At 50.7% G+C, this 273,247-nt stretch overlaps 6 protein-coding genes and 1 long non-coding RNA gene across 25 annotated transcripts; 3 read left to right on the forward strand and 4 right to left on the reverse strand.

Annotated features, from left to right (window-relative positions):
- Nucleotides 1-38,952: 38,952 nt before the first annotated feature.
- RIBC2 (RIB43A domain with coiled-coils 2) lies at nucleotides 38,953-53,670 on the reverse strand. Of its 2 annotated transcripts, XM_004771119.3 has the most exons (7): nucleotides 53,368-53,670; nucleotides 52,461-52,542; nucleotides 49,249-49,593; nucleotides 45,601-45,719; nucleotides 44,468-44,695; nucleotides 40,009-40,175; nucleotides 38,953-39,107 (listed from the first exon to the last, which is right to left on the reverse strand). In XM_004771119.3, exons 1-7 carry the CDS (start codon nucleotides 53,479-53,481, stop codon nucleotides 39,029-39,031), a joined length of 1,134 nt encoding a protein of 377 aa, XP_004771176.2. In that variant the 5' UTR covers nucleotides 53,482-53,670; the 3' UTR covers nucleotides 38,953-39,028. The 2 variants fall into 2 exon arrangements, with proteins under 2 accessions (XP_004771176.2, XP_044939645.1); XM_045083710.1 differs by lacking the exons at nucleotides 52,461-52,542; nucleotides 53,368-53,670 and adding an exon at nucleotides 52,073-52,179.
- Nucleotides 53,671-53,704: 34 nt separating this feature from the next.
- SMC1B (structural maintenance of chromosomes 1B) lies at nucleotides 53,705-129,897 on the forward strand. Of its 4 annotated transcripts, XM_004771114.3 has the most exons (25): nucleotides 53,707-53,906; nucleotides 66,530-66,718; nucleotides 69,093-69,205; nucleotides 69,291-69,494; nucleotides 72,653-72,891; nucleotides 74,829-75,087; nucleotides 76,010-76,150; nucleotides 81,239-81,321; nucleotides 81,894-82,101; nucleotides 84,989-85,174; nucleotides 86,504-86,683; nucleotides 94,223-94,369; nucleotides 101,117-101,254; nucleotides 101,745-101,861; nucleotides 103,243-103,349; nucleotides 114,412-114,553; nucleotides 115,391-115,536; nucleotides 116,841-116,994; nucleotides 119,557-119,655; nucleotides 121,438-121,594; nucleotides 122,454-122,608; nucleotides 123,628-123,779; nucleotides 125,598-125,667; nucleotides 128,079-128,189; nucleotides 129,361-129,897. In XM_004771114.3, exons 1-25 carry the CDS (start codon nucleotides 53,798-53,800, stop codon nucleotides 129,460-129,462), a joined length of 3,708 nt encoding a protein of 1,235 aa, XP_004771171.2. In that variant the 5' UTR covers nucleotides 53,707-53,797; the 3' UTR covers nucleotides 129,463-129,897. The 4 variants fall into 4 exon arrangements, 3 of the variants coding, with proteins under 3 accessions (XP_004771173.2, XP_004771171.2, XP_044939638.1); XR_200775.3 differs by lacking the exon at nucleotides 125,598-125,667 and having other exon boundaries at nucleotides 53,705-53,906; XM_004771116.3 differs by lacking the exons at nucleotides 122,454-122,608; nucleotides 125,598-125,667; nucleotides 128,079-128,189; nucleotides 129,361-129,897 and having other exon boundaries at nucleotides 53,705-53,906; nucleotides 123,628-123,769.
- Nucleotides 129,898-131,277: 1,380 nt separating this feature from the next.
- On the reverse strand, nucleotides 131,278-154,326 carry FAM118A (family with sequence similarity 118 member A). 9 transcript variants are annotated; one of them, XM_045083707.1, is made up of 9 exons: nucleotides 154,173-154,326; nucleotides 144,819-144,874; nucleotides 143,819-144,071; nucleotides 141,178-141,399; nucleotides 139,269-139,397; nucleotides 137,660-137,945; nucleotides 135,981-136,013; nucleotides 135,152-135,235; nucleotides 131,278-132,454 (listed from the first exon to the last, which is right to left on the reverse strand). In XM_045083707.1, the coding sequence occupies exons 2-9, from the start codon at nucleotides 144,863-144,865 to the stop codon at nucleotides 132,435-132,437; spliced, it is 1,074 nt and encodes a 357-aa protein (XP_044939642.1). In that variant the 5' UTR covers nucleotides 144,866-144,874; nucleotides 154,173-154,326; the 3' UTR covers nucleotides 131,278-132,434. The 9 variants fall into 9 exon arrangements, with proteins under 9 accessions (XP_044939642.1, XP_044939639.1, XP_044939643.1 ...); XM_045083704.1 differs by having other exon boundaries at nucleotides 143,819-144,074; XM_045083708.1 differs by having other exon boundaries at nucleotides 154,216-154,270.
- A 9,110-nt stretch (nucleotides 154,327-163,436) lies between these two features.
- On the reverse strand, nucleotides 163,437-170,852 carry UPK3A (uroplakin 3A). The gene is made up of 6 exons (XM_004771122.3): nucleotides 170,715-170,852; nucleotides 169,836-169,991; nucleotides 168,707-168,986; nucleotides 166,900-166,982; nucleotides 165,201-165,333; nucleotides 163,437-163,780 (listed from the first exon to the last, which is right to left on the reverse strand). The coding sequence occupies exons 1-6, from the start codon at nucleotides 170,764-170,766 to the stop codon at nucleotides 163,621-163,623; spliced, it is 864 nt and encodes a 287-aa protein (XP_004771179.2). The 5' UTR covers nucleotides 170,767-170,852; the 3' UTR covers nucleotides 163,437-163,620.
- Nucleotides 170,853-202,187: 31,335 nt separating this feature from the next.
- KIAA0930 (KIAA0930 ortholog) lies at nucleotides 202,188-234,520 on the forward strand. Of its 5 annotated transcripts, none has more exons than XM_045083712.1 (10): nucleotides 202,188-202,372; nucleotides 222,271-222,422; nucleotides 226,221-226,346; nucleotides 226,511-226,588; nucleotides 226,871-226,972; nucleotides 227,829-227,969; nucleotides 228,506-228,700; nucleotides 231,403-231,565; nucleotides 232,751-232,909; nucleotides 233,170-234,520. In XM_045083712.1, exons 1-10 carry the CDS (start codon nucleotides 202,309-202,311, stop codon nucleotides 233,208-233,210), a joined length of 1,221 nt encoding a protein of 406 aa, XP_044939647.1. In that variant the 5' UTR covers nucleotides 202,188-202,308; the 3' UTR covers nucleotides 233,211-234,520. The 5 variants fall into 5 exon arrangements, with proteins under 5 accessions (XP_044939647.1, XP_012900570.1, XP_012900571.1 ...); XM_013045116.2 differs by lacking the exon at nucleotides 202,188-202,372 and adding an exon at nucleotides 210,915-211,065; XM_013045117.2 differs by lacking the exon at nucleotides 202,188-202,372 and adding an exon at nucleotides 221,907-222,003.
- LOC123393073 lies at nucleotides 208,703-218,417 on the forward strand. The gene is made up of 3 exons (XR_006607771.1): nucleotides 208,703-209,734; nucleotides 210,607-210,699; nucleotides 213,654-218,417. It is a non-coding gene; the product is annotated as an uncharacterized LOC123393073 (long non-coding RNA).
- An 8,590-nt stretch (nucleotides 234,521-243,110) lies between the features above and the next one.
- NUP50 (nucleoporin 50) lies at nucleotides 243,111-260,033 on the reverse strand. Of its 3 annotated transcripts, none has more exons than XM_004771129.3 (9): nucleotides 259,684-260,032; nucleotides 255,510-255,588; nucleotides 253,014-253,097; nucleotides 249,591-249,777; nucleotides 247,765-248,406; nucleotides 245,960-246,041; nucleotides 244,150-244,268; nucleotides 243,766-243,871; nucleotides 243,225-243,469 (listed from the first exon to the last, which is right to left on the reverse strand). In XM_004771129.3, the coding sequence occupies exons 2-9, from the start codon at nucleotides 255,576-255,578 to the stop codon at nucleotides 243,367-243,369; spliced, it is 1,392 nt and encodes a 463-aa protein (XP_004771186.1). In that variant the 5' UTR covers nucleotides 255,579-255,588; nucleotides 259,684-260,032; the 3' UTR covers nucleotides 243,225-243,366. The 3 variants fall into 3 exon arrangements, with proteins under 3 accessions (XP_004771187.1, XP_004771186.1, XP_044939646.1); XM_045083711.1 differs by having other exon boundaries at nucleotides 243,415-243,469; nucleotides 243,725-243,871; nucleotides 259,684-260,033; XM_004771130.3 differs by lacking the exon at nucleotides 243,766-243,871 and having other exon boundaries at nucleotides 243,111-243,469.
- Between the last annotated feature and the right edge of the window lie 13,214 nt (nucleotides 260,034-273,247).

The raw sequence follows: 273,247 nt of genomic DNA on the forward strand, positions 1-273,247 counted from the left end.
CTGCGTCCCGGGCTCACGGCCCCAGAACACCCAAGCACCCCCTCCCCTCCTGCCTCTTTGCTCCCCGGGCTCCTTCTGCCTTTTGGGTGTCTGCTAAGATGCCACTTGGCAGAGGACTTCTGCGGGACCTGTGCCCGGGGCCCCGTCCTGCACCGTTCTATCCCCTTTATGACAATGTTCCTCTTTTTACTCCTTTATGTCTTTGTTCAAGGGTTGGTTTTCTCTCTGGCTCTGGACCTGTGAGCTCCCTGAGGGCAGGGACTGGGTCCGCACATCTTCCGTGGGCAAGAATCTTGGCCTCTGGCTGGGCCTTGTGGGAAGAAAAGCAGGGTTCTTCATCAGGGACACCCAGCATCACAACGTCCGCTGGGCTGGACTTGTCGTTCTGTACAATGGCTGAGGACACTGAGCCAGGAAGGGGGCAGAATCCCGGACGCCCATGTGGCCGTGTGGCTCAGCCCGGGGTGGCAACCCCACCATCTCCTCTCGCGGTTCCCCTTCCCGGCCCCTCTGGACCCCTTCTCTGGACTATCCCAGGGTTTTTTCCTTACTAGGAAGGTCCTAGGGACCATGGCATGACTAGAATGACAAACGAGAAGGGGTCCTGTCCCCTCCAGGTGGCTGCAGAAAAGTAGAGATTCCAAATTATGCCTGACATCCATAAAAGACACACAGTTATACACAGAACAGGGAGGGCCACTGGGCTCCCTGGATCCCCCAGCAGATGCCTCGCTCTCAAACTCCCACAGAGCAGGGCACCGAATCAAGGCCCACACTGGGAGCCTCCATGTCTAGTAACAACTCTGTCATCAGGGAAGGTGACGACCAGGGAAGCTCCTGACCAGAGGCTTCTAATACTTCTACCTCCCCCGTGACACCTAAAGACGTAGAATTTCCACACACCCAGCTCCTAGCATGCCTCAGGCCCCTTCGATGGCATTTCACTCACATGGACGGCCGTGAGTGAGTCACTGTGTGACCTCTGCTGTGCACCGAGCCAGGCAGGATCGTGAAGGAAGCTGCCGGCTTCGCATGGACCAGCCGCAGGGGGATGACCACTGCAGACACCAGACGACGGCCATCCACGAGCCAAAGACAGAGGCCTCAGGAGAAGCCAACCCTGCTGACGTCTTGATCCCAGGCTCCCGGACTCTGGAACTGTGAGAGCATGTAGTTCTGTAGTTCAAACCACTGTGGAAGGAAGGAAGGAGGGGGCGCATGCAGCATTCCAGAGCATTCTAGAACCTCAGCTGTCCTGATGTTCTAGGATCAGAACTATCAGGGCAAATTCAAATAAAACCATCATCATTCATTCTTGTGTTACAGGTAAGTCTTCAGGGACCGCACTCTGTGAAGAGCCGAGCTCCAGCTCCATCCAAGCAGAAGCCCAGAAAACAGAAAAACCAAAGAGATTCTGTCTTTGGGGGCCCTGGCATGATGTTTGGCCCATGCTAAGAGTAGTTAAGTGCAAGTGGGAAAAATGAAAGTCAACAAGATAAAAGCACGGAGCTCACGTGGTTAAGTTGTGTGCTGGGTGGAGGCGGGGGCTGTGACATGTTGAAGCAAATGTAATTTTGTCAGACCGTGTGTCTTGCGTTCCTTGCCAGAGAGAGTGCTTTGGAACAGGATCTCAAAGCTTCCTGTTCGTCTGGGTTGCGGAGTCGCAATTGGGATTATAACGGCATCTCCCATTTTCTCCCCTCTGTTTCAGGCAGTGCCCTCAGGAGGCATCCCTCCTCTTCCCACAACAGAGCCTAAACCCGTACTTGTCCCACACCGGCCTCCTTGAAAGCAGGGTGCTGGCCCATGCCCAAGGGGGGGCTAACTGCACGCAACCCCCCAAACTTTGTGGTGGGAGCCGGTAACGGGACGAGGCGGCATTGGTGGCCAGTCCCTTCTGCTGGCAGCGAGAACATGGAATTTCTGGGGTCAGTCCTGGCAGCCGGGAAGCCGTGGTGGCAAGGGCACAGTGGTGGGTGACAGTGACATCGCCAGAATCTGGGTACGGCCCTGGCTTTACTCCAGATACCCCTGGTCAAGCCCAGATTTTAGGCTTGGTTTGCGGTATTCCTGATGATTCCGCAGGCTGCCTGGTACCGGGCCAATAACCTTCTTGCCCTTTATGTTGACCCGAATCGGTGGCAGCTAAGAGTCCCGATTGACACTTGGGCTTGCTTGTTACAGGAAGAGGAGCGGGCCTTCGCACAAGGACCGTGGCCCTGGGAAGAGTGGCTCTGATGTCTGTGCGAGTCTGAATGTGATCTCTGAACATGGCTTTGGTTGCCTCTGGTGGGAGGAACTTCACAACGTCGCGGTTGTATGCAAGAGAGCTGGCTTGAGTTCAGCAAAGACAAGCTTGTAAGTATAGAGAGAGAGAACGAGAGCAGCCAATGGGCCGAACATCGTGGGCGCCGTCGGGGAATCACACACCTCCATCACTCCCTCTTCTTGGAGAGCTGAATCCCTTACTAAAACTTTGCATTTTTCAGGACAAATCTTACAGCGTCCTTCTCCAGTTCTCAGTGCTTTGTGTGCGTGACTGACATTTCACTGGGATACCGTTTCCGTCAGGTTTCGCACATTATCGCCCCGACGTAAAGGAAAGCTGTAAGATTTTACATATCGAATCTGTGGGACTGTATGGCTACCGTGGGCAATTACATTTGTTGCCATGAGATTTATAATAGAAATATGAACATCAGTGGGAGCATAAGAACTGGTGTGTAGGCGAGACCAGTGATGAAGTAAATCTATGGCAGACCCCGCTCTGGGATGTGATGTCATTCTGTAAACGGACAAATGTGAAGACCAAGGTGTTTGCGTCTTAGTAAAACAACAACAACAAAAAAGCAGAACTTGACATTGTACATAGATATACTGTAGGTACACCAGGCTTTGCTAAAACATCCTTGAGTATAGAGAGATACTGAAGGGAAATTAGGAAGAAAAAAGCCATTTCCTGGGGGTGGTGGCATTTCTAGATCTCTCTGCACTGAATATTTTTGTACCCTCTACGTGTGTTACTTTTTCACCGAAGAAAAAGAAAATCTGAAATAAGCCCTACCGGTGGTTCTGCAGGACTTGTTTTTACAAAGTCAGGGGGGGATGCTCCACCCCCGGAAAACCGAGCACTGTTTCTTTGTTTTGACGTCTTCGTTTATAAGACACGTTTAACTATAACCACATTGCAGAAAATCAGGAAGATGGAGAGAAAAATTATCCACGATCCCACCCTCCGACAGAAGCCGAACTGTGGAGCGTTCTTTTCCCGTATTCTGCATGCATAGTTTACATAGCTCGTCTCAGGGTGCATAGTTTTGTAACCCGATTTCTTTAATTAACATTCTACCATAAACATGCTCTGTGTGGCTGCAAAGCCTCCATCCCATTCCGTCTCGGTGGGCAGTAAAACGCCATCCAGCTGGGGAAACATCGACTCATTCCCTTATTGGGAATTTGAGTTCCTTCCAGTTGCTGATATAAGGAATACTGCAAAGACCGTTTATTTGCTCATGAGGCTTTTCATATTCGGGATTATTTCCTTAGGATGAATTCCCAGAAGTCAGATGAATGGGTCAAAGGGCAGACGCTGCCCCTGATGAGCATCTCTCCCGAAGCTTGCCGAGTCACCTGCCGTTGCTGGGAGGACAAATGATTCTAATTAAAGGCACAAAGTTTCCCCATAGGCTCCAGCTGTGTGTGTGTGTGTGTGTGTGTGTGTGTGTGTGTGTGTGTTGGGGAGGGGGGCGGGTCTCTACAACCAGAGCAAACTCGCTAAACAGAACGGTCAGTGCCAGAAATCTCCGCAGGTAGTGTTTTTCTAAAAGGAACTCAACGGTCTTTTGTACTGACTCACGATTGAGGGAAACCCACAGAACCTCGAGTCTTGCAGAGTGTCTGCCTGGCTTAGCAAGGAGCTGCCTTGGGGACTGCCACCATCCCTTCCCTACCCCCACGCCCCCACTCGGGTTATCAAGTGCTTTCCTCTCTCTCTCTCTCTCTACCTCAAATTGTTCCCATTCTACAGACGAGAAAACCGAGGCTCAGGTGGGTGAAGGGACATGCCTGACAGTCCAGAGTGATTCAGTAGCAAAACCAACGCTCATCGGGTCCCTCCTAGTCCCAGGGCCACTTCAGAACCAACCCGTGCTGGACTGGATTCCTTCCCTCTGCAAACGCGGAGCACAGAGCTGCGCGGGGACCTCCCTCGGGGAGCTCACGGTCTAGGAGAGACCTACACCAGCCATTTCAGTACCAGGGAGAGCCGTGGGAGCCCCGGCAAGGGAGGGGGTGCAGGGAGCAGAGGGGCTTAGGGTTGCCCACAGAAGGGTGTCAGGTGCGTAAGGGAAGGGGGAAACTGGGTGGAGAGCGCGTGGTGAATCTGGGCAAGTGGGGCGTGTCTGGCTCTCGCCAATGTCAGCTCCTGGTCTCCTGGATGGAGACCAGCCTGTGAAGATGACCCTACAGGAAAATAATCAGGATTCCCTCTATAGCATACAGAGCACCAACAGACAGCGTGAGAGACCTCAGTCACCTGTCGCACACCTGGCAGCTGTTTGCTTCCTGCTGCCTCTGGCCGCGTGGTCACGTGGCGGTGTAGCCAGAAGGAGCCTTGCCGGCACATAGACCTCACAGGGAGACGTTGGCCAGGCCCCTGGGCCTGGTCCTGAAGGGCCACCACGTGGGTGGCTATGGCCATGGCACTGCCCAGGGTCTGGCAGCCGCACGCCTGCCCCACCCCCGGGCGCCGGGGACAGCTGGGCAATACCGGGGAGATCTTGCGGCATCTGTGCTGGCTGCCCGCCGTCTGCAGGACTCCATCCAGGACCTCGGGCTGCCACTCGAAGTCCCTGGGATGCTCTGTCCTGCCTGCTGCCTTCCGTGTCATCTTCACTGCCCTGCTCCTGTCGGCATGATTGGCGGACTGTTCATGCACCTGTTTTTCAACGAGTATTTTATTGAACAGCTACTGTGTGCCAGGCACGGTTGTAGAGGCGGAAGCGAACCACAGACGAAATCCTGCCTCCCTGGAGCTGACACGCGGGGGCGGGGGATTTCCATGGAGACATGAAATGTCCTTCCTTTGCCTGGGGCTGTTGTCCGCTCACCTGGGAAACCCCTCGTCCCGGGCAAATCCATCATCACCCTTCAGAAGTGCCTCAAGCGCTCCCAACTCCCCAGGGACAGTCTAATGACGGGGGCGGGGGGGCATCTCAGCGCTGCCACCCCCACCCGCCCCAACCACGTGGATACAGAAGCTTCGCCATCATCTGACACAGATGATTGTATCTCACCACCTAACGGGCTCTGACCTTATCTTTGGTTTTAATTTCAGCCTTAACACAAAAGGTGTCGTGTTCACTCCAACATGGAAAGAGTATGTCTGTGTTTTGGATTTCACAGTTCACCAGGCTGACCTCATTTACGACCACAGCTCACGTGCTCTCACGTTTGGGACCACCAGACACTTTTAACTCCCTGTGGGATTTTGGGGTTGATGTCGGTCACAGCTGGGGGCTCGGTGGGGACAGGCTGGGATGCCGGTCTCTGCCATCAGCCCTCTTCTGGATCTCCATGGCCCTGGTCCCCCGAGCCTCACCCTGGCCGGCCGGTGTTGGCGTGGACCATTTGCCCGGCTCACTCAGCACAGTGCAGGCTGCCTCCAGTTCATCTCAGACTCCCACTCAGGGCGTGGCCGGGCAGAGGCCGCATTTGTCCTGCATCCACACTGAGCATCCCGTGGAATCGTGGCAATGAACGGATGAATGGGGCTGGCCGATGAGTGTGTCTAATCAGACCAGTAACCTGCGCCTCCAACGCCATCATCTGCTCATGCCTGTTGGCCCCACGGCTCAAAGGCAGTCTTAGCCAAGCTCTGGTGAGCCACACACAGCACAGCCCTGAGTCCTCAAACTGCCCTGTGAGGGAGGAATGTACCCATTCTACAGGTGGAGAAACAGGGGCTCAGGAAGGCCCCAGTGCTCCCCTCTCCCCAGCTCTCCCGGCTCCGAGTCCACAGCTCCATGCACTAAAGTACCTGAAAATGAACAGGAGACTCAAATGGGTCAATGTCGTGAGTTCTCCCCAGCTTTTTAAGGTATCTCAATGAGGACAAAGCCAGGGGTCAGATGAAGTGTGGGGGTTCTCTCAAAGAGCAGGGATCACTTCCAAAAACTCAGCCTGGGTACAGCTGAGGGCCAGTGCCCCATTTACAAGAACCCGGGACACCGTCAGGCAAGCAGACCTCACGCAGTGCCACATCGCCAAGCCTCGTTTCCAAAATGGTATTTTTTAGAATTCTATAAGCCACAGCTTAATCACATTAAGGGAAATCAAAAGCCCAGAGAAAAATGGACACTCCCACCGCCCTAACCCAGGAGGCTGACTTTTCATGTTCCTTCCCATTCTTGTTGATTTGCAAGGAGGATTTTTACAGCTGGAATCACAGCATAGATACAATCATATGCTTAGGGGTTTTTTTTTCACATAAGCATGATTTGGCAGAAGGAAACAGAGAGAGAATTTTTTTTAAGATGTATTTATTTTGGGGGGGGGGACAAAGGCGAGGGGAAGGGGCAGAAGGAGAGGAAGAGAGAGAGGCCGCCAGCAGACCCCCTGCTGAGCACGGAGCCCCGTTGTAGCACCTGACCAGGGGCTGGACCCCGGAACCCTGAGATTATGACCCGAGCCTAAATCAAAAGTTGGACGCTTAGCTGACGAAGTCACTCAGCAGAGTGCCTGGGGAGGCAGCTCGAGAGGGTTCGGATGCAGGGATCATTTCTCCTGGTGGGACATTTGCTGAGCTCCGGTGCTGTGCAGACATCTGGGGAGCCAGGGGTCAGCCTGCAAGGCAGAGTGGAGCTTCAGGCACAAAAGACCAGCTGGGGAGACGACCTGCCTCCAACAAACCCCCTGTCCCCCTGCTCCGCGTATTTGCGGGGTGTGGAAGCCACGGGGCAGGGAGCGGGACAGCTGGATGGGATCCGGTTCCCAGTCCATGCTCTGGGAACAGCGACCCCAGAGACACACTGACCCTGACGAAAACTACAACCTAGACCCTTCTCTGCTCGGTTTCTGGTTGGACTGGAGTGAAATGTTCCTCATAATATTTACAGATTAGAGACAGTTTTGTATTTAGGTGGGGTTTTTTTTGTTTGTTTGTTTGTTTTAGTTAGAAGCAGGAATATGTTTAGGAGTTGAGGAGAAACCACTCCCAGAGGAGAATAAAGTCCCCTGAAGCCCCTCTGCTTTGCACACACAATGTCCAGCATTCAGTTAAAATCACAAGACATGAAAAGAGTAAACAAAGTATGACAAATAATGAAGAGAAAACAGGTCAAGGGACACGTAACCACACTTGAGGCAGATATGGACCTTAGCCAACCATTAAAAATCGTAATTAAAATTAAAAATAGTAATTAAAACTAGTAATATGAAAGGAAATAAAGAAATATGTAGGCAAAATAACAAAGGTAGATTTTTCAATGACAAGGACAACAAAATGAAATCTTTAGAAAGGAAGGACCAGGGGCGCCTGGGTGGCTCAGTGGGTTGAGCCTCCGCCTTCGGCTCAGGTCATGATCTCAGGGTCCTGGGATTGAGCCCCACATCCGGCTCTGCTCAGCAGGGAGCCTGCTTCCCCCTCTCCCTCTGCCTGCCTCTCTGCCTACTTGTGATCTCTCTCTGTCAAATAAATAAATAAAATCTTAAAAAAAAAGAAAGGAAGGAAGAAAGAAAGGACACAATAACCAGACTGACGTTCTCAAATGGAGAAATTAAGTGCCCAATGGAAAGGTTTAACAACAGATTAGGCACAACGCAGCACATGGAAGATGGACAGAAAGACAACTCAGTAAAAAATATGTGAACTGAAACATAGAAGAGGAAGAAGAATAATTTTTTTAAAAGACAAAGGATAAAAGATCTATGGTTTTGTCGTCAACAGGTCTTACATATGGTAATTATAGCCCCAGAAAAAAAGGGAGGGGCAAACCAGCACTCAGATTATGGCCCAGAATTCCCTGAAAACAAGGGAAGTTGTCAACACACAGGTTCAAAAGCTGACTCCGTTTACCCCAAACCGGATAAGCACAAAGAAGACCACGATCTAAAGTACAGAGCAGTCCAACTGTTATAAAACAAGCACAAAGAAAAATCTTACAAACAGCTGGGAGTAGGAGTAGGGGCAGGGAAACACAATCCCTTCAGAACACCCTGATGAACTGAGGCCGGCAGAGGAAAGAGCCATGGGGAAAGGTAGAACACCCTGGGTAGACCGCAGAGACACACCGACATGGTCCCTCCCGGGGAGGCTCACAGGCTGGGTTTGACCCAGAGGACTGCCATCCCTCGTGATCTGTTCATGACAGACAGAGGGTGAGAGGGGACGAGGCAGGTGACCTGGGCCGGGACGGCGCAGTCTATCCACAGAGGGAAGGTCTGACGCGAGTCCTGAACAACAGGTGAGAGTCACCGAGCAAAGGGAGGGGATGTTCTGAACCAAAGCCACCAGCCAGGCCTCTCTTCCCCAACCTTGGGACAGCCTCCAGCCCACCGCCCAGCCCTCCAAGAGTGCACGGCCCCTGTTCTTCCAGGTCCCCCCAGAACTTCTCCTGGGAGTCAGTCACCCCGCGAGTTCGGAGGGAGGCGCGCAGAGCAGGGCAAGGCCTTCCGCAGCGACTTGCCCGCGTCACCTCTCTCTGTCCTTTCTCTGGAATCCCTCCCTCCAAGCAAAGCAACTCCTTAGATTTTAAGGCACGGTCTGCTCAGAGTTCCAATAGTCCGTGTTGGAAATGAAAGGCAGAATGGCTTCCTTTGCCCTGAGCCCCGGATCAAAATCCTTGGGGTCTCATCCATTTAACACCCCTCTCGGTGTCAAACGAGAAGAATCCATGGAGCCACTGTTGGTGCGCACCTAACGCCGTCGGGCGCTGAGCTAGGGGCTGGAAATTAAGGAATAAACGAGTCCCAGGCATGCCCTTGGGGAAGGTCCTTAATGAGAAACATTTGGGGGGCCAGCCATGGGGTGAACTGATTTCGAGCCAATAGGCTGTAATACTCTTTCTTTTGTCTCCCCAGATGGGGTTAGCTTTGGAAGTGCGTTTGACAAGTACTTTTAACAACCTGCGCCGCTCCCCAGTGCTATGTTCATTCTTGGCGCACAAGAGCCTTGGGGCTGAGGCTATCCAGAAAGCATGAGAAAGTTGGGAGGTATACAATCGCCTCATTTCATGCCTAATCTCAAATGCCAGTTTCCCAGGTTTGAGTCTGGGCCATTCAGAGTCACAGTGGGGACACAGGCCAAGTAAACAAAAAGCAAGCCCGAGCTGAAGAGGGGGAAAATACACGCACGTCCTAGAGGCCATTGTTATCTATGCACGACTGAAGCCTGCAGTCGCATCTGAGACATTCCCCAGAGAACGTGCGTATTTTTTATGGCAGGTTTTGTATAAGCTTCATCTTTCTCTGCACACGAAAATCACTTTCATAAAACTTCCCCACAGGCTCACGTTCTAGGAAGAGAGCATCTGTTGGCAATTCTGAGATCTTATGACTTCATTCGGAGCCAGGGAAAATTCAAAATAGATTTTTTTAAACTTTAATAGAAAAATGAAACGGCCCGTAAAGATGTGGCCTCTACTTCAGAGACACAAGTAAGAACTTGGTCATAGGGATTCGGAATTCGTAAGACTTTAAAACTGATCCAAAAAAAAAAAAAAAATCGTTTCCAACACTGAAGTCACCACTGAGACCCCAAGTGAGGGGCGGGGCTGCCTGTGTGACCCTCTCTGCTGTCACAGAACATTCCATCTCCCCTTTAAAAGCACCACACAGTAAGCACTCAGTGACCAAGGGTGTTTGGAAAAGAACTGGTCCCCCATGAGCAGTTTCCTCCAGTAGTGACACTTCTCCCTTCAAGCAACAAGCTTTTGTTTCTTATTTGGACAATTTTGAATGGAGAGATTTTCAAAACACACAATACATGTCCTCGCCGTTAAAAACAGAATGCAAGCTTATTTCATTATGTTTTCCTTTGATGGTTTCTAGCCATGATGACGATGGGACACAGTCCTGCGTCTTCAAGAGCACGGCTGTGTCTTGCTTCTCCCCACCCAGGACAGACATGCACTGACGGTTAGTTGACTGACCCTTTCCGGGAGTGAAACTCAGAAACCAGAAAGATAGGGAGAGGGGATCCAGCAGCCTAGGACAAATGACGCCAAGTTCTGCAAATCTTCCTTGATGAGACGGCTCCCTAGAACATTTGGGGGTATGGAACCAAGGCATAAGGACAACCCAGATAAAGAATTCTAGCTCCTGCACCCCTCTGGCCCGCTATCCATGAAATGCTGCCCCAATACTGTGCAGTGCCAACAAGATGCCTAGCTGGCCTTGAGCTGAAAAGAACAAGAGCCAGTATCTCCCACCTGCCCTTCCCTTTGGGGAGGTAGCTCCCACCTCGCTGGGCAATGGCTGCATAATGCCGGAATGCCCCCTCCCTTTTGTTTTAAAACATGCTGACGCTTTATCAGAAGCTTGTGATCTCAGGGTCCTAAGAGTGAGTGAGAGAGAGAGAGAGAGTGGAGAAGTGAGGCAGAGAAACAGGGTGAACCAGTGCAAAGAAGGCAACAAACAGAACCACATGTACATACTTTAAATTTCTGAGTATGATAGGGCTCACGAAAGGCTCTAGCACCTTCTCAGTGTCTTCACAAAACTGGAATTAGAACTACTTACGGGGCTTGCAAAGCAAAGGTCTGCAGCCAAGATCCACAAAGAAGATTTTGCATTGCTCTCTAGCCACAGACCCCACCACTCCCTATTACAGATGTGACTGTTTCACCTGTTGATCTTACTGGTTCAGCCTTGAAGCCATTCCAGTTTGTAACCGTTGATCCGGAAGAACAAATCCGTTCATTCCACATGTGCTAAGCTCCTACTGTATCTGTAGAGGGACTGGCCGACAGAGGGAAGACTCAAAGATTCATAAGTGGATTACATCAAACATCTGCGATAAAAATGACACCAATTGTACACAAACTCAGAAAACAGGGAAGGGACTATTTCTCAACTCATTTCATAAGGCCAACATTGCTCTCTTGCCAAAACCAGACAAGAACACTAGAAGAAAAGGAAATTGCAGCTTAACATCTCTCATGAATACACACACAAAAGATCCTTAACAGATACTGTCAAAAATCACATCTGGCAATGTATCAAAAGGATAAGACATTGGGGCGCCCGGCTGGCTTAGTCTGGAGAGCCTGTCACGCTTGATCTCAGGATAGTGAGTTCAAGCCCCACACTGAGTGTAGAGATTACTTAAATGAATAAAAATTAAAAAGGGGGGATGGGGCACCTGGATGGCTCAGTTGTTAGGCATCAGATTCTTGATTTCAGATCAGGTCATGATCTTGGAGTTGTGAGATCGAGCCCTGTACCAGGGTTACGGAGCCCACTTAAGATTCTCTCTCTCCTTCTCCCTCTGCCCCTCTCCCCCTCTAAAAAAGAAAAAAAAAGGATAATACATCATGACCAATTTGGAGTTATCATGGAAATGCGATGCACGTTTAACATTTAAAAATTAATCAATGTAATTCACCAGATGACATAAATTATATAATAATTTCTCTGTGTGTGTGTATCTCATCATTTGATATATTTGTGTACATCATCATTTCTGTGTATATATATATAGGAATAAAAACACATATATAGAAATAAGAAATACATATAGAAGCTGCATTTGACAAACTCAATGTCTATTCATGATAAAAAGTTTTAACAAACCAGGAATGGAAAGCAGACATTCGATCTGATAAAGGTCCGGACGCAGACTGACAGTGAACCTGCTGAGTGAATGTTCCAGGACATCTGGGTTATTCCAGTTTGGGCCACCTAGAGTAAAGGTGCAGCGAACATTGGTGCACAGGGTTTTGGGCAAACACAAATCTTCATTTCCTTGGGATAAAAACCCAGGGAAGACAAATGCTTGGCAGTGGGTGGGGTGGGGGCATATGGTAGTTGAATATTTAATTTTTAAAGAAACTGACAATTATTTTCCAGGCTGGTGGTGTACGAGTGATCCAGTTTCTGCACATCCTTACCAGCATTTGATATTGTCATTATTTTTTGTTTTAGCCATTTTGATGGGTGTGGAATGAACCATCATCCCACTATGGTTTTAATTTGTGTCTCCCTAATGACTAAGGATGTTGACCGTCTTTTCATGTGCCTATTTGTTTTCTCTATAGTTTCTTTTTTCTTTTTTTAAAGACTTTATTTGAGAGAGAGTGAATGAGAGAGGTAGAGAAAGTGAGCATGAGCAGTGGGGAGGAGCAAAGGGAGAGGCAGACACCCTGCTGAGCAGGGACTACCCCCTCCCCCTCCCCCTCCGACATAGGGCTAGATCCTAGGACCCTAGGATCATGATCTGAGCCAAAGGCAGACATTTAACCAACTGATCTGCCCAGATGTCCCTGTTTTTTGTATATTTTCTTTGGTGAACTATCTCTGCATGTCTTTTTTCCATTTTCTAATTGAGTTGTTTGGGGTTTTTTCACTGGTGAGGGTTTTTTTTTTGTTGTTTTCTTTTGTTTTGTTTTTTGAGAGTTCTTGATATATTCTACATACTAGTCCTTTGTTGGATATGTGGTTTGCAAATATTTCTTCCCAGTCTGTAGCTTGTCTTTTCAACTTTTTAACAGGATTTTTCACAGAGCAAAATTTTTAAATTTTAATGAGTCAAATTTATGAGTGTCTCCTTTTCTGAATAATGCTGTGACTATCACCTCTAAGAAGTCTTTGCCTAGTCCCAGATCCCAAAGATTTTCTCCCATGCTTTTTTCTAAAAGTATTACATTTTAATTTCAGTCCTGAAACCAATGTTGTACTATATGTTGCCCCGCTAGAATTTAAAGAAAATTTGGGGAAAAAAGTGAAAGTTTTACATTTTACATGTAAGTTTGTGATTTTGAGTTAATTTTTTAATGGGTGGGAAACTTAGGTTGATGTTTGTTTTTTATCTGATGGATGTCCAGTTGCTTCGGCACCATTTGTAGGAAAGGCTATCTCTTCCCTATGGAATTATTTTTGCACCTTTATCAAAAGTCAGTTGGGCATATTCAAGTGGGTCTATTTCTAGGCTCTTGATTCTGTTCCATTGATCTGTATATCTTTTCCTCTGTCAATGGAACAATTTTGATCACTACAACTGTAGAATATGTCTTCAAACTGGGTACTTTGATTCCCCTGCTATATTATTCCCTTTCAAAACTGTGTTAGCTGCTCTAGTTCCTTTGTCTTTCCATATAGATTTTGAGACAATCTTATCTATATATTGTTCAAATCTTGTTAGGGTTTTAAAAGAAATTGCATTAAACATGTATGTCCACTTGAAGAGAATTGACATTAATACTGTGTTGTGTCTTCCCATCCATGAACAAGGTATGTCTCTCCATTTTCAAAGCTCTTCTGTAATTTGTTTTATCAGCATTGTATACATTTCATCCTGTGTATGTTCTATCAGGTTTATACCTAACTATTCTATTTTTGAGTGATTATAAATGATATTGTACTTTTAATTTTGGTGTTCACATGTTCATTGCTAGTACATAGGAAAGGTAGATTTCTATGTATTTATTTTATATCCTGAGATACTGCTGAACTCACCTATTAGTGCTAGGAGTTTTTTGCAGAACCCTTGGCATTTTCTATGGAGAAAATAATGTCATCTGTGAATAGGGACAGTATTATTTCTTCCTTTCTAGTCTGTAATGCCCTTCATTTCCTTGTCTTGCTTTGATATACTGGCTTGTTCTTCTAGTATAATGCTGAGTAAGAATGGGGAGAGCAGACCTTGCCTTGTTCCCAACCTTAGGGGAAAAGCATTCAGTCTTGTACCATTAAGTACAAGGCTAGCTGTAGGGTTTTGTAGATGCTCTTCATCAAGCTGAGGAAATCCCTCTCGGTTCCTCTCTTCTGAGAGTTCTTTATCATGAATGGGGTCTAATTTTGTCAAATGCTTTTTCTGCATCAGTTGATAGGATCATATTATTTTTCTTTTTTAGCTCATTAATAAGACATCAATTGATTTTGAAATATTGAACTGGATCTCATTTCTGGAACAAACCCTACATGTATAAATCTCATGTCTCATGGTTTATAATTCTTTTCATATATTACTAAATTCTACCTACTAGTATTTTGTTAAGGATGTTTGTATCTAAATTCATGAAGGATATTTGGTCTGCAATTTTTTTTTCTTTTTTTAAATTGTTCTTTCTTTATCATGTTTTGATATCAGTATAATACCAACTTCATAAAAGTGAATTTGGGAAGTGTTCCTCCTATTTTCTGGAAGAGACTGTGTAGAATTAATAATTATTCCTTAAACATTTGTTAGTATTTTCCAGCAAAACCATCTGGGCCTGGAGATTTCTTTCTTTTTTCTTTATAGGAATTTTAAAATAATGAATTCAATTTTCTTAATAGTTGTAGGGCTGTTCAAGTTATCTCTTTCATATCAAGTGATTTGTGGTTAGTATGTGTTTTCGGAGAAGATGGTCTATTTCAAATAATGTGCCAAATTTATGTGTGTAGAGTTGCTCATAAATTTCCCTTATCAACCCTTAAAAGCAGGATCTGGAGTGATAGTCTCTGTTATAGTCCAGATGTTGACAGTTTGTATATTCTCTCTGTAATTTGTCAGTCTTGCTGGGTTTGTCGGTTTTATCTTCTCAAAGAACCAACTCTTTGTTTTGTAGATTTTTTTTTCTTCTTTCTTCTGTCTTCTGATTTCTGCTCTTTATTATTTCCTTACTTCTTTGGGTCTATTTTCCACTTCCACTTATTGAATCTTGAGGTGGAATCCTGAATTACTGATTTGAGGTTTTTCCTCTTTGCTAGCATATGTATTTAGTGCTATAAATCTCCCTCTCAGCCCAGCTTTAGCTGTGCCCACACACTTTGATATGTTGTATTTTTATTTTAATTCAACTCAATGTATTTTTTTTTCCTTTACTTAAGACATCCTCTTTGATCCATAGGTTATTTGGAAGCATGCTGCTTCCTTTCCAAGTGTTTGGAGATTTTCCTTTTAGCTTTTTGTCATTGGTTTCTAATTGGCTCCCATTGTGATTAGAAAACGTACTGTGCAGTTTCCCTTCTTTTAATTTTCTTGAGGTTTGTGTTCTGGCCCAGGAAATGGTCTGTCTTGGTGTGTGATTCCCAGCAGCTAAAAGAACACGTGTCCTGCCATTGTTGGGTAGAGGGTTCTTCAAATGCTGTTAGATGCTGTTGGTCAGTGGTGTCCTTGAGTTCTGTATCTTTGTTGGTATTCTGTCTGGCTGTTCTATCAGTCACCAGGAGAAGCACGTGAAAGTCCCCAAGTATAAATGTAGATTTATCTGTTTCTTCTCTCAATCCTACCCATTTTACTTTCACATATTTTGCAGCTCTGTTACATGATGCACATTCAGAATTGGGGTGTGTTGTTGATGGATCTATCCTTTAACATTGTATAATCTCTATCACCAGTCATTTGCTTTGCTCTGAAATCTACTTCATCTGATATTATTAATATAGCCACCTGCTTTAATATTTAATGTTTACATGATCATGTTCTACTCTTTTGATTCTAACCTGACTATGCCAGTGTAAGTGAGTTTCTTGTGGACGTCATAAAATTGGGTCATTTAAAAAAATCCACTATACTAGGGGCGCCTGGTGGCTCAGTTGGTTAAGCAACTGCCTTCGGCTCAGGTCATATCCTCGAGTCCCGGATCGAGTCCCACATCAGGCTCCCTGCTTGGTGGGGAACCTGCTTCTCCCTCTGACCCTCCCTCTTCTCATGCTTGCTCTCTCTCTCTTTCTCTCTCTCTCTTTCTCATTCTCTCTCTCAAATAAATAAGTAAAATCCACTATTCTAGGATGCCTGGGTGGCTCACTCAGTTGAGCTTCTGACTCTTGGTTTTGGAGGATGCCTGGGTGGCTCACTCAGTTGGGCTTCTGACTCTTGGTTTTGGCTGGGGTCATGGTCTTGGGGTGGTGAGATTGAGCCCTTATAAAGCCTTGCTTTGGGGTTCATGCTTAGCGTGGAATCTGCTTGGGATTCTTTCCCTCTCTGTTCCTTCCCCAACTTTCTCTCTCTCTCTCTCTCTCTCTCTCTTTCTCTTTCATAAATAAATAAACAAATAAATAAACAAAATCTTAAAAATCCACTATACTAACTCCTGTCTTTTCACTGCCAATTTCTGTCTGTTAGTTGTTTTCACATGGGAAATGATCATTTACATTTAGTTTAATGATTGGCATATTAGGGCTTAAATCTCCCTTTTGTTTTTTATTTCATATTTGTTCTTTTTCTTTTTTTATTTCCCTGTGTTTGTCCCCTGTCATCCTGTGAGTTACTTGAATATTTTTTAGAGTTACATTTTCATTTGTCTCTCGTGTTTTTTAATTTATTGTTTTGCATAACTGTCTTAGTAGTTACTTTAGGTATCACATTATATATACAAAGCTTATCATAATCTACTGGTGTCATTTCACCAATCAGAGTGAAGTGGAGAAATTGAACCTCCCTTCAGGTTCCTTTATTCTGCCCCATTTATAGTTGCCTAAAATATTTCCTCTACATATATTTGGAACCACATCAGCCAGTTTTTGTTTTAATGTCAAAGAAAATTTAGAAAACTCGAGAGGAGAAGGGAAACTCATTGTATTTTCCCATCCTTTTGCTTGCTTTCCTAATGTTCCAAGGTTTCCTCATTTTATTGTTTCCTTTTTGTTTAGAAAACTTCCATTCATAATCATTTTAGTACAGGTCGACTGACAAAAGTTCCTTCTTTGTCTGATAATGTCTTGGTTTCCCTTTCCTTTCAGGGATAATTTTCCTGAGTATAGAATTCTAAATGTTTCTTTCTAGCCCTTGTTAAATATGGTGCCACTTTCTTCTGGCCTTTGTGATTTCTGATGAGGAGTCTGCTGTGCTTGGAATGGTTTCCCCTTTGGGTAGAGTGTCTTTTTCCTCTTCTGCTTTCTAGAATTTTTTCTTCATCTTTAGTTCCCAGAATTTTGACTATGATGGGTCTTGGTGTGCATTTATTTAAATTTATCATATTTAGAATTTGCTCACCTTCTTGAAGCTGTAGTTTATGTTTCTTTGCCAAATTTGGGACGTTTCCAATTATTATTTCAGCCCCACACTCTTTCTCTTCCCCTTCTAGGACTCCGATAAAACAATATTTGATCCTTTGATATAATGCCATGGATCACTGGGGCTTTTTAATACGCCCCCTCCCTCACTGTCCAAATCAGATGATTTCTGTTCACAGATTCTTTCCTTTGTCTACCTCTTATTTCTCTGCTGAGACTTTCTATTTTTCATTAGCTTTGAGCATATTCATAACTGCTTGCTGAAGCATTTTTATCACGGGTGCTTTGCAATCTTCACCAGATAACCTAACACCTAACTATCTCAGGGTTGGTATCTATTTATTGTCCTTTTTCATTCTGTTTGGGACCTTTCTGGTTCTGAGGGATTTTCAACTGAAACCTGGATATTCTCCTATTACGTATGCAGCTCTGGATCTTATTTAAACCTTCTGTTTCAGCTGGCTTTCTCTCATACCATTCTGGCAGGGGAAGCGGGGGCCCTGCCTCATTACTGCCCGGTGAAGATAGAAGTCCTGGTTTTCCACTCAGCCTTCATTGACATCCAAGGTGGATGCTTCCTGTTCCCTCTGGGGGGTGGGAGGGTGGGTAGGAGTCCTGGCTCCCCACTGAGGCTCCACTGAAATCTCCCCAGCTGGGAGAGATAGAGATGCTCTGTTACCTCTTCCCGCCTTGAGCCCCGGGTTGGGGGAGGGAGGAGGGTTGTGACTTTGTTACTGCGGGGCCATGGTGAAGGTCCCAGCTCTATTTGGCCTCCTCTCACAAAACCCCCATGGGGAAGAATGAAGATGTCTTTGCCGAGTTGGGGGAGAAGTCGAGACTCCCCATGTGTCTGTACCGACACCACAGAGAGAGACCTCATTCCCAGCTGGCTGGGATAACAGTCCTGGCCCCCTACTCAGCCATCTCTGACACCAGCCCAGTGGGAATGTTGGGGCCCCTCATTACAGCCTGGTTAGGGGTGTGTGGGCAAGGCTTTTTTTTTTTTTTTTTTTTTTTTTTCCTGTGTGTTTAGCTAAAGTAGGGCAGTTTTTGTCTAAAAGTTTTCTGTCTTATTGGGCTGCCCTTTCTCGGTCCTTTGGCTAGAGAGAACAGGCTTTTGTTGGGCTTCTGGTGTCTGTGCTTGCTGGCATTTCCAGATGGCAGCTGCCTTGGCTCCAAGTCCAGGTTACGTACAGCAAAAGAGAACCCAGGAACTCACCACCGTGTTGTTTCTTGGGTCTTGAGGCCCCTTCTCGGCCTTTCTCCTCTCCATCTTTCAGAATCTTCTTATATTTATAATAAAATGCTCATTTTTGAGGTGTACTTAGTGAAAGGAATAAGGAAAAATGCATCTGCTCCATCTTCCCAGAAGCAGAGAAGTCTCTGTGCTGTTTTTGCAACTTCCTATGAGTTTATGATTATTTCAAAATGAGAGGTTAAAGAGAAATTTTAACATAGGCCTCTCGCCAATTTTTTCATGGGTCAGAATCTAAAAAAGCTTTCTTACTCAAAAAGAATAAAACAATCCATCGATTGAAGTCAGTGCATAATAAAATCCAAAGGACAGCCTCTCGGAGGCAGGAGCAAGTGTGGGGCTGACTTTGGCGGAGTGGGTTTACCAAGGCAACGGGACCGTGAACAGCACCGGTGGTGCCCAGGGAGATGGGGCTGCGCTGGCAGCTCAGGACTTGTAGGTGCTGTCTCTGAAGATTATGAAACACTTTTTGGGACACCTGGGTAACTCAGTCAGTTGAGTGTCTGCCTTCGGCTCAGGTCATGATCCCAAGGTCCTGGGATTGAGTCCCAAGTTGGGCTCCCTGCTCAGCAAGGAGCCTGCTTCTCCCTCCCCCGGCTCTTGTGCGCACTCTCTCTCTCTCTCAAAAATAAGAAAATAATAATCTTTAAAAAAGAAAAGATTATGAAGCATGTTTCAAATAAAAGACCCACTCCTACGAACCCTGTAGGGGTCCTTGAATGCCGGACTTTGATTCTGCAGTTGGTACCTGCCCAGGAGGGACACAACTATAGAATGGGAGCTGGAAGGGCCGGCGGGTGCCACCTGCCTGACCCTCCTCTACAGCAGGGAGCAAGGTCACAGCCACAGCCACAGCGAGGCGGATGGAAGTGGGGCCCACGGGAGGCCGTCTGTCTGCCCGCAAGGGGGGACTGAAGGAGAGGCCCACCGTGGGGGCCCAGCTGGCCAGCCGGCCTCCAGGCTGGAGGAGATGGGAGCATCTGGAAAACATCACTCACTTTGACCAATCAGTGTTTAAAAGCCAAACAAAGCCACCGCGCGCACAGCCGGGTCTCCCCTCCCAAGTGGAACAGCACATCTGGGTGTTTCATTGGGCCTCACCTTTGCTGCCACGGTTCCCTGGGGACGGCGGGAGCCTCTTGTGATCAAAGGACACATCTACCCATCTTTAAGTCCCAGAAAGTGGCCTGATCTCCCAAAAACAAATTCACGCCTGCTTAAGGAAAACCGGAAATGGCATAGTTCCGCCTTTCCATTGTTACTGGGTCCCGCAGCAGCCCCTGGGGTGAGAGCCGGGAGTGCGGCTAGAAGCAAAGCTAAGCCCCAGCCCCAAGCTGTCCTCCGTCTTGTGGAAGACACGGAAGGCCACGAGTGCGGGTAGAAAAAAGTGACCACCTCGTACTCGAGGCCGTTCGCGATGGCGACCACTCCCTCTTCCTGGAAGCAGCCCCCGCCTGCTCCGGCGCCCCCTGGGTCTTCTCCTGTCCCCCCAGCCACGGCCTCTACCAGCTCGTCCCATGTTGGGTCCTGGATGTCCTCTCTTCTCTCCCCACTGTCTCTCTCCCGAGCCCCTTCTTCCTCTCCTGCAGATCCACGTACCATCTCTATGTCACTCACCCCCAAATTCACGGCCCAGCCAAGCCTTTCCCTCTGAACCTAAACACACACATCCGGCACCGCCTCTGGGATGTCTCCGGGATCTGAGGACCCACCACTGGCTGCAGGGGGTGGACGGTGAAACTGGAGAAGGCACAAGATGTCCGTTGATGGCTGTGTGTGCTGGAGCAGCAGGGCCCAGAGCAAGCAAGGAGAGAGCTGTTCTCAGAAGGAGATCAAAACCGCTGCGGCTCACGTAGGTATTGAAAGCCCAAGAAGAGGAATTTGCCAGGCAGACCAGGTGGGGAGGGGATGTTGCGGGGACAGGCGGCCTGTGCAAAGGTCCAGAGGCATGACAGGGTTTACTGAGTGCCGCTGTGGCAGAGTGGGGGGTGGGGCCCCCAGGAGACTGGGCTGCACTGGTGCTCAGCAGGAGGGAGCAGACCGATGGCGTCGGATTTGCGTTTTTGATCGAAGCTTGGCCGTGTGGTCCCCGTACTCTCACATGACAGCCTCAGTGCCCCCATCTGTTAAATGGGGATAATAACAGAACCTACTTCCTAGGGTGATGGTACAGATTAAGCAAGAAAATGTGCCTGGTGCGTTGTAAGTGTGGAACAATACGGCCTATTTCTTTGTGTCTCTGTCACCGTCATTTATTAGGCCCTAAAGCTAAAGGGACGGTTCTGGAAAATGTGGCTGAGCTCTCGCGGGTGATAGTGTTCTTGCTGCAGGGCGTCAGTGCTGTAACGTGCGAAGCTGCCTGCCCCACTCAGACGCCAGGCCAGGGGCTGCATGGCGGCCCAGAGGCCACCTGCCGCAGGCTAGCAAGAGACGATGCCATCCAGGAGGCAGGGGTTTTCCCAAACTTACCAAGCTCTGCATTGGGAGAGGGACCTGGGGGCTTCTTTGAATTCAGACCTGCAGTCCCGGGGCTTCTGGGAACAGTGAAGGGGACTTCACTGTCGCTTCCATTTGGGGTGAGGGCTGGAAGCCAGGCGGACTTCTCACTGTGGTGTTGGGAGGGTATGGGAGCCTTGGGAAAGCGGTCCGCCCCCTGGAGCCCCAGGTCAGGGCCCCTTCCCCAAAGGACATCTTCCAGGAGCAGTTAGATGCCACGTGAAAATAAAGCCCACAGAATTTCGGAAACATCTGTCGCTCCTTGCTCTACCTGTGCGTGTGTTCAACACAGAAACTAGAGTCAAATCAGCCTGGAGTCAGATCTCAGGGTCCCCACGCCCCTGGGGCTGAACCGTGACCCCCTAGGGCTTGGTTTTGTCATCTAGAACATGGTGCGGGGATGACAGCTCCCACGACGCACAGCGGACGGGAGCCCAGGAGAGCAGAAGCGCAGACGGGAACCACCACAGTGCCTGGCACACAGCAGATGCCCCAGAAACTGGAGCGACACCTCTCCCCCCCGGGGCTGGGGAAACATGCACCAGTTCTTTCCACTGACACCGCTAGGAGGTGGTGAACAGGCCAGAGGTTTATTTTAATTAGCGAACAGCAGGAAAAGTTGATTCAGGAATGTGAGCCCTTGATGATTTCCCCAGGTGGTAGGAGAAAATATCAAATGACAAAAACAAACTGACAAACATTCTTGAGGGGAAGAAAAGAGAGAGAGACAGAGAGGAGAGAGAGAGACAGTCCAGTTAATGCACTGCCTAAATATAGCAAAGTATATTTTTGTAGAAGGCAAAAGTGGTGCCCAAGCCATGGAAGAAAATACGGCTCCTTCCCAAATTTTCCGCCCAGCTCTTTCTTGAATCGAGGCGGCAGCCGCTTCTGGAAGCGTCCAGCCGAGCGGTGACAGCCCCATGAGCCTGGGTGCTTGGCGCCGGCCAGCGGGGGACAGGGCTGGGCAAGCTGCCGTCCCTTCTCGTAAAATCCAACAGAGTGGGCCGGCTCGAGCTCTCTCTTACCTCCACGGGGCTTTTCTCTGTCTGCGGGTTAGAAAGGAGACCGTGAACCCAGCTCCACAAAGGGCCCGCAGAGGTAGGTTTGGCCAAAGAGCTGCGCAAACTGCCTGTAGGCCCTGAGCACCCCCACCCCCCTCCCCAGCCCCTAATTGGGAACAGGTGAGTGGAGGCGCCCACGGGGAGCGGGCCACGCCGTCTCTGACAGCAGCATTCCCGCCGAATTCCTTCGTCCTGATTTCGACACACACCAGCACAGCCCCATGCAGAACCAATTACGTGGCCCCGCAGAGGAGGCCGCGGCTCCAGCCCAGGTGGCTGGACAGGGGCGCCTGCGGAGGCCGCCCCCCACCCCCCACCCACCCCGGTCAGCTCTGTGATCCGTCTGTGCCCACAGCCCGCGCCCGCCTTCCCGGAGGAAAACCACACACCGTCGATCATGAGTTTGCTGAAATGCGGGGACATTTCCGTGGATGTTCAACAAATTGCTGACCACAGAGCTGACCGCTCCCGGGAGCTGCCGTGGGCGCAGCCCCTGGGAAAGGGTGGCTGGGGCTGTTAGAGCGAGTGAGTGGGGAGGGAGGACTTCCCCTCACAGATACCGGTTTACAGCTGTCCCCTGGCCTTTAGGACCGAATCCAGAAAAGGTGCTGGGTGGAGAGGGCCGGCTTTGGGGCCGTGGGAGCTGCAGGTAGGGGAGGCTGTTCGGCGTGGGATCAAAGAATGCATCTATACGCGCTTCCTAGCGAACCTCCTTTGAGGACCAGCGGTGACCCCCCTCTGCTCCAGGCTCCGTACCCGCGGCTCCCCGGTCCCCGAGCTGTGGATGCTCACCGGCGCTGGGGGTCGGGGGGCAGCCAGCCCGGGACTTTGCCAAGGGAGAGGGGACAGAGAGAGAGAACGGTCCATGCACTGTGCTCTGCTCAATGGCAACGCCATCTAAAGGCAACGCCACCCTCGCGTTGTTCACGACCCTCTGTGGGGTGACACGGCCTGGAGGCAGGTCCTGACTCCACCGCCAAGTGTGCGACCTTGGGCCAGAGACTCAGCCCCCCAGAGCCTTGGTTTCTCCTCCGCAAATGGGCGCGCGCATAGTAGACAGCGCGCAAGGCTGTCGTCAGAATTCCATGGAGCGCCCAGGCCTAGGACAGGGAGGGACTCCGCAGGCTCTAAGCATTCTCCGGCCCTGCTGGGGACACCGCCAACAGACGAGATCCGCACTGAACTCCTACTGGCTTTGCCTTCTGGGTCTCCGGGGGCAGAGCGGTAGGGGAGCTGTTTCAGGGAAAGAGGGTCCACGCATTCAGGGTCACGCAGCAAATATTATTCCCTGGCTGCCTTCCAGGAATGAAGCAAAACAGAGCGAGTGATAGAAATCTGTTCTGCGTCAGAGCTCCTTCAGGGAGCAACAGGAGGGCCCCACAGCACCACGGACGTGCTGGCCCAGGCCCAGGGGAGAGGAGATGGGGCCCAGGGTGGTCTCTGTCCCCCCTCGTGATTTACAAGCACAAAGCCCAAGGGAAGGTCACTAATGTTTGGAAAGGGGGCGTGGGGGAGTTTGTGGTCACCTTATGTGCCCAACGCCCAGCGCTGACCACCACTGCCTTGCTAACACTCTCAGCTTCTGTAGCCCACGGGCACTGGTCCAATCTTTTGGCCTTCTCCAGGCTCAAGGTCCTTTTCAAGCTGGCTCTGCCTGTCTTGGGCCCCTCCTTCTAGAAACGTTCCTTTCCATCATTCAGAACTACACATGCTTCAAGCCCCACCCAGCAGAGACCGCATCTGAGTCACCTCCACGTCCGGGGTCCTGCTCTGAGCAGGTGCCTAATTGCCACCACCGGGCTCCTCCGTTCCATTATGTAGGACACCGCGAATGGGAGGAAGGGCATAGTCTCACGCGGGGTGTCCTGGTCTCAGGGCTGTTCCTGGAAGCACCCCCCCCCGCCCCTACTACATCCTACGTAAGAATTCACGTTGTCATTATTAACATCGTTCTCAGAAGGTAGGATTCAAGGAGACACCCAAGGATTCAGATTTCAGCTCAGGTCTGGGAAAGAACCACAGCCAAGTGGGATCTGGATTTTTCCAAAGATCACCTTGGCTGGAGGGGTGGGGAGCAGGCTGTCGGTCAGAGGCTGACTGCAGTGGTCCAGACCCTGGAGGAGGCCCCCAGACCAGGACAGGGGCCAGGCGGATGGAGAAGGGGTGACCAGAGCTTGAGAGACGTGGGTGTGGCACGGGTGGTGGAGGGGTAGTCCCCGACTTCCTGCCCGGGACCAGGACAAGGTGGTGCCTTTCGTCCCTGTGGGCTTTGCAGATAGACGAGCAGTTCTGGACACGCTGAGGCAAGATACCCGTGGGACAGCCGGGTAGGGATTTCTAGTAGCAGAAAAAGAAGCTCAGAGAAGAGGTGGGGGCCGGAGGTTTTGTTTGCACCCTGGGACATTTCCTTCCAGATGGGGACTCATTCACCCGAGACACTTCACCCCAGCCTTCCCGATGCCCAGAGACGGGAGGGGGCAGGCGACCCGAGTGTTGCAACATCCCGAGGTGATTTATAGGGAAAACGTCTCTGTGTTTGTTTCTCAGTGCTGCCTTCCAAGAGGGAATCTAAAACCCCACATTCTGATCCTCAAGTGTAATTTCCAGTCATTCCCACCGACAACATTTGGTTCTTATTACCAAAAGATACTCACACAGATGTAGCATTAGAAACTTGGCTCTGGTGGGTAAAGACAACAAGATAGCCAAGAGCATTGCAGCAACCCTCAGACATTTACGATTCCAAGAAACGGTTGTTGGATCTCGCCTCCAGAATGGCCATTTTCCGTGAGGTTCTGCGTGGAAGACAGCCAGCCCCTCGGTCGCTTTCAGCCGGTCCGTCTGAACTTGCACCCAGAGGCCCCTAGACGGTGAGCGCCTGAGGGACAAAGGCCTGGGCTTTGTCTCCTGGTGTCCCCACCCAGACACACAGACCGTGCTCCCTAAGGGTTTGCTGACCGAAGAAAGGACTACCACAGGTCAGGACAAGCTAGTTTTCCTCCAAAGGTTTTAAGGGCTTATTACAGGGAGCGGTGGCTTTTCTGAGACAGAAATGGGAAAGTATTTACAGAGAAGTAATGTTTTGAAATTAGATGGAGAACTTTACCCTTGCCTCTGTCAAAGTCTAGGTCATGGTTGGGGTCTGTTCAGTGACATCATGGTATAGTGCTCACTTACGAACCCTGGGTATCCCCAAGTGTCCGTTTAAAGATTTGTGTATTTTTATTTTATTTTATATTTTCTAAAGATTTTATTCATTTATTTGACATAGAGAGATCACAAGTAGGCAGAGAGGCAGGCTGAGAGAGAGGGAGAAACGGGCTCCCTGCCGAGCAGAGAGCCCGATGAGGGGCTTGATCCCAGGACCCTGGGATCATGACCTGAGCTGAAGGCAGAGGCTTCCCACTGAGCCACGCAGGTGCCCTGTGTATTTTTATTTTAGACAGAGGGAGCAAGAGCGAGCAGCCGAGCTGGGGGAGGGGCAGCAGTAGAGAATCTTTAAGCAGACCCTCTCCTGAGCACAGAGCCCAGGGCAGGGCCGGCTCAAACCAAGGGTCTGATGCTTGACCAACAGAGCCACACAAGTACCAACCAAAGATTTATTTATATTTGAGAGAGAGAGATCCCGCCCACTTGAGTCAGTTTATTTTTACATAGTAATAGTTAACAGTGAGGTGCCTGGGTGGCTCGGTGGGTTAAAGCCTCTGCCTTCAGTGAGGTCATGATCTCAGGGTCCTGGAATCGAGCCCCGCATCCTGCTCTCTGCTCAGTGGGGGAGCCTGCTTCCCCCCACCCCCCTCTCTCTGCCTGCCTCTCTGCCTACTTGTGATCTCTGTCTGTCAAATAAATAAATAAAATCTTAAAAAAACTAGCTAACATTTCTGACATCTCTCCTCTACACCGAGCACCTTAGCCAGCCGTGTTCTTTCATCTCCATACTCCTGGGATGATGGTATGCTTCTTATCTCTGTTTTATAGATGCGGGAACGGGCCTTGGAAGGTCATTTTTCCTGGGGCGCACAGCCTGTGAGAGGCAGAGCTGCTGCATAAGGCCAGGGAATGTGGCTCCGCAGCCTACTTCCCCACTGTTTCCGACTCCTTCTGAGCACCAACGGGAGGCCACGGCGGTGGGATGCCTTTCATGTGCTTTCATCCCCTTACTCCTCTTGGTCACGCTGACAGATAGGCCAGCGTTATGGTCCCATTTTACAGCCGGGAAAACTGAACTTCATGGAGGGAAAGCTCCTTTGTCTTCCCATCGCTCCCAGGACTCCACTCTTCTCTCTTCAGCACCTGTGCCCCATCGCTGCGTGGGAACTACAAGGGTCCCCTCAGACAACAGGTCTCCATCCGTCTCCCCCAGCGCCCACAGGCTGACAGGGGAGGGCCTCGGCCCCAGGAGCCCCCAGGACCCTCTGGGCCTCGGGGCAATTGTGGACGAGCCAGGCACGTCTCCGGGAGCCCTGGGAGGAAGCAAAAGAAAACAGAGAACTTGTAGCTATTTCTGCGTGGGGGAGGCCCATCTCCGAACACCAGTGCCTTCCTGTAGACACCTCCCCACCCCCCGTCTTGTGCACACTGCCATATGGAAGGAATCAGGAGACTGGTGGACTCCTGTCCCTCCTCCTGGGCTTCCTTGCCAGGTCTGAGTCAAGGTCAGGAAAGCCTCTCTCTTCCTCCCCGCGTGGTGCTCCAGTAACCAGACAGCTCCCGCCCACCCACCAGGACCTACTGGTCAACTTGCCACCTTGTAGCCCAGGAGAGAGAACTGCCCCCCCACCCCCACCCCAAACAGGCTCGAGTCATCCCGGAGGCTGCCCACTGGGAGGCAAGCCCCTGGAGCCCATTCTTGCCTGGTGCCCGACGGACCCAGGACTGGCACATGATGGAGACCCCGCCTGGACCGGGTCTCTGCGCATTCGGCATGCTGGGTCTTCCCGTTGGCCCGGCCGAGCGAGCAGGCTGAGCTCCAGTTCAGGATGGAGAGCAGATCCGAAGTGGGCCGTGGGGCCACACAGCCCGGGTCCCCATCGGGCTCCGTGCTGTGTGGTTTCGAGCAAATCCCTTCACCTCTCTGAGCCTCGGGTGACACATCCCAATAGCAAAATGGGCGCCACATGGGGCGTTTTTGCCTGGCACCGCGGAATCCTGAGAGATCCGTGGAGAAGATTGAGGGAGGCATGAAAGAGGTTGGGGGAAATCGCCTCCTTATTTCAAACAACATAACTGAAATGCAGCGCTGCCTTCCATTATGAAGGTACAGAGCCTTCCGGGGGAGTCTTAGCAGCGCCTGGGGCCCGGCATTGGTGGCCCTCAATACTTCAGAGTTATAACAGCCACTAGATGGGTCGCCTGGTCTTGCTACCCAGCGCACTAATGTCTCAATGCCTTTCCGCCAGGTGTCCCAGGGCAGGAGAGGAGCCTCGGCTGGACGGCAGGGGCTCTCTGAACTCTGCAACCGTGTGAGGTCTCTCCGTGCACACAGCCCTCTCACCTCGCTGGCTAAGCCACTGGTAGCTCCGCAACTCCCACTCAGAGGAAAGGAACCGGAGGGTTTGAAGAAAGGCTGACTTTTCTTTTTTTTAAGAGACAGACAGTGAGGTGGGGGGGAGTGGCAGAGGCAGAGGGAGAGAATCTTAAGCAGGTTCCACACACTCAGCACAGAGCCTGATGCAGGGCTCGATCTCACCATCCTGAGATCCCGACCTGAGATCAAGAGTCAGGTGCTTAACCGACTGAGCCCCCCAGGAGCCCCCTGGAGAAAGGCTGACCCTTCAATGCCCAGGGCAGGCCCCGTGGGGCAGGCTCAGTGCAATGCATTGTTTTGGGAGAAGACGTCAATTTTTGTAACAGAAATTCCTTTCAAACAGCTGCTAGGTCTCCAAATCTTGGGTCATTCTGTGCCCCTTCACATGGCGCCCCCCCCACCCCGAGTCCACATGCCTGTTCACTCCTTAACATTTAACTGGAAGCAGATCACCTCTCCCACTACCGCGGCTTCATCCGGCCCCAAGCCAGCATCCCCCCTACTTGGATAACTCCTGTGGGGTCCCCTCGGGTCCCCTGTTTCATCTCTGTTTCCTTCCCACACACCATTGTTGCCACAGCAACCAGAGAAGTTGTACTAAGGGCAAGTCAATTGTCCCTTGGTCAAAACCCTCCAAAGGCACCCATCTGACTCCCAGGGAACATTAAAACTTGCAAAGGCCGGTCTCGCCCTCCCTGCTCCCCTTGCCCCGCTCTCACACTCAGCTCCAGCCACACCAGCCTCCTTGGACACGCAGGCACTGCCCTTCCCCAGGACCTTTGCACTTGCTGTTCCCTCTGTCTGGAAAGGCTTTTGCCCTCACACTTTCAGGTTCTTATTTCCACATCTCCTTCTTGCTGATGCTTTCCCAGGCGTGGTGGACAGAGGATGCAGGGCCCAGATTCCTCTGGAATGGGAGGAAGCTTCCTCTGGAAGCAGGAATGGGAGACCTGCTTCCCGGCTGCTCCTGCCCTCCTCCAGAACTGCCTCAGCTGAGGAAGGCCACACCTCCTTCCAGGGGCAGCCTTATCCAGCGGCTGACCAACACAGCATAGAAAGGCCTGATGTTAGATGTTTCTGAAAGCTCATCCATCTGCAGAATTCCACGTGGGGGTGGCCGACATCTTTGTCGGACCTTGTCACAGCTCAACTTCTCCCTCTGCCCAATCCTGCCTCTTCCCCACCCCCCACACATGTTGATCCCAGCTGCCCTCCCTAATAGATGTCCCGTGCACTAATCTAACCAGTTTTCTTCCCAGGGAACGCAGTGACATCAGGCACCCTACCTGAAAGTGCAGAACACCTGCTCAAACGCATGTGCACTCGCCCCTTCCTTTTCTGCTCTTTAGCGCGCATCCTTATCTTCCCTCACAGAGTGACCTGCTTATCTTGTTCATTGTCCCTCCATCGGAATGTGAGCCCTATAGGGACAGGAGTACGATTTGTTTTGGTTTAACTTCATTGTGCAGAACAATACCTATCACTATCAGTACCCACTCAAAGTTTGTTGAATGCATGAGTGACAGAACAGGCATGCTGTCCTTGACTTGTGGTCCAAATCCATTCTAGATGCCCTGTGCACTCTGACATCATGAGTTAGCATAATTGGTTTGGGGAAACTGATTCTAGATCTTGACGACTTGCCACCAATGAATCCCATTTTGCCGTGCTCCAGATTGTGTAGGTCCTGATTCCGGCTCTACTCACCTGACCACATGAAGAATGCTTTTGGTTTTGTTTTGTTTTGTTTTGTTTTTAGAGCTTCATCCACATGGCCATTAAAAATGTTGGACAGAACAAAGTAGTTCTCATGGCCATTTTCTTGGTGGTATTCAAGTTCGCTTGAGTTGATGTCGTCCATGTATTTGCTTGTGTCCGTCTGCCCCTCTTAGCTGCATGCCTTGTTAATTGCTGCAGCCCAGGGCCTACCGCTGCTCCCGGCATGTGGTAGGGCTCTCGTGGTTGGCCTCATCACCCCTAGCAGGTGGGTGCCATGCTCCCCCCACTAAAGCTAGCTGGTCATGCGGATGCCTTGTGACACCTCTCCAGTACCACTCAAGGTCATGCTGCCTGGTGTTCCCCATACCCACAGGAACACCTGTCCTTGGACTCCTGGCACCTTCCCTGTGTCTCTAACAAGAGTCCCATGGAGTTCAGCCACAGCTCTCTCTATTGTCCACCAAGCCATTACAATTAGGACACGCTGTGTGCCAGGATTGTCCTCTCGCCCCTGGATGAGTGTTTCCCCGGCAGCTCCTCGATCCTCAGACATGTGGGTCCCCAGTGGATTCATCCCCCTTGTTCTCTGAACAGGCCCCGAGCACGCCTGAATGCTGACTGAACCAGCTTATGTGTGAAACTCACACCACACAGTCCATCAATCCGTGCAACAGATAAATGTCAGATAGTATTCAGGGCTCTGGGCAAGGCAGGGATGAAAGCAAAGTCTCTTCCCGAAGGGAACTTCCCTTCTAGGGGCAGGCGAAGGCCGACGACAAGCAGGAATAGCAGGGGATGGGCCCTACGGAGAAAAACAGAGCAGGGTGGCCAGCGTGTTCTGGAGGAGGGGTGCTGTCGCCGTAGGTGGGGGTCAGGAAAGAGCCTCACCGAGAAGGTAACATTGACAATGAGTCTATAAGGAGAGGCTAGAGTTGGCCAGGTGGCTATCCAGGGAAAGAACATTTTAAGGTAGGAGACCACAAGCGCCAAGCACCTGCGGTGGGAATGAGGCCGGTGTGCTCGGGGAACAGCAAGGAAGCCAGTGTGGTCGGAGCGGAGTGAGCAAGGACAGGGCAGTAGGACCGGAGGTCAGGGAGACGCAGGGCGGGGGACAAGGCTGCGTGGCCTTGAAGGCAACTGGCCCTCCTCTGAGCGAGTTGGGAGTCACTGGAGGGTTTGAGCAGAAAGACTGCCTGACTTGCATTTTAACTTTGTCTCTGTGGCTTCTCTGTTGAGAAAGAATGTGTGCGGACAAAGGGGGCAGCAGGGACAGCAGTGAGGACACTAACGCGATCAGCCCGCCGGGAGAGAAGAGGTTGGACGCAGAGCCGAGAAGGCAGTAAGAAGCGGTCAGATTTTTAAAATATTTGGAAGTCTAGCCAATAGAATTTGCTGATGGGGTGGATGTGGGATGTGAGAGAGAGAAAACCCAGGAATGAATCCAAACTCTCTGCCTTGAGCAATTGGGAAAGTGGGATGGCCATCGACGGAGACGGTGACGTCTTGGAGGAATGGGTTTGGTCAGAGTTCTGTCCGGACGCACGGACTCGACTTTTGACACCCAAATGGGGCTATCAGGTGGGTGTTTGATGTTGAGCCTGGAATCCAGGGCGAAGGCCAAGCTAGAGACACACATGGGAGAGCAGTCACCCATCTTCTTGACCGGGGGGCCCGGCTGACCATTCCTTCTAGGTCCTCTGGGAGTCGGAGTCCGACTCCCTCTTGGAAAAGTTAATTCAAATCTTTAAAATCTCTGCTCATCACCTGGAAAATAGAAGTGGCCATAACGCATCAGATTCATGAAGGTTCGAGTCACATGTTGGGTCTGTGCCGTGCGGTGTTGTGCTAGACGCTGTGAGCATCAGCCGCGGATGGGGTTTAACATGGCTGCAGGCCCGCCACCGCCCCTTTGAGCTCTGCTCTCGCTCTGAGCGTCTCCCTCCCGGCCACAGAGAAGGGAGCATCTTAACCTTCACCTATGGACTCCCCCTATTAAAGGACGACCAGGTCTTATTAGACTCCCCAGTCTCGAGTTTGAGCTAGGCATGAGAAGACGGGCGCCATCTGTGGTGGCCCTGGCGCCATCTGTGGTGGCCCTGGCGCCATCTGTGGTGGCCCTGGCACCATCTGTGGTGGCCCTGGCGCCATCTGTGGTGGCCCTGGAGCCGAAAGGCCAATCAGGGCCACTTTCCACGTGAGCAAGACAAGGGCAGAGTCACGCTGCTGAGGGGCTTAATGGTGGTTGGCTGGTCCCCGTGCTCATCCTGGGGAGACGTCAGTCTTGTCCTCAGGCTCTGTGAGTCCCCACTGGACATCCAGTCAACAAAGGCACAATAGTTGAGCCCAAGAGCCCCAATGGGAACCTTATGGGGTGACGAGTTTGAGCCGCATCTTTCTTCAATGGATTTTGGAATGTTCCATCCTCAACAATTGTGGACAATAGGGCTGAAGTCTCTTCTGGCACTCAATTGAGTGTGTTTGGAAACACTCTGGTAAGAAGAAAAGACCCACTAAATCACAGGCATTCCCACCCGTGTCCACCTTGGGGCCGTAACCAGCACCAGCTAGGGATTGGCCCTTAGGGCTTTGGACTCACCACTCATTTGGCAAAAGAAGAAAAGGAGGGTGGGCCTCCCAGACACAGAGTGGGCAAAACTGCCAGGGCTTGGCAGATGCGTGGCTAGGTTCTAAGACGGGGCAGCATGAATTTGGGGTAGTTGGGCAAGAATGTAGGGTGACACCCGGGCCTTCGCTGATTGGGAGGTGAGCACAGAGGAAGGCCACGTAGGTCCACATACCTCATGTCCTGCACTCACTTGGCTTCCTCTGGCTTCTTTCCATCATTGTTTTAGCATCATGTGGACACATCATAGGTCAAGAAGGTGCCTCTTTTGGAAAAGGTTCTCAGAAGGCCCTCTCACCAGACTCTACCTGCCATGTGACCAGGCAAGAGGTGTGGGGACCAGTTATCCCTGCCGCACCACTCCAAGGTGGCTGTCACAGTGGATTATACCCGCAGCCCCCACACCAGCCTTGTCTGCCTAGACAGACCAGAGGCCGGCCTGGAAACAAGATGGCCCTGCAAAGGGCAGTGACGTGCAAGACACGATGCCACCTGCTGGTGGACGTCGGCATGGCAGGCAGCCACCAAGCTCCTTCCCCCGGAACCGGTAGCAGGTGTGTTAGGGCCCTGCCTTTGCTTCTTGATGGTGGGGCATAAAGTCTTGTTTTCTTTTTTCTTTTTTTCTTTTTCTGTACATTTCCTTCACTCCAAAAATGTTGCCTCATGTGCTTTTCTGGCCATCTCCATCGCCCTGTCCCAGGCAAACACTGATACAATAGTTTTGCTGATTCTAGAACTTCACACATACAGAATTGGATTTATGCCCTTTTTTGGATCTGGTACCATGTTTCTGGTTATGGCTTCCAATTCACCCCATTTTGGGGGGCATGCTAGTAGATTGTTTTTTAATCGGGGAATGGTAGAGGCGACGTATATGTTTACCAGATCACTTTTTGGTAGGTATCCCAGGGGTTGATTCCAGGTGGAGGTTACCATGAATAAAGATGCTACAGACATTTCCATAAAAGTCTTTTTGTGGATATATGCTTTCTTTTCTCCAGGAATAGCTAGGTCACAGGGTAGATGTGTGGTCCATTTTGTTTCATGTTAAGTGCATAGTTAAATGTATAGTTAAGTATATGGTTAACTGTGTGAAAATTGCTTGTTTCCCACCAATGATGGATTAAGCCTCCGGTTGCCCTATATCTTGGTCATTGCTGCGTATGGTCTGTTCTCTTACTATTAGCCATTCTAGTGGCTGTGTAGTGCAGTATCTTGTGGGCTTTTGAAAAACTGAGTTATAATTCATGTACTATAATAGTCACTCTTAAAACTATATAGTGGTTTTTATCATAGTCACAAAGTTGGGTGATGATCACTACCATGTAATTTCAGAAAATTTTCATCACTCCAGAGAGAAACCCTGAATCTTTCAGTCCTTGGAAAAAACTAACGTACTCTCTGTTTCTATGGATTTGCCTCTTCTGAACATTTCATACAGATGGAATCATGGTATGTGGCCTTTCATATCTGGCTTCTTTCACTTTGCATAATTTTTCCCCAGGTTCATCTGTGTTGTAGCATTTATCAGAACTCCATTCACACAAGTCCACTGTGGCTTTACACACACACATTTCGGTTATCCATTCATCCGTTAATGGGTGTTTGGGTCATTTGCACCTTTTGGCTGTTGTGAATTATGTTGCTCTGAATCATACTGTCACATTGTTTTGTGTGGACAGACGTTTTTAACTCGCATGGGCGGATAACCAGGAATTCTGTGGTGGGTCACGTGGTAACTCTGCTCCAGAGGTTCCTGCCACCTCAGCTTCTCTGACTCTGAGTTCCTCCTCAGCCCAGTGAGATCAGCGTGCTCTTCTCGGACTCCCCCATCCTGCTGAGTCCGGTGATGCCTTCAGGAGGAAGTGCTGGGTGATTGTACAGCTCCCCTCCTTCCCCTCCTCTTGGAGATCACAGTCCGGCACCATCTCTGGTCCAATGTCTGAAAACAGTTGTTCTATTTATTTTGTCCAGTTTTCTGTTGTCTGTAGCAAGAGAGGTAGCCCCACACTAGTTACTCCATCAAGGCTTGATGCAGAAGACCAACACACTTAAAATAAAACATATGCCATAACTTCGTTATCTAAAGTTCTAGGGAGATCCGAATCTGAATGGTGGTCTCTACTGAGGTTTACTCATGGCGGCTTGTTTGCTGGCAAGTTTTGTATATTTGTGTGAGTTTGTCTTTGGTTGAATTTAATCTGGGGGAATCCTGAGGGTCTAAATTAGGACTGCTTTTGTCCAGAGATTGTTTACGTTAGCCTCTAGTACATTCCGTGGAGACAAAACTAATCTGAGAAAACTGAGATTTAATTTTTCTGCTGGGGATTTCTCTCCCCTCTTTGAAAATCATGGAAACTCCGAGACTATATAAAAGTGAGCATCTGGGTGTAGATTCTCAAAGACCACTATCATCAGCATCATCACTGTCCATCGACATCATCATCACCACCATCACCATCATCACCACTAACATAACCATCACCACCACCACCATCACCATCATTACCACCACTTCCTCACCGTCATCATCTTCACCATTATCATCACCATCATCATCATCATCACGATCACCATCATCATCACCACCAACATAACCATCATCATCATAATCACTGTCATCATCATCATCACCAACATAACCACCATTACCACCACCACCACATCATCACCATCACCATCATCATCATCACCATCACCACCATTACTATCCCACAGCCATGGTGAAGACACTGCTTTCCAGAAGTCTCTGCCCATCCCTCCCTTTCAATAATTGTGTATTCACCTTCCAGGGTCCCAGATTAATGTAGAAATCTCAATTTTTGATTACCCCCCTTTATGAGGACCTCTTATTTTTCTCCTAATTATTAATCCCCCAAATTCTGGATTCCTATTATCAACCTTGGCCACCAGGGCAGCCCCAGCCTCTGTTTCTTATTAATGTTCACGGTTTTGGTTTCAGTTCACTGTTGTTTCATGTGTATAAGTAATATAACTTCCATGGTTTCATTTCCTCCCTTGTGAGCTCGGCAATGCATATAAATTGGTTACTGTAATTAATCTGGGATCTGATGGAGCGGTAGTGGACAAACTTTGTAGGGTATTCATTCTGCCATATAGACCTTGGAAGCAGAAATCGTCCAACTCTGTGACTTCACCTGTGGAAAATGGGGACAATGATCCTGGTTTGTGAGGATTCTTGCAGAGTGTGTGCGAGGAATGCACTTAGCATAGAGCTTCACATGGGTAGAGGGTGCAAGCAGCACCTTAATGATACAGGAGGTGAGGCAAAAGCACTCACTAGAACACAATGCACTATTTGCTCTTTCAGCAAGCAAATATTGCTCATGTAGGTCATCGTTGTACATTGTATGGGTTTGGACAAATGTATGATGACCTACATCCAACATTAGAGCACGATACCAAGTGGTTTCACTGCCCTAAAAGTCCTCTGTGTTGCCCCTTGTTCATTCCTGCCTCCCCCCGACTCCCTGGCAACCATTGATCATTTTACCAACTCCAGCGGCAGTTTCGTCTTTTCCAGAAGGATGTAGAGTTAGGATTACTCATTATGTAGCCTTCTCTGATTGGTTTCTTTTACCTAGTAATACACGTTTAAGGTTCCCTTGTGTCTTTTTGAGGCTGATAGCTCATTTCTGTTTATTGCTGATAATAGTATTCCCTTGTCTGGATTACATTGACTGGACATGTTGGCTACATGCGAATTTTGCAAGTATGAAGGAAGCTGCTGTAAACACTGGTGGAAGGTTTTTGGGTGGACACGAGTTTTCACTTATTTGGGTAAGTTCGAATAACTTTGGAATCCTATTATTTTTAACTTTTCTATGCTGTTTTGTTTTAACGTGTCTTTGTTTCTTTAAAGATTTATTTATTTATTTATTTTAAAGAGAAAGAGAGAGCATGATCAGGGGGAGGGGCAGAGGGGATCTGCGAGAGGGAATCCTCAAGCAGATTCCCCAATCATTGAAGAGCCTGACATGGGGCTTGATCTCAGGACCCTGAGATCATGACCTGAGTCGAAACCGAGAGTCAGATGTTCAACTGACTGAGCCACCCAGGGGCCCCTTAATGTGTCTTTTGAAAGTGGCATGTAAGTGGAATTTTTAAAGCTGGTCTAAGAGTAAGGAGGCAAATACAGCAAAATATTAACTGAAGAATCTAGGTAGGAGTACATGCATCTGTATGGCACAATTCTTTCTGTTTGAAGATTTTCATAGTAAAATGTTGAGATAAAATGAAAGAAAACAAACCCACCCCCTCTGGAGAGAGAGAGAGAGAGAGAGAGAGAGAGAGAGAGAGAGTGTGTGTGTGTGTGTGTGAGAGTGTGTGTGTACACACCTGGGAACCACAGGGATGTGTTGTGCTTCTGATCACCAGCAGAGGGCGTGCACGTGCCCAGTTTCCAAGCCAGCCCTTCCTCTTGGAACATTCCTTATAATGATGCAAAATTCAGAGTTAGAGCATATCTCTCCACTCTGGGCCCGGGGGTTCCAGGCATATAAATGCATTATTGACGGCGGCAGTGGCCTCCGAACACTATCTCCCTTCGGCCTGTGGCCACCAGCCCATGTGGCCCCCACCCTGCCATCCTTTGCCAGGATCTACTTTACCTGCCTGTGTCCCACTTCATCTCCTGCCGGCTGCACGGTCTCCCTTCTGTCATCAGTGCCCTCCTCCTCAGTGTCCTCCTAGTGGCGTGGCTTGCTCTGCCTGGCCACCAATGTCCTTAATGAGGTTGTCCTGGGAGGTAATGGGACCAGGTGCCCACTGCCTTCTGCCTGTTATGGGTTGAATTGTGCCCCCCGGAATGACATGTTGGAGTCCTGACATCCAGTACCTCAGACGTGACCTTATTTGGAAATAAGGCCATGTCGATGTAATTAGTTAGGATAGGGTCACTGGAGAGGGCCCTAATCCAGTATGGCCGGTTTCCTTATAAAAGGGGAATTTGGACAAAGGTTCGTCCGGAGAGAGTCATGTAGAGACAAAGGCAGAGGTCCATGAACAAGCCAAGGAACCCTTAAAGTCGCCAGTGAACGCTGGGAAGCTGCAGAGCCTTGCGGGGGAACCAGCCCTGCCAGCACCTTGGTCTCTGGCGTCCAGACTGTGACGAAGCACATGTCGGCTGCTTAAGCCCCCCTGTCTGCGGTACTTTGGTATGGCAGCCCCAGGAAAGGAACACAGGCCAGCCTGCGCCCCCAGAGCGGGGGGTACCGTAACGTCAATCACTTGGGAGTACTCGCTCCATTCGCATTCGAGTGGACAGCCGCGGAGGCGACAGGCCTCCATTTGGATGGATGGGGAGGTCTCCTCCCCCTACGGGGGGAGCACAGTCAGCGCGGGTCTGGTGGAACTGCCCTGCTGCCTAACGGGGACGTCCGAGGGGCGAGCTGAGCCCGCAGACCTGTCATTCCTTTGCCTGCCGATCTCGGCTCCACGGACTTGTGAACAAGCCATCCCCACGAGCCGCTCATGCGATGCGGCATCCATTAGGCCCAATAAATGGACTTGAGTGTTCCCTGCTCCCTGGCGTAAGATGGCATCTCGTATTTCCGCGGTAGCACCTGCAGCAGCCCCGCCTCCCCCGAGGGGTGGCAGCATGATCAGGCTATCTCTGGGCTTGAACTTCGTCCCCATGGGGCCATTCGCTCAAATGCTTTGCCACTCTGGGAGCCCATGTGAGCCTGGATTGGCCGGGAGACAGTGACTCGTGTCTTTGACGTCAGCCTCCTTCTGGCGGCCCCGCCGGCTGCTGGAGCCCTCAGAAGCACGCTCCCTAGACGCGGCTACTCGGTGGCCCACAGCGCCTCAGCAGCTCTCCTGGTTCAAGTCCACGGGATTCCAGTCCACGCCTCACCCCTTGCGCACCCCCGCCCCCAGTCTGTCTGCAAGCTGTGCTCTGCAAATAACGTGGCTGTGTGCGTGCCCGGCTAGAGGATGCTGCCCCGGGGACCCAGCCAATGCTCAGGCTCGGTGCCCAACCACCGCTGAAGGGCTTGGAGACCGGGCGGGACAAGTCGCCTTTAGGTAAGGGCTCATGATGAGAAAGCATGAGCTCCCATCGGCGTACGTCGCTCTGTCTCGGCTAATGGTGAAGTGTCACCGGTCCTGTGCACATGCCCCTCTCCTTCCTACATGGAGAAGGAAGAAAAACTCGGTAGGATCCTCTCGTGCTGGGCCTGGGAGCTAGAGACCCCATTACGGCTAGACACAGCCCCGCCCGGTACACAAGGCTTCCCTTCACCGCCCCTCTGGCAAGTTCCAAGTCACCCTTCAAGTCTGGGGCAGGCGGCTGGTTGTCCCCCCAACTCTTCTTCCACTCTTTACACCATTCTAGAAGCTCTGCCTGGTCCCAGGGTTAGCCAGCTCAGTGTCTCAGCCTCCTGTGTGGCTGGACTAGGTTGGTTACATGACCGGTTTCTGGCCTACAAGGGTGAATGGAGGTGAAATTTCCCTTCTGCGGCTCATCCTCGAGGCCGAGGAGCACGCCTGGTCCCTCTGCTCCCCTCTTCTCCTCCCTGCCAGGCCAGTGACAGGGTGCTGGGGCCCAGAGCAGCGTCTCTGGACCATGAGATGGGAGATGGCAGAGCAGCTCGGCTTGGACGTCTCCGGGAGCAGGAGGTAAACGGCTTTGCTGAAGCCACTCTTGCTTTGGGCCCTGCTACCAGAGCCAGGAGAGCGAGATGTTTGAGAACCGGACTCCTGGGGCTCAACCCCAGGCCGGTTGCTGCCCGTAGCGTGACCTTGGGCAAGTCACTTAACGTGTCTGTGTCTCAGGCTCCTCTCCGGGGGCAAATGAGTCATAAAAATACCCACCGCTGGCTGCCGTCAGGGTCAGATCGTTCTAAATGCCTTGCACATAGTGAGCGCTTGTGTTTACCTTTACAGCAGCTGGACCCGGGGGCTCAGGCAGACGCGAGCCCCTCAGACACCACTCTTTCTGGGATGCTCCTTTGCAGGGCCACGTGTGCTCCATCCGTGCACCCACAGCACCCATGGCCACTCCAGGAACTAATGCTCCTCGTGCGCGTACAAGGCAGAGGGCTTCCATGTGTGTTTATCCACGGGACAAATGTGAGAGGGGACTTCTGAAACATGGAGTGGATTTCCTCATTTAATAAACATGACTCTTCACAGCTACTACATTTTAGGCATAAACAGTGTCTCTCCCATTACCGACTTCTTGTATTAAATTGCGTGAAATAATCTTTAGTGGGTTGATTTGTACAGACTTCCTCCATATATTTTTTCCTGATAATAAAACAAGGAGAAAAAACAATCAGCAAATGCCTGGTTTCCTAAATATTCTACTTTTTGAATATATATATATATATATATATATATATATATATACAATTTGTTCATCCCATCTGACCCCCCTCAGATCATCTCTAGTGCTCCTTTGGGGCCCCCAGTAGCTGTGACTGGCCAACAGTGGATCCACCGGGAAACACGCCTGATTGCCAAACGTACCAGTGGGTCTCTGCCAAGTTCAAGCCCAAAGCTTGATGAACAAGACAGATAAGTAAATAATGTGTTTTTTAACAAGTTCACCTATGGATCCGCATTTGGCATTTTCTGTAGGCGGAGCTCGGAACGCCCCTTGGGGACTATCAGTGTGACAGAGAGACTCCATCTTGCCCTTGGCAGCCTGGGAGCCCCCCCCCCCATGCACTGGGCAGCTACCACCGACCTCCCACCATGTCTGAGCCACATAGCCTCCTGGGAAAAGCCTTCTGACTCCCCCAGGCCCACCCAGTGCCCTCCGCTGGGGCTCCCAGTGCCCTCTGTGTTCTCCATCACCAGCCCCCACGTCTGAGCCGCTGGGGGTCACTAGTGTCTCCGTGAGCACCTCCCAGGGTGGGTCACCTGGTCATGTGGGGACCAGTGGTTTCTAAGCACTTAATTTCTGGCCTGTGGTTCTCCCCTTCCTGTTTGAATTCTATACCAGGACTCCGCGCTGCCCAAGCCGCTGTTGCTAGGGGCCTCCCGGGGTATCCATAGCCCCAGCCCTGGGCCTCTGGGTGGGAAAGAGTCGGGGCAGGTGGACCCGCACAGCCGGCCCGACCCTCCCCACAACTCAGCCGGATGGCCGCACCTGCTCCCCCGACCCCAGCCTCCCCTCCCCCGGCCCCTTCGCCCCGGCCCTCACTGCACGCGCTGCTCCTTGGCCAGGCTGAGGTTGCTGCAGTCCAGAGCCCTGCGCAGGTCGCGCCGTTGGCGCTGCTGCTGGCGCTCCGAGAGCAGAGCGGCGCGCGCCATCTGTACCCTCCGACGGTCCCAGTCCATGTCCCGCTGCCGCTCTTCCTCCTGAAGCCTCTGGAGGGGGGAGAAGTGACTCACCACCACCCGTCCCCAGACCCAGAAGAGATCCAGGGGATCGCCTAGGAGACTCTTGGCCTCCCACTTTACAGCTGGGGAAACTGAGGCTGGGGGGGCAGGTGGGTGAGCAATATCGCGCAGGAAATCAGAGCAGACCGCCCCCACCTGCCATCACTGCAGGTGGCCCAGTGGCTTCCCACACTTGGAAGGTGTCAGGCGGCCCTCTGAGGCCTGCAGGGCCAGCAGAGATGGTCCTGACAGCAGCTGCCAGGACAGGGCTCTGAACGCGGGGCCTCCCAGCCGCGACACTACTAGTGGGACGTGCTTTCGAGCACTGGGATCACCTGGTCACTTCTGGAACACGGCAAAGGGACCGCCCCACCCGACAATGGTCTCATGATCTTAGGGGTGAATTTCTGCATCTCAGCTCACTCCCCATGGCCTTCCAGATCCCCTACAAAAACCACTGAGCCTTAGGAGGGGAAACCGGAATAATGCAGAGCGAAGGGGTCACTCCCCGAACCCTGAGTAGTATTATCAGCGGTCCTGAGCGAAAAGAAGCAAAAGCGGGAGGGGGGGGGTCTGGGGACGAGCACGTGTCCTCCTGTCCACAGGTTTTAGGGCAGGGCTCCCAGCCACCCAGTGAACAGGGCTGGAGTGTCCAGTGGCCCCGCAGTCCCGGGTCCGCAAGCCACCAGGCACAGATAGGCTGGCAGAGGCCCCGGTCCCCCACCCAGGGACTGAGCCGAGGCTGATGCCTGTTTTGTCACCTACGAGACGAGTCATTTGACCTGTCTATACCTCTGTTTCCCTTCCTGCAAAATGAGGCTGCTCGCAGTCGCCCTGAGGCACAACACAAGATGCTTTCGGGAAGAGCACAGGAGGCCACGGGGACGTGCTCGCCTCGGACTCGGCGACAGGCGACCTAACCACCCTGTGCTTGATCTCAGTGTTCCAGACCGGCTCCCTCCGTGCCAGAGGGGACGGGCCGGCCGGGGGAAGAGCCCCGGGGACGGGCTACAAGGTGCGGGACGGGGAGTATTCCTGAGTGGTGAGACCTACTGTAGGCGTTTCCCCCTTTGTGTTTCTGTCTTAATTTCCTACAAAATTGAAAATCAGACAAAAATGCTGCTCTCGGGACAGATGGTCGACCTTCCCTGCCAGAGAGCCCGGCGGAATCACAGGAGCGAAGGACAGAGCAGGGCCTGGCGAGAGGGACCGATACTCCCGCATCCGATGCCCACCTCGGGGCTCTTCCCACGTTGGGCTGCTCCCCTGCCTCGGCCTGGCTGCCCCCGCTCCCACGTCCCCGCTGCCTCTCCCACGCACTTGACCTCCTGGGCCTGGAGGAGAGCAGGCAGGGGAGCCGTCCCACCTGCTCCTCATTCCCTGTCCCTCCCTCTGTACTCGTCTGATATGACACCTGTCACCCCACCACAGGCGGCCGTCTGCTGCCCTGCCCATCCCGCAGGCGGGAGAACTTGCCTTTCCCTGGCTTCTCGGCCATTCCCCCTCCTGAAGACCAGGTGCTGACCTATCCGTCGTCACCCTGGGCAGAACCTACCATTGACCCTCGGACTTCAACGGGCATCGGAACCCCTGGGGGGCTTTCTCAGCCACACACTCTGGCCCCTGCTCCAGGAGGTCTGGGGTGGGGCCTGAGTATCTGCATTTCTCCTAAGTTCCCAGGCCATGCTGATGCTGCTGGTCCAGAGACCCCACTCTGAGGACTTCTGCCCCCCACGTCATTACCAAGAATGCCAGCCTCCCTACTGTCCCCACCTCCAAGTGTCCTGACCCCCAGCACTCTGGCCTGCCTCTTCTGCCCTCTCTCCGGTTCCCTGATTGCAACAGTCATTCCAGTCATTCCGCCCATCACCGCACACCAGGCCCTCCCACCCATGCACCACACACTTTCCACTGTCCTGGCGCTCTTTGTGTCTTCATGTCCCTCCTTGCTCAGCCCAGTGTCCACGGCTGACATCCCCTGGCAGACGCCCTCAGTGCCTTTGAAACTCTCGCTTAGTCAGACTTGGCAGGCAGGCCCTGAGCTTGGTCCCCTTACAGCTGGCCATGGCCAGGAACGGCACTGACTGCACTCACTGGGGATACTTCAAGACCTCCAGCCTCCAGGGGGCCCCTGGCTCTGCCTGGCCATCCTGCCCTCTTACCACAGGCCGTTCCTTTCCGGCTTTCCTAAAGGACCGTTAGCACTTGGTTCTCTGTCCTCAAGTCCCCAAATGGACCCCCTTAGCCTCCACCACTGACCCCCCCTTTCTATTCCGCAGGAAAGAGGGGCTCCACAAGCCGCCCTGCCCCCACAGTCAAGGATGGTTGGCCTGGACTCCCACCCGCGCCAAGCCTCAACTAGTGCTCCCACAGCCCTGTGCTCCTGCCACCCAGGACACAGGTTCCTACAAGTTCCTGCCAGCATCAATTCCCCTCTCTCTACTGCGTCGTCCTCATGGAGTGAAAAGTATGTTGTTATTTCTATAATCTGAAAAACCAAACAACTTTCTCTTGACCCCGTGTCCCCACCAGCTACCACCCCCTTTCCCTGCACCCTTGAGGGCAAAACACTTCGAAAGTATCTGCACCTGTGGTCTCTGCTTCCTTCCTGCCTGTGACCTTCGGTCACACACACCCCTCCTCCAAGGATGCTCCAGATGGAGGCTGCAGGGACTGGCGCCCGGGGATGGCATTCAGCCACAGCAGCCTAGTGGCAGCGTCTGACCCAGGGGCTCCCCTTGCTGGGCTCCTCCTTCCTCTCTGACTTCCCCTCCTCCAGCCCCTTCACTCTTCATAAACCATGGTAGGGGTGTGGCCTGTCCCATGACTCCTTAGATCCCTTCTCTCTGTCTTCACTCACTCCCTGCGTGACCTTAGCCGGGTTCACTACCTTATATGCTGTCTGTGTGGCCACATCTCTATGCCTTTGCCAGCCGGGACCTTGCTCTGAACTCCAGCTGCTGGCTTTTCTTGGAGGTTGTGGCAGACAGTAGTACTTGCCTCCCTGTAACCATTTTTCTTCCCTCCTTAGTAAAACAACTGCCAGCACCTTACTGCCTAGAATAAACTCCACCTTTCCTGGTTTTCTTTACAATTTGGGGCAACACTGTGACTAAGTGTTATTTAAGGGAATTTGAGTGGAAGTGTCCTGTGAAATTTTGAGAAGTGTCCTTAGAGTGTTCTTCCTCACTCCTTCTTCCTGCTAGATGGGATATGCATGTGATGGCTGGAGCTCAAGCAGCTATTTTGTACTAGGAAGTGGGAGTCAGTTGCCAAATGGCAAAACATTAGTCAGTGACCATGGGGCTGCCATACCAGCCTTGGACTATCTTCGTAAGGATTTGGTCTACATGCAAGAGACAAGTTCTATTTTATTTAAAATGCTGTTAGGGTTTTCTGCCATGATCAGGCACAGACTCATAACAGATACAAATAACCTAATCATTGCACATATAACATATCCAAAGTTGCACTTGGGACTTCGACTCCACCTGCCACCCTGCTCCTCCCATCATCATCCTATCTCAGTAAATGCCAATTCCATCCTTCTCACCGCTCAGGTCTTCTGAGTAATCCTTCCTCCTCTGGGTTTCATATGCCACACCCAACCCTTCAGCCAATCCTTTTCACTCCACTTTCAGAATAAATCCAGAATCCAACCACTTCTCAGCACCCTTGCTGCCAGTGCCCGGCCCCCGCCAGCACCATCACCTTGACCACTACAACATCCTCCCCAATGATCTCTCTCCTCCCCCAACCCCAACCCCGCCCTTCCTCAACATTGCTGCGGGAGAGAACCTGCTAAGTGTAAGTCAGAGCATGTCACTCCTCTGCTCAAAACCCTCCAGAGCTTCCCATCACAGTCACAGAGAAAGCCAAGTCTTTCCCGTGGACTGCCAAGGCCTTGACCTTGCACCACCCAGGCTGCCTCCTGCACCTGTCCTCACTCCACTCCAGCCACCCGGCTCCTCACTCTTCCCTGAACAGATCAAGCTGGTCCTGCCTCAAGGCCTTTGCCCTTGAATCTCGCCCTGCCTGGTGGTCCCTCCCCAGATATATGCATCCTCCGTTCCCTTGGCCCAGCCTTACTTCCCAAGCACATCGCCCATGTGTGGGGTTATTTGGCTGTTGTCTCCCCCCGCCCACCCAGAACATAAACTCCTCAAAGGGTTCTTCTAGGGACGAGTAGAGCAGCAGCTACAACTAGATGCTGGAGGAAGGCAGCAGGGGGCCCAGGGCTATGTCTGCAGGCTCTGTGAGAAGGGGAGGGGGGCGCACACCAGCTTCTCCTGGACTTGCTGCTTCTGGACCAGGCGGATCTGCTCCAGCTGCTCCTGCGTCATGCCCTTCCAGCGGTCGGGGACCACACGGTGCGGCCCGAAGGAGCTGGCTGCCTGCTGCGGGTTCTCCGAGAGCAGGTCTCCACGCAGCAAGTTGGAGATCTCAGCCAGGTTGTCTTCTTGTTCCTGTTTCTTCTCTCGGATTTTCCTTTCCAGTGACTCGGTGGCCTGCACAGAGGAAGACGATAAGGAAGATGCCCTGAGTGACCCCGTGGGGACTGAGGTACAGGTGGGCACATCTCCCTGCAAGCCCTTGATGGAAGAAGAGATTGCTAAAGTGCACGTGGGACAGGCGGGGGCGGAGACTCCTCAAGCATGGATGCAGGGGGGCCCTCGGACCCCAGAAGCCTGGATGCCAGTGGGCGCATAGTCTAGGCTGAGGGACTCCCCACCTGTTGGTTGTGAGTGTGAGAATCGCACGTTTTTGCACTGATTTGCCAAAGCAGGGAGCTGCCTCCCAGGTTAGGCTGCCATCTCCCATTGTCTTGGCTTCACTCACCTCGGGGCAGGGCTCTGTGCCCCTCCCAGTGGCCGGTCACCCAGACAGAGTGATTCACAATAGTGGTGACTTTTTTTTTTTTTTAAGATTTATTTATTTATTTTAGAGACCATGTGCACGGGCATAAGCAGGAAGCAGAGGGAGAGAGAATTTCAAGCAGGCTCCCCGCTGAGCAGGGAACCCCATGTGGAGCTTGATTCCAGGACCCTGAGGTCATGACCTGAGCCAACACCAAACACTGGACACTCAATCGATCGAGCTACCAGGCTCCCCCAGACTGAATTTTGGGAAGTGTTTCCCCACTCACCCCAGCGCGAGTTGGCCCGCCCTGACCTAACAGAGTTGGGTGTCATCATTACTCCCCCCATAGATGACAAGACTGAGACTTGGGGGGCTCTTCCCAGGCGGCAGACAAAAGTCTGGTCTTGTTAGCGCACAGCTGGGCTCCGGGCCCTGCGCCTGATGCTGGCACCACGACACCCGACTAACAGAGGCTCACTCTCACCTCCCGGAGGGAAACTCCCCAGAGTGCTCTGGGCGTGTCCTTAGCCCCCAGTCGGAGCCTGGGACGTACCTGGCTCTTGTTGAATTCTTTCACGGCTGTGCAAACTGCCTTTCTGGTGGCGCTTTCCAGATTCTGCAAATGCTTGGCTGTTTCATCAAACTGCAGCCTTGTCTTCAAGCAGAGACCCTCTGCAAAGGAAGCAAAATGCGGCCAAACCTTGATGCGCAGCCCGGCTCCTTCCCAGGCGTGCAGAGCAGAGCGTCTCTTCTCCTGCGGTATGCACAGAGCAGAGGATTCAGGTCAAGCTCTTGGGTGCGGGCACGGGGTGTTAGCGTTCCTACCGGGGATCCCTGATGTCCATCACCCTCACAATGGGCAAGGGAGCTCTGCCGGGGCACCCAAGGGGGCTCCCCAGAGGAGGGGTGTCGGAGGTGGGGGAGATAACCATGCAATCACAGTAGGACTAAAGATGTAGTGTCAGACAGGAGCAGGCTGCCATCCCCGCCCAGATGCTTTCTAACTCTGTGAGCCTGAGCTGTGACCCGTTCTTTCTGAGCCTCCAGCCCTCTCAGGGGAGGCGGGACAACTCCTACACTGCGCGCTGGTTACATCTTTTTAGGAAGTCGCTGATCACAAGTTTCTTCACACGGTGTTGGTGGCCCGTGGTGTCATGATCTCCAAAAACAAAGACCAAACTCTAGTGACGAGTTAGTGGCCTCAGCTCCTCTTGAGCTTCGGCTGCCCCACGTGCCGGTTTATGTCCTCGGCTGGCCCAGGAGCACACACGGACTGTGCGCTTTGCCGGGCACGTAGTGCCCAGTGGTGGGTGAGACGTCCAGGGCTCTTCCCGCCTTCTCGGAACTTACTGTCAGGAGACGAGCAAGGTCATAAACAAGTGAACCCCGAAATATACCTATGAAAGCACATTGCATTAGTGCAAAGGAGGGAAAGGGCGGAGGGCAGGTGCAAAGGGTCGGATGGGATTTGCCAGGATCCAGAAGGGAAAGGAAATCAAGAGGCCGGAATGGAGCGAGCGAGGTAGGGGCCGTACAGTGACGCGGGGTGGGGGTGGGGGGTGCTGAGCGGGAGCCCAGCATGCAGGGCCGTGTAGGCTACAGAGGATTTTGCGTGTTGTTCCATAAGCAATGGGAAGCCACCAGAGGGCTTTAAGCTGGGATGGAGGGAGTGGCGGTGACGTTGCCCAATGTGACATTGTTTCGAAAGCAGCACTGGGACTACTATGTTGAGACTAGACTGGGAAGAACAAGAAAGGAAATGCAGGACAATTAGAGAGCCCTTGGCGTGGTCCCTCCAGGTGAAAAAAGGCGGTGGCTTGGGTCGCCGTGGTGACAGCAGGGTTGGGAGAAACGGACAATTCCAGATACAGCCCTGGGGGAGAAGCTGAGGGCGGCCTGGAGACAGGGGTGCTTCACGGACGCCTCCCAGGTTTGTGGCTGGACTAGGACAGAGTCGTCATCCACTGAGGGGAGGCGAGTGGAGGAGGAACAGAGCCAGAGAGAAATTAGGGTTACTTTCCAGAATGTTCTGAGGTGCCTGGGGCGATGTCCAGGGGTCAGTTCAAGGGGCAAGACCGAGGCTGAGACAAAAGCTCTCAGTCAGAGATGGAAAAGTGGGGCACCTGGGAAGTGGGTGAGATTTTTTTTTTTTTTTTTTAAAGATTTTATTTATTTATTTGACAGACAGAGATCACAAGTAGGCAGAGAGGCAGACAGAGAGAGAGGAGGAAGCAGGCTCCCCGCAGAGCAGAGAGCCCGATGTGGGGCTCGATCCCAGGACCCTGGGATCATGACCTGAGCTGAAGGCAGAGGCTTTAACCCACTGAGCCACCCAGGCGCCCCGAGATTTTTTTTTGAAAGGCCTACAAATGCATGTTTCAATAGGTAGCTAGGTGCCCAGAACTAGAGAGAGCAGTGAATTAAACAGACAAATCTCCTGCCTTCGCTGAGTTGGGGATGGGATCCTGGGAGGGTCGACAAATACGTAACCGCGTAGTAGGTCAGTAATGACTGCTGTGGAGACCTGGATACAAGAGTGCAGCAATGGGGGAAGGTAGACGGTTGACGTTTAAAATAGTGGTCAGGGAGACTTCTCTGAGAAGATGACATTTCGGCAAAGACCTGAAGAAGGATATGGGGCAGAATATGCAGGTATATAGGGAAATGTTTCCAGGCGGATGAAACGGTTGGTACAAAGGCCTTGAGGCAGAAATGAACGTGACGCCCTTAACATTCTAAGTGGGGCGGCCAGCGCGGCAAGGGGGGGTAAGCGAAAGGCAGTGTGTTGGGGGTTCAGTCCAGACGGAAAACTTTATGGGTCCTTAAAATGAATCTGGCTTTTATTCTGAGTGAAATGAGAAGCTATTGGAAGGTTTTGAGCCAAAGATCTAGCTTAATTTTTAGCAGGCCCATTCTGTTCGCTGGCTTGAGGAGAGATTACAGAGGGACACGGGCAGAAGCAGGGAGACCTCTTCGAGGCTACTGATGTTGGTAGCTTGGTCCAGAATGGTCCTCGAGGGGGTGGAGGGAGCTAGTTGCCATATGAGATGATTTGCTGCTGGAGGTGGGTGTGACATTTGAGAGAAAGGAAAGAATCAAGATGCCTTGGGGTTGGGCCCTAGGTGCAGAGGAGGTGCAGAGGGTCCCGGTGAGCAATGGCATGGGAGGTTTGGAAGGAGAGGAGAAACCAGCAAAGGGCCTGGGGAGGAGCGCAGGGCAGAGGGTGTGTCCTGGAAGCCAGTGGGAAGGGAGTGTTCCCAGGAGGAGGAAGCGGTCGGGATGGCACGGGCTGCGGATGGAGAGGTCTGAAAACCCAGCTGGGGTGGGGCAGCATGGAGGTCCCGGTGACAGTTCGGGAGAGGCCAGGCAGGTTTGGGACAGGGCGAGGGCAGAAGTGTGGTGGGGGTGGGCCATCTGGGGAGACATCACTCCTGGAGAGCAGAGCAGGAAGAGAAGGGGGGGGGGGTTGGGAGGAGGGCGAGCTGCTCAGGAAGCCTGCAGGGAAACCACCAGCCAGGCAAGGTGGGGGCCTCGCTCCCTGTCACAGCTCCTGTTCAGTCTTCACCAAAGCACTTCTTTGTCCTGTCCCCTCGCTGGCACATGCATGAGAGCAGTGACACTCTACTCTGGGTTGCCGCATCTTCCTGGCATGAGAAATCGCCAGAGATCGGAAGCTGCTGGGAGCCACGCGCAGAGACTCTGGTAAAGCAGAAACCACCGGAGTGCTGGCAGGATGTCCTGGACTTACAGTGCCCTCCAGGAGAGAGGCCGTTTCTGGCCTTGGAGGCTCTTCCAGAGAGGCTCTCTGGGCCTGGAGGGTCTGGGGAGGGCACGCGATGACAGCGTCCTTGGCTGCACCGCTCAGACCCTGTAGGGAGTCTAGCGCAGCCCTTAACAGCCCCAGCAGCATCGGCGTCTTCCCCGCAGACTCTAAGCACGCCGAGGGTAGGGCGCGTGGCACTCCGAGTTACGGGGCACCCCAGCACCCAGCTGGAGCCCGGGCTCGGGGTCCAAGGTCAGAGCCGCTCTCCTACATGACTGACATATGACCAAAGACATTTAAGTCCTGGAACGCCGGCTGACACTGGTCAACACAGCACATTGGTAGGACTTAAGAGACAAAAGGAAGCTGGGGAAAGGACCAGGGGGCCGGGCTGCTGAAGACCATTTTCAGAGCCATGTGTCTTCCTCGCTGCATTACCTGCACTTCTGTGCTGGGCGCGGGCGTCCTCCCACTCCCTCTGCTGCTGCAAGGACCATTCTCGGTTCTGTTCCTCCTGGAATTTCTTCCTCTCGCGGAACTTTAAATCCTCTCCCATGAATCTCTGCATTCCTGACACCGTATTCCGGATATCATTATCCGACTGCCTAGCTGGAAGGTCTTTCCTAAGGGCTAGGGGGTCTGATAGGTCAAATTCACGGCGCATTTCTGGCCTCTGGAAGTGCTGCTGGAACTCACTGATGGCTTTACAGAGGCTTTTCTTATCCCTCCTTTCCCGGCCTTCTAATATGCATGTGATTTTGTCATTGTGCCTCATTTCAGCAGCTAGAAGAAATAGAACAAATCCGTAAAATTAAGGTTTGGAGGGAAAAAAATTTGAATCTGCTTTAAAAAATAATTTTTGGTGATTCTAAAAGTAATATAAGCCTCTGAAAAGGTAACACAAGCATCAAAGAATTAGTATTCTGAATATATAAAGAATACCTACAAATCAGTTTAAAAAACCAAGCAGGGACGCCTGGGTGGCATAGCTGTTAAAGCAACCGACTCTTGATTTGGGCTCAGGTCATGACTGATCACGTCAGGAGTTAGGATCAGTTCTTCATGAGAACCCTGTTTAAGATTCTCTCCCTCCTTTGGCCCCTCCCCCTCCACGCCTGCACACACACACTCTCTCTCAAAACAAACAAACAAACAAAAACACCAAAAATCAAAGTAAAAAGTGGGCCAAGAATAGGATCAGGCAAATCACTATAAAGAAACCCAAATGATCACTATGCTTCTGAAAAGATGGCTGGCCTTACAAGATGGGAACCATCTGATAAATTGGCAAAATATTTAAAATGCAAATAATAGCATATATTAGTAAGGACATTAGTAAGGATAGTAAGGAGACAAGAGTTCTCATTCACTGCTTGGGAGAGTGCAACTTGGTACACTTACAACTTTGGAAAGCAAGTTGTCGATATCTCGTAAAACTGAAAACACGCACACACAATGACAGTTCCACTCCTAGGTATCTCTCGCCTATGTGTACTAGGGACACAATACATGCCTGGTCATTGCAGCATTGTTTGGAAAAAGTGTAAATCAGCCATGAGTAAGGGAATGAATAAAGAAATAGTGGCTAATTCATATAATAAAATACCAAAGATAATTAAAATGAACATTCTACATGCAGATCACAGATTAATTTTTTTTAATTTTTTAAAGATTTTATGTATTTGTCAGAAAGAGAGAAAGAGAGAGCACAAGCAGGGGGAGCAGCAGGCAGAGGGAGAAGCAGGCTCCCCATCGAGCAAGGAGACTAACTCAGGGCTCGATCCCAGAACCTGGGAATCATGACCTGAGCTATAGGCAGATGCTTAATTGACAGAGTCACCCAGGTGTCCCTATTTTTATTATTTTTTTTTAAGATTTTATTTATTTGAGAGAGGGAAAGACAGATTGTGCAAGTGAGGGGAAGGGGCAGAGGGAGAGGAAGAGAAGATACACTGCAGAGCCAGGAGCCCGACGACAGGGGCTGATCTCAGGAACCTGAGATCTTGATCTGAGCCAAAATCAAGGGTTGGGCACTGAACTGACTGAGACACCCAGGCATCCCATGACTGATTAATTTTAAAAATATGTTAAATAAAAAAAAAAATCCAAGGGATCCATTCAATGTATTTGTGTAAGATTTAGGTGAAATTTTAAAACACCCACAAAAAATTTTATGTTGTCATGAATATGTACATAAATAGTACAATATTATAAGAAACATGCATAGAAATGATGTACCTGTCTGAGGAAGGAGGAAGAGGGGAGATGAGGTGGGGGAGAGCTCTATCTACCTATCTATAGCTATACCTACACACATGTAGGGCTTATATATATTTATGTATACATTTAAACATTTATACATTTTATATATAATTATAGCATTTATTTATCTGTAGCTATACATACACAAACATACATATATAGCATTTAATTCTCAAAAAGAATTTTTTTTAAGATTTTATTTATTTATTTGACAGAGAGAGAGAGACCACAAGTAGGCAGAGAGGCAGGCAGAGAGAGGGAGGAGGAAGCAGGCTCCCCGCCGAGCAGAGTGCCCCATGTGGGGCTCGATCCCAGGACTCTGAGATCATGACCTGAGCCAAAGGCAGAGGCTCAACTCACTGAGCCACTGAGGCGCACTAGAAAATAATTCTTAAAAATAAGATATCTAAAGCCAGTTTGGCAAAATATTAACATCTAATCTGGTAGGGGGTATGTATGTGCCTGTCCTATTGTTCCTGTAAGTTTGAGTTATTTTTAAACATAACACACAAAAAAGTGAACTGTTCAGAAACTAGAGAAGAAAATAAACCTCACTCATATTCTATCACTCCAACATCACCACTGCTTACATTTTGGTATACTTTCCTTCTGTCTTTTTCTAAGCTTATTTTTAAAAATGTGTTCTCACATTTAGTTGATAGCCCATGGTATATACAATTTTGCATCCTGCTTTTTTTCTTTTTAAAAAATCCTAATGGGGGCACCTGGGTGGCTCAGTCAGTTGAGTGTCTCTTGATTTGGGCTCAGGTCATGATCTCATGGTCATGAGATCGAGCCCCATGTTGGGCTCCACAATGTGTGCGGAGTCTGCTTGAGATTCTCTCCCTCTGCCCCTCCCCCTGCCCTTGCTCTTACTACTCCCTGTCAAATAAGTGAAGAAATATTTTTAAAAAAATAAAAAATCCTTATGGTACTTAAAAAAACTAAGCTGGCATTGTTGCACCCGATGTGGGAAATGAATTCTATTTGAAATTTTTACCTCTGCTGGCACGCTCTCATATCCAGCTCTGAGTAAATGCAGGGGTGTGAGCTAAGAGGGTGTGCATGTCATTTCGTGCAAGCAGCTGTCCCCAGGAGGCCTGGAAGTTTTGTGCAGAGAATGGTGTGTGTTTAGGGTTTTTCATATCCAGTTTTTAAAGAAAACCAATAAAAATGTACATTTACCCTCAAAATAGATTTCCTACACTCACATAGATTGCCTTTCGAGAGAGAGAGAATCAGCACATTAATTGAGCACAGGCAACTGTGAAGTTGTAAGAGGAGGACGAGGTGTGAAAATGACAAGTTTTACATATTCGAACACACGAGGACTGGATGCTAGAGGTACACGGCCCTAACCTGCTGGGCAGGCTTCAGGAAATGCTCACCAAAAGTTTCATGTCTAGCTTTTTCAGTTGCTTCTTTTATTTTCTGGTCACGAACCTGAAGATCCCAGGCTTCTGTGTCTCCCTGGCAAGGGAAACAAGGGGAGACGAGCTACAGATCATTTTAGTCCGACGATGACCATCGTACTTACCCCTTTACAGCCTTGTTCCACTGTTAACTGGCCGTCTCAGGTACCCATCAGGTCTTTTCATACCTGGATGCCTTTGCTTGCAGCTGGATCTGCAGCCTGTCCCCAGAGCTCCTTTCTCCCCTTGTCCTAGTCAACAGATACCTTCAGAATACAGCTTAGCCAACACCTCCTCCGGGAAGCCCTCTCTGACTTCCTCTCCCAGGCCCAGTCCGTGCTCCCCTGACCTCCCGCGCGCCCCTCCCTCCCGGCACTGCATAGCCGCGCACAGTCATGCGACAGGGCCTGCCTCTCCTCTCCCCCGTGGGCCACGAACTGTGCAAGACCCGGCAGGGATTGCCCTGATCCCCATTGCCTGGGACCAGCTTAGGCCTGCCACAAAGCAGGAAGGCCGCTGGCGTTTGTCCGATGGATGGACTGGAAGGAGCCCCCGACGACGCAGAGAATCTGACTCAGAGCAAGGAGACCCGCGCGCCCCGGCCTCCCCGGAGCCGCCCCGGCCTCCGCGGAGCCGCCCCCGCGGGCCAGCCCCTCCCTGCTGCAGGGCTCCGGGCGCCTCTCGGCCCGGGAGAGCGCGCGGCATCGGGTCTGCGAGGGCCTTCCCCGCCCTCGGCGGTCCGCACCTCCAGCCCGTCTCCCCCAGCAGCGGCTCGCGGCGGCGCCCGATGAGCGGCCCCGGGGCGCGGGTTCGCCTCCGCGGCCCCGCCGCCCGCCTCCCTCGTCCCCGCCCCGCGCGCGCCGCCCCGGCCCGGGGACCTCACCCCGATGGTCCTGCTCCTGGCGTCGAAGATCCGTTTCTGCCGGCACAGCTCGTCGTGCCTCCTCCTGCCCAGAGCCAAGGACTGCTCCAGGTCCCTGGGCTGCGCCAGCGCCATGACGGGAAGCGGCGAAGAGCCCCTAAGGGGATTTTAAGGCGCGCGGGATGAAAAGGGACACGGATAAAGCTCGCTGCGGCCTAAGCGAGGCTGGTGCGGCGGCGAGGCGCGCGGCCTCCTCAGCTCTGCGCGCGGCTTCCGCTACCTCGCGGGGCGCGCGGGCCGCTTTCCTCCGAGACGCAAACCCGGTTGCTTAGGAACGGCGCGGGGCCCGCCGGGCGCTCGCCCTCCTCTCGCGAGACTCCGCGAGGCCCTTCCCGCGCTTTTCCGGCCGGCGGCGTGTGGGGCAGCCGCTTGAGGCGCGGAGGGCGCAGCCATGGGCCGCCTGGAGGTGCTGCTCGTGGAGAACTTTAAGTCGTGGCGGGGCCGCCAGGTCATCGGCCCTTTCAGGAGGTTCACCTGCATCGTCGGCCCCAACGGCTCCGGTAACTGGGACCCTGAACGCGCCGGCCCGCCCCGCCCGTCCAGGCCCCATTTTGCCCAAGGGGACGTGAGGGTGACCTCGCGTGTGGGACTCGGGCCGTTGCTGCCCACGGGCCTCGGCCAGCCTCACCCCTTCACCCGCACCCGCCCTCCGCCGCCGGACCGAGACCCTCCCCCTCCTCGGGACCCGGAGCTTGACCCTCTGCCCTCGCCGCCCGGGCCCCGCCCCGGCCCCGGCCCCCGGGCCCACGCTCGCCTGGACCACAGACCCCTACGGTCTCCGTCGCTTGGACCCAGCCTTCTCTCTCCAGCCCTCGGCCCTCCGCAGCCCGCACCCCGGAACCCGACCCTCCCCCTCCAGCCCCGACGCCAGCCTCTGCCTCGGCCGCCGCCGCCCAGAGCCGGACCTCGGCCGCCGCCCCCGGCCCCGGCCCCGGCCGCAGTCCCCCTCCGCCGGACCCGCACCCGCAGCCACCCGGCCCTCGCTCGCCCGCAGGTGCCTGCCCTCACTCTCTGCCCGGCTCCCAGAAGCCCACCTTTGCCCACTGACCCTCGACCTTTCCCCCACCCCCGCGCCAGCCCTCCGGGGCCCAGACCGAGACCCCGACCCTCGCCCTCCAGCGCCCGGTGTTCGCCCCCAGGTGCCTGCCCTCGCCCTCGCCCTCTGCCCCCCGGCCCTCACCTTCAGCTGCCCGGCCCTTCGCCGCCAGGTGCCTACCCATGCCTTCTGCCCGACCCCCGGCCTTCCGGCACCTGGACCCTGGCCCTCGCCCTCCCACCCCCGTACTCGGCCCTCCCCCGAGAGGTGCCCACCCTTGCCCTGTGCGGCTGGGCCCCGACCCGCCTCCGCACCCAGCCCCAGGTCTGCGCAGGACCCTCCTCTCCTTTGCCCTGGCTCCCCGGGCTTTGCCGGTTTCTCCTCCCGCGCCGAGCCCTAGTCCCCTCTCACCGGGGGCACGGCTGTCCTTGTAAAGCAGACCCAGGATTCCGAACCCCGTGACATCAGACCGCTTGCTTCCCCCTGGCTTCTTACGCGGCACCAGGCGAAGCGCAAGCCACAAAGAACACGATCGGGCGGGAGGTAGGAAGTGACCCTGCGCGTCCTGAAGCCAGTCTGCGAGGCCCCAGTAGAGATAAGGCCCCAGTGGGGGTCAGCGCGGGCGCTTCGGGCTCAGGGTGTGCAGGCAGCGAGGGGTCTCTGTTCCGTCGGAAGATCCGCCGGCAGAGCCTTCCCCGCGGTCTCTCTGAAGTGGTCAGACACAGAGGGGCCGGTGTCCCTCTGTGTAAAGGGATTTCATCAGTCTTGGGCCTTTGCGGACCTCCTGTTCCTGCTCGCCGTCGGTTGTGTGTGTGTCATGAGCTGGGGCAGGTCTAGGTGACATGCGGTCTCTGCCGCGATGCCCTTACTGGCTACCTCATGGCTTGACACAGACCCGCTTGACAGCAGGGACTCCGTCTTGCCCGCTGCACCTCTCGTCTCCTCCAAAGATCCAGTGAGAGAGAGCTAAAGGAAGTAATTGGTTTTAGTGAGCCTGAACAACGGACTGGAGTCAAGGAGACGTCTGCCTAGGAATATTGTAATAATAACAGCATTGGCGGAGCTTGTACCACACTCCTGGCACGCCTGTTTCAGTGCCATAGGGACTGTGAGCCCACATTACTGTTTAGGAAACTGAGCTTCAGAGGGTCCAGATGACTCTCCACAGTCACCCAGGAAGGGCAGAGCCTGCACTTGAGTTCAGGCCAGGCCAGGCTCCCTACTGCGTTGCGGTGAGAATCCACAGCCGTAGTGACCTCAGCAGCAGAGGGCCTGTGAGATTTTTCCCAACTCACATCTTTTGCGGCTCTCTCAGGCCAGATTTCCTTGATTCTGTTATCAAAAAGACTTTGAAAAGATAAAGGTAAGAATACAGGAGTATTGATAATAATCTCCACTCATTTCTCACGTTAGTAGGCCCCACCATCAGTAGATTCTCACCTTTGAACTGGAGGTTATGTGAAGGGTTGCTCTGTTATATCGTGTTCTTCCAACAGTGTGATATTTGAATGAGTATTTGAGTAAAGTCTTATACTGGAGTCAGCCTAAATTATTTGCCCACTGCTGTTTAAGATCCAGATAAAGTGGTGTTTTGAACTTTTTTAAACTAGTGCCAAACGTAAGTTTCAATCTTATTTCTTTTCTTAATTCAACAGTACATATCATTATTAACAATATATCTTAAGATTATCTTGAAAATGCCTTTACAACTTATCCCACATGCCCTGGAAGCTCCATTCCCCTCCTGAGAGTCACTGGTAACCCAGAGACTTTGCTTAGAACCATATAAAGCCAGTCATGGATTATTTCAACATTACCTTTAATATCTCCCCACAATAAAAATTTCTGGTTTACTTATTGCTGAATTTTGCATGGGCTATTCACATTCTCCTACACGATGGCCAAAACTCAGTATAATGCTAATCCAGGACTAATTTAATAGATTCATTTGAATATTTGTCAATAAATCATCTTTTTAAAAATCTTACAGAATTACTGGCACATTTAGGTAGATTTTATTAAACCAATCGATAATTTTCTGTTCTACCCATTTTCTCTTAAACTTTAATTTAGCTAGTTGTGGTCATTCTTTTTGTAGTAATTTCCTATTGCTAGCACCTGTTAAAATTTGATATGTTCTCACTTGTTTTTAGTAAATCTAATGTTGGGGGGTTTTGTGGGTAGTGGAAAAATTTCATCTTTAATCCTAACCTTGATGTTTTTCCACTTAAATTTAACAAATTGTTTTTGTGTATATATAGTATTAGGAGCAGAAGAAAGATATATATAATGAGACAGCTTCTGGTCCCAAGACATTGGGAGTATAAGAAAATGACACACTTGTTGAAATAGAAGGCCCGAGAACACTGTTTATGGAACTTGAAGGAAAATACTAGATCTGATATAGGGAGGTATGGACAGAAAGATGTAAGGATAAGAAAAAATATTCTAGAGGAATTAGCATTTGAGCTTGCCCAAAGAATAAAGAGTACTTTTCTAGGGATTTGTGAGTCTATTGTGGGACAGTTATATCCCAAATTGTCAAGAATGTAGTACACGTGTGTAGAGCAGCAGTGATGTGTAGTGTTGGAATCCTACTTAAGTCCTGGCCAGAATGATGTATTTAGCTTTATGGAAAAAATAGTAGACTTTGGAGCAGGGACTGCTGAGCGGGGAAGTTCCACAAGTGTGCCTGAGCCTAAGGCTATCCTCTCCACTTGTGATTTATACCCTGCCCCCTCCTCGGTTCTTTGCTTCTGTGATTTTCTTTCTCTTTTGGACTGTATCTCCCTCCCTTATTGGATAATTTTCATTGGCAATGATACATGCCTTATTAACCGTCTCATAACATAGAGGATAGCTAGCTATATGAAAAGAAAATATAGTACGATGTTAATTGTAGAATTTAGTGGTAAACATATGGATGTTTACAGTGAAATTCTTTCAACTTTCTTGTGTGTTTGGAAGTTTTATAATGAAATGTTTGGGGGAAAGCCTTGAACTTCACTGTCTCTTTAGGCTGTTGCCCCATTTTATCAGTACAGGCAAACTCTCTGAACCATCCTCCGTGCTCTTGATTCAGTTTTCAGTCCCAAGCTCCACTGAAATGACACTTATCTAGGTCACCGTTGACTACATCTTGTAAGAGTCAGTAGCCAGTCTCCTTCCTCATCCTGTTTGACTTATCAGTGTTGTTTCATTCATGTAAAAATAATGGCATGCCTACTAAGTCCCATGCACTGTTCTCATCAGTGAACAGATAAAACTCCCTTCCCATGTAGAACTTGCATTCAAGTGCAGAGAGACAGACAACAAAATATGAGAAGTGTGTAGAATGTTAATGTCAAGTATTAAGTAGAAAAATAGAAACAGGAGGGGAATCAGAAATGCTGCGGTTGTTTTTAAAGAAGTTGGTCAAAGAAGGTCTTGCTGTCTTGGTGGCATGGCAGGTCACATTTCCTCTCTCCCTTGAGCCTCTGCACTTCTGACTTTGTATACCAAGTAGGTTTTCTCTGTGTCACTGGCAAGCCCTCAGTTATTGGTGGCTTCTTCCCTAGGTTTCTTAAGCACTGGAGTCCTCCCACCCCCTGGAAATACGTCCTCTGTCTGTGTATACCTTATGTTCTTTGCCCAGATTCATAGCTTCAGACACCATCTTTATGCTGCTTTCAAAATTATATGCCTAGGCTATAATATTCAGCTTTTTTTTTTTTTTTTTTTACTATTTCTAGTAGACATGTGAAATACTATAATCAGGGGTGTTTGGCTGGCTCAGTAGAGTTCAAGTCCCACATTGAGCATAGAGATTACTTAAAAACAAAATCTTTAAAAAATACTATAATGAGAAAGAGTAGCAAATTTCCTCTCCCCTACTTCCTCCAGACAAACTTGTTCCTTCTGAGGTCTTACCTTCTCAGTAAGGGGCACCATTTACTCACTCAGACCAGATACCCAGAGTAATTCTTTATTCCTCCTCCTACACCCCACTTCCCTTGTCTAACCTTCTGTAAATCCTAATAACTCCACCTCTGAAATGCATCCTAAATCCAGTTGTTTCTTGCCACATTTCACTGCTGTTACCCAGCCAAAGCTGATAGAACTCTCATTTGGACTATTTCTGTAACTTCCTAACATGTCCTCTGCTTTCTTTCTTGTCTCTCTGCAATTCATTCTCACAGCAGAGTGAGCAGTTTTAAAAAACAGGCTAAAAAAGTAAATCTATAAATCCAAGCACTGCCCAACTTAAAACTCTCCAATGGCTTTCCTCCACACTTGGAATAAAGTCCAGTATTTCTGGGACACCTGAGTGGCTTGGTGGGTTAAGCCTCTGCCTTAGGCTCGGGTCATGATCTCAAGGTCCTGGGATCGAGCGCATCGAGCTCTCTGCTCAGCGGGGATCCTGCTTCCCACCCCCACCCCCCGCTTACTTGTGATATTTCTCTCTCTGTCAAATAAATAAAATCTTTTTTAAAAAATAATAAAATCCAGTATTTCTTACCATGATTCACAAAGCCTTTATGATCTGGCTCCTGTGTACTTCTCTTCTCTAATAGTCACTTCCCCCATATTTACTGTGCTCCAGTCAGAAGTGCTTTTCTTTTCCCCCTTCCTTACATAGACCAATCTTATTTCCATTTCAGGGTCTTAGCATTTGCTGCTCCTTGGACTTTAGAATGCTTTTCTCCCAGAGTTCCAAGTTGTATATGGCTACCACCTAAATGAATTCTCTTTCATCCTTGTAAGTTCTCCCTGTCACACCCAGTCTGGGCCAATTCTACCACCTTAATAATTTTGTCCTCTTACCGCTTCCCACTTCTTTCACTGTTTCAGGCTCTTATCATTTCTTCCTTGGATTAATATAAGTAATCCTTTAGCTGAGCTCCCAAACTTTTGTCTTACCCTGCTTTAATCCATGTGCCACATTGTTACCTCAATAATCTTCATCTGTTCCCATGAAAGAGAAGATCCATTTTATTTCTTGATAAAGAAAAGGCACTTGAAAAAATTCAATACCTAAAAGGTTGATAGGCTCAAATGAAACATTTTTGGTTAGACTCCATCATAGGTGGTGATGTTGTGTACTTCACGTTGTATTACATCACAATACCTATTTTGTTTTACCACCAGTGCTAAAATTGACCCCTGGAATAGAGTAGTGACAGTGATTACTCTATTGTACAATTAGTTTTTCCCTTCTAACTAGTTAGTGTTCTAGGGTTATTAGTGTTAATTTGACATTAGAAAAATGTTCCATATCCACCAATTACCCAAATTTTTTTTGTTTTTAATTATAATTCCAGTATAGCTAACACAGTGTTATATTAGTTTCATGAGTACAGTATATCGGTTCTATTATGGTCCGTAATCAAAGGAGCGAGACTGATACAAAGCGAAGGTCAAACAAAGCTTTATTTCGTGCCAAGCATTGAGAATCAAACTGACCGGTCAGGGCCGTCTCTTGCAAAGAGGTGACCCCTCCCAGCCTCACAGACTAACTTTTATAGAGGTAGTTTAGCCAGGCTATACACAGGTGGCCAATGAGATTGCAATGCACAGAGAAAACTGCACAGTCATGTTAGGTCACACACGGGCGGCCAATTGAATTACAGTTCACCCTAGTAGATGTATGTGTGCCCCACTGATTGCCCATCTCTACCTGGCTGACCCGCCCTTGTATCTGGGCTTTGCAAGTAGGTTCCTCTGGGAGGGGCAGGGTCAATCTAAGTTTACTGCATGAACAACAAAATGGCTCCCTCTGATTAAGTAGGCCCTTACAGATTCAACAGTTCTGCACATTACACAGTGTTCACCATTTTACGTGTACTCTTCAATCCCCATCACCTATTTCCTTCCCCCCACCATCTTCCCTCTGGTAACCATTAGTTTGTTCTTAAGAATCTGTTTCTTTTTCTTTTTCACTTTTTGAACTGTTTCTTGGTTTGCCTCTTTTCCCCCTTTATTTCTTAAATTCCACATGAGTGAAATCATGGTATTTGTCTTTCTCTGATTGACTGATTTTGCTTAGCATTATACTCTCTAGTTCCACCCATGTTGTTGCAAATGGTAGGATTGCATTCTTTTTTTATGACTAATACCCCACTATATATACATACCCCATCTTTTTTTTAACTAATATTTTTATATATATTTTTTTAAGATTTTATTTATTTGTCAGAGAGAGGGAGAGAGAGCCAGCACAGGCAGACAGAAGCAGAGGGAGAAGCAGGCTCCCTGCCGAGCAAGGAGCCCGACGCGGGACTCGATCCCAGGACACTGGGATCATGACCCGAGCCGAAGGCAGCTGCTTAACCAACTGAGCCACCCAGGCGTCCCAATACATACCCCATCTTTTTTATCAGTTCATCAGTTCATGGACACTTGGGCTGCTTCCATATCTTGGCTATTATAAATAACATTACTATAAAACATTGAGGTGGCTGTATCCTTTTGAATTAGTGTTTTTGTATTCTTTGGGTGAATACCCAGTAGTCTGATTATTGGATCACAGGATAGTTCTATTTTTAACTTTTTGAGGAACCTCCATACTGTTTTCCACAGTGGCTGCACCAGTTTACATTCCCACAAATGGTGCTCGAGGGTTCCTTTTCCTCCACATCCTCACCAACACTGTTATTTCTTGTGTTTTTTATCTTAGCCTTTGCAGCATGTGTGAGGTGATAGCTCTTTATAGTTTGATTTGCATTTCCCCAAAGATGAGTGATGTGGAGCATCTTTTCATGTGTCTTTTGGCCATCTGTGTGTCTTTGGAAAAATATCTGTTCATGTTGTTTGCCCATTATTTAGTTGGATTATTTGTTTTTGGGGTGTTGAATTGTATAACTTCATTATGTATTTTAGATACCCTTTATTGCATATGTCATTACAAATATCTTCTATTTGGCAAGTTGTCTTTTAGTTTTGTTGATTATTTTCTTTGCCGTGCAGAAACTTTTTATTTTGATGTAGTCCCGATGGTTTATTTTTGCTCTCATTTCCCTTGCTTCAGGGAACCTATCTAGTAAAATATTGTTGCAGCCAATGTCGAAATTACTGGATTTGCTACCCACATGTTTTTAATGCCATTTAATAATCCTGACTGAATTGGCATTTTATTAAGGTTTACAAAATTGCGTTTATAATATGTCATGCTTTTTCTACATTCACTGAGTGGTAGTCCCCTGTTTTAAGAAAAGTTTTTTTTTCATTGACTGGGATTATTAGAAACCTAAAATACAGTTCACATTGGAAAAACATAATACATGCTTGTCTTATTTTTTTTTAAGATTTTATTTATTCACTTGAGAGAGAGCAAGCAAAAGAGGGCAGTTGTCAGGGGGAGGGGAAGGGGCAACTGGGGCTCTATCCCAGGACCCGAGCTGAAGGCAGTTGCTTAATCAACTGAGCCATGCAGGCATCCCCAATGCTTGTCCTTTTTAATTAGTATTTTCATAAATGAAATTTAATAGTATAAATGGTGAAAATGAGTTTATCTCTTTTTTTGTTACTATTGTTATGGACCCATAGATTTTCATTGATATGGTGTGTTTTAATCCACCAAAATCATTACTCTTTTTTATTTTAAGATTTTATTTATTTATTTGAGGGAAAGAGAGAGAGAGAAAAAGCATAAGTAGGCTAGAGGGGCAGAGGGAGAAGGAGAAGCCGACTCCCTACTGAGCAGAGAGCCCTGTGCAGTGCTTGATACCAGGATCCTGGGATCATGACCTGAGCCAAAGGCAGACGCCCAACTGACTGAGCCACCCAGGTACCCCATAAACCATTATTGTTTTTGATGCTCACCCTGTTATATCTTTAGTCAGTAGGAACTCTTTCAAGCTTCCTCCTGTGTCCTTGATCATGACCTCATTAATATTTGAAATCTTCCTTACTTTCTGACATAAGATGCTCCAGTTCCCAGGCTATTCTTCAATTTTCCCAGCCTCAGACTTGGAAATAGCCAGTGCTCTGATTATTTCTGGTTTCTTTTTGAAGGAAATTTACTAAAGACCACGATCTGAGAACAAGAGATAGTGCTTTTGATGAGTGTGTTTGGGTAATAGTGGGTCTAGGCCATTTCAGTGGCTGGAGCTAGGAAATACTTGAGGCACTTGTTCAGACTTGTTCTTTTGTTTATAGAAGCTTTATTGAGATATAATTTACATGCTATCAAGTTTGTCCTCTTTAAGTGAACAATTCAGTGATGTTCATTGTATTCACAGGGTTGTATAACTGTCATCGCTAATTCCAAAACATTTTCATCACCCCAAAAAGAAACCTTGTACCCATTAGCATTCCTCTCCATTATCTCCTTTCTATCCAGCCCCTGGCAACCCCTAATCCACTTTCTGTCTCTGTGGATTTTCCTATTCTAGACACTTTATGTAAATGGAACCATGTAATATGGGGCCTTTTCTGTCTGGTTTCTTCCACTTAACTTAAGAGGTTCCTCTGTGTTATAGTATGTATTAGTCCTTAATTCCTATTTATTGCCGAATAATACTTCATTGCAAGGTGTACCGCATTGTATTCATTCACCAGTTGAAGGATTGTTGCCATTTTATGGTTGTTTTGAATAATGCTGCTCTCAACATTTGTGTACAAGTCTTTGTGTGGACATGTTTTCATATCTCTTGGATGTATACCTAGGAGTGGAGTTGCTGAGTCTTGTGGTAACTGTGTCTAACATTTGAGGAACTGCCAGACTGTTTTCTGAAGGAAGCGCTCTATTTTGACATTCCTCTTGGCAATGAATGTTCAGATTTCTCCACATCTTCAACACTTGCTATTGTCTTCTCTCTTTTAGACATCCTAGTTAATGAGAATTTTATCTCATTGTGGTTTTGATACGCCTTTCCCTAGAGATTATTATGTTTGAGCATCTTTCCATGTTACAGTAATTTTTTAAAAATCAAATTCATGGGGTGCCTGGGTGGCACAGTCTGTTAAGCCACCAACTCTTGGTTTCTTGCCCAGGTCTTGAACTCAGCATCGTGTGATCAAGCCTCCAGTCCGGCTATGTACTCAGTGCGGAGTCAGCTTGAGATTCCTTCTCCCTCTCCGCTCCTACTTGTACTCGCTCTAAAATAAATAAATGAATAAATCCTAATAAAGTAAAAAACAAAAATTGAATTCATGTTGAGATTCTCCATTTGGTATTTTTTAAAGATTTATTTATTTTCTTACTTATTTGAGAGACAGAGCAGGGATAGGGGCAGAGGGAGAGGGAGGGAGAGTCTCAAGCAGACTTCCCACTGAGCATAGAGCCCCATGCAGGGCTTGATCTCACAACCCCCAGAGCATGACCTGAGGCCAAAATCAAGAGTTGGTCCCTTAACCAACTGAACCAGGCACCCCTGCATTCAGTTTTAATATAATTGTGTTTTCACTGTTTCCTGATGCTTGTCATTGCAAATATTTCTTATTACCCTGAAAATCTTAGTTCCTAACATCACTCATATAATTATGTATTTGCTTTAATGTACGATATAAAGAAAACAATCTTAAAATTATCAATATCAGTAAGATTTCAAACAATTAAGAAAATAAAGGAAATTTAGAATTCTTTTGTGCTTCTTTTTGGTCCTTAAAACACATCCCATGAAGAATGTACATTCAGAATTTTGTAGTCTGAAGTCCCTTGAAATAAAATATTTCTGAATATGACTATATTTAACATTCAGTCAGGTTTACTTGTTTCTGATTGTTGTCATTTACAGAATTTTAAAATTTTAGATTCTTTTAAAATGGGTAATAAATATATGTATTTCAAAGGTCAAAACTATAGAAAGGGATACACTGAGAAATCTTGCTTCTGCCCTTTACCCTCTATCAGTCAGGGTCCCAACAGGAGACAGGTGGCACATTCAAATGAGGACAATTTATTGAAGGTTGATTTACAAAGGGACTAATTACAAAGGTGTGGGAGGCTATAAAGGAATTCCAAGTTCTAGAGGAATTGCAGGGTTAGCACGATGGACCTGTCGCCACCCAAGGCAGAGAGAAGGAAATTTAAGTGCTGGAACCTGTCAAAGGACACAGCTAGTTGGAAGCCACTTCACAGAGAGAGAAGTAGGGCAATAAATACCCTGACCCCATTTTTTCCCTTCCCTCCTGCCAGAGCTCCCCAGTGACCAAATCCAGCTAGAAGCAAAAGGTATGAGAGCCTATTGATACAGGGCAAAAAGCAGGGAGGAAAATGGACCAGGAGAGGCTGACATGTGTCCAGCTCAGTTTCTGTGTCCTGCTCTCCACTTTGTATAAATGACCATTTCTTGATTATCTTTCAGTATCCCTTTTTGCAAATGCAAGTAAATAGATTTGTATTGCTATTTCTAACCCCTTAGTTCTCTTTATGCCAAAGTTTGTATTTAGTTTTTTACTATATATGCTGTTATAAACTTTTTTTTCATTGACTACATCCTTTTCTCTTTCTGCTGTGTAATTCTCCTTGTGTGGCTGTTATACAGTTATTTCAGGTATTCCTCTAATTTCTAGACACTTGAGTTATTTCTGATCTTCTTCTCTTAGAAAAAACCTATAATGAATTGCATAGCTGTGTATTTTCCATTGTATAGTTGTACGCATGTATGAGGGAGATAGATTTCTAGAAGAGGAATTGCTGGCTCAAAAGATGAATTGGTTTAGAAAAGGGTTAGTATCCAAAATATATAAAGAAGTTATACAGCTCAACACCCAAAAAACAATAATCCAGCTAAAACATGGCAGACAACATGAACAGATATTTCTCCAAAGAAGACACACAGATGGCCAACACACACATGAAAAGATGCTCCACATCACTCATCATCAGGGAAATGCAAATCAAATTATGATGAGCTAACACTTCACACATGCCGCAATGGCTGAGATCAAAAACACAAGAGATGTTAACTGTTGGTGAGGATGTGGAGAAAAAGGAACCCTCCAGCACTGTTTGTGGGGATGCAAACTGGTACAGCCACTGTGGAAAACAGTTTGGAGGTTCCTCAAAAAGTTAAAAGTAGAGGGGTGCCTGGGTGGCTCAGTGGGTTAAAGCCTCTGCCTTTGGCTCAAGTCATGATCCCATGGTCCTGGGATTGAGCCCTGCAATGGGCTCTCTGTTCAGTGGGGAGCCTGCTTCCCCGCCCCCTCTCTCTCTGCCTGCCTCTCTGCCTACTTGTGATCTCTGTCTGTCAAATTAAAAAAAAAAAAATCTTAAAAAAAAGTTAAAAATAGAACTAGCCTGTGACCCAGTAATCAGACTACTGGGTATTTACCCAAAGAATACAAAAACACTAATTCAGAAGGGTACAGGCGCTCCCTCTGGCTTCCCCCACATGCCCTTCCTCACTGTGCATGCTCTCTCTCTCAAATAAATAAATAAATAATTTTTTTAAAAAAAAGTAGGCTCAGGCTGCTGTACCACCAACTCCTACCAATCATAAGTATTTAAGCTAATGTAATACTTTAGCTAAGTATTTAGGATTTTTTCTTGTCCGTGGGAATATCTTGTATATAGTTAGCCATTTTTAAAAGTATGTGATTGTTAGTAGTCATAAAATGGAGTAACTAAAATTCAGAGATGAGAGGCACCAGGGTGGCTCAGTGGATTAAGCCTCTGCCTTCAACTCAGGTCATGATCTCAGGGTCTTGGGATCGAGCCCCGCATCGGCTCTCTGCTCAGCGGGGAGCCTGCTTCCTTCTCGCTCTCTGCCTGCCTCTTTGCCTACTTATAATCTCTCTCTCTCTTTGTCAAATTAAAAAGTCTTTAAAATTTAGAGATGATTTGCCATAGTATAGTATTTAATAACGGAAGAGAGTTGAGGTTTAGATCCCCTTATTTAATCTTAAATTTAGGCCACTTAATGCTCTACCATAGCTGCATAGAAGAAACCAGTGATCTATATAAAATTGTTCAGTCACATCCTAAATATAGACGAGACAGTATTACTGAGATGTGTATTGGCTCTATTTCTTTTCCAAGGGTGGCCTGGTTTATTTGACTCTGGGCAAGGTTTTTTATTAATAAGAAGGAATAACTTTATGCTGAAAATAAAAAATAAATTAAAAAAAAAAAGGAGTAACTTTTTACTCTCTTTTCTTTCCCAGGAAAATCTAATGTAATGGATGCACTTAGTTTTGTAATGGGAGAGAAAACAGCTAATTTAAGAGTGAAAAATATTCAAGAACTCATTCACGGAGCACATATTGGAAGACCCGTCTCCTCTTCTGCAAGTGTGAAAATTGTGTATGTGGAGGAAAGTGGAGAAGAGAAAACATTTACAAGGATTATCCGAGGTACTTTTTTGGTAGATAATTGCTTATGAGTCATTTGATTTTTCAAAAGTTAAGTCAGATCATCTGTTTTCTTCTCTTTTTTTGGAGGGTGTGATTTGTTATTCCACTGGCATAGTAAACTAGAGATTTGGGGGGGGGTTCTTCCTCTTAGATGGCAAATCTCAGAAGCAAGTAATAGAACCTGTTTGATTCTCCACTAAGAGTCTTCTTTAGATGGATTTGTTCACATTTTCCTGTCGTCAAATAGCATTTTTCTATTTGACGGTTATTAGGTTAAAATGAAGGAGGTTCTCTACATATGTGGTTTATGGTTTTCTTTGTGACAAACTGATTATTATGTATATTTTTGGTTTGTATTGGAAGTTTTTCTATCACCAAATAGCAACCCAAGTGAAATATTTGAATTTGCATTTTTGTCACTTATTCAGGAAACAGGAATTTGATAAATAAACCCTTGTTTCCTGAGTAAGCAAGACTGAGAGTTGCTTATGTGTATCTTTTCTATATGCTAAGAGTTTACAAAGTCTCTGTAAAATAGGCATGTCTTGGTTTTGGTCTTTTGCTTTTGGTGTTTTGTTCTTGTGTACTAGAACATGGTCTTAATGTTCTAGTGTATAAATACTCTCTTATTAACTTTCCCCAGATTCAGCCGCTGATAATTGTGGAAATACTTATACCTTAGTGTGTAACTTAAGTATTTCACCACATTACCACATAGATATCTTTATCGGTGAGTTTTCTCACTTCCTTTGGGTTTTTATTCAAAAATCTCTGTTGCAGCAAAGATTACCTAGCCTGCTCTATTTATCTAAAAAATCATCATAAATTTATATTTTCCCATCTTTATTGAGGTATAATTGACAAGTAAAAATTGCATATATCTATCTAGGGTCTCCTGCTGACCCAGTCAGAAGAGCATGTGACTCTTTTTTTTTCTTTTTTTAAGATTTTATTTATTTATTTGACAGACAGAGATCACAAGTAGGCAGAGGCAGGCAGAGAGAGAGAGGAAGCAAAGCAGGCTTCCCGCTGAGCAGAGAGCCCGATGCAGGGCTTGATCCCAGGATCCTGGGATCATGACCTGAGCTGAAGGCAGAGGCTTTAACCCACTGAGCCACCCAGGCACCCCAAGCAGGTGACTCTTGATCTTGGATTCGTGGTTCTAGCCCCACATTGGGCCTAAAACTTACTTGTAAGAAAAAAAATGCTAATTTTAAAAATTGCATGTGTTTAAGGTATACATCTGTTTTTATATACATTGTGAAATGAACAACACAATCAAGCTAATTTACATATATATCACCTTACATGGTTACTGTTTTCTTTGTATGTTGATGAGTGTGTGTGTTTCTGGTGAGAATACCTAAGATCTACCCTCATCACAAATTGGAAGTATATAATACAGTATTGTTAGCTGTAGTCACATTACTATACGTTAGATCTCCAAAACTCACTACCTTGCATAACTAAAACTTAGTAACCCTTGACCAACCTCTCCCCATTTTTCCCCTCCACCGGTCGCTAGCATCCACCATTCTATCTCTGTTTCTGTGAGTTTAACTATTTTAGATTCTGCATATACCTGAGATCATGCAGTATTTCTGGACTCTCTGTTCTGTTCCATTGGTCTCTATGACTGTTTTTATGCCAGTTCCATACTGTTTTGATTACAGTGACCTTGTAACAAATAGCTTATAAAGAATAAAAATGTATTTCTCACTGTTCTGGAGGCAAGAAGTCCAAGATCAGGTTGCCAGTATGGTCCAATGAATGGCTTTCTTCTGGGCTGCAGACATCTCATTATGCTCTCACATTGGTGGAAGGAACTAGGGAGCTCTGTGGGATCTCTTTTGTCAGCAATCCTGTCCCCAAGCGCTCCACAGCCACAACTTAATCACCTCCCAAAGGCCACACCTCCTAATACCATCACGTTTTGGAGTTAAAATTTCTACATATGAATTTAGAGGGGGCACAGACATTCAGACGGTAACATCCTATTCAAAACCAGAATGCCTGTTCCCCACACACAGAGACTTCCATGTCCCCCTCCCAGCTCTCTTACTCCTTAGCACTTAACGTTTTCTCATGTGGTAATTGTTGTACTTACATAGCTCCTTTTTGTGTGTGTCCGCATTGGAAGGTTTAAACTCCTTGAGATCCAGACTTTCATTCAGTTTGTCCACTGCTGTAGAATACTCCTTGGCATATGGTGGTAATTCAATATTTGTTGACTGATTAAATGTATTTATTAATAACAGGTATGTTGTTGCATAACTGACCATTTCAATAAGAGAAGTAATTTTACTAAACCCTGAATGGTTGTTACATGTCTGGTATCTTTACTTCCAATAATAGCTTTTTTCTTTTATTTTAGGGGGATGCTCAGAATTTCATTTTGATGATAATCCAGTGAGTCGTTCTGTGTACGTAGCTGAGTTGGAAAAAATAGGCATAATAGTCAAAGCACGGAACTGTCTAGTGTTTCAGGTAAGGAGCTGTACTGGTTTGTTTGTTCATGATTTTGAAAATACAGACATATATTTTATATGATGTGCTTTACTGTTTTTAAAAGGGAACTGTGGAGTCGATTTCAATGAAAAAACCCAAAGAAAGAACCCAGTTTTTTGAGGAGATCAGCACATCAGGAGAGCTTATTGGAGAATATGAGGAAAAGAAAAGAAAGTTACAGAAAGCTGAAGAGGATGCACAGTTTAATTTTAATAAGAAGAAAAATGTAGCCGCAGAACGCAAACATGCAAAGTTAGAGAAAGAAGAGGTAAGGTTGTGATGGTGGAACCAGTAAGTGTCGGACACAAAGACTTTGTTAGCATTGCTAGGTATTGGCTTGCGGTTACTAACAAGATGTTAAAAATAATGTAAGACAAAGAAAGTCCACTATTTGTTAAAAAAAAACTTTTTGATGTAGTTTCTATTTTTTTTTTGTTTTTGTTTTTCCTTAATAGGCAGTACAACTTTAACCACAAAAATATCTGATTTTACTGACTAAAAATAAGCTTGGGGGTTTTATATCTTTTATGACAGAAGCTTTCAACTTTTGGATCTGGTCCCCTTGCACTCTTACAAATGTATAAGGCCCCCAAAGAGTTTGGGTTAATGTGGCTTATATCTACCAATATTTATTATATTTGAAACTGAGAAATTTAAAAAATGTATTTTAACAAACTGAGGGTTTTGGAGGGGAAGGGGTGGGGAGTTAGGTGAGCCTGGTGGTGGGTATTAAGGAGGGCACGTATTGCATGGAGCACTGGGTGTGGTGCATAAACAATGAATCTTGGAACACTGAAAAAATTAAATTTTAAAATATATACATATTTTTTAATAGTCAATGTTAAAACAGTAGTAAACATACATTAACATAAATGACGTATTTTTATGAAAAATAGCTGCATTTTTTAAACTAATTAGAAGGGTGGCATTGTTTTACATATTTATCATCTCCTTAATACTTGGCTTAATAGAAGAACCTCTTACCTCCTGCATCAAACCAAATTTATGTGAAGGCCTAGCAGGTTTATCCTCCATCGGTGCAACTGTCAACACAATGAAAAAAGCAAATGAGGGCTTATGAAAAGTGTTTGGACCTCAGGAGCTCCCTCAGAGCGTCCTGGGAACCTCTAGGAGGCCACAGACACACTGCACAGAGACTGCTCTGTGGTATTTCTTGTTGCCCTTCACAATGCCTAGTATAGTGTCTTATTTATGGTTGATAATTATTTGTGCTTAGAATAATCTTTGTCAAATGGAAATCAGTCTGTCTTTCTCTTGCATAAAACCTCTATCAGTGGGCACCTGGGTGGCCCAGTTGGATAAGCGACTGCCTTCGGCTCAGGTCATGATCCCAGGGTCCTAGGATCGAGTACCCGCATCGGGCTCCCTGCTCAGTGGGGAGTCTGCTTCTCCCTCTGACCTTCTCCCCTCTCATGCTTTCTCTCACCCTCTCTCTCAAATAAATAAAGAAAATCTTTTTTTTTTTTTTGAACAACAAACCAAAATCTCTGTCAGTGCAGTGCTTCCCTCTAGTGTCCCTCCCCGGTGTAGTTATATGGCCCCTTACCCACCTCGCAAGCTTTAGTTTCCTCTCCTCTCCCACCACACTGACCTTCACTGTTTATTGAACATAATGTGCTCACTTCTAGCTCTGAGCTTTTGCTGTTTCCCCTGCCAGACAACTGTGCACCTGATGGTTTCCATGGCCAGTACTCTCTCATTCAAGTTGTCATTAAAAGGTATTTTCTCAGGAAAGCATTTGGTATCCACATGCCAATCTAAGTTGGCGCCCCTCCCTAGTGCTATTGCATTACCCTATTTTTTGGTAACATGTATTGCTGTATGAAATTACCTTGTTTATTACGTTTGCTTGTTTATGCTCTCATTCCCCCTCCCACCATTAGAACAACTAACTTGTAAGTTGATATGAGCAGGGACTTTTTTTTTTTTTTTAAAGATTTTATTTATTTATTTAATGACAGACAGAGATCACAAGGAGGCAGAGAGGTAGGCAGAGAGAGAGGAGGAAGCAGGCTTTCTGCCAAGCAGAGAGCCTGTTGCGGGGCTCAATCCCAGGACCCTGAGATCATACCTGAGCCGAAGGTGGAGGCTTAACCCACTGAGCCACCCAGGTGCCCTGCAGGGACTATTTCCATCTTCTTCTCTACTACAGTCCCCTCAACAGGTCCAGGCACATAGTAAGTAGGCAGTCATTAATATTTGAAGAAATAAATGAAAGGTAGATATGTTTCTCATTGTGATGTTTCTCTGTTTCTTCATATTTTTAAGTATGTGTATTTGTCCTTGGTTTTGTTAGTGGAGAGGGATGATGTCAGTGAAAGACTCTGGTATCCATAATATACTGAAACAGTTTATAGAAATGTAGAGTTACTAAACTTCAAACTTTAGACAGTTAGAATCATTGAATTGCCCAACTATTTATTACCGTGTCATGGCAAATGGCTGTTTACATATTACTCGGAATATATCATTGATTAGGAGATTTCCCTTCAAGGCAGCGCTTTATTCCTTTTTTTTTTCCCCAAAGATTTTATTTATTTATCTGACAGACAGAGACCACAAGCAGGCAGAGAGGCAGGCAAAGAGAGAAGGGGAAGCAGGCTCCCCGCCGAGCAGAGAGCCCGATGCGGGGCTCGATCCCAGGACCCTGAGATCATGACGTGAGCCGAAGGCAGAGGCTTAACCCACTGAGCCACCCAGGTGCCCCATTCCTTTATTAACAGTACAAATGCTAAGGAAATTCTTCCATTTTACATATATTTTAGAATTTTTAATATTGCTGATCACAGAAAAAATTACATCTTCTAGCAGGAATTTTACCTGGAATCCTTGAAGTTATCATGATCTCAGGGTTGAGAGATTGAGCCCCTCCTCAGCCTTGTATTCAGTAGGGCATCTGCTTCTCTCCCTCTGCCCCTTCCCTTGCTTGTGTGCATGTGAGTGTGCGCACACACTCTCTCAAATGTCTTTAAAAAAAAAAAAGTTGCCAGGCACCTTACAAGTCCTATAACTTCCTTCAGTTTACATATTAGGAAGCTGATGTCAGAAGTGTTCATGGACTTGCCATACTCTGAGGTCAAGACAGAAATGGGACAAAGACCCAGGTTAGCAGGTGCCACTTCTTTGTTCCTACCACTGAGTGGATGAAAATAAAATCATTTACTGATGTATTATATAACTGTATCCAGAAACCTTCTCCAAATAATGCTACTTTTGACAATACTATTTCTTAGTGACATAAGTAATTATTTCATAAATTTAATAACTTGTGAATAATAAATAATAGATAAATAGTAAGTAATTTGATTTCTTAGAGATGGTTTGTTGGTACTAATGCTGAGTATATGAAAAGTCACCTTTAAATATACTTCCTTTTAATGGTTGTTGAATTGTACTGTTTTATAGGCAGAACGTTATCAGAGTCTCCTTGAAGAACTGAAAATGAACAAGATACAATTACAGCTTTTCCAACTATATCATAATGAGAAGAAAATTCATTTCCTGAACACTGAGTTAGAGCACGTGAGTAGGGACTTGAGTGTCACAAAGGAGTCTCTTTCCCATCATGAAAATATAGTGAAAGCCAAGAAGAAGGAACATGGAATGTTAACCAGACAACTACAACAAACAGAAAAAGAATTAAAGTGAGTTCTTAAAAATAGTTATTAACAACTGGATTTTATGTACATTGATAGAAAAAATATATATAAGTGACACCTTTAAAGTAGATGTTTTTAAAAAAATTTTTTTACTTTGAAATATTTTTAGTGCACAGAAAAATTACAAAGATAGCAAGAGTTCCCCTATTCCCCACACCTAATTTATCTTACTTTTCACATTATTTATTTGATAGATTATTTTTTATTAATTTATTATATTAATTTTATTAATAATATTATTAATAATTAACAGCCAGTGGTCATTATTAATTTGTCAGAATTCATGAACCAGTGTTGAGACACTACTATTAACTAAAGCCCATACTTTACTCATATTTTCTGATTTTTCCCCAGTGTCCTATTTCTGATTGGGAATACATTACATTTAGTCATCGTGTCTCCTTAGGTTCCTCGTGGCTATGACAGTTCCTCAGTCTTTCTTTATTTTTGGTGACCTTGAGAGTTTTGAGGAATATTGGCCAGGTTTTTTTTGTAGAATGTCTGTCAATTTGTATTTGTCTGATAGTTTTCTTGTAATTAGTAAAGGTTTATGGATTTTGAGGAGGAAGGCCACAGAAATAAAATGTCATTGTCATCATATCACATCAGGAATGTCAACATATAATCTGTATGACATACCATCTGTCTCATACATGATAATATGAAACTGACCTCACTGTTGATGTTGGCCTTCTCCTGCCTATGCCTGTCTATAAACTCCATTGCAACAGTGAGAAACCTGGCTTCCACAGTCTGCTTTTCATTTTATTTTTTATTTATTTTATTTTATTTTAATTCAATTAACATAAGGTATCATTAGTTTCATGTATAAAGTTCATTTATTCATCAATTACATATAATAGCCACTGCTCATTATGTCACATGCTCATTTCCCCCTACCCATCTCCCCTCGTTTTGTTCCCATGATTAAGAGTCTCTTATGATTTGTCTCCCTCTATGATTTTGTCTTATTTTATTTTTCCCTCCTTTCCCCTATGATCCTCAGTTTTGTTTCTTAAATTCCACATATGAGTGAAATATGATAATTGTCTTTCTCTTATTTTGTTTATTTTGTTTAGCATAATACCCCCAGTTCCATCCAGGTCAAGCTACCCTATGACCCAGCAATCACACCACTGGGTATTTACCCTAAAGATACAAGTGTAGTGATCCAAAGGGGCACTTGCATCCCAGTGTTTATAGCAGCGATGTCCACAATAGCCAACTATGGGAAGAAGCCCAGGTGTCCATCAACAGATGAATGAATAAAGAAGATGTGGGATATATACACAATGGAATATTATTCAGCCATCAAAAGGGATTAAATCTTACCATTTGCTGTTCATTTTCAACTCCAGTAGTCACACATAGCAATCCCAGAATTGTTAACCCGTGCCCTCATGGGGAGCAGCCTTAGCAACTAGAGTATAATGCTTATGTACAGTTCCTTTTGTTTTAGTTTTTAGACTTGAGTCATTTTCAGAGTTATTTAGGTTAGCTCCTTTCCCCTCACCCCCTCCCATAAAGGAGTTTCAAACCAAGATTGGTAATTAGTAGATGCTTTGGTTATATCCCATCTAGGATCCCCTGACCTCCTAAGTGATCTTTTTAAATTTGCATACATTACATTAAGGTTCACTCTTGGTGCTATAAAGTTCTATAGATTTTGACAAATGCATGATGTGATATGCTCACCATTATAGTATCATACAGTGTAGCTTTACCACTCGGAAAGTTCCCCTGTGCCATAACGACCCCCACCCAGCCCCACCACCAGCCCTGATGGGAAATCACTGATCTGCTTATAGTCTCTGAAAGTTAATTTTTAGAATTTATTTTTAAATGTATGATTTGATCAAAAGAACTTCCTTTATATAGTATAGATTTAATTTACTTTAAAGCAAACTTTATTTTCTTTTTAGATCTCTTGAAGCGCTTTTAAATCAGAAAAGGCCTCAATACATTAAAGCCAAAGAAAACACTTCTCACCACCTCAAGAAATTAGACGTGGCTAAGAAATCAATAAAGGACAGTGAGAAACAGTGTTCTAAACAGGAAGATGACATAAAAGCCCTGGAGACAGAGCTGATTGATTTAGATGGTGCATGGAGGAGTTTTGAAAAGCAGGTTGAGGAAGAAATCTTACAAAAGGGGCGAGACATTGAACTAGAAGCCAGTCAGGTGAACAAGTCAACAAATGAGAAAATTTTCATTTCTATTATCTCAGCTTCTTAGAAACAATTTAAAGAATGTTCTCTGATATTTTAAGAGATTATCCTCAGACAATCCTCATCTAACTTAATAGGGGTTGAAAATTTTCAGCCTGTATCCAGAGTTAAACTTAATCTTTCGACTAGGCTATTTTTACTTTATAAGATTAGATGGCATAACCTTTGTGAGTTAATTACAGTTATAGAAAAACTTCAAAAAGACTACCTACTATCATTTTGTAAAAAGGTTAGGTAATTAAACTATGTTCTTAAGTTTTTAAGGTAATCATTTTCTCCTTATAAATATTATAAAAACTTAAAAATAAGATATATGTGGCTTTAAAAAAACATAACCACTTAACTGGCAGGAGGAAAGTTGATTATTTGAGGTAGTTCAAATGTGGTGGTGAATTAATATCCAATTTGGTATGTAAGACTTAATTATAATAAATTGTTAGTAGATACCCAAAAATTTGTAATTCAGAGTTTTCAAAATTCTCTTAATTGAATTTTTATCATTTATCTTTCATTAATTTTATAATAATCTTACATCATAACATACAAACTGTATAAATAAATATAATTTTATCTGAATATCTGTAATTTTATCTGAACTCTTGCTTTTGGGCCATTAATGAGTTTTAATCCCCTTTCTCGTCTAAGAATTTCTTACAGAAACATAAAGTTGGTTTTGAATGCCTTATGTATTGTCTAAGCAGGTTTAAATAAGAGGTTCATTTTGTGTTCGCATTATCTTACCTGGAGAACATGGCAAACTATCAACTAATTTATATAAAACTTTTGATAGGATTATCTGCTAGTAAATGGTATCTTTAAAATTTCCTCTCATGCTTCTTATGTGAATTAGTAATATTTAACTGTTCCTTCTGCAGCTGGATCGTTACAGAGAACTGAAGGAACAAGTAAGAAAGAAAGTGGCGATAATGACCCAACAGCTGGAAAAGCTGCAGTGGGAACAGAAGGCTGACAAAGAAAGACTGGTGTTTGAGAAGAGGAGGCATGGAGAAGTTCAGGTACCTTGGTTTGTGCAGTCATGACTGCGAATTATTTTCAATGAAATTGTATTCTGTTTTTGTATCCGCTTTTCAATATATAAATGGATTTATCCAAGACATAAGCAATTAATTTAAAAAATTCTGGATTCCCAGTTTTCTGCTTAGTGTACCATCCAGGAGCTCTTTCCTTGGTCTAAGGTAGAAGTAGACCTTGCCTTCATGCATGTAATCAGTAAGTATTTTCCACACTTCTGTGTAGTGATGGGCCAGGGCAGACCATAGTTTCTGTTCTTACATGTATTTTAGTCCAGTAAGGTGAGGAGGAGGATAGATGAAGGGAAAAAACAAACAAGTATCATAATAGAGGTGAATGCAAAGTCCTGTGGGGACATTAAGGACACAACTCAAAAGGAGCTTGATGCCCTACACAGGAAGTGACCGAGACAGCATGATCGTGTCCACCCCTGCCCCGAGTAAGGCAGACCTGGCTTCCTGCCAGTCTTGTTCTGTCGCTGACCTGTTTAATCTTGAGAAATAACTGAGCCACCCAGGTGCCCCAAGATTAAGATTTTTTTTTAAGAGCATGAGAGGTGGGGGGGCGCCTGGGTGGCTCAGTGGGTTAGAGCCTCTGCCTTCAGCTCAGGTCATGATCCCAGGTTCTTGGGATTGAGTCCCACATTGGGCTCACTGCTCCTCAGGGAGCCTGCTTCCCCCTCTTTCTCTCTACCTGCCTCTCTGCCTGCTTGTGATCTTTGTCTGTCAAATAAATAAATAAAATCTTTAAAAAAAGAAAAAAAAAAGAGCATGAGAGGTGGGAGGGTTAGAAGGAGAAGCAGGCTCCCCACGAGCAGGGCCTCCATCCCTGTTCTCTAGGATCATGGCCGGAGCTGAAAGCGGTCTCTTAATCAATTGAGCCACCCAGGTGCCCGAGCAGGACCATTTCTGATAAGAACTGTAAATGGAAATTGTTCTGAATTATACAGACACTTGATTTATATGTGGATATTTGGAATTTAGAGGAACAATGTTTATGGATTACTTTGCTAGACACTTTGCGCTCCTTAGCTCTTGTATGTCTCACAATACTATAGAGCAGGTGTTTACTCTAAGGTAGAGACGGGGAAGCTAATGATTGGGATTTCGAAATGAAACATGTCTCTGGAAACAGGTCTGACATTCTCCAGACACAACAGCAGTAATACTGTAATATAGTGTGTATTTGTACAGGCCGTGTATATACATGTTTATAGCCCTGCTATGAACCCAGTTTATTTAATCCTCAAACAATTTCATAAAGTAGATATTAGCATTAGTATGTTCTCATCCTGGTTTTTCCTCCTTTATGCATTCTCTGCCTTGGTGACCTATATTCTCATAGTGTACACACCATCTGCTGATGACTCCAAAACTGGTATTTCTTGCTCACAGCCTCATGTATCTGGCTGCTTTGTCAGCATCTCCATTCTGGATGTTGAATAGATATCTCGAACTTAAATCCCAAGCTGCCTTTTTGATCTTCACACCCAAATGCTTCCTGCACGTGATCTTTCTCATTTTACATGATGACAGTTCAATCTTACTGGTTGTTCAGAGCAGAAAACTTGGAGTCCGTTTTTTGACTCTTTTAGGAAATTCTGCTGGCTCCCCCTGAAAGTATACCAAAAATCATTTCCCTTCTTTCCACTGCTGTTGTTCCAAGTCATCCTCTTTTTGTTTGTTTATACCACTGTGGTAGCCTGCTACGTTTCCCTGTTTCCACTCTTTTCTCCTCTACAACAGTCTCAGCACAGTACCCAAGAGATGGTTTTAGTATCTAAGTCAGATCATGAAACTTGCCTTTTTTAAGTCCTCCAGTGGCTCACCATCACACACAAAGTTTAAGTCAAGGTTCTCGAGTACATAGACCTACCTGATTTGTTCACCTCTCCCACCCCAATTAGCCTTTCAAATCTCCTCTTTTTCTGTTCTCTTATTCCCTGTGATCTAGCTCTCCTGGCCTCTGGAACACATCAGATATATTTCTGCCTTTGAGCCTGTGCACTGGTTATTGCTCTGCTTGGAACATGCTTTTCCTACATTTCATTTTTAACTCCCTCACATCCTGCAAGTCTTTGCTCAAATGTTGCCTTCCATGAGGCCTACTTGGATTTCCCTGTTTAAAATTATAGTCCGCACTACACTTCTGTTCCCCATTCCCCAGCTCTGTTTCTCCCACAGCAATTATCCTAGCACATGATTTAACTTAGATGTTCTATTTGTCTGCCTTCCTCTCTAGAATGTAAACTCCACAAAGCAGGAATATTTTTCTGTTTTGTTCACTGATGGGTCCCAAGTGCCCGGAATAGTTCCTTATCTAGAGCAGATAATCAATAAATATTTGTTGACCTAATGAATTTCCAGATGAAGGAATCGAGACACAAGGTGGTTAACTTGACTGGACTAGTAAGTGGAGGAGCTGGGATGTGCTTCCAGACCTTGTCTCATCTCAGCCTCCCATTGTAGTCTTGCTGCGCGTTGGCAGAGGAAAATGAGAACAAGTAGGAAAGGGGAACTGCGTGCTAACCGTGAGTGGAAGAAAGGACCTTTTGTGGAGGGACAAAAACAGATGTAGTACCAGAGCAGTAACCACTCTGAAAACACTTGTGTAATTAATGTCACATTATAAAATTTTACATGGATTTCAGCAAATACTCGTTGTGCATTTTTGCCTTTGTACATGCTAGTTTTGGAAAACCCTACTCATTTTACCTGGTAAATTCTGTAGCTGCCCACATCACAAAGCCTTCTCTGGCCTGCTTTTTCTCCCCACCAAGAACCTGAATATGATTTCTTCCTCATCTAATCACCCATTGTGCTTAACCTATACCTAAGGGCTCTTATCAGATTGAAGAAAAAGCAGGTAATTGGTACAGTTCTACTAGACTGGAAGTGTCTTAAAAGCAGGATTTATAACTATCCATTGTGAACCTTGTACTTAGATGTCAGTAAGTGGTGGTTGAGTTGCAGTTGTCTTTTGAATATAAAAACATTTGTAGAAGAAGAAAAACACATCAGGCTAGAGAGACATGGAGAAATCTGTTACCGGTACTCAGTTTCCCAAAGGACTAGTGGCTCCCTTCCGTGGAAGGAGGAGCTTAACTTTCCACAGAACCCGAGGTCACGAGGTTCTGGGCAGTGTTGGGTTTTCCCAGACAACTGGCATCTCAAATCCAGAATGCCTGGTACTGTGACAGTCTGATTGTCCCCCATTATGTGTCAAGCGGACACCCTGGCCTTTTACATTTTCTTCAGCAAAGCCCATTTATTTATTTTATTTTGTTTTTTGAGAGAGAGAGAGAACACGAGGGAGTCAGCATGCACACATGTGTGAGCAGGGGGGAGGGGCAGAGGGAGAAAGGGAATATTAAGGAGGCAGGCTCCACACCCAGCATAGAGCCCGACACTGGGCTCGACCTTCCCATCTTGAGATCATGACCTGAACGGAAATCAAGAGTTAGACTCTTAACTGACTGAGCCATCCAGGTGCCCCAACAAAGCCCATTGTTTAACCTAAGCCATATCCAAAGTTTGTTCTGAGCTCATTGTGTAACAGATGGTGACCCCAAAGAGACCCATCTGACCTAAGTAATGACCAGGAAGGAACTCAACTGGCAGGATACAAACCCTAAAAGTGGCTGGAGTAAAGGCAGAGGTCGGTGTTTCCAGTTGACTTAACTTGGTATTCCTCATTAATCTTGTTTTTGCTGCTTTGAATGGAATTCTTTTATTTTTTTTTAAGATTTTATTTATTTATTTAACAGAGAGAGATCACAAGTAGACAGAGAGGCAGGCAGAGAGAGAGAGGAGGAAGCAGGCTCCCGGCTGAGCAGAGAGCCCGATGTGGGACTCGATCCCAGGACCCTGAGATCATGACCTGAGCTGAAGGCAGCGGCTTAACCCACTGAGCCACCCAGGCGCCCTGAATGGAATTCTTTAGGGAGATAATAGAATTTCAATATGGAACTTTCATTTCAAAATATGTGAATCCTAGAGCAAAGGAACTGTGTGTTGCTTATTGTTATAACTCTGGCACCTGGCAAAGGAAGTGTTCATTCAGTGAATTTGTATTACACATGAGTAAAATGACATAATTATCTTTATAGAATATGTTTGTCCTTTTCCACATGAAAATTGGCATTTCTTCTCTTTCCTGGTATTATACACTGAAAAAGAATTGTGTGTTTTACTTTGGTACACTCCTGGTTTTAGATCTCTTAGTAATAGAGTAAGAAAGGTTCATCTTGCTGTAGTACACAGGGTGAACAGGGGAAGATTAGAGGTGAGAGCCGTTGAAGGCTAGCACATCACTTGTATTTAGTGATAAAGTGAATGGAGCAAGACTTTAGAGCAGTCTTAGTCCCACGGGCCCATTGTTGCGTTGCAGGTTCCTGTGCTATTGTAACACCAAGTCACTGTCCTGGAATCATTGTGTGATTGACTGCCTCCCACCAGCCCTCAGTCTTTGAGAGCAGAGACTCTGTCCTGTCCATTATTATTTTTTAAGATTGATTGATTGATTTGAGAGAGAGAGAGCATACATACACAAGTGGGGGGAGGGGCTGAGTAAGAGGGAGAGATGGCATCCCAAGCAAACTTCCCTACGAGCAGCCCTATCCAGGACCTATTAGATCGTGACCTGAGCTGAAATCACGAGGCAGATGCTCAACCAACTGAGCCACCCAGGTGCCCCTTCTGTTTATTATTATATCTCTCATACCTAGTATAAGATAGCCAGAGAATAAATATTCTTTGAATGAATTAGTTTGAGGAACACATATGAGATATGTGAGGTCTTTGAAAATCAACCCTTAGAAGTTACCAGAGGTCAGCTATCTAGTAAATGGTGAAGCCAGGATTTGAGCCTTGACACTTAAAATCACAAAGCTCTATCCCTTACTGCCTTTTCAGAGTTAAACATTGCTCTTACGTGTGTTTTCATAAGGTTATATTTGATGTGCTTCAAATTTGAAATATCTTACAATTCTACAGTCATTTCTAGCAATATGGTGAAAAATAATTTTGTTTGGAGTTGCCGATACTGATTTTATGTTTTTTTCCCTATTTTAGGAAAATCTAAAACAAATAAAAGAACAAATAGAAGACCATAAAAAAAGAATAGAAAAGTTGGAGGAGTATACAAAAACGTGCATGTGGGTACAGTTCTTATGGCTTTCTCAGGTCTCATGTGTCTGGTATATTTATGGAATATTCATGAAATGAAAGCTTCCACCGACTGTATCCTAAAGTTCTCACTTCTTTTTTTTTTTTAATTTCCTTGAGGATAATTAAAAATTATACTTAACCATATAAGTAAATACAGTAAGTTTTAAAAATATAAACTTTCAAATGTGTAATTTTGGTATTGATATTTTATAATAAAAGTTAGGTCATGAAAACTAATATAACCTAAGTATCCTACCACCAGAACTTTTATTTTTCGTTTGTGTTTACTTATTACTAAGCCCACAACGACTGTTCTTGTTATAGCAATCGATCCTTACTTCCTCAGTATTCAGAACTGTGCATCTTCTGAATCAACAAAGAATGATCAAAATCTCTTTGACCATGTCTGGTGCTAGGCTTATTTTATTGTATTTTTCATCACTTAAAATTGATAAACACTATTCTGTTCCCCTGCGATGCCAGACCACAGTGGAATGTATCTTGTAATTAAATTTTGTTTTTTCTTTTTGCTGTGTAATTTATTGTTATTGTTATGCAGGGATTGCTTGAAAGAGAAAAAACAGCAAGAGGAAATGCTAGTGGGTGAAATTGAAAACACAAAATCAAGAATGTCTGAAGTTAATGAGGAACTGAATCTTATTAGAAATGAACTGCAGAATGCTGGGATTGACAACCATGAGGGGAACCGGCAGCAAAAGAGAGCGGAGGTTCTGGAGCACCTGAAAAGACTTTACCCAGATTCTGTGGTAATTAGAGATGAATAGTTAATTGAAACAAAAAGCCTAAGCCTTCTTATTTGGGATTAGGAATGTTATTAGAAAACAGAATTATTTCTAATTATTATTAGAAATTATTAGCTTTTAGAAAGCAGAATTGTTTCAGAAATCTTTTAGTTTTGTGTTTGATTGTTTATATTTAAAACTTAATAGTAAATAATTGCAACAAAATTTAGATAACTTTCAGCAGTGTATATAGATAGTCATTATTGGAAGGAAACATTAGTGTGAACCTATTACCCAAAAAATCTAAGTTTGACCAGTATCCTCAAAGGACACAGGTGCCATAAGATAGTCTGGCCCTCCCACCCCAGGCAGATAGTCTCAAACTGCATATTCTTCATGGTTTCAATTTTTAAAAAATATATTTTCAGTAGGTATCATTGGCATACTTTTGAAACAATGAATTTTTATTCTGTAAAGCTGATACGTGGATACACATACCCACTTTTGCTAATGTATTTCATTAGCCCAGATACAGCAAAAGCTAACCTGTTGCTTGGTGTCAGCTTCACAGAATTATTTCCTCTGGCATTATGGCTGTGGCCTCTGACTCTCATGTCACCAACTCCGGTGTACACTGTGCAGTCCTTAGTTTGTGAGAACCTCCTTTTAGCTTTCAATACTGTTAGCCGCATGAACTGTTTTGAAACTGGCCTTGACTTCTAGATCATGATGAAGGAGTAAAGCTAGGTCACAGAATCCTTCCCCCCAATACCAGAGAAAATGGCAAAACTAGTTTTGAAAATGAGTGTAACGACCAAAAGAAGTGGCTGTTATATCTAATGCCAGAACTTCAGAAAATGGTGATAGTCCATGATTAAAAAGAAAAGATTAAACAGTAACATTTCTTGTTCCTAACTCTGCAGAAGGAAAACTAACAAAGTGATTACTTCCTGAGAATCCTTCCCTAATATCCCTTAATCTAGCAAAAAGCCAACACACATTTATTTGTTTCCTTTGGTTAAAAAAGTGGTGAATCAAGGAACATGAACCTCTAATGTTCTTAGATGGAAGTGAAGGCCAATTCAAAGCCCTTTGGCAGAAATGGGATTCCCCACCCACACTCCCCCACCCCTGCCCCATGGTAGAGGCCGTAGGTATTTCCTTGGCAAGGAAAAACTTAAGAAAGAGTAAAACAGATATTCAAACAAAAGACACACACAGCCGCAACTCAACCCTCACTTGTCCCTGTCTTACAAGCCATAAGAAGCTAGGAAATCAGAAAATACTGAGGGTCTAGATCAGAAACTACTTGGTCCATCACCTCAGAGAAGATAGCCATCTCCACTCTAGGTGAGGCAAGCGAAACAGTTAGCCAGCACAGCAACTTCGGGCTCTGCACAGAGCTGCCCACCTTAAATGTAAGCAAGGTGAAAACAGTCAGTATGGTAGATACAGGTCCATAGAAAATGAAGAGAAATGGTAATTTAAAAAGCACTTGGAAGTCTAAGAGCCTAGTCTGGGAGAAGGTTACAGAACAAAATCCCCCATAAGAGCTTGAATTTGCACAACCATATTCACATATGAGCTAAAGCAAAGAAAAGTAAAATGCAGAGCTATGAAAACAAATCAAGAACAAACAGTAGGGGCACCTGGGTGGCTCAGAGGTTTAACCCTCTGCTTTCAGGGTCCTGGGATTGAGCCCCGCATCGGGCTCTCTGCTCAGCAGGGAGCCTGCCTCTCTGCCTACTTGCGATCTCTCTTTCTGTCAAATAAATAAATAAAAATCTTTAAAAAAAAAAAAAAAAGAACAAACAGTATTACTGAACTAATAGATTGTCAAGTAGCGAGGAGAATGGGTTACACAGCTGGAAGTCAGATTACTAACCTAGCAGTAAGGTTTGAGTTAATCACAGGTGAATGGACACGGAAAAAACAAAGAGCAGGATGATAAACAGTAAAGTCAGTGACGGTCTATCATAACAAAATTGGTATTCCTGAAGTAGAACCTAGCAAATGAAGAAAGAGTAGGAAGATGTAAAATTGAATCTTCAGGTATTCCCAGGACGATACAGGATGGCTGACATTCTGACATTTTCTAGTAAAGGTGTTGATGTTCAGTCTAATTCTTGACCAGTCTTCAGACCTCAGATAACGCTTCTTCATAGGAGGAGTCCCGTTGCCTCCTCAAGTCGGCCTGGTCCCTAGTACGCACTCTCAGAGCACATTGTGCTGGATCACAGTGTGGATTACTGCTGCATTTTGTACTCGTAATTGCTCTCGTAAGTGCTCGTAATTGCTATTTGTATCTTTCTTCCCTACTAGACGAAAAGCTTGGTAAGGCCAGGGTGTCTGTTTTATTCGGTAATGGTCACACAGTGTCTAGCTGAGTATCCGCATGTACTAGGTGCCTCACTGGTTCTTACTTAATGAGTAAGAGAGCGGACAAATACTATTATCAGAGCCTTATAAAATATTTTAATACCTTTGTAAGGCTAATCTCTCCTCGCTACTTTTTTTTTTTTTTTTGAGATTTTATTTATTTGACAGAGAGAGACACAGCGAGAAAGGGAGCACTGGTTGGGGGGAATGGGAGAGAGAGAAGCAGACTCCTTGCTGAGCAGGGAGCCCGATGCCGGGCTCCATCCTGGGACCCTGGCATCATTACCTAAGCTGAAAGCAGACGCTTAACCACTGAGCCATCCAGTACTCACAGCTCTTTTCTTTGGTGAAGTGCTACATCCAAATGGATACTTCATGATGAAATCTATGTCCATTTGAATAAGACTGTTCAAATATGTTTATAATTTTATAAAATTAGTTTTGGGCTCTTATGCTTTGTTACATAAGAAACAATGAATTATATGTTCCTCAATAATATGTTTGTTTTTCTCCTTTTTTGAAACCTGCTAAGTTTGGAAGACTCCTTGAACTCTGTCATCCTATTCACAAGAAATACCAGTTGGCTGTTACTAAACTTTTTGGCCGGTACATGGTTGCCATTGTTGTAGCCTCTGAAAAGGTAGCAAAAGATTGTATTCGATTTCTGAAGGAAGAAAGAGCTGAACCGGAGACATTCCTTGCTCTGGATTACCTTGATGTAAGAAATTTGTAATATTTATTAGTGCTTAGTCGTGATAAAATCTTGTCTTTTAAAGTGTGTCTTTATTGCCATAAACTATGGTAGTGATTGAAAAAATCATAGCTTGGATGTCAGTTAGTCATTCGAATGGCTGGTGTTAATGTATCGGTAGGCGAAGAATGATCATTTTTTTTTAAGATTTTTATTTATTTGAGAGAGCGAGCGAGAGAGTGTGAGCCAGGGGGGGAGGCAGAGGAGAGGGAGAAGCAAGCTCCCTGCTGAGCAGGGAGCCCGGTGTGGAACTCATCCCCGGACCCCGGATCATGACCTGAGCTGAAGGCACATGCTTAACTGACTGAGCCACCCAAGCGTGCCAAGAATAATAATTCTTGATTTTATATTTCTTCCTAAATTAGTTTTGCTATAATTCTACCTTGATGATTTTGAGAACATTACTTTAGCTTACTTGCCAGCAATTTCTTTTGTTCCATAGCGAACTGTGGGAACAGTTAAGACGTATGGTCTCTCCATGAAATGCCAAACCTGATCTCAGCTGTTAAATATGCAGCCCCAGAGTGACAGACATTGCAGTAAACACTCAGCAGCCCTTGGTGCACAGACTAAATTTGGGGCCTTTAAGTATGTATTGAGAGGCGTTCGGGGATCCAGAGTAAATTCCTGGGGCAGGACTTTGCTGTTATTGTAGCTGATGCCCTTTACTGGTTTTTTTATTGCTCACTAAGGAAAATGCCTCCTTGTTCCAGCTCTGAAGATGCTGAGCGGCAGGTGCTGTACACTGGTTAGAGCTCGTGCCCTAGCCTGGGCTGCCGGCCGCTCACTCCCAGTCCCTCGGTGGCATTACTTCTCGGTGGCTTCTTCTCATAAAAACGAGGTCATTCTTGCTGTTCTTCAGTAATCATTGCAGATGCTTTTTAAAAAAATATATTTACAAACCCAGCTTGGAATTCGTATCAAAGAAGGTCTGGAGGCTTTCCTGGTCATGATGTGCCACTCTTTTGACACCTATTGTAAATGGGTATTATCTCCCACTGGACCCTAATTTTGAGAGTATGGAACATCTCTCATGCATTGTTTTGTCCTAACCAGTCAGTGGCAGAGTTGAATCTGGAAATTATGTCTTCTGGCTTTTTGCTGAAGTGTGTTTTCTTTAAATGTTACATGAGCCACAACATATATAGTTCCTCGGGTTCTTGTCAAAATTTTATTACAAATAAGTATGTACTGTTAAATTTTTTTTTTTTGCTGTTATGCTTATTTATGCCTTTTGAGGATGTAGTATTTGGTTTTTAGTGTATCTAATATATCAAATATTTTTTAACCTTTTAGATCAAGCCAATCAATGAAAGATTAAGGGAGATAAAAGGCTGTAAAATGGTGATTGATGTCATAAAGACTCAGTTTCCTCAGCTGAAGAAAGTAATTCAGTTTGTGTGTGGAAATGGCCTTGTCTGTGAGACTGTGGAAGAAGCAAGGCATATCGCATTCGGTGGACCTGAGAGACGGAAAGTAAGAGGCTTACATCATACTCTGGGATAACTTGAAGCAGTATTTATAAGACTAACATACTATATCCACATAAATATCTATATGTTTTCATAGGCTCTCTTTCAGGAGGAAAAGTAGTGTAAAACCAAAGACAGTTATGGCTTTAGTGGTTGTTATTATAATGTTCGGTTGAATTTTCAAAAAATTAATTTCTATTATATTCTCCATTATCATAAATTATATTTTGGAAATTAGATTTATTGTAATCATAGCCTAAATAAATGTCCTTGGTGAATCTCTGATTTTTTTCCTGGCATTCACATATGTAATGCATGTGTTTCTGAATACCAGGGGAAAGATTTTAGGTACTTATTTTAGTTCTTCCATAGCTTAATGCAGACACTATCCTTTTACACATTCAAGGTTTTAACACATTTAAAGTTATAGAAATAGCGTAATTGAGATGAAGTCACTGAATCCTAATCTCAAGGGAATGATTTTGATTTTGATTTAAAAATATTGTTTTACTCAGTTGAACAGTTTCTATTTAGTAAAGGAATGTTAAATTCCTAAAATTACCTGTTTTTTTTTTAAACTATATTTGTGAAGTATGACCCAGTATCCAGGAGCCCAAGTTATGAATTAAGACCGGTGATGCTACTTAGTAATTAATTACATGACTTCAGGCTAATCTCTGCACTTCTAATTTTCTCATCTAAAATTGGGGAAATAATAGCACTTATTTTGTAGAGCTAGAGGGTTAAATTCAGTAATAATGTGCACAATTTCATTTGAGTGCCCAACAAATAGCTCTCACAAAGTGCTAATCATTTTTTTTTAACGATAGTTAATTTACACATTAGATCTAGAATGTCCACAGTTGCAAATTAATGCAAAACAGGCTCTTCTTATTAAAAGTAAGAATTTTCAGTATTAAACTTACTAGCTTATCTAATAACATGATTAATTTTTCAGACATTTTAGTACTTCTCTCAGTAATCTTTCTGAGAATTCAGTCACTGTTTTAGTAATCACTGTCATTGATTTCTACATATTAAATTTAAGGAGGCAAAATAAGTGAGCTACTAAGGTACCTTATTTGGCTATCTAATTATGCTATAATAGATTTTTGTATCTTTGTAAAATGTGTTTTTAAAATTGGCTTTTGAAGATTTATGTGATCAATTTAAAGAAGTCACATGAAGGCAAGATTGTTTAATCCTTTCCTTCATTCAGCACATGTTTATGGCTTACCTCTTGTTTGCAGTAACTAATGCCTTAGTCCTGCAAGACTGATTCTTGTTTTCTTTTCATTATTTCAGAATTTTAATCTGCTTCATTTGTCTTATTTGTATCTTAAATATAGTCTAGAGACTTTTATCTTCTTCCTATCATTATTATTCCATCTATAGAATTTTCTCTGTTTTAGGATGTGTAAAATGTTTAGATAGATGTCACATTTTCTCAGGAATCATCTGATGTCTTCATTGTGCTTTTGGTTTTCCAGGGACTTGATTATCTTTCTATAGACTTGATATCATGTTTTAGAATTTTTTTAATTCAAATACTGCAGGTGAAATCACAAAATGATATTTTATATATAAACTACATACAGTGTATACAAACTACATAATATAAGTTAGAGCAGTTCTGCTAAGCTATAGTTTGAGCATCAGGATTTTTATGATAACTCAATTTTTAAATATTTTTAAAATTTACATGGCAAAATTTTAAAATCTGGAACCTATTTAAACACGTGATTATTCCACTTATTTGCTTCCTTTCCCACAAACTAGATGATTGTTACTCAGAAAAGTATATGGGAAGGTTTATGCTTTGCCTTTTTAATATGGTAGGGCAGAAAACAGACCCAGAAAAATGTCATTAACTAGCTAATAATTCATGAAAAGTCATTTTTCCAAAAATTACAACACTGAGCAAAAGAATAAAATTCAGGGTACAATAATTTGAAAAAATGGTGCCATCTGGAATAGAATATGGCTGAATCTAAACTTCACACTTGATATCAGAATACATTTTGAATGGATTTGAAGTATAAATGTAAGAAATGAAATTGTAGGTATACTTGGAGAAAACATGGAGAATTTATTCTTAATGTCAGAAAAAAATAAGACCTTTTCAATATGACAAAAAACTCAAATCTATAAAGAGTGAGCACATGTACATAAATCTAAAGAAATTCTGCATGGCAAAAAGGACCATAAACAAACTCAAGAGACATGGCAAACCAGGGACAACAATTACAGCTCATGGGAAAGAGCAGATTTTCCTGCAAATCAATGAGGAAAAGAACACAAGGTAGAAAAATGGACAAAGGATATGAATATTTTATAAATGGAAATAAAATTTTCTTAAATATTTCTTAAATATGAAAACTCATCCTCCCTTAAAATATGGGAAATGCCCATTAAAATCACACCGAAATACTCATTTCACCTGTCAGATTGAGCAGTGTTAAAAAAGTTTGATTAACACTTTATGAAGAAAGAGGCTCTCCCACTTACTGCTGTAGGAATATAAATTCGTATCAGTTCCATGAAGGGCAGTTGTACCAGTTGTGGTTTTTAGGAACTTCACTTACAGATAAACTCACATGTATATGAAATGGTGCATATACAAGATTTATTTATTAAACACTGTTATGTAACAGGAAAAATTGGAAACAATCTAGATAAGACTAGTCCAATAAAATTATAGAGCTTTCATAGAAAGGAATACCATGCAACCTTAAATAAGAATAAAGTTCTCTATATACAAGTATGGGACAGTCTCCAAGATCTATTCAGTTTTTTTAAAACTAATATGTAGACTAGTGTATAGTATGTGACCATCTGTGTAAAATAGTGAGGAAATAAGAGATATGCATGTATCTGTTTATGAAAAGCATTTCTGGGCAAATCCATAAGAAATTCACAGCATTGATTATTTCTTGGGAGGAAGGCACATGGGTGGCAAGGGCCAGGGGAGTTTTCCACTTTACAGTCTTGTATCTTTTGAACTTTGAAATATTTGACTCTCTTATCTGTTCAGAAATAAAATGATAAAGTATATCATTTTTCATTTTCATTTATCATTTCATTTCATGAAAATTTTCATTTTCATACCAGTGAAAGGCAACTTTAAAAAGATGTATAATCTGGGATGCCTGGGTGGCTCAGTGGGTTAAAGCCTCTGCCTTCGGCTCGGGTCATGATCCCAGGGTCCTGGGCTCTCCGCTCAGCGGGGAGCCTGCTTCTTCCTCTCTCTCTGCTTGCTGCTCTGCCTACTTGTGATCTCTGTCAAATAAATAAATAATTAAAATAGTAATAAAAATAAAAATAAAAATATGTATAATCCACATAACATAAAAATTATAAAATCTATGTTAGCAGTTTATAACACTGAGATTCTATTTCTTGAAACAGTTGAAGTTGATGCAGTAGAATGGTTGGTAATCCTGCTGAGAATACATTTTAATGCCAAAGAATTTTTTTTTCTACCCCATACCTCTTGAACTTTAATGTTATTTAAAAATTCCTCTAACTCCTTATTTTAAATGAAATTCCAATTGTGTTAGTGAGGTTATTTTTCAGGAATGTAACCCCCCACGTAGGCATAGGACTATTGCTCAGGCCGCTTAATATAAGCTATAAATCAAGGAAATTACAGGCTGGAGATAAAAATTATCATCCTTCTGAGATAGGAATTTGACTGTAAATCAAATGAAAATAGGTTATCAAGATTATGCTTACCTTTAGAAGAAATAAATTGTTTTAATAAACCCAGGAACTATTAAAACCCCTAAGATCCATAAATACTATGAGTTGTTGCTCACTACGTTTTTGCAATTGAAGGAGGTGTATAACATGGTGGTTGAGAACATGGGCATAGATGTTTGACCAACTTGGACTTGAGTCCCCACGTATGGCCTTAGGCAAGTTACCCGATATCTGTTAGCCCCTATTTATAAAATGGAAATACTGGCTACCTCATGGGCTTGTGACCATGGAATCAAATAGCATTCGTGTGCTCCATCGAGCACAGTGGAGGCATATAAATGGCTGCAGTAGCAACAGCAACAGCCAACCGAGCAGTAAAGGAAGAACCTCCGAAAACCATTGTTTGTACCCCCTGCTCACAGCGGAGGAGTTGCCTTGCGACGGGGAGGAGGTTGCTGGCACTGTAATCCCACATGCAGTGCGGCACGTTCTTAGTCGTGCAGAGTTCTTGATACAGCTCTAAGCCAGCCCGCGTGGAGCTCCTTTGTCAGTATTAGGTTTGGTTTTTATATATCAGAAATAGAAATTAATAAACGTGCAGTTTAGAAACTTTGGAAAATAGAGCTCAAAAAGGAAAACGAAAACCATCCCTAACTTGTTTCTTAGAATACAGTTGCCAAAGAAGATGTTTGGGCATACTTCTATTCAAAAACTATTCATTGTTTATCTGAAATTCACATTTAACTGGGCATGCTGATTTCTGTTTGCTAAATCTGGCATCTGACTCTAGAAGGATCTAGTGTGTACTGTGGTATCTATGCTATATACTTGGAAATCAGTTTTATCCCTTAACTTTTGTAAGTTTTGTTTTTACATTGGGTCTCAAGACCCAATTATACATGTAAAAACAAAACTTACAAAAGTTTTGTAAGACCCAATTATATGAGATCAAGTATATATTTACTTAACTTTTCTTCACTTTTTTGGTGGTATGACTTCTGTATTTTAATTTTAATCCAGTATTTATTTTGATATGTTTTGTTTTGTTAGATGTAGGTATTAGCTTTCCCCCAACCATTAAATGACACATTTCCCCCAACCACTAAATGGTTAATTACCTGCCCCAACATCATATATTGAAAATCTTTCTTTTTCTACCTGCTTAATTGAATTCAGTGATTTTTCATTATAATAATATGGATTATTACACTTGGTTCTTTTTTCACATACTGTAATTTATCTCTAGTATTTGTAGATATTTTATTGCATATTTATATTTATTATAATCTTTATTTTAATTTATAAAATCTAATTTCTTTCAGAAAATAATCAGAATATACCTTTTGAATAAATAAGTAAAATATTAGCATACAAGCATTGTAAAATCAGCCTGTCTAAATTTATGTTCTTTCTGAATCTTGATCTCCTGCATTTAATTTTACTCTTCTAGCCAAATGAAGTTCTGGTTTTGCCTCAAGGATTTCCTTGTAACCTCTATAATCCCCAGGCTTTTCTGATCATACCTCCTAAACATTTCTCAAATCTTTTTATTCATCCTATCTACTATTGGCTGATTTCTTACCATAGCCTCTGGTTCACTTGGACCAATCCATTTTCCAAATAGTTGGCAGAGTGGTGTATTTAAAGCTCCCGTCCGATCGTTTCTCTCTCCTGTGTGCTGTATCGCCCCAGTCGGTGCTAGTCCGAGGCCATGCCCTTCGTAAACCTCATCAATCCCCGACTGTACTCATTCCCGGGGCTTCCTCTGACGGCGCGCAAAGAGCTCAGCCACCTGCCCTGCCTGCTAGCCTCGCCTCTAAGCTGGTCCTCAACTCTCACTTTACCTTCTAGGGATTCTAAACCCTGACGCCCCGCCTTCCCCAGCCCACCGGGTCACACCTGCGCACACACTGTCTGCTGGCGGGTCTGCGCTCTGCTGCCCGAGTTCCGCCACCGCCACCGCCCCGCTCCTGGCTGCGTCCGACCTGACTGTGTCAGCGACTGCCGCTGCCTGCGTGGTGTCTCCCCGTCCGGTCCTTGCTCAGAAACCTGATCTCACTGTGGAGCAGTCTAGAAGGGGCCATGGAAGGAAACGGCACTTCCTCAGTGGGCCTGCTGGAAACTTTCTTAGTCGAACCCTCTCCCTTCCTTCTTGACGTGCAGACCCAGTAGCTAGAGCTGTAGGGTTCTCCTGGACTGCGGAGTGGCTTGGAAAATTACGTGAGGGATGCACGTCACTGGTGACACATCGTCACGCAGTACAGGAAGCTTTACGGAGAACCTGAAAGCGGAGGAGCCTATGTGGGTCTTCACCTCGCATTCAAGAGCGGGTGGCTTGGCCCAGCAAAACCAGCACGCGCTAACGGTGTTCAGGAGAGCGATGCCGCCTCCATACCGCTTTAGGTTTGTCCGCAGAAGCTGCAGGAGCCCGCGGAGTGTGTGGCAGTGGCTTCCTGGTCAGGCGACTAACTGCCTCCCCTGAGGAGCTCGCTTTCCATGCCTCTGCTCTGGCCGTCCGGTGAGATCTAGTCTTTTCCAAAGAGCCATTTCCGACCCAATGAGCAGACTCCTTGCCAGGCTAACAGCTGGGAAGGAGGGGAGCCTCTGAGTCCTTCCAGAAAATCACAAGGCTACTACCTCCCTTGAAGAGTCGTTCACATACTAAAGGTGACAGAGCAATATTCTATCAGGAGACCAGAGCCACCATACAAGCCTGCAACACGCACCTCTGACTGCGAGGGACAGAAACGGGGTTTCCTCCTGACTGACTTCTAACTAGCTCCTCTGACATCATGAAAACCTCCCCTCTCCAGGAAGCCTTCTGTGGAGAAGCTGGGTGGGACCCCCGGTTTTATGCTTCCAGATTACTCTGAGTATGATTCTAGCCTCTCCTCCTAGCAGGATTCCCCGGGGTCAGTGCCGTATGTCACTCCCTCCGGTCGCTCCGGTGTCAGTACGGAATGTCTCAAACACATGGCACGCGGGGAAAGTTTGAATGAAGGAATGAATGAGACTCCTGTTTGTTGGCTTTTTTTCCCAAGCTCACATTGCTGGTTCCAGTCTTCCCCCGGTGGTCCTCCTGCTTTCACTAAATGATCAGAAACACTTGCAAAACAATAAACTTGAAGCTATTTTATGCCTTTGACTCCATTTAAATTTTTTTCTTGGTCCCCGTTTCATATGCACCTTGGAGAATGTGCTCTGTTTAGTATCCTAATGTTGCTAAGGCTAATTTCATAATATGCCATTGACATGTGATAACAAGTTCTTCAAAATACAGGATTATACAATGCAAGTTATTTGAAATAAAATACAAGTATCTTTGATGTTTGCTTCTCAATATCAAATATGTTTGGAACTAATATACAATTTATTTTTTTAAGATTCTTTTTTTTTAAAGATTTTATTTATTGGACAGAGATCACAAGTAGGCAGAGAGGCAGGCAGAGAGAGAGGAAGGGAAGCAGGCTCCCTGCTGAGCAGAGAGCCCGATGTGGGGCTCAATCCCAGGACCCTGGGATCACGACCTGAACTGAAGGCAGGCTTAAGTTGGCTTAACAGACTGAGCCACACAGACACTCTAATATACAATTTATTTTGAACCTTTTTAACTGCTAGTAATTTGTTGTCTAGAACTGCTTTGGGCCTTAGCAAAACAGAATGTTCTGTTTGTGATTTGTATGTTGGCTAGTGCCATTCATAAACTAGGTATTTTATCAGTAAATTTCAGTAAATGGTTTTCTCATCTATAAATTCTCAGCTGTAAAAATTGCCATATTATATCCTATTTTTATCTTCCTTATATGCATTTCTCCAGGATAAAATGTTTTTAATTTTACAGACAGTAGCTCTTGATGGAACATTATTTTTAAAATCTGGGGTGATCTCTGGAGGGTCAAGTGATTTAAGATACAAGGCTAGATGCTGGGATGAGAAGGAGATAAAGACCTTAAGAGACAGAAGAACCCAGCTGATCCAGGAATTAAAGGTAAGCCATGCTGTAAAAGTGGTAGAATACTAAATTGTAGAATAATTGTGTTTTTAAATTAATCTGTTGGTAATAAATATTATCATGCCTATACTTTAAAAAATTCAAGTCAAAAATTTCAAGTAAAGCAAAACAATAAAATTATAGACAATATTTCTTTAACCTGTCCTTATATCTCAGTGATATTTGCTGAACACAGTTAGATACAGAGCCTCTGGAAATTTCCTCTGTCTACGAAATCTATGTATTATTTTTCCTATTTGTTTTATGATGTGCTTTTGCTACAAATAGTTTTTGCAACAAGCTTTTTTATTTAACACTATAATATGGACATGCTTTTATCTTTTTTTTTACTATTTTTTTTTATTTTATTTTTTCAGTGTTCCAAGATTTGTTGTTTATGCACCACACCCAGTGCTCCATGCAATATGTGCCCTCCTTAATACCCACCACCAGGCTCACCTATCTTAACATACAGAAAACTATTTATTTTTAGTGAATCCTGGCTGGTATTTCATTGTATAGGTTGTGTTTACTTAACCAGTCTCCAATAATGGATATTTTGGATTTTGCTATTACAAACGAGGTGGCATTAAACATTCTTTAGAAACGGAGAAAAGCACAGTACCCAGGAGTATCAATTCTGTGGCCGTGCTGCCCGAGTTTGAATCGTGGCTCTGCAACTTACTAGTGGTAGGATCTTGGGCAAGTTACCCAACCTGTTTTCCCACCTACAAAATGGGTATAATAAAAGTACCTTCCTTTTAGGGTTATTTTAAGGATCAAATCACATAATCCAGTTAAAATACTTAAAAACAGTTCCTGGCATGTGGGAGTATTATATAAACATTTATTGTTATTATGTAAAATATCTTTATTTGTATAAATATGTCTCTAAGATGAATTCCCATATGTGGAATTTCTGGGTATAAGGATATGTACATTTATACTACTGACAGGTGTTGCTAAGTTACCATCAAAAGAACACTGGTAGTATTTTAAGTCCCTGGATTGCAACATGAAATATTAGCAGATATCTCCATCTTTGCCTGGTTAAGAAAATATATGTATGATCCAATTGTTTTAGTATGTATTTCTTAAATTATACCCGAGATTGAACATTTCCGCTTGTAATTGTTTCTTTGTAAATTTTCTTCACACTGCTTATTTCCTGTGCACATTTTTCTATAAGGTTGCCTATTATTTTATTACCCACCCTAAGAATTATTTGTATGAATAAATTAGTTCTTAGTCATATATGATTTTTCTTTGGGTTAATTGAGGTATAATCTATATGCAATAACCGCCACCCATTTTAAGCGTGTGATTCAGTAAGTTTGAACAAATGTATGTAGTCATGTAATTGCCCCCACAGCCACAGAACATTTCCATCATGCCCTGGTTTCTTTGTAGTCAGCCTCCTCCCTGGACCCTGGACTGAGAGCGGGGAAAACAGTAGCACCTCTTTCATCGCTATTGAAAGGGTTAAGTAGTTTAATAAATGTGAACTTGGTAGAACACTGGTAAGGGCTCAATAAAAGTGAGATATTGTTTAGAATATCTATGAAACACTTTAAAAACTGATTATATGCTCGTCCATAATTGAAACTTCATTAGCTTTCTAAAAGGTCATCTTGATTATAACTTAATGAAGTTAGAAGTAGTGACTTAAAAATTGTTTGCATAGAAATTAAGAAAGGCACTTGTAGATAGTTTGGGGATCAAAGAAGTAATCAAAAGGCAAATTACAAAGTGTCTCAAACGTGATAAATGGGAAGTCTTAAGACACATATAAGTTACATCAAGAAGAAATACCTTCATTATCAAAGAAGAAAGATGAGACATCAGGACATTTATTACTTTAAGAAATTAGAACAACAAACCACAATAAACAACAGAAACTTACAATGGAATTTTTAAAGTTGAAATTAGAAGACAAACCAAATAGAAAAGGACCAGTGAATCTAAAAGCTGTTCTTTTGAAAGACTAATAATAATAATAAACTCTTTGCAATTCTAATAAAGGAGGAAAAGTGAGAATCAAAAATAGACTAGGCATGAAAAGGCTAAAACAATTTAAAGAGAATCTTATGAGCAAGTAACTATATAATAAAAATAATTAAAAACCTGAAAGGGTTGGGCGCCTGGGTGGCTCAGTGGGTTAAGCCGCTGCCTTCGGCTCAGGTCATGATCTCAGGGTCCTGGGATCGAGTCCCGCATCAGGCTCTCTGCTCAGCAGGGAGCCTGCTTCCTCCTCTCTCTCTCTGCTTGCTTCTCTGCCTACTTGTGATCTCTCTCTGTCAAATAAATAAATAAAATCTAAAGAAAAAAAAAACCTGAAAGGGAAGATTTTCAAAAATACATAATTAAAAATAAAAATATAAAAACAGATATATAAATAAAGATTGACCAAAAACAAATGGAACATTTGAAAAGTTAAGCAATGGCAGGCAGTGGTGTAGTCTGCTGATCCAGTCCCTAAACACAATGTCTTCCTTTCTTTCTGGGCTCTATTAAAGAGTCATAAAAACAAAACAAAGCAACTTGATTTCCCAAGTTTCATTGTAGCTGCCTGTGGCCATGTAACAGTTTTAGAGGTATAAATGAAAGTGTTGGTATTATCTCCTGCATTTTCTTCTTCCTTACTGGAATGCAGTCAGGTGGTCTGGAGATGCAGTAGACATCTTGTACCAAGAGACGGCAAGCATGAGGATAAAACCATTGTTCTAAGAAGTTAAAAGTTAGGGGCGCCTGGGTGGCTCAGTGAGTTAAAGCCTCTACCATCGGGTCAGGTCATGATCTCAGGGTCCTGGGGTCGAGCCCCACATCGGGCTCTCTGCTCGGCAGGGAGCCTGCTTCCCCCTCTCTCTCTGCCTGCTTCTCTGCCTACTTGTGATCTCTGTCTGTTAAATAAATAAATAAAATCTTTTTTAAAAAAAAGTTACATTTATTGTTGAAGAACTGCATTGCCCTAGACAGCTTTTGCGTGAGAATCGTAAACCCACATTTTTTTTAAAGCCACAGTTAGTCGAGTGACCCACCTTTGAAAAAACACACCAGGAAAACAAAACAGCAGCTATGGAAAATAGTAGAAAATTCAAAATAAAATTATCAAGTGACCCAGTAATTCCAGTTCTGGATATATACTCCAAGGAATTTAAAGCAAGGTCTAGAGGAGATAGGTATACATCATTCACAGTAGACAGACCGTAGAAGCAACCCAAAGTGTGCATCAGTAGATGAGCAGACAAATAAATATGTTCTGTACACAAAATGATATATTCAGCCTTAAGAAGGGAGGACATCCTAACACATGCTCCACAATGGACGAACATTATGCTACATGAAAACAGCCAGTCACAAAAAGACAAGTATGGTGGATTCTACTTCCACGAGGTCCTTAGAGTCATCAGATTCATGGAGACAGAGAGTAGAATGGCGGGTGCCGGGGACTGAGGGGGGAGGAGAATGAAGACTTGTTCGTGGGCACAGGGCTTCAGTTGTGCACGATGAAAAGACTTTTGGCGATGGGCTGCACAACATCAGTGATGCACTTAAGCACTATGCACTGTACGCTTAAAAATGGTAACGATGGTAAATTTTAGGTCGTGTATATTTTACCACTGTTTAAACAAAGATTCTTGATGCTTCATGGGTTTACAGCTGAGTTCTAATAGAATTCTAATCTTAAGCCATAAACTTGCCAGTTTATTTTATAAAGTTAATATAACTTTAATTACAAATATTATAAAGATACTACAAAAATAAAACTGGAGAATGACTTCCCTTGTGCATGTAAGTGCATAATTCCTAAATTAAGTATCAGTCTAGAGAATTCAGCAATGTAGTAAAAGAAAAATACATCTGCCTAAACAGATGGATTTGTTCCAAGAAAATAAGGATGTTCTAATATTAACTAATCAGTCAACATAGTTGAAGGCAGGAGAAAATTCATATGATATGTAAAAAGGTATTTGATAAAGTTTAGGAGGTAGTCCTTATTAAAGTGCTAAGTAAAAGAGTAAGATTGGAAATTATTTAAATAAATCACTTTTACCAAAGATCAACAGATGTAATTGCTTAAATGGTGGAATATTAAAACCATTTTATTTATTTACTTTATTTCAAAGATTTATTTGAGAGAAAGAGCATGGGAGTGGGGGGAGGTGCAAAGGGAGAGGGAGAGAGAAGCTCAAGCAGACTTCACGCTGAGCACGGCCTGACGCAGGGCTCCATCCCATGCCCCGAGACCATGGCCTGAGCCAGAACCATGAGTGGGCACTTAACTGACGGAGCTACCCAGGTGCCCCAACATTAAAACCATTTCATGTAAAATCAGGAAGTAGAGATATCTACTGTCCCCATTATTAAATAATGTGGTCTTGAAAGTTATACTAAATACAGTTAGACACAAATAATTTGTATAAATCTTTGAAAGGAGAAATACTAACTTTTTACTGATAAGATTATAGTTTTAAAACTACTAGATTAATAAGCTAATGTGAGGGCTACATAAATAAAACTTTTTTCTCTCAAGAAGCATCTAAAAGTTGGGGCGCCTGGGTGGCTCAGTGGGTTAAGCCGCTGCCTTCGGCTCAGGTCATGATCTCAGGGTCCTGGGATCAAGTCCCGCATCAGGCTCTCTGCTCAGCAGGGAGCCTGCTTCCTTCTCTCTCTCTCTGCCTGCCTCTCAGTGTACTTGTAATTTCTCTCTGTCAAATAAATAAATAAAATCTTTAAAAAAAAAAAAGAAGCATCTAAAAGTAGAAAATATTCTCATAGGAATAAATGTAAATCTAAAGGCACAGTAACTATTTAGAAAACTAAATCTTAATGAGAAACATAAAACAACAAAGAGGAAAGACTTACTATATTCTTGAGTTAGAAGTCCTCTAATTCATATATTACTAAATACAATTTTAATTAAAATATTATTGAGGATTTTTTAGTTTGCGAAAATGATATTCTGGTTCTTACAAATGAAGAGTTCCCTGAGACTATGAAAAAATTGTATGAAAGAGGATGGTAGAACTTGTCTTACCAGCATACAGAATTCTATTAGAAGCCATTGCAATCAAGCTGTGGTAGTTTTGGAGTAAAAATGGACAGATTAATGGAACAGAATAGGACCTCCAGAAACAGAGTCCACTATATTTGAAGATTCAGTATACAATAAAGACAGTGTTTTAATCTGGTAGGAAAAGGATGGATTATTTAGTAAAAGGTATTTGCTTATCTAGAGATAGTAATATTATACCCCATATTGTAACAAAAGTAAATTCCCGATGAATTAAAAACCTGAATGCAAAAAAAAATTTAAGTAAGGATAAAAGCCACTATATATACATTTTTTTTAAAGATTTTATTTATTTAACAGACAGAAATCACAGGTAGGCAGAGAGGCAGGCAGAGAGAGAAGAGGAAGCAGGCTCCCAGCGGAGCAGAGAGCCCGATGTGGGGCTCGATCCCAAGACCCTGGGATCATGACCTGAGCTGAAGGCAGAGGCTTTAACCCACTGAGCCACCCAGGCGCCCCTATATATACATTTTTTAAGTTTAAAATGAAGACTAGTTTCTATACCATCCAAGATTTCTCTATAAGTTGACATGAAAAAGGCCTTATGAGAGAACATCTGGGGAAAGGAGAAGATTAGACCGTTTGCAGAAAAGTCCATTGTCTAATCAACATGAGGAAGTGCTCAGTGGAATGGCAAAGGGAATACAAATTAAATTCAGATTACTCCACACCTATCCGTAAGGCTTGGGAAAAAATATATAAATGCTGGAGGCGATGTAAAGAAACATGTAGTCATACATTATAGAAACGTGACTTGTTACAGCTTTTAAGAAAGCAGTGGGAAGCAGCTCTTAGACACATGAATACCTTTGACCCATCGATCTCACCCTGAGAAATCTACAGTATGTTGCTGCCCCCTTGTTTGTAATGACAGAAACCTGCAAACAAAGTGATGGCCCTTCATTAAGAAAACAGTTAAATAACGGTACAATCACATCCTGGAATAATACACAGTCGTGTGCAACTGAATGAGAAAAACAGGAGATAGAAAAGCACATTCGGGGCGCCTGGGTGGCTCAGTGGGTTAAAGCCTCTGCCTTTGGCTCAGGTCATGATCTCAGGGTCCTGGGATCGAGTCCCGCATCGGGCTCTCTGCTCAGCAGGGAGCCTGCTTTCCCCTTCTCTCTGCCTGCCTCTCTGCCTACTTGTGATCTCTCTCTATAAAATAATAAATAAAATCTTTAAAAAATAAAAGAAAGAAAAGCACATTCAATAGGATTCTAAATTTATAAAACACAAGTGAAAAAAACCATACATAGGTGACTGTTACACATGTATTCATGTAAAGACTGGGAGTAAAATACAGAATATACATACACTAGAGTTAATTTGGTTGAGTAATGGGGTGGGTGAAGGAGGAAGGGAATGCTTCCTCTAAATTCATCCACTAAAAGCAAGGCTGATGCCATTTAGGTCACTCGTGTGCCTTGGGTGGAACACACACTTCCCATTCCTCATTTCTCACTCCTGTTTCCTACTAGAAAGTTTAGTCTCGAAGGTGCTGTAGGGCATTGTGGCCCCTCACTCCCATGTAGCTTGTGTAGTTAATTGCCTGTCTCTTATCAGAAGGGGGAAGATGTGGTGTGGGTGACTTATGACACATGGAAGCTCTTTAAAAAGTGAAAGTGCCTTTCTATTGTAAAATGTTCTATTTCTCTCTCTCTTTTTAGGATTTAATGAAGATACTTCGCAAGGAAGCAGATTTGAAACAAATACAGACTCTAGTACAAGGAACTCATACACGACTCAAATACTCCCAAAGTGAACTAGAGATGATTAAAAAGAAGCACCTTGCTGCTTTTTTCCGGGTAATATGGGCTTACAGAAAACTGGGTGGAGATGAGAGCCAAGACAGAGAACTTCAGGAATTACATTTCTATACGCTATAGAAATGTAATTTTTACACTTTACCCCATGATTGAGATTATATTCTACTTTATTTTTGTGGTTGTTAATCTTGACATTCAGCTGTTCCTCCATTTACCTTACCTCAGGGACTCCCTTTAAAAAAAAAAAAAAAAGGTTTTATTCATTGTGAAAGAGAAAGCGCAAGGAGAGGGGAGCAGCCGAGGGAAAGGGAGACGCAGGCTCCCCACTGAGCAGGGAGCCCCATGCGGGGCTCAATCTCAAGACTGTGGGATCATGACCTGAGCCAAAGGCAGACGCTTAACCCACTGAGCCATCCACATATCCCATAGGATTCCCTTTTTGTTCTAAAAGATCTCTTCACATTTGTTTGCTTCATTGTATAAAGGTAAAACAGTTCCATTGAAAAGAATCTTTCTCTTTTGTCATTAGGAACAGTCTCAGCTACAAAGTGAACTACTGAATATTGAGTCTCAGTGTGCCATGCTGAGTGAAGGCATCAAAGAGCGCCAACAAAGAATTGAAGAATTTCAAGAAAAGATAGACAAGGTCCTGAATGCTGTATTTATTACTGATGGACGTGTAAAATACAGTTGTAGACCAGATACCAGACTTAGGGCTTCTTGAGTATACTCTAAAGCAGTTTGATAAGTCCCGAGTTTTACTGGTTTGCCAAATGAGTTTCTCTGTGTCTTTGGAGAACCACTGCTGCCCCCTGGGGAGATAATGACCAGTGTAGTCACTCTGCTCTCCGGGCTCTCTTTGCCCATTGTAAGAATTACAGCCTCTTTCTTCTCCCACTGTCCTTACCACCAGAAAGGAAGACCCTTTCTTTCAGATTATCTTTTATAGTTACTCATTCCCTCAGTAATTATTTCTTGAACATTTGTTATGTATATGGGGTGCTTGGCTCTGATGCAACAAAGATTTGGTCATCTAGCCTCTGCTGATAAAATGACAGGACCTTTCCGACTTAATTCATTCTGCTCTTGATCCTCTCTAATCCTTAGAAAGTTGTCTGTCCCACTGTCACTTAATAACTTCCACCGATTGCTTTGTTCTGCCTTGTATCGCAAGATTTGAAACCACACTTCTGTTGCTCCTTAATTATCTCTTTTCCGGGTTAAGTACTCCTAATGCTTTAATCGTGGATTTAAAACCAGCTCTGGCAGCCAGCCTCTGGGTGCTCTGTTGTTTGTCAATGCCCAGAGCAAAGCTTAATGTCGGACTACTGCCCGGCCTGCGCGGAGTACCATGGCCTCAGCACGTGGAACTGACACCTTCCATAGGTTTGATTATCTAGTTATGTACATTGTAACTTGTCACTGCATCAATCATGTCCCATTCATATTTAATTTATATTCTGAAAGTTATTTTAATATGTCCTGCTGTTTAAAACAGGTCTCTCTTATCCTGTAATTATATATAAATGCAAGGCTTTAAAACTATCAAGGTTAAATGTTGTTTTGTTGGATTTGGCTCATTCTAGAGCTTCCAAATCTTTCTGTCTTAATTCTATGCTCCAGTCCTTTTGGCTTCTATTGCCCGAGACTCTGTAGTCATAAACACTCATATCTAAGGAATATTTTACTTATTTATGTAGAATGTTATACTATGGTGTGGCTAATATAAAGAAATGGTGCTGATTTGGTTTCCAACACTTCATAAAGCCAAAAGGGTTAATAAAGCCATTTATGAGCTTTTTTCTTTAGTTTTTAGAGTAAGAAATTTGAAAATAGAGGGTGTAGTTTGAGGAATTAAAGAAAAAAAAAAAAACAGTGGCTCCTCAGAGTACAATAATGCTTTTCAGATTAGTTTTTGGCCTAACATAGGAAATTCTTGGTGGGAAAAATTTAGGTTTAAGCATTGTCTGTATGTATACTTTCTTAAAATTAATTATTAAGCCAGTTATTTTGAAATAATTTAAAAGGTAGAAGATGAGATTTTCAAACACTTCTGTGAAGAAATTGGTGTGGAAAATATTCGTGAATTTGAGAAGAAACATGTTAAACAGCAACAAGAAATTGATCAGAAAAGGTATTTTTATTAGAAAATGTTAGTAAGCAACTCACATATATATAAGTGTAACTGCTATTTCTTTTTGTTTAGAGATTTATTTATCCATTTTAGAGAGAAAGAGTGGGGTGGGGACAAGTAGACTCCCTACTGAGTGTGGAACCCAGTGTGGGGTTTGGTCTCATGATCCATGAGATCTTGATCTGAGCCAAAACTGAGCCATCCAGGCTCCCCTGTAACCCTAATTTCTTAATTTAAGGCAATTGCAACTGAGTGAGTCTTTATTTCAGTTCATCAAGAAATAGCTAGTAAACATTCATATTCTTATGAAGAGCTATAATTCTTTTATTCCATAATTTTTTAAAGAGAAAAAGCATAAGTATACAAAATAAGAGAATGGGGACATAATTACACACATAGCAGTTATTTTTAAAATAGTAAGATAATTTAATTATTTCTCTGTAAATACCCATGTATGTGGATAAAATTGATAATCTTCAAGAAATAACATATTCCCAAGATAGAAAAATATAAGATCAGTTGCCATAAGAAGAGAACATGAAAAGCCTCTTACCCAGCACCCTCTTCCCCAGATTCACCAGGCACATGAGGTCTCACAAAGAATCATCCTAGTAAACATCACTGTTTAAAGTTTACTGAACTAGTAAACTTTAAAGGCACAAGTAACTTCATCATTTAATATTTAAACAAATGTTCAGTATTTAAACTGCTTCATACTATAGAAGAGGAAGAAACATCCTTTTATGAAATGAACATAATATTTAATAATACTGATGCAAAAATCCAAAAAATGTTATGTACACATCCCATAAGAAACTCTAAATCATTCTTATCTATAAATAATGAAATAAAATAAGGTTACCTAGAAACAAACAGTGCAACAACCCAACAAAACAATACACCATTATCTAGTGTGGGCCTCATTCCAGAAATAGAAGGGTGGTTCAATATAAGAAATTATTGCTATAATTTTTACCATATTAATGATCAAAGAAGAAAAATCACACAATCAACTCTAGAGAAGATGAAGTCACTTGACAGAATTCAGCATCCGTTCTTGATTTAAAAATCTTAAATATACTTTAATCTTTTAAAAAATTTTTATTTAAATTCATTTAGCCAACATATAGTACATCATTAATTTCAGCTAGAATACACCTTCTTCTAAATCAGCATCATGTTTTCATGGAGGAACACTAGGAGTGTTCCTAGTAAAGTGAGAAATGAGCAGAATATTCGGCATCACCACTCTTACCTAATGCTCTTCTAGCAATCCCAGTCCATAGAGTTAGACAAGAAATAAGGTATAAACATTTGCAAAGGAGAAAATAAAACTTCCACTATTTGCAGGTTATATGATATATATCTAGAAATTCCTGGAAAACAAATTAGAAACTTTTTTGTTAGAAACAAAGAGAATTCAGTAATATGGCTGGATATGAATATTAACATGAAACTTAAAAATATAAAAGTTAATTTAAAAAGTTTTAGACTTTCTATATAGAAGCTACCAGGGAGACAATTATGTAGGGAGAAAATACCTCAAATATTAAGAGATGAGAAAGGTAAAATACTTAGGAGTAAACTTACTAAATCCAAAAGTACATAAAGAAACCTTCAGGGGTGCCCAGCTGACTCAGTTGGTTGAGCATGCAATGCTTGATTTCGGGGTTGTGAGTTCAAGCCCCAAATTGGGGATAGACTTTACTTAATAAAAGAAATCTAATATTTTAAACAAGACATAGAAATAATCTTGAATAAAAAGAAAAACATACTAGTTTTTTTATAGGAAGACCCTATAAACAGTTTTATAAAGAAGTTGGTTCACCTTAACTTAATCTCTAATTTACATACCCTCTCAATATATGTGTGGACAAGATTTTTTTTTTTAAACAGATAAGATGATTCTAGAGTTCATATTCTGAACTAGCTAAGAAAAATCTGGGAAAGATAATGAGAAAAGACTAGAACTCCCAGACTTTGAAACATGTGTAAAGTTGGATTAACTAAAATCTTGAGGTGCTTGTTCATAAATGGAGTCTAGAAATACACTCAGATCTCGAAGGGAAATTCGAGTTAATATAAAACTGGCATTTCATATCAGTGGAGAAAAAAATATACTTTCAGCAGTCATGTTGGGATACATGTGTTTGTAACCTGGATAAAAACCTACTTGGATCCCTGTCTCATTCCTTAGACTCAGATTAATGTCAGCTGGATCAAAGATTTCAGTAAATAAATGAAAACATAGGAATACTAGAATGTCATAAGAAAGTTTTTAAAAATAATCTCAGATTAAGGAAGGTATGACATAAATGCTGGAAGCTGTAAAAGAAAAGATAAATGCAAATGTGTAGAAATAACAGGTTCTGCACGGCAATAGCATCATGAAGAAAACTGAGACAAATGACATTCTTGGGGGGAAAATATATGTACACGTGTGTTTAGAGAGCATGAAGAGTGGTTGCCTCTGAGGAGACTGAGAGTGTGGGATAGAGATACTTACTTTTTGTGTATTCTTACATCTTTTTAACTTCATACCACATCCATGTATTATGTTTTTGAATATAATTGCATTGGCATTATGACTATAAATTCTGAATATAAGGGTACAATAGTGACAATGACAAGATTATATTGTAGGTTAGAGGACAGTCCCTTTGCTGGAGATATAGTCATCTTATATTTAAAAGGAGTCAAATCATGCAGAAATAGGAAACAAAGCATTTATGACTGCAGATTATTTAAGGTCTCTATACTGTACTTATCTAGATGATTGGTTTCTTTTGATTGGGTGCTCCTTTTTTTCAGTTTTATCGAGATGAATTGACATACATCACTGTTTAAGGTGTATAGCATAACGAGTTGACTTACATGTATTGTAAAATGATTACTGCCTAAGTTTTGTTAATATCTATCATCTCCTATAGATATAAAAATCAAATATAATTTTTATTTTTACTTATGTTTTTACTTTTTATTTTAGTTCCAATATAGTTAGCCTACAGTGTTATATTAACTTCAGGTGTATAATATAATGATTATATATATATACATATATATATATATTCAATATAAGCTCATGCTCATCGAGCGTGTTCCAGCATGCTCATCAAGGTGACTACACTCTTACTCTCCTTTGTCGATTTCATACGTCCTCCGCCCTCCTCCCCTTGTGATAACGATTTGTTCTCTATAGTTAAGAATCTGTTTTTCGGTTTGTCTCTTTTTTTTCCTTTGTTCATTTGCTTTGTTTCTTAAATTCCACAGTGGAGTGAAATCATATGGTGTATGTCTTTCTCTGACTGGCCTATTTCATTCAGCTTAATACTCTAGCTCCATCGATGGTGTTGTGAATTGCCAGATTTCATTCTCTTTTATGGCTGAATGATATTCCATTCTGTATATCTATCCCACATCTTCTTTATCCACTCATCACCTGATGGACACTTGGGCTGTTTCCATAGTTTGGCTATTGTAAATAATGCTGCTATAAACATAGCGATGCGTATATCCCTTTGAATTAGTGTTTTCCTGTTCTTTGGGTAAATACCCAGGAGTGTGGTTACTGAATTATATGATAGTTCTATTTTTAACTTTTTAAAGAACCTCTATTCTGTTTTCCACAGCGGCTGCACCACCAAAAGTGCATAAGGGTTTCCCTTGTTCTAGATCCTTGCCAATACCTGTTGTTTCTTTTGTTTTGATTTTCACCATTCTGACAAGTGTGAGATAATATCTCACTGTTACTTATATTTTCCCGATGATGAGTGATGCTGAGCATCTTTTCATGTGTCTGTTAGCCATCTTTATGTCTTCTTTGGAGAAATGTCTGTTCATGTCTTCTGTCCTTTTATTTTATTATTTTAAGATTTTTAAAATTTATTTGAGAGAGAGTGAGCATGAGCAAGGGGGAGAGTCAGAGGGAGAGGGAGAAGCAGACTCCCACTGAGCAGGGAGCCCAATGCAGGGCTCAGTCCCAGGACCCTGAGAAGGCAGAGGCTTAACCCACTGAACCACCCAGGTGCCCTGGCCCATTTTTTAATTAGATTATTTGATTTGGGGGGCATTGAGTTGTATGAGATATATATGAGATATATATATATGAGAGAGATATATATATCTTTATTGGATAGATCATTTGCAAATATCCTCTCCCATTCAGTAGGTTGTCCTTCAGTTTTGTTGACCGTTTGTTCCTTTGCTGTACAGAAGGTTTTTTATTTTGATGTCCCAATAGTTTATTTTTGCCTTTGTTTCCCTTGCCTCAAGGGGCCTATCCAGGAAAAAGTTGCTGTGACCAATGTCAGAGACATTACTGCCTGTGCTCTAGTCTAGGATTTTTATGGTTTCATGCCTAACATTTAGGTCCCTAATTCACTTTGAGTTTCTTGTTTGTTTATGGAATAAGAAAATGGCCCTGTTTGAGTCATCGGCATGTAGTCGTCCAGTTTTCCCAACACCATTTGTTGAAGAGACTGTCTTTTTCCTATTGCATATTCATGCCTCCTTTGTTGAAGATTAATTGACAGTACAGTTGTGAGTTTATTTCTGGGCTTTCTGTCCTGTTCTATTGAACTGTGGGTCTGTTTTTATGCCAGTTATGTACTGTTCTAACTACTATAACTTTATAGTATAACCTGAAATCTGGAATTGTGGTACCTCCAGTTTTGTTTTGCTTTCTCAAGATTTCTTTGGCTTTTAGGGGTCTTTTGTAGTTCCATACAAAATTTAGGATTGTTTGTTGTAGTTCTGTGAAAAATGCTATTGATATTTTGGTAAGATTGCATTAAATCTGTGGATTGCTTTGGGTAGCATAGACATTTTGACAGTATTTATTCTTCTAATCCATGAGCATGGAATATTTTTCCATTTCTTGGTGTCTTCTTCAATTTCTTTCATCAGTGTTTTATAATTTTCAGAGTACAGGTTTTTGAGCTCTTTGGTTAAGCTTACTCCTGGATATTTTATTATTTTTGGTGTAATTATAAATGGGATTGTTTTCTTAATTTCTCTTTCTGCTGCTTCCTTATTAGTGTAGAGAAATGCAATGCATTTCTGTAGATTGATTTTGTATCCTGCAACTTTACTGAATTCATTTATCTGTCACTTCTAGTAGTTTTTTATTGGAGTCCTCAAGGTTTTCTATATATAGTATCACGTCCTCTGCAAATAAAGCTTTACTCCTTCATTACCAATTTGGATTTTTCTTATGTCTTTTTCTTATCTGGTTGCTATCACTAGGACTTCCAGTACTATTTTGAATAAAAGTGGTGAGAGTAGACATCCTCGTCTTATTCCTAACCTTAGAGAATAAGCTCTCAGTTTTCCCCCATTGAGCATAATCTTAACTATGGGCTTTTGTTTTTATTTATTAGAGAAATGGGGGCTATGGGTAGAGGGGTGGAGGGAGAGGGAGACAGAGAATCTCAAACAGGCTCCATGCCCAGCATAGAGCCCAACGCGGGACTGGCTCTCCGACCCGAGATAATGATCTAAGCCATAGATGGTGGTTTTCATATAATCAAGTATAATTTTTTTATTTTTTTAAGAATTTGAGAGAAAGAGAGAGAGCAAGAGAAGGGGCAGAGGGAGAGGGAGAAGCAGACTCCCTGCTGAGTAGGTAGCCTAATGTGGGTCTCAATTTTGGGACTGTGACCTGAGCCGGAGGCAGATGCTTAACCAACTGAGTCACCCAGGCTCCCTCAAGTAGAATTTTTAAATACAAAAGTAGTATGTGCCTCTTGATGAACATAGAGAAAACTTTTTAAAAGATCAGTCATTATCCCATTGTCCAGAAATAAAAACCATCAATATTTTGGCCCATTTCCTTTAATTCTAATTCTCTCATGGTCCATTCATTCATTCAACACCTATTTACTGTAGGCATCCCATGAGCCAGGAACCGTTCTAGGCACTTGAGATTACAGCAGTGAACAAGGAGGGTCAAGACCTTGCCTCTTCTATGTCCTTTGCATTTCCATGTACATTTTAGGATCAGCTCTTCAATTGTTCTTAAAAGTCTGCTGGGATTTTGATTGGGACGGTGTTAAATCCATTAACCAATTTGGGAAGAATTGACATTTTAACAGTATTCATGAACACAGTGTCTGTCTTCACTTAATGTAGATCTTCCTTAATTTCTCTCATTAATGTTCTTTGATGTTCAGTGTACAGGTCTTATATTTTGTTCAGTTTTTTGTAAGTACCTTATATCTTTATGCTATTATTTATAGAATTGTTTGTAATTATCAGTTACAAATAGATGTTCTTAGTATATTGAATTAAGATTGGTATAAGTTTTTTTAGGATTTTATTTATTTATTTATTTAGAGAGAATGGGGTGAGGGACAAGAGGAAAGGAGAGAATCTCGGACTCTGCGCTGAGCACAGAATCCAACATGGGGCTTGATCTCAAGACCTTGAGATCATGACCTGGATTGAAATCAATGCTCAGCTGAGCCACCTGGGCTCCCCTAAACAGGATTAGTTGTTATAAATTGACTTTGTATCCTGTAATTTTGCTGCACTTGTTAATTCTAGGAGCTCTTTTGTAGATTCCTTAGGATTTTTTACATAGGTGATCATATTTCATTGACAAAAAATCTTATTTCTTCCTTTCCAGTTAGTGCACCTTTTATTTCTTTTTTCTTGCCTTATTGCACTAACTAGGACCTCCAGTACAATGTTGAACAAAAGACGTGGTAGGAGCACACATCCTGACTTTCTTCCAGTCTTAGGGCCACAGCATTCACTCGTTCATGGTTAAGTATGGTTTTAACATTAGGGTACCCTTTAGCAGGTTGAGATAGTTCCTTTTTATTTCTAGTTTGCTGAAATGTTTTAGGAATGAATATTGAATTCTGTAGAATACTTTTTCTGCCATTTTTTGAGTGAGTGCTTGGTTAGGGTTCTGTTGTTACTTATTAATATGGTAAATTATATTGATTGATGTTAAACCAACTTTATATACCTAGGAATAAGCACACTCAGTCATATTTGTATTTTTTATTTTGATTTGCTAAAATCAAATATTTCTGGATTTGATTTGCTAAAATTTCAGTAAGATTTTTGCATCTACATTCATGAGCATACTAATATATAGTTTTGTTTTCTTGCAATATCTTTACCATGTTTTTCTATCAGGGTAATGTGAGACCCATAAAATAAGTCAAGAATTGTTGTCTCCTCTTGTGGTTTCTGGAAGGGTTTTTGTAGAATTTTGTATTATTTCTCTCATAAAAGTTTGGTAAAATTTTCCAGTAAAGCAACTGGGGCCACCCACTTTTCTTTATGGAAGGTTTTTAGTTACAAATTCAGTTCTTTTAGTAGATATAGGGCTGGGGCGCCTGGGTGGCTCAGTCTATTAAGCTTTTGCCTTTGGCTTAGGTCATGATCCCAGGGTCCTGGGATTGAGCCCCGCATTGGGCTCCCTGCTCAGTGAGGAGCCCATTTCTCCCTCTCCCCCTGACTCTGCTCATGCTTTCTCTTGCTATCTCTCTGTCTCAAATAAATAAATAAAATCTTTTTAAAAAATAGATATAGGGCTATTCATATTCTTTTTCCTTTCTTTTTTTCCTTTTTCTTTTTCTTTTTTTTCTTTTTTTTTTAGGATCTTATTTATTTATTTGACAGAGAGCAACAGGGAGAGAGGGAACACAAGCAGGGGGAATAGAAAAGGGAGAAGCAGGCTTCCCACCAAGTAGAGAGCCCAGGGCAGGGCTCAGTCCCAGGCACAACCTAAGCTGAAGGCAGGTGCTTAATGACTGACCCACCCAGGTGCCCCCAGGATATCATTTTTCTTGAGTGAGTTTTGGTAGTTTGTGTCTTTCGAGAAACTTTTGTGTTTCATCCAGGTTGTCAACTTTATTAACATAGTTATTAATAATATTTGCTTTCTGGCCTTTTTGATGTCTGTAGGATCTGTACTGGTGTCCTTTCTTTTATTTCTGATATTGGTGATTTGTCTTCTTTCTTTTCTTCTTAATGCCTAGCTGTAAGTGTATTAATTTATTATTAATCCTTTCTAAGAGCAGCTGTTGGTTTCATTGATTTTCTTTTTGTGTGTGTGTGTGATTAAAATTTTCTTATACATTTTGTTTCTTTTTTTTAATTTATTTTTTATTTATTTTCAGCATAACAGTATTCATTGTTTTTTGTACCACACCCAGTGCTCCATGCAATCCATGTCCTCTCTAATACCCACCACCTGGTTCCCCCAACCACCCCCCCCACCATTTAAAACCCCTCAGATTGTTTTTCAGAGTCCATAGTCTCTCATGGTTCACCTCCCCTTCCAATTTCCCCCAACTCCCTTCTCCTAACTCCCCCCATGTCCACCATGCTATTTGTTATGCTCCACAAATAAGTGAAACCATATGATAATTGACTCTCTCTGCTTGACTTATTTCACTTGGCCTGATTTTCTGTGTAGTTTGTCTGTTTCTGTGTGGTTGATTTCTGCTCTTACCTTTATTATTTTCTTTCTTCTACTTATTTTGGATTAATTGTTTTCTATTATAAGCATTCTAATTACTTATTTATTTTAAAGATTTTATTTATGTATTTGAGAGAGAGCGAGCATAAGAAGGGGGAGGAGCAAAAGGAGAGAGAGAAGCAATTTCCCCACTGAGCAGGGAGCCTAATGTGGGGCTCAGTCCCAGGACTGTGGGATCACAACCTGAGCTGAAGGCAGATGCTTAACCAACTCAGCCACGCAGACCCCCCTCTGATACAAGAATTTTAAACTATATTTCTTTGTAAATATTGCTTAAGCTGTATCCTACTACTTCTGGTATGTTGTATTTTCATTCCATTCAGAATATTTTCTAATATCCCTTATGATTTCTTTCAGTGACCCATGGGGCATTTAGCAGTGTGTTGTTTAATAGGTACCTGCTGGCGGGTGGAATGTTCTTTGGGTGTCAGTTAAACCACGTTGGTTGGTATCACTCAAGTACTCTCTATACTTACTGGTCCTCTGGCTAGTTCAGCAAACACTGAGAGGAGTGTTGACATTTCCAAGTATACTTTTGGATCTTTTAGTTTCTTCCAGTTCTGTCAGTTTTTACTTCATGTGTTCTACAGTGTTGTGGTTAGGTTCATACATAATTTGGGAACATTATGTCTTTTTGGTGAATTCATCCCTTCATCACTGTGAAATGCCCCTTTTTAGTCCCTATCATATTCTTTTTTCTGAAGTCTACTTGAACTTTGATAGATTTTCTTTAAAGAACTATGCCTATATATGTTCATTGGGTTTCTCATAAAAATCCTACAGGAATTCTGATTGAGATTGTGTCAGATTTATAGATTTATTTGGAAAGAACATCTTCAAAATATCAAATCCTCTCACCTAAGAACCTAATATGTCTTTTCATTTATTCTAATCATCCATATCCTATATTAGAATTTTAAAGGTTTTTTTCATACAGATCTTGTGTGATCTTAAGTTACTTCCCAGATATTTTATAGGTTTTTTTTCCTCTTATGAGTAATATTTATTTTTATAATATTTTTCTAATTGGTTCCTACTGGTGTAGAAAAATGCTATCAAATTTTCGATTGTAACATGATTTTGCTAAAACCTCTTACAACTTCTAGTAACTTACCCATTATGTGCACTGGGATGCCTTTGACATCTGCTTGGAGATGTGGAGTAGGCAGTTGAGTCTATAAGTTAGGAGTCCATGGGAGAGGTGTTGGCTAGAGGTATAAATTCTGGGATTGTTTGTATGCAGGTGGTACTTAAAGCCTGGGTAAGATCACCAGAAACCATCAAAGGAGCAGCCAGTAAGGGAGCAGGAAAGCCAGAGCGGTATGGTGCTCCCGAGCCAAGTGAAGAGGTGTTTCCCATAGTCTGCATGTCTGCCTCCTGCAGCAGGAAGAAATCCTTCAAGAATTTGTTCTGAACTCCCCCTGCGGGCACTGTGCTCGATGGTTAAGAGCAGAGACTCTGAGTGTGTCTCGGACCAGACCGGGGCTCCCTCACTTCCTCATGGGGTAGCCTGGGGCAACAAACTCGGCTCTGTGCCGTGTCTGCTCAGCTTCCTTATCTACAGCAAGAGTGGTATTAGCCTCTCAGAGTCCTACAACTAAAGCACGTGTAAAAGCACATGTGGCAGGCTGGCACCCAGTGACCTCTCACTGAATATCACTCTGTATTTATCATTATTGTTCTTGTTGTGGTTACTCGTAACGGTTAGTGCTTGAAAGTCTGTCTGGATTGAAGGATTCTGTTCACGGGGCATGTGAGGGCGAGAGGATGGGAAGGGTGAGCTACAGCTGGTCTTGCAGTTCTTTATGAGGCGTTCGTGAGGCTGGAGAAGGGGGAAGGAGCTTCAGGAGAGGTGCTCTTCCATTCCCACGTTGGCAGTTTGTGGGTGACTAGCCGTTTGGAAAGACAGACTAAATAAATGAGAATGAGCACATAAATTGTAACTTAAAGAGGAGGGGAAAGCCCACAGATTACAGAAGATTCAAGAAACACATATCCACATGCAGTGTGTGGACTCTGATTCAAACCAGTTTTGTTTTGTTTTTAAAGATTTATTTATTTATTTATTTATTTGAGAGAGAAGGGGGAGATAGAGCACGAGTGGGGCGGAGAGGGTGAAGCAGGCTCCCGGCTGAACAAAGAGCCCATGCAGGGCTCCATCCCAGGACCAAAGGCAGCGGTTTAACCGACTGAACCACCCAGGCGTCCCTGTTTTGTTTTGATTTTAATGAGACTCCGGAAATCTGGTAACGAGAGCAATCTAATATTGAGGAATTGTCATCATCTGTATCTACAGTAGCTTGTGGTTTTGTGTTAATGGTCACTCCACTTCCAGAGATACAAACTAAAATATTTACTGATGAAGTTACATGATGTCTGAGATGTGCCAGGGTTGGAGCAAAGTCACAAATACAACTGTAGATACAACAGGCTTGACCATGAACTAAATTCCTTATAGCATTCCTTCTACTTCTGTATTTTCTTAAAATTTTTCATAATAACAACTAAAAAGTAAAGAATTAAGAGACTCCTTACCACATGTAACGCTTGGCTCTATTATACTAGATTAGAATTTGAAAAACAAAAAACTCGGCTTAATGTTCAACTCGAATACAGTCGCAATCAGCTGAAGAAGAGACTGAGTAAGATCAACAAATTAAAAGAGACCGTCCAGAAAGGCAGAGAAGACATCGATAACCTAAAGCAGGTAACTAAGAACAGGTGGCTGAGGCTCCCTGTCACTGAGACGATGACTTCCTCCACTGAGTAAACACGGGTCGAGCTCCTGAAGTGTCCTCCTGGGGACAGAAAGTGTGGAGGGCAGATTTGGGAAATACTGGAAGTCAAATCAGCAGTTTCACGAATTCCTGGATGTTGAAGTGGGAGCCTAAGCCTAGGAGGGACGCCAGTGATGACTCCTGAGTCCTAGTTGGGGTGATGGGTGGATAGAAGAGCGAGTAAGAGCGAGAACATTCCAGACTCGCGGAGCTGGAGCTGCCTGTGTGACACCGAAGCAGCGATCTCTGGCAAGTGAGGGGGGCACAGAGGGTGGGAGGAGCCCAGGCCTGTTTCTGGAAGTGAATTGAAACTGTAAGTGCTTGAGACTCCCAGGCAGGCCGGAGCACTGTGCGGGGCCGTGAGGCCAGGGTGGGACTCTGAAAGGAGTGGTCGCACGGGTTGTGGAGGTAGAGCGTAGAGCCAGAAACCCCACCATGCCGGGAAGAGGACATGGGGGCGGTTGTCAGGTTGCCAATTAAGAGGTCCGAGTAGCAAGAACGTCTTCATTGGACAATGGGAACAGAAGTCAGATGGCATTAAGCTGAGGAATGAATCCAAAATGAAGGACAAAGAAAGGTAGGAATTGCCAATTTCCAAGAGGCGTAGAGCCAGAGTGGGTCCCACAGAGTGGGATAGAATTTCGTGCACCACCCAGAACGAGGGTTTATCCCAGAATCACTGGGTTGGTTTCTTGACACTAAGATGATCTGTGGGCCTTATTAACGTAAAAGACGGTGAGTCTACAATGTAAATCGTCTTCATTCAGGCTGAAGAAAATTGTCTGCAGATTGTGGATGATCTCATGGCAAAGCGGCAGCAACTTAAGGACGTATTTCTCACTCAGAATGCGAGCGCCGAGAAGGTCCAAGCTCAGCTGGAAGAAGAGCGGAAGCGATTTCTGGCTATTGATAGGTAATTAGTTGGAAGGACCACAACCAGCAATTTGAAGACGTTTACTGCCAATTTGAAATTTATTGTAGGAAGCTTTGTTATTTGAATTTGTGCCCTTGCTGCCTTTGGTCCCACATCACACCTTTCAAGTGTGTTCTCATCTGGGGAAAAACCAAAAGAGGTGGTTAGTTGTTTAGAGTGAATAGTTTTCTTTGGCAGATGACAATGTGGGCCTGTGCTAAGAGCCCCTGCCCTAAATCCCTGTGACTCTGCTTGTGGGACAAACCCTGCAGGGGGTTGTCTGGAGCCGGTCTGCATGGTCACGTCCCCCAGCCCTGCCACTTACACACTACGCCTTCATTTCCTCCTCTGGTAACCTGGGGACGCTCACCGCGGCTGCCTCCCGGGACACTTGTAAGAATTAAATGAGGGACTGTTCATAGGACACTTAGAACAGTACCTGGCACGTGCTAAGCATGTGTGTCTGTCATGAAGGGGACGATGACACTTGGAACCAGGTGACCCGCTGCACCAGTGTGACCTCTGCTTTCCTGTATGATGGGCACGACTGTAAGCAGTTAGATGAAATGTGCTCTGGTTTGGTCAACTCAGCATTTCATGGTTTTGCCCACTGATCGAAGACTTACAGCATTTCAGGATAGAGCCAGAAAGTTCTTTGTCTACGATTTTTGAGTGGACTTAAAGGTCATTTACTCTTGAATTTTTTCACTTTTGTAGTTAGTTTAAACAGAACTACATCTCTGTTCATCATCATATTTTTGAAAATCATATTCTTAATTTATTTTATTTTTTGGTCCTGTTTCTAGATCCTCTTTAAAATCCCACATTGTTTTAACTAGTAAAATCCCCAAGCCCTCATTTAAAATAGAGAGCATTATACTAATGCTGTAATAGAAAAGTTCAGACCATTCAGACCATTCGATATGTAATGACTTAACTGGTAAGACATTTTTCTTGTTTAAAGGTTGTTTCTCTTGTTTTGAGGTCTAAAGTGTAGAGCTTATATTGAAGGAGAAATGCAGCTTGAAAAATTATACAGATTTTGAAACAAAGCTAGCCTGATTAAAGAAATTATCTTTATTATTTTAAAAATGCTCCCTTGGATTAACTAATTACAGTCATGGCCTTTCTCAAGAGTGTTAAAGTTTTATTAGAAGCATCAGTGAGGTAACTCTAGAACTTATAGCACTCAAGAAAAGACTCTTTTTTCCATGTAAATTCATTTACAACACATTCATTTTTCTTCTTTGGTGCAACTTTACATAAGGAGTAAAATATCATTTTTCATATCTATGTATTTACAGGGAAGTGGGAAAATGGCAAAAAGAAGTTGTAATCATTCAAACTTCTTTGGAACAGAAACGGCTAGAGAAGCATAATCTGCTGCTTGATTGCAAAGTTCAAGACATTGAAATCATCCTCTTGTTGGGGTCACTGGACGACATCATTGAAGTGGAGGTATTCGCCCGCAGGACTGCAGAGTAAAGTGGCCGCGGGCAGCTGCCTGCAATGCCCTTTGGCTGCTTCTCGAGGTCCCAGCCTCGCAGATCCTCCCTCTGCTGCTAAGGCTCCGGGGGGTGGAAAGGCATCCTCCCACCACGGTCCTCATTGCAGAGGACTGGGCATGTCACGCAGTTTTCTTACGTCTCTCGCTGATCCGTGTCCTCCTAGCCCCACAGGAAGGGCCGCAGTTTCTTTTCTACACATTAGATCCCGAGAGGAGTCGGAGATCGAGAGCTGTTGATGTCAATGGCCTTTGGTGGGGTTTTAGGGAAGCTGCTGCTGTGTTCGGAACGTGCATGTTCCCATTACCCCGTCCACAGCCAGTGACAAGACGGGTTTGTCCTGCCTCGTGGGTCCTCTCTGAGCTCTGCCCTGGGGTCTCCCTTCCACATTCCCCCTCCCCTCTCTCCTCTGCTGCACAGCTGGACAGCTACTCCCTCCATCCACCCTCCGCCCCAGGAAGGCCCTGAGTCCTTTGGAGTCTTCAGAGTGAAGCATCTTTCATACCAACACGTCTTCTCTTGCCAGTATTGATTTCATAACCTCATACTCACAAAGTCTTTGTCTTTTTTCTCAATAGTAGCAGAGGTCACATTCCAGACAGGAGGTAAGGAAAGGAGAAAACCCTTTCCTGGCCACAAACTACATAAACCCAACTCCGATGGCTTTAAAGGGGTGGGTGGGGGGCAGGATAGGGGGAGGTCTCATGCCTGACCCAGTCTGGGAATTTGAACACTGTCAACTCTTTCTGGCTCAGTGTATATATTGGCTTTGTTCTCCCAAATTGGCTTTCACCACATGGCTGCAGCTGTAACCACCAGCTCTGACCAGAGGGAAAGAGAACTCTCCCCTGTGCTCTCTGTTAGGAAAATCCTGGAGAAGAACTGTGGGTCATGGGTTCACTTTTGTAGGAGCAGAGAGAGAAGGGATGGGTCTGTGAACAGCAAAAATAGATGGGAGCCGAAAAACAATAGTTATCATACTACAGAAAGAAACAGAACATCTGTTTAAAAGACAATGCCAGGTGCCTGGGTGGCTCAGTGGGTTAAGCCTCTGCCTTCGGCTCTGGGCATGATCTCAGGGTCCTGGGATCAAGTCCCACATCTGGCTCTCTGCTCCGCAGGGAACCTGCTTCCTCCTCTCTCTCTGCCTGCCTCTCTGCCTACTTGTGATCTCTGTCTGTCAAATAAATAAATAAAATATTAAAAAATAAATAAAAGGCAATGTCATTTTAGAAGAGGTTACAGAGAGGAGGAAGCAACTTTAATGGCTGACGTCGAAGTGAGTGTTACTGGTCAAGTGTTCGTGCCGCTGCTTTGCTCTATTGCTTTCAGTTACTGAACCTTCAGTATGGTTCTCCAGCATGCCCACCTGAACAGAAATGACTTCTTTATTGGCTTGAAAGAATTTCATACTCGTGGTGGGGTATTTCAGAGCAAGTTTTAAAGGCCTTACACTGGAATAATACTGAATCATTATCTCAAAAGAAAAAGTGATAGGGTTGCATTCACTTTTTAAAGTATGATGCTTCTAAAGAGTAAAGCGTTCAGGATAGTGGAAAGGTCCAGACCGTGTTGTACTGGGAAGGGAAGGCTCGGGAATATGCCGTCCTCCTCCGTTGGAGGACTGTCCGTCCCAGGAGGAGGATCGTCGACTGTCCGTCCCAGGAGGAGGATCGTCCTCTTCCGTTGGAGGACTGTCCGTCCCAGGAGGAGGATCGCATTTGTTCTTTCTGGTCCCAGGGGGGATATAGGGTTGGGGAGTAGAGGCCACAGAGACAGATTTCCTCTCCTAGGGAACAATTTCTACTGGAAATATGGAGGGCCTATTGTGGTGAGCTTCCTGATCGGAATTTTGTAGGCACATCCAGAAGTGGCTGTGTAGTGGGGATGCTGTACAAAATGTTCTCTGTAAAGCCTGAAATAGAAAAGGCATGAGATCTAAAGTGTCTCTCTCCAGTGGGCTGAATGAGGATCACTGGGTAGAAATGTTTATAATAATTGTTACAGGAGTAATTGTCTTCCCATAATTGAGAGGTGGGACCTGAGATTTCCCTTCTACTGGAGGTGTTCAGATAGAGGATATGTGGGCACCTGGGGGGCTCAGTCAGGTAAGCATCTGTCTTCAACTCAGGTCATGATCCCAGCTCCTGGGATCACATCCCACATTGGGCTCTCTGCTTAGGGGGGAGCCTGCTTTTCCCTCTCCTCTGTCTGTCGCTGTTCATCTGCCCTCTCTTTTTCTCTCTCTTTCACAAATAAAATCTTTTAAAAAAAAGGGTACATTAACTAGACCTACCAGGGCTCTTGCAGAAGTTCCTTCTGTTATGAGGGAGACTGCGCTAGATCACTAGTTCTGAACTCCTACCGTGCAGGTGGAAGCACCTGGGCATCTTGTCGCCAGATCGACATGGCCTTGGAGGCCCCAGTAAGGAGTGAGGTGGGCATCAACCAGAAGCCTTGGGCGGTTGGATGAGATCACCATTTCATATAACAAAGGGCTTCCTCTGCGTTTCAGTTGGGAACTGAAGCAGAAAGTACCCAGGCAACGGTCGACATCTATGAGAAAGAAGAAGCCCTCGAGATAGACTACAGCTCTCTGACGGATGATCTGAAGGTAATCAAAAGATTCCCATTAGGACTGACTCACTGTGACAATGAATGTTTAAATGTGCTACAGCACACGTTTTGGACCATAGAGCCTACATTCAGGGAGAAAAGTAGATTTCTTAACGTCGTCTGAAGAAATGGTATTAAGTAGGTAGCTTTTTAAGAATGTTGAGATGACCACTTCTCACTGTGTGTTCAGCAGAACATGAGTACTATGAAATTTTTTCCCAAAGAATAAAAGCTTCTATGGTCAGCATTTTTTGAAGGACTTTTTCCTTGGAGAGTCACCATGATTATTAGTCTCCGAGCAATTGTGCGAGAGACAGAGTAGCCACTGTACTCTAGCGGCCCCTGCAGTAGGGGACACCACCTTCACGGCTGTAGGGCACATATCTGGGGTCCGGTTTCAAGGGCTCTTTAATTGGGCAGCTCTGGCTCTGTCACAGACATCCCTATAAGTTCCTACGATGCTAGGTTTCTTTCTGTTTTGACTCCATCCTAAGACTGCCTCTCGTGGTGAGGGCAAAATGACTGGCCATTCTTGGCTTTCCAGCCACACACAGCCATGACCTTCAGAGAAGAGACAGGCTGCCTTTGTAGTGACATGTTCTTAAAAGTGGAAGAGGGCTTGTCCGACAGACCTCTCGGAACTGTGTCCGCATCTCAGTGTCCTGAACTGGACCACATGTTCATTCCCCACCAAAAGCTCTGGGCACGGGGTGGTCTAGGCTTACATCAAACAGGGTCCCCCAATCCCCACCCCCAGCTACAGTGGGAGCTTGAGGGAGAAATGGTCAAGCACAGGCTCCATGAGAAAGGAGGGAGTGGAGCGTGGACAGCAGGCGGCAACGCCACATCTTTTAATTTCGTGTTCTTGATATGTGTTGTGTTCTTGGGTTAGTATTGGTTATTCACTGGGCTCTTGGACTGTTTATGCTATTTTTAGGCAATCAGAAAAAAGCTTTGACTTTTCTATATCTATTTAGTGCTTTCATTTTAGAAAATCCTTCCCCACATTATTACTGAGTAAATATTTATCCTGTTCATGGTTTTGCTTTCATTACCTATTTAATTCATCTGAAATTTATTTTGGCATATGGTAAAAGGTAAGAGTCTGCTTTTAAGAAGTTACCTATGGAGCCAGTTTATGCAACATTTTCCAAGGAATTCTCTTCTCAGTGACTTAAAACATCGCCTTTATCACATATAAATTAAAGATCCTGGGAGGGCAAGAAGGCTTTCCTGGAAAACCAGGCCAGCACCACTGTTTCCCTTCCCTCCTCACTCAGGCTCTATCCGTTGTTCTGGTTTAGCTTCCTCGACCCCTCCTCGTGGGCTAGATCCCTTCTCCCTGTCTCATGCTACCTGTGCTTTTGCCGGTCAGAGCATCTCAGGCGCTTGTCAATGCCCATGTGTATGTCTGACCTCCCTGTGAGCTCTCTAAGGGCAAGGCCAGAGCAGTTTTCATCACTGAGTGTCTCCGACATAGGAAATGGTCAGTATTTTGTAATGAATGAGTAAGCGAAGGTACCATGTGAATTGTTGCCCTTTAGCCAGACCACGAAGTGCAGGAGGGAAGCGTGGTCCGGGCGAGAGGCATCTCGAACAGCGGAGCTGCAGATGCGCAGCTGCTCCGGAAGCGAGCACTAGTGTGGTTCAGACCCTGACGGCTTTGTGCTAGGGAGTGCGTGGGTGTGGAAGGAGGGAGGCAGGGGGTGGATTCTGAAGGGCCCTAATTACTCAGCAGTTTGGAAGGGCAAGCTAATCCCTGTTCCTTGCCGGCTAACAGGCCTTACAAACTGATAAGGAAGTGGAGGCCTGCCTGAGGCTCCTGCTGCAGCAGGTGGCGTCCCAGGAGGACGTCCTGCTGAAGACGGCGGCCCCAAACCTGCGAGCCCTGGAGAACCTGAAGACTGTCCGAGACAAGTTTCAGGAGTCCACAGACGGTGAGCCTGAGCTCTAGCTGCTGGCAAGGCCATGTTCTTGGGTTGATGGGTTTGGATCTCGGTAACACTTATTAGCAACTGTAGCTTTATTTTTATCTAGCTTTATTTATTTGTATTGTATATCTTCCTCTGTTGTCTTATAGTAATGTGCACTTTTAATATGCACTGCTTCCTTCTTAAAAGTGTTCTGCTTTAACTTAAAAAGAAGTGTATTAGTTATTTTTTAAAACATTTATTTATTCAAGATAGAGACTACCCCCCACCCCCATGTGGGCTCAAGCTTATGATGCTGAAATTAACCTGAGCCGAAACCAAGAGTCAGACGCTTAACCAGCTGAGCTACCCAGGCACCCCAGGTGTATTGGTTATTTTAGAACAGGTATTTTTTTTTTTTATACAAGCAGGATGGTCATATTAGATACTCTTTCAGAATTTGTCATTATTATCTTAAAATTAGCCCTAGCAGATAAAGGGCTCATCAATTTTAAGAGCCATGTTCTTGGAATTAATAACAATTAGGATATTTTAAATGTAGATTTTACTCAAGACAACCAAACTCAAAATCCAGTTTTTAAAAATATTCTGTGCTTTCGGGATGCCTGGGTGACTCAGTCTGTTAAGCACCTGCTTTCGGTTCAGGTCACTATCCCAGGGTCCTGGGATCAAGCCCCGCATCAGGCTCTCTGCTCAACAGGGAGCCTGCTTCACCTTCTCCCCACTGCTCCCCCTGCTTGTGTGCTTTCTCTCAAAATCTTAAAAGAAAATTAATAATAATAAAATATTCTGTGCTTTAAAATTGAAATAAGAGGAGCCAGCCCCTCAGTGGTCTGCAAAATAAAGAACATTGATTTTCTCTTAGCTTTTGAGGCCAGCAGAAAGGAAGCCAGAATGTGTAGGCAAGAGTTTGAACAGGTGAAAAAAAGGAGATATGACCTTTTCAGCCAGTGTTTTGAGCACGTCTCGATCTCAATCGATCAAATCTACAAGAAGCTCTGCAGAAACGTCAGTGCCCAAGTATGTATTTTTCACCCACCGATGTTCCTGGGAACTTTGTGTTGCTGGTGGTTTTTTTCTGGTGGGAAATAAATGTCACATCATCTGAGTGACCCACTTCTGGAGCAAAGTCAGTTCCAGAAGATCAGTTACCATAGTAACTGTGTGTGTTCTAGATCCCATTCACTCTACCACTGGCTAGCCTGGACAAGGCAGAATCTCTCTGGGCCATCTCTTCATCTGAAAGAGGGGTTAGGTCACTTAGTTTCCAGATTCTCTGCAGTGCTGCAGTTCTGCTGTCTGGTAACTTGATTGTATGGAACCGTCAGCAGTCTCTGTAGTGAAGGGACATATAACGTAGAGTGTCTTGGGAGACGGCTGACCTGCGGTCAGGAGAAAGAAAGAACCAAAGGCAGGATTGTGTCCACAGTCTCTTTGCTAGAACCCTTGCCCGTTCCATGGTTGGTCCCCGGGGCAGAGCCTGCGGCACAGAATGTGGACTCAGATGTCTACTGGGTCTGCCACACCTGCTTTTACCTTTCTCGGGGTGTTCTGTGGCCAACAGCTGATCCTGGATCATTTTTTAGAATTTTAGCCACAAATAGTTACTTATTTTCAGTAAAGCAAGACTGAAATAAACCCAGTAACTCCTGGGTTCATCTCTGTAGCCACAGTACCTGGCCCACAGTAGGTGTTCAGTAAGTGGCTGGGAAATGGGCCCCAAGTGCACGGAATGAGACTGTTTTTGTCCAGTTCGTGGCACGTGCTGCTGAGGTCTGCATGGCAGGCCTGTGGGGAGGCCTGATTCTTCGTGTGTGTGAGCATGTTCTCCCTCTGCTCCACACCCAGCAGCCCTGTTTCCTGTGACTACACTGTAGAGCCAGCTCTGTACACGAGCCGCGGGCACTCATGTTTTGCCATCACAGTGGAGGAAAACCTAACCGGCAGAATATTTTGCAGCCAAACTCTGTTGCAGTTTTTGAAGTTGAAATTTACTAATGGCTTTTCTGATTTTGCTAAATAAATAACCTGTGTTTCAGGCATTTCTTAGCCCAGAGAACCCAGAAGAGCCTTACCTAGAAGGAATTAGCTATAACTGCGTGGCACCAGGCAAACGGTTCATGCCAATGGACAATCTGTCAGGGGGAGAAAAGTGCGTGGCCGCGTTAGCCCTCCTGTTCGCCGTGCACAGGTAAGGTCCCAGTGACCTGATTCTGCATCAGGGCAGAAACAAAATGGACCCTTCCACAGAAGGTGTTTTAGCATGTGTGATACAAAACTGCTTTACTGAGCCAGACAACATTCAGGCTTGTTTTAGGCCTATAATAATTTAGACTGCAAATCAAACACACAATTCAGTCTTTGACAGAGTTTCATTAAATCTCTATAATTATCAGTAGCTACTTATATTCCAGCTTTACAGAAAAGAAAGAAAAAATACTGACAGCCAGAAGTGAAATCAGGATTGCCAACAGTTAACAACAAACCCAAAGGGAACAAAAACTCCCGACCTGTATATTATTTTCCTAGCGCCAATTCAGAGACCTGTGTTTATGTAGAGAATGTTAAGTGAAGCATTTCTTCTGAAAAAAATGTTTAACCTCGTTTCCACTAGTCATGGTGGCAGTTGGTGAAGTAAATCAAAAGATTAGCTAAAATTAGGGCAAATGACTTGCAACATGCAAATCCTTAGATGAAGATCTAGGTGCCCGTGTTGCCTTCTCTCTGCTTCCGTGACCAGGAAGATTAACCTAAGTTCTCCAGCTGCTCGTTACTGCTCCCAGGGATAGAAAAAAAAAGAGGCCGGTACAGGACAGGCACAGACAATAGCATTAAAGCCAGCAGACCTGGGGAGAGCAGGCAGCAGGAATCAAACCATAAGCCTGTTCTGAGCAAGTCTCAGAACAGAGCTAGTACCAGGTGCCACTGCCCTCCTTTATTCAGCAGACACTACATATCCACTGTGTGTCACGGGCTGGTGTAGGCTTTGGAGACAGCAGTGAACAGAACAAAATCTTTGCCTCGGAGAGACTTCATTTTTATTGGGGAAGACAAATGAGAAGATAGACTAGTAAACTAATTCTCCAACACCGAGACTATTGGGAAATGACAGATGCTACAGAGAAGAAACAAAGTAGGGAGTGGAGGCCCTAAGAAGCCGGAGCAGTGTAGGGTTTGCGGCATTAAAGAGCCACCTGCGAGGCCTGTTTGAGAAGGCAGTGTTGGTACAAAGACTTGAAGGAAGGAAGGGAGCAAGTCTTGCAGATAGCTAAGAGAAGAATGTTCTAGACATGAAGAACAGCAAGTGCAAATGTCCTGAGGCCAGCGAGAACCTGGCATCGGTAGCGAATAGACTGTGTACAACAGTGGCAGGCACAGGGCTAGGAAGCTGCTGTAGCAGTCCAGGTGGAAGATGAGGGTAGGCTGGACGAGGGTGAGAGCAGAGGCGAGCAGACAAGGCATGGGGTGTGAAGGACGTGGCTAGGATGACCCCTCATCAACCAGAGTGGGAAGACGTTGGCAGAGAGTCGGTCTGAAGGGCCAGGTGAGGAGCGGGATTTGGGATGAGCTTGAGCTGTTTATTAGACACCCACACGGAGCTGTGGAGTAAGCCGCTGGCCGTGGGAGGCAGGCGTGGAAGCCGTCCACACGTGGATGGTATCGGTACCCTGAGAGGAGATGGAGTCACCGGGGGAGCTGACCAGTGGGTGAGCAGCCCAAGGGCACTGCACGGAGAGGAGCTGGCAGAAGAGATGGAAGGAGCAAGGGGTCATGTCGGGGGAGTAGACGGTCATCCTTGACGCCAGAGCCACGGACTGGGGCAGCCCCAGGTGCCACGTGCAACGGTCACGGGAGACGCGGACCAAGCGTTGCACATTCTATGTAGCATCAGCGGGCTCCTGGGTGACTGAGGCTAAAGCATCCAAGATGATGTTATCTTATTTTCTCTGAATACCGTTAACCCTCGTAGTAAAAAGCCGTGACTCACCGGGCTGTACTCTCGTTCCAGTTTCCGGCCTGCTCCGTTCTTTGTGTTAGACGAAGTAGACGCGGCTCTGGACAACACAAACATTGGCAAGGTCAGGTTTTTTCTGCTGTTAACTTCCCGTAGGTCACGCAGCACTCGAGGATCGCGGTCTGGTCAGAAAGACGGTTTATCCTGAACACACACGGTTTGTTGGATAATTGCTGATTAAACATCAAATCTAAGTATCTAAAAATCTAAGTATCTGAAAATTAGTTTTCATTCAAGGTTTCGGGGACTCTCAATGAATGATTGGGGAATCAAAACAGGGAGTCGGAGGAGGATTGTTATACTGAATCCACAGCATTGCTAGTGGGTAACTTGTCCCCAGATCTAGATACTGGGACCTAGAGGATCACGCAGAGGCCCTGTGGCAAATAGGACCAAATCAGTTGTTAACAAAGCCCCAAATTCTGCCCCCCCATGAATTCATTAAAACTTATCCAACTGTTGTACTTCAGGGTCCTGTTGTCAGGATTTGAGACGAGGGAACTAAGGAAACAGGTCCGCATCGTGAAGATGACAGCGTAGACCTAGAAAGCCCCCCGAAAGAGGGCAACACTGAAGCCACCTACCCCCACTGTGACTTTCTGACATGCGAACAGAGGCCCAACCAAAGGCCAGAGTTGGTCTCTGGCAAGTGCCTGGTCCGTGGCTACTGAGTGACGGGATAACTCCGGCCCGCAGACTCTGGTCTCATGGTCCTACAGCTTGGGCTGTCGTTTCGGGGATGCGTGAATCAGGCTCTGGTTCTGATTGTTCTGATTCCAGGCCCAGTGGAAGCTGGCATCCTGCTGTATACCTTAGTCTTGTGAGCTTGGCTAAGGAGTCCTTCTCAGAACAGTGTCTTAAGTGCCCGGGGCCACCCCGGCAGGCTGTCTCTGAAGCTGGCCTGCCTGCTCTCTCCGTCTGTGGAGTCTGCCGGGAAGGGCCGGTCTTCCCCCAGCGCTGCTCAGTCTGGCCTCCTCCGACCCGGATTTCTCCCGGCCCCTGCTTCCCACACGGGGCACTGAGCACCTGAGGACAGCCTGTCAGCTCCACAGTCACAAAATTTAGAAAACGGATCCCCAGTCCCCTGAACCTTGTAGAGGACAGCACAGAGCCACCTTCTGGGACCCACAAGGCTTCAGGGTGACCAGGGAAGGAAGACGTGGGGCAAGAGAAAATCTGTTTCTCTTGAATGCCAGCCAGTGTGCATCAGCTAATTGGAGTCAATGGCCTGACTCCTGTGGGAGAAATCTCCAAGAGCGCGCTCCAGGCACTCCGCACCCACACTGTGTGTGCTGGGGTGGCATCTGTTTTTGCGGACTGCCTCTTTTAAGGTAGCAAAATGTAGATGTTTCTACATTTTCTTCTAGCAAAATGTAGATGTTTGTATCCCCGCCATCTCTAGGGACTCCTACTTAAGGCTTTTCTGTTGGCAGCCATCCTCTGTATTAAAAACCTTTTAACTTTCAGTCTTCCCTTGAGGTTTACCCTCCTGGCCACTCTACTGCCCTGAGTATGAGCAGACGTAGGACGACGAGACCCGAAGTAGCTCCCCCGCCCTTCCCATGGTCCAGTGCCCCCATTTACAAGTAACTCTCCAGGCCAAACGTATGCCTTCTGCCGCACCTTCCACTTGTGTCAGAATCCCAGGACATCACAGTGCCACATTCTAGTGGCTCCCATCACCTCAAATGCCGGATGGAGTTCCTTCTGCCTGGTGGATCCAGCCTCTTAGCCAAGGGCGGTCCCCCTCTTCATCACTCACCTGGGCTAGTGACTCGCTCCCCGCCCGGGGCTGCCGTGCCTGCCTCCACAGCCTTGGTGCAGTCAGGACTGACACAGACAGAGAAGAGCCCTTATGGCCCTGCAGACACCTGCTGGGAATTGACAGACATCTGTGAAACTGTGGCCACGTTCTTCCCCATCTTTCTCTGGGTTCTGAGTAGTTTATTCAACAAGACATTTCCGTCCAGAGCCCACTTTGTTCTCATTCTCGTGACTTGGATTTGAGCTTCCTGAAGGAGCCACTGAGTTCAACTCCAACCAAATAATTATATTATGGTCCTGAATACATATATAATTGCCATTTTTCCCACTCCTGGCTTTCCTGCCACAGGAAACTGTAAGTTTAAATACCAGTCGGTCCGCACGCGCACATAGCGTCTGGGTGTCAGTTTCAGTTAGGAACGCTGACTGCAATTTCACCGGACGGTGTCTCAAATTAGTGCTCTGTTCTTAAAAACATTCTTGACATTTTAGATGATAGATTTAATAAGGTTTACAGGTTTTTAACTAATCTCTTACTTTAGAATCTGAATTATTTCCATAGTGGATTTTACTGAGTTACCGGAAGGGCAAGTAGGTACCTTGTCACCCACCACGGGCCAAGCTGGAGACTTGACTAGGCACAGTGACTGTCCGGGGGCCCAGCAACAAGGCCTTTCCCTGCTGGTGAAATGTGGACTTTTGTCCCCTCAGGTCTCAAGTTACATCAAAGAGCAGAGTCAAGAACAGTTTCAGATGATCATCATTTCCCTGAAGGAGGAGTTCTACTCCCGAGCTGACGCGCTCATCGGCGTCTATCCAGAGGTAAAGACCAGCAACGGGGAGAGGAGAAGCGTCCCTCGGCTGCTTCCCGACACCTCCCCACGCGCACCAGTGCAGTCTGGAGACACGGTTTGATTTCCACATCGCCACGCCTGATAAATACAGGCTTAAGTGACTTTTTTAAAACCAAATAAGATTTTAAAAACTAATTTTTTTCTATGGCAGTACACAGATATTTTTAAGATATGCTTCAAGTGAAAAGGCAAATCCAAACTTGCAGAACAGCGGGATAGCTTTGTTAAGGTACACACTGACATACCCAGCAAATATTAATATTGTTTCATATTTTCCAGTGTTTGAATGTTTCAGGCAAAACAAATGCATTGTGGGCCACACTAAAGGACCCCATTTAGCTTTTAAAAGGACTAGAGGAAAGAATTGATCAGACACTCCAGGTTGTCTAGTGACTCAGAATTCACCTTCCTTCAGCTACTCCATCAGCTCAGGAAGTTCAGATTGTTCAGTCTGGGGACACTTGACTTCCCGAGTTTTCATTTAAACGAAGATAAAAATTAGCCTCCCTTCCTGTCCCTCCAAGACGTTAGGGGCCGCTGGAAATTCTCATACCAGCGCAGGAGAGCAAAACAGATCTTTTTCCTCTGCCCATCTTTGGTTCTCTGGGGCCGGGGCTCTGTACATCAGACCGGCAAAGTCAGCTGAGCGAGGCCAAACGCTCACTCTCACGGGCACTGTAGGTGCACAGGGCAGACGCACCTGGTGAGGAGTCCGCCACGGGCCGCTGGCTGGCCCTGGGGCTTCCACACCATTCCAGGCTCAGAGAAGAAGGGGTCTGGGGCATCTGGGTCAGGGAGGCAGGTGAGGGCGAGGTGCACATTAGTGTGGGGAGGTGGAGCGACTGCCTGCCCCTGCAGTGGCACATGTCCTTAGCCAGTGGGACGCCTGTGTCCGCTGCCGGCGCCCCTCCTGAGCCGCTGTTTGTCCGCAGCCCCTCGCTCACCGCGCTCTGTGAGCCACTGATGTACTCTGGGCTGGCATGTGCACAGGTGTGAAGCTCGCATAACTGGAGACCAGTGGCTCTAAAAGGGCCCCTTTTTAAGTGCAAATCCAGGCTCCCTAGTGGCCCTTCCTTGATGTTTGATGACACTTTGTCCCTAAGCAGAGAGCTGACTCTCCCATGTCCTCTCTCATTCAGCACGATGACTGCATGTTCAGCAAAGTTTTGACCCTGGATCTTTCTCAGTATCCAGACACCGAAGGCCGGGAAAGCAGCAAAAGAAACCGAGAGTTGCTTTAGGACCGCAAGTGACCCTAAGCCAACAGGACAGTCTGGCAGGTCAGGGTCACCAGTGCTCCGTCCGTGTGGGAGCAGTCAAGCAGCCTGTGTGCCGCTGCAACCTGCGAGATGCTGGAGCTTGCTTCTGTCCAAGTTCAGGGCCCTTCCCGTGGGTCAAGTTTTTTAGGAGTTAGCATTGTATGGGTTTAAAAAAAAAAAAAAAAAGTACAATTTTGTGCCATAATTTCAACTGCCACTTTGAAAGCCAGTCAGAAAAATGTTGAATTCTGCATTATTTTCGCTCAGGCCTTGCCTTTATGTTTAAGTAATCTTTAAGGCAAACTCTTGATTCTTAAGTATACTAATTCTAGAGCATCGAGCCTGTGTTTTATAGAAGTTATTTCAGAGGATGTTATCAATATTGAAAATACCAATAAAGAATGTTCTAATTTTAAACGTTTCCAATCTACAATTCCAGAAACAAAACTATTTTTTTTTTTAAGATTTTTTATTCATTTAGACAGAGATCACAAGTAGGCAGAGTAGCAGGCCGGGGGTGTTTGGTGGGGAGGGAAGCAGGCTCCCCGCTGAGCACAGAGCCCGATGCAGGGCTCAATCCCAGGACCCTGAGATCATGACCTGAGCCAGAGGCAGAGGCTTTAACCCACTGAGCCACCCAGGTGCCCCGAAACAAAACTATCTTAAGGTGAAACTGAATTATGTCTGCTTTAGTGAAATCTAAGTTTCTCTAATTTCTCTTAACAAAATATTGAAGAACACAGGCTTTCCCCAGTAACTATTACGTACGTTGTTATGGGGAGGAAAGGAAATTGCTGCATTTTCAATAATATTTCCATTTCAAAATGGAATGAAATTTAATACCTAGCCGAGTAGCTCCCTCACTGCCATCTACTGAAAGTCACCCCTCGACACAAGAGTTTGTAAATATGTAAACATAAAAAACAATACAAAATGAAATTAAAAAGAAATTCTGAGGTGCTGATGGTCTTCCACTGAAGCCTGGGCCCAGGTGCTGACGGGAGGCAGCTGAAGGAATAAGGCCCTCACTTGGGAACACTGCTCCCTGCTTCACGCCAGCGAAGGGCACTCTGTGCCCAGCAAGCGAACGGAAGCCACAGAGAGGCTTCCTGCCCTCCCCCGGCCCAACTCTATCGGCTGCAGATAGCAGAAGCCGCTCTGGCTGCCTTCTGTTCCTTTATTAAGAAAACATCAGCAACACCCTCAAAATCAAGGACTTTCTCTGCCTTGGAAACATCAGCTTCATGTTGAAATGTTCCTGTAGGGCCCCATGAGGTCAGGGCAGTCCCTTATCGCTGCCTGGGCCGTTCTCACGCTCAGTGATCCCTTGAGGTGCGGTCTGTTTTGTGGGAGGACATGCACCTCTGTTGCTGCCAACCACCAGACGGTGGGGGCAGGTGCGGCCGGGGCGCAGCTACGACAGGGCCATCCTGTCATCACCCCCGACCCAGTGTTTCTCCCCAGCGAGATCACACACAGGCAGATGAGTGACACCTAAGTCGTTCCTAACAGATCGGTCGCACTGGAAGACACTGGCATTTTCACGAGTGTCGGCAGAACTGCCCACGCAGCGCTTCCATGCTCGTCTACCCTGTGTGCAGCCAACTTCCAGATTCATTCATCCCCGGTTGCACTCTGTAAACGTGTATTTAAAAAAACAACTTAAATACTTGCCTTTTAAAAAAATTTAAACACATTCAAGTAATCATTTGACTTCACAACCGGTAACTCAGGATAAACCTCCTCATCAACTACATCACGTCCAGCCTTGTCACAACTAAAATCGAGCACACAAAGTTGAAGTTAAAATTTTATTTATGACCAGAATAACATAAGATTTTTCATGCTTCAAAAAGAAAAAAAAAGTCTTAAGCGGGTCTCTGGCTTCTCTCCCACGCATGACACATCCCAACCTTGTGTTTCCTGTTCTTAACCTTCCCTCTACCGGGGGGAGCTCTAGCGCCATCAATGAGAGTGTCGTGGGATTTCACAAGAAACCACATCAAAAACAGCAGCCTCTGAAAGAGAAAGCAAGCAGGGTCCCCGCCAGGGTCACAGTTGGAGCAGCGCCTGGCACGGCACTCTGTGCCCAGCAGACCCGGACCGCAGGCTCTGCCTGCCTTGCTAACAACTGGGCTGGAGGAAGAAACTCAGAAGAGATGGACAGAAAGGTTGGACCTTACCCCATAGAATAAAAACTCGGAAAACTTGGACTTGACCCTCTAACTAAAAGCTTTGATCTTGGTCTCGTGCTGCACTTGCTGGTTCTCAGCCGGTGGCCGGCAAGTGGACTCGGCCGGGAGGGAGCTGCTGTCCGGGGCCGCTGCCGTCCGGGGCCTCTGCCGAGCTCGGGCCTGCCGTTCTCGGGAGCCGAAGTCACCAAAATTAGGGAATTCCGGAGAAGCCCACTGAGCTGGTCTTTTTCAAACACATTGTTCTCGGCAGCAGGTGCCGTGCCTCCGAGCACCGGCTCCCGCTCCACTAGCCAATGACAAACACGTGTACGTTTCTCTACAGTAACAGACGTTTCCACAGAAAGATTAGAAAATTTAAGTGTCTAGTTTTGTTGTTTTTTTTTCCTCTTTGGCAACTCCTGTTGCTTAGACAGTCCTCACCCTCCCCTTTTATTAGAAAAACCACCTTGACGATGGGGGCGTGCGGAGCAGGAGCCAGGAGGCCCGGACTGGCTGCCCGCCGCGCGGTCCCTGAGGTAGCCGGCCACCGGCCGCACAGCGGGCCCCGCCGCGGCGCCTCACCTCCCGAGCAGCCAAAGCCCACGGTGGGATCGCACCAGCCTCTGAGGCCGCGCGGCCACACAGCTCGTCGGGGGTAGGGTGGGTTCGGGGAAGAGAGCCCCCGCGGAGGTCTCCGAACATTCCTCATCGTTTGGGTTACGGCACTGCGGTTACAGAAGGCTGGTTTTCAAGTTGCAGGTTTTATTGGTTTTAAAGATTTCAAGACCCTCCAGCATCATCTGTTTCAATGAAAAAAAGAAAAAAAGGGATACGAAATGTTAAACTCGGCTTAAAGGAGTACTTCCAAGAGGATCTAGTTCCGGAACAATCTACAGCTTTTCTTCCTGCTAAACGCTTTCAAAGTGACTCCAGACAGCAGCAGGAGCCATTGCCTAGACATGGCTCTGACTCGTACACGCCATCAGGGAATCCCGACCCACAGGTGGGGTGCCCCTTCCCTTCCTAGAAGACTGCGGGGGTCAGCCCGCGGTGGGGGCCATGCCACCATGCCGATGGCAGGAGCCCACCGAAGGGCAGGGAGGAGCGCACTGTGGGACAGCCGAGCAGACGACAGCCGGCCACACTCCTCCTCGCGCTCCGGCCCACGGGGACCCGGAAGGCTTTCTAGAAGGGGAGATGCCTGCCCAGGGAAAAGTGGCGGTGGCAGGGGGTGCTGGCACGGGGGGACACCCTGGAGCCCCATTGGCTCTCCGGCCACAGCGCCACGTGCCCCGGGGCCAGCAGGAGGACAGGCACGCAAGCACAGCAGCAGCGCTGCGGGCTGAGAACAGACACATCTGCCTGCTTCGCTCAGTGGCCGAGCGGTCCCAGGCAGGACGAAAGCAAGGAGCAGGAGAGAGGCTGCCGGAAAAAGCCACCTGTCCTGGAGGAAGCCAGTGCAAGCTCATTTCACTGTTTTTATTTGACTCGGTTACAGATGTCCCTACTAGCTGAATTCCCACACCAAACATCTGCCGTAGACTGGAAAGAACTTTACTTGAACTGCTGCTCCAACGGCATCCTCCCCCTACAGAGGTATATGCGGGAGGCCCTGCTGCAGGGGTGCCTCAGTGGCCGCCTGCCACCAGGCCTACCCGGGAGCGACACTGCGCGCAGCCGCTCCTAGAGCTGGCTCTCAGCGTCCCCTGCCCTCCTCGGCAATCTCTTTAGCCACAACAGACCATTTCGACAGCACAAGCTCCTTGTGCTGCGGCAGGAAAACGCCGCATCCCAGGCCACTCAAACACGCCCCCAAGCATTCATTTAAATGCTGAGTGACAGGTACCGACAGGTGACGTGCTTCACAGCCCCAGACATTCTCACCTATCAGCTGAAGAGAGCACTGTGCTGAGATTTTCTTATTTAAAGGAATTAAAAATTAACTGTTATCTGAAAATCCTCAGTCCCAGTGTTTTCTGGAATGAAGTCAAGTCAGATACCCCGGCAAGCCCCTAGTGTCTCTACAGATTTGAGAAGCTGTCACAGTCACAGGGGCAGAAGATACTACGACAGAAAATAAATGAGAAAACAAGAGCTCTCAGAAATGGATGGAAACACTCTCAAAATGAAAATTTAACCCAAAGGCTACAACACCATTCACAGCACCTCCCAGAAAGCTTTTGATAAAATGAAGACTGAAAATGAACACGACGTGAGAGAAAATGAGAGACCGCAGGAATCACTCCAGGAGCTCCAAGCAGGACGAAATCAAGGGGGAAGGAACAGAGGCCAAAGAAACAAGGAAACCACAGTTAACCCGGGGCTGGCGAAGCAGGGGGCGGAACTGAGCCAAGTGTGGAAAAAAAGACGGCCGCCTAAACACGCCTTTGTGAAGTTTCTGAACATGAGAAAAGATGATCCTGAAAGCTTCCAAAACAGAAAACAGCAGATCACCCAAAGGTCACGAGACCTGGGTACGCAACAGACTCTCCCAGCAGGAACCCTGGACCCGGCGACCGCGGAGTCCCTCGGAAAGTGGGAAGCAAAACCCGTACCCCTACCATGTGCGGAGGGGCAGGACCACAAGACGACACCCGCAGGCCCCCCGAGCCCCGGGGAGCTAGCGCCCCGCACATGGGGCTGTGATGGCTCCCGCGGGGTCCGCGCAGGGAAGGAGGAGCGGGGCAGTGGCGCGGGAGGCCAGGAGCGCCCAGCGGAGCAGAGGTCAGGGTCTCAGGAAAGCGGGCCGGGCGGTATGACCAAGAGAATGACACGTTAGAAACACTGAAACGTGAGTTTTTGGACAAGGCAAACAGTAATCTAGAAACTCCTCAAAAAATAAAGCGTAACCGCAGCGACGCCAGCAGACAGCAAACAGAAAGATGACCCGCCCCGACACTGAAGATGCCCCGCCAGCGACGCCAGCCCCGCCACGCAGCTCGCACGTCGCGGAAGCAGGACGGGAAGGCGGGCGCCGTTACCGAGGTAAGCGCTGCTGTTCCCCAACCTAGCGACGACCCACAGACAGGCCGGGAGGCTTGCTCCAGCCTGGGCCGTGACCATGCACCCAGCGCTGCCCCCAGAGAAGAGGCTCGGGGCTGAGGGGGCTGAGGGGGTCCAGGGCAGAGCCGGGAGTCCCACCCGCGACGGGCAGCGAGAGATGAGGCGCGAGAGAGGAGGCCAGGCCGGGTGAGCGCCACCAGACCCCGTCCCGGAGGCCCCAGGCCTGATCCACTCGGGTAACGGGTTTACAAACAGCTCAGTCCGTGACGGAGGGAAAATGAAATAGTGACTGGAAGTGGTTTATTCTGGAGACTGAGGGGACATAGGTCAGGACAGCGGGTAGCCCCAGGTGCCCGATGACACTGCTCGGTGCACTGGCCGTGGTTGCGTGGCGGATGCGCCCTGTGAAATCTGCAGGCTGACCTGAGACCGTGCCCGCCACCGCGCCACCCCGCCGGACCTCCCGATGACGCAGGGCACCGACAGCACCGTACCCGCGTCCGACTGCCGAGGCCGTTTGGAGACTTCCGTTCCGTTCTCCTCCAGCTTCCTCTTGGCGCAGTCCTGACACGCGTTCCCTGAAAGACCAAAACCTTTACTTGCAAGCCAATCTCTTCCAGAAGCCACCCCCCAAGGACCCGTTTATAAATCTGACTGTGCTGAGGCACCGGCCCGCAACCCTGCCAGATGCCCCAGGGTGCTCTTTGTCCCAAAGGATGGACGTGGGAGTCACGGGTGACGGGGTGACTCGACTACAGGCGTCCTTCCGTGGGGTGACGAGTCAGAGATGGGAGGCGGAGCATGACGCTGGCGGGGTCCCTGCCACCCCCACCCCACTGACCCGAGCAGATGGCCCCCACAGGAGGCCACCGCGGCCACCAAACCCGGTCCTAGCCTGTGACTGTCACCAGCCAGAGCGGAGGAGCAGCACGCAGAAGACGCGTACGGACACTCAGAACCTTTGCGACGAAGGCGTCCGAGGGGCCCGGAGGGCTGCTCCAACGCAGACCCGGGGCTCAAACTCGACTCGAACCTGGTTCCGACTGCCCTGCGGCTCGTACTTGTGGGACAGGAAAGGACCTTCAGGTGCCAGCACAGAAGCTGGGTTTATGCTGCGCCTCCCCACAGTGGGGACACATCTGTGATCCCCGCACTGTCGCAGGGACCATCGTGAAGACCCCACTGGCCCCCGTCTCCACTGAATGTGGGTCACTACGGCCTAGGGATTTACTGCAGGAAACACTTTCACGGTTCTACGGTGGCAGGAAGGTAACGGAACGTGGAGGCAAAAACCCGGCTGGTAAAAATCAAGATCTGCTTTACCCAACAGTGTGGTGCTGTCCACTCGGTCAGCATCTGGAGAGAAAGGAAAACAGTCAGCAGAGCCAAGACTTAGCGGCCTCCTCCTCCTCAGGCCGGCGGCAGGGACGGCAGCCAGGCCTGCTCAGAGAGGCACAGCGACAGTGACCGGGACCCCGAATGCCAGCTCGAGCGTCCCGGGGGGCGAGGGTAAGCCAGCAAGCGCCTCTCCTCTCCTCCACCCAGTCGCGGCGTGGGGACCAGGGGGTCGGCATGTGGCTGCTGGTACACACGGAGAAAAGGCATGTACCCGCTGCCACCATCAGGACTGCCAGTGCTGGGACACCACCCTCTCTGGTCAAGAGATCCTTCGTGAACCTTAAGTACAACGTCCTTAAGGACCGGGTCACGGATTATAAATCCAAAGATCTCTTGGCCCCGACACCTCGTTAGACCCACTCAGCTGCCAGGTTCGGGAATGTGGCCCACACTCACGCAGGTGTCCATGAGGTCCTGGTCCCCCGGGGAGCCATGCATGCGGAGGCAGAAGTGGCTGTGGGTAGGGGCAGGACGGGGAGCACCTCCGCCCCTCTCCAGAGCCGGGCCCGTGGGCCTGTTTGGGACACACTGCATTCCAGTCCCAGCTCCAAAATGTCTGGGCATGAGCTAGGCAAGTTGACACCCCTCTCTGAGCTGCTCTCGCCATCTGTCAGATCACCTACTTAGTGGCCATGGACACTGGGACCGGAAATGAAGGCTGAGGAGATGAAACAGAGCAGAGTGTGGCCCAGCAAGCGTCCTCCTGGCTCCTTCTCTGCCTCGGGAGACAGACTAGTGGCCTGACTCTGCTTTCCCCCGTGGACGTGCACCCGAAGCCGGCGCACTAACTAACCCTCGCGATTCTGACTGGCACTAGAGGGGACAGACGACGCTGCTGGACCCTGTGTGTATCCAGTTACCCATGACCTTGGCACCCTCTAGTCTTTGAGGTCACAGCAGGCACAGGCAAGCGGCTCAGTGGCTGACCCAATTCCCCTGCCTGGGGCAGCGGGGCTGGCTTCTTGCTGTAATTAAATCCAGCCAGTCCAGACCTTTCCGAGTCTGCGTCATCCATGTTTAATGACCCAAACTCAAAACCGTTGACTGCCCTAAGTTGGGACAACCAATTTGAAATCTGCTCTGTCATCTTGGTCATTCCTGGCAGCTCGCCAAGAGCTGGCCCAGGAGAATCACTTGAAAAGGTGTGTGGCCCGCAGGGGAACACGGTCATGCATTATGGTGAGAGCATTCTGTGCCTCTGCAGCCTGAACTTGGGAAACGCAGCAAGGGGTAAGGGTGCATGAGGGCTCTGCACCTTCCCAGCCTCCACGTCCCCCCGCAGCTGCTGGCGGGCGCCATCTCCTGGCTGAGGTGACCAGGTGCGTGGTGAGTCCTCCGACAGCGGAAGAGCCGCAGACTGCTGTCGGCACAGCTCGACGCGCTCACGTCCCGTGCACAGATGTCACCATCGCACCGACCTTCTATTTGACACACTCGCCCTTTTAAGGGTCATTGGAGGGCCCGGGAACTTAGTGGTATAAGAATCATGTCTCCGTTGCATTTTATGGCGTGTAAATTGTATCTGTATCTCGAAACAAAAGGAAGAACTGGAAAGAACTCTCTCAGCCTTGCACCTGGAGAAGCCGAAAAGGAAAAACCCCTACCTGGGCTGCGCTGCCTACAGATCTGCGTGGCGAGGTCCTGCACGTAGCCAGGAAAGTTGTCAAAACAGTCCCCGTAGGACACGACTTTAATCCCATGCAAGAGCATGTCCGCCTGGTGCTTGAAGAAGTGGTCTTCGTTCTCCTTGAGCACGACCATGTAGTGCTCCAGCTCCACCTTGTTGGGCACCGAGTACAGGAACAGGGCCTGGAAGATCTGGTCCCGGAGCGTCTCTCCGCAGCCCACGAACAGGAAGGACTTGGTGCGGTACAAGTTCTGGAGGACCTCCTAGAAGACCAGCGGGGAGACTGCAGCGCTCGCCCATAAGACCGCAGGACCCTCGGCCCGACCGCCGGCGACACACCCACACTTCAGAAGGGGCCCGGTGACAGGCCCTCCCCACCAGCCTCGCTGGGGACACGGCGAGAGGGGCACGCTCTCCAGATGTGCTGGTCACGTCCGCCTGGCGCCACAGGCGAGCCCGCGGGCCCACATTGAGCGCAGTCCCTGCTCAGCACTCATGGGAGCCCCCTCCTCCCCCAGGCAGGGTCACGGGTGCAGATCCCAGGCACGCAGATCCCAGGCACACTCTAGGTGTGCCTCAGCGTGCGCACAGCCTAACGCCCGCCACAGCTGCCAGCCATCTGGTGCTGCAGCCCTCAACCTGGCTCTCGGGGACCGGGCACAATTCTAAATTCTTAGAACACAAAACAAGAACTTTCCAATTGTTTCTGTTCAGAACTGCACACATGCTTGGGAACTGATGGTCTCCACAGATCACAGAGGGGAACCAGGGGGCTGCTGTCAGGAGAAGGGGGTTTTCGGGAGTGAGGGCAGAAGAGCTGAGGAGGGAGGGGACCCGTGACAGTGACCCCAGGGAGCAGGGCAGAGAGAGTGGCAAAGGTTCAGGGGGTCGCTCAGGCAGATAATGGGGAGTCACCGCTTCAGACACCCGACACCTTAGCAAGAGGCCTGTGTCCAGCCCGGCCTCTCTCAGTCCCCAACGGTGACCAGTCACCCGTCGGGCCACGCCTGTGCCATGGGCCACAGGCCAGCATCAGCATGAGGACCAGAGCACCTGACCCCTGGATAACCAGGGACTCAGCGAAGATACTGTGGTTTCTAAGTGCACTAATAAAAAAACTTTACAAAAGCTGAAAAGCAGCTTTTCCACTCTTCATTTTTTCCAGGATATAAAAAAGCTTCATAGAGAATGAAACTAAAAAATTAGGTTTTAAAAGCTCGCTTGCCAAGCAGAGACAGGAGAGGAGGTGCCTGAAAGTGTGTGTGCGCACACAACACAAGCACACGCGCGCACACACACATAAGCACATGCACACGCACACGCAGAGGACACGGCAGGAGTGGCCCCCGAGCGAGAGCACACAGAGAGCACAGGGCCCCGCAGGCCGCCCACAACATCGGGGCTCACCGCGTGAGCGCCGGCGTCAGTCTGAGGCATCTGGAGAGACAGCTGAGAACGGGGCCAGGCGTGGGCACCATGGGGCAGGCAGGCCTGGAGGTTAAGAGACTACCCGGAGGGCCACCAAGGAACTAGTGGCCACCACGGCCCAAGGGACACAGGCAGGGCCTAACGAAGGCGGGCCGTACCATTACTTCCGGGTCTTGCGTGACGTCCTTGTAGCCCGACGGATCCAGGACCATGCCGCAGGGGTCCGTGTACAAGCCGTGGATGTGGAGCACGCCGTACTTGATGTGCCCCCTGGCCCACTGCAGGACCTGCCAGAAGCAAGCCGAGACAAGGGGGAAGCGGGCGTTACTTGAAGCAGGCAGACGAGGAAAACCTCTCACCTGGACGTGTGTTCCTCCGACCTACCCCGGAGAGAGCGAGGGACCCGTCTCACTTTACACTGCCACCCGCAAAGCCCAAGGGCGACCGGGCTGCTGGTGCTCCCACCCCGTCCAAGAGGACGGCGGTAGCCAGACAGCTGCGCAGAAACCGCCTCCAGCCTGAGACCACAACACACTTGGAGACGGTTGACACTCCGGGATTGAGAGGACGCTCTAAGTGACACGTTCTAAGTGACACTTAGAACTTCTAGGTTCTAAGTGACACGTTGTGTTTTAATTCCTGCGTGTATATGCAGTGTTTACGCCCAGAAAAAATAGATATGAAAAAACAACATCAAATAGCTCTACACTGGTTTCATCTCAAGACCCAGAACAAAAGTCCTTAAAAAGAGGCACATCCCACCAATTGCCCGTTATCCTTCATGCCTTCACGGCGGCAGGTGGTCCCGAGGGTGGAGGACGCTGGACGACTAGACACACCCCCACAGCTTGGTGGGCTGGACCCAAACAGAGGAGCCCACCGGCAGCTCAGTCCCAAGCCCTCGGCCGCATATTTCCAGAGACACTTTTCCCAACAGCAAGCAGGCCTCACAGTGGGGACAGGTGGCTCGGGCACGGAGAGTACGTGTCCTCTCACGTGTCACTAACGGCTCAGGAGAGGGTGTGACCCATCCTCATGGGCTGTCCCACAGGCACATCACCAGCTTCCAGGCTTTTGCCGAGATCTAGGGAAGGAGCTGCAGAAGAGAAGCCCGGGGTCTGAGCGGGCCGCAGTCACACGCTTACGCGGGGCCTCACGGGGGGGCCACCTCTAGATCTGGGGTTCTGTGCAGAGGGGCTGCAAGACCACCCAGAGGGCGGAGCCAGATGAGGAGTGGGGAGCCCAGTATCTGCAAGGACATAAAATCTTGAACAAATACGCAGCAGACACAAACATGTCACCAAAGAAACACAAGTGATCATCCTAAGCAAGGAGAGAAACCAAAATGTAAAATTTTCACCTCAGTGGGGGAAATGTGTTTTGTTTTCCGGTGACACCATGTGCTCGCAAGATGCAGGAAGTGTATACTCTCCTGTGTGGCTGGGAGTATAAACTGGCTACTCTCTGGAAAGCAATTTGCTAATTCGGATCATCTGCCTAAAATACTCGCGCCCTCTCACCCCACAACTCTTCTAGGAATTTACCCTAAAGAAGTAAACAGAAAGACACGGAAGCATAAGGATTTTCACCAAAGCCTTCCTTATAATCATAGGAATTCGCTAATGGTAAGAGAAGGACAATTGTCCTTTAACCGGGACACTGCGGCTTACAAGCGTGCTTTTGAACACGCTTCATGACGGCAAAAGGCTCAAAGACGGACAGTAAGGAAGAAGGCCAAGATGAAAACGCTCCACGTGGCATAATCCCGACGCATAAGCAAGGGCGGGAGCACCTGCGCTCCACAGCACGAGGACCGGGGGCGATCGTGGCCCTTCCTGCCCCTGCTCCCCGCACCCCTGCCCCGGCCTGTAAGGAGTCCACGCACGTGGGAAGCCTGCCAGACAGAAGGCACGAGAAAGACAAGGGCGGGTGGTGAGCAAAGTCCGGAGACAGGAACGGCATCATCCGTCAGCCTCACGGTCACTAACGCGCTGGAAAATGGAAGCTCGGGCCGTGCCCCCCGCAGCGCAGATCCCCCCCCACGCCGCTCCCGCCCTCAGCCCGCACCTTGGTCTTGTCCTTCAGGTCCAGAGACTCCATGGGCTTGCTCTGCTGCTGCCCGAAGATCTCCAGCAGGTTGTCGTAGTTGGTGGTCAGCACCTTGGTGCCTCGCTCCATCAGGCTGAGGATGGACTGCAGCACCAGCGGGTTCTGGATGTGCTGCTCCAGGTTGTCGAAAATCTCCATCAGGCAGTCCTGGAAGAAGTTGGGCTTGGTGTCACCTGTACGCTACGAAGAGGCGGAACAGGAGTTACAAGGCGTCCTCTTTCAAGCGCCGAGCCCCTGAGCAGCAGGTACGCCAGGCGCTGGCTCTAAAGAAAGGAAACCCGGACTCGCCGAGTTTCCTGAAACCCTAGAGGAGGGACACAGACCCCGGACAAACAGCAAGTGATACGTCTGTAGTGGCCCATGCCATGGGGAAGTAAAGCCACGTGCTGCTGGGGGCAGGGGCTGGTGGGCCAGAGGGCACCAGGGAAGGCCTCTGATAAGGGGCGCTGGTTAGAGAACTAAGGAAATCAAGGGCCTCTGAGAGCGCGTCCCACACAAAGGAAAGAGCAAGTGCAAAGGCACTGAGGTAGCGGCAGCACGGCTGGGTCCGAGGGCGAGCAAGGGGCCCCCGTCCCAGGACAGGAGCAGGGGGAAGGCCAGCAGGTGAGCTGACCCGGGGGCAGATCGTGGGAGGCTCTGAAGACCACAGGAGAGACTACAGATTCCCCGGAGAGCGCCGCACAGGCATAGCTGTACTTGTCACAGTCCCTGCTGCCTTCTCGGTCACTGAAATGACCGTCCCGTATCACGGCTTCTCCTCCACAGAGCTCGACCCGTCTCAGTCATCCGGCCTCTGGTCACATCCCAAACCTATCACTACCAAGAGCGGGACCCTTCCAGAACTCCTGGCCCAGGCTGCCGCCCTCTGACCCTGCAGCACCTTGGCTCCCAGGGCCGTCCCATCACCACGAAGACCGGCACACCACTGGCTCGGCAGCATGGACCCGGGTCTCCACCCCGCCGGCCTAACTTGTCCCGTTCAGCAGCTGACACCCCATAATCCGTCACTGCATCCACCGCGCCAGCCCCTCAAGCTTCCCAGCTCACCGCCCTTCCTGCGCTTTGCTGGATTCCTCGGGAGCATGGATACAGCGCCCCCCAGCCCGCCCAGTTCTCAGCCTGCTCGGCGGGGTGCAGGGAACCCCACCGTCCAGACAAGCCTCCTATAACTTGCGTTAGGAAGTTTCACAAAATACACAAAGTAAAGCATAGTTACGCTCCACGCGCGCGGGGGCGCTAACCAGGCCAGACAAGTGTTGGCCTCGCCGGCCTCTCCTCCAAGCGAACCTCGCCCGAACGTGCCCCCCACGCCACCCAGCACCCCCACACTTCTCTGTCCTCGCCCCTCTCCCCACTCCGGGGACAGGCCTTAGCACCCCGTCTCTGAAGGACCAGAGAGCCACTGCTGGAGGCTGTGTGGGATCCCCAGGTGCAGTCATACCTGCTCGACTCTGCGCCACAGCTGGAAAGCGGCACCAGATGCTGTGCGCACCTGTGTCCCCGGAGCCGTATTTACCAGATGGGCGGCAGGCCAGCCTGCCCTAGGTTGCAGGAGCCCCGTATTAACAGAAGAGCCCCATGGGGGAGAGCTGTCTGGCTGAAAACCCTTCCCAGGCTCCAGAAAGCTGGGTACATCCACGTGTGAAGCGGCCACATGGCTGATAAGCCTCCCGCATCAGGCCCTGGGGGGGAGGAGGCAGGAGCTGCCCCTGCGTCCCCCTGGCCGGACAGGCACACCGTCCCAGCTCCTGCGACCTCACAGCATGAGGCAGAGGCCACACCAGAAAGATGGCAGAGCAGCAAGACAGGGCCCAGGGCCCCAACACTGGCAAGACACCTGCTCCCCTGCAGCTGCTGGCCCAAATGTTTACATGGAAGCCAATAGCTGGGTGTCTTTACAGCAGCTAACCTCTCCCAGGCTCCCCAGCGGCTCTGCACACTCCTTTTCCTGCTTTCTGTGCAGCATCTCCAACACCGACCCCCACCTGGACTCTCAGAGGATGGCTGTGCTTTAACGAGTCTGGAAGGAGCGAGCGGAAACCCACCACGAGCTTCTACCATGCTCCGTGGCTTCCTGGCGGCTGACCTGGCCGAGCAGTTGCCCGAGGCGGAGCCCCACAGCCGCACCAGCGCCCCTGCCTCGAGGGCACCCCTCAGCGACCCTCTCCCACCCGTCCCCTCTACGTCTCCTCTACGTGCAGACAAAGCCGCTCTAACCTCTCCCATCCGCAAAAGTCTGCGGAGCCGCCGTCATCTGACGATCTGTGGCTGGCCTGCTTCCACCCAAAACGCACCTCAAGAACACCCCTCCGCCCACAGCAGGAAACCCCGCGGCACGGCGACACGGCAGACGCCCCGCCCAGACTCAGGCTCCAGCTGGCGGGGGGTACTCGAGGAGCCCCAGTGCACCCGGCACGGCCACGGCTGTCGCAGGGACTAGTCTCCCGGACGCGAGACCCCCAGCTCCTGAGCCACCCTCTGCAGAGCGCAGGGCCTGACCACAGCTCGTGGACGTGGCTGTGGTGGTCACGGGTCCACCGACCGGGTCCAGAAGTGCGTCCCCAGGGGAAGCTGGAAGCGCCTATGTGGAAAGACTTACAGGCGACATCTTCCGGATCAGGTCGTGCGCCACCACCAGCAGGTCCCGGTCCTTCGTCACCTTGCGGCGGAACTCCGCCACGTCCCCCGGGTGCAGCACCTCCAGCTGCTCGGCCGCTTCGATGACCGCCTCGATGCAGCTCCTCCAGGAGCACAGGGCAGGGATCCCGGGGGCCACGGCTGCACTGACGCCCGTCCCGATGACCAGCAGCAGCTCCTGCGGCTGCTTCCGGATGAGGCTTTTCAGGAACTTTCTACTTGAAACAACGGAAGGGGAGAACAGAAGTCACCATGGCGAGTATCGCCACCTCAAGGAAAGACAGCGTCCAGGAACACGGGCGAAGTGTGCGGGTAGACACGGCCACGCACACCCTCCGCTCCCGCACGCCCCCAGAGGATGAAGCCTGTGCTGTTCCCTTCTGCACATCTCTTGCTCGTGCTCTGCCCTCGACCCCCAGCGACCTGGGGACAGGCATGTCCTGCTCATCTTGAGGCCCCCGGGGTGGTAAGCATCCGCTGAAGTGACACACACGGGAACAAAAAGCTCGCACTTCTAACTCCTCTGAAGCTGCCGAGAGCCTGTAATACCAGCATGACGGCACGATCCCTGCCGGCAGGGACAGGTAAGGAGACTGCTGGCCGAAGCTGGCTTTCTGCCTCTTAGGCCCCGAGCCCCACTGGAGCTAACACCTCCTCATCTAGCTTCACGGTCCCGGAGGTCACAGTGCTCTCCAGCGGCACTGGCATGCCTCGGCTCCGACGGGACCCCGGGACCACGTGTCACGTGGAGACTAGGTGACCGTCACCTCCCGGGGCAAAGAGAAGACTGCCTTCTGGAACATGTCTCCCACAAAAGCGAAGAGCGGCGGCAGAAGACGCGAGCTTCCCTCCTGACACAAGTTCTCACCCCGCGCTCACCTCTGCAGGCGCTAGACGTAGCGCCCGAGCAGACGGACGACGGGACCACCTACCCGTGTGAAGGTGCAGCTGACTTTATTTACCTGGATTTTTGTTCACTTCTGTTTGTGGTCTTTTCCGCTGGATCCATCTGTAAATCCTAAAGAGAAAAATTAGTGAGAAGTGACTCCCATTTCCCAGACAAGTTTTTTTGTTAGTACCACGAAGAGAGTTCAAGCTGGCATTAAAATCAAAGGTCTGCCGCACTGAAATCCGGTCAGAAAAAACTAAGTAAAAGTTGATTCTTAGTTTATGTAAAACACGAACTGTAGACCAGCTAGGTCTCTATTGCCAAGCTATCTCCACAGTCTACAAATTTTGCAGAATCACTTTCGCCCAACTCCAGAATATTTACTGTAAACAAGGAAATACACAGAAAAATCAAGTTGGAAAAGCCCAGAACCCTACTGCCTATGAGCAAGGACTGTTACGAACATTTGTATATGGCCCCTAGATGGTTTACATTTTCCCCATCATTTGTGTCCAAAGGTCAGAGCCCACTTTTTTTCCATGTGTTATATTAAAAGCATTTCCTGGGGAGCCTGGGTGGCTCAGTCGGTTAAGCATCTGCCTTCAGCTTCGGGCGTGATTCCAGGGTCCTGGGATTGAGCCCCACATCGGGCTCCCTGCTCAGCAGGGAGTCCGCTTCTCCCTCTCCTACATGCTGCTCCCCCTGCTTGTGCAATCTCTCGTGTGTGTGCACACACACAATCACTCTCTCTCTCTGCCAAATGAATAAATAAATAAAATTTCTCTCAAAAAAAAAATATATATATGTTAAAAAGTACCTCCTGGGGTGCCTGGGTGGCTCAGTGGGTTAAGCCCCTGCCTTAGGCTCAGGTCATGATCCCAGGGTCCTGGGATCGAGCCCCGCATGGGGCTCTCTGCTCAGCAGGGGGCCTGCATCCCTCTCTCTCTCCGCCTGCTTCCCTGTCTACTTGTAATCTCTGTCTGTCAAATAAATAAATAAAATCTTTTAAAAAAAAAAAAAAAAAAAAAGGACCTCCTGACAACCATCTTTGGGCACAAAGATTTTTCTCCATTTTGGAACTATTTTTTTAGGAGAGATTTCTGAGAAGTAGAATTGCTGAGTTAAGGAATGCCGTAAAATACTTCAGCACATACCGGCAAACTCTCCAGAAGAGTGCTCAGCAGAACAGTGGGTGCCCTGATGGAAAGCCACCTTTCTGAACATGCAGTCTTATTGGTTTTTTTTTTTTTAATCTCAGAATCAGGTCACCAGAAATAATTTCCCAGTAAGTAAACAACGCTCAATCACCCTATGGCATCATTAGATTTTAGAGCTACATGGAATCCTAAGAGTATCCCCCGACAATGTGCACACGACAGCATAGACACCTAGATGCCTCCTCCTGCCCCGTCGCACCCCTGTTTGAAGGGTTCAGAGCTTCCTTTAAACTCCCGGTGGCGCCCCCGACCTCTCCCCCAATGTTAAGCAATCTCAGTCCAGAGTCTCGTGAAACCTACTAGATATCTTCTAAGGACAGTAACAAATACGGAGGCTTTCCACTGCCTTAAGGAGCCCTGCCTGCCTGCCGGCCCTGAGATTTCAGCGGCTGCCCTAACCCTTCTCCCAGCCCCGGTTCTAACAACTATAGAACACACGTTCTTGCCGGCAGCTGGGTTCTGGAAGCCCGGCGGCTCCCATCAGTCTGGTGCTGGGGGGGCTCGCCGTGCTGAGGCGAACAGCTCGGGCACTGAGCTGCCGGCGAGTCAAGTCCTAACCTCCCTGTCCGGGCAGAAGGTAAGGCCCGCACCCACGCGATCCTGGCGGACGAGTCAGAGTGAGATGCTCATCAGCAGATGAATCCAACCGCCCCCCGGCTCTGCCCCCCAATCACGCACACCCCCCGGTTACTCCTGCGAAGGGGACCCTTTTCTCTCGGGCCCCTCTACCCAACACCGTGGGGGATTTTCTAAATGGTCACTGGTCCATGGAAGACTTCAGAAACGCCCCTCACCGGTTCCACGGTAAAGACCTTTCAAAAGGTCTACCTGTGGTTCTTTCGATTCTTGTGCAACTCTGGGCTTGTGGGGGCCCACACGGGACCCTCGTACCAACCAGGAACCCAAACACTGCATTTACACACATCGGTCAACGGTATGAACACCTCAGACCCCTGCGGGCTACATGTAACTCCAAAACGACGTGACCTCCAGTTTACTGAGCAAACCTCGCCCGGGGGGTATTGCACACGCACGAGCAGATCCCAGCGAGCCCCCGCACGCGGCCTATTGCTGGTGTAAAGGCTCAGACCTCTCTCTGCGCCCGAGCCTGAGGAAGGTCACGAGCTGGCTCCTGGACGGCAAGTCCAACGGAGGCCCCATTTCCAACCGCAACAGGCAGAGAGGCCCCTAGACGTGCACACCGCTGTCACCTTTATTTAGGAAGCAAGGTCGCCGGTGGGGAAGGCCCCAGCGAGAGAGCGGCCCGCGCCCGCAGTGGGGAGCAAGCAGACACGCAGGGCTCGTGCTGACACGGCGCTGAAGACACGGCCTCACTTCCTGTTCCGTCCACAGACTTGGCCTCTCAGCCAAAGCTCCCCAGAACCGAGAAAGTTCCCCACGAACCCCTTCTTCTGAAACCAAGAGCCAAACAGGAGATTTCCAAAGCGACCGGAGCCAGATCCCAGACGTTCTGGCAGGACAGCGAGCCCCTGCCAGGCGGCTCCCACACTCACCGCCACTCTGCTAAGCCAATCAGACTCGCCACAACAGCAACAAAAGCCTTCAGAGACCTTCAGAAGCTGCATCTTCTGGTTTCCTTGGTGACCATGCCGTCACCACAGTTTGCAGGCCCAGAGCCAAGTCATCATAGCAACCCGTTTTTTTTCAAAGACCCAACAGCACTTTCTGAAAGCAAACTCAGGCCCCAACACAGATCTGCAGAAGCAGTCCTGTCGTTTTCATCTAAAGCCATGAATGAAAGTGTTCACGGATGTTTTCTTCAAACCTGAGTCCCCGAGCGTTTCACGAGCTGGCCCGAGAGCGGCCACACCGCCTTCTTCCGCGAACCCCCGGCATCCAGGGCAAAGTGAACGTTCATCACACGGACTCCAACACAAAAGAGAATCGACCATGGACACGGCCCCCGTGATTTACAGCCAGCAGAACAACTCCCTAACCCCACTGCGCCGGACGGCTCGTGACCCCGCCTGCCGTCCTGCCTCCTGCCAAGCACGCCCGTGCAGTCCCAACACTCCTAACTCTGGACCTCATCGTGTGACGTCTCCGGCCAAGGAGGGACCGGCAAGCAAGCGTTTGGTGAGTGCTTTGACTCTGGGGCCAGCTGTGTTGGCACTCGGGCCCCCAAGAGCACGGTCTCGCCTCCCAGGAGGGTGAACGGCCTCCAGGGAGGTGTGTGGGGAGATGAGGCACACCGTCGGGCAGCCCGACACCTGACCCCCCAACACGTCAGAGGCTGCCTAGGGCTCGTCGGTGCCAGTCCCACAGCCAGGTCACACACAACCGCAGGAGATCCCAGGGAGGCCAGCCGAAGACCCGCGGAAGCAGGCCCAGACGCTGCCCAGCAGAACTGACCTCTGGCCGGGATGCCTACCGCCCCCACTGGTCTCTGCCGCCAGCAAGAGCACCGGACGGAAAAGGCAGACGAGAAAAGCACCAGAGAAGAATAAAAGGAATGAACTGCTCAGGGAGCGCTGGAATCACACTTTATGGGGGAAGGACAAAATGCTGGTCGAGAATAATCTTAGCACAGGAAAAAAGTAAAATGGAAAGTAACCACTTTCTATTACAAATTATACTTTCACTTTACAAGCACAAGGCACAAATGAGAATCTGTGGGGTCCTCAGAAGCATCTTGAGAAAAACCTCTTCGTTTACGTGGGTTCCACGCACTCTGAGCGGCGTGACAGCAAGGAGGGGAGCGCGCTCCGTGTGGCACCCGAGGACAGGGAAGACGGCTGAACTTGGACGTACACACACGTTCCTCGCACACGCCAGGGGAGGGGATTCTGCAAACATCTGTCGAAGTTTCCAGATGTTAGCTTTTACGTCACCTGTACTCGATCCCTAGAGTGATGGAATGAGACGCTCCCAGAACACGTGGAAAAAGTCCAACATGGGTCCCTGTGACTCTAAGTGACTGGCAGCAGGGCCCGCCTTTGTAGAACATACTAGCAAGCATACTGCATGCTACTGTTACCCAGTGACCCACGCTGAGAAATGACGCATCCGTGTGCTGCTCACAGAAGACAGGAGACTTGGAAACAGAGTGGACCCTTCACCGGGGGTGGGGGGGGACGGGGGACAGGTGAGGGGCAGCCCGCAGGGTTGAAAATCTTCATCCAAGTTTGGACTCTCCCAAAAACTGAACTACTAATAGGAAAAGGCACAAGGGAGCACTTATTATTGAGACACAAAATTTACGGAGAGATGACCCGTTCACAGGCAGACGTGTGCACACGGGTTTAGGCAGGCAGGGCGGTCCGTGAACTCGCCGCACACGCAGCGAGAGGGAGCCACAAAATCCGGCCCTCGGACAGGATTACCGCCCAGTTCATTTCGATGCCGCCTCTCTACTTCGGTTTACATTGTCTCTCCACTGAGAAGTCACGTGCAGTCTAAATTTTGTTTAACTTTTTTATGATAGATTTCTGTAGACTTTACAGTAGTAAATGCTAAAATAGACCAGTATCTACAAATACCTTGTGCATTCAGGACATACCTAACTTCTCAGTGTTTGAGTTCAAGGCCGTGCAGCTTGTCCGTTTTCTTCAAATTGTCACAAGTCTCAAACATCCAGGAGATTTACTGAAAACGATCTGTAAGTGGACCCACACAGTCCAAACCCGTGTCGTTCAAGGCCAGCTGGAGTTAAGTGTAATCCACCGCCCCAGTGCAGTTCCTGAGGACTAGAATGTCCTACAAGGAGGCCAGGCTGTACTCTCGCTCCCCCAAGCAGGCCTGGAAGCCTGGGAAGCACGGAGCAAGCCTTTCCCGGTGCGGCTCCCCGAGCTCCCGACACCGAACCCAGCGGTTCACACCATCCTCCCCTCTCAGTCTGATGGGATTCCCACAAACTGCCTTTTTCACAGCAACCTGGCTGCCCAGGTAGACTCGGGCACAGAAGCAGAAATCACTGGGTCATGGGAGTAGGTTTTCAAGGACAATGGACAGCCACACTTCCGACCACCAGGAAACCATCTGGAAGTGGTAACAGTGTTTCTGGTGCGCTTGGTTAGCATGACTAGGTTCACCTGATCTGGAAACAAGGTACGAATGGGCAACAATGAAGCTTCCAGAACTGCAGGAGAGGCTTAGCCCTGAGACCACTGCAATTGCAACAGAGGCGGGGGGAGGGGTGTGCAGACACACCAACACCAAGGAAAACCTGAGATATGGAGTCAAGACCACGCCAGCCCTTCCCAGCAGGGACAGCTCTCTGAAGCCGCGTCCAAACGGGTCAGCTGGGAGTTCCACCCCTCACGCCACTGACCACTGTGCAAACTTCCGGTGCCGCCACTATCCTGAAGGTTCCTGAAGGTTCCTGAACAGATGTAAAATGTTTCCCGCTATGAACTACCGGAGCAGCGGCGGCCAGCCCTGACCATCAGGGGGCTTCCTGCTCGACCTCGCACTCGCTCAGCTCCGGCTCTGCTTAGAGCTCCTCCAGCCGGTGCTAACTGGGCATCTTTAGGATGAACGATTTTTCTTCAGTTTACAGAAAACCTTAATTTGAACATGTGACATTGAACCAATCACTTTCTAAAGGCAGTCAAAGAAGTTCGACAGCAAAAAAAAAAAAAAAAAAAAGCTTAATTTTAACAGTTATAATGTATTCATTTGCTTCATGCAACCAGTGCCTCCAGACTGACCTGGGCACATATCCCAAAGGAAGAGGACAACAAAACCCGCAGCTCATAGGAAATGTCAAAGTCACGGTCTGGTTCCAACTGCCACGTTCATTACTGATGTTTTCCGTACCCTTATTAGAGTCAGGGGACAGTACTCGGCACTCTACATGCTTCATCCCACTTAATCCGGTCAACGACGCTGTGATCTTGACCAAGTGGTCGTCACGACCGCCCCTCATCTGGCGAGGATGACCGCAAACCCTCCCAGAGGCCGGTCACCACGGTAAATACGGTTCTGCGCACCTTTTCCTGACGCGAGTGTGGCTCAGAACAGCAAACACACACACCTGACATTTCACCAAGAGCCCTGCCAACCTGCTTTGTCTGCTTTCCAGTTTGTCCATCAGACATTCAATTAACTCAGACACGGTCCTCAATGATAAGTCAGTAAGGGTAAGACACACCCCCACGAAGGACGAAAGGCAGGCTGAACCACCAGCGTTTAGCTATCCCAAGAAAAAGATGTTCTAGAAAGTAAACCTCTAATGAGATGTAACATTACAGAATTCTAGAGCTGAAGGGATCCAAATGGTTAGGGGATGCCAGAGGCCCTAATTTTAGAAAAATGAAAATGGAGACTCTGTGAGGCAGTGACTTAGTCCCAGCCCCCCAAGGAGTTAGGGACAAGCTAGAAACTCGCTCCTCGCTCATGGCCCCTAACCTCGCACCATCCTGGGCACTCCCTGTTCCCCTGTGAGTCCAACTTCATCTAAAGCACTCACTGCAACTAAGGCATCTCTTTTTACCACCAAATCTTCACAAATAACAAGCCATGGTGTTTTGGTTGACCTAGTTTCCCGTGCTTTCTTATGGGGCTCCTTTTCCAGAAGTGCTAAAAAAGCAAAAGCCACCACGAGGAAGGTCTAAGAGGCAGCAGGCAAGGTCTAAGAGGCAGCAGGTTTCTGGTCTAGCCTGACTCTCCACCCCACCATCCACCATGATTTCAGCGGGGAGGGCCCTGACCCGGAGGGCTGGGCCGGCTGGGCGGGAACGAGGCTGCCTTGCAGAAGGACTTCACTCTCCTCCACAAGGAGAGGCTCCAGGCTCAAGCAGGTTCTCTAGGAAAAGGCCCAGCCGTAGGTAGGAGTTAAACAACGCCCATGCTGGTTGTACTAGTCAAAACGGGCGTAGGTTACTCAACTCTGGGACTCTTTCCTTTGTAAAAAAGGAATCTTATCTCTCGTCTCATAGGGTTGCTGGAAACAGTGAAAGCGTCACATTGGAAAGAACACAGCCTAGAACAGGATGCTTCCCACTACACCCTGCATGTGACTGGCTGTCCTTCCTGGATTTAATTAGTTAAAATTAAATAAATCTAACAAATTCAGTTCTTCAGTCCCACCAGCTTTATTTTAAGCACCTGAGAGCTGCACGAGACTAGTGCCTCAGGGAACACAGACCCAGAACATTTTCACTACCACCCAAAATCCCATGCCCTCGGCCACTGCCTGTGTCCTCCCAAACTTGTGTGGACACTGAGAACCACCACACGGTCTCAGGAGGGACATTTCCCCAGGACCCATCTGAACCTGCCTCTCCTTCAGAGCCCCTAAGTCCAACCTCCACACCCTCTGTGCTGCTCCATCTCTACAAACCTGCCCCTTCATGTTACCCCCACCCCCGAGCCATGCCTGCATCTCCTGTGTGGGTGCTGGGCTCTCGGTGACACACAGACATACAGTTACCCTGATGAAGCCCTCGGGACCACCCACCCTTTGGACAAAAGGACAAAACTTCTCCTACAGGGACTGGTAAGTTCCAAAGTCAATTTCCAGGCAGCATAGTGTAGGCTACGCCAGGAAAGGACTGAACGGCCGTCTCCGGGGTCCAGACTTGAGGAGGACACCCACACTGAGGAAGCCACGGTCTCCACTGCCACCACCCCGGTCCAGGACCCCTCTCTCTCTCACCCAGCTTCCTCCAGACAACAGCCCCCACCCCGCCCCACCACCACAGCCAGGGATTCTTCCCGAACACGAAACCCATTTCCCTCCGTGGGCCCCGACCCCGTGCCTGCATCCTGACCCCCCTCGCCCACCCCCTTCTCCACCACTCTGCGCCCCAAACCCTGCCCTCTGCCAGACTTTCCCATTTCCCCATCCTGGTCTCCCTGGAATCTCCCTCAATCCTCCCCACGGACCGACTCCTACCCTCCTTCCGCCCTGAGCTGCATCGCCATCTCCTCAGGAGACAGCAGAAGCGGTGATCCAAGAAAGGACCAAGGGCACGAGCCTCGGGGAACGAAGCTGGATTCACCCCACTTAAGACTCCCTCTAATACTACCCTGAGGACCCTTTCATTAACGAAGCAATACACCTCCAGCTGTCCCCCAGGACGGTTTTGTGCTGTGGCCACGCTTGTTTCCAAGATCTGCTATGCTTTGTGGCAACACTCTCTGCCTTTCCTCACACTCTCCCCCTCCCTCTCACAAACACACACTCCACCCCCCTCCCTGGAATGACTGTGGCAAACTTCTCAACCTCAACCTTCAAGACCAGCGCACCTGTTACCCGTCCGCTTTCCTCCCCTTCCAAAAGCCCTCCAGAAACCACTTCCTGGGAGCTGGGCTCCCACCCCAGCTGGGCTCAAGGCCACCACTCGGCTCTTATCCCGGGGTGACAATTACCGACCTGCTTCACCTCCCTGGTCCACCCCGCCCGCATGGGCCCTGACAGCAAGGACTTCTTCGTCTCCAGCTCCAGTGCCAATTCCTGGAAACTACTGGGCATTCAGAAAAACGATCAGCTCCAAGAATGAAAAAATCAAGCCAAGCCGGCAGCCTCAGCGCCGGGCTCGCCCCGACCCCCTCCCCTGCCCAGTCCTCCTGCCACCAGCTCAGCGGGGTTCTGAGACTCCTCTGCGGGGCCGCTGGAGTCTCACCAAAGAGCATTAAAAGTTCAACCCTGTCCCTGCTCCGGCCTCAGTGCAACCGTGAACACACACGAAACATGGGGGCCGAGATCACACCCCTGCGTTACAAAGGGTCAGCCGGTGACCGAGGAGACGCCCCCACTTTTATATTATCATCAGCAATTTCCAGCCCCAGGGAAGGCTGTCGCTGATGCCCCTCGGGGGTCCCGGACCTCGGGTTTGAGAAACCAGCCTGGAGACCAGCCGACCGGGCCTGGACGCTCAGAGCAGGAGGTGGACAGGCAGGGGGCGCCCCGGGCGGGGGGCATGGGGGGATGCAGCGGCCTCGGGCTCTGGGGGAGGGGGCGCTGGGGAGAGAGGGCCCCGAGGGCCTGCGCGCCCGGACGGGGGAGCCGGGGCGGGCTCGGGGGTCCCGGGCAATCTCGGAGGCCCCCGGGGGGTCCGGGCGTCTAGGGGAAATCCCGAAGGGCTTCGGGGCTCCGGAGCCCTCCAGCGGCAGGGGCAGACGGGGCCAGGGGCTGCGACAGGGTCTCGGGGTCCCGACGGTCCCGACGGGCGTCTCGGGGGGACCCCGGGGAGGGCGGGGAGGGGCCCCCGGGACCGAAAGGGCTCTGGGCCCGGCCCCCTCACCTGCGGGGCCAGCTCCCGCCGCCCGCTCAGCGGTCCACCTCACCTCCGGGTCTCGGGGCGGCCGCGCGCTCCCCGCGCTGGGCGGGGCCGGCGGAGGGCGGCCTGCGGGCGGAGGGCTGCGCGCGCAGCCGGGGCGGGGGCCGGGGCCGGGGCCGGAGCGGACGCCGCGCCGCCCTCACCGCCGCGCTCCCCTGGGCCGCGGCCTCGGCGCCGCCGCAAAGCCTTCCCCCGCACGCCCGCCGTCGCCGCGCGGAGGTTCCGCCGAGAAACCAACGGCCCCGCCGAGGCCACGGCCCCGCCCCCTCGGCCGCCGGCCCCGCCCCCAGGGAGCCCCGCCCCCTCGGGCTCCCCGGCGCAGACGCGGTGGAGGGCGCGCGGAGAGCTCGCGCCTTCGCACCGGCAGCGCTGCGCGTCCTCGCTCCTCGCGTCTGCGAAATGGGCGCAGGCGCACTTCGCAGGGACGCGGCGAGCGTTTCCCAGAGGCCGGAAGCGCCGCTCGGCTGCCGCGCCCCGGGCCGCGATCGCGCGCGGGCCCCGGGCTGCTCTCGGCGCCCCAGGCCGGCGCTGCTGGCCAGAGGCCTGCCCACCCGAAGTCGCCGGTCCTGTCCCCAGCCCCGCGCCCCGCTCCCTCGGAGCCCTCGCACTCGGAAACTACGCGCGCCTCTCGTCTCTCTCCCTGCCCCCACGGGCGCCCCCGGGGCCGCAGAAGCGTGCGCGGAGCCCGGGGCGCGGTGCCCAGGTGCAGGGGGAGGCGCGAGGGCCCCGCGCTTGCGCGCCCCACACGCGGAGTGGCACGGGCTGCGGTTGGGGCCCGAGGCCCTGGGGCCTGTCCGTCTGTGCCCGAGGGGCTGCGTCCGTTGACGGCGCGAACTCCAGGCCCCGCGGGGACGCGGCGCAGGAGCACGCGGCCATGCCCCTCCCGAGGGGTCCCGCCTCTCGTCTGGGTCTGGAATCGGTTTCCCTGAGTAAGACCCGGTTGGATCGAAAAACACTTCCTCCCCGCAGCCTTCCCGGATCTGCCCTGCCCTGCCCTGCCCTGCCCTGCCCTGCCCTGCCCGAGCCACCGAGCTAATGATTATTTCTTCTCTCCTCGCACAGTTTTCCGGGCCTGGTCTCAAAGTTGGTTGCTATCCCCAGCCCAGCCCACCCGGGAAGCTTCTGAGGTTCAGCGGCCTGTGAACTTCCGGGCCAGGGCCCTGTGGGGGACCCCTGTGGGGGACGGATGGTGGCCGGGGAGTAAACAGGCGGAAGAGGGCTCCCTGTGCGGGGCGGGGCGGGGCACTCCCCTGAGCCCTCGGGGCTGCCCCCTTCGGAAAGCGCCATCGTGATGATCTCAAGAGAGACGCAGCTTCTCTCGGGTTGTGGAAAATTACTGAGAGGTGGTGCCACCTGGCAGCCTTGAGCGCTCTCGGGGTAGATAAGGGGCTGGCATGGCGCTGGCATGGTCCTGTGCGTGTCACATGGTGTAGTCGTCTGTGTCCTAGCCTCCACCCAGCTGGCGCGAGCCTTAGCGGATGTTGAACAAAAGAGTGAACAGGTGTGTCCGTGAGACACGGAGGCCCAGCGTCCCCAGCCCAGGGACGGACTCCACTCATTGCCGGAGGGGTGGTGCGCTGGTGGGCACGCAACAGGGGCTGCCCGGTGAACCGCTGCAGTTCTTGGAACGGACCTGCTTTTGTGTGCGTGTGCTCACTGCTGTTTATGGAGCACGTGCTACACGCACGTCCTATAAACTCTTCCTGCACATTTTCATCCTCGCGGTCACCGTACCGGGTAGATATTACCCCCCTTGAACAGACCGGACAACAGGACTCGGTATGCAGGCCAAGTTGCAAAGTGGGGATCTGCTGGGAACCGGGGCCAGGGGCTGTCTGGCTACAGAGGGAGGCTGGCACTGGCAGAGAGGAGAGAGGCATAAAGTCCCAGACAAGGTCCCCGGGAGGGGGAAACAGAAAAGACAGCAGCAACCAGCCAACAGTCCTTCCGTCCTGGAGAAGAAGCTGTTGCTTTACTGTGTGGGGAGGCCAACACCACAGCACACAGATGCATAGCACTGGTGTAAGAAGCCCGACATCCAGGCGTCAAACACCCTGGACCACATCTGCCAAGGACAACATACATGGCACACACACACCCTCCCCCTGTGCATTTATGTCCCTGCATGATGCATGCGTGCTGTAGACACTCCAATGGAAAAGGAGCTGATTATGACTTTTGGACACTCCCTCCCCCGTCAGTTTCCTGTAGAAGCTCATGCTGCTCCTGCCTGGCAGCAGGTAGGGCCGCGATGCCAGCGCCGGACGAGGTGGGGTGTGTATGGCTAGTGGGATGGTTCTGCTGGCAGGAGAGGGAGGAAGGGAGCTTCGCAAATGTACCTTGGAAAAGTCGGTCTGGCCTTTTCTCTGCCCCGTCGCCACTCGTGCCCATGCCCCAGCTCAGACCTCCTTGATGCTGACCTAAAAGTTCGCAACAACCTGCTGTAGGGTCTCCACTCAGCAATCCATGTCCCCTACCCCTGCAGCTGTGATATGGCCGGGGCCATATGGCATGGCCACTGAACAAATAGGTACTGCCTACCCACTGTGCTAAGAGCTGAGGACATGGCCCAAGAGCCATCCCCTGAACTCATGGGGCTGACACCATCGGAGGGGAAGCAGGCAGTAAACACGCCTGTCAGGGAAGGATGAGGCTATAAAGAAAAGGGAAGTTGGGTGAGGGACAGACCCCACAACAAAGATGAAAGGGTGATGCACAGACCAGGGAGAAATTCGCAAGACGCATATCAGAGCAAGGACCCAATCTAGAATATAGAACGCATTCTAAGACAAACAACCCAATTTTCTAGAAACTTGAGCACATGCTTCGTCGGTGTAGCTCCGTGGATGGCAAATAAGAACATGAAAAGATGCAAATCGAACCCCTAATGAGACAGCACCGCGTGCCGCTCGAACGGCCGAAATGAAAAACACCGACCTCACCGACTGTTGCTGAGCGTGTGGAGAAACCGGAACTCTCACGCACGGCCGCTGGGAACGTGAAGTGTTACAACCAGTGCACACCTACCGAAAGGCTAGAATAAAAAATGGTGGGGCGCCTAGGGCAGGGGTTGGGGGGCGCGGGGGACTCAGTCGGTTAAGCGTCTGCCTTTGGCTCAGGTCATGATCCCAGAGTCCCAGGATTGAGCCAAGCATCGGGCTCCCAGCTCAGCAGGGACTCTGTTTCTCCTTCTGACCCTCCCCCCTCCCATGCTCGCTCGCTCGCTCTCTCTCTCAAATAAAATATTTTTCAAAAATAGTGGTAACACCAAATGCTGGGAAGTATGCAGAAAAATCGGCTCATTCACCCACCGCTGGGGAAATGTAAGTGGTTTCCAGCCCCCCTGGAAAGTAGTTTGCTCATTTCTTTAAAAAGTGACCACACACTTGCCCTGTGACCCAACAACTGCACCCTTGGCTCTCCATCCCGGAAGAAAATGAAAATCACTCACGTCAAAGCTCACACACATGTTCACAGCAGCTGTATCCCTAACAGCCCGAGGCTGGAAACACCCAAGTGTGCCTTGGCCAGGGAACGCTGCGGCTGGGGGAAGTGAGAGCAGCCGGCAGCCGGCGGGCAGGACCGCTCCGGCAGTCCCACCGTCGGGGAAAGATTCCAGCTTCTGCACTTGGTGAAACCTGGAGCAGAGCAGCCGTGAGAGGACACGACATGCTAGGAGCACCGACTGCCGAATGGAGAACTGGATGAAGAGGGGGGTGTAAGCAGGGAGACAAGCTGGTAGACAGGCCAGATGCATCTGCGTCCAGGTTCTGGGCCGTCCTTCATGTTCTGACGGCATGTCTGACTTGGGACAAACCTCCCCCACTGACCCTTCGTGTTCGGAGGCCTGGGATTGTCGTACAGGGCACCGGAGTTCACTGGGGGTGGGAGGAGAAAGCAAGCTTTGGAGGACGAGGTGAGGGCCTCCCTGGGCAGGGGAAGGAGCCACAGGGGCCCCAGCAGGAGTTTTTGAGCTCCCGGGGGCAGCCACGTCCCCAGGGTCACCCCACGGCTGGCATAAGGGAGGGACTGGGTGAGCAAGGCGCCCAGGCTGCCCAGAACACCAGCCCTTGCCTCTGGGCAATTGCCATGTCCATCCTCAGATGGTCACATGAGCCATAAAGGAGGGGCAATAGTGACGCAGGCTCCTCTCCAGCCAGGTAGAGGGCTCTGAGGAGGAGGCTAAGAGGAGACAAAATGAATGTGACCTCGGAACTCCAGAGGAGAGCACGGGACATGAGGCTGAGGCCTCACTCAAGGGCATTGTGGCCTCCTCTTCTCTTTTCTCAAGCAGCCCAATGTTGCGTTGTTTGTGAAATTTAAAATTATTAAAACTGGAGGAACAAGAAACACGACATCCCAGGAACTTGTCAATGTTTACTCAGCGTCTGAGTAAACACCACTGACAGGGCCATGGAATATGATCCCAGACCTCAGGCGCTCTGGATCTGGAAATGGTAGGAATCTGAGAAAAAGTACCCCCTCCTCCAGGAAGCCCTCCTGACTATTCCAGCCCTGATTCCTGCAGTGCTTCTAGCCTGACCTGTGTGTTGAAGGCCAAACTGTGCTTGGTGCAAGGCTCTGCTCTGACGACTCCTCCATGCATTTCTGTTCTCCTGCCGAGACGGGTGGCTCCAAGCTTTCCTGAGCCCAGAGTTCGGGGTTTGATTGGGTTGAACTGAATGGCCTCACTTTGTGATTGATCAGATCCCAGGGAAAAAATCACCTGCTTTAGAGCAGGCTACAACAGCAGTCTGACCCTCTTCGCACAGATGAGGTCAAGGGCGCCCAGAGAGGTTCCTCCTTTGCCCCAGGTCACACAGCATGTCTGTGTGATTAGCTAATTTCCGAGCCTTGACTGGGGTGGGCAGGAAGGTGAAGCAATACTTGTGCAGAGGCAGAAGGCTTAGCTGGAAAAGCCCTCCCACCTCGGCCGCGGGACAGCGGGGAGAGGGGCTGCCTCAGAACCTGAGACGGGAGCCAGGAAAATTTCCCCTGTGGGTATATAGAATTAGAAGTTTCTGGGAGGCATCAGTCCAGACCAGAACTCATGAGCCCCACTCAGCATGGCCCACCTGTCTCTGCCCACCAATGCGGGTTATTCTGCTCGGATTGGAGACCGCCGGCTGGCACTTAGCAGACTCTTGGCCTGTGCCTTGAACTCCCCCTCTGCAGGCTGCTGGCTGACCTTCCCTCCTTGCTGCTGCATGGGGGGGGGGGCGTGGGAGCCACATTCCCCAGGGACCGATGGAAGGACTCCAGACAGGCTGGGTTTTCCCCGGAAGTGTGTGTTGGGGTGACACGGTGAGCAGCAGCGCCACTGTCTCCGTGACAGGGAGGTTCTGGGGCTGAGCGGGAGAACGGAGGCCAGAGACAGAGTGCGGTCACAGCGGGTAGGTGGGGGTCAGCTTTCCAGTGAGTTCTCCTCCTGCGCCTTGGGCATCCCTCCTTCCCGGTCCCCATGCTGAACGGGCTCTGTCCTTTGCCTGCTCCGTAGCCCCGTTTAGTGAGCCCAGCCCGTCCCACGGTGCCACGCGTCATGTTTGCTCAGCGTATCAGAAAGCCTGGCGGCCGGATTCGGCTGCGGACACACGCCCGGAATCCCTGCTAGCTGTAGACAACGAAGGAGGAGCCAAGCAAGACCCCAGCGCCCTGCGTTCCACGTGCCCCAGGTTGAGTCCGAAGCAGAAGGGGCCAGGAGGCTGTCACAGGATCATGGGACACCCTGGACCGACCTTTCCTGGGACAGCCTCACCCCCAGGAGGGGAGGAAGGTGAGGCAGGAAGCCTCAGACCTCATCGGAACCCGAGGATGGGACACCGGCTCCCGGCAGCCTCCCGGGAAGATGCGGAGGCGGGTGCCACTCAGCCTTGTGGCGACAACTCCCACGCCTCCTGGGCTCATCTGTCCAGGGGGGATCCCCGGGGCATTCGGCCAAGACTCAGAGCAGCTGTGGGGAAGTATTTCCTCCAAGGCCTATGTGACTATGCGCAGGGGCCTCCGGGCAGAGGCTGGGAGCTGTTCCCCTCCAGGGACAGCCAGGCCTGAGGTCCCAGTGGCCTGCAACACAAGGTCTCGTGCCCGTGGGCGGCACCCGTGGGCGGCACCCGTGGGCTGAGGCTGTGCTGCATGCACGGGCCTTCTTCCCCCATGCCTTCGGCGGGCAGGGCAGCCCCTGGGCACTGGGCTCCCTCGCTAGAGGGGAACCACCTGATGGCTCTTGAGTTGCCGCTCAGAAGTGGCCACAGCACATCCCGGTGGGGCCTGATGCTGGTGGGGAAGGCAAGCATAACCTTTTCAACATGTGGGGGGCGGGCACGGGGGATCTCCGACTCCTCCAATTCTCCTTTCAGACCGCCACGGAGCTGCCCCCAGCTTTGCAGACCTGAGCACACCACCGTCTCCACTCAGCTCCACCGGCTACATCAGAGGCAACTTCTAAGTGACCCCAAAGTCCTGATACCCTCCGACCCAACCTGCTTGTCCCCCATTTTGGTTGAGGGCACCACCAGGGACCCAGCAGCCCCGGCCCCCGGCCCAGAAGTCACACCCAAACTCCGTTTGCCCCTTCCTGCCCTTGCCACGTGCCGAGCTGGGCGACACGGGGTCACGGACATGAATCGTGCTCCCCAGCTCAGTCTGGACACCGTTGCAGACAGAGACAACTGCGCGGAGGGAGCCGTCATGGAGGGAGGCCCAGTAATGACAGCCGAAAGGCCCAGTTCCATTTCATCCTCACGAACGCATGGCGGGCGCACAGCATTCCGCACCCCACTCCCGGCACCTTGTTTATAAATGAGGCCGCAGAGCCGGCAGGAGGCACAGTGCGTCTCCCAGGGTCTCCCGGCTGACAGGTGCGTCAGATCTGTCTGATTCCAGGGAGGCCAGCAGCCTCTCCCGACAGTCTCCCTGGGGCCAGTAGCAGGACCACATTAACCCTCCCTGGGGAGAGGAGACTCATGACCAAGGGAACTGGGTCCTGCCTGAGTGAGGGACACAAGGTCATTCATTCGCTCACTTCCTCACGGCCCCAGGATGGGTCTGCCCATCTGTGTTCCAGCGGCTTGTCCCTCCAGCTTTTGTGTCGTGAGCTAGTGCTGAGGTGTCCCCATAGCTGGAGGGACACCTGCCCTGGGCCCTCAATCACCCAGGCCAGCGGTAAGAGGACTTGGCATCAAGGGACAGCGACAGACCCGCTGCTCCAGAGAGGTGGGAGTTTTTGCTAACAGAGAGGGGCTTGGGTTACCGCGGGCGGGGAGGGGTCTTGCTTTTCAAATAGCGGGGTAGGGAATGGATCCAGACCCAAGTCCATAGAATAATTCTGGGGCCCTCTCCACAGCGACCGAAGCACTCCAGCAGTTTTGATCCTAAAATAAACGTGACGTCACTGGCAGGAACACATAACGGTACGGTCCCTTGGAAAACAATTTGGTGGTTCCCAGCATGTCAGACATAGAACGGCTGTGCAGCCCAGCAATTCCACTCCTAGGTGCACACCCAAGACACCTGAACACAGGCGTTCACCAAAGTCCATGAAGAGGCGTGCCCAGAGCCATGCCGGACGGCAGCGCGGTCACAAGTGCTGGAAAGAAGCCGAGCGTCCACCAGTCAGTCGATGAACGAGACACGGGTAATGCACTGCTTACTCCTCGGCCACAAAAATGAATGAGGTTTGGACGCCCGCCACGATGAGGATAAACCTCAAAAATAGGAGAAAGTGAAAGCAGCCGGGCACAGAAGGTCACCACACGGCGTCTGACTCCATCGATATGAACTGTCCCAAGCAGGTGAATCCGTAGAGGCAGAAAGCAGATCCGTGTCTGTCAGGGGCACAGGGTGGGGGAGGAGGAAACGGGGAGCCCCTGCTTCATAGGTGCAGGGTTTCCTTTTGGGGTGACGAGAAGATTCTGGAACTAGGTAGAAGTGATGATTGCCTAACACTGAGAATGTACGAAATGGCACGGAATTGTTTGCTTTGAAACAGTTAATTTTATGTTATGTCAATCTCACCTCGATTAAAAATAAAATAAAAATAAAGACAGGCATGTTAGAAGCAGAATGCAAACTTGCACGCAGTTCCAACAGCAGCGGACTGCCAGGGAGCGCTTCCTCCCCTCCGCCGCAGCCGGGCATGCTCTGAGGGAAGCGCTGAGGGACTGTCCTAACGGAGCCGGGGTTGGGGAGGACACACAAGACGGGGGAGGCGGGAATTCCAGTGGCTACTCAGGCAGACTCCGGTGTCCTGGAAGACAGTCTGGAGGGATCGGGAGCTAGTCCAAGGCACACCTGGGCTGGGCGCCCCCTAGAGAGCGGCACCATCGCCCCCTCCCATCCCCGCTGCCCAGGGTCTGGGCTCCTCTCAGCTCCGGGGACCCTCAGTGGCTCTGGCTTCTCCAGACCCCTCCCTGCCTTTAGGCTTCTTCCCCTAGCTTCTGCCTCCCTCCTGCCTTCTCTGCCTTGGAACCCTCTAGCAGATCTGTGTGTGTCTCAGCGTCCGTGCCCCCAGAGAACGATCCAGGGCCCTCAGAGCACCCCGTCCCGACACTGGTGATGAAGGCCCGTGGGGAGCATGGCACCTCTCAGGAATGCGGCCTCCTCCAGCCGACGGGGAGTGTTCCTGCTTTACACCCCGGACCTGCTCTGACACGTTTCTTCTTTCAGGGAAAAGGGAAGTGGGACTGTGACTCCTTTTGCTCATTCCCCAAAGGGAAGTAGTCTTACTACCTGGCTCAGGAGAGGGAAGTGAGTCATCTGAGCCGAGAAGCAGGGCTGGGAGAGTCCCTCCATCCCCCAAGTGGACTTGGTACCCCTCTTCTGCCTGCCCACCTTGGGTCTTCAGGGAAAGCTGAGAAGGAGCCTTGAAATTAGCCATTTATATCAGCCCATTTTACAGATGAGGAAGCTGAGCCCCAGAGGGAAGGAGACGGCTGCTGGGGTTGACAGGAGCTGCCAGCAGCTGCCCCCTGGGTGCCCACTTTAGCTTCTAGGACCTCATGGCCAGCAGACCCCAAACACTATCTAATGACTGCACGCACAGCCCGTTTCTCAGGACCCTTTGTCCAGATGTTCCCATAGCCTCAGTTTCCCTAACCCTCACCACCCCGACTCCAATGGAAAATCAGACCCTTGCCCCCACCCTCCAGAGAAATAATCCGACCCCTCCATAGGACACCGACTCATTCACCCACCTTCTCACTCCTTCCTTTAGTACGTCTCTATCGAACTCAGAATCTTAGGAAGATTTTATTAGAAGCCTTCCTGCAAGTTGGACCAACGTGCCCTGTTCCTCGGGTGGGGTCAGGGCGTGAGCACCTGCTGTGCGCAGGCACCCCCCTCCTCACCCCCCCTCCCCACTGTCCCCAGGGTGAGGCCAGCCAGGACAGTGTGGCCGCCCGGCGGGGGGAGCCCGGGTTCAGTCCTGGAGCTTGCTGGTGTACACCTCGGCCCGGTCCAGCGGCGGCCCCCGGTTCACAGATGTGTACGCAGCCTCCGAGGTCCCCAGGGACCTGGGGACGGCCTCCTGCGTGATCTGGGAGTCATGTGTCGTTTCTCTGTCCGAGCTGCCCGTGTCCCTGACCAAGGGGACGAAGAGGGCGAGGGTTAGGGGCACCAAGCAAGTCTAAACCCCTCTAGCTGGCCGGGGAGTCTCTACTTAGACACTGCTTTCCCGGCCGCAGTCTCAGGCACAGCAAACAATGCCCAGACTGAACATAGCAGTCCAGGTGGGAACCATGGGCAGGCTTCCCGGAGGAGGGGACAGTTGCTCTGCCCTGAAGGAGGAGGGTGGGGGCTGGGAAAGGCATTCCAGGCATGTGACAGGAAGCGCTGAGAGTTCTGGGGCCACAGTGGGAAGTCTGGTGGGGCCGGAGCCCCGAAGGGGCCGGGGGAGGGATAAATGCAAGAGCCAGGCCACAGTCAGGTAACAGGAACTTGGGTTCCCGAAGGACCTGTTGTCCGAGAGGAAGGAGGGACAGAAGAATGTCCTCCCACTCCCAGGTCTGGCCAGACACACCAGACTCTTGGTGGCTAATCTTATCTATTATTTGTGTTCTCATTATTAAATGTCAGAAGGCAACCTGATTTGCAAGTTCACTGCCCCCTACTCCATCCTCCCGGCGGCGTTCCCACCGAGCCGATTTCTGTGTGCACTAATTTCACCTACTCCGGGAAGCTTTTCCATCGGCTCTCCCCATCCACGCTGGGACAGGCCCCCTGCCGTCCTCAAAGCCTCCTGGGGGCTCCCTCCCTCTGGCTGAGAAAAGCAGGATTCATTCCCATCCCAAAGAGACTTAGCTCCTGCTGCCGCTTCCTCCGGGAAGCCCACCCTGGTGCTCCAGGTGGGGCCTTCCTCACCTTCCTCTGGATTCCCACAGCACCCGCGGGAGCCCCGATGCACCCCCTTGTGCCAGCCCCCCAGGATCAGAGGATCGTGAGTGCACCTGACACCCACCAGGCAGCCTGTTAACTGCTCCAGACACACACAGGAGACCTCGAGTCCCGACCCAAACACACACACGGCGGAGCCGATGGGAGCCTTGAGAGACCAGGGCTCTGGTCCCAGCTCTGTTTTAACTGGCTGTGTGACCCTGAGCCACCCTTAACCCCTCTGGCCTCAGTTTCCCCACCTGTCCAGCCAGTGGGTGAATCATGACTAAAAAAGCTAAGAGCTGTTCAGGGTCCAGATGCCGCCTAAGAACTCTGCGGGGATCATGTCACTTAACAGTCATGACAGGAAGGACAAGATGTATGAGTATCCCCATTTCCCAGATGAGGACGTTGAGGCATAGAAGGGGAGGTGTTAGGGCTGAGCCCCTCCCTACCCAGCCGGACGACCCCAGGACACTGCTTCCCTCTCCGTGGACCCCCACATGCACACCCAGGATGGAAGGCAGCTCCCTCGCCTTCTGGGGTCACCCCCACCTCGGAAGACCCTCTGGGTGGAGTATGTCCAGGGTGGCCCGCGGTCTTGCCCTCCAGCTGGCAGGTACTCACAAAAGGCTGAGGACGACGGCACCAGCAAAGGCGACGAGCAGGAAGAAGGGCAGGGAGCCCAAGATGGACGTGATGACGATCATGCCTCCGCTTCTCCGGCCGGGCCACGTGTCGATCGCTGAGTATGGGGTGACTGAGGGGACACAGGCCCGCTTAGCCCCCAGACGCTGCACCCCCAGCCTTCTCCCGGGAATACCCGCCATCCCACACCACCCTGGCAGCCACAGATCTCAGGACGAAGCGGGGACCTAGGTCAGAATCTGTCTCCGCCCGGTCCACGGTGCCATTACCTTGCTTGCCCCACACCCTCTTGCCGACTCCCTCGTCTCCTCCTCTTTTAACTGTCTTTCTGGATGATTTTAAACTCTAAACAGACTCAACTCTGGTGAGATGGATGGGACACGGATCACAAGCAAGTAGAGATGAGACAACGGGCCCTGGCATAAGGGGGTGGGGTGCCCCACGACCCCTACTCTGCTCCAGCCTGTGTCACCCTCTGGAACTAAGCGGACAATTTATAGGTTGTCCCGTGAGCTGGCCGCTTTCTGGCCATTCCCATGTAGACCGGACGAGACCCGCATTCTTTAGATCACTCACTGCCGCGCAGGGATTTCGAGTTCCTGTCAAGGGCATTCGGACTCCAGACTCAAGCCTACAGGTCTGTCGGGTCCCAGAGGGCACACTCTTCCCACAAGCCGACCTCAAGCCCTGCCCCAAAAGAGCCAGGCCAAGCGCTTTTGTCTGGATTACTCCAAGGAACCCTGCTGGGGAGGCAGAGCAAGGATTTTTCTTCCCATTTCTCAGATGTGGAGACTGAGGTCCTGAGGGGGGCACAGAGCAGTGAGGCGCAGAGGCTGGGCTTGAACTCGGCACTCATGGTCCCAAGGCAGCCCTGTTGTTGGGGGACCACAATACACGGGCGTGCCACTGGAAGGGTTGGGAGGGGGCCACCCCAGCCACATGTGCACACACGCCTGTCTACACCCCTCACTAGCTATGTGACCTCAAGCAAGCTGTGAGAACTACTTCGTGCCCCACAAGCTTCCCATGGTGGGGGTGGGGGGGCTCTACAGGTTAAATTCTCGGCTCTAGGATGAGCCCATCCTGGCATGAATCTCATCTTGGGGGAGAAGGTTCTAAACTTAGGGTCGGGTGCTGTCAAGGTTGCCGTTGGAAATCTCTTCCATTGCCCCTCAGGTTCAGCAGATACGGTTCTGGGTATAAACCTTGAATGCATTGAGAACCCAGATGGAGGCTTGAGGAGGGACAGGGCAGGGCCACAGGCAGGTGCCTGGGCCTCGGAGCCCCCCGCCTTTAGGAAGCCCACGCAGTCTCCAGAGAACGGGGTGGAGAGGTGGGCAGCACTCCTGCTCCCTTCCAGGCTCGCCCCTGCACTGAGTCCTAGCCTCCGGAACCACCCAGAACCTTCTGGAGCCGTGTCACGTGGCTGTAAGGCCCAGACAAAGGGGCAGGTTGGAAGGGAAAGGCAGGGTCAAGTCCATGACCCTTGGAGGCAAATGCCTTGACTTCACTCGTGCCCGCCTGCTCTTCACCTGCCTCCACCACAGCACCCGGGGCATCTCCGGTCACATCATCTGAAGATGCGTCTCCTCACCAATGCACTGGCCTGCCCGTGACTGGGGAGACTTGACCGAGTGACAGCCCAAGGATCGCCCCCCAGCCCAGACCCTCTACTTACGCCGGTTGGTGCGGATGGGGTCTGACCACAGGGTCTGGTCCTGTACCAAGCCCGTGGACGTGTTGACAAGGACGTACTTGAACCTGCAGGGAGATGGAGAGACGGGGACTTCTGTCTACCCTGTGTGCCCGGCCACAGGCAGGTGAAGAGATTAGGGTGATGGGGGTGGGGGGCAGAGAGGGTCCTTCTAAACGATGGAAGCCATAGGGTGGGCTCTGGGCAGCAGGACAGTCCTGGGCGTGGCCATGGCGCTGTTACCCCCTATTCCTGCCCCCAGACACTTTCCATGAAGACTTCAGCAGCCTTCCTCTCAGCTCCCCTCGGGGACCCCCGACTCCCTGTTATCTGTAGGACGGATATAGCGTATCTGCTGAATACGGACTCAGTCATCCTCATCACATTCTTGCCTTCCACCATTCCCAGCCTGGTCCTTGGTATCACAAAAGGGACTTAAAAAAAAAAAAAAGAAAGAAAGAATATTTATCCCCATCCCAACTGCCCCGGGACAGGACTACCGTTTTATGTAGAAAACCCCAGCTGAAAGTCACTAATCATAAAGGAAGATCAGCACAAGATTCCCACCTGAGGCCTCAGATACGGTCAGTTTAAAAAGACGGATGGTCTGAGAACTCGAAACCAACAGCCTCTCCTTTAACACTTGAAAAAAATGAAGACCCTGCGGATCTCTACAGCTTCCTGTGTTTTGCCTAATCTCCCATTTCTCTGGGTTTGAAGAGGAGAATTCCAGACGCTGGGAGATGGGCCTTGTGTCCCCCAGGCAGGAGGCTGGAGGAGGTAGGTGGAGGGGGAGGTTTTCCCACATTAAGAATGTCAGAAGTCAGAGGTCAGAGGTTGAGGATGGGGAGGAGACACTAAAGCTTTCATCCTGCCCTGCTGTGGGGGCCAGAGGAGAGGCGAGCCCTCAGTCAGGTTGGCAGGTGAGCGATGGTCTGGGCCCCAGGTGTGCCTAGCAGGTGCAGAGACTCAACGTTAGGCGTTTCCATGGTAACGGGAGTGGGTGTACCGGGCAAGACCCCATGGCCACGGGATTCTGCACGGAGAAGAAACGAGTGTGAAAGGGAATCAGGGACCTGCTGGGGTCGGGGATGGGGATGGGAGGAGATAAAAAGCACAAGCCAGGGGCGCCTGGGGGGCTCAGTGGGTGAAGCCTCTGCCTTCGACTCAGGTCATGGTCTCAGGGTCCTGGGATCGAGTCCCACATCGGGCTCTCTGCTCAGCGGGGAGCCTGCTTCCCTTCCTCTCTCTCTGCCTGCCTCTCTGTCTACTTGTGATCTCTCTTTGTCAAATAAATAAATAAAATCTTAAAAAAAAAAAAAAAAAAAGCACAAGCCAGGAGGCAGGAAAAGCGAGGATGATGCAGGAGCTGGAAAAGCCCTGAGTGTGGCTCGAGTTCGTGTGAGGCCACTGCTTTTCATGCAGTGACCCCTTCCCTCTCTGGGCCAGCTGGTTTCCTCCCCTGGCGGATGATGTGCATTGGGTAAGTAACCGCCACGCGGGGGGTGAGCCAGGACCAGGCGCAGAATTTGTGGAGTCGTGCAAAATGGAAATGCAGGCCCCCTGTTAAAAAAAAAATGCAGATCTCAAAGTGGCAGTGGTGGAGGATTCAGGCAAGCAGGGGTCCTTCTGAGCACCTGGGGCAGGTCACATGGGCCCGAAGTATGTCCCTTCAGGAGACCCGGGATGGTCCTGGCACAAGAAATGAGGCCCCCCAGGCTGCACCCCTCCTGGGTCTTCCTGAGCAGGGCGGGGGCATAGCGGCCCCTCCCCCGCGACCGCTCACACTCACCTGTATTCCGTGGCTGCAGACAGGGGCGGGTTACAGAGGCCCCAGAAGTTGGGGTCTGACAGGCAGGTCCCGTTGGCACCCACCCTGACAAGGTACGCATTCAGGATTTCTGAGGCCCGGGCCACGTCCCCTAGGGCATCCAAGCTGGGCAAGTCGCTGCAGGGGGACAGGTCAAAGGCCACAGCCTTGTAGGGGCCTCTCCTCCCTCCCTCTGTCTGCTGGAACGTGGAGCTCAGGGGAGTCCTGCTGTCGTCCTGCACAGAGGCGTTCCTGGAGCTCGCTGTAGGGACAGCGGCAGCGGTGAGGCTCCTGGCCACCCCAGGCTCAACAGGACTCCCTCAGCCTGTCACCCAGTCCCCGAACATCCCCTGAGCAGTGCTCTGAGTAGGTGCTGGGCCCCAGGGTCCCAGGCAGGGCCTGCCTCAGGGGCTCCCTGCACGTTGGGGGAGATAGGCAGCAGCACCCCTGGACTTCGGGCAAGAGGACGGCTCCTCCTCCTGCGGGCCAGGACGGGCTGCCGGGTCCTCCCATCCCGACAGACTTCCATCATTTCCCTCCCCGCGAGAGCGCCGGCCCCAACTGTGAATGGGAGAGAAAGAGCCCGCGGCCCAGGGGAGGGCCCCGCATGAGCTCCTGCACACGTCCGGCTACCAGAAATGCAAGAGGGCTGTCACTGGGTTCCTTCTCCCAGAAGCCGGGATTGCTCCAGTGACCAGGCGGGACTGGCCCAGAGCACGCGGGTCCAAGCGCGTGGTTCTGACAAACACTGGCCGTGCCCCACCTGGGCAAGCTGGGCAAGGGCTGGTGCTGGAGGCACCACAGAGATCCGGGCTCACGTTCCAGCCTCTGTTGGTTCCTGGCTCTGTGATGGGACAGATGTCTTGCAATGCTAGGGCTAAGGTATGCAGAGCACTGAGCGTCATGTATGTGCTCAGTGACCAGTGCTGTCTGCACTTCTCCGCTAGCCGGGACATCTCTCTGGGGCAAAGAGGAACGTGTGACTGCAGCACTCAGCCCGGGGCCGGCCCAGGGCAGGCACAGCGTTCTCGCTGAACGGCAGAGCGAGAGCCTCCCACGACCTGCTCCTTTCCTCCTACTGCGGACAGGCCAAGCGAAGCAGAACCCTTACCTAGGTCGACAAGGACATAGAGGTAGATCTCATCGGTGCCGTCAAGGGCCGCTGAGCTGTCAAACATGCAGAGAGGCTTTTCCAAGGCCACCGTGGTGAGGGTGGGGTTGTTGGTGGCAAAGGTCATGCTGGCCAGTTGGGGCTGGAGGTTCACACCTAGAGGAGGCAGTGAGGACGGCAGCTGACCTCCAGTAGAACTGTCCACACCCGCAGGCACACTCTGTGCCACCCGCATGTCTGCATACAACACTGGGCACCTAGGGTGTACGGGCCCTGGGGTTTGACCTTCCCACCGGCCATCTCCGGAATCTGTCTCACACCCAGGCAGCTCCCCAGCCCTCACCAGCCATCCTCCCCACCCAAACCAAGCAGTCCAGACTAACGGCTGCCCTCTCTCCCCACCCATAGACGGCCAGTTGCCAAGGACCCCACTGCCTCTCCAAAGCATCTCCTCACCCAGTCAGCCCAGCCTTGGAGTTCTACTCTTTTCACTGGGACCCCAGAAACCAGCCTCTCCCCAATCCCAGTCCTTTGCTCTAACACGCACGTCTGACCCTGTCACTCTCCTGCTGGGCCCCTTCTGTGGCTGTCCCTGTCTCTCCACAGCACCCATCCAGGGACCTGTGATCCATGAGCCCGGGAACCCCCACCCAAGGAAACTTATTAATCAGTGTTGCCTTTATTATTAGTATCTGAATCCCCAGAGCCTGCGGCGTGGCGCAGAGCAGCATCCTGCCTGTTCCTGGAGCGAACACGCGAAGCTCCCGTCCCTAAGGCCACGCGCCACCCCGGCTCCTCTGAGGACAGCGGGAGGGTCAGGGCCCGGGACTCAGCCGCCCGCCCTCCCAGGGCACGACCCCTTCCCTCTTCCCCGCTCACCCACGCCAAGCCGCAGGCAGCCGAGGGCCAGCAGGGCCCAGAGCGGAGGCATAGCCCGGAACACAGCGCGGGAGCGCGGGCGCGTGGTGCAGGGGACGCCGGAGCCCCGCGCCTTTCACCGTCCGCGCACCTGGACGCCCGGCCCCGCCCCGCCCCGCCCCGCCCCGCCCGCGCCGACCAATCCCCGGCCCCCTCGCGAGCTATTTGCATACGCCCCGCCCCACGACGTGCCAGAGGACCCCACCGGCGATGTGGGACCTCTCCCCGCGCCCTTACCGTAGCGCCAAGGGTGCGCCGCTGGGGTGGGCTGGGGTGGCGCTGTCCCGGCGTCTGGGATACACGGGGGGCTGGGGGCAAGACATCCCCTCTTTGAGCAGCCGCTTCCACCCTGGGAGATGGGGGCGCTAAGTCCCGCAGCTATTTATGGAGACGCCACTAAGCGCCAGGTGCGGGCTGGGCTCTGCTGGAGAAGGACCCGCTAATCCGAGAAGGTGCGTCGCGGAAACCTTGCAGTCCGGGGCCTGTGAGCCCTCCGGGGACCCCAGGGTGACCCTTTGGGTTCACAGGTGCGAGGCCAGGGCGGGAACGGACTCCCGGGAACGCCCAGATGGGGGGAGCGCAGTCCTGCCTCCCAGCCCCTGCTGGTTCAAAAGGCCTGCTCTGGGCTTGAAAACCGAGCTGGGGGCTTCCCCTGGTCTAGATGGTTCCTTCCAGCGATGGAATCGTGCTTTTTCTCCAGGAGCACCCTAAATATTACATTCTACATTTCAGACATAAGTCAGTGAGGATAGGAGAAACCTAAAACTGGAAGCCAGTAGAAAGTAAGGAATCCAGGTATAACACGAAGGTCACAGCCCCATGTAGAAACACTCCGTGTGAGAGACTCCGGAAGGCTCGTCGGACTGCGCTGGCTTGTAGAGAGCTCTCGAAGGGCGAAGAGGACTCTAGCTGGACCCCACTCCGCAGGAGCCAGGCAGCCAGGAGGGCAGAGGGTTCTGGAGCGACCCGCGGTATCCTAAACTGGGGTCAGGACCCAGGCCCTCACTGCAGGAAGAGGGAGATTTGGAAAGGAGGAGGAAGAACTTGTGGAGTTTTGAATTCGCAGTCTCCTGGTGACAAAATAACAACTCCCAAGCTCTTCTGTCTGCCCCAGTGACTCCCAAGGGGCAGGAGCCCCCACTCAGCACTCTGGGTTGTGAAACAGCAGTCCCCAGTAAATGACACCAGGGCCCCTTGGAGACAGGGTCACTCTGGGGCTGGGACAGGGAAGGTCAAGAGGAGCCTAGATGCTAAAGTGCTAGACGGTGATGAGGGGATGTCCGAGGTACTGGCACAGAGGGGCTTGAACGGGCTCCCAGAGGTGCCGTGGAATTTGCACACAAAATAAAGTGTGTGTGGAAGTGACGTGTTTAGCCCATTGGATGAGACATGAATCCATGAGTCAATACTGGTACTTTTTAAAAAAGTTGTAGAAGAAAACATTTTTCTTCAAAGAATACCAACTAATAAATGTACAAGAAATGCCAGAACACAAATCAACGTTCTGCAAAGATGCTGGTAATAACGGATTTCAGGAAAGCATCTTCTCAATCAGTGTGAAAACCACAGAGGAATGAATTTTAAGGACCAACAGGTGCAGGAATCGGGGTGCCAGTTTCGTGAGGGACTCAAACCTCATGTGACCAGGAACGGGGTGGACTGACCTCCTGATCTTCCCGGGTCGTGCCTCAGAAGGCTCGGGACCATCTGGGTAATGTTCCCATCCAAAAACTTAAGCCTGAATCCAAACAAAAGGAAACACTCGAACCAATCCAAATTGAGGGTCTTTCTGCAAGTCCACTGGCCCGGATGCTTTGAAATGTTCTATCAGCAAAAGCAGAGGTAAACACAAAACAAAAGGCTGAGAACCGTTGTAGACTGAAGGAAACCAAACAACTCACTGCCCCTTGCAACCCTCAGCTAATTCTTACTAAAAACAACCTGTAGGGGTACCTGGGTGGCTCAGCTGACTGAGCTGACTCTTGGTTTCGGCTCAGATCATGATGGCAGGGTCTTGGGAGAGAGTCCCACATTGGGCTCCCTGCTCAGCGGGGAGCCTGCATCTCCCCCCCAGCCCCCTCCCAAATGTATGGATATTTATTATATTGTTCTTGAGATGTGTCTATAGTTTGAAATTTGCCCAAGTAAAAATGTTTTTAAGGGGCACCTGGGTGGCTCAGTGGGTGAAGCCGCTGCCTTCGGCTCAGGTCATGATCTCAGGGTCCTGGGATCGAGTCCCGCATCGGGCTCTCTGCTCAGCAGGGAGCCTGTTTCCCTTCCTCTCTCTCTGCCTGCCTCTCCGCTTACTTGTGATCTCTCTCTGTCAAATAAATAAATAAAATCTTTAAAAAAAAAAAGTTTTTAAAAACCAAACGTGCTGCTCCTGTCTCCGGGCCTCAGAGATATGGGGAGGCGTCCAATCGCCAGAGCCCTGACATGCAGAGTAGATGCTCAGATCCTTATCACCCGGGGACAGAATGTAGCAGAAAGTCTCTGCCCCAGAGATAAGGATCTTTGGGGCAAAGCAGTAGGGGTTCCTCTAAGAATTTTTATGGGCTGACATTTCTTGTTCAACGTCCAACGATTGTTTGTGAACCTGGACTTGAATAGGGACTGGCTGAGCTGATCATGAAGGTTCAGCCCAAGGTCACCCACGAGAGGGAAAAGACCCCAGGCACGTTGGTCTCCTCCCAGACCCTGCAGTTTCTCATGAAAAAACATACAAAAAGTCCTCCGGTCTCTTGTCTTGCCCAAATATGGCAAGAACATCTGGGGAAAAGAGTTAAAATAACAATCTGCTAAGGCCCCAAAACATTCTTGGGAAAAAAAAGAAAAAAAAGCCTTGCATTTATAAACAAGTCTGCACTTCAAAGATGCTGACTTTTGTTGGCCAGTTCTGAAGAGTGTAGGAGAAGAGGGTCGCCGTGGTCCCTTCACCGGGGAGACTCCCAGGCTGGTGTTCGTAGAGGGAAACGGGGGACAGGAGGGACCCCCAAACCAATCTCCTGCTGCAGCCTCGCACCCCAGGTGCACATTCCAAGAACATTTTTTGCCAAAAAAAATTTTTTTTTTTAAATTTCCCTTTCAGATCAAGCAAATTCCAGGGCACCGAGCTTTGAGTCTGACTTTAAATCTGCTTTTCTACCTCGGCACCTCAGATTGTCTCTGTGAACCCTGGCCCAGACGACATGCTTGTCAGGAGGCCACCAAGCAGGAAGTTCTGGGATGTGAAAGGTTATGCAAAGCCCAGCCCTGCGCAGTCCTCCTTTGAATTCGAAACATGGGGAATTTATGGGTCGGAAATTTTTGACCCAGAAATGTTTCTCCCAGCACCAGAGAGGCCTGAGCTGCTTTCTGCTACTCATTTTTTAAGGAGTCAGAGGCGCTGTGGGTAACTTTTGCCCCCGGAGGCTCTCTCTGGCTTTTCATGTTTGCTACATCCGAGAGGTCCTGAAAACCAAACTTTCCAATGTGCTCAGATTTGGTCCCCTTGACACCAAATGAAATGAAAGCAAACAAAATGAAGCAAAGCGCCCCAAGCCCCAGGCCTTGGGGGCTCAGGGGTTCACCCGCAGCCCCGGGTTGTTCTCGGCCTCCCCTCCCGCTCCCCCAGGCTCCAGACACCTGTCCTGCCCAGCATTCCCACCTTGCTAGTCCCGGAAGACCCTGCCCCTTTCCAAAGCCTTTGTTTCTTTTTCAGGGAAGCTGGGCTAGCAGGTGCCCCCTTGCTGAACAGAGGCAAGAAATGTGGGGGGGGGGGCGGTGAATGCTCTGGGACTGGGGCGTGGACAAGGCTGGAGTTTCCATGTCTCCCACCGCCTCCTGGCTGCCGCCCGCTGCGCAGCAAGGTCAGGCCTGTCCTGCCCTCTCCCGGCTGCCCCAGTCCCCCCTTTCTGGCCCTTCTCATGCTGAATCCAACCTTATTCAATAGCTTTGTCCTGAGTGCCTACCATGGGCTGGGCACACCAGTCCCCCAAGCGCCTCGAATCTGTCTCTTCCTTCCCCATCCTGCTACGCTGCCTGGTGCACCGTATAAGTTTGCTGGGGCTGCGGACCCGAATAGCACAGGCGGAGCCTGAGCCACAGACACTTGGTTTCTCAGAGCTCTGGAGGCCCGAAGTCTAAGATCAAAGCGTGGGCAGGGCTGGTTCTTCCCAGGGCCCCTCTTCTGGGCGTGCGGACGGCCGTTTGCACCCTGTGTCCTCACATGACGTCCCTCTGTGTGTGTCTGTATCCTGACCTCCTCTTTTTCTGAGGACCCCAGGCAGGTTGGATTAGAGCTCATCCTAAGGACTGTATTTTACCTTAATTACCTCCTCTGAGGCCCTGTCTACAAACACAGTCATGTTCTAATGTCCTGGGGCTGAGGGCCTCAGCCTATGGATTTGGGGGGGACACAGTTGACTGGACAGATGGACATGCCCAGTGACCCCCAGGGAGGAAATAGGGAAACGGATTTTAAATTTAAGTCATGGGGCCCCATGGGACCCTACCCAGCCCTGCCTCTACCTCAGTCCGTTCTCTCGCCTGTCACCTCTCCAGGGCCTCTCCACCCAGAAGCCACCGTAGCATTTCTAAAGTATAAATCTGATTGTCACCTCCCTCGTGTAAAGCCCCTCAGAGACCCTGACGGTCCTCAGGACACAGCCGCGCTTCTGACCCCGGCGTCCAAGGCCCTGCGTGGCAGCTCACTATGACCAACCTGTCTACCTCCCCCTCACCCCTCACCACTGGCACCAGCCCCACGGGACACTGGCATGTCCCCAAGCTCCCCATGCTCTCTCTTGACCTTTGTGGCTCCAAAAGCAAGGGCTTTCTCTGTTGTCCCTGACTTTGGTGTCAACAACTAATGCTTTCTCAAGTCCCCTCCCCTGGATTGCTGCCCTGAGGCCATTTCTGCACCTGCTGGGACCACTGCCTGGGGGGCCTGGGCCGTGCTTCTGCATGGAGGTCCCTTGTCCTCCAAGCCCAGCCCCAATCCGTTCTCCTCCGGAAGTCTTCCTTCCGTGGCTCTCCTGCACGTGACCTGTGGGCTTTGATATCATCATGCCTTTGGTGTATCTTCCTCCCCCAAGCCCCAGAAGAAGAGCCCCTCCCAGGCCATGATAGTGTCCTCTTCCCCACGATGGTTTCTGTGCCCTGCCCAGGGTCCATGCCCATCAGTGTTGAATGAACAATTGGAAGAATTTTTATTTTTTTATTTTTTTTTTTTAAAGATTTTATTTATTTATTTGACAGAGAGAGATCACAGTAGGAGAGAGGAAGGGAAGAGATCACAGAGAGAGAGGAAGGGAAGAAGGCCCCCCGCTGAGCAGAGAGCCCGATGTGGGACTCGATCCCAGGACCCTGAGATCATGACCTGAGCCGAAGGCAGCGGCTTAACCCACTGAGCCACCCAGGCGCCCGAATTTTTAAATGAACAGAAGTAGAAGAGAAGAAAGTCTTTCCAGGTTCCAAGCGTGTCTCAGTTCACAGCAGACTCTTCTGGAAGGAGCTAGATCGTGGCACAGAGCAGGCTGACATCAGCGTGAGCAGGAGGAATGGTCACAAAGTAGACACATTTTACAGGATGGGCCACCAGGACTTGGGCTGATGATGGGATATGGGGAACAGGTGAGGGGAAATTGAGGGTGGCCTACGTTCTTGCCTGCGGGACTGGAAGGAGGGAGTGGCCCTTAACCGAGATGGGCAAGACCATAGGTCGGATGGGTCTGGAGAGGAGAGGGAATCAAGACATGGGTTTTTGAGGCAACCCACAGAATGGGAGAAGATGTTTGCAAATGACACTACAGACAAAGGGCTGATATCCAAGATCTATAAAGAACTCCTCAAACTCAACACACATGAAACAGATAAGCATGTCAAAAAATGGGCAGAAGACATGAACAGACACTTCTCCAAAGAAGACATACAGATGGCCAACAGACACCTGAAGAAATGTTCATCATCACTAGCCATCAGGGAGATTCAAATCAAAACTACATTGAGATACCACCTTACACCAGTTGGAATCGCCAAAATCAACAAGACCATAAACAACAGGTGTTGGAGAGGATGTGGAGAAAGGGGAACCCTCTTACACGGTTGGCGGGAATGCAAGTTGGTGCAGCCACTTTGGAGAACAGTGTGGAGATTCCTTAAGAAATTAAAAATAGAGCTACTACTTTTGCACTACTGGGTATTTACCTCAAAGATACAGATGTAGTGAAAAGAAGGGTCATCTGCACCCCAGTGTTCATAGCAGCAATGGCCACAGTTGCCAAACTGTGGAAAGAACCGATGCCCTTCAACAGATGAATTGATAAAGAAGATATGGTCCATATATACAATGGAATATTATGCAGCCAACAGATGAATGGATAAGGAAGATGTGGTCCCGGGGCGCCTGGGTGGCTCAGTGGGTTAAGCCGCTGCCTTCGGCTCAGGTCATGATCTCAGGGTCCTGGGATCGAGTCCCGCATCGGGCTCTCTGCTCAGCGGGGAGCCCACTTCCCTCTCTCTCTCTGCCTGCCTCTCTGTCTACTTGTGATTTCTCTCTGCCAAATAAATAAAATCTTAAAAAAAAAAAAAAGGAAGATGTGGTCCCTATACACTATGGAGTATGACGCCTCCATCAGAAAGGATGAATACCCAACTTTTGCATCAACATGGACGGGACTGGAAGAGATTATGCTGAGTGAAATGAGTCAAGCAGAGAGAGTCAGTTATCATATGGTTTCACTTACTTGTGGAGCATCAGGAATAACACAGAGGACATGGGGAGATGGAGAGGAGAAGGGAGTTGGGGGAAATCGGAGGGGGAGACGAACCATGAGAGACTGTGGACTCTGAGGAACAAACTGAGGGGCTTGGAGGGGAGGGGGGGAGGGGGGGAGGGGGTTGGGTGAGCCTGGTGGTGGGCATTCAGGAGGGCACGGACTGCATGGAGCCCTGGGTGTGGTGCATAAACAATGAATCTTGGAACACTGAGAAAAATAAAACCAAGTTAGAAAAAAAAAAAAAAAAGACATGGATTTTAGAGCTTTTCATTCGGTATTTCCCAGTTGAGGCTCTGGAGTCCAACAGTGGAAAGTAGCTTAGTGGGGCCACCCAGCCACTCCCGGCCCTGGTCAAATTGCAGCATTCTTACTGTTGCAATGGTGTCCACTCTGGGATCCGAGGGGCTGGCTCCCCGTCGGAGGAAGCAGCAGCAGCTTCTCCCCATCAACCCGCACCCAGCAACGGCTGAGGGTTGCAGGAGGTGGGGGACTGATCTACAACCTGAACTTACCTTTCCCGGATGTCCCCAAGCTCCTTAGGGCACAGGGGACCGAGGGCGGTAGGACCCGCTGGGTTTCTGGGGAAGCTCTTGGAGCCCCGGAGTCAAGGCCAAGGGCTGTCCTTGAAGCAGAGGGCGTCCGTGGGATGCTCAGGTGCCCACCCCCTTGGCCTCGGGGAAGGTGAGGCTTCTCTGGTGGAGCAGAGCCCAAGTGCTTTGTCCATCTCCGGCAGGAAGCCGGCTGAGACGTTCATCTCCCGTTCTCTGTGGGATCTGGAGGCTGCCAGGCCTGGGGGTGCCGTTCCTGCCCAGCCACAAAGGTCTTGGTTGGCTCAGAATTGCTCTCCCTCGGCCGCCTGGGGGAGTCCCCACTGGCACCTCACCCAGAGCCGACCTAGGTGGCACAGAGCCAGGAGAATGAGCCCAGGCCCTGGAGGGAGGAGAGGGGGCATTTCATGTCCCAAGTACCTCCCCCTCCCTCGTGTCCCTTCCTCCCTGTACCAGCTCGGGTGGGCCTTTGGGGTCTCCCCTCGCCACACCCCCTCCCCTTTACAGAGGAGAAAACAGGACCCCTGGGGATGGCTGGGTCCCGGGGGATGGCTGAGCACTGGGAGCCCGGACTCCAGGCCTCGGTCTGGTTTGGCTCCTGCTCAACCCTTCCCCAGCCCCATCCATCCCAGTCACTGCCTGGCCAGCAGGAAGGGGCCCCCCTGAGCACCCAGATCCAGCGAGGCCCAGAAGGAAGAGCTGGGGACAGCCATACAGCACAGCCCCAGCAGGCGGGCTCAGGAGCCCCTCTTCTTGCCCCCACATGTGCTCCTGCATCCCTGCCGACACGCACGCGGGGGGCCTGGCCTCTGTCTGCTGCCTCTCGAGCTCAGATACAGAACAGTTCCTACTGGGTGTTCTCTGCCCCTGCCCTTTGGGTGTTGGAGATACCCGGCCCGCAGCCGCATATCTAAAATGACTTTTCCCTGTCCTGTCCCCACCCTAAGTCAAGCCCCATAAGGGCATCTGCAATGCCCGACAAATGTCTTCTTGTGAACCTGTGAAAGCCTCGGGCCTCCCTGGACACTTCCCTAGGGAGGAGGCCCGGAGGCATCCAGGCTAAGCACACGGGACTTACCGCCCACCCCGCCTGTGCAGCTTTGGGCCAGCAAAGGGCTCACTGCGCAGTGTCAGCCTTTGCAAACGGTCATCATCTGTCCCTCACGGGTCTGCTCGGAGGATGAAATAAACCCATATAGACAGCAAAGGACTCGGCTGGGAGGATTCGCTGAGACAGTGTGTGTAGAAGGAAGGCTCCCTGGGCAGTTGCTTGCTTAGCCGCGTCTTCCTAAACTAAAATAACTACAAGAGCAAAGTCAGCTCCCCGAATGTACTCGCCACCTGGTCAGTGTGGGGTAGCCAGGCATGCGGCCGGCAGCCGCCATGCAGGACCCGACAGAGCTAGAACATTCCTGTCCCTGCAGAAGGTTCTGCTAGCACTGTCTGGAGGCTGGGATGGCCGTCCATGAGGCCTCCCACGGGGATTCCATTTATTGGTTAGAACGGGGACAGGCATAAGAGGTGGGTCGCGGGAGAGCACCTGTGACAATGGCTGCGTGTCCTTCCCTCAAATGAACGTGCATTTAGCAAGTGCGTATCAATGGCCTGTGACCGTGCACTGGGGATACAATATCCTGACCATCGTGGGAAGAAAGACACCCCACGCTCAGGATGCTGTATAGTAGGGAAGGGAGACATTCGTCAAATAATCAGACAAAACACATCCCCCCAAAACCCACCCCAGGCTAGGGAGAGGCTATTGGAGTCTGGGCTTGGGACACCTTCCAGGCTGGCAGGACACGCACCCTGAGGGAGCGGCCCCTCGGCTGGGCTCTGGGGGGTGAGGTCTGGCCAGGCAGAGGCTCCCAAGCCCGTGCGGAGAGGACTGCACGTTGGCACAAGACATTTAGAACTGCACCCCAGCAGGGGGTGGGGCAGCCCCTCCTGCTGCCCGTGACCCCCAGGCCTCAGGGGCAAGAAAGAGTATGCTGGAAGACAGCAGACCCAGCTCCTGCCCGTGACCTCCACCTCTAGACCAGCTGTTGGGATCAGGAGGGGCGGATGGAGGGTGTCTCGTCTGGGGAGAGGCTGGAGGCCCCACGGGAAGGGACAAGCTAAGGGTCTCCTCCCCAGCTTTTGAATTCAACTTTCAAACCTTAGATTCTAACATATGGCTCTAGCAAATGTGAACACTTAGGAAAGAATGATTTTTAGGGGTGCCTGGGTGGCTCAGTGGGTTAAAGCCTCTGCCTTCAGCTCAGGTCATGATCTCAGGGTCCTGGGATCGAGCCCCGCATCGGGCTCTCCGCTCAGTGGGGAACTTGCTTCCTCCTCTCTCTCTGCCTGCCTCTCTGCCTCCTTGTGATCTCTGTCAAATAAATAAATAAAATATTAAAAATAAATAAATAAAATCTTTAAAAGAAAACGATTTTTGTTATGGAGAATTTAAAACACACACAGAAGTAGAGCTAATAAAATATGTACCTAGTGCACAGCCTCACCAATGACTTGGCTAATTTTGTTGATTTAAAATTTTTTTTCATCATGGAGAATTATAAATATATACAAAGGTAGAGCGATTGCACAATGACTCTTGAGTACCCATCCCCCAGCGTTGACAATGATGGACTTCTATCAATCTTATTTTGCTCACGCCCATTTGCCCATCCCTGAGGTGATTATGAAACAAATCCTAATTTGCAACGATTGAAGTTACAGAATGCTGGGTTATTCTAGGAGTCCTTGCCTTGAGCAAGAATACATCTTCAAACAAATGTATTCTTTATTGATACAATAATGGAATGAGAGATAAGACAGTGTAAGCACGTTCTAGTATGGCCCCCCTCCCGGGACATTATTAATGGTAACTTTGTATCACTATGGGCGTGGTTCTTCATAGAGTTAGTCCGCTTTAATCAAGCAGGGTCAGTTTTCTTCCTTTGATCTTCAAATTGTCAGAACCTTGGCCAAAGGGAGCCCTTAACCAAGCCCTGGCATCCTTGTGACATGACCCCAATGATCCTTAACAGTCTTTCTTGCCCTGTGGTTCACCATAGCGTTCCAGGTCCAGCAGGAGGCTCCCAGCTCACCCACAGGGACGTGGGGACATGCCTGTCATTAATGGCTGGCTACTGCAGTTATTTGAAACATGAGTTTGTGTCAATATTTCTGAGGTAGTTCTAACATTCTTCTATTATTGAATTCTATAATTGTTCCTTATGTTCTCACCTGAAAATCTTGATGCCTAACCCACCAACATACATACTTAGTTGCTTTTGTTTACAATACAATACAATAGTTCCAAAATAATTCTGCTAGTATAAAAACCCAAAGGAAGGCAGGAAGGAGGGAAGAAGGAAAAAGTACCAAAGCAAGAACAAGATTTTCTTAGCAAGTCATTTTGTGGGTAGCCTCACTTTGTAATGGTGAATTTTATGCATCAAATTGGCTGGACCACAGGGACCAGATATTTAGTTAAACATTATTCTAGATGTTTCTGTGAAAATGTTTTTTGGATGAGATTATCATTTAAATCAGTGGGCTCCCAGTAAAGCAGTTTACCCTCCACGATGTGGGTGGGGCTCACCCAATCAGTTGAAGGCTGAAATAGAACAAAAGACAGACCTTCCCTGAGCAAGAGTGAGGTCTGTCTCCAGCTGGCTCCTGGACTTGAACGTCAGCCTCTCCAGATCTCCAGCCTGATGGCTGCCCTGCAAATCTGGGACTTACCAAGCCTCTACCATCACATAAGCCAGTTTATTAAAACCTCTCTCCCCCCTCCTTCTCCTCCCCCGACACCCTGATGCGGCCAGGTTTGTCTGTAGGACCCTAAGACACCTTCTAAGGATGCTCTATTCAATGCCTTTCAACAAGGGATGATTCTGCCGTAGCAGAGACACGTAGCAATGTCTGGACGCACTGTTGATTGACACCGCTGGGTGACGAGGAGGGGTGCTGCTGGCATCTAGGGAGTGGAGCCCAAAATGTTTCCAAACATCCTACAGATCACAGGGCAAGTGCACACAAGAATGCACGACCAAAGACTAAGCTTAGACTAGCGAGGCAAACCTCGGCTGAAAGCATGGAGCAGGACCACAAAAGTGGAAATAGAGTCAACTGTGATTATAACTCCAGGAAAAACCAGTCCCAACAACGTACCATCTGGGGAAAGATAAAGTGGGTTAGGCTGGAGAGCAGCCACGGAACTCACCCATTTAAAGTGCACCGTTCGGGGCACCAGCTGGCTCAGCCGGTGAAGCATCTGCCTCTGGATCTCAGGGCTCTGAGTTCGAGCCCCACGCTGGGTGCAGAGATTGGTCACTTAAAAATAAAATCTGAAAAAAAAAATAAATGAAATATAAAGTGCATAAATCTGTGGTTCTTATTTGCAGGGCTGTGCAATCCTCACCACGAGCAGACGTCTCCATCACACCCCAGAGAAGTCCCACACCCATCAGCTCCCTCCTGTTCGCGCTCTCCCTGGCAACCACCAGGCCAGTTCCCGTCTCTAAGGACTATTCTGGGAGCTTCATATAATTGGCATCACACACTATGAGGCTTTTTGCGGCTGTCTTCTCTCACCAAGCACAATGTTTTCAAGATTCATCTTTTATTTGAGAGAGAGAGAGAGAGCACGCGCAAGTTGGTGAAGGAACTGAGGGAGTGAGAATCTAAAGTGGACTCTGAATTCAGCACAGAGCCTGACACTCTGTGTCAGGGGCTCAGGGTCTCAATCTATGACCCCGAGATCTTGACCTGAGCCAAAATCACGACTTGGGCGCTTAACCAACTGAGCCACCCGGGCGCCCTCAGTCACAGCACCTATCAGGACTCTGTCCCTTTGCACAGCCATATTCCGCAATATGGCCAGGCCGCGCCGTGGTCCTTCCCCATTTGTGCACTGATCGGCATTTGGGTTGTTCTCACTTCGAGGCCATTAAAATTCCTGCGGCCGTGAACTTCTGCGCACACGTTCTCGCGTGGACAGGCGCGTTCTCTCCGGTAGACACCTGCGGCAAAATGGCTAGGACGCGTGGTTACTGTCTAGTCAACCCTTCGAGGAGCTGCCGGGCTGTTCTCCACGGCGGCCACACCGATTTGCGTTTTCACCAGCAGTGCCCGAGGGGTCACTCCCCCCACATCCCACCCACACTCGTTACCCGATGTCTGTCTTGTGTATGACAGACACCCTAGCAGGCGTGAAAGTGTATGTCGTGATGCAGAGAGGTTCACAAGACCTGGGGATCGCACTGTTTGGTTTGGAATATCTCAATGGCTTCCTGTGTATCTCAGGAGGAAGTCCAGGATCCTCCCCTTGACCCTCCAAGCCCGGCATGCGTGGCCTGTGCCACCGTGGACATGGCTCCCAGGTGCCCCTCCCACAGCAGCCTGGCCTCTGTGTCGAGCTCCAGCCACACGAGCCGGCTCTCCTCCCCATCAGGCTGCTGTCCTCTCTGCCTTCAAGGGCTCACCTGCTCCTGTCTGTCCCCACCTCTTTCCGTGCCAGATTCTAATCTAGTTTTTGACGGCTTGAGCTGAAATGTCTCTGCCTCCCTCTCCCCAGAGGGTGGGGACCTGACCCGCATCCCACAGGCTTTCAGCATCCCAGGCTGCTGCTTTGCTGCCTTCAGAAAATATCGCCCTGTTCATCAGTCCGACCCCCCACACCCCCCCACCCCTGCCACAACAACCATTTGTATCGGGCTCCCTATGTCCCCAGAGCCTGGGACGGTGCCTTAAATGGAGGAAGTACACAGTACAGAGCTCTTAGCGCAGGGCTAGAGCTGATGCGAGCATGAGAAGGAGATGCTCGTTAGGGTAAGATCTTCCCTGCTCACCTGCTCAGACCTTGCAGCCAGGCCTCGGCTGGCCCGTGCCCTCGCTAACCTCAGCAGGCAGAGGGGTGGCCCGGAAAGATCAGGGTCTCGTGTACTCAGCACTTGCTAGGTGCTAGCCAGGGGCCGATCAAAGAATTTTCTACCTCCTCTCGGGTCCTGACCATAGCCTTTGTGGTAGGAGCTCTTGTTATGCCCATTTTAAAGGTGGGTATGTTCAATTTCCTGGGACTGATGTAAAAAACCTCACCTCAAACGGGAGGCTTACAACAACAGAGATTTATCCCTGCCCGGGTCTTGGGCCAACGGCTGCCATCAGGTGTGGGCGGGCCCGTGCTCCCCCTGGAGGCTCCTGGAAGAATTTGTTCCTCGCGGCTGGTTTTCAGTTTCAGGGTTGGCTGGTGGCCGCCAGGCTCCAATCTCTGCTCTGAGGGTCACATGGGCTCCTTCCCTGTCTCTGAACTCCCTCTGCTTCTCTCTGATAAGGAACATGTGATTGCATTTGGGACTCACACTGATAACCCAGTATAAAGTCCTTCTAGTAACACCCTTAATTAATCGTCTTTGGAAGGTTCAATGCCCAAGTTCTGGGATCGGGAGGTAGAAGCATCTTTTGGGAGGCCACCATTCAGCACACCACAGGCCACTGTGTCGGGGTGGCAGAGCGGGCCCAGGAGCACCACAGTGTGACCCCTGAGCTCTGGTCTCCCTGGGGCCTGCTCACTCCCCGGGGACAAGACACCAAGCCCACCCGAGGGACAGGGCGTCATGGCTGGTCTCCTGATACTGGAGAGGCGTGGGGGCGAGTGTGCACTTCTGCGCTGGGAGCACCTGCATCACAGAGGTTGGGAAACCCCCCCCTTTTGGAGCCGCAGACGCCCAGACAGGTGACCCCAGAGGGCACCACTGCGCACCCCCCCAGGTGCCACGCTCTGCTGGAGCTTTCCAGGACTGACCTGTTGAGGGCTATCCGAGGTGTATTTGTTTCTTGTCTGTGTCCCTGCATTAAACATAACCTCCCCAAGGGCAGTCTTGGTGCCCCAGGAGCAGTGCCTGGCCCACAGGTGTCGAGAGAGGCAGGTTGTAAGTGGCTGAGCCCAGATCCTCTGGGAAAGGGGGTCCCACCATCCAGTCTTCCTCGGTGGACACTCTTCCCTGGGGAACGCTCAGGGGCCAGGAGCCTGCCTTCTAATTCGGGAGGGGTGGAAATGGTAGCTCGGGCCCCTTCTGCTGGTCCTAGGCAGGGGGGAGGAGAGAGGGGGAACGCTGGAGCCCTCCCTGCAGAGTATGGAGCAGGGAAGCCCGGGACCTGGTGCTCAGCCAGAGTCCAGCCCCAGCATTGTTCGAGAACCCAGACGTGCTGTGCGCCACGGAGGACCGCTGACCCCACTCCTGGTGGGACTCTCCTTATGCAGACGCCAGCCTTCTCTCCGTGACCCTGACCTAGACCATCCTCTCCTTCATGCGCACGCAGAGGGACCCGGCTCTCCGGACTCTCTTCTTACAAGGACACGAACCCTTCTGCCCTCCTCTAACTGAACCCCCTCCTGTAGGCCCCACCCCCCAATACGGCCACACCGCCGCCCTGGGGGGCTAGGGATGTGGGACTCACGGGCGCGTTCCTTCAGCACACAAGCACGCCGTCCCTCTGAGAGGCTGGGCCCGGGGCCGGGCGGCTCAGGGGAGGACGCGGCAGCTCAGAGCTGGGGCCGCGCAGCTGGCAGGAGGGGGGCCAGAAACTTCCATCCAAGGCCGCAGGAAGCCAATGGCCCTGCGCGCCGCCCGCTGCCACAGCCCAGACTCATTCACTCATTCACTCATTGCTCATTCCTTCCTTCCTCCTCTCGGCCCACACAGGAAACTCCCGCTCCCTTAAATCTGGGACACGGGATGAAGAGTCCTCGCCCAGGAAAGGACAGGAACACCCCTCTCTTCCCCCAGGGATCATGACTCTGCCCACCCCTGTCCTCCTCCAGGACCTGTCAGCTAAGGGGACAGGTGTGTTCCCACATGTGTTCGGGGGTACGAGAGAAAGGCACAAGGAGACAGGTCTCGGGAGCCAAAGCGTGACGGCACAGGCCTGCCAGGCCCCGGCGCGGGCCCAGCCTCTCCTTGGTCCCTCACGGCCCTGAGCAGGTGATGGGCAGACCCTCCGCTTAGGTCACAGCAATACTTCTAAGCAACATTTCCAAGCATCTCCTCTGTGCCGGGCCTTCCCCTGAGCGTTAGGCAGGCGCTGTCTCATTCCTCTTCCTGTCTCATTACTCATTACTCTTCCTGAGAAGAAGAGGCGGGGACTAGCTTTAATATCACCCCCCCATTTGCCAAATGAAGAAATTGAAGCACAGAGTTCAGTAACTCACCTAAGATCACACAGTAAGCCGGAGTCGGAGTGGGGACATGAACCCAGCGAGCGTCCCTCTGGTTTTTGTCACGCATCACCTACACGGTGCCTGTGTGACCAGAGGCCGGCAGGGACTCTGGGGACCGGGGGTCTGAGTGTTCTAGAACGTTCCGATCCGCTTTTGCAAAGCCGTCTTGCCCACGAGGCATGCCACGTCCGTCAGCTGCCACTCCCAGAGGCTCAGATCACACAGTGTCACCGATCATTACACAGACCCCTGGAACCCTCTCTGGTTGATTAGTTGTGAGAAAATAATTTCCAAACACCTCCGAGTCCTTTACTACTGCTCACAAATCCAAGAGGCATCTCAACGACGATCCCCACCCCAGCCGAACGCCCCTCTGAAGCAGGAGACCGAGGGAAGAGGTGCTGGGAGGGTGTCTTAGGGGAGGGAGCAGCTATTGCAAAGGCCACCTCGCCTTTAGAGGTGGGGAAACTGAGGCAGGAACGGCCCACAGTCTAGGAGGGCACGTCCTCAGGGTTACAGACAAGAGATGGGACGGGGTGGGAGCCCGGGAGCCCATTCCTGAACATTCCTAAGCAAGGAGGGATGGGGGTGCCAGGACGTCCACCACTGATGACCCAGCAACGCTCCCGGATTTATTCACCTGGACACCACTGTCAGAGTGGCCATTCTGGGGTGATAGGTCTTACCTCCTGGGAGACAGGAGCAGTGACCAGCAGTGTGAATGGGGTCCCAGCGGGCTGTGGGAGCCTCGGAGAAAAACCTGGCCCAGCATGAGGCCCAGGAAAGCTTCCTGGAGGCGGTGATACCTTAACTGGGTCTTTAAGGGGGAAGGGAGACCATGATGTGCACAGAGTGTGTTTTTTTGTGGCAGGAGCAAAGCCTGCAGAGCAGGACCTGGCCCCGAGGGCAGCGCTCCGGTGTCGGGCGCCCCCTGGCGGCGGCCCCACGCGCTGTTCCGACGGGGAGGCTTGCCGGTGCCCTGGGGCCTGGGGCGGACTCGGGCTCTGCCTCTGCTTCCAGCGGGGCGCGGCCAGCGGGTGGGGTCTTGCCTGGGCGCTAGAAGGCCCTTTTGGCTGCGGGCGGGAGGACAGACTGGCCTGAGAGTGAAAGCAGGGAGCCCAGCTGGGAAGCCATGCAGCAGCTCCCTGGGGTGTGCGTCCCCTTCGCTCTGTCCCCCTGCCTGGGGCCCCTTCTCTCTCTCCTAGTTTACCCCACCAACTCCCACGGTCCCCCGCTCCCGTGCCCCCCTCCATGTGCAAGGGGCGGCCCACACAGGTGGACACGCGTGTCCCAGCATCCCACCTCACTCCTGCAGGCTCACGGGAAGCAAATCCTCCGCCGTTTCTGACGTCAAGGAGAAGTGCCTTTGAGCTTCCTGGAAACCAGAGCGCAAAGGGAAGCCCTCTGCTTGTTTTATGCACTCAGCGCTCGAGAACCGAGAGGAGTCAGTGGGAGATTTCAGGAGACCCCCCCCTCCAGGTTTGGTGGAACCACAAGAGCCACAAAACTCTGGGCAAATTCCAGGTCACAGGATGGACCCAGTTTCTGGAACCTCCAAATCTCATGTTTCCTAACAGATGTTGGTCACTAGCAGCTCCGAAGAGGGACAGGCTAGGAGAAGGTGTGTCTTCAGAGAAGCAAGCCTTGCTCCTCTTTGGGGGGGGGGGCACTGAGGCAGCGGAGAGAGGGGTGGTTGTGGCTAATGCGGCATGGGACAGGTCTGCAAATATTTACAACCAGCTGCACTGACTGGGTCGCTGAGCTACAGGTGTGGTAAAGCCGGGTCCCCTGCGTCTCAGCGAGACAGGGTGGAAGGGGCCTGTGGGCAGAGAGCTCCAGGTCAGCCATAGACTCAACAACCCAGCACAGAAATCATGTACAAGGGAGTCCTAGCACAATTTCTGTGGCCCTCCTCACCCCTCACCCATCAGATGGTCCCCTGTGGTCCTCTCTAGAAAGCAACAGCGAGGGCACCTGGGTGGCTCAGTGGGTTAAGCCCCTGCCTTCGGCTCAGGTCATGATCTCAGGGTCCTGGGATCGAGGCCCGCATCGGGCTCTCTGCTCGGCAGGGAGCCTGCTTCCCTCTCCCTCTCTCTCTCTCTGCCTGCCTCTCCATCTACTTGTGATCTCTCTCTGTCAAATAAATAAAAATAAATAAATAAATAAATAAATAAATAAGAAAGCAACAGCGACCCTACCTCTGACGGTCTGATGTCTGTCGTGAACAGACTGAGCTCTCATTCCGCCCAGACTCAGCCCAAAACCTGGGTTTCCAGTGGCTGCTCAGCCATCCCTGGCAACCTTTGGAGGCAGCCAGACCGAGAGGGGCTTTGTTGGGCCACCTGAAAAGGGTCTACAGGTGCAAATCTGTGTCGCCCCCTGCTCAGAACCCAGCCCCAGCTGCCTTACCCCCAGGCCAAAAGCTCATCTGCCTGGGGGGCCGAGATGCCGATGCCCAAGTGCAGAGAAACCAAGGGAGTCGGCGTCCAGGCAAACCGGGGAGCCCGTGCAAGCAAGGGGAGGGACAGAGGGAGGGGGAGAGAGAATCTCAAACAGACTCCCCAGAGCGTGGGGCCCGAGGGGGAGCTCGATCTCATGACCCTGAGACCCTGACGTGAGCTGGAACCAAGAGTTTGACGCTCAACTGACTGCGCCACCCAGGGGCCCCGGCCAGTCACATTTTTTAGGTAGAATCGGCAATAAGAATTTTTTTTTTTAATTGACATCGCCCCATTTTTTGGATGGGCAACTGATTTACAGATTTTTGGGTGTAAATGACATGCAATGAAACATGCTTGTTTGAAACGTACGATGTGATGAGTTTTGACAGATACATGAATTTGGACAGGTGTGCCCATAGTTCCTTGAATCCATCACGATAATTGGGGTAATGATTTCCATCACCCCCAAAAGTTTCCTGGTGCCTCTTCTGTAAGAGATTTGGTTGCATTTTTTTGAAGTTCTTATACACGGAATTATACGTGTTCTCTTTTTTTGGCCTGGCTTCTTTCACTCAGTAGAACTATTTTGGGCTTCATTCAAGTGTGCTTATGTGTATTAATAGTTCACTCCTTTTTAGTGCTGAGTGGTATTCCACTGTAAGGAGATACAATTCGTTGATCCGTTTGCCTGTGGGGGACACTGGATTGTTTCCATTTTTTTCCTCTTGGCTACTACCAAGGAGCCACTGTGAACGCTCCAGTACAAGTCTCTGGGTGACTGCGCTCTATCGTTTCTCTTGGGGAAATCCTAGGAGGGGAGTGGTTGGGTCACATGGGAGGTGTATGCTTAACTTCTTCCTCTTCTTCTTCTTCTTCTAAGATTTTATTTATTTATTTGACAGAGAGAGAGAGAGCACAGCGGAGGAAGAGGGAGAAGCAGACTCCCCACCGAGCAGGGAGCCCGAATCGGGACTCGATCTCAGGACCCTGGGATCATGATCTGACCTGAAGACAGACGCTCAACCGACTAAGCCACCCAGGTGCCTGGCATATGCTTAACTTCTTAAGAAACTGCCAAATTGTCTTCCAAAGTGGGTGTGGGCGTGTGTTTACTCCCAGCAGCAGGGTATGAGGGGTCTGGTTTTGCCATGTCCCTGCTGATGCTTGCAATGGTCCGTCTTTTCAGTTTGGAACATTCTGGACATTCTGGTGTGTGGGTAGTGGTGTCTCGTATCTAATTCTCTAACGACTAATGATGTCACGCTGGTTCTCATGGGTTTATTGGTCATCCCAATGTCTTCTTTGGTGAAAGGTTTGTTTATTTATTTATTTATTTTAAAAGATTTTATTTAATCTCTTACACACACACACACACAGCACAATCGGGGGGAGCAGCAGGCAGGGGGGAGGGGGAAGCAGGCTCCCTGCTGAGCAAAGAGCCAGATTCGGGGCTCGATCCCAGGACTCTGGGATCATGACCTGAGCCAAAGGCAGACACTTAACCAACTGAGCCACCCAGGCGCCCCTTGAAAGGTTTATTTAAAAAAGAAAGTGGTGTTAGGGGAACACCTGGCTGGTTCGGTCAGTGGAGTGTGCAACTCTTGATCTCAGGGTTATGGGTTCAAGCCCCGTGCTGGGCTTGTAGAGATTACTTAAAAATAAAAAACATTTTTTTTAAAGGTGGGTTTTATGTCTGCTCACTGCCTGGTTATAAGGGTTCTTTTTGTGTTCTCCATTACTGGTTTTCCGTGTATGCCCCCACGGGGATGTAAGTTGTTCCTGGAGGAGGGGGAGTGCGTCCTCTCTTTATGTGGAGGGCACGGAGGTCCGTACCAGACAGAAACAGACAGCTGTGGGACTAAACATTCATGGGGGCAATGAGGAGAGAAATGTCCAGAAGGGCTCCTTGAGGGATGAAAAAAGGTTGGAGATGGGGTTTCAGAGATAGGTCCTTTGCTGGATACGCGCTTCACAAAGAGCAAAATGTTAAACCTGGACAAAGTCCAATGTATCAATCATGCCTTCTATGGCTTGTGCTTCTGTGTACAGCTTCCCTGAGCCACTGAGACTTTTCTCTCATGTTTTCTCATAGATGTTTTCTATTTTAATGATTTCTTTTAGGTCTATGATCCATTTCATAGATGCAAAAATTAGTTTTCGTATGCAGGGTGAGGTCAGAGTGAATATTTGTTTCTTGTTTTGGGGGGTTCTTTTTTTGGTCCTTTTTTTGTTTTGTTTTTTGGTATCCGGACATCGATTGATCCGATGATATTTGCTGAAATCCTTTTCTCTCCCCACTACGCCGTGTATGTGTGGGTCTATTTCTAGACTGTCAGTTCTAACAGGCCGTACAGACCAAAGAGAAGACCCTCTCTGAGCCACCTGCTCTGGGCCCTGACTGGCCCTGACTATGTCTCCCCAGAGACCTCCTGCCCCCAGGCCTTAGCTCCCGCCGACCCCTCCACCCTGAGCATCAACGTCTCCTCCTCCGGGAGGGCGGCCCCCTGCTCCCCGTGGCATCTCTCTGTTGATTTGGTTGTGGGAGAGCTGGGTGAGGTCGGCAGGTCCCAGATCCCATTGGGCCAGGCGGATGGAGGTGAGAGGGGTGAGGCGTCCCGGGAACCATTCTGGGCTATTGGTGTCCTGTAATGACCACTGGGCCAGCAGCACTCTCACGGCGAGCCCTGTACTTTTGAGGGCCACATCCCTCTGCCATCGACTCCCCTCTGGCCAGCAGGGCATCCCAGGCTCCTGTGGGGACGGCACTGACTTCAACGGAACCCCGGCTCACTCACTCAGTCACTGACTTGGGGGCTGTGGACAGGCGGTGGGGAAATGTTGGTGAGCGAACTGACATGTTCGCGCTCAGGGGCTGCAGGCTGATTGGGCAGTGAGAGAGCAGGCAAGAAATCACGCCTGTGAGTGGGTCATCACGGACCAAGAGTAGGTTCAGGGCAAACACAGGTTCCAAGAGATCAGAGGACATGGGAGTGGGACCTGGTTCGGGGATTCTGGGCCCTCCCTGGGGGAAGACAGCTGAACTGGAAGAGAAGGCACAAAGAGCATTCTGCAAGAAAGCACAGGCACAGAGGTGCGGTGGCCAGGAGGACAGGGTCCACCGACCGCAGAAAAGAGGCCAGCAGGCGGGGGGCAGGGGCGAGAGGGGGCACCAGATGGTGTGAGCGAGGGAAACCAGGAGGTGCTAAGTGGCGAAGGGATGCACGCACACTGGATGTTGGAGCGTCTCGGATCTTGGCTCAGAGCAGCTGGTGAAGAATGCTTGAGGGGCTGGAAGAGAAATGTGAGTGCTACTGGGGTTTAGAAAGGGTTAATTTTCTTACAGGGCCAATGGAGCTGTGGTGATGGAAAACACCCATTTAAAAAATTGGATGCACATCTTGACGTATTGAGAAGGGAACACGCACCACGTCTGAAACTGACTTCAAAATACTCAGAAAAAAAGATACATGAAGAAAAGAAGTTAGGATATTAACAGTTGTTCAAAGCTGGGTGATAGGTTCCTGGAGGGTCCGTGATGTTATTCACTTTGCTTTGGGATTTATTTGAAATTTTCCATATTTAAGCTGAAAAAAAAAAAAGAATAATGAAGTAGGAAAGATAGATCAAGGATAGGTAGAAGCACAGATAGGCAGACAGACGGATAGGAAAGAAAGATCACCCTGCTTGTCCAGCAGAGGCTGGGCTGGAGGGGCCAGGGGTCTCAGGCTGCGGAGACCCCATGGAGAGGCTGTCTGTTGTAGGTGAATTCTAAAATGAGCTTGGGTGCCCACGTATGATCTTCTCCCCTTGAGTGTGAGCGAGACCTATAGCTACAAGGGGACATCACTCCCATAACCCGTTAAGTTAGATGGCAAAAGGGAATTTGGCAGGTGTAAAGTAAATCAGGTCCCTAATCAGTCGAGTTAATCCAAAGGGAGATCATCCAGGGTGGGCCTGACCTAATCCGGTGAGTTTTTCCAAGAGGGAGTCTTGAAGCGGCAGTCGGAGAGGTGTATTCCTGTGACCTTGAGGACACAGATTCCACGAGATCTACAGCTGCAGGGAAAGGACTCCTGCCCCATCAGATAAGACTTCAGCTCCTGCTGGCACGAGGATTTCAGCTGGCCCGACTGAGCACGAACCCACGGGTGCCGGGTCTGCCCTTCTGGCCTACAGCCACCGCAAGACGTCGAGCCACCACATGTGTGGTGGCTGGTCACACAGCAACAGAAAGCAGGTACGTGTCCGCAGAGTTGAGGCAGAAGAGCCAGCCGCGTGGGTCAGGGCAGTGACAGTGGGGAACGGTGTGAAGCAGAGGGGCTCGCACGAGCGGGGAAGAGAAATCACCGGGTGGGGTAGAGATGAGAACGAGGTCGTGAGAACGAGGTCGAGGGACGGCAGCAAAGCCTCCTGGATCTCTGGCCCGCGCGGCGGACGTGCAGAGCCTGCGGGAGGAGGAGGCGGGCAGCTGGCGGCGTCTTGGGCTCTGGGTGAACTTGTGCAGTTGGCGGGGCCCAGGGCAGTCGCCCGCATGCGATGGAGGCTGGTCGGCGGGAGTCAGGAGGCGGACCCAGGGCGGAGCCCGGAGGACCAGACTGAATGCCTACAGGAGCTGGTCCGGGAAGTCGGGGTTGGGGGTGTCCCGAAAGCTGGGGAGGAGAGAGGCCTCAGGGTGGGGTGAGGGCAGTGGCGTTCGGGCTGCCCATCATACAGGCCCCCGAGGCCTCCCACCGTGACCTCCTCACCTTTGGCCTGGTTCTCCCTCCCCATTCCTGCAGCACCTCCCCCAGCCCAGGACTCCCGGCCCTTCCCCTGACCCCAGGCAGCAGCCTCATTCCCCGCGAGGGCCTCCCTGACTCTGCGGTCATCCTTACACACTCAAATCTGAGATCGCGTCCCCTCTTGGAGGCCATGGGGCTCCCTGGGCTCTTGCGACGGCTCTGGGAGGGCAAGACCCCCAGCCCAGGCCCGGTGCCCGTCGCTGACAAAGCTGCAGATCCTACCGTGGTCGGTGACATTTCTGTGGTCTGTAACGTGTGACCATAATGAATAAGATGCTCAGTTTGAGCCAGAAGTGAGTGAAGATAAAGATGTGATGTTTTCCCCACTCAAGTTCACAGCCCGAATGCTCCCCACAGACCCCGGGATGAAGAGCGGGAGTTCGGCCCACGCGAGGCCCGAGTGAGCCCACTGACAGCAGAACAGCCTCGCCGAGAAGGAAGAAAACCTCAGTAAGCTGAGGCGGCAGCAGCAGGACGGATGGGGCAGGGCAGGGTGAGCCAGGTCGGGGTCTGAGGGCCGGGGACATTCTAGGCAGCAGGGACCTCAGGGAGGTCCCACCACTCTGGGCCTCGGTCCCCCATCTGTGCAATGAGCAGGTTGGGCCCGAGGCCTCCTCAGCCCCTACCAGGGGCTCCCAGCTCACTGCCTGCCCCTCCTTTCCATCTCTGGCTAAGAGGACCCTGAGGGCAAGAGTGACACCAAAATCCATCCCATGTCAAATGAGGGGTTGTTCCTAGTGTACTTCTGCTCCGGTCGTGAGCAAGGGACAAAACCCCCTCTGAGCTGGCTTTAGCAGGAAGGGCAGTGTGTAGGCCCCTGCACATGAAAGCCTGGGCCTCACATTCCAAATCTCAGCCCTGCTCTCCTCTCTGTGGCTGCAAGCCGCTGCCCTCAGAAGACACCCCCCCGCCCCCCACAAAGACGACCAGAGTCCCAGACAGCTCCAGCTGGACGAGCCCTGGACCAGTCACTGTGCTGGAGAGATGCTCTGCTGGGAGGGGCCAGCCCTGGCTCAGAGGGCTCGCCCCAGGTGGGCTGAAATGGGGGCCGAGTATGTCCCAGAGGAAATATCCAGACCCACCATCGGAAGATGGAATGCGTGCTGCGCGTGCAAAGGTAGCAGGACCCCCTCCCCCGCCCCCTGCCCCCAGACAGGTCTTCCTGGGACCTGTGAAGGTGAGCAACCTTCCTTGGAAAATAGCTTTGCAGATATATAATTAAGTTAAGGCTTTTGAGATGAGAACATCCGAGGCCACCGTCAAGTGTCCTTATATGAGAGAGGTATGGGGGACAGGAGCCGTGTGGACAGAGAGGGGACAGCGCATGTGACAACAGAGGCAGAGACTGGGACGTGGCCGGGAGCCAAAGAGCTGCCGGAGCTGCCAGGAGCTGGAGAGGCAGGAAGGGCCCCCTCTAGAGCCTCTGGAGGGATCTCAGCCCTGCCAACACCTTGATTTCCTATTTCTGGCTTCTAGAACCGTGAGAGAAGAGCTTTCTGCTGTAAGCCCCCAGCATGTGGTCTTTCGCTAGGGCAGGTGCCAGGAACGGACACGCCCGCCCTCGTCTCGCTTATGAAGCCCCATACGCAGCACCTCGGGGCGGCTCCCAAAGCTCGAGGGTCCACCACTGCTCCAACGCCTCCGTCAGGAAAGGACAGCGGCGGGTTCTAGACACTCAGCCACGAGCCTTCGCAAAGTAGGTGCTAATACATACACCCAAACGACCGAAGGGAGACCCCCGCACCCGTGCAGCCGGTGCCTTCTTCTCCAGGCCGATGGGCTCAAAGCCCAGCTGTGCTGAGTGAGCCCTGGCTGTATGATGCGCCGCTCGGCGTCTCCGAGCCTCAGTTTACTGTCCAATAAAACGGGGACGCTCTCAGTACAAGCGGCCAGCTACTGTGTGGATGAAACGAGCGGATGCCGTGATTTCAGCCCAGGGCCGGGTGTTTCCGAAGTGCCATGTCCGTTCTCCGCTGCCCCCCCACCCCCACAGCGGACAGCGAGCGGTCAGCGTTCTTTCTTCCTTTTTTCCTTAAAGATTTAATTTATTTACTGAAGAGAGAGAGAGAGCATGAACGGGGGAGAAGCCGAGGGAGAGGGAGAAGCAGACTCTCCCCTGAGCCGGGAGATTGATGTGGGGCTCAATGCGGGCCCCCAGGATCATGGCCTGATCTGAAGGCAGATGCTTCACCCACTGAGACACGCGCCCCCACCCCCCCGCTGCCGCCCCGGTACCTCTGAGTGTCACCTTCCTGGTGCAGGCCTCATGCTGGGCCTCGGGGGACAGAGTCATTTCTCAGGCCTTCGGTGGCCTGAGACACTCTTGCTTTTGGAGTCTCTGTGCCTACATCATCTCAAACATGAATGTACCTTTACCAAATGTGCTTTTCCCCCAAGGGAAAAAAAAATCTGCAAGGATTTTTATAATTTTGCTCTTGAATTTACTTGGCCACCAGATTCTGCCTTGGAAGACTGTGGACGAGTCACCTAACGTCTCTGGGCCCCAGCGGACTCATCTGCGCAAGAGGGACGCCAATGTCCCCAAGTCACAGAATTCAGTGCCAGCATTTGCGAAGTCAGAAAACAGTGCCCAGCCCACAGGGGGTCCTGCATCCATGTTTGCTAAACAAGACAAAATATATCACTATCTTTAATTTCGGATTTCCCACCAACTCTCCGGTGTTCTCAGAGTCCTTGTGACCTGAGAAAAACCTAATCCACAAAGAGTTCTCTAACATAGTGAAACTTTTATTATAAATATCAAATCAAACATAAAGATGAGGGGCGCGTGGGGGGCTCAGTCAGTTGAGCGACTGACTCCTGATCTCAGCTCAGGTCGTGATCTGGAGGTTGTGAGATCGAGTCCCATCTTGGGCTCTGCTCTGAGTGGGGAGTCTTGAGTGTCTCTGTACGCTCTCTCTCTAATAAATACATAAGTAAAATCTTTTACGAAATAGAGATGATACGATGTTATATCTTTTAGGCATTTAACGAAGCATCCCTTAATTTGGCCATTTTGTTTTTGGGTTTCACAGTCGTGCACAACGTTGGTTGTTAATAGAGTGTCTACTGGCCCAAGCGGGAGAAAGCTGTGTGTTCACGCACGGGGGAAACAGGTTCTCGGCAGGAGCTCTGGCAGCAGGAGACCGGGGGAACCAGCAAAGAAGGGCGGGCTCTCTCGCTCTCTGTGCCAGCGTACCCCACCTGTCCTTCCGTAATGTCGGGGCTGGAAAGGCCCAAGAGGACATCTAACTCAGCCTCCTCGCTGACAGATGGGAAGCCCAGGGCTCTGGAGCAGAAGGGCCTAGACAAGTTCAACCTGTGTGGGTCCCAGGTCTCCCTCCTGATGGTGAGATTTCTTCCCTTATTTCGTCCCCGTCCGCACTCAGCACAGACCACGCCCTCATCCCCGGGCAGCCCACAATTATACAACTGTACTTCCCAGCAAACACCCCACGGCCGTGCAGTTCCATGAAGCCCTTCAAAGCTTATCATCCCGTGTTCCTTCTCTGGGGGGGCCCTTCTGACTTAAAAGTAGAAAAGGGATGAGTTGATGCCAAAGGGTGTGTGCCTGGCTGTCTCCTCCTTCCTGGATTGCCAGGGTTCGAGTCCTGGCTCCGGGCTCCGGGTTTCACGTGCTGAGTGGCTGTGAACATTACTCTGCCTTTCTAGGTTACCCGAGTCTGACCTAACCCACAAAGACACTAGCTGCCCTCCAGGGCTCAGGGCTATACTTGTCCACGTTCAGGAAGCTTCCGGCATCAAGCAGTTCCTCGAGAAACGTGAGCCCGCTCCCCCACCCCCAGTCCCATCAGGCACGTTCTCTTTCACAATCTCTGAGTCCTTTCTTCTCGCTACTGTGCGGGTGCCTAAAATAGCTTTAAGGTTATCCCCTCCAGGGGAATTTTAGCAGGGATCTATTTTAAAAATGTAGAGTGCTAAAGGTGGCATTTCTGACAACAGCGAGGATGAGAAAATATTGCGTGTGCGACGCGCGCGTGGCGGAAAGAGGGCTGGTGGAGGACAGGAGGGAGGCGGGGAACCTTCCGGGGGGCGCCCCGACCTCCGTGGCCGGTGAGAAAAGCCGAGAAAAGACCCAGTGTTGCAGGAGGTCTCCGTCTGGGAGTGGTTGGGTTTCATTTTCCAGAGCAGCAAAAGGCTGAGGACCAGGGACTGCGGCACAGGAGAACCGCGAGTCATAAGGCGGGAGAAGTCAGGCGGGGAAACTCACATGACCGCGAGGAGGGTTTCAGCAGATTCTCTGGAGCGATGCAAGAGCCTGTGAACTTGCCCTTTGCCATTCCTGTGCTCATTCACCCAAGGTGGGCTGTGCTGACCTGACTCGGCCCCGGAGAACCGTCTTCTCTTCTCAAGGAGAAAAGATGCACCATCAGAGTCCAGTTCCAGATTCACGGAACACTACGGGCAGGGGGGACTGTCTCAGCTCTCACCCCGGACCCGTGCACCACTGCACAGTCAACAGAAGCTTGGAGGAGAGAAGGTTGGTGGCCAGGGGCTCTCTCTATCGCCGCCATGACTAACAAAATAAGTTCCCTAAACCCACATAAATGTATTACCTTACAGCTCCATAGAAGTACAACGGGGCTCTCACTTTGGGCTAAAATCAAGGTGCTTCTGGAAGCTCTAGCGGGACAATCTGTTTCCTGACCTTTTCCAGCTTCTGGAAGCTTCCTGCATTCCTGGACTTGTCGCTCCTTCCTCCACCTTCGAGGCTAGCGACCATGTGCTTATCTGATTTTCCTCCTGCCACGTCTCTTTCTGACTGTAGCCAGGAAACCTCCAATTTTAAGCATCTATGTGGTTAGACTGAGCTTCTGTGGGTAATGCAGGAGAATCAGTCCCTCTCAAAGCCCTTAATGCCCTCCGCAAAGTCCGTTTTGCTCTGTAACATATACACACAGACTCCAGGATTTAGGGTTGGACATCTTTGGGGAGCATTATTCTGCCTACACCCCCCCCCCAAGTAGTCTCTCTAAGCGTGCAGTTCATTTATTTACAGAAAAGAACTTTTTCGTTGTCACAGGAAATATGGCTAAACCAAATTTTTATCAGGGATTATAAATCTTTTATTTATTTATTAAAGACTTTATTTATTTATTTGACAGACAGATCACAAGTAGGCAGAGAGACCCACCGAGAGAGAGGAAGGGAAGCAGGCTCCCCGCTGAGCAGGGAGCCGGATGCGGGGCTCAATCCCAGAACCCTGAGATGGTGACCTGAGCCGAAGGCAGAGGTTTTAACCCAGTGAGCCGCCCAGGTGCCCCTAAATCTTTTATTTTTTAAATTCTACTTTATATTCTGAATGTTTATATACAGAAAAGTAGATAACTCACAAACTTATAGCTTGATTTTTGTGCACTCACTAGGGAGTCCACACCCAGATCAAGAAACAGAATATGCCCTATGGCCAGGCTCATGTAAATGTGCACTAAACATTTGCTGACATGACAAAGTTCCCTATGGGGGCGCCTGGGTGGCTCAGTGGGTTAAAGCCTCTGCCTTCGGCTCAGATCATGATCTCAGGGTCCTGGGATCGAGCCCTGCATCGGGCTCTCTGCTTGGTGGGATGCCTGCTTCCTTCTCTCTCTCTCTCTCTCTCTCTCTCTGCCTGCCTCTCCACCTACTTGAGATCTCTGTCTGTCAAATAAATAAATAAAATCTTTTTTTTAAAAGATAGAGAGAATATCTACTCTCAAAAGAAAAAAAAAAGTTCCCTATGTCGGGGCACCTGGGTGGCTCAGTTGTTTACGAGTCTGACTCTTGATTTTGGCTCCGGTCACAATCTCAGGGTCCTGAGACAGAGCCCCAAGTCTCTGTGCTTAGTGGGGAGTCTGTTCTAGGATGCTCTCTCTCTCCCTGTCCGTCTGCCCCTCTCCCTGCACCCTCTCTATTTCTCTCTAAAATAAGTAGATAAATCTTTTTTAAAAAGTTCCCTATGTGGACAGTTACCAGGAGTATTATTGAAACAAAAAGCAGAGAACCAAAGTGATATCCATTTTTTCGCTCGACAAACATTTTTCTGCCACCTGTGCCATTCTAGACCCAGGCGTTGACCCCGTGCTGGTCTTGTGGCACGGAGTCCAGGGAGGCGGCCGTGTGTGTGTGTGTGTGTGTGTGTGTGTGTGTGTGTAGTTTATGAAGCAGAAGAGAACACAAGTGCATTGGCCAAGCCTAACCAGAACGGCTTCCCAGCAACAGCAGGCCTCCAAGGCGAGCCTACGGGGGAAGAGAGGATTTCAGGCACAGGGAACAGCGTGAACAAAGGGGAGGCCAGGCAGGGCTTTTCAGGGAGTTTGGGGAGACAGACAGGGAGAGGGCCATTGGGTTTGCCTGCCTGTGAGCCCCCAGCATGTCTCATTCCCGTTCCTGCAACCCAAAGCCCCATTGTCCAGACTCGGAGCTGGAGGCCACAGCCCTCAGTCCGGTGACCTCATTGTACAGCTGAGGACACAGGCCTAAAGGCACCACACCAGCAGGGAGGCCTGATCAGGGTCCAGACCCCCCATTTCCTCCTCCAGGCTGTTCGCCGGCCCCACGGTCCCAGGGCTCCTTATTGCCTTGTCCAAGAGGCTTTCCTGCTTCCTATCAGGCCTGTCACCCATTCTTTGCCCACCCATCCGAAGCTCCTCTACACGGGGTCCACCATGTGCCCAGCAACGGGTTAGGCATCAGGAACACAGCTGTGAGCCGCGAGGAATTGGGTGATACACGGCCTGCTGGTGTGCGGTGTGATGTCGGAGGACGTGAGGGCCATGCCGGGCGGGGAAATAAAGCAGGTAAGAGAGGGAGGGCAGGGGGGTTTCAGGTAGATGGTCGGAACAGGCCACTTGAGGAGGGGACACTGGGACCTGGGAAATCAGGGAACGTGTACAAGAACGGGGGAGAAGAGCACAACTGACCCTTGAGCCTGGCGGGGCTGCAGAGATGCCATCCCCGACACAGCTGAAACCCCCCATGTAACTTTTGACGCCCCCAAACCTTAACTACCCATAGTCTTCCGTTGACTAGGAGCCTTACCGGTAACACAGTTGATAAGTACATGTTTTGTGTTGGTTTGCGTGTGTACTGTACATGTTTGCGTATCTACCGTGTACTGTCTTCTTACAATAATGTAAGCTTGGGGCGCTTGGGTGACTCGGTTAGGTGTCCGCCTTCAGCTCTGGTCACAATCCCAGGGTCCTGGGGCTCCCTGATGAGCTGGGAGTCGCCTGGTCCCTCTCCCTCTGCCCCTTCTGCTGCTCGTGCTCTGTCTAATAAATAAAATCTTAAAAAAGAGAAAATCATAAGGAAAATACATTTATAGTACTATACTGTATTTCTTGGAAAAAAAATCTGCCTATAAGACCTTCGCAGTGCACATCAGGGATGCTGGGGGGTGAGGTGGGGCCTGGAAGCAGGACCTGCTCCTGTGGGTCAGAGTTGAGACTCCCTCCCAGCATGGACTGTCCATTCCCAGCAGCTCCAGAAGTGAGCTGGCAGGCGTGGGTCCTGGGAAGGCCTCTGGCTGCTTCCTGCCAGGGTCTTCCCCATCAGCAGAGGCCGGCACACGATGGTGCCTGGCTGGACCTTGGCCTTCATCAGGATCACAGGCCCAGTGACCTCGTGCGTCCCTCCTCCTCCATGTCCTCCCACGGAGTCAGCCACAGGCTCAGAGCCCTTCTCAGCGCCCTGCCTGGCACCGGCGAAGGACTGCGTACGGGACACGGGGCTTTGCATCAGACTCCCTCTGACTTTATGGGGACGGGTGAGCTCTCGCTGGGTTCGGCCGAGGATGTTCCTCCGCAACTGCACCGGGAGGAGAGTGGCAGTGTGGGGAGCAGGTGACAAACTATTCTCGCATGGGACAGGCGCGGGAGAGAGGAGCGCAGAGGGGGCGGGCGAACAGCAGCACGAGGTTTGGGGGCGGGTCTCGGGGACCGCGGAGCGGGTAGCGCCTGGAGGAGGTGGGCGCAGGGACCAAGGCAGGGAAGATCAGGAGGCCCCGCGTGGGAGGTCGAGGCGGGCTCCCGACCGCCGTTGGAGGAAGAGCGTGGCTGGTGTCGAGGGAGGCGGGGCCCGAGCGGCCAGGTTTGCTGGGGGTGGGGAGGGGACCTCGCCCGCCGGGTTCCGGGCCTCCGAGGCCGGGCCCGGGGCGGGGCCTCGTCGGTCGGGAGCGGGCAGGAGGCGGGGCGATAGCGTCGCGGGGCGGGGCCCGAGCCGGGGGCGCGGCGGGGCGGTCCGGGGGTGAGTCGGGACACGGCCGGGCGGTGGCGAGGGCGGGGCGGGGCCCAGCCAAGCAGAAGGTAGGCGGGAGGGGCGGGGCCCGCGGGGCGGAGGCGGGGCCTGGAGGGCCGGGGCGGGGCGCGGGCGGGGCGCGGGCCGGGCGGGGGCGGGGCGGGGGCGGGGCGGGGCGGGGCGGGGCGGGGCGGGCGGTGGCCTGGAGGCGCGCGGGCGGCCGCGGCGGCGCGGAGCTGCGCTCGTTTCCCTGGGCTCGGCAGCCGGGCGGCGGCGGCGAAGGCGGCGGCGGCTACAGCGACGGCGGCGGCGGCGACGCGCACAAAGGCGGATTGTGGCTTCACTGGTGCTCGCGGCGGGCGGCGCCGGGTCGGGGGCGGCGGGGCGCGCCGGGGGCCCCGGCGGGCGCGGCGCGGGCGATGAGCCGGGGCCCGGCATGGCCTCTGCGCGGCCGCCGGGCCGGGCCTGCGCCTCGGCGCCCGCGCCCGCGGGGCTCCGGGCCGGGCCGCCCGCCCTCCCCGCCGCTGCCGCCGCGTCCCCCGAGCCTGCGGGCGGCGCCGAGGCCGAGGAGCGCTCGCTGCAGCGCATGCTGCGCGCCATAGCCGAGGAGCGCGGCCGCCTCAGCCTGCGCCGTGAGGTCTGCGGCCTCGGTGAGTGGGGCGGGCCGGGGCCGCCCGCCGGGGCAGTGCGCGCCTCCGCGGGTCTCCGCGCCGGTCTCCGTCGCTGCGTGTGTCTCCGTCTCCGTGCGCGTCTCGGTCTCTGCGTGCGTCTCCGTCTCTCTGTGTTTCCGTCTCTGCGTGCGTCTCCGTGTCCGTCTCTGCGTGTGTCTCTGTGCGTGTGTGTGTCTCTGTCTGTCTCTCCCCCTGCGTGTCCTGGCCTCCTCCGTGCGCCCCCAGCTCCCCACGGATAGGTTTTTCCTGCGTCCCTGTGTGTTGGTCTCTGATTTCGGTCCCAAGAGCGACTCCGCACGAGAATGTTGCTGGGTCTCTTCCCCTTTCCCGGGTCTCTCGGTGTCTCCCTCTGTCTGTCCTTTCGAGTATGTCTGTTCACCCTTCTTCCTCGCCCGTGGTTGTGGCAGGTCCCTCCCTTCCCCTTCCCTGGGAAGCCCTCCCCGGGGCTTCAGTTCCACTGCAGGGAGTGTGGGCGTGGGATCTGGGGAGACCAGGAGATCAGCACGGGAATGGGGGGGCAGGGCCCAGTGGGGTCTAGGCACACCTCCCTGCAAGTGTGTCGTGGCCACCATGCCCAGCTTCCTGAAGCCTTTGTCTCCTGCACCTCTCCGCACTGCCTCGCCTGCTCCCCATCAGCTCCAAGTGGAACCTGTTGGGCCTTGGCCCCCTGAAGACAGCCACTTAGCACAGAGAGCAGGACCTGCTGCCTCTCTGGGTGTGACCCTGTTCAGTTGAGGCCGTAGGTCATATGTCTGCTGTCGGGTGGGGTGGGGGTGTCTGGTATTGTTTGGAAGAGCCTGGGACTGTTAGGTGTGGGTGGGGTCTCCCTGCCTGGCTGGGTGTGAGGTCATCGCTGGGATTGGATCCTGCCCAGACTGAAGCTGAGAAGCCCCCTCCCCTGTAGGGTGGGTTTTTCATTTTCTCCATGAAAAGACCCCTCCCTTCTTCATGCGGAAAGGATTTCACTCCACATTGTCAGCCACCCCCACCCCACCCCCACCCCAGTCTGAGCTGGGGATTTCTGGGGAGGGGCGGGGGGTGTGGGTGTGGGTGACTGCGTTGTGAAGCAGGGAATGTCAGCTTTGGAGATTCTACCTTTCCCCTCGTTGCTCACCGTCAGGGAGTCCCAGAGAGCCAACATAACCCCTCTGGTCACACAGCAGCGGGGTCACCGCTGCCCTAGGGTTCCTGGCCCCTCAGCAGGCCACGCCCTGGAAGCAAGTGAGAAGAGGAAGTAACTTGCAGCCCTCCTTCCAGTCCTCCAGGCATGACACCTGTCCCCTCAGCCCAGCCTGCCCCAGGAACGACCTTTCCTGTGGGCAGGGGTGGGAATTGCGGGCGGGGCATTGGGGGTGCCTACCAAGTAAGGATGGACCAGGAGATGGATTTCTCAGGTGTCTTTTCTGAAAAGGTGTCACGACTTCATTTTGCACAGATGTTGAAGGATCCTTGTTTGTTCATTCAGCAAACGTTCACTGAGCACCTACTGTGTGCTGGGCTGTACGCCAGGCGGCAGGCGCACCTGTTACCTGGTTCAGGCTGTCTGCGATGGGAGGGGTCCGAGGGACCATCTGCTGCAGGCCCCTCCCCCTGCTTGCTTGGAAGCCCCACGCAGCCCCTCCCCGCTTCACGTGAGCACTCCCCCACTGTCCTCGACCACTGAGCATCTTGTCTCTCCCCTGTCAGGCCCTGTCCCAGGGAGCCCACGGGGCCATTCCTTAAGGACAGTAGTAATTAATTTTAGCACTTGGCGTTTACGGAGTGCTTACTATGTGCAAGGACATTGTGTGTGCTCAGGTTGATTCTGACTTTGCCAGATAGGAATATCCTCTCCATGCCACAGAGAATCCAGAGGTTCAGAGAGGGGAGAGACTTGCGTAGAGATGGTCAGCGAGGAAGCAGCATGGCGGGCATTGACCCTTGGCCAGTCTGACCCCAGAGCCCGCCCCCCCAGATGCCTCCAGCTAGGCCCCCCGGGGCCTGCTGTGCTGCCTCTGGGGAGGAGCAATGCCTCAGGTCTCCTGTCCTGGCACCCAGGCCTCCCTCCTGTGCAGGGTCTCCTGTCTTGCCCCCACCCTCCTATCCCGCCCGTCCCGCATTCCCCTGAACTCGGTCTGAGGTGCTCGGACGCCCTGTTTTAGGCCTGCTGTTTTCTCTTCCTGGACAGCCGCCCCTTCTCCCCTGCCCCCCCCCACGCCTGCGGGTGTCCTTTAAGTGTCCTGCGCTGCCACTTTCTGGGAACCCTTCCTCCACGTCCTGTCCCTCCTCCTGGGCTCTGCATACCAAGTGCACGTCTGTGGGTTTATCAGGCCTGTTGTGGCTTTGTAAGAGTCTGTGTGACTGTTTCCCGAGCAAGTGAGCCCCTCGAGGGCATGGCCCCGTAGAGCAGGTGCCCAGGAAACATTTAGCAGGCAAACGAGAGACTCTCTGGGCTTGTAAATTAAGGATGAGCGTGTGTATAGAACGTGGAATCTTGGCCTCTTAGCAGGGCTCACTTTGACCATCTTTTCATTTATCAGATGAGAGAGGGGAGGCTCAGAGAGGGCCAAGCTTAACAGTGACCTGTTGCCACAGTAGAGTTAGGACCCGGTGGTTGGCCTGTGCACCCAGACGGGAACCCAGGACGTGGACACGGCCCGCAGACCACTTCCGCCTTTCTTCCCTTTACAGCTGTGACAACCTGTTAGATGGAGGAATGTAAACCGCCCAGGCCGCCGTTGCTGTGTCATTAAAGCTGCGGTCATTCAGAAGCATGCCATGTTCCCTGAGGTTGTTTCAAAGGTGTCAGGGAGCCTCTGGTGGCGATGCTCGACCCCAGACACACTGTTGTCACTTCTGAGTCACAGCCTCTAAGATGGGAGAGGGCGACTGGTGCCCCCACACAGGGATTGTCGCTCGGCTGTCATGATGAAAGGCACCTTGTGGATGCAAACATGATGGTTGCATCTTTCCTTCAGCAGCATCTGTGTTGGAAACATCTCGTGAGTGCCGGGTGGGGGGATCGGGCCTGACCCTGCCTTGCTGGAGGCCACAGCTGAGTAGGGGAAAGAAGCCAGGTGCACTGTGACAGCCGAAGCAAAGATCCTGCTGGCAGCAGCTGCTCCGAGCAGGACTGGGGGTGGTTTATATACAGGAAACTGCTTGGGATTCCAGGGAACAGATGAACCAAGCTGGCTGGCTGAGCGAGCTTCTGTGGGGCTCCGGGTTCTCTGAGCTGGGAAGAGTCAGGAGGTCCAATGCCCAGATTATGGGCGATGCAGACATCTGGACCAAAAGTGGACATAGCCTGATCCTTCCTCTTGGGCTTGGGCTCTCTCGTGGGCCTGGGACGTCAGCTCCAGCACGCTGGGCAGGAAGGCTCCCTTTTAGCAGGGGCGGCGCGCCACTGACGTTCGGCAAAGCCCCGTGGACTTGACCCGGCCCCGGGACCTGGTGTCCACCAAGGACAGGCAGGTGCTGGGAGGGGTGAGGCCCCCTCATGCTGCTTGTCTTCAGGCCCTGCCTAGGCTGTGCACCTTGTAGAACTGCTGTTTGCCTGGCCTCTGGCCCCCTTCTAGGTGGCTGAGGGCATTCTCTCTCTGTGGGGCCAAAGGACAGTTTCATGTTCAAGGTTTGCTTTTATTCTTGAAACAGTCCTATAAGGTAGGTATTGTGGTACCCTTCTCTTCGTCCTGATGAGCGAAGGCAGGTTTAGAGGTGTAGTAACGTGTCCCTAGTCACGTGGCTGGGAAGGGGCCGAATCTGTCTATAAACCTAAGCTCTTAGCAGAGGGGGACCCCGCCCACACCTGCCCTCGGGGTGCTGGCAGCCTGGTCATCACACGCGCGCACTGCTCCCAGGCACAGGTGGGTTGAGGAAGGGCCCAAGTCGAAGGATGAGAGGTTCCCTCCGGAGGCACGGAGGAGGGAGTCCCCACGGCTGATGGGGGGATGGTGCGAGGTGTGGCCTTTGAGAGGGGCTGCGGTGGGGCAGGGCCTGCCGGGGCCGAGGAGGAGAAGCCGGCCGGCTGCAAGGGAAGCTGTGTGGGAGCTGGGGCTGCAGCAGTGGCTGAGCCCGTGGCCGGGCCTTGGGGACTGTGGTGGCTGCTGACTTGTGGGGTGGCCTGCCTGGCACCCGGCAAGCCCACTGTGCGCCAGGCGCCTGGCAGCCCTGGCAGTCTGATAGTTCCCCAATTTGCAGATGAGAAAAGCAGCTTCAGAGAGCAAACTGACTCACCCAAGGTCAGGTCGCTGGGAGGCCGCGGGACTGGGGTCTGTGTGACCTGTCAGAGGCCACGAGCTGCCTTGCAGGGAGTCATGCGATGAGCCAGAGGGCACTAAGCAGGGACATTGCCTTCCGGTGAGCCTCTGCCCCGGCTAAACACCCACGTACGCCGGACACCTGGTGCCAGTGTGAGAATCGGGAAGAGGACCGTACAGCCTTGGCCCAGCCCGTCACCCTTCTGCCGGGGTCAGTGCGGCTGGACTTTGGTGAGGGGCGGGAGATTTTGGTGGGAGATGTGCCTGGAAGGGAAGACTGGGGGCCTGTGACCCTGCACAGCGGCGATGGCAGAGTCTGTGGGTTGTGGGAGTTGTGTGAGAAGTGGCAGGTTCACGGACGAGCGTGGGGAGCGGCTGAGACTTGCCGCAGGGTCAGCCCCGTCCTCGCTGTTGCGCTTGTCATTAGGAGGGACAGGAAGGGCCTGGCCCCGTTCCCCGGCGTGAACTTGGGGTTGAATGTGTGCTCTGGGGGGCTGCCTGCTGTGCACTCCCTGCAGACAGTTTCCCGGGGTTCCCTGGGGTCCCGGGCCCTCCAGCCCAGCTAAGGCAGGCCAGGCTGGTCCTGGGCCCATGCTCTGGGGAGGAAGTGTGACCCTTTGTAGTGGTGGCAGTGCCTCTTTCGGTTCCCGGGCCTGTTTTTAAGGCCTGTGGGTTCCGGCTTCAGGCCGTGTCTGGGGCTGGAGCAGCCTGGAGGCTGTGGGGTGGTTTTCTCCTCAGGCAGAGACTCTGGGAGCTCCTAGGACTTTGGACTTCCCGCTTTAAAGAGCCCCAGGGTCCGGGCTGCAGGGGTGTCTCTGCCAGACCAGAGTGGGCTGAATCGTCTGGCGCCCCTGGGCCTGCAGGCGACGGCCACTCTGCCCCTGCTGTGTCCCTCCTCGCAGCGCTGCTGGCTGCTGCTGATGCTTGCCTCTTTTACCGGGCCGGGCTCTGGGGCAGTGGCAGAGCCCGAGGCCGTGGAGGGGGAGCCCCACGCGGGATCCTCGTGAGAAAACAGCCTCGGAATCCCCAAACAAATGTTTTCCCAATGAAAAAAAAAGTTCCATGCACATTATAGGAACTGGAAAATTTAAGAAAATGGGAAAAAAATTACTCACCGTTGCAGTCACCCAGAGACAACTATTAACTTTGCGAAGCCTTTTTATAAAGAATTCTTCGTCGTTCTCTGGTTTCTTAGTCATGGTTTCTGACTTAAAATTCCTAAAACATTTTCCATGTTGTCCAGACTTGAAGTGGAAATCCACCAGCCTGACCCTGGGGTGTCACAGACAGTCGGGCGGGGCTCAGAGAGGACCCTGACACCGGTGGGTCCCAAGGGCTGGAATGAATGCCTGATTTGATTCTCCCCCAATCCCCAGCCCATGCAGGGGGCACAGCTGGAGGCCAGTCAGGGGCGAGGCAGGGGTGTGTCCTCAAGCACATCCCTCCCAGGTCCCATTGGCCACAGATGGGGGCTGGGGTGTTGCCGTTGGACCTGCAAATAGGGGATCCTAGACATGGACCAGGGATAGGGGCTAAAGTCTGGGAAAACCCAGCTGGGGGTGGAGCCTTTACATCCCAGGGCCCCAGAAGCCACAGCTAAGTTTGAGGAGGACCCCCCTCCTCTTAAAAAGGGAATCCTGGTACACGTGCGTGCCTCCGTCTGTTAAGCGTCTGCCTTCAGCTCAGGTCGTGATCCCGGGGTCCTGGGATCGAGCCCCGCATCGGGCCCCCTGCTCAGTGGGAAGCCGGCTTCTCCCTCTGCCTGCCGCCCCCCCTGCTTGTGCTCACTCTCTGTGTCTCTCTGACAAATAAATAAATAAATCTTCAAAATAAATAAAAGGAAATCCTCTGACGTGACATGGCACAAGCGCCCAGCTAGCTTGAGTGTCTGTTCCTGACCAGTGATTAGCCGAAGGATGTCTGTTGACAGAAGTAGAAAGAGGCGGCTTCGGTTTTCTTTTTTTTTTTCTGTAGGTGGACTTGTGGTTACTGTTTATCTTTTTTTTTTTTTAAGATTTATGTATCTGAGAGAGGGGGAATGAGGGGGCGGGGGAGGGGCAGAGGGAGAAGGGGAAGCAGACAAGGCTGCAGGGAGCAGGTGGGGGGGCAGTGGGGGGGTCGGAGGACGGGTACGTGCGGTGAAGAGGTGGTCATTTCTTGGGGGGTGTCCCTTGAGTGGGCATTCCTCACAGAGGGCCTCCCTGGCAGAGGCAGACTGAGGAGGACGGCAGAGAACGTTCCAAATTGAATTGTCCCCCAGTGCTGTGCTGCTTCGGGGAGATCCCTGCCGCTCTCTGGGCCTCTGCTCTCCTGGGGGGTCGGATGCAAACACGATGGCTGTTCTGCCTCCCCCCAGCGCAGAGGCCAGTCTCCAGACCTAGAGCCGCAGAGAGTATCACGGAGGCTTGCCGGGACAGGTGACAGGGCCCGGGGCCAAATCCAGGGGGCCTGTGAGGGTGACCTTGAGCAAGGCCCTTGCCTCTGGCCCTCACTGTCCTCTTACATAAAGGGAGGGAGGGCAGACTGACCCGCAGCGCCATTCTCAGCCCGAGGTGTGGCGCGTGAGTCCCAGCCACCTGTGACAGTCAGGGCCGGTGACACCACGCCTCAGGGAGGTCCCTGCCACTCGGGTGCTTTGGCTCAAGCTGACGGAAATGAAACGGGAAGAGGCAGAAACAGGAAGAACCCCGAATCCCACCCCGCACAGGGGGAACGGGAACCCTGTCATCCCACAACCCCAAGCCGTGGCCTCCCCTTCGGGCTGTAGCCTGCACAGCCTCCCAGCCCCCTGCCTGGGGGTCAGAGCCTCCTGGGGTGACTCGGGATTCCTTCTGACCCGGGGTGGAGGGGAGCGGCCCCCCACGGTGGGACTCCTGAGCTGTGTCTGCGTTCCGGGCCGCAGGGCACCCGGGGAGGCTGGGGAGGCCCGTGGGCTCCGGAAGAGGGCGGGAGCCAGAGCAGCTCCTGCAGGCGGGGGTGTGCCCAGCCTTGTGTCCTTCCCGTGGCGGCCCTGAGCGGAGGCTGTGTTCGACCTGTTGGCAGATGGAACTGGCGAGGCCTGGAGCCACCGGGGCACGGTGTTCACGGTCCCAGAGCCGTCAGTGTGGGTTTGGGGCCCAGTCCTCTGGGACGTGAGGCTGTGGCCTATGCAGTGTCTCCCTCAGATGCGTCCGTCTCCCCAAGGAGAGGCATTTGGCACCTCCTCCCCGAGCGGCCTCACCCTGGTGCGGCCCAGAGCAGGAGCCCCGCCGCCCACCGCCCGTCTCCACCATGAAGCAGGGAGGGGAGGGGGGATCAGGAGGCGGAGACGGATGTGGGAGTGGGCCCTTCTGGGGGAAGCTGCCTAGCAGAGGGCTGGGACCCCCGTCTCGGGGGAAAGAGTGCAGGCCCCGGGAAGAGGAACACTGTGCTGGGGCCCGGCCAGTGACCCAGTGATCTCAAGCCTAGGTGGCGGGGCGGGGGTGGGGCGAGCCAGGAGGTCACAGCTCCCAGCTCCCAGCTCCTGTCTGGGATGGGGCGCCTTGCCTGGGTGTCTGTGGGAGCCTCAGAGGTTCCTCGGGGGACCTGCAGCCGGTCTTACAGGCCCCGTGTTTCACGAATCAGAGCAATGAGTCAGGAGTTGGAATAAGGTCCCAGCCTCAGGAGGTGGGCTGCGGACTGGGGGGCATCTCTTTGGGCCCCAAACTGCTGGGTGGGCTCGAACCTGGAAAGGTTTAGGGGAGGGCACCGAGTGGCAGGGGTGGGGGAGCCCAGAGGATCGCTTCTGGAGACAGCGGGTGGGCGGTGGACCAGTCTGGCGGATGCCCCAAGAGAGGGCCTTGAGGACAGGGTCAAGGTCTATTTCCCACTGTGCTGGGGGCCTCCCACAGAGCCACTCTGGGAGCGGAGCGGGTCCACCCTGGCCGGGATCCCAGCCACGCCTGCCATGGTGGTCCTTCTGGGTGACCTGAGTCCGGCTTTGCTCTCCTCTCCCAGGAAGTCAGCTCTTAGGGTGATCCCGGCCGTGACCTGAGGGCTGGAAATGCAACAGAGGGCGGAGGATAAAGGCCTTGGTGGTGGAGGCTTTGGGTGAGTTTCAGAGCTTCTGGGCGTGCTGTGAGCTGGCGGTGGTTGTCCCCCTCCCAGTTCCGTGCTCAGCCCTTGCCCACCTGCTGTTGGGTACCCTGCCCTGCGCGGGTGCTGGTCCCACTGCCAGCAGGGGGGCCTGGCTTGGGGGGGCGGGGCGGGGCGCTCGGGGGTTGGGAAGCCATGCGGAGGCGGAGGCTGGGAAGACATCCCCGGACTGGAGATTTGCAGGGTGACATCAGACAGGTGACTCAAGCCGGGAGTGACATCAGACAGGTGACTCAAGCCTGGAGCCTCCATTTCCTCATCAGCTGAACGAAGATGGAGACTTGACGCCGCAGGGTGTCGCGGAGGGTGGACAGAGGAGAGGTAGCATGAGGTGGGAGGCATCAGGGCTTGGGCGGGGGGAGGTGACGGCTGGGGTGACACATGGGGGCCATGGGCACGGTCAGGGTGGAGACCTGTCAGCGAGGGGAGAGGCGGACCGTGGCGGGCTGTGGGTACACCGGTGTCTGGTCCAGGAAGAAGGGCGGGGGGACCACGCCGCAGACTGCGGGGCTGTCCGGACAGCCCGGCTCACCTGGAGAAGGAGCCCGGACTTCAAGAAGACAGGGAAGCGGGCAGGGGTGTTGGGCTTCTCCTGACCCGGCCCCCTTGCCGCCCTGAGAGCCCTGCTTCCCTGAGGCCGGAGCAGAGCCCTGGCCAGGCCGTGGGGACCCGTCTGACCCGCACTTCTCTGTCTGACTGCCTCGGCCCCACAGGCCCGGCAGAAGCTCTGTCTCTTGCGCCCCGAGGGAGGGCTTGAGCTGGCGAGGAGCACTGAGAGGCACGAGTCGGTGAAAGGCCCATTGAGGGGACCACAGAGGCCCTATTCATCATCCGGCCACTGCAGGGGTGCGGGGGAGCGTCCGGGGGCTGAGGGCTGCCTTGGACTCGCCCCAGAGAGGCCACTTGACCCCCCCCCCCCGCCCGCCTTTGGGAGGGAGCCAGGCAGAGAAGAGGCGGCTGCCAAGCTAGGCGTGTACTCCGGGGGCACCTTCCCACAGCAGAGAGACCTCAACTCCCCCGCTCCCCTCCAGACCCCTAGCCCGGCCACACCAGGTGGCCCTGCCCCTGGCTCCGCCCACTTCAGTGTGACCCCTCAGATGGGGAGTCTCCCTAGTGGCTTCTGACTTGCGTAGACTCAGGACATGGTGGGCCACACACACCTGTGTGATACATCCGGGGGGCTGCCGCTGCCCCCCCACCCAGCTCCCAGCACCCGGCCTCGGAGAGTGGCCCTCGGTCAGTGTTGGCTCCAGACCGGACCAGGTGTGGATGGGGTGGGGAGGGGTGCAGTGCCTGCGACCTCGGACGGCCCGTGACCTCACTGGTGACTAAAACCCGCTTCCGAGTGTGGACTCGGGAACGTAAGCATTGAGCACAGCGCCTGGCACAGCCTTCAGTGGCATTTAAGTTCACGGGCATCTCTGTAGTGTTTGGACGACAGGAAGGCCGACTGAACCCTGACCCCGCGGGCATCTGCTCGACTCCCTCCGTCTCACGGTTTCTTTCACTGAGGCGTTTCTGTGCACTTTGGTGGCCTGCTTTTTTGTTTCTGTTTTTTAAACTTTCTAGCCTATGCATTTTTCCAAGTAACTGCACTGTTACTAAAACAATTTGGGGGAAGAGTAATATATTTTTGAGACTTTCTGAGTAGGTAAACGTGCCTCAAGGGCATCAAATCCAAAGGGTATGAGGAGGTTCAAGATGAGAGTCTCCTTTCTCTGGCCTCTCGGGAGGCTGACACAGGCGGCAGCGGCGGTGAGCAATGCTTGTTAACCTGGGCGCCTGCCCAGGGCCCACCCTGCAGGAGGCCTCACATGTCCCCGCCCGCAAACTCCCCGCAGCATGGGGAGGTGGATTCCCTTCTCACTACCCTTTTACAAGTGGGAAACGCCTCCAGGGGTTCGGGGCTCACTGGCCCCTGTTGGGACTGCCGGAGCCTGGAGGGAGCCCAGCGCCCACACTGCTTCACGTCTGCGCTCCGTCCCCCTCCCCCAGTCCTCACTCGGTCACGGCCAGCTGTTCGCCTTAGTAGTGAGAACCTCTTCCTCGAGGTTCTGCGCTCCCTCGTCCCACTTCCTCTATCCCAGAGATCTTAGAGGAACGTTGCAGTATTTTGCAAACACCACTGTCATAATTACATAATTCGGAAAAAACCCAAGGGGGTGGACTTGCCGGCTAGAAGGCGTGAGCAGGTGCGTCTCTTCAGTGCCTGCCATCTCCGTGGGGATTTTCATCAGCCGGACATGAGGTCCTGTTTCTCGCCGTTCCCTTCCCCCTGGGAGTGTGGTCAGGTGTTCCGATTTTTACAAACCTGCGAGGTGAAAAGTAGAATTTGGTGGTTTTCAAAGAATATTCCTCTCACTGTATGAAGTTGAGCTGGTTTTCGCGTTTGGAAAGCTGTTTGTATCTTCCTTTGCTTTCCATTCTGTCTTATTTTAATTTTATTTATTTATTTGACAGACCGAGATTACAAGTAGGCAGAGAAGCAGGGCAGGGGGAGCAGGCTCACTGCTGAGCAGGGAGCCCAATGCGGGGCTCGATCCCAGGACCCTGGAATCATGACCTGAGCCAAAGGCAGAGGCTTTAACCTACTGAGCCACCCAGGCGCCCCTATTCTGTCTTATTTTATATTTGTTACATGAAGCTTATTATTTATTAGGGAAATTAGACACAAGATCAGAGTTCAAGTAGTTTTTCTGGTGCATTGTTTTCTTTTATGACGCATGTGGGGCTTTTTCCCCATAGACAATTTTTATTTTTATGTGGTTCGATGAATCTTTTCCTTGAAAGCCTTGGTGTTCTACTTAGAAAGGTTTTTTTCGTTTCTTGAGAGAATAAAAAAAGTTCTCCCGCCATTTTTCTTTCTTTCTATGATTTTACTTTTAACGTTAAACGTTTTGATCTTTTAGAATTTGTGTCGGCATGAGCAGGGACCCAGGCTGCTGCTTTTCCCCTCGCTAGCCCGTTGTCGCAAGGCCCGTGGCCGGAGGCCCGTCGTCTTCATCCTGCGGGTTTGAAGGGCGACCTTGATGTGCACGAAATCACAGCGCATCTCCTGTTTCGGTAGTTTCTGTGCTCGGCCACGGATCGGTGTGTTCATGTGCAGTGCTGTCCTGGCTTCACCGGTCACAGAGTTCATGTCACTTACTTGTTTCGTTGGCCAAAATTTATTGCTTCCTCTGGGCCAGACACTATTCTAGGACCTGAGTATGCAGCAGTGAACCGAATGACCAAAGCGCAAACACAGACCTTCACGGAGCGGACGTTCTCACGGGGCACCTCTGTGAAAACGCAGCCCAGTCCTAGGAGCAGAGAGAAGTGTTGGTGAACCATGGCCCCGGGCCAGTTCTGGCACTGCCTGTTTTTGTAAATAAAGGGGTTAGAACCTACTAGCTGTGCTCGTTTCTTTATGCATTGCCCGGGGCGATGTTGTAGTTGAGACAGAACCTAAAATATTTTCTGTCTAGACCTTTGCAGAAAAAAGCATGTTGGCTTCTGTCCTAAGAAAAGCCTGAAAGCCAACAAAATAAACTGGTAAAATGCAGATGACGTTATGTAGTGACAGGTGCGGGAAGTGGGATCGGGAACGCTCGGGGTGGGGTTGGCGATTTTAAACCGGGTGGTTTGGGAAGGACTTGCGGAGAAGGTAGACTCTAGAGTAAAGGGTGGGCGTGACCCAAGGGGGATTCTGAGCCGGGAAGCGACAGCATCTGATGGAGGCGTGCGGACCAGTTAGAAAGCTGTGCCAGTGAGGCGGGCGTGAGCTGGTGGCTGGGCTCTGGGCAGAAGGGTGGTTTGTGGGAGGTGGTTGGCTTCCAGGTTTGTCTGAAGATAGAATCAATGAAATGGTACAGTGATGAAGTCACTGTTCTGCGGGGGGTGGGGAATGGTCGAAATTAACCAGTGTGTACATGACCAAATCTGTCCAGGAAAATGGTGGAGAAGTTGTTGGAGTCGGCTTCTGGTTGGCGCTGTAGGGCTGAGGGCTGAGGGCTGTTTTGTGGTTTGTATTTTTAGCGTCTGATGAGACTCGGTGTTTTGTTTGCTAGGATCCTTTGGGTTACAGGTCCCTGTTCTTCCCGCTGGCCGGTTTCTCCTGCAAGGCAGCCTCCTGCACCAGGCAGACGCATCCCACGGTTCTAGGGGCTTTAGGTCTGCAACGCCAAGGGGTGGCAGGAGGCCCTAGCTCTCTGATAGAGACCCTGTCCCCACCTCGTTCTTTCGGAATTGTCCTGGCTCTTCCCACTTACTCTGAAACACTCTCTTGGTGTTTTCAATTGGCTCATGTTAACTTAACGAATTAGTGGAGTTTTTCCTTCAGTGATTTGAATATCCCTACCCAAGAACTCGCAAACCTTCAATCATTCAAGTCAGTTTTTTTTAATTATTATTATTTTTAAAAAATTCTGAATGGAGTTAATTCTTCCCATTATACGTTCTAGCCGGAATGGTGGTGTGTCTCAGAACCGCTGGCTTCTGGATGTACTGGTGACTTTGTACGTATGACTTCTGTTGTTTTCAATTGAATTTTTTGCATCTTCCAGGTCAGGTACAATGTCATCGGTAAGATGTTAATTTTACCTTCTCCTCACAAATTCTGTTATTAACATCCTCATTGTCTAACTGCAACGTGTCTAGTACCTTTACAACAATGTTAATCATAGTGAATTGCGGTAATACTTAACTTGTTTCCTTTTCTACTTGAGCTATAGATCGTGTTTAAGGAAATACCCTTAATTCTCATTTTATGGAGAATTTTTTTTTTAATCAAGAAGGAGTATTGAATTTTACTGGAGTTTTCTCAGCATCATAGAGATGATCGTATATTATTTTTCTTTTAATCTGTAAATATATAGTGAATATATGAATACATTTCATAATATTGGACCATTTTTGTATTCCTAAATTAAATCTGACTTGGAAATGGGATACACTTTTAGTGGATTGCTTGGTTCTTTTTAATATTGTATTTAAGATTTTTATGTTTCTTTCCATGTGTGAGATTAGCCTGTACTTCCCTTGTGTGTGCGTGCATGTGTGTGTGTGTGTGTGTGTGTGTATGTGTGTGTATGCATGCTCTATTTTTGGAATCAACATTATGCCTCCTTGTTTAAAAGAATGTGCAAATTTCTTAGGCTCTAAAAATGTGTGAGTAGCATAGGAGCTGTTGTTTCTTGAGGATCTGGTAGAATTGCCCTCTCAAAAACATCTCTTGGCGTGCTACTCCAACATAGCCTTTTTAGAAGTAGTTCTTGGACAGTTTTCTCTATTGTAATGCATAGTCCTCATTTTTAATGGCTGCAGACTGTCTGTTTTGTTTTAAAGTGGGCTCCCAGCACAGAGCTCCCCATGGGGCTCGTCAGCAATGCTGCGCTCAAGACCTGAGCTGAGTTCCAGAGTAAGACGCCGAACAGACTGAGCCACCTAGGTGCCCTGGAAACTGTTCTAATGAGGGCGGTACTCTAGCTGGCTTAACCATGTGGCTGAATGGTCCTGAAGAGCGCTGGGGTGGTTTCAAGGAGTGCCTCCCAAAAATCTAATTCATGATTTTTCAAAGGTCTGGTCAATGGAAAATAATTTGCTTGAGGCAGGGGAGACAGCTGGCCCTCGTGGCCCTTTGGAGCTGACGGATGCCAGTATTTCTGGGACAGTCCGTCCTCATTATTCATGGATTCCATGTTTGCAAATTCACGTGCTTGCTAAAATTTATTTGTAGCCCCCAACTCAGTACTTATGGCGCTTTCACAATTAATTGCAGATATGCACAAAGCAGAAAACTTGGGGAGCTCAGTGGGTGCGCTCCCCCCACCCCGAGGTCAAATGAGGTGACCCTCAGCCTCATTTCAGTCATGTTCTCCACAAGTGTCCGTTTGGGGACACTTTAGTCCCTGTATTTTGCATTTTGTGCTCTGTGTTGATGATTTTGCTGTTTAAAGTGGTCCCTGAGCAGAATGCTAGAGTCTGCCGCAGGCATGAGAAGGCTGTGACTGGCCCTTATGGAAAAGATCACATGGTTTGTTTGGGGATTTTTTTGGTGTTTTTTTTTAGATCACATGTTTTAAATAACACGTGTGTGTTCGGCACAAGTTACTGTGCTGTTGGCCTTGCGTCCAGTGTTGACAAACCACCGCTACATTAAATTACATTTAGTCACAAAACACTACATCAAGTCACAAAACAAACACACGTAAAGCAAGGTTACGTGCTGATCGATTGGCGGAAATGTTGTGTCCAGAGATTTCGTAGGAACCGCTACCTGGGTTCCCCCGGGAGCACTGGTGCGATACTGTTCATCCCATGGCTACTCCAGAACGGAACGACCATGCATTATGAGAAGGGGGCCGTTAGGATGCTGCTGTAGGACCCCAGGCCAGCAGGGAAGCTGGGCCCTCGGGTATGGAGGGTCCGTGGTGTGGCCCAGGTGAGCGGCTCAGCATCAGGGGCTGCCCCTGTGCCACAGGTGTGTCCACTGGTTCAGGATCCTGAAAACCTCCTGCCACGGCGGCCGGATGGCGGGGAGACAGGGATGGGGGGAGGTGGGGTGGTTAGGGAGCTCTCTGCTGGAGTGGCACCTGCCTGGGCTTGTGACCCAGGGCATCTCTTGCTGGGCAGGCCTGGGGAAAGGCCACATTGTGGACAGAGACAAGCAGAGCAGTGGTACAGGGCGTCCCCACGAACCCACACGTGGATGGGCCTTGACAAAGGGTGTTCCTGTCGGCCTCTCACCTGGTCCTCACCGTGGATTCTGGGAGGGTGGGAGGTTAGAGCCATCTCACGGGTGGGGTCCCTGAGATCCAGAGAGGTCCCATGGAGTGGCTGCCTGGCTAGTTGCGGGGGTGACTCGGGACCTGACCTCAGGTGTGTGTGACTGCAGATCCGGTCGCTGCTCTGTGCCGCTTGGAGCCTGAATTCTCTCTCGCCCAGTCTCGCCCCTCGCTTCGGACTGGGAGCGTCTCTCTGAAGACAGGAGTCCCCACTCCGCCCCCCTCCCTCCCTCTCTCATCAGCCTGTGGACACTGATCAGAGCTTGTACGTTCACGGGAAGAGGAGGTATCCTCGGACTCAGCAATACTGAGAGTCAGAGCAGGAGGAAGTGGAAGCTATTCCCCGTCAGGTTCACAGCCCCGGTCACTCTGGTGTGTGCTTCTGGTGTTCCCTGTGGCCGCAGGTGCACCTGTGCTCTTCTCCGAGAGGGACGGAGATCGGCTTAGCAGATGGAGCGTATCCCCCCAGACCGAGGGGCAGCACAGCAAGCTGTTTTCTTTTCCTCTGTTGGGCTGTTACCTTCCTGGCCCTCATGCACAGTCGTAAGGAAGAGCTTTGTGCCCACGGCTGTTATTTTGTGTTTTTATTTCCCTGCATAAAGTAGTTCGGAGGAGTAGGAGAACGTCCATCTGCTTTTCACAAAGGCGAGGGGGTGTGCGTTCTTCAGCAGCCCACGAGTGTCCCCGGGCAGCGCCCTTGCTGGCTTTGCCTCTTACAACTTCGAATCAGCGTTACCAGAGCGTGATTCACGTGAGACAGAGTGCGTCCACGTGGCCACGCGGATGAGGTTTGCCGGCCGTATGGACCCGTGAAGCCACCAGCGTGAGAAACAGAACGCGTGGGGACAATCACTGCTCTGCTTTTTAAAAAAAAGTTTTGTGTATTTGAGAGAGAGAGAGCATGAGCAGGGGGAGCAGCAGGCAGAGGGGAAGCAGGCTCCCCGCTGAGCAGAGAGCCCGACGCAGGGCTCGATCCCAGGACCCTGAGATCATGACGTGAGCCGAAGGCAGAGGCTTAGCCCACTGAGCCACCCAGGCGCTCCATAATGAATTTCTGATTACTTGTGAGATTAGTGTTTTCCCGCATTTTTGTTAACTGGTTATGTTTCCTTTTTGGTATGTTCCCCATTTTTAGGGTCTGTGGGCGTTTCCCTTCAACGCTCGCTGTGGTCGGGGTCCCTCTGTGTCCCAGACGCGGGTCACCGAACCGCAGCTTGCCTCCCCCCGGGCTTCACGCTCCCTTTGATTTCAGTGATGCTTCTCTTGGACTAGAGGGCAGTTTGGAATGTTCGGGAAGGCGGCTCTTGACCGCTGTGACTTCTCTTCTGCTTCTGACTTCGAGCGTCCCGGGCGTGGAGGTGGTCTGCGGGCCTGTTCCCCGCGGTGATGCCCACGGCCCCCTTCTGGCCCTTGTCCCTGTGGCTCTTTGCCTCGAACCCCTCTTCCGCCTCACGATGGGCCTTCTTGGCTTCGTGTTAGAGGAAGCTGTGCTGGAGTTGGAGTGTCTCCCCTCTGGGGTCGTCAGGCCAGTGCTAAAATCGTGACGTTGAGGATTCTGTCCCCCAGTGGACAGCGAGTCTTCAAGCCCCTTATTGCATTGAGAGCTCCCTGGCACTGGGTCCCCTAACTTGCAGGTACCCTTGCAGCGGGGTGACGGTTGGCCCAGACTGGACACCCTCTCCTCTCCTCTCCCATTACACCTTCTCAGTGCCCGCCGCAGGCCCACTGCCCCACGCAGCTCCCCACGGTGTGACCGTGGAGTCGTGGCCCCAGGCCCCGGAGAGCCCAGCGAGGAGGGCTTCTAAGGCTTCTCCGGGAGATCTTTGTGACGTCAGGGCCTGTGGCTGGTGGAAGGAGGCCCGGGCTCCCGGGAGACGGCTCTAGCGGGGCCACCTCCCAACTGTGCAGCTGGGCTAAGCCGTTCATGCAGCATTTAGGGAGTGCCTGCTGCATGCCTGGCACTTTGCTGGGCTCTGAGATCAAGACAGAGCCCCGACTCCTGGGATGCTCTCCCGCTGTGGGGGACAGACAGCAGACGTGGGAACACCAGGGGGGATAAGGTTGCGGCAGCCGTGAAACCAGGTGACGTGACAGGGAGAGCGCAGGGGGCCCGTCGGGTGTGGGGCCTGGAGGGGTTCTGTGAGGAGGCGACATCGCGGCTCTGAGTGTCGCCGGGAGGGGCCCAGGGCAGGGGAGTGGAAGCCGAGGGGAAGCAGGGGCAGAGCACCCGAGGTCAGCGCTGGAGCCTGGAGACCGGGACGGAGCCGGGTGGGAACTCTGGGTTGTATGCGGAGTGCCCCCCGGGAGGCTGCAGGCGGGGCAGGGAGAGGCGTTTAAACAAATGTCCTGTGGCTGCGGTGCCGAGGGTGGGCCGTCGGGCGGCCGTGCACATCCCCGCACGTCCCCGCGGAGGTGGCCCTCGCTCCGTACGGGTGGCTGTGAGTGTGGGGAGGAGGACTTGGTGTGCGGCTGCTGGGAGCTTGGTGGGAGCGTTTGTGTGGCCCGGAGAGGGTGGGGCCCTGGGAGGGCGGCTGGGATTTCCCAAGAGGAGTCCGCCCTGGCCGTCAGTGTGGTTCAGGCTCCTGGGACCCCGGCGGGGCAGCTGTGCAGAAGGTGTGCTTAGCTCTGCCAGGCAGGGAAATGGGACCCCCTACTGGCCCCCGCTGGGCGCGGAGGCTAATAGCACAGGGTGCATATGTTGTGCCCCGTCCAGAACGTCCTCCCGAAGCCGGACCCCTCGTCCCTCAGCCCAGGACGCCATCCGTACACTGCGCTCCCAGGGCAGGACCGCTGCTCGCCACGCCGTGGGTCTGGAGCCTCCCGGCCCTTACTCTCACCGAGCTGCCGAGTGGAGCGCGGAACATCTTTCCGGAGCCTGAGCGTGGGGTTGGCCAGGTCCGAGGGCCTCAGTAGTGTCTAATGCTGTGAACTTGAGCACGTCCTCGAACCTACCGAGGGCTGGTCTTTTCTGTGCCAGGGCAGGGATGACAGGCGTCGCGACCGTGGAAGGCGAAAGCCTGTGTAGGCCACGTGGCCCGGGCCCACAGGTGGCAGGCGTACTTCTCATCCATGCTGACCGGGCACCCAGTTACCACCAGGCCACGATGGGGTGACTTCTGTTAGCGCCACGAGAGGGATCACCCACGGAAGGCAGTGCCTGGCCCCAAGGACAGACACTGGTGGCCACCCTCTGTCTCTGTGGCAGACGGAGGGGTTTGAGGTGTGAACCCAGTCCATCACAGCCAGAGACGCTTCTTGGGGGCGTCCCAGGACCCGCAGGGAGGGCGCCTTCGCTCTCCTTTGCAGGGGTCTGTAGTGGTGGGACTGGGCGTTGCGGGTCAGCAGAGTGTGTGGGAACCGCTACGGAGTGATGCAGGAGGAACGCAGATGGGGGGCGGGGGGCTTGATTCCGCCCGGGGCCACCAGGCAGGCGCACTGACCCAGACCCCTAATGGGAAGACCCCCATCTGCCCTCACCCGGGACCCAAGCAGGTCATGGGAATAGGTAGGCTCCAGGCTGTGGGCAGCGGCTGGGCAGGGGGCTCGGGCTGGTTTGCAGCCCAGGTTCTCTGGTCACCATGTGGCTGGAGTGAGCACAGTCTGGGGTTTCTGCGAGCGACCCCGCCTGCTAGAGCCTGATGGCTGAGCCCCCAGGAGTCTGGTCAGGGGACCTGCCAGTCCTGGTGGGGCCTCTGAACTGCCGGGGGGGGGGCGGGGGCGCGGGGGAGTCCACCGGGGGCGCTCAGCTTCCCCATCTCTCAGGGTGGGGGTTGGTCCTTCTGGCACCAGAGTACAAGGACTGGGTCACAGTGGGAAAGTACGTTCTGGAGAAGAGAGGAAGAAACCAGCAACGATCTAGCGTTTCGATGATAGGAAACGGCTCTGTCGCATGTCCTGAGACTGCATGCGATCTGCCCGGAGAGGCAGGAGGCCCGCGTTGCCTGGGCTTGCTCTGTGCCAGGCGCGGGCCCCGTCTGTGCCGCTTCCCTGGCAGGTGTCTGGCAGCTGACATTCGCGGGGGAACCTGGGGACCAGAGAGGCCAAACGGCCTGTCAGGGTCGCTGCAGGCTGTGCGAGGGCAGAAACCCGGGGCTTTCCCACCAGAGCCCAAGAGCCTTTTGTCCTCCTGCGAGAAGGGTGGCGACAGAGCTCTAGGGACCCTAAAGAAACACTTATTTGTCATAAAAGAAGAGGCTCCGCAAAGATCACGGGAGCACAGATCTGCCTGATGACGGGCTCCGCTGGGCGCGGGGGGGTGGGGGCCTCCCCTGCCGGCCGCCGAGGCTGGTTGGCACAGGGCAGCTGTTCCTTTAAGTCGGGTTCTCCGTGGGAATTGCCGCAGCCTGGGGTGGGGGTGGGGGCTGCTGGCCGAGGGTGGTGCCAGCCTCCGGAGCTCCCTCCAGAGCCCGGCTGTCTGCTCCCAGCCCAGACGCGGTGACGCTGCCTCTCAAAGGGCTTTCCTTCCCTGCGAAGCTGCTGATTCATGCGCACTGCGGTCGGCTGGGCTGTGGGACCGGGGGCCGGGGCTCTTGGGCTCTGCTGGGTGGAGGCACTGGGCCTGGCAGGAGGTGTCCTTGAGCTCCTGTCCCCTGGCTGGGAGTGGGGGGAGTCGGGGGGTGGTGATGAGGGAGCAGGGGGCTCTGGACATCACAGACCAGAAGTGTAGGTTGGGGGAGGGGAGGAGAGGGAGACAGGGCTTGGCCAAGGTCACATGTAAGGGCCAGGTTGACTCGTCCTCTCTCACTCTTCGCCTCCCTCGCAGGGTGCTTCAAGGATGACCGCATCGTCTTCTGGACTTGGATGTTCTCTACCTACTTCATGGAGAAATGGGCGCCGCGGCAGGACGACATGCTTTTCTACGTGCGCCGGAAGCTGGCGTACCCAGGCAGTGAGGCCAGCGTGGACGGGAGGAAGGTGAGCGGCCCCCTCCGGCCCCAGCCAAGCATCCTCCGGGGTCTGCCCATAGCTGCCCATAGCTTCCCTGCAGACCTCCAGCAGGTCCCAAGGGGGAAACGCAGTTGACTGAGCACGTCGTGGGAGCCAGGAGCTGTGTGGAGACTGGGGCGGGGCGAAGCTTTTCCCGCCGCCCTTCACCAGGACCCTGAGAGGCAGGGATGACATCACTGTTGTCCCTTTGAGGGGACAGGTTTAGAGGCGAGGTGGTTTGACCAGCATACTATTAAGTCCATCAACAGGAGAGCAAAGATTTGAACCCAGAGTCTAGGGTCCTCCCTGGCCAGCGGCAGGCTGAGCGGCCTCGAAGATGAGGAGGAGGCCTGGCGGTTCTGAGCCCTCGCCATGCAGCAGACGCCGTGCTCGGCTCTTTCCTTCTCGAAGCTCTTATGTCCTCCCTGTAACTCAGCGGGGCAGGTGGGGAGCCCGGGGACTTGGGGCGAAGGGGCTCGGCTGAGCCATTTCATCCACCACATTTAAGCGTGTGGAGGAATTAGTAAAACAGCCTTCATGTGTTCCCTTCTGTTTTTCAGAAACGCTACTAGCTTCTAGAATGTGTAAGCACCTTATGTCGAACAGGGGAATGCACTGTTTTCCTTTAATCACAAAAACGGGAGGGTGAGGGACTCTGGTCTGGAACTCAGAGCCATGGTGGCTCCAAGTCCAGAGCCCTCTGGTCCCTGGGCCGCGGCTTGGGAGCTGCAGCCCACATGTCAAGTATTGGAGCTTGTCCCTGCTTGTCCCTGTTCGCGGAGCTTGACACACAGGGTCTGGGAGTTCTGTGTATGGACAGGCCTGGTGCCTTCTGCAGAGGAGACACAGTGGCTTGCGTGCTGGCCGCCAGAGAGCTGGTCTGGCTGGCTTGTGGGACATGCAGGAAGGCCCAGGGTTGGCCTGGGTCCTGGGGTGTTCACGTGGTATGCCAGCCGCCGGCTGCGGGACCGAGCGTTGTCCCTGGGACCCAGGAGCGCATCATAGAGCCAGTACCAAAGGGTAAATCCAGTTACTGGAAGGGACAGAAATGGTCAGCAGAGGCCACATGGGTGAGGTGAGCCTTCAGGAAGGAAAGAGCTTTCCCAGACGAAGGGACAGTAACCCCAATCGTGGGCCTGAAGCTTGTCAAAGCCCCTTCGTTCGGGTGGCCCGTGCTGGTACCATGTGGCCCCGGGTAGAAAGGCGGGAGCAGAGACAAGGTCAGCTCGGGCCAGATCATGTGGATGCTGAAGGCCATGCCTCGGAGTTCGGGTCGGTCCCTGGAGCTCTGAGCAAGTGAGGAAGGGGGACGTGGTCAGAGTTCCGTTTAGCTCCTGCGCAGCAGCTGGAGGAACGACTGAGGTTGGAGCAGAGGCAGGGGAGGGGGTGGGGAGCAAGGGAGTGCGGCGGGCGGCACAAAGGCCAGGGGCATAGGCTCCACCAGCAGGGCTCCGGGTGACTGGACGCGGGCCTGCGGGAAGGCTCCACGTGACAGCCGGGTCGCTGCCATGGGCTCAGGGTAGGTCCAGTGCTGTCAGAGGAGGGCAGGGTTCGGTGTTGGACAGGCTGAGTCCTAGGCGCCAGGGAGCCTAGACGCCAGATTCCGGTGTCTTCTGGTGGCGGGTCTCCTGTCTGACACTCAGCAGAGACTCAGGGACAGAGGCAGGGCTGCAGGACCGATGGCTCCAAGATGGTCCCTGGGGCACGGGAATGTGTGGGAAAAGGAGGGGGACTTGGAGGCGGGATAGTCACAGAGGCCTAGGACAGAGCTCCGAGCTAGCCTGACACTGGAGGGACTAGCAGGAGACCAAGTGGCAGGCCAGGTAGGGGTGCCGGGAGGAAGGGGCGTGACCAGCGGGGAGGTGAGACCTGAGGAGCCAAGTCCGGCAGGACGAGAAGGGGGACAGGCCGATGGACCTGGGACCAGAGGCTGGGGAGGCGTGGGCAGAGCAGCCTCAGCGGTGGGCAGGGACTGCCCCCTGGAAGGGAGGAAGAGAAGGCCGCAGCGGGTGGGACTTGGCGGGGCTCGGTGTTGGAGGACAGGCCCGTGAGCCGAGCGGCCCTGGACCTGGCCCAGAGCTCCGCCGTCCCTGCTCGCTGTGCCTGCTCTGTCGGGGGCTGTCGTGGACAGACCAGCTTTTCCAGCTTTGTCTGCCCCGACTTGCCGCTCAGCCTGGCCTGCTATGGGGGCTGGGCAGTTGCTCGGTGAGGTTAAGGTCCTTCCATTGCGCACACCTGGGAGGCCAGGTGTGTGGGGTAGTGTGACCACAGGAGTCTCCTGGCAGAGGGTGGCGAGCCCCTAGGGAGCCTCACTGCTAGAGACACCCACCGTGGGCATGCTGTCCTCCCTCAGCTCAGCCCAGGGGCGCAGGCTTCTAGCGCCAGGGCTCACCTGCACAACTGGAACGGGGCCGTTCTGCCCGAGGGCACGCAGCGAGGGTACAGCCTGCGCCCTTGGCCCCTCGGCATCTGCTGGAGTTCACGTTGTAGACGTTGGGTTTTGTTTGGGTTTTGTGGGGAGAGGGGGGGTTGGTTTTTGTATGTTTTGCAAAATCTTCATCTTTTCCCAAAGGCAGCCTGCTAAGACCAGAGGCTCTAATAAGGATCAGAGACTCAGCCAGGCCCTGAATTTTGGTGTGGGGAGAGGCCTCAGCTCTGGTTAGGGATGGTTTTCTCAGCCTTGAGTTCTCCAGGAAGCAGGCGGGAGAAGGGAGAGGCCAGGTGAAGAGGTAGCAAGAGAAGTTCCCTGATCCTAACTGCGCAGTTTGGGGCTGGGGTCCCCGGACCGTGTGCAGGCTTCCTGGAAGGTTTGGGGGTGTTGAGGTCCGTTGGGGGAACATGTGGCAGTCCAGCTGTTGATATGCGAGAATGTTCCATCAAACACCGCAGTGAGCCGTAGGCAGCTGCCCCTCCCTGCAGCACTGGGAGCCCAGGGATGACTCAGACCTGGCCCTGTGCTCGGGGAGCCCGCGTCTCCTGGGGCAGACAGACAGCATCACCAGTGATCAGAGCGCTTAGTGCTGCGGTAGTGGGAGAACGGGGTGGGGGGGTGGTGGGAACAGCCGGGAGCCACACAGAGAAGGCTGTGACACCGGGCCTCAGTGCTGTAGGACAGAGAAAGGGGTCCACGGTGGCCTAAGGACAGTCCCACTGGAGGGACCAACCCGTGGGGTGCTGGTGGGGGCGTGCCAGGCACACACGTGACTCGGCACCTCCCCGAGGGGACCCTGTGGTGTCTGTCGTGTTTGGAGGGCAGGGGGTTGGGCAGTGATGTGGGGAGACCCCGCAAGCCCGAAGGGTGCAGCGTGGGCAGGGAAGGACAAACCGGAGACTGGACAAGCCGTCCCGGCAGCCTCTCTGCCCCCGCCACTCAAAAGAACAGAGCCAGGAGAGCCCAGGGCAGGCGCCTGCGCACTGTGGCCTCTCTGCGGCAAGCCAGGGCCGCCTCCCGCCCCCTCCCCAGCCTGCCGCAGAGCTGGTACCCGGTTGCCATAGCAACCTGCGGGCTTCCTGCGCTAGGCCCAGGGTGGTGGTGGTGGGCGGATGGGTGGACGGTCGCCTCCAGGCAGATTGAACAGAAGCAGTGTGGGTGGGACAGGCGGCTGGGATCCCCACGCCGAGCTGCCGGGGCTCTAGGGACCACCTCGGAGGCTCCTTCTCAATGGACTTGGGGCCGCACAGCCGGAGACGGAGAAGCCAGGCGGGAGTCCGTGTCTGCCTTAGCGGCTGTCCCGGCAGTAGTCAGGGAGAGGGGGCCGGGACTCATCTGTGCCCTGTGCCCCTCAGCGGGCCGAGGCGGAGCCCGAGGTGGAGGTGGAGGTGTACCGGCGCGACTCCAAGAAGCTGCCGGGCCTTGGAGACCCCGACATTGACTGGGAGGAGAGTGTTTGCCTGAACCTCATCCTGCAGAAGGTACACGGCGTGGTGGGGGCCGGGCTCCGGGGGGAGGGCTGTCTGGTGGGGGCGGGTCTCCAGGGGCACGGGGTGGTGGGGGCCGGGCTCCGGGGGGAGGGCTGTGGCGGGGCTGAGGGACAGCAGACCCCTCCACGCGCGGTGTCCTGCGTGCTCCCTTCCAGCTGGACTACATGGTCACCTGTGCCGTGTGCACGCGCACTGATGGGGGGGACATCCACATCCATAAGAAGAAATCCCAGGTAAGCCCCAGGCCTCCTACCTGGGAGCTCAGCCCAGAAGTGGCAGCCTCGTGGCTGCTTAGCATTTGGGTGGGGGAGCCGGCCCTCCCCTCCCCCTCCTTCCTTCCCCGCCTGGAGGGGCAGGTCTGACCAAAACTCCGTCCATCAGGCTTCTTGCAAAGCGGTTCCCTCTGGCTTTGACCTGGGTCTGAGCCATGTGACCACAGGGACTTGTCCCTTGAGTGGCTGTGACCTGGGTACAAGGCAAGGCCTCATCAGTCCTTTAAAACCTCTCCCTTTCAGCAAGTGTTCGCGTCCCCCAGTAAACACCCCATGGACAGCAAGGGGGAGGAATCCAAGATCAGCTACCCCAACATCTTCTTCATGATCGACAGCTTCGAGGAGGTGAGCTCCTCGTGCCCAGCCACGTGTCCCCAAGGGCCCTGCTTAGGGCTTCGAGAAGCCGGCCTCCCTCCCGCCTCACCGCCCTGCAGCCCGGCAAAGGCGGTGGGCAGCGGGGGCATCCTGACTCCTACCCCCTTGGCTCCCGCTGTTCCTGACGCTGGACTGGAGCCGGTGGGATTCACCTCCCTCGGAGCCTGTTTTCTCATCTGTAAAATAAGTGTCGTGATCATGTGTCCATTGGGGTCGAAGATCACACGAGCTCGTGAATGGGAGAACGCGTCATAAACACCCATAAAAAGGGCTGCCCGGGCAGGAGGCGTCATTAGGGTGGCGAGGAAACTCCAAACTGGTGCCTCCACGCTGCGGGATGCTAGGGTGTCAGAGGGGGTGGGGCTGTGGAAGCTTCTGGGCCAAGCTTCTGTGCTCAGGCTGGGAAAACTAGGTCTCATGGCAGAAAGTGACTCACCCGGTGCCCTGCCCCTGCCCAGCTCCTGCTCTGCTGCTCTCTGCCGCCACCAAGGTCCCCATAGTGGTGCCTGTACTCCCCTAGGGGCGGTCAGGACCCCAGGGAAGACTCAGGAAGAAGGGAGCCCGTGTTTCAGGGTCTCTCCTCGATGGGCTGCTGCCTTGAAGCCCCTCCGGCTCGGAGGACTAAGTGCCGTCCCCAGGCTGGCACGGCCTGTATGTGGCAGAGCCAAGATTTGAACCGGAGTCCGTGTGACCTTGAAGTTGGGTCCATGCCCCAGGCCCTGGAGCCGTGATGCCGGCGGGTGGGCGGGCGGGCCACAGGAGGTGGAGCCAGGAGCCAGGCCGCGGGCTCCGTGGGGGCAGCTGTCTTCCTTGTGCCCCGTCCCAGGTGTTCAGCGACATGACCGTGGGGGAGGGAGAGATGGTCTGCGTGGAGCTGGTGGCCAGTGACAAAACCAACCTGTTCCAAGGGGTCATCTTTCAGGGCTCCATCCGCTACGAAGCCCTCAAGAAGGTGTACGACAACCGAGTAAGTGTGAGGACCCCCCCACCCCTGGGCCTCTGTCTTTGCCCAGCTCCTCAGAGCCCCTACGGCCCCCCAAGTTCCTCGTAGGTGGCTCAGGGCCTGCATTCTGGTGCGTCGCTCCTCAGTCTGGGCACACTGGGTCAGAGGGACAGCGGCCCCACCCTGTGTGCAAACACTCCCAAAACAGAACCTGGCTGGTGGGGCAGGGGTGGAATGCAGGTGGACGGGCCTCTCTCCTGCAGCTGGTCCCCCCAGGGAAGGCGTGGGGGTGGTCTCGGGCTCCCCCGGGGTTGGCTATGTGCCCAGCCTGGCGCTTCGCCTGCTGCGAGGCGTGGGTCGTCGGGCGGTGGGAGGAGCATCTGCCTGACCCCCAAGCATTCTTGCACGACCCTGCCTGCTGGGGGGTCCCCGGCCCCCAGAGGAAAGCGGGTAGCCCTCAGGGGCTGCTCTTTGGGGGATGGTCATCCTCATGACTCCGTGTCCCCAGGAAGAAGCCACCCCTATGGGCGCTGACTCGGGCCATCTCCCCATGTCTGCAGGTGAGCGTGGCTGCCCGGATGGCACAGAAGATGTCGTTCGGCTTCTACAAGTACAACAACATGGAGTTCGTGCGCATGAAGGGGCCACAGGGCAAGGGCCACGCGGAGATGGCCGTCAGCCGCGTGTCTACTGGGGACACGTCCCCCTGCGGGACTGAAGAGGATTCCAGCCCGGCCTCACCCATGCACGAGCGGGTAAGGGCTGCACAGCTCGGGGAGGGGCCTTCCGTGCCTCGGATCCGCTTCCCAACGCCTCCCTGGTCTTTAAAGTCCCCCGGTGAGTAGGTGTCATTGTCCCACCCTCTGGGGAGCAGGCCGAGATGCAGAGAGGGCAGTGGCTTGCCCAAGGTCACCCAGCAGGTCAGGGCGTGGTCTCTGCTTCCCTGAGCTGCTGCAGCTGGGCCCAGCCGAAGGGACCCCCGGCTGCTCCCGGCCCCTGCCTCACCGGGCCCTGCTGGCCGGGCGTGCGCCCACGACGGGCCTGCCCCGGGGAGCGCCCTGGGATGCTTATGGGCCGGCCTCCCCTCCTGCCCCGTGAGGCTCGGCGGCAAGAGAGCACAGGGTCCGGAGCCGCCCAGCTCTTCCCTCTGCCCAGCCCCCTGTTCACAAGGTGTCGTGCACCTTCAAGTGCTGGGGGTCCCCGCAGCAGCTCCGTGGGTAGACATGGAAACTCGGGCTTGCCGGATGGACTGGTGCCACTGTCGGTCCCATGGCTCTGGTGTGATAGCACCGAGCCCTTGAGCCCGACTCTTTCTAGGACACCGTCCTTCCCCGGGGGTGGGAAGCCGAGGTCAGGGGCAGCTTTGTTCCCCGGGGCCCCAGTGGGGTCAGGGCTAGGGCAGGAGAAAGTCTTGAGCCCCCAGCTGCTCTAGCCTGCTCGGAGCCGCAGGTCTCCGAAGGGACAGGTAGGTGGGGGGTGGTGGTCCGGGGAGCAGCCTTGGCCAGCCCGTCTGCAGGAAGGGACTTTGGGGTGAGACTGTGTGGGCTGGAGTCTGGGCGCTGCCGCTCCAGTGACCTGGGGCAGGTCTCGGCCTGTTTTCTCACCCAGAAACGGGGAGCACTGGTGTTGGGAGGCTCGGGGAGCTGTAACACAGCGGCTGACACGGGTGGGACCCTGGGGTGCTTCCCTAGCCACTGGCTCCCCTTGGCTGTTGACCCGCTGGGGGAAGTGACGGAGGGCGTGAAGCGTGCCGCCCTGCTGACGTGCCCGGGACGAGCAAGCGTGTGTTTGCTAGACTTTTCGTTCTGTAAAACTGTTAGCCGTGCCCGTCTCCCGGTCCCACAGCACATTTCTTCCTCTTCTTTATGTCCTTTCTTGTTTGTTTTCTTCTGCAATGACTGTGATTGGAAAGCCGAATAAAAACAACCCGGGCTAGTTTTTGCAGACGTGGGTGAGGGTTCCGGGCGGGGGACCTCCCTCATCTTGTGAGTGGAGGTTGTGGATACATTTCTGAGCTGATTTGGGAGAAATGGAGTCTGATTCTACTCCATGGTCCTGAGTTGCCCACCGAGGCCCTGCAGAAACCCTGCGGCCTGAGCTCCAGCGGGGCTGGTTTGGCCGGGTGCCACCTCTGGCCATGCGTTTGCTGAGCGACCACAGATACGGCACCACAGCTGCTGAGCCTGGCTCTTCCCACACACCGAATGGAAGTGGGACTCGCTCCCTCCCAGGGTGGCCGTTGGGGGCGAAGGCCAAGGTGCCTGGCTCAGGGGAACAAGGAGGCCCAGGGTCAAGGGAGGGGACCTGCCAGGGTCACGCAGCTGCGAGTGGCAGGGCCTGACCTCCTGGGGGCTGCTCAGGCCCCCGCCACCTCTGTGCTTACTGTCCCGTGTCCCCCGTTTCCAGAGGGCCCTTTGTAACCAGCGCACGACAAATGCAGATTCTGTGTGTATTGTGGTTTCTGGTGTTTTGTTTTTTTTCTATCTTTGGAAAACCTTCCCTGGCTTATGGGAGGACCGTCTGGAGCCCAGCGGCCGCCGGGACTTTGGTGGATGTCGGAAGCCGTGACGAGGAGGCTGATGGGACTTCCTGAAGTCTCAGTCCCAGCTCACCTTGTTCCTCAGATTCTTGTTTGCATGGGGAGGAGGGAGGAGATGGGCCAAGTTCCCTCTGCCTGGAACGCCCTTCCCCCCCTTCTTCACCTGGCGAACTCCTACTCGTCCTTCAAGACCCATCTCGAGCAGCGTCTCCTCCAGGAAGCCTTTCCTGATTTCCCAGGCTGTGGACCCCTTTTGCTCGGTGCTCCCCTGTATCCTGTGCTTCCCTTTCTCTGTCTAAGCAAGCAGCCTTCAGTTTGTGGCTGTCACTTTCCGAGTCTATCACCCCTCACCAGACTGTGAGCTCCTTGAGGGCAGGGAGCAGTGTTGTGTGCCTGTCTGTCTCCTGTGCTGCCCCTGCCTGACCCTGCGTGGCTGTGCAGAACGTTTGCTCAACAGTGTGGTTACAAGCCCAGGGGATGGAAGCCTGGGCCGCTCTGCCTTTGCCCTCCACGAGAGGGCGCTGGGGCGGAGAGGGATGGGGTGGGGGCATCTTAGCCAAGGGGAAGGAATTGGGGTGAAGAGTATGGCCTTAGGAGGCAGAAGACCTGGGCTGAATCCTGGTTTTGCCCCTGTCCTGTTGGGTGACCTTGGGCAGGTCAAGGCCGCTGTACCACCTTCATTTCCTCGCTGGTTGCACGGGCTTCCTACCAATTCCCGTCTGGCGGATCAGCGGGAGGCTTCCGTGGGAGGGCTTGAGCGGCATCAGCAGCTGGTCTGGCTTCGGGCCGGCCGGTGTTGGGGGCCCGCGGAGGGCAGCTGGCTCGTGCTCAGCCCAGGAGGCCGGCCCGCCGGCAGGTGGTGTCAGGGGCCCCAGCGGTGGTCGGGCTGCGCCAGTGACTATGGCTCTTTGTCTCCAGGTGACCTCCTTCAGCACGCCCCCCACCCCAGAGCGGAACAACCGGCCCGCTTTCTTCTCCCCGTCCCTCAAGAGGAAGGTGCCCCGGAACCGGATCGCGGAGATGAAGAAGTCGCACTCGGCCAACGACAGTGAGGAGCTTTTCCGCGAGGACAACGGCGGGGGTGAGCGCCTTGCTCATGACCAAGGGCCTGCTGCGGCCCTCCCGGACCCTCTGGGTTCACCTGTGTGTTCACATCTTGGGGGCTGGTGGGTGCCAGGGGCCCCTCAGGGCTGGGGATGGAGCTGCAGACGGACAGACAGAAATCCCTGCCTCAAGGAGCTCCCAGTCTGGGGTCAGAATAGGGGGCAAGGACAGGAGGCTTGAGGCTTTCCCTGATGTTGATGGACTGCTCCACACAGAGGGCTCTAGAAGCCGGTGCCCAGTGAGGTGAGCTCTCGGGCCCGTGCCTGCCTTCGTGCCTTGTCAGCCTCCTGCTCTGGGTCCTCCTCAGGGCCCTCCCTCCCTCCAGGACGTGCCTCGGGGCACCCCTGAGGCTCTCCTCCGGGCTCCCCCACCCTCTGGTGGCCTCCAGAACGTCTCTGCCTGAAGCCCGTGGGGGTCCCTGCAACCCATGAGCCAGAGAGAGTGGGGGTCACCCTCATCTAAGCAGCAGGAAGCCACCAAGAGGGTTTAGGCAGGGTAGTGACAGGATCAGATTAGCTACTGAAATACTGCTCAGCCGTCCCTGTGGAGAAGGACTGTAGGGGGGCAGGCTGCCCCCAGAGACAAGGCGTGGCACCCCACGTGTGTGCTGGGGGCTGAGGGGGTGGCCGACAGCACAGGGGGGCCCTGGCCAGAGCTGGGGCTGTGACCTTGAACGGAAGAGACATTGGTCCTTATTTGGAGCACTGGGGCCCAGAGACAGACGCCCTGGCCTTGACCTGCTCTAGTGTGCACTTGGGCAAGTGCCGTCCCCACCTCGGCTCCTTTCCCAATGAGTAGGGAAGGGCTGATGACCACCCAGCCTGCCTCCCTGGGTGACCCAGCGGATGGCTCCTCCCAGCCCTGCCCTGGGCACTGCAGACTGGTGGTACCGTGTTGCAGTGACAGACGGGGTCACAGGGAAGCAGAGAAATGACACAGGCGACAAGCCAGAACCCACACGAGAGCCTCTCCAGGGCAGGGGAGGGGAGGGAAGGGCTGGATAGGGATGGGGGAGTCGGGGTCCCAGGCCAGGGCTGCAGCTCTGGGGCGGGTGTGGGCCGTGGAGGGGCTGGTGGCAGAGGTGGCTGGTGGGAGGTGCTCTCCTGGTCCTGCGGAGGGGGGGGCCTGCGGCCTGGCCCTGACACGGCCCTCCCCCCACCAGCTGATCTGCATAATGCCACCAACCTCCGGTCTCGGTCCCTGTCCGGCACGGGGCGGTCCCTGGTTGGGTCCTGGCTGAAGCTGAACAGAGCGGATGGCAATTTCCTTCTCTATGCACATCTGACCTACGTCACGTTGCCACTGCATCGGATTTTAACAGGTAGCGTGGGCTGCAGCAGAAAGCCATCGCTCTCTGGGGCGGGGGGTGGGGGGGTGTCGGTAACCCTGACCCCGTTTCAAGTCTGGGACCCGCCAGTGCGTGTCTGCGTCGGGTCCCTCCCGTCCCCCCTTGAATGGCTGCAGAGCCCTGGGGCTGGGGCGGTGTGACTGGCTTGGGGGGAGGTGAGGCGGAGCTCTGGGGGCCTCACTGACCGGGACCCACACTTCCTTGTCTTGGCCGCCCGCCTCCCGCCATCATAGACATCCTGGAAGTTCGGCAGAAGCCCATCCTGATGACCTAGCCGTGTGCAGAGCCTGCGCAGAGCCCCCCAGCCCTGCCCGGCCCTGGGGGTGCTGCCAAGTGCCTACCTGTCCACCGCCACCGGGGTCTTCTGTGACAGCCCAGCGCCAGAGCCGGAGCCAGGCGGGGCCGCTCGCCTCCTGGGGCCAGGGCCGACTCCACGAACACCAGCCCAAACTGAAGTGCCTCTTTCTCCCCCGCCGGCTCGGCTCCTGCACCACCCCCGTGCCCGCCCGCCCGCCCGCGCCCCTCCATCCCCCGGCCCATCTCTGCAGCACCCTCTGCACCCCGAGAGGCCCAGAGATGCCAAGAGGCTGTGAGAGAGCAGAGGAGCGGCCGGTGGCTGGAGCGTGTCCGGACCGACCGCCCCGACGTCTGCGCGCAGACCGCTGGTGGACAGGCCCCCGAGTGTCCGCGCCTCCCCGAGAACTGGCTCACGGTTCCGTCCTGCTGTACCCATGAACTTCCGCGCCCGAGTTAGGCCCGACTTGCCCGCCCTCCCTTGTTTACCGCTTGGTTACACACGGGCGGCCTCGGGGAGCCGGGGCACGCAGCTGTCGGAGGGTTTTGCCCTGGGCTGGGAATACCTCACCCCACGCCCGGTTCCAGAAAGGCCCCAATCCTGCCAGAATGGCCTTTGCTTCCAGCCAAAGAGCACCACCAACATACACACCTCCGCCTTGGAGACATCCCGCGCTGCGCCTCGGCTGGCGTGACCCACAGAATCGGGACTCTGAGAGCAGGTGGGACAGCCTGGTAGTCAGCCAGGAGAGGAGGGTTGGGGGCGGGGGTTGGCCTCCTCCCAGAAGGTTCTAGGTAGAACCTCCATCCTCGGGGACCCGGGGAGGGGATATGCTGTTTTCCTGGAGCTTGCTTTGGCAGAGTGCGCTGGTCCCGTTTCTCAGACCGGCTCACTGAGGCAAAGAGGACTTGACCTCCAGGCGGCTGGCCCAGTGGGTTTGCGCGAGCGGCCTTGTTGGGGCCGGAGGGATTCCCACCTGTGATGGATGACACGCTGTGCTCTTCTCAACACCACGAGCCCTCTCGAGCGGAAGCGTTCCCCTGCCCCACTGGGAATAAACTGTCAGCTGGGTCTCTGTTGCGATGTTGTTTTGTTTGGAGTCCCCAGGAGTATCGGAGGGTTTGCTGTGTGCACGGAGACCCTCTCTGCGGGGAGGAGGGGAGGGCTCCTCCTCCCACTGCTCTATTCTGCACGCTCTGAGGGTTTGCGCTGGGCTCTGGGAACAGGGGCTACCTTGGGGCTTTCTCTGGATTTTATACGCTGTTATTAAAGCCAGCTGTTGCATTTCATTCTGCCTCAGTTGGCTCACCTGTAAAATGGGGCTGATACCACCTACCTCATGAAGCGTCCAGGGTTCTGGTGCACGACTGGGTCAGGCAGCCTCTTGCAGAGCTTGGGTCCGGACAGACTCTCGGACTCTCAGATGCTTCCCCCAGCCGTCCTCTGTGTGGTGGGGCTGGGCTGGAACATTCTCGTCTTCTGTGGCAGTGCCCAGCCCCCGCTTAGCCGAATCCCAGCTGTCTGCACAATTTTACGTTCCAGAGCGGTGTTTCAGGACAGCACAGAGTCGGGCCTCTCCGCCACGTGCTGGGGCAGAGCCTCTGATCCCTGAGCACGGCCCCAAGTTCCAGAAGTGTTCTCCAGGAGAGCCAAATGCTGCCGCCACGTTTGTGTCCAGGGAGGCTAAGATACAGCTTCAGGAATTCTCTCTCCCTGGTCGTCCGGGGTCTGGACTCTGGAACTCAGGTGTTGGGGGAAATACAGCCCCGGTGTATCTTCCACGGAAGGATGAGGTAGTCGAACAGACGCAGGAAGATGGCGGCCCTCCCTCTGCTCTCAGGGTCCCCCCACTGGAACCAAACCCTGCTGGCGGAGCCATGGACACGTCCGATGCCCCCTCTGTAAAGTGACAGGTGCACATCACAGGTCACCTGAGGGCCATTTGCAGTAATGCGCCCAAGGGCTTTGCTGGTCATAGAGATGGGCGCCACAGTGGCGTTTCAGAGATGACCCCTCGTTTGTAATGTGCCAGCGGCGTACACGCGGCTTGGCTGTTTCCACTCCCACACCGGGGCATCGCTTACACACACGGGCTCGGTCGTCATCCCCAGCCTCAGGCCCGGCCAACGGCCCACCCAGGCGTCCGCGACCGCTGCCCTGCGACAGACGGGAGCATGTGGGCGGCAGCGTCCGCACTCCGCCCTTTCCCTCTTCCGGAGGTTACGTTTGAAACTGAATTTTAATCACGCTTTTTTGAGAGGCACTTGGTGACTAGGCAGTAAGCTGTCACCCTGAGGTTCTTTTCAAAGTGACAAAGGACATCAGTGACAGAGTAAGAGATGACAAGTGATGGGGCCAAGCCCATACCCCCAGTGTCCTGGCATGTCCGGCTGTCACTTCTTGTAAGGCCATCTTTCATGTTTCTGGAAACACGCCTGTCTCTTGTGTAACGCGGGGATGACCAAAGCATGCGCACATTTCTTCAGTGGGAACTGGAATCAAAGTGTGGTTTTTCTGTGAAGGCACTGCGGTGTCACTTTTTAGGACACGAATAAGAGAGCAAGCTCTCCTTTCATAAGAAATGTCACGGTCCTGGCATCTGATGGGCGGCCTGTGGCCTCTCGGCCACCTTCCAGCGCCCGCAGGCCGAGGGGGCATTCGGCCTCGCACCCTGATGTCTTCCAGGAGCTTCCAGTTGCTGGTAGAAATAGCTGAGGCTCAGCATCTCAGAAAAATCTTATTTAAAATGTAAGCGACAGGGAAGTCATCCACAGAGAACAAAATCTTCCAGAGCCTGGTCGCCGTGTGGATGGCTAGATTTTCCGACGAGTCCCGGTCCTGGGAATGTGGACTCTTCAGGGACGGCGTGCACGTGAGCTGGTCAGGTTCCTGTCCTCCGCGGAGCCCTGGCCGCTCGCGACGTGACACCAGCCCGGTGGCACTGCTCTTCCAAGGATCCAACTAGGAGACCGGGAGCCGCTGCTGCTGTTGGAAGCACAGACCATCTAGACAGCAGAATCGAAAAGTGAAATAAAAACTTGCTTTTTCCTCATCAGAAGACATTCCCGAAGGCAGGCCCCGTGCGGTTGGCAAATTCTAGTGACTTGGCTTGAAGAACACATCGGATGCTGTCCCAACAGGGAGGCTTGAAGTCGTTGGCCGAGAACCTTCAAAGATGTCACGTGTGCAAAAGCTGCCAGCGTTGCCGGGAGCCTCAAGAGGTCTCTGGCAAGTGACTGCTAGAACCGGGTTTCCTATCTGGTCTCGAACATTGAGCGGCTGTTGGCGTGATGGTGATTCTTCTCACCTTTGGATCAGAAAGCAGGTTTCTCTTAAAACACATCAGGCTCCGGGAGGGCAGCAAGCCCGTGCCGGCTGCCACCAGGCCCCCTGAGCAGGAGCGGAAGTGGGAGGCCCTCCAGGGTCCCATGGCCAGGGTCCCATGGCCAGGGTGCCACATGGCCTCTGGGGGGTTTGAGCCCTCAGGCGGTTTGGGGGGTGGTACACGCAAGGCCGCTCCCCTCTGCTCCTTTCCACTGGCTGATGTGGTGTGGACGTGGTCCTCGGTGGGAGGAGAAATCCTCCGACCCTTTCTGAGCCTGTCTCGAATGGTCTGGAGAACCAGGACACCCGCCCGCAGAAGCCAAGTCACCTGGACACCAAGCGGCCCGGCCGGCCGTGGGTTCAGACCCCCACAGTGGGGAGAGTTTGTGTTTACAGTTTTTCTACCATCCCCAAAACAAGAAGGCACCTTGATTTTTCGCAGACCGGAGCTCAGGAGACCAGAGGTCACGGCCGAGCGGCTGGGGGCATTCCGTTTTTCTCGAAGGCCGGGCGGGTTAGGTGTTCACAGCGTGCACTCACGGTTCCCAAGTAAACTCTCTCCCTGTGAGAAGAATCAAAACCTGCAAAGAAAACCTGGGGCAATTTTTCACAACTTTGAGGCTTAACTAAAATGATTTCTACAAAATATATTTTGGCAAAAGCACCAGAATGGTGTAATCAAACATGTTAGGATCTCGTGGTCTGGGGTATTTCCATGAACAAGCAGCTTCCCGGTTCACCATCTTCCGCGTACAGAAACCATCTCTGGGCAGCATTTGGTTGGCTGTGAGCTGTTAAGTTTTTGCATTTCTGTTCAAAGTTGATTTGCATGTTGGATATTAAATTTGTTTTTCCTCAGTGTTTTCCTCCAATGAATCTGTACTTGGTTGTTTTTTCTTTCTTTAACGGGTATTTCAGATCAAATACAGACGTTACGGCAACGCATAAACTTAGTGACTGAACCTTAATTTGCTCCCAAAGATTTCTTCTTCGAGCGTTTTTGGAGCTTTCACAGGAGTTCCTTTCTAGAAATGCTGGAAATGGACAGAAACCAGCCCGGGCCGTGGCTCCGGCCACGCTGGGTCAGCCACGGGGTCAGGGCGCCCGCGGACAGGGTTTGGTTCCAGGTAGTATTTGCAAAATCCAAACACAAGATACGTGTTTCAAGTTTTGCTCCCAGTCCCCACAGAGCAGTAGCTTTTTCTGGAGTACCTCTTACAAAGGTCTCATGCATGGTAGAATGCCTAGGATCAGAGTCAGGAGTCCCTCCCAACAGGCTCCCTGGGCTGCGGGGAGAGTTTCCGGGGGGGGCGGGCGCGCTGTTGCACATTTCTGGAGCTGACTCTGCCTACCAGAGGCTGACGGAGGCTCGGCGGCAGTGGGCTCACTCGCCCCGGGAGCAGACAAACTCTAAGTTGTGTCTCAGGTGATGGACAGGCATCAGGCCTCCGCCACGGTGGGAAGTTACATGAGAGGAAGTGAGAGCACAGAAGGGGGGTCTGAGAGGAACATGTACACAAATCTAGAAACACAGTGCGAACCATCACATCGAGGTTGTCTCTTGCAGACATCCGTTGCATTAGAAACATCGGAACCGGGAGAATTTTCTGAGGCAGCTTCACCAAGGGCAGATTGCGAGAGCGGTCGCGAGAGCGGTCATCAAGCAGGCAGTCTGGTAGTGAAACTTTTAAAAGACAATGTCTTTGTTGCCATCCAGGTCAAACCCCCTTCTCATTAAAGAGGTAGGAGGAGGCCCCTTTAAAACAGTTGCCTGAAAACTATTTAACGGCTCTTCTTGGAGAAAGCTGCACCAGAACCTCGTCCTAGGGGCTGCCTCCTCCTCGAGGCTAATGCTGCTGTCTGAGTCCTTCTAGCCCGTCCTCGAGGAACGTCTAGGAACTACCGTCATGGCCTAGCTTTAGAAATACATGTTGGCTGGAAGAGAAAACCTTTGGGAATTTTCTATAGGGAGGAGGGGAAAATGTAAAATAAATTAATCCATGCACTATCCTAGTTCATTGTATATATACATGCTGAACGGATAAGCCTGCTGTGCTTCGTGATTGTTAAAATGAGGGGACAACTGGGAAACTTCTGTGCGAAGGGAGGATGCCTGTTTTGGGGGATGACAAAACAAAAGACTTCCTTTCTTATGCTCACAGCTGACTTGGCCTCTACCTAAGCCAACAGGTTTGACAAGATTATTTCTTTTCCTATGTGTGGATTAAGGGTCTTTCATCTTGGAATCTGACTTTAATAAAACAATTAGATTGCTCAGTTTGAAAGAACCATGGCTTTTAGTGAACTTTAATATTTCGAATAAACAATTTTGTTCTGAAGATTTGAGACCATTCTGGAACACACGCACACCTTCGAGTGGCACGCTGGGCGTAGTCTGTGTGGGTCTGTGGCTCCCCCGGGCACGTGGGACTCAGGCCTGGGTTTTCCCAGCCTTACCTCCTCCCTTCCTGGGTGCAGAGGTGGAGGTGAGACATGTGCCGAGGCTGGCACAGTTGTCCCCCACTCCTGGGATGTGCCAGAAGGGCATCACAGCAGAGCAGGGACATAGCCTGTGAGGGGTGGGGCCGTTCTCAGACTTGAGCCTGTGTCAGAAGCGTCTGTTGAAACTCATTCACCCACAAATGAACATATTCCGGAAATAATGGTGATCTTTGCCCAGTTCTGTGACTATACGAACAAGGACTGAACCCTACACTTTAAAAGTGTGAATTTCCCAATAAAAAACAAAACAAAAGCCACACTGTTTTTCCCACCAAGTCTGCATTTCTGGCAAGTTCCAAGGTGTGGCCACTGCCGCTGCCAGCTCCACACTTGGAGAACCCCGTTCTCAGCAGCCCATTTGCTGAGTGCCTACAAGGGACCAGTGCGTTTTGAGGACGAGCACCCTCTCCTGTCACTTAGTTCCCACGGGACGTTACTGGTTTGGGACTGATTTCAGGAGTAAGTCTGTCTCCACAGCACCTTACTAGGACACACATCTGTGCCACTCAGCACTTGACTCCAAAATCGTATTGCAACTGTATTATAGTTGAGTCTGCTAATGCCTTAATAGAGATTTTCTAAATCACTGAAAATTTAAAGCTCTAGAACTACAATGTGTTTTTTCCTTGATCATCTTCATCTTTATAGTTTTAAAATACCCTTAGGACGGTTCACAAATTTTTGCCTGAGACGGACTGGACACAGATCCCAAACCCATGTGTGTACCGTAAGAAACGCACTCACCCGCCCCAGCGCCAAGCTCTGGGAAGTGCCCCATGGAGCCCGTCCGGGAGTCTGCCCTGACGGCCAAAGGAGCACTCAGCACCTGGCGCAGTGCTCTGGTCGGGGGCGGTGATGCAGCTACCACGCCCATTCTCATTTGTAAGAGACCCTCAAGTGGCTTAGAACAGGACGCCGGCGCGGGTAGGGGCTGAGAGGAAGCACAGCCTCTGCCGCCTGGGGGTTTCCGCGCCATCCCACTTCCTCCGGCCCACGGGACTCGTATTGACACGAGGAACACAAAAGTGTCAAACACTGATTTGGTTACTTTCCATTTATTCACATTTCATGGATTATTACACTTCCTCAAAAACTAATACAAACTGAGATTACATTGTCTGACAATTCAAGTATTTTAGTTTAAGAAAACAGTTTCCTATGTAAAACAGAAAGCAAACAACTTATCTGATTGCTAAGAAGGCTTACATCTGTTACGATCGCGTCTGCGTCAAGCAGAGTCCAGGGTCCCAACCATGACTGCCTCTGGCCAAGAACGTCCCCCGGTGCTCAGTGCGGGACTGGACAGGCTCCTTGCAGTCCCTCGTCAGCACCGCGGGACTCACCACTTTCTACCACAGATTCTCACTTCCAGAATGAGAACGAACACCCAGGGGGTTTGGGAGGGAGCCATTGGGTTTGCAAATCCTTCAAAATGCACTGTGCTTGCATTCTGACTTCAGAAATCAAGGAACAGACAGACAGCTGTTCAAAAGACATGTTTAACTTTAAAATGAAACCAAAAAGGCTTTCTCAGTGATGACTTGTTCTGCACTCAGAGAGTAAGATGGCAATTTTTTTCCCTCTACCCCAGAACAGGTAGATTCTTTTTGGCATGCAGCATATCAAAAATATGATTTAGAACTGAAATTGTAAAACTATAATCCTTTTCAAGAAAATCCATACATGGTCAGACACAACCAAAACTGCTTTTAAAAACTGGACACACACCTCCAGCCTATAATTCTAAACACGAGGACAGCACAACGCTCATTTTTTTGCTTACTGGGGAACTCTCAAAAGGACACACCAGTTAAAAAGGCCACTGGGACACTCGGTATTTGTCAAGATGCAACACAACTGATTTCAGATTAAAGGTTAAAAACCCCTCCCTTCAGGCCACATAGATGGTATAAACTTCAGTCAGCGTTAAACACTTGAAAGCCTAATTTCTAACGTTTTTGTTAAAAAATAAATCTAACTAAACCCGTGGGGTGGAATTTAGCTACTAATACAGCAAGGGAAAGAAGACCGGCCCTCTGGGGGCCAAAGGGGCCTCTTCCTCCAAGTAACATACAAATATTTAGGTTTTACAGGAAAATCCGCACACACTCAGGCTCTTTCCTATGAATACACAATTCGAGACCAGCAAGTTCCTAAAGGGGAAGCGACATGAAGGAAATACCATGTGAGGACCACACATGCGTCACACCTGTCCCTGTAATTGTCACTTTAACAGTGAGTCTTAGCAGCAACAATTTGCTGGGAATGTCAGAAGAGAAAGCCACACACACCCACTAATGCAAAAAAGATGATCAACTCCTTTTCCGGGGGGGGGTGAAGGTGACCCAATCCTGATACCTTCGGGCCGCGTTTGGGAAACGTCTCACTGGCCATGCAGAGGCTGTCGCCAGTGCAGTGCCCTCCCTTAAAGTGCCCAAGTGGCCTCGTGGCTCCTGGGGACCACGGTTGGGCCGCACAGGACAGAAATCTGTGCCCTGCATCTCCTCAACCTCTAGCAGCTGGATAACTGCACTCAAGGCCGGGTGGGCCACGGCCGCTGGGACACCACCGACCACCACGTCCTAGAACTCACAGACCTGTTACACACACTCAGGAGTATTCTCGATTCTACAAAGGAAATGAAAAAATGACTGCCACTCCCTCCCTAGCTGTCCCAACATGAGAGCCTGACCACAGCCCCCACGCGCACGCACGCCTCGCTGCGTCTGTGCAGAGGCACACACGGGACCAGAGTCTTTCACCAGAATCTGAAAACCACATGGTCAGCGGGCAGCCGGCGGCCACACGTCAGGTGTCACACCTGAGTTAACGTACTGGATCATAAAAATGGTTCCCCTGCCCCCTTTATAAATCTCTAAAAACTATAGCTTCTTTTAAAAAGCAACTGTACTATCTACAACTATTCTACAGTTTTCTAAGAAGACATGACGTACTGAAGATCGGAACATACGAGTGTGAGCCCTCAGGCACAGCCCCTGAGCCTTGAAACGCGGTCATATGGTACCAGCATCCAATGATTAACGAGGAATGAGAGTGGACGTTTAAACATGAAAATCTGTATCTAATTCACCTGCTCAGGATCTGCCAAGAACACTAGGATCCGTTCTCGGACAGCTGTGGGGAAGGGCCATGGCGCCGCTGGCGCAGAACCGTGGCTCCTTCTGCATGGACATACTGAGTATCTGACTTGTAAAAAAGTGGAAGCTTCAGGTTTCAAATGCAGAATATACTTCTGTCTAAAGTTAAAGGCCACACTGACGCGCACACTTGCAATTCCATTACCTTACTGCACGTTTCCAGGCTAACGCACACGAGCTCCGAGGATGCCGAGGGTTCAGCGTGGCCCAAACAGCTGAGACGTCTTCTTTCTTCCGTACTAAGCTTCAACTTTCATTTCTGCAACGGTTTGGTGTCCATGGCTCATACACGATAAGCTACCAAATTTGTGCTTTTAAACCTCATTTCTGGCAAATCCCCCTCTATTCTCTTTGGGGGGGGGAAGAGCACCTCAAGAATGAAACTACAAAACCAAAGAACAAGCTACTTGTTTCCTTTTCAAATGGAAAAGCAGTTCCTCAATCAGGTAGAGCAGCCCGCGGGGTTAAAGGGCCAAGTCTGCAAACAGAAGCTAAAACCTTTCAGGCGCAGGGGCAGCCGCCGGCCAGGTTCAGCTGCTGGAAAGCCCCGGCGACATGAGAAAGCAAAGGAAACACCTCGGTGGCGGTGGTGGCGGCGCGGTAGCAGGATTTGTTTGCAAAGAGTGCTGTTCTCCGGGGAGAATGCTGCCGGCAAGCTTCCTCCGGGACACGGGGGGCTGCCCGAAAGCCTGGCCAGCGGGAGCAGCAGACCCCAAAACCCGTGGATCGGAGCAGCCTTTGGGAAGTCTAATCGATACCCTGATTTCAGCCTATTAAGAAACCACTTGTGGTCAGTTTAATAAGTGAAAATTAAAGATCTTCCAAAAAAATGTCATTCAAACGTATTTTACACATTAGACAGTTCTTAAGAAGGGAGGATACAGGTTCTTGACACTTAACATTTAAAGGTTTTATTGGCCATATTCAGCTTCCCCACAAAGTTTTCAGTTACCTCTAAGTTCTCAGGATGTCAAAGTAAGAAGCGAAACGGACTGTGTCTAAGGGGCGGTGGGGCAGCAGCAACTCGGCGGCCATCCTAGTCCGCGCGCGTTCAGGCATCCTTTTTCTCCAGTAAGATTCTGTGCAACTCATCCGCGTCGTCGCCTGTTTTTACCCGGATCAGCATGGTCACCGGGACGGCGGCGTTCTTCTCATCGACGGGCGGGTTGGGGACACACACGATCAGGACGTTGTTCTTCCCCGTCCGGGTACACGGCATGTTGGGCGGAATCAGAACGTTCAGCAGGATGTTGCCTGCAAGTCGACAAGGGGGAAAAGGGCGTGGCGGTCACACAGACGCACTCCCGGTCCCGCGGCCACGGCCTCGGCAAGCCACACCCAGAGAACGGAAGCCCTCTTGGACCGAACAGATCTAAAACTGGGAGGCGTCGGGAAGGTCGGGGGAGAAGGGCCCGGCTTCCCCGATGCAGGTGCCAGCGCGGTGTCCCGCAGACAGGCCCGCGAGGCCCCACGGCGGAGACGCTGCCTCCCGCCCGTACCCCCGCGCACCGTCACAGCGGCCAGGCCTTTGGACAGGGGCCCGTGCTCACAGCGGAGGGAGGACGCGCTGGCTCGACCCGGAGCCTTCACGAGGTCCTTCCAACGAAGGCAGAACGGTCAGCAAAGCAGCTCTCTGTGGCTCACCGGCTAAGAGCGCTACGACGGCGATGGCATCACCCACGAGTCAAGCCCACAGGAAAGAAAAAGCCGCAGAGAAGTTTCTGCAACCCGGCCCGGCGGGGCCTAGTGGTACCCACCGCTTCCTCACAGCCCAGCCCCGGCCCCCAGCCTGGGCCCCTTCCGGCGGCGGTTCTAAGCGTGAGGCTGGGGGTGCCGGCCGTGTGTGACTGGTCATTTCCTACCCGCAGCACAACCCTTCACACGGAGGACGCCCTCCTGGGGCCAGCAAGCCACCCGAGACGCGAGATGCCCACCTAGATTGGTATCTGCCCGCACCAACAGCTGCGTCTTCTGAGTGGCCGTAGGTTTTAAATGCAGGGTGCCCACACCCTTCTCTTTGAATTCGTTGTCTTTCTTGTAAAACAGCTTACACCTGTGGGGAGGAAGCAGCGAGGCCGTCAGACACCCGGCAGCAGCCAGATAGGCTAGATATGCAGCTGCTGCTCGCGTTTGTCTGCAAAGACCGGGATGAATCTTGGATTGACTCATCCTGGGTAAAACCCAAGGAAGAAAATCAGGTTAGAGAGTCTAGCGCCCTTCCCTCTTCTTCCCAATTATTAAAATAGTGGGTCACGTGGAGCATGGAAACACCACTTTCTGAAGCCCGCCTTAATCCAGCCACCACGGCAAACACGCCGCACGCCTGCCGCACTCCTCCGGCCCCGAGCTCAGGAGGCCGGTCTTGTCCTTCCGGGCACGGGAAGAATACAGGACCTTCCCCATCGCTCTTCCCTTTTCTACTTATTTTTGAATCTTCTTCAGGACTCCTTCAATTTTCATTCTCCCAAAATGCTGAAATTTTGGAAATCACTTTTTTTTAAATATAAATAATTCATTTGAGAGAGAAAGAGCACAAGCAGGGGGAGAGGGAGAAGCAGACTCCCCACTGAGCAAGGCGCCCCAATGCAGGGCTCGATCCCAGGACCATGACCTGAGCTGAAGGCAGAGCCCTCAGGCGCCCCGGAAAACACTTTTAAGATTTTACTTATTTATTTGACAGACAGAGATCAGAAGTCGGCAGAGAGGCAGGCAGAGAGAGGAAGGGAAGCAGGTTCCCCGCCGAGCAGAGAGCCCAATGCGGGGCTCCATCCCAGGATGCTGGGATCACGACCTGAGCCAAAGGCAGAGGCTTAACTGGCTGAGCCACCCAGGCGCCCCATTAAGCAAGGGCTGTAACGTAGTCCAACAGCCTCCCCAGCCTGCCGGGTCACGTATCTCCCTGGGTCATGAACACGCACATCAAACCACTGCCCGCTCCTCTGATTCATTCCAATCAGGAAATAAATCACTCCTATAGAGATCACCTGTGAAATTAAATTTAAAAAACAAGAAAAAGGAACTGTTGGACTCTTGAACGTTCTCAGAGACGACACTCGGGAATCCCACAGGCTACGGGGACTGTCAACGCGCACCGCGGGCTCCGTCCGCAATTTCTGTATTGAAAAAGACACATCTAGCGAAGGTTCTAAAATGGCACCACTGACTTTTCTGTAAATATGTTAAAAAGTACTAATTTCATTTCATTGGGATGAGATGATTCAATACTCCTCAGCTTTCTGCTGAAAGCACCAGCTCTCCTGTCAAAACACAAGTGAACAAAATCCCGACACTGCTCTCATCACCGGGGAAGAAAGGAAGAGCTGGACGCGGCAGAGCTTTTGGCTGAGAAAACCCACGAGGGCCCACCAGGTCTCCAGGACGGGAGGCCCCTCGCGACAAAGAGCAGAGGAAAGACCGAAGCGGGCGTCAGGGACCCGCCGGCTTTGTGCAGGAGGGTGCGGGGCGAAGGAAAGCCTGTTTCGAAAGCACGGCAGAAGCAAGAAAGACCAAAAATACTAGCAAAGAATAGGAAATACCCAGGAGGAAATTTCTAGAATTCATCTGTTTTCCAAAGAACCGGTCCAGAATTCCCCCTGGTTCCCATTCAGAGACCAGGCCCAGCCCGACCCCAGGACGGGCCGCTCAGCAAGTCCTGGGCGGAGGAGGCTGCCCCCAAGGCCGCCCTCCATGTCCTTCTGTGTCTGACAACACGCCCAGCGCACGGGCTCCCGGACTCTTACTTACTTTTTGGAGTAGAAAGCATCTTCTTCCTTCACTTCAGTCACTACTACTTTGGGGGGCTCGTCACTCGCCTCTTCATCTCCGCCTTTTAGAAAAACACTAACTCAGTGAAATTCAAATCAGGAGCTTAGAAACGTCACAGCAGAGGTGACTCATGCCCCAGCACCTCAATCCACAAACTGCCCGTAAGCACGCATCGACCTGGGGCGGGGGTGGGGGGCACGGGAACAACGACTCACTGAATTTTAATTATTTTGTGAAAAATTCGGGGAATTTTTAATGGAGCATGCTTCCCTCTTCTAAATGTTAATTTGGAGAAAGCCTTGGGATGAAAAACCATCCACGCTTATGACTCAGTGCAGCAATTTTAACAGAAAAATAAACACAGACTCCAGATCCCCCCCGGGAAAAGGAAAATCTGCGGCAGGCCTCTCCCGGCTCCAGCCCCGACGCTCCTGGGACGCCGTGTGCGTCACACTAAGGAATCGGTCTCAGCCATGGCCAAAGAGGAGGACAATAAAGCTGGGTACGGGGCAGGCTGTCGGCGACACCACCCTGAAGCGTGAGCAGGCCACGTCTGCGGCCCCACATCTAGAGGCTCGGGCCCCGGGCGGCCTCGAGGACTGAGCCCAGCCCCAGGGGAGATCCACAACACTCCGATGCAAAGAACGAGCCTCCGGAGAAAGATGGTCTCAGGACACACACTAAGCCAAACAGCAACTCTCAGAAAAACAATTCTGGTGCTCCAACAAGTCAAAGGGACAAGACTCAAAGTCCCGAGAAGGCAGCCGTGAACGAGGCTCTCCAGGGCAGGCCCCGGCAGTGAGACTCGAACAAGCTCTCGGTCCCTCTGGCGCGGGGAGCAGTGCAGCCACCAGACGAGCAGGAGGACTTTCTGATCAGGCACTGCGAGGGGACCGAGCCTCACTGGCGCCCCCGCACAGGCAGCCTCGCCGATCCGGGGACAGCCCGAGGAGCCGTCGTATTTAGGGCAGAGAAATAAAAGGGGAGATCTTTAGTCTGTGCTTTGCTCTGGAGGGCCCCTGCCTGAGGACGGGCTCGAAGGAATGGAAGTTTCGCTCCAGGAGAAAACGGCTGGTCTCTTCCATTCTGGAGTATCGAGAAGGGAACACCTCCTGCGAGATGTGCGTTCTAACCGCTTACAAGTGAGTGACTTCACACAACGTGTTCGCAGCCACCACGGGACGAGGAGGGCCTAGGCCACTAACCGCTCCTTCCAAAAAGCTAAGAATAGGCAGTGAAGGGCCCCGTTTGGGGCACTGATGCCACCCAAGGCAGACGCTTCTGGAAAGGTGGCTGCAGTCCAGACACATCGAGGGAAGTCCCGCCCATTCGTTCCTGCGGTGGCGCACAGTCTCCCTTTGCTATTCACAGCAGGGTACTATTTGGCCAGGAGACTTCGCCTACGACTAAACTTCCAAACACGAGACACGCCGCGGAACTGATGACCAGTTCTGTTCTTTCGGTTAAGACCCAATTCTCAATCACCGCTAATTCACTGAACTTTCTGATGTGCAAAACCATGCATCTGATCCTTTTCCAAGTCGCTGTGCCCGACACCGAAACAGCCGTCACTCTTACTCACACTCGCAGCGCTCACGGCAGCGCCACGCACCAGCTCGGACTTCATCAGGACGGAAACGCCAGACTCGCGTGTCCGAGAGCACGTCCGGGCAGCGGCGAGTCCCACCGTGATTCCCGAGGCCCCCGAACCGCAAAGTCACGTTCGTGCCGCTAAACCCGAATTCGGTTCCGAGACAGACTAGGAGGGTAAACTCTGTTATTACCTTTGCAGTCGCTAGTGCCGCCTTCGGCCTGTACCTCCAACGTTTTCGCGGAAAACGGTGAAGACGCTGGTTTATTCTGGGTCAGATCTTTGCCAAAGAAACTGGAGTTTCCTGAAGAGAACGAAAACCCAGTCAGGGGGCCGGAGTTCGGGGAGCCCAGGACAGACCCGTCGATCTTCTTGCCGAAGCTGAACGAGGCACTTGCGGCTCCCGCGGGCGGCTCCGTCTTCCTCTCGGCGCCGTCCTCTGCCCTGCCGCCGGCGAACGGGAACGCCGAGTCCTGCTGCGGCTTCGCGGCCCCAAACAGGGAAGGGGACTGGGTGGCCAGCGGCACTGGACCGGCCTCACGCTCGGAGCCCCGGCCACCACCGCTCCCGTGCTGCTGCTCGATCCCCGCCAGGTGTCTCTCGTAGTCTCTGAAGATGGGCGTCAGGTCGCACAGCGGGTTGGCGTTCACGTGCTTCGCGATCCAGTCCCGCACGGAGCAGTTGAGGGCCGCCAGCTGCTTGTGGTAGGCGCTCCGGGGGCAGGCGGCGCCAGACGGGGGGCCGGAAGAGGAGGGCTGCGGACTGTCCCCGTTGGTTTTGGGAGTTAAAACCTTCTTATCCACCAAGGAGGTAGGACCATTTGCAGCCACGGATCCTACAGGGAAATTAAAGGTTGAAGAGTTTACTGAGGCCCTGATTTGATTATATGACCTGGGTTTGTGCGCTGTTCTGTCTTCCTGTCTTCTGCTTTTACTGTGTCCCGTGTTTCTGTGACAGTTCAGGAAGTATGTGCACAGCGAATATTTAGGATCACAAAATATCTGTGATCACAAAAACCAAGAACACAGTCTATGATGTGCTTGCATTAAACTTCTACAGTTTAAAATAATCTTTTCCTTGAAAAGGAGGCTGGCTTCCCCCGGAACTGTCACAATAGTTAGTACAAAACTTAACCCCTCAGGTTGTAGGGATGAACATACATTAATGCAGACAAAACCTTAACAGAAAGTGCCGGCTTAATCACACTACACGCTCCACCTCATTAAAACAAAACAGTATAGGGGCGCCTGCGGGGCTCAGTGGGTTAAGCCTCTGCCTTCGGCTCAGGTCATGATCTCAGGTCCTGGGATCGAGCCCCGCATCGGGCTCTCTGCTCGGCGGGGAGCCTGCTTCCCCCTCTCTCTCTGCCTGCCTCTCTGCCTACTTGTGATCTCTCTCCGTCAAATAAAAATCTTTAGAAAAACAAAACAAAACAGTAAACAGTTAAAATTACTAGCTAAGCGTAATCCAACCAGCCAGGATCGCTTCTGAAAACCAAAGACAGGAGCCCGTGAGTCCGTTCTCTGTTGCTGATCCCAAGAGTTCTGGACCAAGTCTCTCAAAACAGGATCAGGCCATCACATCCCCAGTGAAATCAATCTAGGGGGAGGACCCAAAAGATCCTCGCAGGTGTGGGCAAGTCCCTGGTACACAGAGAACAAGTGAGACAGGGGAGGCAGGTCTTTATGGAGGGTCCACGGAGAGCTTCCTCTTCTCCTTTCCCCCACAGGTCAGTTCCGAGGGTCGTTCTCATTTCACAGTCCAAGGTTTGGAGGTTAAGAGGCTAAGGAACTTGACCAGGGTCGCAGGGCCAATGACCTGGGTCTGTTCTGGCTCAAAAGCCCGCACTCTACTCACTCTGCAAAAAGTCAACATCTCCCTAATTTCCCTTTCATTACCATGCTGTTTCTGCTCATGTCACTCCAGGACCCAGATGAAGTACAAGGAACACATCGTTGCCAAGTTATTTTCCCAACAGTCTTTACACAGATGTGAGTGTGGGGAGAAGAACCTACTCACCGAAGGCCGCCTTGCTCTCCGTGGCTGCCCTGGCGCCGGAGAAGGGAGGGGCGCTGTTCACGCCGCTTCCATTCGACAGCCCTTCCAAAGGCTTCCCTCCAGCACCGTTGCCAAATCCAGAAAACCCGCCTCCTCCAGAAGGTACAACCAAGCCTTTAAAACCTTTAAAGGCCCCTCCACTATCGGACTGAAACAGAGAGAGAACACACGCTAGATGATGACTCAATGCTTCCCAGATAAATAAGCAAGTCCACAACAGTGTCGTGTCCGCTGAGCAGCACCCAGAATGCTTACGGGGCCAGCACCGAGGAACGGGAGCAGCCGGCGCAGAGACAGGACCTGAGCCCGACTTAACTCGCTGTGACAGCTCTGCAGCCCAAAGCTGCCTTCCTGACAGTCAGGAAGATAGGGAAACTTGTGCAGTGAAACTTGTTTTTAAAAATATATTTAAGGTACAGAAGGCAAAAAAAAGACTGATGCAATGAATTTGTGCACACAGCCTCAGAATTAGGACTGAAAATATTCTAAAACGACTAAACCCCTAATGAAGCATTTTTCTTACACCACTCCAGCCCAAACCATTAGTCTAAGGGAGCTGTAGAAGTATCAGGCCAGGCTGACGGATCAAAGTATCTTTACCCTTCCTCCCAGGACTTCCTAAAGCATTCCTGTAGCTTTTAGCTTCTGGCAACGTGAGTGGACTCTCAAATCTAGACCTTCCCTTGGCTGAGAAATCCAGAGGCAGCATTTTCTTCTCGATTTTCTCCCTGCTTCCATCAGCAAGGTCCTTCTAGTAGACCTTGCCCCCAGCCGCTGGATTCCTCCCATCTCCAACCCACGATGCTCTGGAAATGTCTGGCCCTCCCTGTGAGCGTCTACACCCGCTCTCCGCCCCTGCAAACTCTCGGGAGGAATGTTCCCCAGTTTACATTGCTCTGCTGAAGGCCCCTTCCCCCCCGCCCCCCCATTCAAGACTAGTTACACCACAGTGGGCATGATCTGCTTCCTGGATCCAAGCTCTAAGGGGGGCTCTAGGAAACGTTCTCGGAAACACATCACGGAATCCGTGCTTCCAAACATCCAAGGGAGTGCACAAACCTTCCATTTTTCACCCAAATGAATTATAATCAGAAGCTCACAAAAATATTACTTCAACCAGAAACTCTTCATTTTCTGAATGGGCTGGTTAGCCTAATAATACTGTAGTTTTCAAAAAACACAAAAGTTTCAATCACATCCACAGAAATTTCAGATGGTTACTCACCAGATACAATTATGGCAATAAAATTAGGCCCAAAAGGCAAACACCTTAACTTGTATGAATTTTAACATGTGTAATAAATGTGCCTTAGGCCCTGACGCTTTCATTTGATTTGATCATTCACTATCCCGAAGACCACAAACGGACAGCTACCATCCTGCAACGGCTTTCCACGGGCAAAGCTGAAAGCGGTGAGTGGCTCCTCAGAGCCTGTTATTCTGCAGGAGATTTAAAAGCACCCAGCCAGGCTGGGTGCCTGGGTGGCTCAGGTCATGCCTGCCTTCAGCTCAGGTCATGGTCTCAGGGTCCTGGGATCAAGCCCCAAATCCGGCTCTCTGCTCAGCAGGAAGGCTGCTTCCCCTTTTCTCTGCCTGCCTCTGCCTAATTGTGATCTCTGTTTGTCAAGTAAATAAATAAATAAAATCTTTTTAAAAATCAATAAAAGCCACAGGCTATTCATAGTGATTTTAGAAACTGTTAATAGCAAATTGGTTCTAGGATTATCACAAAAAGTGAAGAACCACTGATTTAAAAAAAAGAACAGAAGTCACCCAGAAAAAGGACAGAAGTGAATGAGAAGCCGTCTGCCTGGGCCCCACGGAATGGACATGCTCCCGGGCCTGCCAGTCTCCCTCTCTCATTTCCCTCCATGGCACTTAGAGAAGAAAGACAAAAACTCAGTGTGTCTCTTCCATCATCACGATGTGAGCTCCACAGGGCATGGATATTTCACTTACTCCCGTTTTTACCCACCAATGTATCTCTAGCGCTTAGCAGGTCTGTTGAATGAATGGCCAAAACCACAAGAGGCGACCCCGGACTAATGTGGGGGGCAGGTGTGCCGACCCCCTCCCTTATTAATCACCCCTCACCCCCCGCATATAAATGGACCCAAGCAATTCAAACCCATGTTGTTCAACAGTCAACTCTATGGGAAAAGGCACATTTCGGCACTGAAGCAGATGACATAACATTTAATTTCTTACTATTCAAGCTCTAAAAGTTATAGCTGAAATGATCATGGAGATTTCAACCATCCATGTTCATTTCCTTTAACAGCCAGAGGGCTCCCCCACCCCCTTCCCTTGGGCCAAGATTGGATTGTGGTCTACATGGTTTCTACCTCTTCACCGGGACTCCCGAGAGGCACCATCCCTCCTCGAGCGCTCTTCCTTCCTCTGGCTTCTCAGTCTACGGCACGAGCTGCCGCTCTCAGCTTACACCCCGGTTGCAATGTCCGGCATGGTGGCGACTCCCAGAGCTGCATCCAGCAGTCACCCCTCCTCCTGCACCAGGTAGCCACCCATATATACACAGTGGTCTCCTACAGAACCTCACTGCGATTTACCCCAGGCCCTTAAAATACATTTTCCCAAGTAAACCAATCACTTCCGCCCTAATTAAGCTGTCCTTCCCCCGTTGTAGCTTTTCCATGAGGGAGCCATCCGGCATCACTACATCCAACCCGACATCAGTCTTTAAGATTGAAATTGACCAGAGGAAATGACAGGGCCACCACAAAGGTGTCACTGCATAGGCTCCTTCCGGCTGCCACGCAGGGCGTGCACACCAGCTCCTCCAGCCTGACAACAGACGGCCAGGCCACCCAGCCAGCTCGCAGGCATCTAGAACGTGTCTGAGGGCTGAGGACTATACCAGGGAAGCGTTATTAAATGCGGAGTGATGGCTGAATGCAGACCATGTGACTTCAAGAGTTACGACTCATCTTTAACCCTTGTGAATACTTGGAAATACTGTAGCACACTACATTAGGAAGAAAATCTACATGCGAAATGCTTCCCTTACAGCTAACAGACAGCCCCCAGCCCCCCACCACACGCCTCAATGCCAGGGAGCAGAGGCAGCGCGAGAACACCCTGCATTCCCCTCCCTCATTCCACCTGTCGCCCACTCCTCCTCCTCCCGCCCCTCGGCTCGCATCTGGCTAGCTCTACACGGGACTGCCACAGCTGGATAAGGGGCGCCTCATACTTCTTGTTCTCTATCTCCCACGGTCCACCTGGTCCACCTCAAGGGTTTTCACAAGTAGAGAAAGCATCAGAAGAAGCATTTATCGACCTGACGGCTCCCAGAGGTAGAAAGGCTCTGCAATTAGAAATCAAATTAGTGTTTAACACCAAAAGTGATAAGAAAACACTCACTTCAAATCCAACATTTCTACGCTTTGCTTTCTTTATGGCTCTATTCTTCAAGACTTCCTCACTGGCCACGGAGAACGTTCCCACCTGCAGGTACACACATTAAACAGCAGTAAGAGAAGGCCCAAAACGAGAAGAAACGCTAACCAAAACGCTTGACAAACGTATCCTAGTATCTGCCGGTTTTAAAGTACTGTGAATACTGTAACAGATTATGGAGAGGGCACCTGCGACAGAGCTGACGTCTGTTATCTATCTTGTGACTCCCGAAGCTACTCAGGTGAGTCCGAAACCCTCCAGATCTATGTAAACCCAGGCTTTGAATCACAGTCCAGAGGACAGCACACAGGAAAGTGCTGACAAGGCTGAGACCGTCAAAAGTCTCTAGAGGGGTGCCTGGGGGCTCACTCGGTTAAGACTCTGACTCTTGATTTCAACTCAGGTCATGATCTCAGGGTTGTGGGATCGAGCCCCATGCTGGGCTCCGTCCTCGGTGTGGAGTCGGCCTGACACTGTCGCTCTCGCTCTGCACCCCTCCCCAATCTGAAAGTAAGTAAATCAGGGACACCTGGGTGGCTCGGTGGGTTAAAGCCCCTGCCTTCGGCTCAGGTCATGATCCCAGGGTGCTGGGATTGAGTCCCACATCGGGCTCTCTGCTCAGCAGGGAGCCTGCTTCCTCCTCTCTCTCTGCCTGCCTCTCTGTGTACTTGTGATCTCTGTCAAATAAATAAATAAAATCTTAAAAAAATAATAAAAGTATGTAAATAAGATGTTAACAAAAACAAGTTTGGTAGGAAACTATTCAGGACAAGTTCTTTGAATTTCAAATATATTCAAAGATACGAATATAACTTAGAATAAAAATCCACTTTTAGGGGTGCCTGGGATCCCAGGGTCCTGAGATCGAGCCCCACGTCGGGCTCTCTGCTCAGCAGGGAGCCTGCTTCCTCCTCTCTCTCTGCCTGTCTCTCTACCTACCTACTAATAAAATCTTAAAAAAACAAAACAAAACAAAACAAAACAACCAGTTTTAAGCAGCAAAAATCTGGTCTTCAAAGGCAAAAGATACCTTAAAGATCATTAACAGTGGGTAACAGAGCCAGTCATAAGATCCTAGATTTTATGATTGCAGTTACCAAAAAAAAAAGAGTTTGTATTTATCAATAGGCACTTGATTTTTAAGAGAAACCTTGTCCATCTGCCCGTCATCTTGGAGACACCGGCACACGCTGGGCTCGAAGCGACCCCGTGGCAGCTGCTGCTCATCCCACGGCTGACAGAGCTCTGCCTGCCGTCGGGAATTGGCTGAGTATCTTTTATTTCAACCCTCCTTCTACCCTGCAGGGCTGGCATAAAATACTTCCTGTAAGAAACGGTCTCTGTAGTTATCTCAGAAAATGTTAAACTCCGAGATCGCTGCACTAAAGAGCAGGGCCCATCTGGCTGTGTGTGTCCTGAATTCAGGGCAAGGTCCTTTCGGACTCACTTTCGCTCCTGCAATATGTCACGTCAAAGCAAATCACTAGTCAGTTACCATAAATTGTACAGGCACAGAATGTAACACTGTGCATAAGACCCGGAGAAAGTTTCCAAGGAGTTGGTTCAAAAGCACCAAGCCAGTTAGGAATATTAAAAACCTTGTCAAGATATTAATATACTTGTGATTTTGGTTTCCCTCAACATACTAATACGTTTGTGTGCACAGGGGAAAACGTTCATACCACAAGACAGATTCGGAAAAAAGGAAGGTGGTTTAGGAATAAGCTTGGAACACACTTCTTCTTTTTTTTCCCCTTAAACCTAGCACTATTCTGCTAACTCAAAAGGCTAACTTGGTTACAGATTTCCTCAGTGAACTGGCCAGGGAGGCTCAAACTGCTGATGAGGCACAAAAAGGCAGCTGTGTTCTACAATTTGGAAGAGAAAAATTAAAATATTTCCTCAGGGAAGACCACTTTTATTTTGTTAGGAAAGAAACTAGGCCACTCTAAATTCCATCCCAATTATTGCAATTTGGGGGAGCGGGGAGGTCTGAGATCCGTGTGAACATGAAAGAAGACAGGCCTCCAAGAGGCTTTAGAGCACAGGCGGCACCTCGATCTGAAATCTCCAATTGCGGGGATGACAGACTGAGATGCACGTGGTGGGGAACCGCGGCTCGAGTATGAGCACCGGCGCCTTGGGGAGCTCACGACTAGAACGCTTACTCACTCTTCCGTCTTGACTAAAACTACGGGTTTAGAATGCAGGAAGTACATGACATTCAGGAAGGTGCTTCTGCGAAACTGCAGAATATTTCAGGAGCAGGCGCTGGCAGAAAAGACCCCCAAATGTAATGAACTCATTTCTAAACTAACAGGTCATAACAGACCAAACTATTTTCTGCTCAGGCTGTTCTTTAAAAGACCTTTTAATTTTACTACAAAATCTTCCTGAGGAATCCCAGAATGAATTGAAATTGAGAAGCGGCAGGAAATCATTCTTGGGGAAGGAGCTTACCTCTTCTGCTTCGTCTTCTTGATCCCAGTTCCGATCTGTCAATTCCTTCTCAGCAATCCTCTTGGCCATATTTTCAAACCTAAGTTAAAAGTAGAAAGAAGTGAAGCGTCCTTTTCTAGACCAAGATATAAGAACTTACAAAGAATTTTTTTTTTTAAGATGTACTGACTTATCTGAGAGAGAGAAGGCGCACAAGCAGGAAGGGGAGAGGGAGAGGATCCGAGCAAGCAGGAAGCCTGCCGAGGAGCGTGATCCCACGACCCTAAGATCATGACCTGAGACAACCCCAAAAGTCTGATGGCTTAACTGACTGCACCACCAGGTTTCTCAAGAATTTACAAAAAATTTTTACAAAGAATTTTAAAAATTCACTCTAGCATGAAATAAGATTATAAAAAAAAAAAACAACCCAAACCCATTCCTGATCAGTGGGAAGGGCCTTCATGAGCACTGACAGCGGTACATATCGCAATGAAGGAATACAGAAGGAGGCAGTGCAGGTCTTCTAAGAACACTGGCACTCTTTCTGCAAAACCCTAAACCGGCTCCATTTGAAAAAAAAAAAAAATTAAAACAAAACACTAACTTTTAAAAATCTGAAATCTTAAGTACTATATATATCATCAACAAGCACTTACTTTATTCTATGCTGAGTAGCAATTACAGTCTTGCTACGGGCAAAACATTTTAAATACTTAAAATCCTCTTAAAGACAATCCAGTAAAGAAGTTCATCTTTAGATAAGAACGTTAACAAGGCACTGGAAATACTTTCACCGCAAAGTACTGGTCTTTAGGCTACAGACAGTTGATAGAAATAAATTTCCCAAGACTGAATGAACATTTAATTACCCCAAAGTGTATATTGTTAAGCCAGAATATCATTTACAAGTTCAAAGAATAAGCCATCGCTCCGCTCCTCTAAAGCCGTGTCACAGGAGGAGGAGACGAGGACTGACAGTTTTCTCTCCCCAGGACACAAGCACCTAACCTAGCCAGAGAGGGGGCTACTGCCCATCCCTTACAATCCGCAATGTTTTCTGATCCTAATATATATTCTTTGCTATAAACAACAAAATTAGTACAACAACCAACATTAGTACAACAACCAACAACTCAACTCCATTTTGAGTGCTGGCCTGGCTGTTTTCTAACTCACCAGTCAAATGGACCAAAAAACCCCTCCAATTCCTCTGTTGCCCATCCTGCCCGGGGCAAGTACCCAGTTCCTTCAGGGTTCCTAAAACCTGTCTGGACTCCTGATGTTCTCTGCTCGCTCTCACTTATCCCAACACCACAAACCACCAGAGTCCGATCGTAGAATTTTGTGGTCATTAAGACACACATTCACACATTGCCCATTTCTCTTTTGTATCTACGAAATTAAATTAAATGCTGACATTCCGAAGTCCTTCAAATTCTAACCCCCAACAGAGTAATTACAAAGGGAACTGTCAGCTTTTTTTTTTTTTAAGATTTTATTTATGTATTTGACCGAGAGACAGACAGATCACAAGTAGGCAGAGAGGCAGGCAGAGAGGGAAGCAGACTCCCTGCTGAGCAGGGAACCCAACGTGGGGCTCGATCCCAGGACCCTGAGATCATGACCTGAGCCAAAGACAGAGGCCTGACCCACTGAGCCACCCAGGCCAGCTTTTAATAGTCTAATACCACCTGAACTTTTACTTTACACATATGTCCAGGGTTTTTTTCCTAATGGTAAAATCATTGGTTTTAACAGCCATAATGCTAATAATGAAGTATGACACTCAGCCATTACCTGCAAATCCCCCTTTTTAAGGTCTCCCCCCCCCCCCAAATACGCGGTCAAGTTTTGCCATTAATCCTGGTCACTCAAACAAAAGCAAACAAGGGACCTTCTGACGTAGCTCCTTACTGAACTTGGGCTGTTCAGAGGCGGGGGTCTGGGGGTGGGGGGTGGGGACACGACTCTCCCCGGTCAGTAACGAACACCTCCACCAGGGGGCGGAAGAGGCGGGAAGGTCCCGTTTCGCTACGATCTATAGTAAGTTACTAAGGCAAGAAAGTGGGGGAGCGGGAAGTGCAAACAGCGCAGTGACACTGTAACATCTAACTGGGGCCCCCAAGTGAGATAACCGGTGGAGTAAAGCCACCAACACTACGGAGGCTGCTTCCCCAGGTCACCGTACTTCTGTAAGGTGACCTGACCACAGGGCAGGACCTCTTGCTTACTGCCCCTCCTGGGGTCCCAAACCCGCCCGCTCTCAGCAGGCTCTCCAGCAGTCACCCAGCTTCCTGCCAGACCTCCCGCAAGTTATCTGAGTGCTGTGCTCACGTTCTCCATCTGAGGAAGGTGCTGTGAAAATTAAGGAAGATAGAGAAAAACCTTGGTTCAGAACGGTGCCTGGAGCACAGAAGGGCTTCACGAATATTATTAAAGAAACAAGTTTTGCTAGAAGCAAAGGCTATAAAATATTAGTTCTCCTCAAAATGGTAAAAAGCACAGGGTAGGAAAAGAGACTCAATTATGAGCCAGGCTTTAAAATACATTTTAGCACCGTCCATATTTTATTTCAAAGCAAGATGCTCCAGACAATATATACATAGTTTTTTAAATGCAAGAAGAGGAAGGGAAAAAAACCAAAATCTCTGCAAAGTACTCAGGACAAGGCCAGGCACCCAAAGAGTCTTAAGTCCTGGCTATTTTTTTTTTTTAAGATGTTATTTCTTTATTGGAGAGGGAGACAGTGAGAGTGAGCATGAGAGGGGAGAAGGTCAGAGGGGGAAGCAGGGTCTCCTAGAGCCGGGAGCCCGATGCGGGGCTCCATCCCGGGACTCCTGGATCATGACCTGAGCGGAAGGCAGTTGCTTAACCAACTGAGCCACCCAGGCGCCCAGTCCTGGCTGTCATTAGGAATCTGGGGGAGCCTGGCTAGCTGAGTGGGTGGAGCATGCGATTCTCCATCTGGGGGGTTGTGAGTTCGAGCCCCAGGACAGATTACGGTAAAAATAAAATCTTAAAAAACGTTTTTTTAAAGTGAAGATTGGGGTTAAAAGGGCAGTAAATTTTAAAATGCTTCCTAGGTATGAAGCAGTGATAGAACATTGAGAGTTTCCATAGTTGGAGAAAGCTGTTACTCGTGCCCGGCGAGTTACGTGGTCTGGGCCACCAGGTACTGCCTCACGCTCCGGGATGAACCTCCGTCAACACCAGGTCACCCTAAGATGGAAACAGAAGTGACCGTGCTCGACAGAGAGGAGAGGACGAGGACAAGGGGGCGGACCCCGGAGGCGGAGACGCTAGGGAAGAACCAAGTCTCAAAATTTCCTCGCGGAACAGAGGGAAGGGGCGATCAACAGCCCGACACGCACTGCGGGATGGGAGGCCACGCCGAAGGGGCAGTGCAGGGAGCGAGCGGGGCGAGGGGAGCCAGCCAAGGAGGAAGCGGTCCCGAGGGGAAGCGCTGGGAAGTCAACCGAGATGGGCCAAGCCGGGATAGCCTCTGCCCAATCCGGCCTCTGCCTCCGCCGGGGCCGCGGGGGCCCCGCAGCCGGGAGAGCCTCACCCAAATTGGGCGCCGCAACCGCGACAGGTCGGCCCCGCGCCGGCTTCACGACCAGCACCGACCGCGCGCCGCTGCGGCCATCCCGCCCCACCCCGCCCGCTGACCCCTACCGCCCCGCGGCCCGGGCCCCTCAGCCCTCTCCCGCAGCCCAGGTCCGAGTCCCGCATCCGGATCCCGGGTTCCTCCTCTCAGGCCCGGGCCCCTCGCCCCTCTCCTCCAGCCCGGGGTCCCCCTTCCAGGTCCGAGTCCCGCGCCCTGACCCCGGCTCCTCCAGCCCACGATCCCCCTTCCACGCCCAGGGACTCTACCTCGTCCGACCCCGGGCGGCTCCTGCCCAAGCCTGGGCCCCGCAGCCCGGCTCCTCCAGCTCGGGGGGCCCCTTCCAGGTCCGAGTCCCGCGCCCTGACCCCGGCTTCCTCCTCTCCTGGCCCGGCTCCCTCACCCGACTCCTCCAGCCTACGATCCCCCTCCCAGGCCCAGGTACTGCGTCTGACCCCGGGTTCCACCTCCCCAAGCCCGGGCCCCGCAGCCCGCCCCCCCCTTCCAGGCCCACCCCGGTGCCAGGACCCCGGCGCCCCTCCCCGGGAGCGGCCCCTTCCCCTGCCACGCTGCCCGCCTGCCTCTCACCTCCAGGCCGGCCGCCGCGGCACTCGCGGGGCTGTGGCTGCGGCGAGAGCCGGGTGAACGACCGCGAGCGGGTGCGAGGTTGCAGCCGCGGGCCTCGGGTGGGAAGCGGCCGCTGCTCGCCCGGAGGAGCGCGCCGGGTCGCTTCCGGTGCGCCGAGATTCTCGAAGAACTTGGTGGTCAGCAAGCCCGGGGTCTCCAACACCATGTCCTCCAGGGGCCTCGCCTCTCTGTGTTCGGCCGTGAGGGAGAGCAGGAAGCTCAACCAGAGACCGCGCGCAGAACAGCGCCCAGCGCGCCCCAGGCCGCCATTTTATAACTCCAACCTACCCACCCGCCCCCACCCCCCGCCTAAACCAACTCTATACAGAGGGAGAAAAGAAACGCCCGCGTCCAGCTACTGCGCAAGCGCGCCGGTGCTTCAGCGAGCAGTACTTCCCTCGGCGAGCAGTACCTCCTTCCGCGGTCTGCGGAGCGTCGCGCCGCGCAGGCGCTCAGCTGCCTGGAAACCGTTGCCGGGAGGCGCGCGCCGTCTCGCGCATGCGCGCGCATGCGTGCACTGACGCACGCGCGGGCCTCCGCGGGGGAGCCGGCGCCCGCGGCGGGAGTGTCTGCGCGGCGGTCACGTGTCAGCGGCCGGACGCGTCCGCTCCGCGGCTTCCGCGCGGGTCGCTGGAGAGGACGAAGCGGGTCCAGAAGCGCTCGTGACGGCGTGGCCCGCCAGTGAGCGCGGTCGGGGCTCGGGTGTTCCGTGCGAGGTGCTGAGAAGAGGCCGGCGGTGCTCGGGAAACGTGAGTGGCATCGGGTGCTCGGCGTCGCCATCCTGTCCCCGAGAGCTGCCCCCCGCGACCCCGCCTGGATGGCCCGCGCCGTGCCGGGCCGCCGAGGGCAGGGCGGCCTGGGACTGCGGAGCGCCGAAGACCGGCCCGGGTGGTGGCGGAGGAGAACCGGACCCCCCGGCCATCCCGCCGGTGTCCGCCTTCCGCAGTGGCCGCCGTAGAGGCGGAGCGACGCGCTCCGATCGCGCGGGGAGTTGGGATCCTCGAAGAGGAGTCGCGCCGCGGGACCGAAGCGGGTGTTGCCGTCTCTGGTCGGGAAACTCCGGCGTAGCCGCGGGGCTCGGGGCTCGGGCCGGGCGGGGGCCGGTGCCGCGGCGGAGCGACTCGGGGGCGCGACCTGCCCGCGGCAGCGGGGCGCGAGACTGTCCGCCGCGGGCGCCGGGGCACCAGGCCCCGCGGGATCTAACCGGGAAACGTGCTTCGGAAGAGGAGCGTCGCGGGAGCCGCGGGAGAGCGAGGTGGTGACGGCTCGGGCTGCGGAAACCTCGCGGAGTGCGCGGCTCCCCTGTCGAAACCGGTGTGCTCGCGGTGCCCCGTGCGACGGGGCCCGCCCGGAGAGCCCGTCCCCGGGCCGCGGTGTCCGGGCCGCCGGACCGGCTGCACGGCGCGCGGAACGGTCAAGACCAGGGGGCGCCCGCGGTGGACGTTTAAAGTCCAGGCAGGTTTCCTGCCCGTGGCGGTGGGACTTCCGCGAGGAACAGAACGCCGAGGGGGCCGGGTGTTTGGCTCTTCCCCTGAGGATCGCCGGGGGCAGCGGCGTCCTGCCGGGGGCTGGCTGGCGTCCGCGCGGCGCGTGTGAACTGCGGAGCCCTGCGGACCGCGCGTGCAGCCAGGCGTGTGAGCCGTGTGCCACCGCGTGGTCTCCGGGGGCGCGCTCTGGTGTCCCGTTTCCATCATCGGAAGGAGAATTGGCCGTAGAGCCCCTTCGGGAGGACGGGAGACTTGCCGGAACCGTCCGTCTGATTAGTGCCAAGGCCCGGGTCTCACTTCCAGCCCGGGGTCCCTTTGCACAGCCACGGAATGCCGAGGGTCGGGGACTCCACAGCTATTTGGTGTCAAGCCCGAAGAGGCCACTCAGCTCTTCGTCTCCCCAGGTCCCCGCCCACACTTCGCAGTGACTGTTGTGCACGCTCCTCACTAAACCTTTCCAGCCACCTCCCGACCCCCAGTCGCACCTCCGGCTTGACCGTTCTGAGTGCACTGGAGGCACCTTACCCTGAGAGGAAGAAGGGGTATCCCAGACTCTGCCGAGCTCCTTTCTCAGCAGTAGCTTGTGAATCTCCGTGTTGGGTTCTGTCTGTGTGAATCCCATTCATTCCAGATTGGTTCTAGTGCCTTTTTATAAATCCAGCTGTAATTTTGTTTTAACCACCAAGTATAAATTCTAGATTACTTGCAATATAATATTTGGGGCACAGATAGGTAAGTAGTGGTAGCCTTCCACGGATATACAGTTGACCTTTGAACAACACCGGCTTGAACTGTGTGAGTCCACTTACGTGTGGATTTTTGTTTTTGTTTTTGTTTTCAGTAAATACAGTATAGTATAATAAATGTATTTTCCTTATAATTTTTCTTTCTTTGTTTCTTTCTTTTTTTTTAAGATTTATTTATTTGACAGACAGAAATCACAAGTAGGCAGAGAGGCAGGCAGAGAGAGGGGGAAGCAGGCTCCCCACCGAGCAGAGAGTCCAATGCAGGGCTCAATCCCAGGACCCTGGGATCATGACCCAAGCCAAAGGCAGAGGCTTTAACCCACTAAGCCACCAGGCACCCCTCCTTATGATTTTCTTAACATTTTCTTTTCTGTAGCTCACTTTATTGTAAGTACAATGTACAATCCATATAACATGCAAGATACATGTTAATTGACTGTTTATGTTTTCAGTAAGACTTCTCATTAACAGGCTATGAGCTGTGAAGTTTTGGGCGAGTCAGAAGTTACACTTGGATTTTTGGCTGGTGGGGTGGGCAGTGTCCGTGACCCTAACTCCCATGTTTTTCAAGGGTCAATACTATTTATCTTTGAGATGTGGCTAGTTAAAATTAAAATCACAATTTCTGTTCTTGCAGGAATGCAACATTTATCTTGTGAGCCTAAGGGAAATAGTACATTTACTTTTTAATTGCATATTGTAGCATGAGGTGATTGATGCCTTTCTAATGCAAATAAAAGATTTATGTGTACAATAGCACTGTAGCTGACTTGCACATTATGTGGTAGAATTCAGTGCTTAACGAAATGATAGCTTTAAACTGTCTGTAACTCAGGAGAATAGAGATGGTTTGCATGCTGAGCTATCTCCCTCAGTTGAATTTGGCTATGTGGTTAGTGGAGCTCTTTGTAAAATCTACAGAATAGTTCTCCAAAGGTGTGAGACCCTATCTCTGAAATCTGCCTTTCAAAAAACCCTTTCACTTTGCTTAACCTCCAGGGATTTTTATGGTTGCCCAAGCTGGATCATTTCCCTCCATACGTTCAGTTAATCAATATCCTGATTGTCTTAACACTGGGCAGGGCCTGGCCTGTTTTGTCCTAGAGATTCCATGACATTGGGCACTCCCAACATTTCACATCTTATGTTTTTGTATTTTTCGTATCTCAGGCATCAGTGCAGAAGGATGAAAACAAAGTGCTGAATTTTCTAGAATTCTTCTTTGTTTTCTCTTGAGGCTTTACACTCACTGAGAAAACTGCATATAGTACGTTTAAAAACCTCAAAACACTGAATGATATGAAGTAGCATATTGTGTCATTTTTCTACTTTCTTTTTAATTTAAAGAGTTTATTTATTTGACAGAGATAACAAGTAGGCAGAGAGGCAGGCAGAGAGAGAGGGGGAAGCAGGCTCCCCGCTGAGCAGAGAGCCCGATGCGGGGCTCAATCCCAGGACCCTGGGATCATGACCTGAGCCGAAGGCAGAGGCTTTACCCCACAGAGCCACCCAGGCGCCCTTGTATCATTTTTCTGGGAATGAAATTAGCTGACAGGAATTAACGAAAGAAAATCATCAGGAGGTGTCGCGGCCCAGTGGTGGCAGAGGCAGAAATTGTCCTGAGTTCCAAAGCGAGTGACCCCGCAGGCAGAAGCCCAGAAAGGACACATTCAGCCTTGAGGCTGAGGGGCCTCAAGGACATTGTGTGAGTGGGAAGGGGGCGGGGCCGGCGGGGGGGGGGGGGGGAGTAGTTAAGGTGTCTGGGTCTTGGAGACCAAGCCGGAGAGAAGGCACACGAGCAGATCTACCGTATCTTTGAAGAGACCCAAGTGTTCTTCCATCCCCCTCCACGTCTAAAGGGTTCGCCGTGTGCGGGCGCGTTTCCAGATGCTGCTGAGGATAGTGTCCGGCCTGCCTCTGAGTACTTGTAGGAATAATGTGATGCAAATGGTATTTGTGAGACTTCTCCTAAGCCAGCCCGCCGTCTTCCTGCAGCCGGTCTGATGCTGCTCCTCCCCGCCCACCTGCTTGCTGCTGTACCCTTGGGTCCCCCAAGTGCCCCCGTGTCTGGACCTCTCTAGCTCCTAGCCTCCTTCCTGCCCGTCCGCCCCTTACCTGCCACCCCTGCCACATACTTCTTCTCCAGGTCTGTGGCTTTAGGAGACTGTCTCGGTCGGGTGCACACGCATTGAACAATGTTCAGATGCCCCTACGGGGTGTAATTGCCACATGATCTCCGGTTGCGTTACTTGGAGTATGATGCTCGAAACAGCGGAGGTGGTCTCTTCCGACTTGGAGTAGGCCCGGGAAGAGGCAGGACAGAGGGTGGAGGTTGAGAACGCAGGGCTCTGGAGACAGGCTGCCTACGTTTTGATAGCAGCCTTCATTTCCTAGCTCAGTGGCCTCGAGCAAGAAACTTACTTTCTGTGTCTTCTTTCCTCGTTTCCAGAATGGGGAGTAATAATGGTGATCTGGCTGATGGGGTGGTCAAGCTTACACTGAAGTCACGTGATTGCAGTGTTGAGAACGGAGCCGTTGGCGCGTAAGCACCCCAGAAAGGTCTGTTCTCACGTGTCCGTTCTGGGGAGCCTTCTCTGAAGAAGCGCGTGGACATGATGAGAGCGACTTAGCGGATACGACCGTAAGGGCAAGGGGACAGGCCTGCGGTCTGAGGGTAGGCCAGAGGACTTAGATGCTCAGAGAAGAGAGAAACTCAGGAGGACAGACAGGTTTTTCTCACAGATTTGAAGCAGGTCTCCTCGTGTGTCTATTCCGTTCCAGTCTGTATGGCTCTGAAGTGAGGGACTCTGAAATGGCCCCAGAGGGTCGAGTTCCACGATCACACCAGAGTCCGAATCCCAGCTCTGTCCTCACCATATGTGACCTGCAGCCGTACTCACGCCTTTTGAAGCTCAGTTTATTTATCTGTAAAACGGAAATACTTCCATTGAAAGAGGCGACAGGGAGGGTTGGCGGTGGGGCGTGACCTGGAGAACAAAGGCAAAAGAGGAAGAATTAAACTTCTTACAAGTCAACAGCTCACTGACAAGCCCTTGACACAGGCAGAGAGGCAGAGTAACCTTCCTCTAAAAACTCAGCTGCCTCAATGTTAATAATTTGGCTAAGGGCAAAAGGCAACTTCAACCCAACCTCCCAACCTCCAGGATCCTGTAAGTCTACTTGAGCATATAAAATTTCCTTTGGAAACTTCTTTATCTCTATCCACCCCCCCCAACCCCACAAGGTGCATGTTAGCAATAACCCCCAAGCATATGACCCACCAGTAAACCCCCAAAGGGTCTCATGACTAGGATTTTATTAGATGGTAGTAAATGACCTTTTCCTAACAATAGCTGGCCCCTCAAGGTCCTGGAAACCTTGCTTCCAAAATTCCATGGGGACTTGCGCTCTCCCTCAAGCCCTCTCACCTTGAAAGCGTATGGCGGTCTACCCCTCACGACCCCAGTGCCGTTCTTCCTAACCACAGGTCCAGTCCCCGTGCTTTAATAAGACCTCCTTTTTGCGCCAAAGACGTCTCAAGAATTCTTTGTTGACTATTTGCTCCCGAACCCCAACATTTTCACATCAGGGCAGAAGGGTACCACCAGTGTCCAAGAGCTGGCCCTCAACTTGGCAGGTGGTTAGGGAGGGACGGCAGAGATTATAGGGAGGGAGAGAATCTCCGGTGGACTCCCCACTGAGCAGGGAGCCCAATGCAGGGCTTGGGGCTTGATCCCACAACACTGAGATCATGACATGAGCTGAAATCAAGAGTCCGACGCCCCCTGAACGCCCCAGCTTTTGATCACCCCTGCTCAGAACCCCGCAGCACCATCAACACCGTATCCTGTAGTGTCTTTTTTCTGCCGTGTGTTGGCATTTAAAGTGAGAGTGTATGGGGAGGAGGGGGTAAGAACATGATTGTAGGGTCTTCCGCATACATTTAAAATCCTGGAGCAGTGGTTTCCAACTTGTGGTTTTGTGCTCTCCAGAGGCCTTAAAGAGGTGATAATGGGCTTAATCCATTTAAGACAATAGAGGGCATTGCTGGGGTGGTAAAAGGAGTGAGACAGGGTCCCTGTTGGCAGGGATTCAGAAGCTAGAAGGCGATGCAGTCATGTAGCCACAGAATGGCAACGCGCTATACTAAGTGCTACGGCAGAGACACACTCGGCATCTGTGCGTGCAGGAGTGCACCCTTCAGCACTCCTGACACTGCAGAAGGTCTGTCTCTCGCCGCACGTGCATACCCCACAACAAGGCCTCATGGGTTACGTAAGTGGCAAATTTCCCTCTTGGCTGAGATGTTATCCGCTCAGTATGGTAGTTCTCGCTGTGGCCTGCTGATCCGATCTGACTGCCACGCTGTCTTTGATGTTTATAAATGAAGAGTTTATAAGTTTAAGTTTTATAAGTTTATACGTTTTTAAGAGTTTGTCAAGTGTAGGTTGGCAGATGAAATCTTTCAGAACCTGGGAGTTCGCTGGGGGGAGAGTGAACAGATGGCATAAAAGGAAACTGTCCTCCAGCAGGCGAGGTCCTGAACTCACTTGTGTTCTTCCTGTGCTGTTGATCTGGGCTGATGTGCCCCCATTCATATGTGGAAGTAGTAACCCCCATAACTCAGTGCGGCCACATTCGGACATACATCTTTAAAGGGGTAATTAAAATGAGGTCCTGGGGGTGGGCCCCAATCCAGTATGATCTGCATCTTTACAAGAAGGGATTTGGACACAGGTGCACATACAGAGGGATGACCACATGAGGACACGGAGAAGGCAGCCACCTGCAAGCCACGGAGAGAGGCCTCGGAGGAAACCAACCTTGCTGACGCCTTGATTTCAGATTTCTCACCTCTAGAGTGAGAAAATACATTTCTGTTGCTAAGATGTCCAGTCTAGTATTTTATTCTGACAGCCCTTGTAAATGAGTATGGGGCTGGATAACCTTATGTTAAATGTAGGCTCTTTGGTCTTGGCACTCGGGACCTTCCCATCCCGTGCCCAGTGCATCTGTTCAGTCTCCTCTCCCAACGCTCCCTTCCGTGCCTTCTGCACCCTCTGGCCTCTCAGTGTTCACCAGCTGCATCTGCCTTTTGCAGTCGCAGTCCTTGCGGGGGGTTCTCTTTTCCTGGGTTGCTCTTTCTTCTCCTGGTCAGACCTCTGAAAACCTGGCTCAGATGTGTGCTTTGTGGAGGATTTCAGAACTCCCAGGCTGAGTTAGAAGCACTGACCATGTTGTATTCTCATGAGATGCCCTTCTTACCAGATGATGTGCTCCTGAAGCCTAGGGCCTTGTCTGATTGACCGGCCTCTCTCTAGAGAGAAACATGGTATAGAATGGATCAGGTGGCTTAAACAACAGGTATTTATTTTCTCGCTGTTTCAGAGGTGGAAGGACCCAGGTCAGTCTCCAGCAGGGCCCGTCCCTGGCCAGTTGATGGCTGCTGTCTGGCTGAGTCCTCATAGCCTGTCCTCTGTGGGTGATGTGCGCCAAGGGAGAATAATAAAAAAAATAAAATCTTAAAAAAAATAATAAGATATCAAAGGTGGAAGCACTTTTGGAATGGTGGACTAAGGACTCCAGACCAAAGTACCTGAAAGAAAAAGTGACACAATTGAAGAGAGAAATAGACAATTCAACAATAATAGTTACAGACTTCAATATCCCACTGTCGGTAATGGACAGAACACCTTGCCAGAAGATGCCCAAGGAAACAGACGACTTAAACAATACTCTAAGCCTGCTAAACCTAACAGGCATCTTTAGACCACTTCCCCCAACAATAGTAGAATACACATCTTCTCAAGTGCACACAACACGTTCTCCAGGATAGACCATATGTTAGGTCATAAAGCCTCCTACAGTTAAAACGATTGAAATCATACAAAGTCTGTACTCAGACTACAATGGAATGAGACAAGAAGTTAATAAAGGAAGGAAATTTGGGGGACTTAAAATACGAGATTTAAATAGACAGTCATAAATAATGACTAGGCAAAGAAAAATCACCAGAGAAACTAGGAAATATGTAGAGATAAAAGAAAATGAAGCCAATATACCAGAACTCAAGGAAAGCAGCAAATGCCATGCATAGAACAAAATTTTTATATTAGAAAGAAGATCTCAAATCAATGAACAAAACTTCTACTCTAAGAAATAAAAAAAAGGGGGGGGGCGCCTGGGTGGCTCAGTGGGTTGTGATCCCAGGGTTCTGGGATCAAGCCCCACATCAGGCTCTCTGCTCAGCAGGGAGGCTGCTTCCCTTCCTCTCTCTCTGCCTGCCTCTCTGCCTACCTGTGATCTCTGTCTGTCAAATAAATAAATAAAATATTTTTTAAAAGAGTGGGAATACATGAAAAGAAATAGAGAAAGGTCAAGAAAAACCCAAAATCAATTTTTTGAAAAGATAAAATTAACAAAATTTTAGCTACACTGACCAAGAAGAGAGAATACTCAAACTGTTAAATCAGAAATGCAAGAGGAGATGTTCCAACAGACTTCAAGCAATAAAAAGGACTCTAAACAATATGGATGATTGTATGCTAAGAAGTTGTATGACCTGGATGAAATGGACAAATGTTTAGGTATGTAAATGTAATTGTTATATCTTGTTTCTTTAAACCTTTTATTAATATATAATGACCTTCGTTGTCTTTTGTATCCTCTTTTGATTTAAAGTTTATTTTCTCTGATATTAATAGAGCCACCCCTGCTTTCTTCTGGTTACATTTGTGTGGAGTATCTTTTCGCAACCTCTCGTTTTCAGTCTATTTGTGTATTTGGATCTAAAGTGTATCTTGTAGACAGTGTATAGTTGGATCATGCACTTTTATTCGTTGTGCCAATCTCAGTCTTCTGATTGGAGTGTTTATCTCATTTACAGTTAATTACTGATAAGAAGGACTTTGGTCATTTTGCTTTTTTTTTCTGTATATCTTACAGCTTTTTTTATTCCTCATTTCCATTACTACCTTTTGTGTTTAGTTTTTTTTTTTTTTTTTTTTTTTTTTTTTTTTTTTGCAGTGAAATGTTTAAATTCCTTTCTCATTTCCTTTTGGTTATATTCTGGGCTATTTTCTTTGTGGTTACTATGGAGATTACATTTCACATCCTAAAGTTATAACACTCTAATTTGAAATTATATCAGCTTAACTTAAATAACATACAAGAGCTCTGCTTCTTTTTTTTCCTCTTGATTTTTTTATTTATTTGAGAGAGACTGAGTGAGAGAGCAGAAGAATGTGACCAAGAGAGTGAAGCAGGAGCAGCAGAGGGAGAGGGACAAGCAGACTCCTGGTGAGCAGGGAGCCTTATGAGGGGTTCAATCACAGGGCCCTATGATCGTGACCCAAGCCGAAGCAGCCACTTAGCCAGCTGAGTCACCCAGGTGTCCCACAAACTCTGCTGCTTTACACCTCTGTCCTCACCCCTTTTGGTTGTTGATGTCCCTCAAATTATATCTTTATGCATTGTATGCCCAAACATAAATTAATAATTCTTGTAAATGCATTCATCTCTTAAATTATCTAGAAAAAATGTGGAGTTATAAATCAAAGTGACAATAATATTAGCTTTTAGGATGATAATTCTTTTAATGTATGTCTCTTAAGTCATGGAGAAGACAAAAAAAAAAAAACAAACCCGCATTTATGAACCATTGCTACAATACTAGCTTTTAAACAACTGCCCAGGTATTTACCTTTATTGAGATACTTATTTCTTTGTACAACTTTGTTACTCTGGTGTTCTATTATGTCACCTCTCAGGACTCTCCTGAGCATTTCTTGCAGGGCAGGTTTAGTGGTATGAACTCCATCAAGTTTTATTTATCTGGGGGTTATTTTCTCCCTCACTTTTGAAGGATATAAGATTCTTGGTTGACAGGGTTTTTTTCTTTTCTTTTCTTTTCTTTTCCTTTTAGCATTTTGAAAGTATTGGCCCCCTGTCTCGTGGCCTTCAAAATTTCTGATAAGAAATCTGTTGATAGTCTTACTGAGAGTCCCTTGTACTTGATGATTTGCTTCTCTCTTATGACTTTAAAGATTTGCTCTCCGTCTTTCACAAGTTTAATTATATTGTGTTGCTGTGGGTGTCTTTGGATTCATCTTGCTTGGACTTTATTGACCTTCTTGAATGTCTATATTTGTGTCTTTCATCAGGTTTAGGAAGTTTTCCGCCATTATTTCTTCAAATATTCTCTTTGCCTTTTTCTCCTATTGTGGGACTCCCACAGTATGTATGTTGGGCTCCTTGAGGGTGTCCTACAGTTCCATTAGGCTCTGCTAATTTTCTTTTCCAATCTTGTTTTCTTTCTCTTCCTGAGATTTGATCATTTCCACTGTCCTAGCTTCAAGGTCAGGAATGCTTTCTTGCTTGTTCAAATCTGTCATTGAATCTTTGTAGTGAATTTTCCATTTCATAGATTTTTTTAAAGATTTTATTTTTAAGTGATCTCTACACCGAACATGAGGCTCAAACTCACCACTCCAAGATCAAGAGTTGAATGCTCCACTGACTGAGGCAGCCAGGTGCCCCGTGAATTTTCCACTTCAGTTATCTTACTTCTCAGTTCCAGAATTTCTTCCTGGTTTCTTTTTAGGGTTACTGTTCTTTTATTCATGTTTCCATTTTGTTCCTACATCATTTTCTTGTCTTTCTTCACATCTTCTTTTAGTTCTTTGAACAGCTTACAGACTGTTGTTTTAAAGTCTTTGTCTAGTAGGTCTACCATCCGGTCTTTTTCAGGGGCAGTTTCTGTTTTGTTTTTTCCTTTTGAATGGGCCTCCTCCTCCTCCTTCTCCTGCTCCTCCTCCCCCTACCCCCCTCCTCCTCACTCTCCTCCCTCTCCTCCGCCTTTTTATTTTTTTAGATTTTTATTTATTTATTTGATGGAAGACACAGCCAGAGAGGGAACACAAGCAGGGGGAGTGAGAGAGGGAGAAGCAGGTTTCCCTCGAGCAAAGAGCCTGATGCAGGGCTCGATCCCAGGACCCTGGGATCATGACCTGAGCCTAAGGCAGATGCTTAATGACTGAGCCACCATGCCTTGTGATTTTTGTTATTGTTGAAAACTGGACATTTGAATTTAATAATGTGGTAGTGTTGGAAATCAAATTCTCTCACTTTCTTGGTGTTTGGTGTTTTTTGTTATTATTATTTTTTAATTGCAGGGTGGCTCTGTGCTGGAGGACAACCTGAGGTGTAAACTTAACATCTCAGGTCTTTTCCAAGGCTTTCCTTGGGCATGCATAACTCATTTCTAATTTCTCCCATATATGCAAGTATTTTTGAATGTCTTAACCTTTAATGTCTGGCTCCCAAGAGGAGAAAAAAGAGAATAATGAAGGTGGGGGAACATAAAGGGACACTGGTCCTTTAGATCCCCAGAAGTCACTTGAGCCTTGGGAGGGGGTACTTCCAACTATGTAGGGGGGTGCAACAACAATGGCTGCTCCCTTCTGTCTGCACCTCCAGTCAGAAGCCACAGTTAGTGACCAGAGCTGAGACCACCAGTTTTCAGATGGATTTGGAAAACAGGATCCTGTTTGCCCTCCCTAGCTCTAACCAGCTGTGTGCAAGCCGCTGCAGAACTATGTCAAGCCTCGTTTATTAAATCTTTTTCATTTTGTAATACCAGCTCGCTGCGTATTGTGTTTCATATATGCCCAAGTCTATTTCAGCTGTCTGTATTTTGATTCACAGTATGTTATTTCATACCAGTAACTTAATTATAATGACATCATGGTAAGTCTTGATAACCAACAAAGTAAGTCTTCCTGCATTATTCAAAGCATTCTCGGTTACATTTGGCCTTTTGCACTTACACATACATTTTGGAATCAGTCTACAAGTACTTCAGAAAGCCCTGTTGATATTTTTGTGTGAAATTGCATTTAATATTAACATTTAATATTAATTTGAGGAGCATTCCCATCTCTAAAATATCAAGTTTCCTCATCCGTTTCTTGTGCAGAAACTTTTACAATTTTACACATCTTTTTTTTTTTTTAAAAAGATTTTATTTACCCATTTGACAGACAGAGATCACAAGTAGGCAGAGAGGCAGGCAGAGAGAGAGAGGAGGAAGCTCTTTGCCAAGCAAAGAGCCCGATGCAGGGCTCAATCCCAGGACCCTGAGATTATGACTTGAGCCCAAGGCAGAGGCTTTAACCCACTGAGCCACCCAGGTGCCCCTACACATCTTTTGTTTAAATTGCTCCTAGATACCTAAATACTTATAACTATTGTAAAACTAATTTAAAAGTTAGTTTCTAGATATTCATTGTGGGCATATAGATAAATCATTAACTTTTGGATATTCATCTTATATCCTGCAATCTTACTGAACTGTCTCCTAGCAATGGCTTGTGCTTGATCCTCTTTGATTTTCAATGTTGGAGCCTCTGTAGACAATGACTGTTTGGTTTCTTCATTTCCAACACAGTGTGTGTGTGTGTGTGTGTGTGTTGTCTTTGACAGCATTGGTCAAGATGGGGTGGAGGGGAACACTGGAGGGTAAGTGTAAAAATATTATTACTCAGCCCTAAATTACACTTGCTGAGTTCTTCTTTGACTCATGAATTATTTTGAAATTTATTTTCAAAAATTGTAACTTATAAACATTTTTTGCTTATTTTTGTCACTGATTTCTATTTTTATGATAGTAAATTCAGGAATTGGTCTTTATTATATTGTTTTTTTGTATTTGTTGAGTCTCACATTATAGCTTAGTACATGATCAATATTCATGAATGTTCAATATGCCCTTGAAAAGATGGTGTAATCTCCCACTTTGATTGTGGATTTGTTCATCTCTCCTTATAATTCTGTCGATTTGGGGTTTATATGTTTTGAGATTGTGTTGTTAGGGTCAATAGAGGTTCAGAAATTTTGTACCTTTGTGAGAAAAATGTTCCTTTTATCATAGCCTCTTAACTCTAATGATACTTTCTGTCTTTTATTTTTTTTTCTAATACTGAAATAACTGCACCAGGTTTCTTTCGGGTAATATTTGCCTGGTAACCATTCCTCTCCCTCTGGTCTCAATCTTTCTGGTGCTTCGGCTATGGTGCGTTTCTTATAAATAAATAAATAAGCAAAGGTGCACTTTCCTTACTTCTGCCTTGTCTGTGAGCTTGTCTTCCAAAGCTAACTTTACTCCGGGTGCAGTTATGGTGACTGTAGATGCGTGTGCTTTCATTTCTGTCACCTACTTTTGTACTTCCTACTTTTAATGTTTTTTTATTTATTTGACTTTTAAAATCTCCTTTTTAAAAAAATATTTATTCA

The sequence above is a fragment of the Mustela putorius genome, unplaced genomic scaffold (assembly GCF_011764305.1).
Source record: "Mustela putorius furo isolate JIRA1106 unplaced genomic scaffold, ASM1176430v1.1 tig00000738_pilon_pilon_pilon, whole genome shotgun sequence".
Classification (NCBI taxonomy): Eukaryota; Metazoa; Chordata; class Mammalia; order Carnivora; family Mustelidae; genus Mustela; species Mustela putorius.

Coding starts and splice junctions, on each gene's coding strand:
- FAM118A (XM_004771113.3), bottom strand. CDS start 153,400: ATGCCCAGTAGTTTCCAGGAATTGGCACTGGAGCTGGAGACGAAGAAG. Junction 144,875..153,301: donor GGACCAGGGAGGTGAAGCAG/GTCGGTAATTGT, acceptor TTTTCTCTTTAG/GATTTACAGATGGATCCAGC. Junction 136,014..137,659: donor CTGTAGGCAGCGCAGCCCAG/GTAGGGGTTTTT, acceptor CTTTCTCTCCAG/ATGCTGACCGAGTGGACAGC.
- SMC1B (XM_004771114.3), top strand. CDS start 53,798: ATGGGCCGCCTGGAGGTGCTGCTCGTGGAGAACTTTAAGTCGTGGCGG. Junction 101,862..103,242: donor TTCAAGAAAAGATAGACAAG/GTCCTGAATGCT, acceptor ATAATTTAAAAG/GTAGAAGATGAGATTTTCAA. Junction 123,780..125,597: donor CTCCTGTTCGCCGTGCACAG/GTAAGGTCCCAG, acceptor CTCTCGTTCCAG/TTTCCGGCCTGCTCCGTTCT.
- NUP50 (XM_004771129.3), bottom strand. CDS start 255,578: ATGGCCAAGAGGATTGCTGAGAAGGAATTGACAGATCGGAACTGGGAT. Junction 244,269..245,959: donor GATGCTTTCTACTCCAAAAA/GTAAGTAAGAGT, acceptor TCCTCCCCACAG/GTGTAAGCTGTTTTACAAGA. Junction 243,872..244,149: donor GCGGGCAGATACCAATCTAG/GTGGGCATCTCG, acceptor TCGCCGTCGTAG/CGCTCTTAGCCGGTGAGCCA.
- RIBC2 (XM_004771119.3), bottom strand. CDS start 53,481: ATGGCGCTGGCGCAGCCCAGGGACCTGGAGCAGTCCTTGGCTCTGGGC. Junction 52,543..53,367: donor CCAGGAGCAGGACCATCGGG/GTGAGGTCCCCG, acceptor TTCCCTTGCCAG/GGAGACACAGAAGCCTGGGA. Junction 44,696..45,600: donor AAGAATTCAACAAGAGCCAG/GTACGTCCCAGG, acceptor TCCTCTGTGCAG/GCCACCGAGTCACTGGAAAG.
- UPK3A (XM_004771122.3), bottom strand. CDS start 170,766: ATGCCTCCGCTCTGGGCCCTGCTGGCCCTCGGCTGCCTGCGGCTTGGC. Junction 169,992..170,714: donor CTGCCTGCGGCTTGGCGTGG/GTGAGCGGGGAA, acceptor TGCCTCCTCTAG/GTGTGAACCTCCAGCCCCAA. Junction 163,781..165,200: donor GCCGTCGTCCTCAGCCTTTT/GTGAGTACCTGC, acceptor CCCCTTGGTCAG/GGACACGGGCAGCTCGGACA.
- KIAA0930 (XM_004771124.3), top strand. CDS start 221,992: ATGCGCACTGCGGTCGGCTGGGCTGTGGGACCGGGGGCCGGGGCTCTT. Junction 222,423..226,220: donor CCAGCGTGGACGGGAGGAAG/GTGAGCGGCCCC, acceptor TGTGCCCCTCAG/CGGGCCGAGGCGGAGCCCGA. Junction 226,347..226,510: donor TGAACCTCATCCTGCAGAAG/GTACACGGCGTG, acceptor GCTCCCTTCCAG/CTGGACTACATGGTCACCTG.